The sequence below is a fragment of the Rhinolophus ferrumequinum genome, chromosome 7 (genome assembly GCF_004115265.2).
Source record: "Rhinolophus ferrumequinum isolate MPI-CBG mRhiFer1 chromosome 7, mRhiFer1_v1.p, whole genome shotgun sequence".
Classification (NCBI taxonomy): domain Eukaryota; kingdom Metazoa; phylum Chordata; class Mammalia; order Chiroptera; family Rhinolophidae; genus Rhinolophus; species Rhinolophus ferrumequinum.
The window spans coordinates 75,125,594-75,374,128 of record NC_046290.1 but is presented as its reverse complement, the minus strand read 5'-3'; the positions used below and the strand labels follow the sequence as shown (position 1 = coordinate 75,374,128).

Here is a 248,535-nt window from a genome sequence, read left to right as displayed (position 1 = left end):
CAACGTTTTTCACCAAGGGCCATATGCAGTAAAATACACAAACAGCCGGGTCACTCACTCGAGGTGAAGTACGTATTGCCTCACCTGGTTTATTTAAGTAAACTAAATATATTTTTGGAATTTGCTGCGAGCCAATTAAAAATGGATCGCGGGCCACAGTTGGCGCATGGGTCGCAGTTTGGACACCCCTGACTTAGAGAATCAGTGGTAGGACTGAAGAAATAATCAAGGGATCCTATAAGAACAATAGTACAACAGAATGGGGCCACCAGCACTGATGTTCCTATAGCTATTGGGAAACCACCAAGATCATAAAGCCAACTTGAACTGGGCTGGGAGATTAGGAAAAAAGACCTGTGGTAGAATTGCAGAAGCAGTAAAAGCATGACTTCTACCTTGCAAATCTCTTACATGTGATTGGCAGGATCCAAGTCAATTTGGAGCTTTAGCTATCAGTGTGTGGGAAATGTTTGTTATTTTGAATTATGATGTGACCAGCCAAAAGATAGGGCTCTATTTTTATTTATTTATTTTTTAGTACGCAAGCAGGGTTTATTAGTGATACATTCTCAGGGAAGAGAACAGGCCCAACTGAGGTGGGAGAGAGAGGCATAGGCTCCTGGTATTAGTAATACGTTCTCAGGGAAGAGAATGGGCCTAGCTGAGGTGGAAGAGAGAGAGAGAGAGAGAGAGAGAGAGAGCCCTTGTTCTGAGGACTTAATTAAGGGCTCTATTTCTGTGAGAGAAAAGGGGGAAGGAGATAAAGAACAAGTGTTAGATTGTGAATGTAAATATTTTTGGATTATTTCTGACATAGAGTAGTAGTAGGCCCTTAATAGTTGACAAATTTATGGAAACGTATAATACAATTTCCCTTTTTAAGAGAGAACATGTGAACTCAGAAGGATGAGATCCGGTTTGTAAAAGATAAACTATGTCACAATTACTTTAAACTTTTGCTTACTCCAGTGCAGTACAGTGTGCTGTGAGCTGGAGAAACTATATCTGTAACTTTCTGGTTGACCAAGTCCATTCTCTGGAGGTGTAACTGACCTTTTACGTTAAAGGCCCTGGTCTAATTGAATTCTCTTACACTTCGTTCTTTCTCAAGTGGTGTTACCACCCCATGTCTTCTGATGCCCATACCCAAGGAAATAAGAGCTCACAGATGTAGATCCAGCCTGATTTTATCTCTTTAAAAATTTAAATCTTAAACCTAGATTTGTGAAATACATTGTAGAGCTGAGGTCTGCTTTGTGGGCCATACAGTGTCTGTTTCAGTTCCTCAATCATGACATTGTAGTGTGAAAGCAGTCATAGACAGTCCACAGATTAATGAGTGTGCTTATGTTCCAACGAAACTTAATTTACAAAAAAGGTGGGGGACCTAAATTGGAAGGTGAGCTGTCATTTGCTGACTCTTGTTTTAGATAACTGAATGAAATTAAAAAAAAAAAAAAAACTTTATCAGAGATACCTTGCTGATTACTGAAGATGTGGACTTCAGTTGGCCCATTCTCTTCTCCCTGGTCGTGTAGAGTCCTTCGTTTCTTTCATACACTACACTCAACCTAATTGCTGGTGTTCGAGATTGCACGTCCTTCTGCTGGGTTTCAATTTATGGTCATGTGTCAATGTTTTTCTGAACATCTGTGAACCTAAACACAACATGAAATTTTGTTCATTTCAATAGCCATCTTAAAACGGAGACAGCAAGTGGCTACCAAGTGTGCTCAGCCACACCGGAAGCAATTTATATGTTCTCCCGTCAGCCTCAACTGAGGGCTGGATTCACCTACAGCCTCCTGATATCCTTTACATACCATGAGCACTTGTGAGCCAGCATGGCCTCCCACACCAAGGGACAAATTGTACTGCTGTCCTGTCCTGACAGAGCAGTAGCTTTTGTAGTGAGAAGAGCATTGTGACAAAGAGCAGAAGGTTCCCATCTGACCTCTGCCATTCAATAGCATGTGGCCTTAGGATAATTACCTCACCTTTCTATGCTTTGGTTTCCTAATATGCAAGATGGAAATCGTGATAATATCTACTTAGAACAATGGCTGGACTGTATCAGATATTCCACAGGTACTCTCTAAAATGGAGAATTTGGTGCCAGCTATTTATATCATTTAGGATGATTACGATATTGTTAACTGGCCTTCACTTTCACCTGAATATTTTGATATATGAACTACAAGTAAAAGTTGAGTTTTGTTTGCTTGTTTGTTTTTGTTTGTTTTAATTATGGTCTCCTAACATGAATATTTTCTATACATTGGTACAGCATGTTTTACTATTCAATTGCCCTAAATCTTCTTAAAAGTGTACTTTCTTTTTTAAACAACTGAGCATAAGTTTTCAACAGGAGAACAGACAGCACAGAAGAGTAAAGCACAAAAAGCAAAAGCAAACGACAGAAATAAATACCATGGGCAAGTCAGTACTGTCCCATGGATTCTTAAAAGTTGCCTGTTCTCTGGCCTGTTCTCTTCTCACACAAACCTGGCTTCCTCCTGTTTTCTGCTAGCTCCTACACACTAGTCAGGCTAGTTTTAGATTAGCTAGGTGATGTAATCCAGGGAGGCTTGCTAGGAGTCACATTCCTAGACCTGCACACCCAAAGATTCCGATTTCACAATGCAGGTTGAAATCTTTATTTTTAAAATACCTCCCATGATGCAGATGTATAGGAGATCTGGGGACCCTCTGCTCCATACCCTCACTCCTGTTCTCTCCCAAGTATTCCTCCTTAACCCCCACTACCAATGTTTGTGTGCCCAAGCAGTGCCCCAAACTGTGGCAGCCTCTGCAGCCACTGTCTCAAACAAAGAAGATATTAATCACATATTACAGGTGAGGAAACTAAGGCTCAGTTATGTTTACTAAGTTGTGCAAACTCTTCTGCCTCTTTCCTAGACAAGAGCATATAGTTAATACCATAGTTGATATTAATTCGTTTAAGCATGTAAAAAAAATCTCGAGGGGATGGGCCAAGCTTTGTACTTTTGTGAGAATCAGGGATGGATTACTACCATGTTTCCCCGAAAATAAGACAGGGTCTTATATTAATGTTTGCTGCATTAGGGCTTATTTTCAGGGGATGTCTTATTTTTTCATGTACAACATCTACATTTATTCAAATACAGTTATGTCATCTTCTTCTGGATCATAACGTACTAAATGTGTCTGTCTGGTTGAGATCTTAACTGGGGCTTGTTTTAGCGGTAGGTCTTATTTTCAGGAAAACACGGTAGGAACAGAAATCCATCCAAAAGTCTTATATAGGAGACTTTATATAGGAGACTGAAAGGATATAGGAGAATTTCATGGAACTCAACAGTAGAAAATACAGTTTGGCCCTAAGGGTACTCATTTAAATACAGCTTTCGGTGTTTGAGATATTTGTAATAACAAAAGAAATATATAATTCTCATATATGTATTCTCCTGACATATGTATAAATGGCCTCACCCAAAAAGTTGCTCCAGCCAGATGTAGAAGCTGCCTGAAATGCAAGAACTCCCCTTGTCCCCCCACAGCCAAAGCTGAACATTTTTAGCTATTCCTTCCTGGAGAGCTGCTTCTAGGATATCCCTTCCCAATACCCCACCTTCTCCCTGTTTTTCACCTGCCATTGCTGGATAAAACAAAGAAAGAAAGTGTTGCAAGGGAAAAGGAGTCTTCTGTTCTCTAAAAATTCTTTCATCCAAAATGAGAGAAAAATCAATTCAAACAGGCTTTAAAAAATTTATTAGGCTATATAAATAAAAGGTTCAGGATTAAATCCAGCTCTGAAATTAGCTGTGGGTCACTTTATACACTGCCCCAGCTTCAACAGAATTCCTACAGCAGGTATTTCATACATATTTGTTGAGTTGAATTAAGGCTATGAATTTTCCTGAGTCAAATTCTCTATTGAATTTGTCATATTCCCTGGCTTTGATATACAGAGATTTTATTTTTAGTGTATGTTTATTAATATTCATATTCATTAATATTTTAAATATTTTTATTAATATTCTTCAGTGTATAATATTTGATTTTCTTTTTGATCAAAGAGTTTGAGGGACAGATCTTTTTTTAATTTTCAAGTAGTTGGGGATATTTGTGCATATGTGTTTTTATTTCTAGATTTATTGCCTCCTGGCAATACATTGTAGATACAGTATTTGTTTTTATTTCCTTTTTTCTGTGTCCTTTCTGGAAATTCTTTCTTTAGATATGTTAATATATTCAGTCTGATTACAGCCGGGGCTTGTCCCGGAAGCTGTTTTGTCTCTTTAGAGTGACTTTCTATATTGCTGGTCAAAAACATTATATATCTCTTTTATACTTGAACTCTAGATGAAAAGCTTATGTCCCCATTTTCAGACTATTTGGAGGGTGATCTGTCTGTTGCCCTATATACTATAGTTCTCTTGTGAGTATAATAATAGCAGTGCATACCTTATGGAGTTGTTATCAGGATTAAATGAGTCAATATGTATAAAATGCTCAGCACTGTTCCTGGTCCATAGTAAGCCCTCATTAAAAGCTCCGGTTATATATTTTTTTCTGAACCTGCTGTTTTGCTTTAAGTAGCATTCCACTTTGATAGACATACGGTAGTTTTTAACTAATCCAACTTGTAACCAAAAATCAAAAAAAAAAAAAACAAAAACAAAAAATCCAAAAAAACCCACACGATGGCAACAGATGAAGAACAAAAGGCAAAGAAACAAAAACTACCCTACTGGACGTAAGCGTGATGTAATAACCTTATGCAGCACCCCCTTACAAAATAAGAAAAGCTGTTAACTTTGTCTTAAACATGTTCTAGTGAGTTCTGTGAGAGAATATGCAGAGCTGCTGAGCAATGTACCCACATCTGAATCCTAATAATAAGAGATACTGGTTTTCTCCTTTTCTGAAACGGGTATGACGACCTGTTCCTCTCCACCATTAAATTGTGTAAAACTGGGAAGGAATTAGGCCTTTCATTGAGTTTTGTGGGGTGAAGAGTCCAGCAGACTTTTATAGTCCAGCAGACTTGGATCAAATTCCAGTCCAGTTACTCAGAAACTAAGTAATCTGCCTTAAGATCTATGCCTGGAACCCCATTAACTTGCTAGTTATTATTGGCCAATTATTGTGGTCCTTGCTTGCACATATATGGGCAATAATTTGAAATAGTTGTGGAAAAGTGCTTTGTATAAAGTTTTATATACTTTATATTTCACCGAATCCACTTAACAGCCTCCCAAGGTAGGTAGGTGTGTTTTACTTGAGAGATGATAATAGAAAAATAACCACCAAATTATTATTCCTTTTATATATAAAGAATGAGGTAACTTTTTTTTTTAATCTGCCAATAATAACTAGCAGGTGGTGTGTGGTGATTCTTTTAGTGATGCTAATTTTAAAACTTATGAAGTATTATTTATTCTCATTGCAAGTCTATCAATAACGACTAATGGTGTAGCATTGCATTCCTTCCTACTCTTGGTTTTCAAACTACATATCCTAGTAAATGTAATTTGCGAACACCTTTCAGATCGCCAAACATCCTATCAGATGGGCGACTTCACAGCTACTCACCTTCGAACAGATGAAAATTAGAACACTTTGGCTGCTAAAGCCACCTGCCACACCCTCTCCTCTTCTCTACTTTCAAGGTTGTCCTCCCAACCCCCTTATCCGAGGACAAACGTTTGGCGAAAGATCAATTTACACTGTAGCAGTGACTTTCTCATATAGCGCTCCCTAAATCGGGGGGGGGGGGGGTGAGGAGGGAGGCGGAAGGGAGTATTATCCCCTGCACACAGAAGGGCGTGTCATCCTTGGCACTGACGCCTTTTCTTTTATTTGACATTTGGCCCTGGGAGGGTAGTGCAGCTATGTGGCACTAGATGTTCACAGCTGAGAAGAATTTAGGCCAGCCTTACTCCTCACTGTCAACATTCACTCCCTCCACGGGCTTGTATTTCCCCCTGCTGAAATTAGCCTTGGGACAGCCCGCCCGAGGCAAAGCCACAGGAAATCCCACACCGGCAGGAAAACCCTGGCACGGCTCCCGCCCCCACGCGGAATCATTCCATATTCCGCCGACGAATCAGCACTCCGCACGCTGCCGCACCAGCCAATCCAAGCAAACATACGTTGCTCGGGCCAACTTCTGCTTCCAGCCCTCCCAGCACCGGGTTCGAGCCGGGAGCGGGGCTGTAGAGGGTTTCGACCCTCCTTCCCGGAAGAGCTTAGTGCCTTCCAATTGGCTGGGACCGGCATTGGCTTGACGCCCATTGGCTGCTGCCGCCCGCGACCTCGACGGGCGGGGAAGCTGAGAGAGCTTTAACCGGTAGGTGTTGTGGAGAAGGGTGAATGCTGTCCGGTTCTGACCTGTCGGGGCCCCACACTAACTCCTCGCTTTTCCTCAGGTATTCGTGGGTAGAGGCACGGAGTCGTGGCGGAAGTGAGGGCTTGGCGGGAGGGCGACAGGGGTGTCGGGGGCGCCAAGCCCGGTGCGTTTTCCCGGAGCTGCTGCTGCGAGTGGGGTGTGGGAGGCCGCTGCAGGGCGCCCGGGCGGGTGTGGACCTCACAGGTGGGAAAGAAAACTGAGGCCCAGGGAAGAGAAGGGGCGAGACGGAAGGATCCCAGGGCTTGCGCCGCGCCCCTCTACACCGCTCGCGAGTTTAAGGACTTAGACGCGGATTAGACCTCAGTTTCTTCATCTGTTAAGCGGGGAAGGGGCGATAATAACCTTGCTTTTAGGGCCGTGGTGAAGTTTCATTGAGGTCACGTTCTGTGAAGGACACAGTGCTTCCTGGTTTCCTAGTAGATGCACAGACAGCACAGGATCCATCCTTCCGCCAAGCTTCGACTGAGATGATGTTGATACGACGGCGTTTTCCAGGGCTTACTCTCTTGCCAAGTTCGGTGCTAAGTGTGTGAACGCACGTAATTCCTCAGTAAATCAGTGTTACTGTTACCCCTAATTTACCGTTAAGAAATACTACCTGAGCTGTTTTGGGTTCAGAAGCCAGGGCAAGATATGACACATTTAATGTAAATTTAGGTATCTGGATGTCTGTCTAAATTTAATGTAAAGTCTCTTCCAGCCTGTGATCAGCTTTCAGCATTTTACAAAACAGACCTTTGGCCTTTGAAGGCAGAAGCCTTGGTTTGGAATTCTGGCTCTAGCACTTATTAGCTGTTAGATCTTGGACAAGTGACCTAATTTCCCAGTTGCTATTTTCCCTTTCTGTAAAACAGGGATAATAATAGAATCGGCTCTTAAGGTTCTTTGTGAGGGTTAAATGAAATCATACAATTGAAAGTGGCCGGAAAGATTGATCACATACTAGCAAATGACAAAAGATGTTAGCTATTATTATTATTTTAAATAAAGGATTAGCATATTAGGAGCTTGAACATTAACGACTCAAACTTAAAGCTGACATTAGAATTTAATATTGCCTCAAATGTTGTAAAAAGTCTCAACATTGTTGTAAAGTTTGTACTAAAATAAGCCAAAGTGAGCACTAAAACCGGAACAGCGGTCACAGTGCAGAAGTAGGCTTCGCTGTTGCATTCCTGCCAGAGCCGTTCTCAAAAATGAGAAACCGTTGTACTTGATTGAGTTGAAAAAGCCAAGTTACCAATGCAGGATTGTTTGAAAATCAAGCCTGTGCTGAAATTTTTATGTTAGGTGAAAATATAATTTAATTCACAAGGCCTTGGTTTGCATACCATCTTGGGGAAAATCTATGGCATGTTAAATTGAAGCTATTCCCATGAATGAAACTCATATCAATTAATGGAAGGTTAATTCTGATAAGAGCTTCTTTAACAAGTGAATTGAGACTTAATCGTACTACATAAGTACAAACACATTTTTACAGCACTCACTTTTTGTTAGGGGTTAAGATGTTTATTATGTTCCATATTTAAAATAAAACCTATGACTGTTTCACTGTGACATATATTCGACAATAGTTGGAGTTGTATTGGTCAAAGACTGGTGCTCATAGATGGCTTCAAGAAAAATTTTAACCGGGAAAGGCTGCTCACTCGGTGATGTCAGCCACTATCTATCTATACTAGTGATCATTTCAAAACTATGGGCAGAAAACATGAACAAAAAGGTTAAAGGAAGGAAAAACTGAAGGTGGACATTACTCAGCACTGAGTAATAGAACTGTCAAGAGCATATAACCTTTTACATGGAGCTGCTAGATTCTGCTAAGGTTAAGTGGTACCTGTTCTCTCTGAAATGTAAGTGATGGAGAGTTTCCTGATATAAGTCAACGAAGGGAATAAAAGAATTAGTAAGAGGGTGTTCAGAATGGTATTTAAAACATTTTTCTGACATTCTCTACACAGATGGAGATTGCAGTAGAGCATGTTGTATACTTTCTTTTCGATTAACATGAGTGCCCCATGATATTAAAAGAGGGCCAAGACCTTGATAACCCCAATACTGCCCCTTCTTGGTTCTGGAATATACAGAGGGTGCTAAAAAAAAAAATGTATACACATTTTTAGAAAGGAAAACACTGTATTAAAATTGTAATGCTCAGTATATACCAATAACAAAAGATGAATACAAGTCATATTTGACTTCTGCAATTTCAAGAGGTGCTCAAAGTGGTGACCATCAGTGTAATTTTAATACAGTTTTTTTCCTTTCTTAAAATGTGTATACATTTTTTTTGGCACCCTCTGTATTTCCAAAGATCCTCTGTCATGCCTGCCCACACATAGGTAGTTTAGACAGTAACAATTATTCCCTTTTGGACTTCATCTTGATGAAAAAAACATCCACGCAAGAAATAACTGCCTGGCTTTGGTTAAAAGAGAACTTTCCAAGTTGACACTTACTTTGTTCTTTTCCTTTCCTTCCTACCTCCTACTCCATCACCCTTACAGTGGTTCATTAATAGGAGTTTTTAATGTTTTAGTTTTTGTTATTGTTGCAGTTAAAGGTTTATTTAAAGGGTGAAATAAGGCAACTTTGAGAGCAAACACTGTATTACATCCATTTCTGTAGTTCTAGGACCTGGTATATAAGAGATGCTTGGTAAATAAAACCTCTGAGAAATTATTGTGTTTTATTATGGAAATGGAAGAAGTTTTTTAGTCATTCAGAAGCTCAAGAATGATTAGTATAAATGGGCCCGCCTTACATATCTTGAGGTCTTCCATAAATGACACTAGTAGCTCACGGTCCACCCATTTTTTTTTTTTCCTTTTTTCTTTACTAGGTTTCTACCGTATGCTAGACATAGGAGTTCAACATTGAACAAGTCATCACATTTCTTGCCCCAAAAGATTTTACAGTTAAATGGGAGAAGATAAGTGAATAATTGTATTACAGAGTTGCTACCATACTCTTTAGGGGAATCCAGGAAAGAAGAGTAGAAATTAGGCAGTGAAGTTCAACCAACTCATAAAAGGGGCCATAAGCCATATTAAGGAGTTTGGATTTTATATTGATGTAGGAGTGAATGATTACTAAGGTAAACGCCTTAAAGATTCAGATTGTCATCTTTATGGGCATTTTTTATTGCTTACATTTTGTGTGCTCGATTTGCACAGAGATGTTTTTCTATGATAAAAATATCTTTCCATTTCATTTTTGATCTCTATCAAATAGTTTTGAAAAAATTCTCTTGTCTTCCAACCACAGAAGCCTGGCAGGTGACCTTTGGGTTTAAAGAGTATTATTTAATTATAATGATTCCAGTAATAGATAAATGAAATTTATTTTGCAAGTAACCTCTAAGAACTTGTGCTTGTTTGTAACATACTTTTGAATAAGGTCATTGTACTGGCTATCAAGTTGGCAGTCTCTCAAATGGATAAGGGATATATTCCTGACTGGCAGACTTTTTGAACGAATGGATCCACTTTTAGTCTATGGGTAGGAGCTATACTTATCATACATATTGTGTCACTTACGTAGATCCTAAATGTCAAATTATTGAATTTTCTCTGTATACTTTCCCATGTTTTTGAAAGGATGTGCTCTTTGGAATCAAGATTATTTTGAACTGAAGGCAATTAAGAAACAGCAAATTTATAAAGAGCTCTTTTCACTCTTACTACCTGCCTAAAAGTAGGCCACAAATTTCCTTTTGTGAAGGTCTTGCCCCCTCTGCTATCCTAGGAGAACAGTTCTTATCACTAGAGACAGAAAGTTGGCACCAAGATCGTCTGCACAAACTTTACTAAAATAACCCTCTCTCCTGTTAGTTTCCTCTCTTGTGTTGACCTTCCAATAACTTCCTTCCTGGAAGCCCAAACCCCTTTTCCTTTGTCTTGTTACTTCTCCACAATTTATCATCCTTTGCTAAAATGGTACAAAGGTCCCAGGGTCTAACTGCTTCCTTGGGTCTCCACGTACTTTCTGTGAAGGCCTCTGTGCAGATAAAAATTACAATGTTGACATCAACTGAAATTGGTATGTCTTTCCTGTCGTGGCGTGGAATTAACCCCTGGTTGTTCGCAAAAGGTGAAAGCATTTACAGACTCTATAAAGTGGGAGAGTGAAGAAAGTTTTTATTAAAGTTAGGGCAGAGAGAGAATGCCCATGTGTGGGGACAGAGCCAGGAGTGCAGTTTCCAGGCTCTCGGCCTCACGCGGAAAGGTGCTCACTCGGGTAGTGAATGGCCATCAACTGTGATTGCATGGCCATCAGCTGTGGCTAGTTGGCCGTCAGCTGTAACCAGTGAGCCATTGGCCACTAATATAACTGCCATGGCTACGCTAGCAGCGGATGGTGGCTGAGCTAGCAAGCGCAGATTGCAGTTAGCAGGACGGCTTGCAGCTAGCAAGTGGGGTTGGTTGGTTGACAGGGAAGCAGACGGCAGGTTGCAGATCCTGTGGCTTCTGCTTCCTGTGTCTCTAACTCAGCTGCCAGTGAGACTATAGTGGTATGACTCCCCTATCTATGGCTCCGTGGGGGTGCCTTTTTGGCCTCACCATATCCTGCGTTCTTTTGTGGGGAGCGGGAGCTGAGACCCTGCATGACACCCTGGCAGTGTCCAAAGATGACGGCTGCTGTGGGTAGTAAGGAGAGAAACACCGGGAGTGGGGTGGGAGGGTGGGGGTGAGGTGGGAAGGTGGGCTTGCGGCGGGGTCACCGGGGCAGAGTCCACCTAACAGCTGCACCTAACTTCAAGTGAGCTTTTTCTTATGTTGGAAAGGGGGAGTTAGTTAGGCAGGTTTGAGGGCTGACATCACTTCCTGGGGTCTGGTCTGTTTGAAGATGATGTTATCTCCGGACTCTGGACTCTGCCATAGCGGCCTGGGACTTTAATTTGTCACCAGTAAATACTGCAAGGGAGTTGTAAATTGGTTTCCAGTGTCCGGGCGCCTAAGGATTAAGAAATTGCTCTTTTCCAGGTTAGGATGTTGTTAACTAACGAGGTATGGGTAGCCTTGAGAAAGGGAGGAAACAGAGTTCCTCAGTTAACAGTGAGGGGAGAAACAAGGAGAAAACAGCTGAAAATCAGGATGGATCAGACTGCAAACAAACCAAGTCTGATTACATACAGGTGGCTAGATAGTGAGCTGTGTGGTGAGTAAAAGTGCAAACTAGCTAAACTTAACTGCGTTACTGATTCCCTGAATTTCCTGAATTTCATCCATACATTTTCTCCTGTTAATCTAGCTTTTGTTAGTTTAATTCACAGGTCCCAGAGATAGAACCTAAGAGAGCCAGTTCTGTATCATTTATTTTAGTGTTTGTCATTTTTACTGGCTTGTATGCTCTGCTTTGTGCTAATTAAATATTAACTACAACATTTATTTCTGTCACCTTTAGTTTTTAGATTAATGGCTCTCAACCTTGGCTGAATAACAGAATGACCAGTGAGGCTTTGTAAAGGACCTAGATTTGGGGGGCCTACCACAGAACAGACCCACCAAATCAGACTGTCTGGCAGTGGGTCCTGAAATCTAACATCTAAGAACAGTATTAAAGAAAACCTGAGGCAGACAGCAGTTAAAAGTGATAAAAGCAAATCTTATGTGAGAACTATTGTGATGGAGAAAGGAAATCTCAGGATAGAACTCGGCTCCCTTCTGAATTCAGCAAGCACAAATGGAGATTTATAGTCAAGGAGCAGGGTAGGTATCAGTGGATGGAAAAATTGCTAAGAGGAAACATTAAGGGTCAGGGGGATCCTGGCTGAGTCGACTGGAAAGGTTTCCTGCTGAAGGCAGGTCAGGGTGTTCAGATTGAGGATAAAGTGAGGAAGTTTTGAGGGTGGGGAAATTTTCACTAAACCGAGTCAGCAGGATTCTTGCTAAGACTGGACTAAGGGGACAAAGAACAAGCCCCAGAGCTAGACTTTGTCCAATAAAGGACTCAGAGGAGCCTAAGGAGAGAATTTTTGTCAACAGCAAGGACAAAGGAGATTCTGATGTATGTGTCCGTAGTTGAGAATTGCAGCCTTATTCCCATAGAGGCTTGAGGCTTGTTATTTCATTTAGATCTTCACCTACGTTTTAGTTGTAACTTGATGGGTCTGTAAATGGGCATCTTTCCCCCCCCCCAAAGCCTTTTCTCCTTTAGGCTTTTACTGGCGATGGCACCAACAGGAGACATAGTGAAGCCCGAATAATTCTTGTTTTGAAGCAAGCACACTTCCACAGCAGTGATGGGCCTGTTGTGTCCCCAGGCAGGGTTCTAGTTGTGTCCCTGTTGTGTTCTAGTTGGTGGGGATGTAGTGGCGAGTAAGGCAGACAGGGGCGCCTGCTCTGGTCGCAGCGGATGTGATGGTCAAAGAACGCAATACAGTACACCAATAAAGGAACAAGTGAATTGCAGACGGGGATAAGCACTGTGCAGAAAATAAAAGAGGATGTAGTCGTGACTTACGGAAGGCTGTATTAAGGACAGAAGGTTAAAACTGAAATTGTCATGACTGGTTTTTATTGGGCACGCTCAGGTTTGGGGTCTAGTAATGCAGGCAGAGAAATGCCAAGGACAAAGGCCCAATGTCAGTGAGGAGCGTGGCCTATTTGAGGAACAGAAAAAAAACAGTAGGACAAGAACGTTGTAGGCAAATAGGATAAGGTGATATGAGTAGGAATCTCTTGATTCCTATTAAGGGTGATTTTCAAGGCTTTTGCCTTGGAGCAACTGGCTTAATTACTATTTTAATAGTAAATTGTTAAGAGGGGAAGACAGGCAAATTGAGGGGAGCAAGAGATGCCCATGAGGCGTGAAGCTCTAAATAAGTTCCTGGATCTGGGACTTTGCTGTGGTATCTCCTCTCTCCCCATCTCCCCCCTGGGTCTTTCCACATGTCATCCTCAGGCTAACCAGAGTTTTTGCATGCCTGTAGTTGATCAAAGGCTCCCAGAACAATTACTCTAAAAGAAACCTGCAGGAGGTACTCGGCCTTTCCGAACCTAGCCTGGGAAGTCATACAGACTCAACCTCTTGATGGAAAGTGTGTCAAAGAATTTGCAGCCGTGTTTTAAATCCATCACATTACAGAATCCCTCATTTAAGTTTATTATCTTTCAAGGTTATAATCATTTCCCTTTAAAAATAATGTTGAGCAGTACCTTATCTTTAGGATTATTAGTGATATAGTACTTTTCTTCTTTATATAGTTAAAATTATTGCCTTAATATTATAAGCCATTTATTTATGCTGTACTGGTGGTTCTAAAAGTCTTCATACGACCTCCCTCCTTACTCAGTTACCTAACTGAAGCCTAACACTTCATCAAATGAAATACAACATTGAAAACAGTAAGAGTTCTTTAAAATTTTGAAATTATTCTGAGTTTTGTAGCTCTGTCCTAAAGGATGTAAGATGAGGTTCCTGGTTGTGGTTGTCATGTGTTTGCTAGAATGAGTCCTAACTCTGCTGGATGGTAAAATAAAAATTTTCAGAGGCTGAAATTGAAGGACTTTTTAAAGAGTTTATGCCTTTTGTATTATTTTTCTATTTTGGAAACAGCATTTTTTTCTTCATTTGATCTGGAGTTTTATAATTTATTCCTTTTTATTAGATCTATTAGGAAAAGTAGGATTACATTTTATTTCTATATGGGTGATTTTAACACTCAAAATGTGTGATTCTCATCCCTAACTATGTGTTACTCACCTTGGGAGCGTTTAGAAAAACATCTATGTCCAATTCTTACTCTCAGAGATTCTGAGTAATCTGGGGTGGGGTCCAGGTACAGGCATCTTTTATAGTGCCCCAGGTGATTCTATTATGAAACCACATTTGAAACCCACTGCCCTACTGCGTCAACTATGGTGTTTGCTAATGCTAGTCTTGGTCTCTGTAACAGGGAGGAAAAAATGGAAGCTCTACCTGATGCTACTGCTTTTGCAACTAAAGTTCAAAACACTCTCATCCAGTACCATAGCATTGACGATGATAAGTGGCGAGTTGCAAAGAAAACGGTAAATTAGTTTAATTACTTATATTTGGGGTGTATTGTCTATTTAATGAATTGGTTGATGACTTTCAAAATGGTATGGAAAGATACGGGCCGTACTCAATAGACATGGAAAGATGCTCAGTGTCACTGATCATCAGGGAAATGCAAATTAAAACTACAATGAGGTAGCACCTCACTCCTGTCAGAATGGCTGTCATCAATAAATCAATAAACAAAAAGGGTTGTTGAGGATGAGGAGAAAATGGAACCCTTGTACACTGTCGGTGGGACTGCAAATTGATGCAGCCACAATGGAAAACAGTTTGGGGGTTCCTCAAAAAATTAAAAATAGAACTACCTTATGACCCAGCAATTCCACTTCTGAGTATTTATCTGTAGACATCCAAAACACTAATTCTAAAAGATATGTGCACCCCTATGTTCATTGTAGTGCTATTTACAATAGTCAAGATATGGAAATAAGCTAAGTGCCCATCAATAGATGAATGGATAAAGAAGTAGTAGTACATGTATACAATGGAATATTATCACTCAACCATAAAAAAGAATGAAATCTTACCGTTTGCAACAGCACGGATGGACTTAGATGGTATTATGCTAAGTGAAATAAGTCAGACTGAGAAAGACAAATATATGATCTCACTTATATGTGGAATCTAAAGAACAAAATAGACAAACAAAACAGAAACGGACTCATGGATACAGAGAGCAGACTGATGGTTGCCTGAGGGGCACAGGGACTGGGTGAGAAAAGTGAAGGGATTAATAAATACAAATTGGTAGTTACAGAATTGTCACGGGGATGCAAAGTACAGTGTAGAGAATATAATCAATAATGTTGCAACAACTATGTGTAGTGTCAGGTGGGTACGAGACTGATCAGGGGGAATGTGTGCATAAAGTGTATAAATGTCTAGGTACTGTGCTGTACACCTGAAACTAATATTATACTGAATGTCAACTGTAACTGAAAAGAAATAATTAAAAAAAAATTTTATATGTGTGTGTGTATGTATGTATATATATATATATATATATATATATATATATATATATCCACCATACTTCAGATGGATGTGCAGAATAGATAATTTTGCTAATAAAGTCGGTGGTTTAGCATATCATAAACGAAAAAACAGTAAGCCTGCACTGCTTTCATTAGTTCTTGAAATATTGGACGTGAGAATAGACTCATGGTAATAACAGCCTAAAGCATAGTCTCTAAATCAAGAAATAAAATGAATCATTGTCAATTTAAGGAAGTCCAGTAATTGATAGTTTGGAATAGTTTCAGATATTTCAACAAGCCTGTGACAGTGGCCAGTTAGTATTCTTTTTTACCAATGTGACTTGCCCAAACTATCACATGGCTGAGTGATACTTCCAGGACACTTCCGGTTAAGTGCTTTAGCTATTCTGATGTTCAGAATTTCTTGGGCAAAGATCAGGAAAAAAATGTAGGGACTAATTCAAGGTAGCACTGTCATAATAGATGTGAATTGTTTAATATTTTAAAAGATATGAGCAAGTTTAGGATGAAATATTTAGCGTTCCTAATGTTTTAGTCTAAATTTGTCAGGAGATAAGATTGGAACAAGGCAAATGATAATGGCCAATGAGATAGTACCATCACTGAATCTTCATAGTGTTTAGGACTCATTAAGCTACTGAAAAATCTCTTTTGGAGGTCTATGATTTAAGTAAATGTGAAGAACTTTAGGATACAGAAGAAATTCAAATAGGGATCATTTGATGGTATAAATGACTTTTATGCATATCTGATTATTTACTTAAGTTTTATTTTAAGGCAAAGACTAATACTCTCGATTTATGAAATTGTCAGTTTATATTCAGGGTTTCACTATGTAATTATCCCCATATACTGTTTGTATTTTTCCAGAAAGATGTAACAATTTGGAGAAAACCTTCAGAAGAATTTAATGGATATCTGTAAGTAAATTCTAGTAGTTTTATGTAGCTCCTAAGCCAATGCTAAGTGTTTTACACACACACACAGACACACACACACACACACATTTATGATCATTAAATGATCATTGCTAGTAAAATTTGGCCTTTGCTTTTAAGATTTAAACTTTCTGAGAAGCAAATCACCTTATGAATTTAGAGCCTTTAGAATGTCCATATATGGACTGAGTTGATGGTGAGCTGATTATAAATAATGATATCAAATGGCTGATAAGATCTTAATTTCTTAGCTTGGTGTGTAAGATTCTTCTAATATTCTTCTACAATTATTCAGTGCTGTAGCATGCTTTATGCTAAGAATTCACCTTGAGGAAATCATCAGAAAGATAATAGTTAAGTATTTGTCTCATCCATCACAGCATTGCTTATAATGTTAAAAATGAAAAACAACTTGAATAGTCAATAGTTGGAGGATGATTGAATTATGGAACATATATGTGATATTTTACAGTTTTTATAAAACGTTTTCAAGCATTTGAAAACATAAGAAAATGCTCAAGATATAATCTAAAGTGAATAAAGCAGAATATTCAAGTGCATGTAGCAGTTGTACCAATTATGAGTTGACTTTATATATTTTTGAATATTGAAATGTTTTTATTTAACACCAAATATATATCTCTAGATGGCGATTTTACGGGTGATTTTTATTTCCATTTTTTGGTGTTTGTATATAATTGAACACGAATTATGTCTTTAACCAGAAAAAGATACTGCTTTTCAAAGCCAGTGGGGGACAGTTGCCTTGTATAATTGGAGTGGAATGTTCACATCCTGTGACTCGGACCTTTTTAAAATCAACTAGGGTCTGGCCCCCACTTCCTATATACAGAATGTTCTGAAGTGTAATAACAGACAGTGTTTCCAGAAAGATGAGTTATACAATATTTATGATGAGGGCAGGGAAACTGGAGTTGGATTAAGCATTGTAAGCAAGTGTAGAGTTTAATCCTTTAGGTCAATAATGCCCAGTGGAGACTGAAAAGTGTAAAAAGCGCTAAGGGAGCAAAGCATTACACATGGTGATATGGAAGGACTTCATACAGGAACTGATACTTGAGCTGAGCCTTAAAGGAACAATCAGTATTTCTTAGGGAATGGGAGACTGACTTATGCTCGGCACGGGGAATTGTATCTGCTGCATCAACACAGATGAGTTTGTTTAGGCAAGTAGAAGTTGTGTTTGAATAGCTGGAACATAAAGTATGGGGGTGGGGAGAGCATGTGTCTGAAAGATTTTTGAATGCTAAAATAAGGAATTCAGTATCACACTTACCCTCTGCTCAGTCTTCACCCCCACCTCCCAGGTCCTCAGAGGATTTTGAATTTACTCTAATAACATTGTGAAGTGAGCATGGGAAGTTCAGAGAGAGGTTTTGACCCTGGGAATCCATGGCTAGCTTCCCGAAGTTCCACTAAGCTTGTATAAAAAATTTTGTCAGTGTGTTATTCCTGGGAAGGCATTTGTGGCCTTTTTCAGATTCTTAAGGAGATATGTCATCAAAAGAGCTAGAGATTGATTCAGCGTTGTGTCGGACACAGCTTGGGAAGACAAGGCTTGGGAGTTGAAAAGGGCAAATGCACATGAAGGAGATTTAATGATGGCGGCGGCGGCGGCGGCGGTGGTGGTGGTGGTGGTGGTGGTGGTGATAACTAACATATTGAGAATCAGGTATTGTCCTGAGCACTTTACATTTAGGAAATGATTGTGATAAGACGTTGGTGACTTCTTAATTGTGACTGTTGGCATGTGGTTAAGAGAAAAAGAAGAGTCAAAATCGAATCCCAGATTTCTAATTTGGGTGACTGGATTAATGTGTATTACCTGTACCTCAAGTCAGAGAATACAGGAGGGAAGAGCAGACTTAGGATGGGGCAGATAACACAGGTTTGAACTTGAGATACTTATAAAATGGTAAAAAGGCTTCAGTTGCTTTAAAAAACAAGTAAAAAAGACTCCCCAAAATGTTGCTCATAAAGCTAAAGCCAGTCTGTCTCTCATTTCTTCTCTTTCCTCCCCAGAGGTAACTCCTATCCTGAAGTTGTGTTTATTATTCTTGTTTTATACTTTGACTGTGTGTGTGTGTGTGTGTGTGTGTGTGTTTCCTGTGGTAAATTGCTTTTAATTTTTTCCATTCGGTATTATGGTGTCAGGATTTAGCCATATAAATCTGTTCTTTCACTTCCATGTGAATATACCCCAATGTGTTTATCTGTTTGCAAATTTGCCTGCAGATAAATATTTAGGTCATTGTCATTTCTTCCTCATAAAATACAGTGCTATAGTTAACTTCTTGGTATATGTCTCCTACGCATGTGTGATTTTCTTTCGGTATGTACCTGGGTCTTAGGGGTACACTTCATCCAGCTTTACTAGACATTGCCAAATTGCTCTCTAACGTGGTGGTAGCAGTTTGAGTGTTTTCATTCCCTTCCATTCAATACTTGTTATTAAGTTTATAATTCCTGCCAATCTGAGGAATATGAAATGGTATCTTTTTAGTATTTAGTTGATTACAAGAGAAGTGAGCATCTTTTCTAAATTTATCAGTAAATGGGCAAAACCTGTCCTTTGCCCATCTTTTGATTGCATTTTTTTTCACTGATTTATAGGAATTAATTGTATATCCTGTATAATAATTATACGTGTGTTATATATGTGTTGCACATATCTTCAGTCTGTGACTAGTTTTTAAAGAAATTATCATTCATGGTATGCAAGTTTTAAATTTTAACCATCTTGTATTATTTGTGTTTTTGTGTATTTTATTTATTCAAATATGCTGAATCTTGATGTCACAAAGATGGTCACTTGTGTATTTCTCTCAAAGTTTTAAAGTTTTGTATTTTACGTAGTGGTCTTTAGTCTATCTGGAATTAATTATTTTAAGTGGTATGAAGTAGGGATTCAGTTTTTATTTTCTGCATTAGGATAACTTACTGAATCCAAGCACCATTTATGGAATAATATATCCTTCCCCCACTGATGTGTAATGCCACCTTTCAAATATGTCAAATTTTGGTATTATTTATGAGTTAATTCTGGGTATTCTATTCCTGGATGACCTATTTTTCTGTTCCTAATAAAAAGTTTTTAAAAGTCAAGGTAGAAATATGTGTACACTAATACCGTGTTAGAGCATAACTGAGAAAAGAATAACATACAAAATGAAGCATTACAGTGTCCTGCAGACCGTTCTTGGCTACATCATGATGTGAAGGTACTTGACTATGTTCATGAGAATGAATAATACAGCCTTCAGAACTCTTATCAGATTTGAGACAAAGAATACATTCTGATAAAATAATTGATAGAACTTAATTTATCAGAAAAGTTGTTGGGATTTACTCCCTTTAAAAAATCTTCACGGGGGCCGGCCCGGTGGCTCAGGCGTTGCAGCTCCATGCTCCTAACTCCAAGGGCTGCCAGTTCGATTCCCACATGGGCCAGTGGGCTCTCAACCACAAGGTTGCCAGTTCAATTCCTCGAGTCCCGCAAGGGATAATGGGCTCTGCCCCCTGCAACTAAGATTGAACACGGCACCTTGAGCTGAGCTGCCTCTGAGCTCCCGGATGGCTCAGTTGGTTGGAGCGCGTCCTCTCAACCACAAGGTTGCCGGTTTGTCTCCTGCAAGGGATGGTGGGCTGTGCCCCCTGCAACTAGCAACAGCAGCGGGACCTGGAGTTGAGCTGTGCCCTCTACAACTAAGATTGAAAGGACAACAACTTGACTTGGAAAAAAGTCCTGGAAGTCCCCAATAAAAAGTCCTGTTCCCCTTCCCCAATAAAAAAAAAAAAAAAATCTTCATGAATTCTTACTCTTCTTGAAGTTAGCTCTGAAATTTTTCATTCTAATAGTATTTGTCTTGAATATATTTTTCTCCAGTTTCAAAGCCCAAGGTGTTATAGACGACAACGTCAATAGCGTGATAGACCACATTCTCCCAGGTCCCTGTCGCTTGGATTGGGACAGCCTAATGACGTCAATGGATATTTTGAAGCAATTTGAAGAGGTATTTGTTTAGAAACGTTATTTCAGATTGTGTGTATGTTTGTGAGAGAGAGAGTGAAAGAAAGACAGAGAGAGAGCACGCGAGCACATGTGGGTGTGACCATGTGTACACACTTGTATTCTTTGCTTTGAGAATAAACTCACGGCAGAGACCTCAAAGGGGAAGCTTTGCTGCCTTTTAAAAAGCTTGAGTTTCCTCATATTAACTTATGAGTCAGAACTGAGTTTGTTTTCCACAATAGCTGTGTTCTTGCTGCTTAAGAAAATCATCAGCATCTTTAATTGTAAAACTATTTGAGGTTCTGAAATTTAAAATTCTGAAAACACCATCATATTCAGGTTTCTGGGTAATTTTCCATTAATATTTAGCCAAAATCAAAGACCGAAGATAAAAATGCCATCTTGGGCATTAGAGAATTGTGTCGCCAAATCTGTCTCACTCTCTTGCCATTTTTATTAATCAGTTCTTGCCATGTCAGAATTTCTTGAGCCATTTGGTGTTTTAGTCAAGGTATTTATGGATTTTATCTTAAAATATCTGCAGTCTATACCACCTACTTCCGTGTGTTGAATATCAGACAGGATACAAAGTGACTGTATTGAATTAGAGATTTGGATACTGTGTAACTTACCTCGCTATATTTTGATCGTATATCTTCTTCATGTGATACAGTAGCAGTGAGATTTAGAACAAAGATCTAAACCTGTCAGCATCACTGTAGGAATTGTTATTAATACTTTTTAAATGAGTATTAGTTTTTCACTAAAGATTAACTAATGATATATGAGTCTTTGTATGTATCCCTATAGTAGTAACACCTGTTACTCTTTCTCCTTCAGAATTGCTGTGTTTTGCGTTATACTACTGCTGGTCAGCTTTGGAATATCGTTTCCCCAAGAGAGTTTGTTGATTTGTCCTACACTGTGGCCTATGAAGAAGGGCTTTTATCCTGTGGTAATGATCTCAAGACCTTATACTTTCTTTCAGTTTATTTTAAATATTTGAGTTGTCTAGGATTGATGTTTCTTTCTATGCAAGATTTATTTTCAACCTTCAATTTATTTTATAATCACTAAGCTTTGTTTGCAAATGCTGAACCCTAGGAATTAAAATAACAATATCAAGAAGGGTTCTGAAATCTTTCTGATAAGTTTTTATTCCTAGTTACATGGCACCCTCAAGGTCTCAGCTAACAAATATGGATCCCATGACTGCTGCTAAGAAAGAGATCCATCCAGTAATATAAATGGATTTCCTTCTATTAATAAGAAGGAAACAGAAAACAGCTTCTTAGTCATAAAGAGAAAAAATAGATGTGGTATGTGCTAGAATGTTTTTCCTTCCTTGGGTTATTTAGTATTTTTCTTTTCAAAATTAAAAATACTGCTATTAAAAGGCTCTTGATTTCTAAGATATCGATAGGTAAATGCATATTTTTAATGTGTATATTTGAGTTGACAGTTGTAGTTAAGCATCTACGTCTTTATTTTTAGCCAGCCAGGACCAAAGTTGGATACGGTAGTGCCTCCAGGGAGCAGTGATGGCACCATTGTTTATTGGCACCTTGAGGTCTGGATGCTACAACCAAGACTCGTAGTTTCAAAGGAGTTACCAAGATGACGTGACGTCATCTATTCTGAAGGGATGAGAACTTTCCCTATTCTCTATCCACGTAGCCCCCTGTCAAAATTCTGGTTAGCCATTATTTTTTTCATTCTTCTGTGGTCCCTCTTGGGGCTTAATTTTCAACTACAGGGATAAGAAGAAAAATATCTAAATAAGAAATCTGATAATATTTTTAATGAGAGATTTAGACTAATGTCAGTCATTGCTATTAATAGTGTTATTTTTAAATTGCCTTGCAGGGGTAAGTCTTGACTGGGGTGAAAAGAAACCAGAATTTGTTCGCGGCTATAACCATCCCTGTGGTTGGTTTTGTGTTCCACTTAAAGACAATGCAAAGCAGAGCCTTTTGACAGGCTATATTCAGACGGATCTGCGTGGGATGCTTCCTCAGTCTGCAGTAGATACAGCCATGGCAAGCACTTTAATCAACTTCTTTGGTGACTTACGAAAAGCCTTACAAAAGGCATAGATGACATTTAAACTTGTAGTACTATGGTCCTAAATAACTCTTTTCTCTCAGCTGCATGGTCTGTAAATATCACCATTTCCTCTCTCTGCACAGTCTGTAGAAAAATTGGAGATGTTTTTGGTTTATTTTATTCCTAAAGTAAATAGTTATCTAAGAGAGGGCATTTCAGTTTTCTTAAACAGTTATGTACTCCTTGTTTGGTATGGCCATGTGTCTAGGAATGGAGAGTATGACAGAAATCTATCAAGATAAACTGTAGATAACAGTTCATTGATGCAAACTCTTAAGAAATTGAATAGTGCCTCAGTATGAATTTTTTGGCTGCTTGGAAATTAAAGCACAAGCTTCATGCTGTTAGATTAAAATCATTTATTTTAGAGCTTTATGAACATTTTGTAAAAGTTTAATTTTTTTGGACAGTAAATATTAGTCCTTTACATTTGGTGTGCTCTATGAGTTTGCCAATATCTTGGACTAAAGAAAACTCTTTTCTATATTTTATAAAGATGAACTTCATTGTCAATTGACTTGCACTACTTTTAAGTATTAAAAAGATCACAAATAAGAAAAGAATAGATATCATAGTAACTTTAGGTACAATTCAAATGTTTTTCAGTTCTAATACCTAGATAGCATTCATTCATAGATATCTTTAAAAATATAGTAGTTTTATCTTTACTTGTGTTTATTTTGAGAGTCTTAAAACATTTATGCCTGAATAAGACAGTATAAAAAACTGCGAAATATGAGCTGGAGATACCACATTGGGTTGTGTGAAGTGGCTGGTGTTGTCCTGTATGCAAAAACAGAATCATCTCTTAGAAAGGCTAATTCAGTGAATGTCTGTACGTGTTTCAGTTTTAAAAGTATCATTCAACTCATAAAATACTACTAACTGATTCATCAACATTAACAATTGTCATGTATTATCAGTCTGCAACTATAACAAATGCATTCATAGATTTATCCAAATGCCTGGATGAGTTATTTTATAAGTAGAGTGGACTATAATAGGATCTTTGATTCTATGATTCTATGGCCGCCTTAAATGAACATTCCTAAATGCTTTTAACATTTCAAATGACTCTTTGCCTTTTGAACTATCCTTCCTTTCTGAAAGGAAAGCTTGAGATAATGCAATATATCCGTGCACATTTTTGTATGTATTTATGTGTTTTTATGTTTGTGTACATGCCCACATCTTGAAATCTATTTCATTGTCCATTGTGAGTTCTTTCTGTGTTTAATACTTGGTAAAGTGAGCTCTGGAAATAACGTACTAGAGAGGCCACAAAAAACACAAAAGCATATAGTGGTTCAAGTGCATGAAGGTTTAATCTGTGTTTTACTTTACTGTGTTTTCCTGAGTGTAAAGAAAGTATAAGTCACAGCTCTTTAGATCCATTTTGATAAAGTAGAAAAAGTAGAGCTGGTTTTTGGTTTTATTTTTCGTTTTTTGCTGATGTTCAAAAAAACAAAAAAATGGCTGCACCACAGTATTCATGATGAATAATCTGTTTTTAGATTGAAAATAATTTGTTTCAAGATCTGACAGAGCAACTCATAAATGATTACATGTTCTTAACTTGAAATTTGTTAATCACCAATATTCTTTTGTACATTGACTGTAACTTTTGAGTTGCTGGATTTCTCTGCCACTTTTTTTCTTCTTGCAGTAGGAAAAGGAAACTCAGCAATTGAGCTTTCAGTTTCCCTTGGAAATTGTTAAATGTTAATTTTGACTTCTTGTATTTTTTTTATTTGATTTTATTAGTGTGGAGTAGGAAGTTTCTTGTATTCCAGTATACTATCTAGGATGTGGAAATACCAGCAGATATTCATTATCGGGGGCCAAGATTGCATAAAGGGACTTGTGACAAGATTGTACGTAAGGGCTATTATCGCCTGATCTGGGTGCCCTTAAAGGCAGATAAACTCCCACTCCCAGTTACTATAATGTTCCCTTTGTCCTTTTCAACCTACACTTCCAGGTAGTGATTACATAATCCTCTGTTAAATGTGGACCCTCTGCAGGTAACAGGATACTCATGGAAACATTTTCATTGCAATATTGAGTAATATGGTGGATTGAAAAATTATATTTGATACATTTATAGTTGTGTAAACATCACAACAATCCAGTTTTAGACATTTCCATCTCCCAGAAAGATCTGTTGCCTTTTTGCAGACTCAGACCTAGACCTAACCAAAGTTTAGCACAATTGCCAGTATAAAGAAGGTGATGAAAAAGATTCGAGTAGGTTTCGTTTGGTTTTGTTTTTAAGAGTAGGCGGTGTAATTTGAATCTAAGCTCAGGAACCTTGGTTAATCTATTAAAATATGATCTCAAGTACCATATGAGAGAAAAATTTAACAATGTGGACTAGGATAAATATTAACATATTACTGAATCTGCTGTAATAAACATATTACTTTATTTCTATAACAGTGCTGTAGAATAGAAAAATAATGTAAGCCATATGTGTCATTTTAAATTTTATGCAGCCACATTAAAAAAAATAGCTGGAGTCAATTTTAATAATACAGTTGATTTAACTGAATAAATCCAAAATATTATCATTTCAACATGTAATCAATACAAAAAAATTCATTAAGATGTCTTCTTTTGTACTAATTCTTGGAAATCTGGTATGTGTTTTACTAATTTAGACTAGCCACATTTTAAGTGCTCATTATCCACGTGAGGCCAGTGGCCTGTATTGAATAGCACAGTTCTATAGTATATGCGTTAATTTGTCTTCCTAGAATATGAGGTAGAGGATTTACTGTCTTAAATACAAAATCTTTTCTGGTCTCTGGAGCTTTCAGTGCTTGCTAAATGGGGACGTCTGAACAATAGAAATAAATCAGTGAGTAGTTTTCAATAAAATAGAAATTATAGCCAAGAAAATACTTTCCTTTAAAGATATCTTCATAGGGCAGTTAATGAAAGAATATAATCTGCCTTGTTGTTATGTGGTTGGTTATTTTGTCTAGTTTGTAACTAGTTTGCATTAGAAATGTGTATGCAGGAAATATTTGGCCCAGTACTGTTTTTAGTACATGGTACCTATTTTTTTTAAGAAAATTAGTTTCATACAAGACAAAGTAATTTGTCAATGATATTTTGTGTGAAATTTTAGTTTGTATTGATAACTCTTGATTAACTCTTTAAGTTTGACAGATACTCAGAAAAAATAATTATGGGAATTTAGTATTCTGCAGTTACATATAATATAAACTTCTAGAGTATTAAAGACAGATTATAAATATTAAAGTTCTCTCATTTCACTGTTCATTGCAGTTGGATATATTTGAAACTGTAGATTTCTATGTTGGAAATTATCTTCCAGTCAAAAAAAAAAAAAAGCTTTTAGGTATGCGTAATTCCCTTTGATACAGATAAAAGCTTTACCTGTTTACTCAAGAGCACACTATCATCCTTAGAATCTCGTTAAAATCCAGTTTCTTGTAATTTTGTGGATACTGTAGCTATCCCAAACCTATGGATAAATGAACAAAACTCAGAAAAGCAAAGAGACTTGACCAGGTTTCTCTAAGAACCTGTTTATAATGTATAATGTGTAACTTGTCTGGTGTGTCTCCCATGCCTTTCTTATTCAACTTCTAGAAATAGAAGACGGTGGGATCTGAGCATAGAAGAAATATTAGATTAATCCCAGAGCAAAGGAAATTGGAATTATAATTTCTTCATTATTTTGTTTCCAGAGATTTTACATGCATAGTTAAACAAAAATTCATCTCTTGAATTCAATAAAAGCTATACTATATATAGATTTTATTTTTTAAGAAGTTTATTTCTTTTATGAGCCAGTATGTAAAACTAGAACCTTTATTAAACTAAGAGCACGTGTTAATATAAATAAAATGTGTACTTATTTTTAAGTTGTTATAAAATATATCAGAATAAAATTTCTAGATACTCTTATAATTGATCATTGCTGTCTGTGTAAGTTGCTTTAACCTTAAACACTGACAAATGGTTCTATGTATCTGAACTTAACATGTAATTTAACTTTCTGAACTCCTACAAAAATAGATATATAAATTGGGAAATAAAGATTAAAAACACATGCTAATCTCCCACCATCTCATATAATATTAGCTGCAATACTGTTGAATCTTGATTATTATTATATAGCCAGGATGATAATGAATGTATTCTGCTCTTACTCTGGTAATGTATGGACAGGGTTTATTGTACACGTTTAAATAATTATATTAATTTGATTAGGAATTATGGTGATAACTTCATTTGCAGTTGGAAAAAAGCTGGAATTGATTACAAAGAAACCCTTGATCTATGTTACAAGAAAGCAGTTACGGATACTGTGGGCAGTATGCAATAGAAAATATGACTATTAAATGGTTTAAGCAAATAGGGAGTTATTTTACTCATTTAGTAAAAAATTTAGGTATATGTAATTATTAATGTTTATCAGCTCAAGGATGCCGGGGCCAGTGTTTGTACAGTTCTCATCATCTTTCCCTCATACTGATATGGTGACGGATTAGCTTTGGAAATTACATGTGCATTCAATTTAAGAAGCAGGGGAAAACGGGGCACCACTCGTGTTTCTTTCTCAGGAAAATGAAAGCTTTCCCAGAAGCCTCCAGTAGCTTTTCTTCCCAACTGTGACATGACTATCCGTAGCTATAGTGGTGGCTGGAAAGGCAAGCATAAGAATTTCCATCCTCTTGGAGAAAGGTTTGGTAATGACTCTGGATAGCCAATTATAGCATCCCTTGGTGGATCAGCTCTAGGAAGTGTGTGTAAGTTTCCTTCAGATGTCATTGGAAAATGATAGACTGTTATAATAAAAGTGAAAATAGCAAAGTAGTCATTCACTTCCTCATGAAACTTTTATTGGGCCTCTTCTACATGGCAGACATTATATAGCCCTAAATAAGATAATGAGGTGACAGAGCTTCCTCTGTAGGTTAATAGTTGGTGTCACCTGGCATCTAACATGTATAACCTGTGTTTATATTACACCATGTTTCTGTTCCTCTGAAGCAAAGGGTCCACAATAGATGGAGGTGCCATCTAGCCAGGAGGTGTCATCAATAGCCAGGAGATGACAGAAAATTGATGGAAAATGTGAACTACAAATGTATCCTGGAAGATAGAGGATGGATCCACGCCACTTGTGTTATCAGCTGTACCCGTGATTAGTGGGGTGTAGTACTCTGATAAAAATAATGGAGGATGGGTGGCCAGATGGCTCGGTTGGTTAGAGCGCACACTCTCAAGGTTGCCAGTTCCATTCCCGCACGGGATGGTGGGCTGCGCCCCCTGCAACTAAGTTTGAAAACAGCGACTGGACTTGGAGCTGAGCTGTGCCCTCCACAACTAGCTTAAAGCACAACCACTTGGAGTTGATGGGCCCTGGAGAAGCACACTGTTCCCCAATATTCCCCAATAAAAATTAAAAAAAAAAAATAATGGAGGAAGCATAGTGTACCAGTACCAAAATAGGCTTTTTACTCATTATCTGATGGTATTCTTTTTCAGGAGCTTTACCATCCTACTTAGGTTTTGCTTTAGTGACATCTCTTAAGTATAAGGCAGCTGATTTTTTATTAAAGGAAATAGTCCAGAGATTATGCAAAACCAGGTTGAAATAAAAATAAGATGTTCCATGTAGTCAAAAATGGACTTGCAGATGGGAGAAGTATTTTTTTTTTTTTCCTCTAGCATTTCCCTCAATTTCCTCAATTGGCAAGTCATTGTTTAGGCTAAGTGTGTCTTCTCCACAAAGTGAAGATTTTGGACCTAATTGTAGCAAGCTATAATTTTGAGGACAAACTCTGTTGTCATATTATCCCCTTCCCCTCAAATATTTCACACAAATGGTTGCTAATTAATTAAGTAATCAAGTTCAAGAAAGACTTTCAGATCTTTTTACATCTGCTAACAATCCGCTTCTTAAGAGTGAACATGTGTGTTTTTCCTTATTCTCAGGTCCTGTTGGTTTGAGAGCATCATCCTGAAGTGTTCACTGAATATCATTTGGCCCAACAGTTCCACACTGGGATTATTTCTTTAGGGTAGGTTTCCCCAAACACAGAAAACGCTTTATGTAATGTTACTGAGAAAAGAAAAACAATTGAGGCTGGATTATTATGCAGCTATCATACATGTTTGTGAAGATCATGCAAAAAGTACTTGTGCTGTAGCACTAGATTGATACAAAAAGATTACAATATGATCACAAGTCTGGAAGAAAAATTAATGGCTAGGAAAAGACAATGCTTGTTTTTAGAAGGCATTATGGTAATGTTTGACTTTTCTGTATTTTCAAATTTTTATAATGAAAACTCAGTTTTTATATGAATCGTGGTGTTTACCTTATACCCAGTGAATTGACTTTCCAGTGGTGACTGCATTGGGCTAGGATATGGGCAACCCAGATGGATTGTCAGCCACTAACAGTGACCTTGGAGCTGTCATCACCTCTGCGGGTGTCAGTTCTCTTTGTAATGACTCAGCTCCACATTTCAGACGTAAGGAAAATACCCATCATGTCACTCTTGAAGTAACATTTCAAATCACAGAATGCAAAGTTTTGGTGGGATCTTGGATGATTTATTGTCATATTGTACATGCAAACTGTTTTACAGATTTCCCAGCAGCAAGGTTATATACTTGTTTGAGCATGTTCTGACACATCTAACACATCTGAATGAACAAAGTAACATTCTTACCAAGATCAATTGTAACAGTTAGTTTACCAGCATTTGTCTCATATCACATATGCTTTTTCCTTTATGTTCCTGGGAAACACCAAAAAATGAACACGTTTAGTGATTTAATCGAGTTATCCAACCAGAAGCCAAGAAGAAGACAAAGTTCACTGTGGCTCTGATGCCTGCCCCAGGCTCTGGGCAGCTGAGAGAGTCAGTGACTGTTGCAGGAAGTGGGGACTCCCTGTCCCCTCGTTGCCATTGAACAATACGGTAGCTCAATCAATAGCAAATGGGCATGGTTTTGATGAATTCTCTACAAACATTTTCTGTATTTACATTTATGGCCAGGTCAGACTTACATGTTTACCTAAAAAAAATTGTAGTATATCTTCATAGTAGGAGTCAATAGCACCATTTTGACAGGCTTTAAAAATGAAATGTTCACAGCTCCTTTCTCAGGACTTGGAACCAGATGTTGGGAAGATAGGCAATAGTATTGGCTTTGTAAACGGATACATTTTTATACTTTTTCATTGTCCTCCAAGTCCTCCATGCACTTATTGTTGGCTAATGACTTGCAGTCTAAACTGCTGGAGGCGTATAATGGTATCCCAGCCATCGAATCCTCCAAGCTGTTGCTGAGCTACATATGTCCCTTTGGTCCAGAAAACTTTGGACAACCCAGGAATACAAATTTCTCCCTTAGGGAAAACTAGAAAAGATATGCCAGATAATATGACATAAGCCTGAAAAAACCCTAATAGGAAGTATTCCTTTCTCAATGTCTGCTAACTTGTGTCTTCTGTACCCTCCCAGTATGTCTGTCTTAGCTTCTCTTTCATCACTCAGATGGTAGTCAACCTTTGTCCCGTCTTGCATTTCATTTGCCCTGAGGAATAATGCAGCCATTCACTAACCACAGACATTATCTGAAGCAAAGTCTGAAAGTATATATGCTGTAATCTGATCCTAATTGGTAAATGTTTAAGACAGAAGCAAGTTTCTTGAAGAGAGAAGTAAAATACTGCTTGCAGTGAGTGATAAGCTTGTGTAAAGGGGCAAAAGGGAAGGATGAAGAAAGGACTTGACAGAACCAGCTTGATGTTTGGGGAAAGTAGTTCTGAGCATTTGAAATTTCATTGTCTGAGACAGCTTTTTTGTACAGGTTATCTTTTGAAGTCTAAACTTTCAGGTATAATTCTATCTCAACTCCTGCAGGGATTGCCTTTTCAGGTCATCATGTAAAGGGTTAAAATAACTGTGACAGAAGTAACCTTGCCATAGGCCTCCATTGGCAAAGCTTTAGCAAATAGGTGATTTCTAGTCACAGGGAGTTACTCAGATACCAAAGTTGTGCAAAACTGCCTCAGATAATCACTATCGTTTACTCTGCTTTGTCAGTGGAGACTGAGCCAGTGCAGTCTTTGCTAATTTAAGTGACGGAGGCTTTGCTTCAGCTGGTGACTTGCAAATATGTCTTTGAAGCGTTAGGTGATTTTTATTCTGCTTAGAGATACCCCAAATTAGTCAAGTATATAGATCACAGAGGGCTTCATGCTTGAGGAAATGCTGCACTCGTGTCTACCCAGAATAAGAAAAGGGCAAGGGGGCCTAATTCAGCTTTGCGCAAGATCTGAGACGAGTGCTGACCTAACAGCATCTCCGTGAGTGTCCGCCTTTCACAAGCAGGATTGCTCCTTCACCACTTCCCCTTGCATTTCTCTAGGTTTCTCAGCCAAACGTGCCCCCTTCCTCCTCCCTACCCTGCAAAGACTTTCCCCCATCCTTCAAATTCATCCTGTGTTCCCATGAAGCTTTCCTTGATCATTCCAGGCAGAAGGGAGCTTTTCTTTCTTGCCATCCTTAGAGAGCTTACTGCCTTCCTAGATAATTGCACGGGCTACATATGTACACTTGTTTCATTTCTCCTAGAGGAGTTTAATTCATCTCTGACTCCTTCATTGTACATAATTATCTCTCAGTGGAAATTTATTGAGAAAATTCGTTCCTTGGATGGGCTATTCCTGGAAGCTTCAAAATTAGCAAATTATTTCCTTACAGTGTGCTTGCGATGTAGGCCTAATATCCCTGCAACACTACTATTTATGGTTCTGAGAGGAAAATGAGCTATTGACTTTGGTCTATTCATTTCTAAGGGAAGCAGGTAACCCAGATGTTGAGAGAAATGTAGAAATATTAATTTAAGTCCATTAACTCGGAGGAATCAACAAAAATGGGCAGGTAGGACTGTGGAATCCTAATCTACATTTTATCTTCCCCCTCTCCCATTCCAAGTACGTATCCCACACACGTCAACCAGTCAGCCATGAGGAGGTGGCAGGCAATTCATCTCTTGTTTCGTGAGCTCTATAGTGAATCCCAGGGGCTACATCATATTAATTGCTGCAACAGTTTAAAGAAAACTGTATTATTTAATTAGAGTCATAGTGTAATTTTAGGTCTTCCTAATAATAAGCTGATACTAGGTTTTCTACTCCCTATCTCATTTGTAACCTTTTGGCTACAGATGTTCCAAGTCAAACGCAAAGGTCACGCATGCCTACATTTCCCAATGTCTGGGTCACCTGCTTCCCTTACGGCAGATATTGTGGAATGAACGACTTTCTCTATAGCAGAAATAGATTATGAGAAGGGCCCTTCATGGAGTCCTAAGTATGTAAGAAGAGTAAAGGAAAGAATTTACTCCAGACCCTCTCTTTTCAAAGAAATTAGTGAACACTCAGAAAAACATGGGAAATTGACAAGTAGCTTGCTTACATCAAAGAATTGGCTGTTTGCCTGCTCTCAGAGCTACTGATGAGCAAGTCATTGTCCTAGAATAAAGCACGTTATTTCCTAAAAATCATTAATTGAAAATCCAGCTGATATAAATTGAGAATATTCTGAAGGATTCAGAACCAAAGGACTCTCTTATTTCTTAGCTTACCAAGTAGCAGCTCCGGACTGACTTACAAGTGAGTAAATATCAGTGGAAGGTAACATTTACATGATTTTAAGTATAAGGATCAAATTTCTATAACATGCTCAAAGTGCTAGAAATCTTTTTAATTCCTTTCTCTTAACCAGGTCAATTCACTTTCCAAATTTCTTTTTTCAGGAATGATGGAATTTTGAATTTTTTAGTTCTGTAAGGGAATTTTACTGTTAATTTGTATTTCCAGCACAATTATTGTTGTGAGACCATCTGCAACAAAAACAAAGCTCTCCTAACATCCTAAGAAGCAAGTGGGAATAAGAACATTAAGCAAAGGAAAAGAAATCTGGAGTATGGGAATCTGTATTCCTAGATGTCACCAAAAGGCATGGATGGGGTGCCATGAAAAAACCAAGGGGTTTTTTTCCATCAAAATTTTTGTTATCCTGTAAAGAGCCAGATAAACATTTTAGGCTTTGCTGGGCCATATTGTCTCTGTTGAAATACTCTGCCCTCCTAGTATGACACAGACAATATATAAATAAATGAGCATGGTCATGTTCTAATAAAACTTTATTTATAAAAACAGGCTCTGGTGGATTTGGTCTGTGAACCATAGTTTGCTTAACTCCTGAAAACTGTTCTTTGGGGATTTAAATTTATTTCCTTGGATGATTTTTTTAATGTGAAAATTACTTTTTTTAAAAATGCATGTCTTATATGTATATCACAAAGAATGACTGGCATTCCAATAGTGAAAAGTATATGCATTAGCCCCTAACTTCTTTAACAATAATCCCTTTTCCCTGACACCCTTAGTTCGTTGGCTATAAGAAAGTACTTAAACCCTTGTCTACTATTCCCACTCAGTAAACTTACAGGAAATTTAAAAATTTCAAGGGAAACAATATCTTTGGACAATGGAATGCAATAATACTATTATATTGTTTGGACATAACTGCTTAATAAGTAGACACATTAGATAATTCTTTTGGTTTCAGGAGGACCATTGAATTCTTACTGAGGCAGGGTGCATGAATAGAAACACCTTCTGACATAACTTCTGACATAAGTAATAATCTTGACAATAAAAATGTAAACGAAATCCTAACTCATGAATATGCTATCGGTACTCTATGCTACTGCATATTAGCTGCATGATAGGCTATAAACTAGGTCAGGTTAAAAGGAGCCAGTTATGAGATGACAAGTTTTCAATTTATAGTCATACTTGTATCCTTTACAAACCAGATTAACTGCTATACATATATCAAGGAAAGGACAAACAGTAAATTTTGATCATCTTTAACTGATAGAGTACTTAGGGAAAACAACACCTTACAAAAATTCTAATGTGACTCCTACTGTACTTGAGTAGTTTGAAAGAATCCTTTAATGGACAATAAAAAATTCTTTAACAATAAAGATTATTTCATCTGAGATGAAATATCTGTCATTTTTAACAATGAATCACAGCAAAGATTGCATGGCTATAAATAGTCCATATCCATGGGTTTTCCAGGTCTAAATGTCCACATCAAAATTTCTTCAAAATGTGCTGAAAACAACTGTTAAGAACAGCGTGATTTTCCTGTCTTAGCCTTACTGTTTAGGGTTTCAGACTAACTTCTGTGGGGCGGACAGGTGGCTCAGTTGGTTAGAGCGTGAGCTCCGGGCAATAGGGCTGCCGGTTTGATTCCCACATGGACCAGCGAGCTGCGCCCTCCTCAACTAGAATGAAGTCAATGAGCTGCTGCTGAGCTCCCGGGTGGCTCAGTTGGTTGGAGCGCGGGCTCTCAACCACAAGGTTGCTGGTTCGACTCCCGCAGGGGATGGTGGGTTGTGCCCCCTGTGGGCTGCGTGTGCCCCCTGCAACTAAGTTTGAACATGGCACCTTGAGCTGAGCTGCCGCTCTGCTGAGCTTCCCAGATGGCTCAGTTGGTTGGAGCGCGGGCTCTCAACCACAAGGTTGCTGGTTCGACTCCCGCAGGGGATGGTGGGTTGTGCCCCCTGTGGGCTGCGTGTGCCCCCTGCAACTAAGTTTGAACATGGCACCTTGAGCTGAGCTGCCGCTCTGCTGAGCTTCCCAGATGGCTCAGTTGGTTGGAGCGCGGGCTCTCAACCACGAGGTTGCTGGTTCGACTCCCGCAGGGGATGGTGGGTTGTGCCCCCTGTGGGCTGCGTGTGCCCCCTGCAACTAAGTTTGAACATGGCATCTTGAGCTGAGCTGCCGCTCTGCTGAGCTTCCCAGATGGCTCAGTTGGTTGGAGCGCAAGGTCACGCTCTAAGGAACTGAGCCACCTGTCCGCCCCCTGTATCACTTTGAATCAGACTTTGAATCAGAGCATAGGACGAGGTTGTCTTCCATTTGGCTCATTTGAGCTCAGCAAAGTCAGATGCCTGATTTGATCCTTGTGAAGGAGTCAGATGGTCACTCTCATGGCAAAACTTCCATCTTGCCATAGGTGGACCTCTGGGTCAGCGGAAGTTAAAGTCACGCAATCAAATCCTCTCAAAGTACATCAGAAACATTTATGGCATTTATGGAAATTGGAATTTTAAGGAATTTTAAACAAGCAAGAAGCATAAATTAGTCAAGTTGGTATTGCTCTCCAAGGTAAGTATATAAATGGCTGGGATTCGTGAGCTGAAATTATATTATCTGATCTCAGACGTATCTCAAAGGAGTAATAATGACAAAAACTGGTTTTTAATAGATCAGAATATAGAAAGAGGAAATGCTGAACTTGGTTACCATGGGTGGGTAGCTGATAGCTGATATTTCGCTGTCTTTTGGTTAGGTGTTTTTTGTTTTTTGTTTGTTTGTTTTTCCCTATTTCTGAAGGAACCAGAAACTCACCCTGAGTTGTGCCAGGGAAAGAAAAGGACTTTGCAAAAAAAAAAAAAAAAATTACAGATAATTATTGGGTACATTTCTGCTTGTAATGTGGTTATGAACATTATAATACCAGTATTGAAATTACATGTGCATAAATGTTTAAGAAAACACCAAAGACACACATAGAGTCTAACCAGTAAGCAGTATTTAACCAGTAAGTGTGCAAATGTTAGCAATGATCCTGATCAGAAATATATCAGTGATAAACATTAAGTAAATTAAAATATGACCTAATAGGCAATAATTACAACGATATTACAAATCCTATTATGTAGGTACATGTCTGGAAACTTTGCACCACCTAAAATAGTCTACCAAATACTCTGCAATGACAACTAAATTACATAATGACGTAATTATGTAATTGACTCTGTTCAGTATATTTATGTCAATTATATGTGGAGTCAACCTTCATCAAGAAAAACCTAGCGCTGATTCACTTTGTTAACTTTTTTTTTGCATTTGCTTTTTTTTGTTCTTTGCAAGAACAATCCTGTAAAACAGAATAAATGGTTTACTAATTTTATTCTTTGCCTTTCTGGCATTTCCTTTTTTTCCAATGTGAAATGTAACCAGATGCTCCTGTGAAATAAAAACTGGCTTATGAAACCAAATGGCTCTCTTTAAATCTTCAGTGTGTAGGCAACCCACCAACAGTTATCTTGCATGTGAAACTGGAGCTAGGGATTGCTAGACATTCTAAATTACAAAATATGTTTAAAATGCTATGTTATTGAGGTCACAATAAAAGGGAAACTGTTCTTGCTTTTTAAGTCTGCCACTAAAAATGGCTATAGAACCTTGAAGATTATTCTAAAATAGCAGTATGTAAGAAAATTCCAAAAGTCTTTTGAATCTGTGTAATGGCAGTGTTCATTAAACTTTCCTAAGGAAATCTAAAACATGCCAGCCGACAGTCATATTCACATTGGGAGGGGCGTCATCGTCCTCATCGTATAATCTTCATCATGCAAACTTGCTATCATTTATCTTTCTAGAAATATTGCTTGCCACACAAGGATGGTATGCAGCCTAGCCCAGGCTCACAACACCTTATTAAGAGTATGTGCAATCTTTCCTGAATGGGGACACATAGTTCACCCACAGTAAATTTGAGTACACAAGAATACATATTGGCTTCATTGGAACCTGCAGTCAAGATTCCAGGGCCCAAACGGGAGAGGTGCTATGGCCAACAGACAGTTTAGCAATGCCCAGGAAAGTACTGTTCTCTAAAAGTCATGCTGGGAAAACACTCCTTCTCAGAAGCACGTGAATCAGCAGAAGCAGCCAATAGAGTTTTTATTTATTTCAGTGTATGATGTTTCTGAAACATTTTCTTTTTAGCCTCCTACCAATTCCTCAGTGTGGGAAACTGAGGCAGCTCTAATCTAAGCATAGAAATTCATGCGTCATTTTTCTTAAAAAAATGCTTCCAGAACAGTGCTTTTCCCATACATGTGGCTATTGAGCACTTGATTGATTAAAGGTGCAACATAGACTTTAGTATAAAAATAAAATTTTAAGTATCTCATTAATTTTTCATATTGATTACATGCTGGATAATTTTTCATATTGATTAATGGTGAAAGTAACTATTATTTGGATACATTGGATTAAAATACACAGTTAATTTCACCTATTTTTGTGTTTTGATTTTTACTTTTTAAAATGTGGCTAAAAGAAAATTTAAAATTATGTATGTGACTTGCATCACATTTATATTTGATGGCACTTGTTTTAGCTGATAGCTTCTACAACTGTATTACTGGAACTTCTACCTTATTTATATATTCATGGGACAAATGAACTCTTAACTGTTTGAGAAAAATCGCCAGGATTCCAATTAGACTTTTTAAATGGGGGATATCAAGATTGTCCTTCATGGTAAAATAGTTATGCTGTGCATCTGAACTTATCTGAAAACAAAAATTAATAATGTAATATAATAACTATCATATCTGAAATATAAAACATAGTTGCTCTTTGCTGAAAATCCCTTAATTGTTTTGCTTCATACATAATTTGACTATATTGTCAATTAGGGGTAACATTATGAAGAAGTTTGTCAAAGCTCTATCTGCCATTATTTAGCTGAATAATCTTTGTGAGAGATAATATATCCCATTTTAACAAGCAGTATAAATGTTTACTGTTCTTTCAAAATGCTAACCCAATTACCCAATATAACTTAGGTTATATTTCTATAAAATCTTAGATCGACTCTCTTGGCTGAAATGACCAATTTTTGTGAAAGTTTGACTTATTTTCCACTGAAATTACTAAATTCATCACTATGTAGGCATTATCAGGACTTAATCTTTAACATATAAGTCAAAATTGAAAACTCCCATTGATTTTTATACACTGTAATTTACAAGTTTAAAAATAAATAGAGGAAATTACCCTCACACCATGGAATACTCACCAAGGAATAGGCATGTGTACTCATCTAAATGGGTCGAATTCTGAAACACACATCGGCCCTGGCATTTCTAATGCTGTTCCCATCATCCACTGAAGTCTGCCTGGAGTATCGGAATGATGTAAGGACTGCCCTTGGAACGATATGGGAGGAGACTGGTGGGGATGGTATATGTTGCTCTTCCAATAAATTGCCACACTCTAATAAGATCCCTTTCCCTCTAAGTCTCATTGGGAAAAGTACACCAGGATCTTTTTTAAATGGAAATTTTAATACTTAGTAATAAAGGCATTTTTAAAGGTTAAAAGTAGTGAGCCCTTCATAATAGCTAAAAATGGGAATTTTGAGAAAAAATAAAGAAGAAAGGAAAGGAACAGGAAAAAAGAGGATAAGTACTCTTTACTAATTAACAAAAATAAATAAATAAAAAATAATCTTGCTCTGAGCCCAAATGATGTGCCCCTCAGGGCTATTTCCTCCATGGCAGTGACCTGTCAGGCCCCTAAACTAGGAAAGATGAGAAGTCCTACCTTGTTTTTCTCAGGAGAACAGCAGTAAAGGAAGATTTGCACTTGGAATGCTGAATGTTTCAACGAAGGTCCAATAGCCCCCAAAACCAGACATTTCATTTTATTTTCTGATTTAACAGTTTTGAAGAAGAGCCAAAAGAATTTAAGATCTCATTTTTTGATGAAGATTTTTATGCAATAGTCATTTTTATGTCTATCATTTTTTTTCTTTGAAAATAATCCTTTTTTGAAATTAAGGTAATGTGCTAAAATTGTGATGCATAATTAATTTCATAAAATTCATTTCCATTCAAACTAGAAATAAAACTGAGGTACTTGGAATTTAAGTGTGATTTCTATAAGGGAAAAACGTTCACATGAAAATCACAAGAAATATATTTTGAAAGAAATCATAGTGAAGTATTAGATCGAATGTTACAGCTTCTCAAGGGTCTGATTTGATTTGAAATCAGAGTTTTTTCTTTGTTTCTTTTTGTTTTTTAAGGTAAATAATAAATTGCACTGTCCTAAATTTCTTCACACGGAAACTTTCAAAATTACATTGTAAAATGTGGGCACTTCCATGCCAAGTATGAGAAAAAGATAGAAAAAGATATACTAACTTTTCAGAAATATCTTTAGTTTATAAACAGTATATCTAAATTACCATCAATTGAAGGAAAAAAGACTTTTATAAACAAAAATATGCCCTTACTCTAGTAAAATCAATAATGGAATGCTATTCCCACTCTATTCAGACATTTTGGCACCGGCCTGTGGGGTGGGATTTTTCTAAGTATTTGAAACTTGGTAATTATAGTTTATTAAAAAAAAAAAAAAAGTTATTTAAAGTTGTACAAACTATGAATAAATCCAATTTTATCTAAAAAAATGACAAAGAACCAATTTTGTTATTCTAAATCCCAGTCTTATTTCCTTTTCTTCACTAAATTTCTTTATACCTTCCTAAGTGTGGTCCATCAGAACATTGTATTAGGGAGCAGGTGAAGGAAAGAATGCATTCCTCAGCACGAGTCTGTAAAATACTTTCTCCAGGACTGTAAAGTGGCAGAATTTAATGACAAAACATTTTTGGTTACTAGTAATATAGTGCGTATAAATAAGGGCAAAATAAAAAAGCATTCTCCACACAAGCTTTGGGGTGTATGGTTTTGTGGCCCTTAAAGCATGCTTCAGTTTCTTACCGTTGTGGATTTTTTCCCCCTACATACAATATAGCTATAACCTATGACCATCGCCTTGTAAACAATTTGAGCACATTGATGAAAAATAAAATGTGAACGTCGTAGGAACACAGTTTAGAGTATTATTACCTAGTACTAACTGAGCAATAGTCCAGAGGAATGATGGACTGCCTTGTGAAGAAATCCAAAGGGTATATAGGATGGCTAGGTTTTCAAAGCAAAAACAATTTGTTACTAATTTACTTCAAGTGTGTGCTATTGGTCCCTGAAAATGCATGTTTTTAAATGTTAGGTTGTGTTTACTTGCAATTTCAAATTAAACTCATTGGTATTAGGTATCCATTACATACCATAGAAGACACTATTTTTTCATAAAGCAGTCACATGCATGAAAGTTAGGATTACCAACTGATACATATATATATATATATATTTTTTTTTTTTTGGTACCTCAAAAACAGAATCACTATAGTGCATATCATGCTTCCACACCTTCCTTGCTAAAGGATAAAACGCATAAAGTGCCAGGATTTGGCTTCCAGGATGGAAGTTAGCCAGTTTAGTACTCCGGCAGGATCACATCATTCTGCTGAGCTCCAAACCCCAGAGCAGGATTTCCTTGCCCTTCTTTGGGGGCTGCTGCTTCCTCCAAAGTCTTCAGCTTCTCCTCTGCTGAGCCCTCCTCGATTTCTGGGTCAGCCACCTTTATCCTGTCAGCTAGTGCCTCGGACACTATCTTGGTGGCCTCAGCAGCAGCTTTAACTTCCTGTACGGCCTGTACCTTCATCAGCTCAGCCTCTGCCCTCTCAACTGCCATTTGGGCCCCATCTCCTTGAACTTTCTTGCCTTCTGGAATAGCTTTAACATCTTCATTGCCATCTTGGATTGGAGGTGGCTCTTGGCTGGCCTTCTGGCTTTCCTGAATGCTGCCATGGCTACTGCTGGCACTTCCCAACCGGGAGGAAGCTACCACGGCCTTTACTGCGGCCTGGTTGGAAAGAGAAAAGTGTCAGGTGTCACCTCCACTTAAAACCCCAAGTCAGAGCTCAACCTCACCTTTGCATTTAGACAGTTTGCTTTATATGTTCGTGTTCATCCTTTCAAAGTATATTATTCCAAGATTGTTGTACGAAAACTTGTTTGGAGAATAAACAGAAAAATATCTTTAATCTCAAACTAATCCGTGTATTTAATTACCTGGATAATTGAAAGCCTGAGTAAATGAGTTTGTCCACAGATTACCAGTTTTCAAAAACTTTAGCCTGTGTTTCCCAAAGTATTTGTTTCATGGAACACTATTTCCATAGATGTTCATGGGTATTATGGAGATAAAAGAGGTCCCTGGTCAGATTATTTGAGAAAGCCTTAAGATTATTTGAGAAAGGGTTAAGTCAAGGTTATTTAATCCAGGGTATTCCAAATTAATTTAACCATGGAACCTTTCAGGTTTATTCAGTCTGTATCAGCCTGTAAGGGATGGCTGAGTAGGATACTGTTTTGGAACTCCAGCTGTTCTCTGAGATCCCTATATATATAGCTCGCCCTAAGCACTGTTACCCTATTTCCCTAAAAATAAGACCTAGCTGGACAATTGGCTCTAATGCATCTTTTGGAGCAAAAATTAATATAAGACCTGGTATTACATTATATATATTATATTAATATTATATTATTATATTATGCTATATTATTATATTATGCTATATTATTATATTATATTATATTATATTATATTATATTATATTATATTATATTATACCCGGTCTTATAGTAAAATAAGTCCTGGTCTTATATTAATTTTTTCTCCAAAAGACACATTAGAGCAGATTGTCCAGCTAGGTCTTATTTTCGGGGAAACATGGTATGTAAGTGAAAAACACCTAATCTCTATTCCATACACTATATTCTATAAAAGAGATACATTGTGGTGGACAATTTTCCATATCACTTGAATATTTTAATTCTACCAAGTATGTGAATTATTAGAAAATATAGTTTTAAAAAAACTGTTTCCCAATTCTCACATATTCAGAAAGAAGACAACTTTCTGAATAAATACCAGTTTCCTGAACAATGCTGTTCAGGCAGTTCAGCCTGAAGAAAATGAGAAGCAGTGATAAAGTATTTGTTTGGTGAGTAAATCTCAACATACAACACATTTCCTCTTATTAACAATGAACTGTTATGAGAGGATAACATAAGATTGTGAGTGGCTTTATAGCAATATTGTTGGGATTTCAAAGCAGAATGTTGCCTGGTACCATAGGCGATAATAATAGTATTAGATGAAGAATGGGGGATGTATCTTTGATAGTTCAACATAAGAGAGAAATCTTTTTTAAAAACAAAACATCTGTCATCATACCTTAAGCTTGCGCCGGGCATTGAATTCTTGGAGCTTCTTTTGAGCAGTATCCATGTGCACAAAATTGGCTGCTTTACCTGTGACCCATGGGTGCTGGAGAGCTTGAAAGGTAGTCAGCCGTTTCTTAGGATCCAAAACAATTAATTTTCTGACCTGAAGTGATAAAGAGCCATAGACTTCTTAGGGGGATTTTCATGGTGAGCTTGGGCTTGCCCCTCAGCTTGTGAACTTCAAGGTGTTATTCTATTGCCCTGGAAGTACCACTGAATATATATTCTGTCTTTTGAAAAGTATTTTAATATTGCCATATGTTTAATAACAAATAAAATATGAGGTAAGATATTATAATGAGTAAATATTCTCTAGGTTATCTTAGCTCTGTGTACTTGATTCCCACAAATCTTTCATTTATTTTAAATTAAATTTTATTGGGGTGACAATGGTTAGTAAAGTTACCACTGCTTATATCAAAAAAAAATTTTTTTTAAGTCCTCAGAGGTTACTGTGGGTAGCAATGGCTTCTGGCAGCTGTAGGTGAGGGAGTCTGAAAAGACAGTGGCGTGCTCACATGTAAAATGAGGGACTTCGGATTATTTAAGGCCCAAGTCTTTTCTAACTCTAATAACCTAAGAAGAATTGAACACAGGCTAACAAAATCAGGCAGAAAGTCAAATGAAGAATAAATATCTGGTTCCCCATTTACTTCTTTTCTCCAAAATATGCAAAGGAATATGTGTTTGGGGTAGAGACACTGAATTTGTAGAGAGCAGAAACATGAGGCTGCTTAGGTTTAAAATCAAGAGGAGGTGGAGAGAAGTACAGATGATTAAGAAAGAAATGCACAGTAAATAAAAATCTGATAGTAATCATAGCTACCGTGTTTCCCCGAAAATAAAACCTAGTGGAACAATCAGCTCTACTGTATCTTTTGGAGCAAAAATTATTATAAGACCGGGTCTATAATATAATATAATATAATATAATATAATATAATATAATATAATGTAATATAAAATAATATAATATAATATAAGACCAGGTCTTATATTAATTTTTGCTCCAAAAATTATAGTAAAATAAGGGTATAATATAATATAATATAATATAATATAAGACCGGGTCTTATATTAATTTTTGCTCCAAAAGACGCACTAGAGCTGATTGTCCCACTAGGTCTTATTTTCAGGGAAACACGGTATTATCTGTTGAACACGTGAACTAATAAATGTCTATAAATGATACTTAATCCTTAACAGCATCCTTGACAAGTAAATATTTCCCTCTCATTTTCCAATGATCCCTTTCTTCTTCCTCATTACCATCCTCCTCCTCATGAAAACGTTTATTGAAAGCCAATAGATACTGAGAATTCACATATGCCAGTGTTAATCTTCACATTTGAAGATACTGAGGCACTGAATTGTTAAGAAACTTGCAGAAGGTCAGAGAGATCCAGTGACCTTGACAGGATTCAAGCCCAAAGCCTTACAGATGGCCTACAGTCCCCCTTACAACCCAACTCGCCCACTCATTGGCACTGTCGCCTATGCTGATGGCAGAACACATGCAAGTTCTGCTAATAAGTACACATTTATGGGCTCAAAGATTCCTTTAGCTCTGCAATTTTATAAATTTATTAAGCAGTGCGATTTAGCTAAATGAACAAATATCACAGATAACCCTCTTATCCATTTAATTTTCATTAGGGATGAAAAGAAATGGAAGGAGGGCTAAATAAAGGAGGTAGGCTAAATTGAGTTAGTTGCTCAATTTATTATTTGTGTATATATACATGTAGTATATCTCTTAAATCTCCCAACAATCTAGAGATAGATACAAATATCATCCCAGATAAACTAAATCCCAAACTAAAGCATAGAGAGGTTAGATAACGAGCCCAAGGTGACATCTCTAGATTATGAGAAAGGGGGCACTTGAATTCAGGTGTGTCAGACTTTAAAAATCCATGATTTATTTTCTCATACATTGTTTCATTCAATACACATTTTTTGACCTATATGCCCATATGGCACTAAGATCTGGGCACACATGCTTTGTCCTCTCTCAGAGTTTACAATCTAATTAAGGAGGACTTTTGCACAAGTAAATATAAGTGACAACTATCCTAAAAAAGGAAGTCCAGGAACAACGTGGCAGAAGGAATGAATCAATTGTTGAAGGAAGAACTGGCGAATGGGGGCAGACCAAGCCTCCCAGAGGATACCAAATGGCAGCTAGGGCTTGGAGATAAGAGTTACCTCTGCAAAGAGGTGTGTGAGTGTGTGTGTGTGTGTGTGTGTGTGTGTGTGTGTGTGTGTGTGTGTGTGTTTTGGTGGAAGGAGGAAGCATGAGAGCAATGGCTTATATCCAGAGCTACACTGATGAGAGCTGGAGGTCTGGTGCCCTGGAGTGAAGAAAGATGAAAGGAGAGTGATGGGAAATGAGTGGCATGAGAGAGGATGACAGGATCCAGACCAGGCAGCATTGTGTGGATCTTGGATTTTGTCCTAAGAGCCTTAAAGCAGTGACATGATGTGATTTATTTTTAAGACATTCCTCTGGATCCCATGTGGAGAGTGCACTTGAGAAGAACATGGGAAGAGGCAGGGAGGCCAAACAGGAGGTTAGGACACTGGTCCGGTGGGAGAGGACGGGGGCTGGGATTGGACAGTGGTGGTGGAGGTGGAAAGAAGTGTAGGAGTGTGGGGCCTGACTTGAGGGTGGAGTTGGGATGGCACAGCCACACACCTCACACATACTACTCCGTCTTCCCAGTCACACTGGAAAAGGCATGGCCTATAGGAGGTGTGTCTCATCCAAGAACATGGATGGTAAGATGGAAATGTTTGGAGGAAAAAGAGCTTTGCATAAGGGTCTGGAAACATGGATCATTAGTTCATGACAATGACTTTCTGCTGGGAAGTGGTGTGACCCCGGACAGTCATTTCACTTCTCTGGGCTGTAGCACACTCATCTTCAAAATGAGGGGAAGACTAGATGATTCCTAAGATCCCTTGGAGATCTAACCTCTGTGATTCAAAAGTCAGCATTTAGTTATTTCTGCATGATTTTTGTCTAGAGGATTGATGGTAAATGTTTCAATTCCATGCTAGTATCCTTTTTATTTTAGAACAGGTGGCCCATCTACTCAGAGGATATGTGTTTCCTGAATATAAACAAACTTCAATATTAGCTTCAGTAAGAAGCCAAGTAAAACAAAAAACAAACAAACAAAAAACCATAAAAAACACCAAACAAAATGCATTGTTGGTCCAGTATAATTTGTTTATAATGCCAATGATGCATGATGAGTCATGTGTTACTATCAGGAGATTTTTAATAACTTTAAACATTTCAAGAGAAATGTTTTATTTGAAATATAACCAAATCTAGGTAATAACAAGCCACGTTAAAACAGAATTATGTGTAAATTATGTTTGGATTCACCCAGCACAGCAGTCTTCATATGTAAGACTTTTTACATTGACTACGTGGTAAAAACTCATTAATTAATACTGCAATAATTTGTAATTTGTGACAATTCAGCTAGTGATGAGTCAAACATATCTACAGAGGGTGACAAAAAAAAATGCATACATATTTCAAGAAAGAAAAAATTGTATTAAAATTGTAATACTCAATACATACCAATAACAAAAGATAAATACAAGTCATGTGTATACATTTTTTGGCACCCCCGGAATTTTTCATTATCTATTAGGAAAATATATTAGTGTGCATTGTTTTATTTAAAATACTTCACAATTGTAGAGAAATAAGATATTAAGAGTGGCAAATTTGAAAAACGACACTGCCCGTTCATTAGCTAACGATGAACGTGAGGGATTTTACTTCATTTTGTTTCATTTCATTGAGCTCGCACTTACCAAGTCCTTGGCATTTAGAGATACTTCATCCCACCAGGGGGAGATAAAGTAATATTCACAATTCAGAATTCTCCTGAACATGAACTGATCACCTCTTTCATCATAGAATGGTTCAAATCCACAAAGTCTAGAGGGACAGAAGATAGGAAATAAAATGTCTTTAAAAACCTCAGTATATTTCATCTTTTTTTTTTCCCAGAAATTCAAGACTGTCCTTTCTTCCTGTTATGAATGCAAGTCTATTCAGCACAAGTATGCAATTGCCTTGTTACAATTCACTTTTGGGGGTGTAAACACACAATCATGTCCTCAGGAAATAGGAATAGATACAAAACCAATTTAGGAGTGCTAAAAAGTGTTATAATGATATTAATAATTACGACGCAAAACAACTATGATAAATAGTTAACATTATTATTGGCACTATGTTAACGACTTTCCATGATTTTTTTCACTGGGAATTGAGAACATAGAGATTGATTACAACTCCAATTTATTATAAAGTGGGAGAATTAGAATTTTGAGAATAAAGAGATTAAAAGGTGGAAAGAAACAATTTTTCTGTCATTTTTATTCAGCCTTATTCACAGAATTCCTCCATAGAAATGAGTCAAGTATTAGATTTTCATTCCACTCCAGCATGGATTTCAGAGCAAAGGTAGGAGCTAAAACTACTGTCAAGGAACAGCCTTTTAACACTTCATACAGTGAACAGATAGATTCAGACAACAGAGGTGAGCAGCCTACAATTTCCTTAACTTTGTATGTGACCCTCACTCTCGTATATCTTTCAGACACTTCACTATGTGCACCTTCATTTTACACAACAGGGTCAGCATAAAAATAAATGGGAAAAGTGGGAGGAAAGAGACAGAGCACCATCTTTGGCATCCTAAGGAGAGAGAGGAAAAGTGAGTTGCTGGTCTAGGAGGGTGGAAGTTCTGAAATCACTGGGAACCAAAAGGGAACTATATATATATATGTATATATATATATATATATATAATATGCTCACCAAGGAATGTGTAACATTTGGGGGGGAAAATGAGTAAGTTAAAAAACATTTTCCCAAATTCATCCTTCAAGCTGGCCAGGTTGGTGCAGAGCATGAAACATTCAAGTGCATCCTGATGTAGTAGGTTTCCAGGAAGAAGCAATTTCTCACATCTTTTGCTCAGGGAATGCCCACTCGGGAGAGTCTTTGTCTTTTTCAAATATTCTGGAGCCAGCCAGGGAAGGGCAAGGCTCAGGTCTGCTGAGGTCCGGGCCAATGCACCCACCATTTCCCACTGCAGGGACCGCACAGAGGACCCTGCTCCAGCATAAAGACAGAATGGAGCTGTGTCTGCTCCTTGACAAGGAGGCCGCTCCCTTACCTGGCCCTCCTGTGCCTTTCACAACACTAGAAAAATATAGTCTGTTATTGGTTAGTCATAGAGAAATTAGCCAACTTTCCAGGTTTAGTTTAGGGAACTCTTAGGTTTCTCCTGGAAATTCTTTCTTCTCCAGAAAGAAGAATGACAGTTCAGAAGGTACAGTATTCAAATGCCTTTCTTTCATCTCAATCATGTCAGCAAATTTGTGCGTTGGTGACAGAGGTAAAAAGTTTATGTCATGTCAGCCTGAAATGTTCCAAATGGAATAAATGTGACAGAGCAGAGCGTGTGTACACACACACACACACACACACACACACACACCCCATGCAAAAGCCTTCAGAAATGGAAGTATTTGAATGCTGACAAGGACAGTTTAGGAGAGTATTAGGATTATACAGGTCTGAAGTGTGAATGTATAATACAAGGTAGCTCCAAGCCATTGGGCAGAAGTGCATTGTTGAAAGCTGAAGGAGAGAGTTTGAATCTCTTATGTTATCTGATTCTGATTCTGACCTGAGCATGGTAGTAGTCGCTTTTGTCTGTGGGAACAAAGGGTTTAGGTGTAAAAGGTAGAGAGAGACCAGAATTCCCGTGAGAAACACCAAAATGGCCTTCATTTCCAGTCTACTGCCATCATTAGGAATAGCAAGGTCGTAACACAAAATGGCCTGGTGGAACTTTTAGTAATAATAAAGGGGATACATAGGTCCAAGGGCACATTCCACTGGAGAAAATATTCCAGTGAAGCTTGCCTGGTAGAATCCATCAACTTTTAATGAACTACAGATGAAATAAAAAGTCCCCAAGCTGATAGAAGTTAGACCTGAACTGAAGGATACCAGTTGTAGGTAGCACTCTTATTTTCATTTTGGGGGCTACTATTACTGCTTACATCTAACCAGCATCTACTAATTAATGACCTCAAGTAAACTAGGGGAGAAGACCTTGACAGACTTTAAAAATTATTTTCAGGGCTATCATAAGATGGTTTTTAAATGATCACCTTTTTTGTTCTCTTCATTTTCCCTTGTCAGGGACCATATCATGGAGTTTTCCTCAGCCCCATTTTTCAGGTTTTCAGGGTGAATCTAGCTTAATTTCCTATCTCCATTTCTCTGAGTTCTTGTAAGTCCTTCGTGCTAAAACCCTTCACATCACGTTTCAATACGAAATTGTAATTGGGTGGCATATTTACTTGTTAAGGACGAATCTGAATCATTACTTGTATAGTTCAGTTTTTCAGTTAACATCACTAAGTATGATATATTACCTACATAATTCAGCAGACAACATTCTTTCCCCAGTATAAAAGTGATCTGAAATATAAGCTGAAGGAATTCTGTGACATGGCCTTACGGATTCCTTTGAATGAATTAAGCACTCAGTATGGCCAACACAAATTACTGAACGGTTTGCACTTTCATAAGAAAAAACATTGTTCTCTACCTCTCCAAATTCTTCTGAAACTTTAATACATTCTGAAAACACAGGGATATGAACACTGAAAATATCTGCTGACATTACATAATCGCAGATGGCTGTTTTAGGGGTTGCTTGTTCAACCTTTTTGTTTTGGCTACTCATCAATGTATATACTCAGAGTTTCCTAACTTGTTTGCGGGTCCTACCCCAGCTATCCTATGCCTAACCATATTAGCTAAACACTTCAATTTCTATGATCACTAGTAAGTGTAAAACACAAACCCTCTTTCTTCTATGGACTGAATTGTGTCCTCCCCAAATTCTTACGCTAAAGCCCTAACCACCTAATGTGATGACACTTGGAGATGAGGCCTTTGGGAGAGAATTAAGGTTAGAGGAGTTCATGAGGGTGGGGCCTCATGATGGAATTAGTGCCCTGTTAAAAAGAGACACCAAAGAGCTCGCTCGCTTCCACTCTCTGCCGTGTTGAGGACACAGGGAGAAGGCAGCCATCCACAAAGCATGAAGAGAGCTCTCCCCATAAACTTAACAAACTGGCAACTTGATCTTGGACTTCCAGTCTCCAGAACTGTGAGAAATACATTTTAAGCCACACAGTCTATAGCATTTTGTTATGGAAGCCTGAGCCAAACAATACACTTTCTTTCGCACCCACTAAAGTCTCTTTACAGATTTGAATATTACAGGTTCCAACATTTAACCTTGCAGTATTCTCTAAATGGTAATCAAAGCTACATGTTTTGAATTAAATTCTCGAACTCATTGATAATCTTGCTTTTGTAGCTGTTTGACAGCCATCTTCCTCCTCAGAAACTTGTCCATCATTCTTGCTTATTTAGCTCGTATTCGTCTGCAATTTCATCAGCTCTTTGGCAAATTTCTTAAAAATCCTTGTTTATTAGTAGACAGGAGCTCAGGAATGGAACTGGGGACACCAGAGAGTGAGGGATTTAGCCCATTAGTTTTTCTATCAGAGAACAATGTTTCTTTGAATTTAGGGTATTAAACTCAAGGTCCTTAAGATCCCAACAGAGATAGGAAACAAAACTGATAGCAAAAATGCATTTAAAACATTTCTGGTAAGAAATGTACCCATTTGGGATTGCTTATGAGATTAATTAAATAGCCTTTACTCTTTAAAAAGGAGGAATACACTACTTATTTTGATGAGGTGCAAATAAGTAAAATAAGAGCACATTTAATAGGAGAATACAAGTTTCACATTCATTATTATCCAAATAATGAATTGTTCCCCAAATCTGCTATGCATTGTGTAGCAAGACTGAGATGCAGAAAAGCCCTGGACAGATGTTCTGGCACCACGGAAATTATAAAATAAAATTAAAAAAATGCTAATTTTCAGAAAATTCCATCACTAACTCTGTGTAGTATGTCACAGAAAAATCACAAAAAGATTTTTGTGCTTTTCATGAGGACTAAGAGTACCCAGAAAATATCACAACAAAGGCAAACAGTTGGCAGAAAGATTGCTGCTCTTCACTTACAAGATGTAGGTGATTATCCCTACAGACCACATGTCCACCTCGGGTCCATAGGCGCAACCTCTAAGAATCTCAGGTGCTGCAGAAAGAGTTAAAATTGTGTTAAACTGGAGTTGAAAGTCAACATTTACATTTTAATAACAAGCAATGGGGAAGAAATGAATTCATCACCATAAACTTCAGAGCAGTTTTATAACCAATCTTCTCTCCCCACACCAAAGTATTAGGCTGTAAATTCTTACGTCCATTTTAGCGGGAGAGTATCGTCTGTGTTCGGAGTACATAAAAATAGAGTTATTAACTTTAATATTCCACATTGGAACATCATGATGCTGCTGAAATCAGATACTTAGAGCTATGCCTGTGCTGCAAAAGATCCCTTACTTCAAAAGATCCTGAAATGTCAAAGAAGCTTCGTACATAGAAAAGAAAGGGATGAAAGTTTAACATAATAAGGGGAGAAACGCACAGTTATGCTACCTTGATATCTAGAACTGCTGGGAGAATGGGGCGTCCATGAGTGCGTGCGTCTGACAGCGTACAGGGCAGGGACCAGGAGAGATGGTGGGAAGAATTGGGAAGTCACTAATGCCAGAAGGTTGGAACAGAAACTAGGAGGGCTCTTGAACAGAAACATGCTCCGGGATTGGGAACTACATGCAGGTCCCCAGAGGGCAGCTGTCCGCAGTCACGATGGGACTCCGAACTGAGAAGAGGACTTCTCTGTCTGATGAGGCTGCCCCTATAGCTCTGCTCACCACTGTGAAAGAGAAAGGGATCTCAACCACAAAACCGGCTCTGGAGTATAGAATTGTGAGTTCTTTCAGGTTTTTACTACCTCGGAGCTGTGAAAATGGACAGTTGAGTGAGTCCAATCATTTGTCCTGAGGATTGGAGGTGTTGGATGTTAGCCTAACTAACAAAGGAAGAAAAGGAGATGTGAGAGCTCTGCTGTCTATGCAGAAATAGGGCTCAGGCCTGTAGCCTAGAGTGGCTTTTTTCTATGTTGAAGAAAAGTGCTGTAGGTATCGGGTTCCTGAGGAAGGAGCTGCCTGATGAAACCTGAGGGCATCTTGAGGGAAGGCTTCAGGATAGTGGTACCACACTCCTTCCTGCCGGGGCCAAGAGAGCAAGTGAACTGGATCCCCTGTTCACGCAGGCTGGAAATGTCATATTCAGTGTGGATGGCCAAAGGAGGCTCCAGGAGGAAGCTGTCCTCATGGGAGTCTAGATTTAACTTAGAGGAAGGAACACAGTGGATTTTCCACTGACATCTTCCCGCACTAACCCCTTCTCCCCATGTTTCCCCAATCAGGATATTCTCTTCCCTATAGACGTTGTGTTACATAAACTATAGGCGATGAAGAGCCTGTACGGTGAAATGAGAATGTGCATTTAGCACCCTAGGCAGCAACTCAGCAACATGGACTCTTTAAGTAACTGTATCTGGGGCCAAGAAGTTTTTCTCATCTGTAGGCAAATTATTCCTAGAAAATTGTAAAGACTTAATTAGCATAATGAAGAGAAATGCATGCTCAGCGCCATCATTCCCTCTGTCAGGTTAGCTTTCGTTTCCCAGAGCCACACAGACATTTCCTTGTGGCCCCAACAGCCACAACACTGAACTCCCACGTGAAAATGCTTTGCTCATCAGAGTGCAGAGGAACCAGCTTAGGCTCCGCTTTCACGAGGGCTGCTCCTGTGTGTCTTTGTCTTGGAGAGCTGCTCCCATCTGCAAGCTGAATGCATGCCTATTAAACATGCATATTCAGTGCCATAGCCCTTCCCTACACGGGTCTTCACATCAGTGAAGTCACACACTGCCATTTCAACAGAAATACAGAAATATGTTGGGGAGAGTCTTTTGCATTTTCTGGCGGTTTGGTTTTTACCTCTAAAATCTAAGTGAATTGGACTGGCTAATTTCCTAGTTTACTTGAAGTTTGAACCTGCTAGCGTCTTGATATTGGTAAAGGGGAGTTACTGACAGTTCAAGCAAGAGGAGAGGACCAGTACTCTCCCCAGAGAACCTGCTGCATTCCCGTTCCTCCTGCGAGTGCACCTACCATCTGTGCCATCCTGTGGGCACCTGTCTGTTGGCTCTAGCAAATCAACTGGGTGGGGAGCATCCTGTGCAGTCCAGAGGTCAGCACGCTGTCGCAAAGGTTACGAGCTTTCTCTGGCCATTCCTCATAGCTCCCAGGTCCAAGGCCTCCCTCACCCCAAAAGGGAATTCCATGGAACAAAACTGGTTTTGAATCCCTTTTATAGGGCACCTGGGCTCTTTACTTGACATGGCAATATATGATTTCCCATCACAACACGGGATGCAACCTGACTCTCGAGAGGCAATATATTTCCTTGTTAGACATTATGCTGCAACGTAAGTACACTTGTGGCGTGAAACGCCACACTTTCTACCATGGAAAAGGAATATAGAATGCTTTTGTTCTCCATAATACCTTTCTCTTAAAAAGAATTCTTCTAAGAAAGAATTTATAATATTTACTAATCATAATATCACATTTGGGTGAAACAAACTCTACACACCTAGACACACCATTCACACTAACTTTTAAAGATTTTCAATTACTAGTTAATGCGACTGTAACTTCAGAACTAGCACCACACAGTCTTGCAATCTAGCTGAACCTTTTCCAAGAGCCAAAAGTGTTTTGAGAATAAATTTCAGACTCCGGCACACCAGGCCTTCAAATCTCCTAAGTATTAAATGTCTTTGCAGGTGATTTTACAAATTTGTGATTTTCTTAAGACTGAGCAATAGTTGACTACTTCCAATTTAATTCAAGAAGCGATATCAACCAATCCCCCTTTTAGCGCTGTAAGTACTTCCGACTGTCCTTCGTATCTCTTCTCACCTCACTGTCCAAAAAAATGAAAAATGCAGTGGGGAGAAAAATCAATGTGAGGGGTAATGTAATTGTTTAGAATGGATTTAAAATAATTTAGACTCATCTTTTCTGAAGCAGTCAATAATCCTGGCTATTGTCTTAGTGGATCCAAGTTTCCTGCGACTTCCTAAAATTACCTTAGCACTTGTGTTATTGCTTATTAACTAAACACTAACTGCTCCAGAGCTCCCAGGATAAGTCATACTCCAATCTCTAACACAGAATAATTTTGGTAAATGGTCTCGGAATTACCAAGATACCACACATATCTTTTGTAAAAGCAATTTTAACTGACTGTAAAAATTAATAAAACATTCAAACTTTAATTATAATATTTATTCACCACCTTACCAAGTAGACCTCCGAGGACTGATTTTTTAAATAAGATCATGGTACCATTAAAACATCTAGAGATTGAGGGTCCCTCCGGAGATAGGAGTGAATTCTGATTTATTGAATAAAATCACTGTAACCAGTTTGGAAATGGTCCTAAAATAAAATGCATGAGGTATAGCTTATGACACACTGGCAGGGACCATCAGTGTCATGTTTTTCATCCTTTCCTACAGTCCTCGGAGAAAAATAGAGGGATGATTTTGGTCATTGATTGTACCTTCATTTTGTCAGTGTCCTAGATGAGCTTTACGATCCTTTCCTACCTATTGAGTTAAAACTCCAGAGCGGCATTCTTTATCAGAAGACTTCTTCATACTACTGTTAACTGCTTTGAGAAAGATTAATCTAAGGGAGACTAAGGTGAATGAAAGCAACAGGTTCATTCATTCACTCATGAATCATAAACTATTTGCTAATCACCTGCTGTATGTGATTAGGCACCGTGCGAGGTGGTGCTGGGGGAAGAATCATGGAGAGTTCAAGAGAACAAGTCTCCACCATCATGGAGCTTATAGTTTGGTGGGGAAGGTAGATGTTGATCAAGAAAGCCACGTGAAGAAATGCAAAGTGGAAACGGGAAGTGCTTGTAGGGAGAGCATCTCTAATAGAGGGTTGACCTGGTCAGAATGATCAGGGAAGGTGACTGGAGAAAGCAAAGTTTAACCTGAGATATAAAGGACCTAGAGGAGTTAACTAGGCAAAAGGGGAGAGGTTGGTGGTGGAGGAAAGAGAGAGGAGAGGGTTTCAGGTGAACAAAGCACATACGATGAGACTTTGTGGCGGGAACGAGCAAGGGGCACTCAGGAACTGGAGCAGAGCCTTGTGTGCAGCGAGGTCCAGGGGTAACGGGCACCTGGCAGGTAGGTCAAGGCCAGGCTGCAGATTCTAGTAGGTCAAGGTTGTTGTTGGTTTTTAAATTCTCTCCTATGCTTTCATTTTAGAGATTTAAAACATATGGGGGCAAAACCATTTTTTCATCTTAAAGCCTGAACCTGACTTTACTCCCACTCCCACAGCAGAGATTAAAAAAAGAAACACTCTGGGGCTTTTTTCACTATAGAGGCTTATCTTGAATTCAGAGTTTTCTTGAGGCCACAAAAATCCACACCATCTTTAGCACAGCATCTAGAAATCTCTCTAAACTTTGCCTCTGGGGAATGAACAGTGTGGAAGGAGGAGGGAGAGGGATTTATCTGCCAGAAGCAGATCAGAGTTTGGAAATTCTCTGCCCTTTCCCTGTTCCTAACTTGGCCTAGGGGCCTGGAGGAGAAGAAAGTACTCAGGGCAGCCTCTTATAGGAGGCAGCAGTGCTCACAGCTGAGCAGACTCCAAATTGGTGCTTTTCTCAGCATCCATACCATGTGTGGTCCTTTGTTAAGGTGTCACATACATTTGGCAAGAACAGGGCACAACCTTTCTAACTTTGTCAAGTGCAATTTGCTTTGACAACAGAGAAGAGAGACAACATACCTCTCTGCTAAGTGTTATAACAAAGGTGTGGATCAGACTGGGATACTTCCAGATGCTTCCCGAGGGGCTGATTCTGGCTAGGAGCAGCCTTGGGGGTTTGCTACAATGACTCCCAGAATTCTATCAATCCTATGCAAACCACACTGTTAGAGGTTAAGCAAGACTGAGGAGGCAATTTGAGGCCTCTGTCACTTTGATTACCTATGACTTTTTAGTATAGAACAAGAAAAAAGTTTGAAGGATGTTTTGAAACACAAGTAGGCTTTATGCTCCAACTCATCCTTTCCATTTTCCTGGGCTCTCTTGATCTTTTAAACTATACATACCAGTCAATCCAACTCTCACTTAATATTTTTTATTTCAGCTGTTAAAAAGTCTTCCTTGTCACACATGTTGTGTGATATTTTGCTTTCTACAAATCTTATGAATAGGTGAAGAAAGATAGCCTGTTTATTTTCTTCACCGTACTTCTTTTTGATAATACCCTGAAGAGAAAAATCAAATATCTGAGAACACCTAGTGCTTTTCAGAAGAGGAAAAGATAAACACAACTTATTTTTATTACCCTTGGAAGTTTTGTTTCTATAAAATTCACTTTTCTACGATTCCATCGAGTCCTCCCATCTTGGAGTAATCATTATTTGTTCCAAATCAGAATCAGAATGAGTCTCCTGGTCACTTTAAAGTTGTGATGTATCCTGGCCAGGGACAGCAAAGCAATACCAACTGTTGAAAAGCTACCTTTCCATTTTTTGTGGGATGAGGTGGAGTATAAATAAATAAACTATATAAATAAATAAACTTAAATCATCCTAATAGCACATTTTCTAAGGATCTCTTTTGTATATGGAGATGCAAATATAAAGTAATGGACTTAGAATTCAAACTCTATCTCATGTGGTAAGTATGGCAAATGTGTTTTTCTCTAAAGGTGCTATACATCTTACTAATAATTATCAAGTATAATTCTTTCAAAACATTTAAAAAATTTTTATGCATATCCTTTCTGTAACAACATTTTAAAATGGAACATTGTGTAAGGCCCAAATTCTATATTTTAAGCAAGTCTTCTACCCACTCGCCATCAATCACCTCTTCCTATTGACCTCTTTTCCTCCCATCTTTCCACCCTCACATGTGTAATAATAGAGCTGAGCCTCCCAGCACTGTGAATTCTCTGGCACGGTTGGTACTGTTCTTGAAGTTGTTGCTTACAGTTCCAAAGAAGTAGGCACAGAAAATGATTTATAGTATGGACACCCAGAAGTTAAGGATTCCCAGTACCTTAAGAGACTGTCTCTAAAGCAAAGAGAAGAGAAGAAGTGAGAGGATGATGTTGGTGACAATATCTTTAGACTCAATGTTATCAGCCATCTCAGGCCAGAATACATTTGGTTAACTTTGGTTAACTAAGTGGTTGCCATAATCCTCAACTTAGTTTACATATGTAGAATTCATAGATAGTCTTTGTCGTTATATTTAAATACCATGTATCTACTGGGTGGTACAAAAATTAGCAGGATTCTTCCTCTCCTCCCCTTGTTGATAACCCTGAATCCGTTAGATATTAGAATATTGTTTTGTATATTGAGCCCTAAATCTGTGACTTACAGCATCCAATCATAATTCCCAATTCTGTCCTGTGGACTCTTCTCTGTTTGACATCTATGAATGATAAATGTGGTTCCTTCTCTTCTCTTCTCTTTGGCGTTGTAATGGTGATGTGGCCCAGGGATCAAGCTAGGTGATTTTCGTTCCTACCTGGATAGTTTCATGACTAAATAGCATCTATATGCTGATAATACCACTTATATCAATAGCCATGTCCTTGCTCCTCAACTTCAAACATATAAACCCTTCTGCCCACATGTCACCTCTACTTGCATGTCTAACAGGCATCTCAAAACCAACAAGCCCCAAACCTGTTGCTCCAAACGTCTTCCCCATCTCAGTAAATGTGAACTCGATCCCTCCAGTTGGAATGCCCTGATCCCCTCTCCTCCCTACTGTTTACTTCCTTGTCATTGCATTCCAATCAACCAGCCTCGCGGACCTTATAGACACCCGGGAGCGTTCCTGCCTCAGAGTTGCTGTGCTCTGTCCCCTCTACGCAGAATGTTCTTTCCCTATATCCATGTGGCTTGCTCTCCTCCTTACCTCTTTCAAGGCTTTGCTCTTATGTTCCCTTCATGCATGAAGCCTTACCCTCATCACCCTGTTTATATTGCAACCCAGGGTTCCAGCACTTCCTGTTCTCTTCTCCAACTCTATATTCTTCCACAGAAATTGTCATCTCTTTCTATATAATTTACACATTCATTTTGTTCATTATTTATGTTTTTCTACTACAGTGTACCATCTTTAAAGAAGAGCGTTTTTGTTTGTTTGTTTGTTTGTTTGTTTTTTTCACTGCTATATCTCTAGCACCTCAAACCCTGACTGGTGCATAATAGGATTCAATAAATACTTATTAAATTGAAAAAAAGGACTGGATATCTACATAATTAAAGTTCCACAGCATATATGTTGTTTAGGTCAGTACCAGACCAATGCAAAGACCCCAAGAGACTCATTTTCCTCTAGATTTAAAACTTCCGGGAAAGCTTAAAATAAGCCTACACTCAACCTGCAGGGTCCCCGTCCTCTGCAAGGTCAAGAACAAATGAGCTACGACCATTCCTCACCACTCCTGCATCTGTCTGCAGCATCACTTTTTCCTTTACTTGGCCCTTGTTCCTTTGGATCAGGCACTACAAGCATGGCTCTGGGTAGTCATGGTGACGTAGGGACACAGCAACTCAGGGGCAAGGAAGGGCTGTGGCCAGGAATTGGAGATGGGTCTGGGCACCCTTTACCCACCTGCTTAGCATTCTCTGCTTTCTTCCTCTCACCTGCCCTGCTCCTTTCCTATTGTCAACAAGCCCTAGTGCACACAAACAAGCCCGTCAAGCAGAAAGTTACAGGAAGCGCAGTTGGCATTTTATCATGTATTTAATTCTTCTAGTTTTTAAAAAGAAAAAAAAAGAAAGTTTATGGTAGAAAGAAAGTCATCATCGTGAGTATTTCATTCTCAGGTGAGATCATTGCTTACTTGATGTGATTACAAGTATATTATAATACTCTTACTATTTCACTTTACTGAGTTAGTCCTCTAGAAATGAACAAAACCACGTCTTTTAGGAAACTACTCTGAAAGCTTGTATTTGTATTTTAGATTTATTCTTTGATTTCATTTACATTTTCCTACATTTTTCATATTAGTGTGTGTTCATCTGGCAGAAATCTCTTCTGTCTCACTGTAGGCTGTTGAAAAATTATCTTCTATTTTGGTATAGTGATGTAATAAGTTATTTCTTTAAAACATAGCAATGTGGCAACAATGTAGGATTATCACTGTAAAAATGAGACTCTGGCAAATGCCAGAAGGAAATAAATTCTTAACAGCTCTAGACCCTGAAAACAGAATTTGAATAAACAGACAAGTAGAAATATGAAATGTGAATATACATAGTTTAATTAGTTAAGCTTACGAATGAATTAGATAATGGTATTAGAAATATTCTTTTATCTAACCCATTACCGTATTAGTTTCTTTTCTACTCTAACAGCTTGTAGAGTTGGCACTTGAACAACATGCGAATGAACTGTGCAGGTCCACTTACACATGGATTTTTTTCAATAAATACGTATAATACTGTAAATGTAGTTTCTCTTCCTTATGTTTTTATTAATAACATTTTCTTTTCTCTAGCTTACTTTAAGAATTCAGTATATAATATATATACAAAATATAGCAGGGGTGCCAAAAAATGTATACATATGACTTGTATTCATCTTTTGTTATGGGTATACTTTGAATATTGCAATTTTAATACAGTTTTATCCATTCTTAAAATGTGTATACATTTTTTTTTGGCACCCTGTATATGTTAATTGACTATTTAATTGATCAGTAAGGCTTTCCATTACAATATGCTACTAATAGTTAAATTTTGGGGGTGTCAAAAGTTATATACAGATTTTCGACAATACGGGGTCAGTGGGCTGATGCTTCCTAACCCTTGAGTTGTTTAAGAGTTAACTGTACTTTTCTGTGATAAGCATGGGTAGGTTTGAACGCCCACAGATTTCAAGTCTTAAATATCTAAACCGGTTAAGACATTTTGGTAGTAATCTTGCATAGTTACATTGTAGCACATTTATCAGAAGCCATGACCCAATGGAGTTTTTTTTTACTTTTTAAATCTATTTTTTTCCCCAACAACACAATGTTGAGAATTTCTTCAATGTTAAACATTTCATGGACTATATCAGAGAACTAATCATTGATTTCATTTATCTGAGTCACACATTTTCATTTTCTGGTATGGAATTTAGTTTCAGTTGGGCACATTTCCCAGGAAACAATAAACATGCTTAAACATGCAGCATCTGTGATTTTTCTTTGGTGATACACCAAAGAGAGAACCCTCTGTTTTTAATAGTCTAGGGCAAAGGGTCTATGAATGAGACTGAATGCCTGGCTTTTCCTTCTTTTATTTCCTGACAAGTAACAGATGATATAACACAAACATCCACTTTCTCAAAAGATGTAATTTAAAAAGCCTTCCATTAAAGTTAGAAACTAGACTCAGTGCACATAAGGATAACTGACCAAGGATATAATCGCACTTACAAGCAAGGAAACAACCTCACATCTCCATCAATTACATGGGCCTCAGACACTTCACGTTAAATGTAAGTCTCTGTATAAAGTCATACTTCCTGTAACATGCCAGTGATTCTCATCTGTCTTGTACTTGGGTCTCATTTCCAACTCACTTTCTAACTGGACAGTTTCCTCCCCACCTATGTACCCTCAGAAGGCACACACCAAACTGATGACAGTACTTAGATGTGGTGAGGGGAGAAAGGACTAGAACCGAGAGTGAGCTGTACAGGGGGCTTCAGCCTGGTTCATGAATGGTCTAATTGTTTAGAAGACAGATAGATAGAAATAGTTATTATTTCTATAGTACATGTTTTAAAATTCAAAACTCTACATCGTTCCTCTGCTCTAAATCATCTACTTCCTGTGCTCTGGCATTACCGTGACTTCTGTTTTTCCCTAACTCCAATTTCCAGTGTTTTCTGTGTTACTATACACAGGTATATCCTTAAAATCCTGCCCCCTCCTCTATTCCCACTTCGAGGTAATATTTTAGTGGACTTCCTTTGGGTCAAGAGGATGTATAAATAAATATGCTTAATTATATATAATTTGGACTATGCTCTTGTAATTAAATATATTGAACTTGATTTTGACTTCTAAGCGTGATAGGCCTACATAAGTGATTCCATATATATGTTTAGTATTTCAGAGTCCACAAAGCACTTTTATTTTCCCTGTCAATCCTGCCCCTTTATCCTGCCCTGGCTTCCTTGCTTCTTTCTCCCTTTTTTCTTATAACATAGCAAATGACACCTTCCTGGTGAGCCTCTACCTAGAACAGAGTGGAAGGATTATTTCGATCATGTTCAGTCACTCAATGCCCTCTTTCCCCATTACACAGCCCCGAGGGTGATATGGATATCTGCTGGGGGAAAAAATAGCAAAGGGAAAATAAGCCTCCATTTTAAGATGGCATTATCTATCTATAAGACGGGCTTGTTTATGGCAAGGACAGGAGTCTGACATAGTATTTTCACAATCATTTTATATTTAAGAAATAAATGATTGGCTATTGGAGCAGATGAAGTATATTATCTGCTGAGAAGCTATTTATAGAACGACGAAAACCTGTGTGTAGATTTCTGACATGAGAAGAACAGGAAAGAGCATTTACAGTAGCTTTCTAATTTGTCTTCTCTTTTGATCTCTTTTCTCCCTCAAAACCATCTGTCATTATCAATATATTTATAAAATACAGATTTGAATTAAAAATGTGATTGCTCTGAGTAAGAACCTTTGCTACATCATTATTATCTACCAAAACAAGTCTGAATTCTTCAGCCTGATGTACAAATTCTTTTAAAATATGGTCCATTCTTCCTTTCCAAGTCCATCTGTATCCTCTGTATCGAGGACTCTACGTTCCAATCATGCAAAGTGATGAAGTAACAAATAGTGCCTATACTGGCCAGATGCTACCACTCCTCTATGATTTTTCCCTTCCTGTGCCTGCTGACAAAGAAACCTCTTCACTTGTCGAACTCCTATTCATCCTTCCGTGTCCAGCTCAAATGCCCCTCCTCTCTGAAGACCTCTAAGAAGGATTAATTGCTCCCTCCCCTCTGTATCCTTGGCTCAGACAAACATAGAACTTACCACAACAAGCTTTGATTTATTGTGTACAGGCCTTTCTTCTTTTATAGCCCATGAGATCCTTGAAGGGCAAGACCATACAATGGCACTCTTGTAATCTCAGTGCCTAACATGGAGTCTATTAAACATTCAATGTTCATGTTATCAATCAATGAATCATTCATGCATAGAATGACCATTCTGCAATGCTGTGAGAAAGAACTGCTCTTATCACTATTATTAAAGCCCTTACAAGGACACTCCTATCTCTTAGCCACAGAAGGGACTCTGAGAACTCACTGGTGCAATCTCTTCCTGATCGTCCCATTTTAGGGCTGTTCAGTTCTCAGAGAATTGCTCCAACCTACCTACCTCCTTGACACACTTAATATATTTGGTACTAGACAACGATTACTAAATTGCCCATCAGCCTTCTTCGTGTAGGAAATCCTTAATTTCTTATATCATTCTTTTCTCAGTTCTCTTTCAATGTTGTTGCCAATTGGTCAGAAATTTAATGATCACAAATAGGCAACCCTATCTGGCACATGGTATTCAATTCAGGGTTCCATTTCCCCTCCATAGTCTTGGAGATATGAAAGAAATACAGAAAGAAGACAAATAAGGTCATATGAATTAGATAACGGGAAAGTGCCTATAGCACCATTAGAAGGGAAGAGTCATGGACAAGTTGTCAGCTAAGAGTGCTAAGCAAAATAAAATACATAAAAACAAAACAAGAGGATGCCTATAGGAAACATGGTGTCATGCAACGGTTGTCACATTATTTTTTTCCTAGGAATGAATGGGAATCTTCCTCACAAGTCTGTGGTAGAGATAGCGAGTTGTCTAATGCAATGCTCATTCTTAGTAACAGAACACTGGATTCATTTGGGGCAGCAACATGTCCAGTCAAAGGACACATGGGTAGCTTCTGTGGCAGTGTAGGGGCTGTAACTAAGTATTGTCCAATAAGATGTAAGTGGAAGTGACACGCGGGGCTTCAGCAAGTCCATGTAATAGTGAAAAGGTAGACTCTTTTTAGCATTTTCTCCTTCCTGTTGTGTGGAATTCAGATGTAATGAATGATTTCAAGCAGCCATTTTGGACCACGAGGAAGCATACTAAGAAATGGTAGAGCAAGACAGGAAAAGCCTAGCTCTCTGCCATTGCAATCCGTCACACCTGCTGAGCTATAACTGCAGAATCCATCAAGGTTGCCTATCTCTCGACTTCTAACATGAGAGAAATCAACTTCAAATCTTGTTTAAGCCACAGTTACTTGAGTTTTCTGAATTTATTCCTAATTGATAAACTATTCTTCTCAAGAAGCTTAAGATCCAGAACAAGAATATTTGGCACAATGTAAAGAACTAATAGAAAGAAAGGTACACTTAATTCTGTGTAATTCTTGGATTCATGAACAATTGAGCTGCAAGGAAATCATATTTTAGATTTACCAGGGAAACTAGTTAAAAGCAAAATTATAAAATGTTTGTGAAGATGGAAACATGAAGAAAGGTGAGGAAGAATGCATGAGATTACTAATATTGATGACAGAGATCTCAATTTTTACTTCTTACAAGAGCTAAGTAATACTTATGAGGTTTAAAAATTTATAATAGAAATCATTTTAAGCTAAAAGCAACAACTGATAAATATTTCTATGAAGGGAAACTATATTAATTTATCTCTAGTGCTTTTTTAAAGATGGAATTCTATAATTCTGTTGTTAGACCTGGGGGAACCTAGATTCTCATTGCTGATCCACTAAAACTAGGTGTGGAATCTTGGGGAAGTCATACTCTTAATAAAATGAGAATGTTAGTAAATGAAGTTATTTCTTCAAGCACTAAAATTCTGTTAATTTAATCATTCATTGGCTTCATAGTGAACTTTCTCCAGTCTGATTTCCATGAATTCGAAAGTTGTTAAAATTAGTTAGTGACGTAGTTCTTGAGTATCTACTTCTGAGACAGGGTTGACTAACAAATATAAATGTCATGGAAGACTAAGACTGATAACTCCAAATACCACCTTTCTCCTATGTTTCCATAATGGCTTTTCTCTACACATAACATGGTATTTCTTAAGGTGCTATACTCTTTTGGTTTACACGTCTGTTCCCCTATAAACTGTGAGTCCCTCGGGTGGCGGGTGGAGGTGGGCAGAAAATTGTCTTCCAGGTGCCAAGCACTGGCTTGAGTATACAGTAGGAGATTTTGCTGAAGACAGGAATGAGTGACAAAAGACTGGTGTAAAGAGATATTGATCCTAAGAGAAAACAATGGCTAATCTTAAAATTAATAACTTGACATTTTGTCTTTTTTCTTTGTAGTGCAGATTAGGATTTTAATTGATTTGTGACATATTCATTAGCCACAAATACTTTAGGAATTCTTGAAAATTTTTGCAAGGTTTATTGGCTTTTAAGTTGTTGCCAGACTGATTCAGCCATCAAGAAAAAAAGGGCAAGTGTCATACTGGCATGGAGCAAAAGCTCTTGCTGCCTCTCAATTGTGGATTGTACACGGGGTGCCTTCAGCCCAGCCTGGGAGACTGGGCAAGAACACGTGAGGATTGCTGCTCAGTCCCTCTCCAGAGACTGGGGAAATCTGGTGGGGAAACTCCACCTGAAGCACTTGTCTTAGTGAGGCTAGGCCAGTGCCATCAATGAGAACTAGGGACTACCCCATTCTCACTGTGTCCCATATGCCACCTGAATGACGCATGCTACCCTCACAAACCATCCCAAACAAAAAGCAAATAAGGAAAGTGACAACGGGCTCATGGCTTTAATTCCAACCACAAACAAAGCTGTTTCCCTGCCCTCTACCCTGGTTATTGTCTTTCTACTCTTGAGTGGGCTCAGGAGTAGCTACTGCCCCAAGGGCAAGTGCTCAGCACCCAGTTCTTCCTCACTGGGTCCCCCTCACCCTCTACTGCTTTAACAGGGGTGTTTTAAAACCAACATCATTGAACCCCTCATGCAGACAGAACAAGAGGTGGTCTGAGTATGATTTATATATGCCTTCCTTGTTGAGACTTGCTTTCAATTGTGTTTTAAATAGAGATATTAGGAGTTTTTTTTAAAAAACAGATTATTAAATAAAGATAGATTTCAAATAACAATAAAAGTAAAATATCAGTACTAAAGAGCGTACCGCAATACCCTGGGGTTCCACATACTGTCTTCATGAGCACTTGATGTTCCACAATTTTAGAGAGTCCAAAATCAGCTAACAACAAAAGAAAAACAAAATTAATGAAGCAAGTCTTTCTCAGCTTTTATAAAATGACAGAATACTCGTGTTATTCAAAATAAAACTAACTTCTTTATTTATTTGCTTGTTTTTGTATTTGATGGTGGTGTGAACATAGATAGGGACCCGTTGCCAGGGTGAGGAAACTAGAAAAAGTAATAATAATAATTTAAGTCTTGCCTTAAACCGGAGAAAAATATGACTCCCAAGTACACTTTATACTTTTCTCTATAATTCCCAGCTTTTAGCAAATAAGCTATTTCTTTTTGAAGTAATTAACAGTTGCAATAGATATATTTTTGTCTAATATTAAATCTGAGATTTATGAAACAGTAATTCCAAAGTACAATGTAGAGTTAGTGACATAATTCAGAACTTTTAATCCATTGGAATACATCTAAATAAAAATATTAGACTTTCATAAATGTCAAGGAAATGAACAACACAAACATCAAAAGGTTTCTTCTATTTCAAATGAATAATGTCATTCCCTAGCATACTTGGAGGATACAAATTTACTCTCCTGTGAGGAATATGACTTTTTTTAAAATTAAAAATCGTTTTTATTTATTCCTTAGAATATTACCTAGCTAAAACATTATCAAAAGTTGCTGCCATTAGGCTCTATTTGCTGGGTTACATCTGTCTCACTCAGGAAACATCAGGAAACCTTTCAAGGCCATTCTTCAAGAGAGGCAGGTGCAGGATCCATGCCATTTTGAACTTCAAAGACAAACCCACATTTCCCGGAGGTGCTGCTCCTTATCAGGGAAAGCAGCAGGAAGTCCTTCGGAAAGAAAGGCTCTCTTGCTTAACATCGTGTCTATCCATCCATTTAAAGACATTTCTTTAGGGATAAAAATCTTTAAAAGTGGTGTCAAAAGAAATGGGAGCCTCCCTGCTGCCCACCGCCTTTCAGGGGTGATAATGAGAACAAGCTGGCTGCCCTGCGGGACTTCAGTAATTTTTTCTGTAGGTTTTTGCATTCATACAGCACATTATGTTATCTGAGCTCTTCCATGACATGTATAACTTAGTTTTCAAAGGTGTTAACACTTATAAATGCACTGAACTCATCAGATTAAGATTGTAAAGGACAGCATCAAGAGAGCAATGCCCATCAAAGGATTTAATACAGATTCTACAAAGCAGAATCCATCTCAAACAAATTTTGCTATTTTTTTTTTTTGCAAATGAAGATTTGCTTTGGAAGGTACATGCAAAGTATTTAATATACTTTCTTCTAAAATGCTGATTTAAAGATCTCTTTGGATAGATCAGAATTCCTACAGCTCATCTTTGTAGTTCTGTAAAATGCTTAATGGGAAAAAAAAAAATCAAGGTTTCCAGAGTCAAATAAAGTTTGGGAAAAGACTTGCAGTACACTCTAGTAGATGTCAGTCTACGCACTAGCATTTTTAAGGTTCTGGGAAGTCCTGCAGAAATAAAAATCTTGGTTAACTTTAAGTTGGCATTGTCTAATTTATTTGACCAACCTTAGCATCCCAAAAACCACTCCCATCTCCCTCCAAAAGGAATTATTCACCCTTGTCTATTCAGCTGAGGAACCAGCTTTCTGTGGAGTACGCTCTGGGAAATACGATCTTAATTTATCTCTGTTTATATAAACAAGTGACTCAGAGTCTAAATTCACTGATAGGTGCTAAACACTTTGTGTCAAAGTTCTTGATTATCTAAAAATAAGCTCCATCTAATGTGTGGAATAAAAATTAATAACTAAAAAAGAAGTGTAACATTACCTGTGATTTTCTTCTATATAAACTTATGTACAAAATATAAGGTCACCTGCTGAAGTCCCTGTCATTTCCAAGACCTGTGATTCCCTTATGACGTCCAGCAACAGAGTGTCAACTTTAGGCACTAATTCCAGATTAATATTCCAGGAAAGAGCATGGACTTCCAAAACAATGCATTACTCCTTTATATATACCAAATATTCAAGGACATTGAACGAAGATGAAATTGGATGGAGCCATATTTAAAAATTCCATAGAATAAATTTCTTCTGCCCTGGGACAAGGGGTCATAAGACATCAGGAAATGTCCTCACCAATTTTCAGTGGTGCATCAGGAGCTGGAGTTGCATAGAGAAGATTCTCTGGTTTGAGATCACGGTGGACAATCCCATTTTCATGTAGGTACTAAACAGGGTATATAATGAAGTAACATTCATGCAATTATATTCATGATTCCAACATTTATATTTACTATTTTCAGAATTATAATAATCTTTAAGTTATGTGATTCAACAACATACACATATTATGATTTAAAAATAAACACCCTAAAGGAAAACAGGTTTTAAACTATACATCATTCTAGAGTACCTTACATATAATTACTTAAAAGAGAAATGAAATTGAAATTATATAGAACCAATTGCCAAAAATAAAATATTTACCCCTTGGAGAATACTAGTTCTCTTCATACATATTAACCATATCAGCTCAAATTGGCGAATTATCATTATAATAAAGTCAAGGTGCTGCGTATTGAAATTTGTCTGATTTATTATCTGAAAAGCATAATTATATGTGTCCTCTTAGAAATTCACAGCCATGGCAAAGACTTCATAATTATTGTTTGAACAGACATTTAAATGTGATTGATTATTATAGAGAATACATCCAACCCATGACTGAGTGGAGTTCTCCCTCTTCGATGTCTGAGGGATCCAGCCTCCATGCCTACCTACTGCCCTTGCCTTCAGCCAGGCCACATAGGTGTTTTTACTCTTAATCACTCTGATGACTAGCTTAATTATCTGCTCTTCTCCAGCCCATACTCCACACTTGCATTTTTAAAGTGCAGATCTAGTCAAGTCAAAGTCACTCCCTGCTTAAAAAGTTCAGCATCTTTCCCTTGCTCTTAGCATGAGTGGCAGCAGCAAGAGTGCATTTGATTTTGTATCTCTTGAGTAGGGCTCACAAACTCTCCAGGGGCATGAGGTTACCCTAACAGAATGAAGGAAGTTGGCAGAGTGTAAAATAAAAGGGAGACACTGGAAGTCCTAGGGACTGCATCTGTCCCTGGAGAGAGCACGGCCCTTCAAGCGCTGAAGGCCACTCAAGTCCAGCCAGTTGTTGTCAGGCAGAAATGCAGGCCCCATGTTGCTAGCTCTTCTGATTTTTCAAGGCAAGACAGAAATTCAGATTTTTTTGAATTTAAAATATTCCAAATTTTAAATATTGGTAATAAAGTTGAAAAATGTTAAACCCTGTACAGGTCACATAAAACATTCTGTAGTCTGTGAATCTTGTTTTGGAATTTAAAACAGTCCTTAGCAATCAGTACATGCTCAATAAACAGTTAAGTACATGACTGAACACATTTTTTTTTCTGACTCTGCTTCCTTTCTTTTTCTATTTTTTTTTTTTAACAGATCCTGCCTCAGTTTTATTGGTACAAATAGCACAGGAGGAGACCAGCCTCGTGCAGACAGCAGCCCAGGGGTCACACCAGCTCTTCCCTCCTCAAACTGGCAGACAGACCTCGACTCTGGAGCCTTCATGGGGGCCTGGGCACCTTTGGGCACCAGGAGCCAGAGCCTGAGCTGGAGTTGGAGCTGCCGCTGTGCTGAGACCGAGGCTGGGGCCTTGGTTTGAACCTTGGCCTTGGCCTTTGGCCGGCAGAGCCTGAGACCCTTGGCAATGAGAATGTTCCCCAAGCTTGGGGTGGGAGATATAGGAAAGCGGATGGCGCTTGTGGCTGCTGCCCTTTGGGGTCTTGGGCTTGACCTCCTTGTGCTTTAGGAGGGCCTTGATGGCCTCAGGCCCTGCACTCATGGCCTTGGCAATGTTGGCATGCATTTCTTCAGGACCTTCTTATTTTGCTTCTTATCAAAGCGCATGATCCTCAGGAACTCGGGGTCCACCCCCTTAAGAGACTCCTATCTTTGTGATCTGGGTTTCTTGATACCGTTTCTGTGCCATTTTCTGGACTGATTGTGTGTGGTGTGGTTCTTGGACTTGGCTCTGTCTGCACCGAAACCTGTAGCTCCTGCAACACCTGGGACCGAAAAAGAAACTCTACTTCTAGATCTTTATTGAGGTTGCACTCTTAAACTTCTCTTTTGCTGTAAACCCTGCTTGACTGTTTGTCTACTCCCTTCCCTTCAATTACTTTTTATAGCCCCACTAAAAGTACATGTGTGTAAAAAATGGTGTGGTGGGATTATAATTAATTTTAACTTTTTCTTAAATAGAATTTAACTATAAAAATTACACATTATTTAGGTGATACGTTTTTTTAAATAAATTTTTTATAAGTGACAGGCATTTCATATTTGCTTATCCTGAACACCATCCATCTGCTACAAATGATGTGCCCTGAATAAGAATAAAAATATTTAGTTGGTAACTATGTCTGGTCTCATATTAACTAAACAAACTTGGTAATTACATTGCTAGCAGTTGAAGATTGTAAAGACTATTCCATGATAGTATCCTAAAAAAAAAAAAAAAAAAGTTCCAGTTCAAACCTGTTTCTTAAGCTCCCGGACTATTTATCTACCTGCCTATGTCTCATTTCCAACTGGCTGTCTCATAGGTACCGTAAGTTCATCATGTCCAAAGCTGAATGCTTGACCTTCTCCCAGCCCAGTTCTTCTCCTTTTTCTCTCCTCAAAAGGTGGTATCTCAGTCAACTCAGGGATTCCAGTCAGAAACTGATTCTCTCCTCTCCCTCGCTGCCTCCGTTCAATTCATCCGATTCTAATTCCAAAATGTCTCTTGAAACCCCCTGCCTCTCTCCCTGTCATCGCCATGATAGTAGCTAGATCACCACAGTAGCTCATTAACTACTCTCTTTGATTTCCTGTGTGCCCCCCTCCACTCTATTTTCCGCAGAACAGCACAGAGAATCAGGCCATTTCTTTTTCTTGGGAAACTCTGCAGTAGTTTCCCATTACTGTATTCTGGCTTTCCAGGCCTTGGTCATCTGGCTCCTGCCTCCCTCTCCAGCCTCATATTCTGCCACTTGCCCCTCTCTGGTTCTGTTCTACCCGTACCGACTTTCTTTCAGTTTCTCAAAGGCCCCAATCTTTTTCCCACGTCAGCATCCTTGTCCAGCTGCCCTCTCTTCCTGGAATGCGTTTTCACCCTTTTCCTTCTGGCCAGCCTTCCCTATCCACAGGACGAAACTATAATTAATCAGTTCCTCAGGGAGGCTGCACCTGTCCTTCCAGACTAACATATGTGCCCATCCTTATATGCTCTTATTGATGCCTCTTGTTTTTCTTTACAGCATGTCTGTTTCTTCTCAAGCTTTATGTTCAGGATATCTCCCTCACTAGACTAAAAACTCCAAGAAGACAGGACATTTTTATCTGTGTCTTCAGATTCCTAGTTTCCTGTAGTGCCTGGCATTAAGTACACACTCAATATATACTTTTGAATGATTAATGAATAACTCAAGTTCCTTATTGAAAGACTGAAATTCCTATTGGTGCTGATCTGCATCTTTTATTCTTTGCTATTATTAATTTGTAGTAGAAGTTAAAATTTTTGTGCTTACACTATAGCTATATAGTTTCAAAGTAACATTGTTTTGATACATTTAGTTGTAATAAGGCTCAGCATCTGTGTTTGAGAAATATATTATACTTATTGTTTAATAAAACGTAGTCACTTCAAAGACGATCACCGAGTATTGGTTAAATGAATGAGTTTACAGCATCAAAACCCAATAGATGCATTTTAACTTTAAAATAAGGCAAAATGGTTTCATCTTTGAAATAACATGTTAGATAATTACATAATTCCTTTTTTGTACTTCGGTAGTAGCATTAAGTTGATAGTTAGGGCTGACTTAATTTTTTCACACCCTTTGAAGTTAATCTGGATATGCAATATAGCCTATGCCTCAGGGAAGTTCAGTGAATGACAGTTGAAAATTCATCTGTTAGTTTTCACTTTAGTTTCCTTCATGTCTGAAACATTCACAAATTGTACTTTCAGTGTTATAAAATGGAACTGAGCAGTGATTCGGCTATTTCTAATGATTCATCAGTGAAGAATGGGAAAGCCAAAAGGCCTCTGTTTGTAAATGAAGACGCCCTGTGGACTGCAGTGATGAACTTGTAGACAACCAGGCCTGCTGTCCCTGCAGTAAGCTTCCCATGTGTGCACCAGTGCTTTAGGTTTTGGTGTGGTTTAGTAGTGTCTGGATAAAGCAAAGCTTTGCTCAAAAATGCTTGCTGGAGTAGCAGTGTCATGGGGAAAGGGAGCAGGACGCTAACAGGATAATTATGGATGCCACTCTGTAGGGAAATCTGCGGTGTCAGGTTAGAGTACTTGATAGAAAGAGAGATCATGAAGGACAGCCAGACTCCAGTTCTTGTTTCTGGTTTTGGTACAAGTCTCCTGGTGTACAAAGTCAGAGTCGGGGAACATGGATACTTTCAACATGTTGAAATTCATTTTCCCATCTATGCTTGTCAGAAAACTCCATACATACATATTTCCAAGATTGATCTATGTAGCACTGGTGGAAAATATCATTTACCTGTACTGTTTTCCTTAGATTCAACTCAAAACCAAAAGCATTCACTCAACTAAGATTTCAGTGAAACATTGTCATTGCTCTCAATGGTAATTATTAGTGAGTGAATGGTTATCATTTTTAAGTTAAACATTATGAAAAAAAAAGGAAAAAAGCAAAGTATCCCAATTTAAACAGACAAGCCTCAGGCTGACAAAAATATAAAGAAAACTACAGTAATCCACATGTAATCAACAAATGAATCAGTATATAAAATGTATCTAAGATTAGAGCAACTTCCCAAAGGGCTGTTGAGAATGTTTAGAGAGGATAAGTGTATGATAACTTCATTCTCTTGTGTCCAACATATGTGGTCAAATTTAAAAAAGATGAGATTTTAGGAATGGAGGCTATGAAGACATTTGACCAATTCAATAGAGGAGGTATTTGGAGATGAGGCATAGCTTGGAAAAAGACCCCAAAATGACCCACAGTTTCAGAGAAAGAAGGAGCAAACACATTTTTATAATGAGAAGGAAGAATGCAGATTGGTCGTAAGAGAAACAAAGGAAGCTCCTGAATCTTGATCTTCTGGTCAAGCAGAGGCTATAGTCTACAAACAGGCTGAACGCTGTTCTGTCTGGAGAAGCTCATTGGGCAAGATTGAAGATGAACGTAGAAAGCAGCCTATCCTCAGGCAAAGGGAAGAGCTTCTTTATAAGGATGAGGAAGCTGGAAGAACTATTATGAGAGATGGCTGTGCTTTAGACCATAGTACATGCTTTATATATTAATAAGTTAAGAGTAGATATTTGGGGTGTATTAGAGAAAGTTTTTAGATGAAGTGAAATGTATATTAAATATGACAAACAGTGAAAATCTCTACATTTTCCTTGGAAAATATTTTTATCCACAGATATACAAAGAGTTCTTAAATAAAATATGTATTAAAATAGAATGTGGAATTTAAAAAAATAGAAAAAAAAACAAATATATCTTACCATTTGGTCTTTCAAAAAAAAAAATGCAATCACCAAAAGCTCGAACTCTCTTGTAAGCAAAGATAATACTGCTGGTCTGAATTCAGGGGGTGTCTAGACATGTAATTAAACTCTTTCTATGGTCCTGACAAAAACTGTGTCATTGTGTAATGAAAGCTACTTGCATAGTCATTTAGTTTAATTACAGCTTTGCTGTGTTCAATGGGTTATGTGTGGTTAATTGATAACGTCTCAGAAGTTGGTAGGAAGAAGTTTGAATCTCTTTAAAAATCTAATAGGACTAAGGAAAACCAGTCATTAAACGAAAAGAAAACAGTGTTCTGACTACAGTTTTCCTGTTGGGAAGAACAATTAAACTGCATGAATTTGCTCTTCTCTACTCCTCAGGAACAAATATGCATCAATTGAAGTAAGACCTTCATAGTGAAAACTCTGCTTTTATGTCCTATCTGCTTTGGAGGCCTACCATGACCTCGGTCTTTGCTCTCGACATCTATCCTACGATGCCTTCAGAATTGTCAATAGAATATATGAGAAGAGCAGTAGCGGACTAGCTCCCACGAACAGATCAACAAGCATGGTTGGGATTGACTGGCTGTGCGGTCTGTGGGAAGCCTTGATCTGTAAGTCATCCCAGAGCTGGAGGAATCCACATTAGGCAAAGCAGCCAAGTTCTGGGGCCTCTTAGGCACTCTCATTTATTTCAGAGCCATTTTTGATGCCTCCTTTTCTCTCACTAGCATTCTACCTCCAAAATACATCTCAGCTCAGCTCTTTTCATTTACATTGTCACTGCTTAGTACAGTCCTTCAGATCCTCAACTGGTACTGCTGCCATTTGTCTCCTAAACACCCCTATGCCTGTGTCATCTATCTAAAATGAAGGCTAACTCATGTCAATCCTCTAGTTTAAAAACAAAAACAATTCACCTTTAAGAGTAACTCATTGACTACAAATTAAATTTTAAAAAAAAAAGTTTTAAAATAATTTTTAATTTAAAAAAAAAGAAAAATTTTCAGTATGAAAATGAAAAGTCCTTCAAAATTTGTCCCCAATTTCTGGCTATTCATCGTCCTGGGACAATGCTACCATGTACTAGCCACATAGCCTTACTTACTATTCCTCAGTCACACCATACACATTCTCACTTGGTTCCTGGATCATAATAATCTTTCATGTGCCAAATTGTGTTTTCTAAAGCTTCTTGCAACAATATTACTCATTCCAAATGCTCTTCCAGAATCTTGCCACTCCCCATCTGGAGGTGGAACCTAACTCTGTTCCCCTTGAATCTGGTCTGTGACTTGCTGTAAGCAATAGAATGCAGTGTAAGTGACAGTGGGTGACTTCTGAGGTTAGAGTATAAGTCAATGCAGCTTGTACCTTGTTTGCTAGGCACTCATTTTTAGATTCCTTGACATGCCATATAAAGTTTGACTATCCTAAGGCTGTAACACTGTAAGGAAATTGGGCAACATGGAGAAGCCAAGTATAGTTGTTCCAGTTGACAGCCCCGACTGAGGTCCCATGTGACTCACATCATCAATTGCCAGACATGTGAGTGAAGATGCCTCTCAATGACCTCTGCCTCCAGCCATCAAGCCCCCAAACCTTTGAGTCTTCCCAGCTAAGACTCCAGACTTAATGGAGCCGAGATAACCAAATAAATAAAATGGTGGAACTACCTGAGCTAGGACAGGGACCAGCTCCTGATAGCTTCATATTAGAATAGATGTCCTATGTGCATTCCAGTTCATAACCTTGTGTGGCTCTGTGCTCAAAACAACCTAGTGAATTCAACTCATCCTGCTCCTTGTTTAAGGCGGTATCAATAGTGGCCCTTGGACAGCAGGCTGGGAAGCAAAATGCAACATAAATTGTTCAGTTCCATTCTGCAGTGTGCAACCAAATTTACTCTAGTACTGCAGGTCTGCTAGTAATGAATTCTATTAGGTAGTGTATGACTAAGGAAGTCTTTATTTTGCCTTTATTTTGAAAGCTATTTTCACTGAGTTTAGAATATCAAATTGTTCCATTGTTTTTCTTACAATACTTTGATGATGTTATCCCACTGTCTCTTACTTGCATTATTTCTGATGAAAAATCTAATGTCATCCTTATCTTCGTTCTGATATAATGTGTCTTTTTTTCCTCTGGCTGCTTTTATGTTATTTTATTTATCTTTAGTTAAGAAAATTGAATATGATGTGCCTTGGTAAAATTTTCTTCATATTCCTTGTACTTGAGATTTGTTAAGATTCTTGAATGTGTGGCTTTATAAATTTCATCAAATTTGGAAAGTTGTGCACATTATTGCTTCAAATATAATGCTATCTGCCATCATTCTTCAATGACCCCAATTATACATATATATATATATATATATATATACAAATATATATCATATATCCACATACAATGATATTGTGATTATCTGTTCATGTTGTTTTCAGTCTTTTTTCTCTGTGTTCCACCTTGGATAATTTTTTAATGTTATGTCTTCAAGTTCACTTCCTTTTATTTCTAAAATGTCTAACTGCTGTCAATTCTATCTAGTGTATTTTTCATCTCAGATACTGATGTTTTCATCTCTAGATGTTTGATTTCAGTCTTTTTGTTTTTGTATTTGTGCCACAAATCTATTCAACATCCTCAATCTTTCTTCTACCTTCTTGAATATATGGAATGCAGTTATAAAAACTGTTTTAATGTCTCTGTATACTATTTATTTAATTTGTGTCATCTTTAAGTCTGTTTCTATTGATTGGTTTTTCTTCTATTTTCATCAAGTCTCACTCTGGATGTGCTTTTTATATTCATGTCCCATATTTTCTGACTGGGTGATAGATGTGAGTTTTATCTTGTTGGGTGCTAGGCAAATACAGGTGTATTTGTGATCTTCTGTAGCTTTATTCTGAATGCAGTTAAGTCACACTACTTGGACAATAATTTGATCCTTTGAGGCTTGCTTGTAAACTTTGTTAAATTTTTCTGCTCTGTCTATGGGAAACACAAACTCTTCCCATCCTTATGTGAGCTGCAAGCATTGTTCCCTATAACCTATGCTTCTTTCCCTGACCTTGGATAGTCCACTCACATGCATGTGGTGGTCATCTGAAGAGTTGGGGCGAGGAGGCATCTGCAGCTTTCCAGAGACTCTCTCAGTGCAGCTCTCTCCTCTCTGGAAGGCTGCTCTGTGATCTCCGGCCACCCTGGCCTCTCTGACTCTCTATTCTCTCTCCTCATCTCAGGGAGACTGCTGGGCTCCTCTTGGCTTCTCCCTCCCTATATGGCAGCTCTGAAACTATCTTCAGGCAAGTGTAGGGCTCTTATTGCTTGTGCTCCCTTTGTCAGGGATCACTGCCCTGGGCCGCCTGATGTCTAATGTCTAACAACCACGTTCCATATTTTTGTCTGGTTTTTGTTTGTTTCAGGGAAAAGTGTAAGTTAGTTCCCTTTTACTTCATCTTGATCAGAGGCAGATATTGACAGCATTACTCCAGACATTTTCAATGTTTTCTAGATAATATTTTACTTGATACCTAAAATTGGAATTATCTTCAGTATTTGAGACCATTTTGAACCTATCACTATTACTGGTGTACCAGTAAATGCAGCTAAAGCTATTAAGGAAAGAAAGAAAGAACAACTGGAGAAACCCTGCTCTTAATTCAATATTGATAAAAATTTGTATTGTATTCATTTATCAGTTTCTGAGGTTTCCTATAGTAAAGAAAAAAATAATTTCAGCTTGCTCTTTGGTTAGAAAGAATTTTTTCCCTTTTTGTGGACCCATTGGAGTGCTTGAGAATAGTGCAAGATATGAAATGGATCCAAAGTTGTAAAGACATAAAAGATAAAAATCATATTAACTAAGTTAAAGAGAGACTTGGAAATAATCCTCTTGATAATTTTTAAATCTAACCATTGTAGGCCATATTTCCTCTCAAGTAAAGATTAAGTACCCATTTATTATATTCTACTATTTATACAATGTTTACACAATTTATGGAATAAATGTTTCAAGATTTATCAAAGTAAAATGAAAACCTATCAAATTAAAAAAATTCTAAATATATGAAAGGTATAATTATTATACAAATAGATCACTAAAGCAATCTACTTAAATAATTTACATGAGGAATTACATTGAAGGTTACTAATTTTCAGATACCAGCAGCAATAGTTCATTTAGTAATTAAAATACTTCAGAGGAATGCTTCAGAAAATTATAAAATAAATCAACTTTGCCTGTATATGTTAGTTGCTCAGAGATTCTCTATGATAATCATAAAATATCTTGATACTTAAAAATAAAAATGATCAAATGATCTATCGTGATCTGACATTTCTTTTAAAGAAAATAAAATACAATTTTATCAAAACCCTGAAGTCTTTGATATGTTACTTCTAAGCCTCAAGTGGCCTCAACTCATATATATACTTTTTTTTAAAAACACCAAGTTCCTATATTAGAGTATCAATTTTCCCTATTAAACAAGGTTGTAGATTATAATAAATTTACATAAATGCTTTACAGGCAAAGACTTTTTAAGCCCTCTCTGAAGGATTACTCTAAGGATCCTAGAATCAGACGTCAAGAGATTAAGAATAGGAATCTCAAACTCAAATGCCTCTAAAGGACAAACAGATAACATTAAGAGTGAAGCGCGCAAAACTCACATTTAAATATTTTTATTTAATAACTTTTAAATAGCACTTACTATATGACAGGCACTGTTCTAAGGGATTTACCAAATGTATTAATCCTATATATTATATATTATATCCTATATGTATTATATTAAAATATATATATATATATATATATATATATATATATATATTTCTATTCTCTCCATTTTACATATAAAGAACAGCTAAACTAAATAATGTGCTCAAGTTCATACAGTTAGTAGCAGTGATGCAATTTGAATCCACATAGTCTGGCCTGGAGTGTGTGATCTTAACTACTAGGCTGAGGAATACTGCAGAGGTTTATGGTAATCAGAGAAAGCATATCCTATCTGCAAAGCTCTTCACAACATTTGAGCAATCTCAAGTTTTAATCCTTAGTTGCTCAGCAATTTACTTTTCTAGGTTTGATACTAAAAGTGAAAGAGAATCCTGTAATCAGGCCAAAAAATCATTTCTGGACAGAAATTCTAGAATACGAGGCTTCTTCCATATAGGAGAAAAACTGATATTGGAGACGCCACTCTTCAGAAAAAGGAAATATAAGAGAAAGCACCAGTGAGACAATTTGGAGTCACGCACTGATTCTGCCTTTTCTCCCATTAAAGGAAAAGTACAGAGCTTTTGCCCAATTCCTTTGGGCTGCTAGTACCCTGCTTTCTGGGACGCAGAAGGAATAGTTTTGCCTGGCTTGACTTCACATAATATGAATGGATCATTTAATAGTTATTACAGTTTTTACTTCCAAGGATCACTTTTGTTGGTGTTCATGTGGTAGAGGCCATAATTAGAAAGTGTATTTCTAATACAACATTTAATAAGTAATCATTAACTAGCTCATCTCCTTATTAATCAGAAGCACATAGCTCAGCAGCCCACAGAATGTCTATACTCTCTCTGGCTGCCAGCCAGGACTTTATCAATAGCAAACTACCAGGATTACCACCCTAACGTGACAATGTAAGCCAAATCAAATAGGGTTGGGATTTCCATCAACTATTGCATCATTATCAAAGCTACATATGTGATTTTCATTAACATATTAACATGTTGAAAATTGCATTGTAGCCTTTAACTAATGCCCTCTTGTGTCCCTAAAATGAGACAATCTCAATCTGGGAACCAGGACATTGTAGGGTGGATATTTGGCTTCAATCTGTGCTACAAATCAATACCTCGATATCAGATTTGCTGAATCTTTACCAGGTGTAGTAATTTAAAATCATTTTCAAAGTGAAATTTCTGGATAATGAGTATGTGAAGGATAACTGTTGTTATTGCCCACCTGCAAAGTCTGCTTTCTCAATTTGGGGTATATAAAAGGTCACTTTAACACACGATCTTGTCCTATGAATATTTACACAATTGAATTTTAATTTTCATTTGACCATAAACATGTTGCAGAATTGCTTTGTTATAACGTTGCTTATGTGAGATCTCAGAGTCAGTTCTTTTCACTATTGCATCATCTGATGAGAGTAATAATATATAATATATAAAGCCAGAAAAGTTCAGATAGATCTTTTAAAAGAAAACTCAAAGCACTTTTTTAAGAGCATTTGTCTTTTAAAGTAGGTTTAGGTTCACAGCAAAATTGAGGGGAAAATACCAAGAGTTCCTATATACTCCCTACGCCTACACAGGCATAGCTTCCTCTGCTGTAAACATCCCTCGCCAGAGGGGTGCATTTGTTACAATTGATGAACCTACTTTGACACATCATAACCACCCAAAGTCCATAGTTTATAGTTCACTCTTGGTTGTACATTCTATGAGTTTGAGCAGATGTTTAATGACATGTATCCATCATTATGGTATTATACAGAGTATTTTCACTGCCCTAAAAATCCTCTGTGCTCCATCCCAAGCCCTGGCAACCACTGATCTTTTTACTGTATTCCCAGTTTTGCCATTTCCAGAATGTCAGGGATAGCTAGAATGATACAGTATGTAACCTTTTCAGATTGCTTTCTTTCATTTAGCAATATTCATTTAAATTTCCTCCATGTCTTTTCATGGCTTGACAGCTCATTTCTTTTCAGTGCTTATTAATATTCCATTGTCTGGATGTGCCACAATTTATTTATTCATTCACCTGCTGAAGGTTATCTTGGTTGCTCCCGTTTTGACAATCATAAATAAAACTGCTATCAACAAACGTGGGCAGGATTCTGTGTGGACGTAAGTTTTCAGCTTCTTTGAGTAAATATTAAGGAGTGCGACTACTGAATCGTAGGGTTAAGAGTAGTTTTAATTGTTGTAAGAAATTGCTAAACTGTCTTCCAAAGTGGCTGTACCATCGTGCATTCCCACCAGCGATGAATGGGAGTTCTTACGGCTCCTCATCCTTACCAGTATTTGGTGTTGTCATTGCTCTGGATTTTGGTCATTCTAATAGGTGTACAGTGGTATCTCGTTGTAATTTGCAAAAAGATGTTGAACATCCTTTCATATGCTTATTTGTTACCTGCACATCTTCTTTGATGAGGTGCCTGTTAAGGTCTTTGGCCCATTTTTAAGTCAGGTTGTATGTTTTCTTATTGTTGAGTTTTAAGAGTCTTTGCATATTTTGGATAACAGTCCTTTGCCAGATGTATCTTTTGTAAATATTTTCTCCAGTCTGTGGCTTGTATTATACTTCTCTTAACATTGTCTTTCATAGAGCAAACCATGTTAATTCCTTTTAGCCTATCTTTCTCATCATTCTTGATAATTAAAAAAAGTTGAATATGGCAGCCCGTTGGCTCAGGTGGTTGGAGCTCCAAGCTCCTAACTCTGAAGGCTGCCAGTTCGATTCCCACATGGGCCAGTGGGCTCTCAACCACAAGGTTGCCAGTTCAACTCCTCGAGTCCCGCAAGGGATGGTGGGCTCTGCCCCCTGCAACTAAGATTGAACACGGCACCTTGAGCTGAGCTGCCACTGAGCTCCCAGATGGCTCAGTTGGTTGGAGCATGTCTTCTCAACCACAAGGTTGCCAGTACGACTCCTGTAAGGGATGGTGGGCTCCGCCCCCTGCAACTAGCAACGACAACTGGATCTGGAGCTGAGCTGCGCCCTCCACAACTAAGATGGAAAGGACAACAACTTGACTTGGAAAAAAGTCCTAGAAGTACACACTGTTCCCCAATAAAGTCCTGTTCCCCTTCCCCAATAAAATCTTAAAAAAAAAAAAAAAAGTTGGATAAATGAATGAAAAAAAACTGAGTGCTCTTAGTCTCTTTGTCTGTTGCTGGACTTTGAGGCAAAAAAAAAAAAAAAAAAAAAAGGATATGTTCTACAAATCATCGAAGGATAAACCAGTAGGTAGTTGTGTTTTAAAAGCCAGCCTGGCCATCAGCAGATTCCAGAATCAAGCATGCAAGGTAAGACCAGTCTGGATAATCAGCTCTTGAATGCTGCACTATATTTTTGACCCCACAAAATTGGCATAAAAGGGCAACTATTTGTGAAGAAATGCAATAATTGAATGGAAGTTGAATTTGGTCACAAAGACTTAAAGAAGTCTTCTACACAATTTCTTACTATCGTCTCACACCAGGGATGTACAACTTTTGATGCTACCATCATTCTGGATATTGATAAAGTGACAGAACTGACTGTACCTGGAAGAGTTACACCTGTGGAGCTATCATTATTCCCACCTACTCTTGTCCTAAAAAGAAAAGAATATACTTTTGCACAATCTTAATTTATTTGAGACAGATTTTTAAATTATAGCATGTAAAATGATTCTCTCTCATGATGTCAAGTTAAGTAGTTTTCAAGAACTGAATCCAAGAGGAAAAAAGCAGAGGGAAACATAAACAGGCACACCTGCTGCAATGCACCTGTGTTTAAAAATAGGTGTGACATTTTTCCTGCTGTGCGTTCTTTAAAACGGATGTGTCTCACTCGTTTCATTTCAGTGTTAGCCCTTGAATTCCTGCGGTCGGTGATTAGGCCTCTGTCTGCTTGTCTGTGTCTCTGGCTTTGGACCCAACACAGTCTATAGCAGGGTATGGTAGAGGAAGGCAGACAGCAGAGGGATTTAGAGCATAAACTCTGCAGTCATCTTTTATTTTGCATTCTAATCCTGATTCTGCCATGAACCAGCTGTGTGATATTGAAAAAGTTATCTAACTTTCCTGAGTCTCAGTTTCTTCATTTGTGGAATGAATATAATGAGACCCATAGCCCTATAGGTATGAAGGTTAAGTGAAATGATGTACATAAAGCTTTTAGCTGAAGCTTGGTTCATAGTAAGTACTTACTAACACATGATAGTGATGGCTGGCTTTATTTTTATCATTGAGTTATTATTAAGTTTTAGTCACATTTAGTCCCATTATATATTCCTTTGAAGACTGTCTTTTTTCGCGTTTCTAGCAGAATAGAGCATAAGCATTTAGTCTCTTTACTAAATGGCCCATTAGATGGATAAACAGAAGGTATAAACGTTGTGAATCAGTGTGTAATGAGGCTCCTTCTCAGTGATATGAACCTAACAATAAGATGGCGTTTCTGGAATTCTGCAGGATCCAGAGCCAATAAACCTAGAGTGTGGCTAACTTTCTATAACAGTAATTTCACCGGCAAAAGTTAGGAAGACAATTTAGAAGTTAGATACTGTGGATTTGGATCAGTTCCAACTCTCAAGGGAACATTTGAAAGGATAAATCACACAGATGGTCAGAACCTATGGTACATTCAACATATTAGTCATAGAAGTATAAGTGATTCAAGGTTAAACTTTGAGAAGTAGAAACAAGCTTAGAATGCAAAGTGCACATGTGAGAAATTATGTTTTTCAATGTGGATTTTCGCCTGTATCTATCATCATGTCAAGTTCTACACAATTAGATATGTTTTCCCAAACATAAAAAAATATTCCATGTATATTTATTTAGATTTTAAAATCATTATGCTCCTTGAAAAGTGCTCTCCTGCAAAGTTGGAATAGCACTATCATTTTTTAAAGTAATGTGGTTTTTTAAAGTAATGTGATTTAACAGTTTCTTGAATTATTCAATGCATTTGAAGTCCTATTGTCTTTTACAAACAATGAATATAAAGCCAGCTCCAAAATATTTCTAGAACATAAAATGCTGGGATCCTAAACAAGATTTGTAAATAATTGGATTTAAGTCAATGAATATATATTGTGCCTGCTACGTACTATGAATACAGAAAGGTATATGGAGTGTGTGTGTGTGTGTGTGTGTGTGTGTGTGTGTGTGTGTATGGTAAGTAGAGGGCAGAGGAAAAGGATGATAGATATAGATGATAAGTCATTATTTTTAGTCTAGAGATAACCTGTCTACTTCAGGAGACAGGCCCAAGTACAACTAACCATAACACAGTGTAGTTAGTGCTACATACCAGTGGTCGAGAATGCCAGGGGAGTGCAGGGAAGAAAGTAGAGTTGTTGAGATTCTATTCTTATATCTCTCAGGAATAGAAAAAGATAAAAATAAAAACAAACATAAGCAGTTAGATTCAGAATTTATTACAGGTGAATGAAGAAGTGAGTAGAACCTTACATTAGGGTTGAGAAGTTCTCTAAAAAAGTGGGCCAGGGAGTCATAGAAACCAAAACAGACCAAATGTTTCATATGCCTTTATTTTAAGAGCTAGTGAAGAAAATCATCAATATCCTACAAGACTGATTAAATGAATGGATTTTTGTACAGATTGAAACTTAAAAGACCCAGAATCCCAAAGGCCAGTAAGGAAGACTTGTATAGATGCCTGGCGATGTTGTCGTGCCTACATTGGGAGTCTTAACAACTTCAGTCCCACTGTTTGGACAATCCCTGAGACGGTGGAAATGCTATATAACATGGCAAGAGTGACTTTGCACATGTAGTTAGGGTTACTAATCCCTGTGGCTTTAAAATATAGAGATTGTACTGGATTATCCAGGTGGGCCCAGTGTCATTGTATGTGGCTTTAAAAGTAGAAGGCAGAGAGTCAGTCAAAGAGATTCAGACATGAGTTGGATTTGATGTGCCATTGCAGGCTTGAAGATGGAGGAGGCCAAGTGAGGAGGCAGCTGTGAGGAACTGAATTCTTCCAACAAACTGAATGAGCTTGGAAGCAGATACTCCCCCAGAGCCTCCAGAAAGAAATGCAGCCCTGCTGATACCTTGGCTTTGAAATTGTGAGACGAGTCACGCCATGCCAAACTTCTGACCCACAGAACTGTGAGCTAATAAATGGGTGTTGTTTTAAGCTTTTATGTTTGTGGTAATTTGTGTTATGCAGCAATAGAAAATTAATACATAAATGGAAAGATTACCAAGCCATATTGTTAAGAGAAAAAAAAAATAAGTCAAAGAGCAATATGAAAAAACAAACGTATGGAGGTACATTGCATATTTCTATTTTTATGTGCCAAGAGGACACACACAACCTCAGCCGCAGCCATCATTCCTTCTTTTTGATCACTGATCTGTGTATCGTTTGTTTTCTAAGATATGGCAAATAGTTTTGAAAACCTTTGAAAATGCTTGTTGTGCTTAATGCTCTACAGTTGATTGATTTAGAATTGATTTCCTAACATATATTTTGAAAAAAGAGAAAAAAACAGTACAAAAGAAGGAACAGCACGAGAACACAGAATAACCTCTATATCTTTAAAAACAAGCAAACTAAACATTTGTCAGAGTCTCTGAAAGTCCTGAAAACTACTGACATTCAAGTTCATCCTTGTGTCTGGGTCAACCTTTGGTCTCCAATTTATTTTCCCATGAAATCATGTTTTGGGTTGATTAGATTAAATTATTATCATTTTTTAGAAAACTGTTGTATCACACCCTGATTATTAAGAGTAGTTGGTCTGGGTATAATAGACATGGGTCTAAGAATGACCCCTCTATGAAATTTGCCCTTATATTAAATGCCCTCCCACTTTGAGTGTGGATGGAATCTATTAATATGATGAGATAGCATTCCTATGACTATATTAACTTAAATAACAAAGGGAGATTATTCAAGTAGGCTTAACCAAATTGAAAAACCGAGAGTTTCTCTGCTGACATCAGACAAAGTCAGGAATTTGAAGCACTATAGCTGGATTTGACACAAAGGGAGGTATGTGCCAAGCAATGCAGGCAGTCTTCAGGAGCTGAGAGCAGCCCCTGGCTGACAAGCAGTTGAGGTCACAGGGACCTTAGTCATACAACCACATGGAAGTGACTTTGGCCAACAACCTAGATGAACTTGGAAGTGCATTCTTCCCTAGAGACTCCAGTAAAGAGTTCAGCTGACCAACACCTTGGTTTCTACCTTGTGAGACTCTAAGCAGAGAACCCAGTAGGAACCCACTGGACTTGAGACCTACAGATCTGTGAGATACTGAGTTGTTTTAAGCTGCTAAATTTATGGTAAATTGTTAGGCAGGAATACAAAACTAATATGCTGGGTATTTTGCAGTTAGCAAATGGTGGGCTAAAGAACACAAATATAAACTCTTGGCACACAAGTGCCATGTGTTTCTTAGTGACTCCATAGTGGTAGGGACTAAATATATGCTCAATAAAATATTTGTCAGTTTTTTGGTTAGGTGGTAAATGAATGCATTAATGAAGAGATGGATGAAGCAATGAACAATATTTTGTCAGTCGAGTCATCCAACAAATATTTTTGAAATGTCCAATATGTATCAGGAAACAGTCTGGATGCTAGACACAGTACAATGAGGTCCAAGACCTCTGGTACTTTATATTCTAGTTTCAAACAAAAGTTCCCAATTCCAGGGACTAGAATTTCTCATGTTGGAGAAAAAGAAGGTCTTTGGAGGTCCATGAATGAAGTGAAGGAGCGCTATGAATAACAGCCCACGGCAGAGAGAGGATCACAAGGTCAGCAAATGGTCTTTTCAGGTGGGACTTGGAGGACCTCACATAAAGGGTGAGTGTGATGGGGAAATATTGGAGGGTGAAGTGGGGAAATGCTGAGATATAGTGTTGCTTTTATCTTATAAATTCCATAGGTCTAAACAAAGTCTTTTCAATATCACAGACTACATGTGGAGAAAACTGAGGACTACAGAAATTCCAATGCAATAACCTCCAACTTGTAGGTGAGCGGCATCAAATTTAGAGCTGAAAGTTACACTCTTGGTTCAACGTATACTACCGCATAAAGAAAACAACGGACAGTTAAATGTGACCCACCCTTGTCTACATTCCAAGTTATATATATATATGTGTGAATTACTCAAAGTCTTGTATTTCCCAGTATAATTGTGCAACTTTTACACATCTTTTAAAACAACTGGGATGTTCTATTAATAAAAATCTGAGTTTTGACTCTTTACGTGTCCAGAGCACGGATAAGTAGTTCTCTATTTAATCCACCAGCTGCTTATAACATAGTAGGCAGAGGCCTGATATTCCAGCAACATTTTATGGATTAATGATATGTATAAAAGTATTTCCTTAAAAAATGAGCAGATCAGGCTCTGTAATCTTTAAACAAAGTAATCAAGAGGAAACACTGAGGTCAGAAACCATGGAAGATTAATATTAAATATATGGCATAAAAAATGCATTATAATTATACCATACTTCTTTAATGAGCTAAAAATAAAGAGGATATTGCACAGAGGGACCTTAAATTGCATTCACAAAAGGTAGAATCAGAAAGTGGGATGCTAGGACACCGGGAGGAGGAAGTATAGTCTTATCTTACTTAGGTCAAGAAAACATCTTGAAACCTCTAATGATTTACGAAATTTTCCTTGAAGTAGGCAAAATGGTTAACAAGAATGGTTAGGATGTCTGGCACCTCATACACTGCAATGGTGGTTACATTACTTTGGATGGCAATGATTCTCTGGAATTCACAAGGTAGAGACTGGTGGGAAGAGAAGAAAGGACGAAGGAAGAGAGGTTCAAGTAAGAGAGAAGGAACAGGCAGATTAAGGGAAAAGTTCCACTCAGACACATTGTGAATTGTGTTAAAGTGTTTCTCTTTTTTGCAGTCATAATATCAAGGCCTCCAACTGGTATTTAGTGTATCGGGACTAGTGTTGTGGACTGCATGTTTGTGTCCCCACCCCAAATTCACATATTGTAGACCTAATCCCCATTGTGATGGTATTTGGAGGTGAAGACTTTGGAGGCAATTAGATATAGACAAGGTCATGAGGGTGGAGTCCCCACGATGGGATTAGTACTTTTATAAGGTGGAGACCAGCAATTGTGAGGATACACCAAGATGGCGGTAGTCTGTAAAACAGGAACAGAGCCCTCGCCGAGAATCTGACCATGTTGGCACCCTGGTCTGGGACTTCCAGCTTCTAGAACTGTGATAAATAAATGTTTACTGTTTAAGAAAACCAGTCTATCACATTCTGTTATAGCAACCTGAACAGGTTAAGACAGTCAGGGATGCTAAATACCTACAAAGAATAGCCCTGCCCAAATTACACTAGTATTCCCATTGTCCCAATTGAGGAACTCTGCGCCTTAGTCAAAGTGAGTAAACTGGACTTTAGTGAGCATTTCTCATGCTGGAGCTACACACTTGAGGGGAGGCTGAAGACTGAGACTGAAAAAACAAAAGTTCACCTTCTGTTTCCACAATTGGTACAGTGTACATAGGCTATGACCAAGGTCTGTGCCTCTTTGTTAATATGACATCTTCATTAAAATATATGTTCCTCGTTTATTAGGCAGATAAAATATTTCGTAAAACTTTTTTGCAGAATTTGTTCCTGAATTATTTAATAATAAAAATCAAAATTCCATATTCAAGGAGTGAAGTTCACATACTAGTATTAGAAGTATTAGAATATTGTCTGAAAGCTTTCCTGACCCAGAAATAATAATAATAATAATAATAACTCCCTGACTATTGCAAGAATTGTTCATTTTTTCAACACTTTGTGAATTAGCCATTCCCAAAATTAAAAAAAAAAAAATTCATTTTTTATGAGTCAAAGACATCATAAGTAATAGGTCCATGTTGTTCCAAATAATACAAAATAGGACTTCATTCCCTCAATACAGGGAGTACTTCAGCTTTTAGGCAGACAACTATTACAAGAGAGCAAAGAAATAAATTTCCTGGTCCCACTGCCATCCTCCCATAAATAATCAATGAAAGATAGAGATAGTTAACTAGAGTCTAACCTTAGACATTCTACCATCCTTGGAGAGAAGCACACATACAAAGAAAGGATCACTGTTCACCTTCAAGCCATAATACTTTAATAATTCCCACACAATCATTCTTCATTAAAAGAGAATCACTGTCAAAGGAATCTTTCCAGCTGAGAGTCCTTCTCTTGTGACCCATAGATAGAGGCTGTGGCACATAAACCACATCAATGTAAAGAAGAAATTGTCCTCCTAGAGAGCACATCATGGATGGTAGAATTCTTTGCTCAGTTTTTTCTGAATTTTAGCTTTTCAGAGCATGCAGTGTCAGAGGAACAGAATACATACATATATATATATATATGTATATATATACACACACATATATATATGTGTGTGTATATATATACACACACATATGTGTATATATATATATATGCAATGTGGTGTCAGAGGAACAGAAAATAGGCCAAATTGCCAATCAGAATAAGGTTTGTTTAAAATAAAAAAGGTATTGTGATAATATGATAATATCCTTCCTCTCATGGTCTATGCACATCTGCTTGGAATAACCATTTTTTAACGTAATTAAAAGTTGTTATATTACTTAAAACCCCCATCTTTGAGCTTAATGCCCATCTTTTTTCTTTCTCTTTACTCACTTTAATCTTTGTAGGTCACCCATAGAAACAGAAACAATACATGCCTTTCCTGATCTCAAAAGGACACCGTGAGCACTTTCCTTCATGCTGCTACCATTAATTAGACAATATTTCCTACCCTAACTTGAGGTTTTCCAAGTCAACGATTCTGTGAATCGCATTTCCTAATCAGCTGAAACCTGACAGAATAGCTGTGAATGAACTTCTGAAGACCATAATCCAAGGATATTGAACTAGAATCAGGTCACATCTACTCAGTAACCTCATGTTCATAACACTTCCATGGGTTGTTGGCAAAGCAAAGACAATCTCAAGGTGTTTCCTTCCAAGAAAGATAACTTAGATGTTATTTTTTAATCCTCTTTTTTCTTGTTAAACCCTTGTAGGCAGGGATTGTGCCCCATTTTTATTTCTATAGCTCTCCTGAGGACCTAAAATGTACAGTGTACATAGTAAACACAATCATCCTGGAGGCTTTGGTGGGTCTCTTACAATGTCATTTTTGCTGTTGTTGTTTTATTCGTCATTAGTTCTCAGCCAAAGGAGAGGAATAAGAGCATAAAAAGAAAAAAAAAATGTAGGAGAAGTAAATAGGAATAGAAGAAAAATATGTCATTATAATAGAAGAAAATAGGTCATTAGAGGAACTGTGAGACTGGATGGAAGAGAATGGAATAAAATCTCAGCAAGCAAGTTGGGCACAACAGTTAAGAGAAGAGAATGTAGTGTTACATGCTAATAAAGGTGAGAAAGTTTGCTGAGAAGTTCTTATCCATTCTCTAAGTCCTCTGCATGTTCTCTGTTCTACATTATTTTTCATAATCTCCAAGTCTTCACGTATGTAACATTCATAAATACTGACAGTAAATTTCCAAGGGGAATTCTGGGTTTAGTTGGTTAGCGTGTTTCATTCATGGAGTCACAAACCATGTCCCTTCAGATGTTTTTCATCTCTTGACTGGACATTTTCATATCCTCTTAGCGGGCCTCACTGCTTTTGGACTTTATGTTGCCATCAGGATAATGGTTCTGCCAAAGTCCCTGACGGTCTCCTAATCTGCAGAATCACATGATCCTCTTTCACTAGCCATGTAAATCCCAAGGACAGGCTCCCTTGCCTCTCTCTCAGGTCCCAGTTCTCACTGTGTGCACTTTACTTTCTAGCAATATCCAAAGACCAGCTGTTCACGCCTTTGTATCTTTAGTCTATTGTGTTCCCTAAAAATTTGTGGGAGACAAGGAGTATTCTTGGAATTCCCTGTCTTTCATGCTGGCTGCCTATTAAACATTTTTTCCTTTAAAATCTACCTAGATACAACTTCCTCTGGCAAGATTTTTCTGATTCAGTTTCTGTCTAGATATATGGACTAACTTTCACTTTTTCAAATGCCTTTTAATCTGCAAAATGCATCAATTTGTACACATATGCTTATGTGTCCATCTGCCTTATAAATAGGTGAGCTCCTTGATCATGTATCCAAGATTCTGGCACAGACGAGAGAATCAGTAATTGGTTGAACTGAATTGTTGGCATCATCTAACATTTACAAAAACCTGAAACACCAAAAGTCATTTAGAATGCAATCACTGACATGATATTTTGTGTATAGTAATTGGAAAATTCCTAGATATATAGTCCACAATTTACTGTGATTCTCTTGGGAATCAAAAAAGAGAAGGCCACTTAGAATTTGATAAACTTTTGATATCATTATTATCAGTACCAATGATGATTTAGAGAAACATTTACTGAGAAAGATACCCCCCTCCCAGGAATTATTTTTAGAACTCCAGTTTCCTAATACTGAGCTATAATTTTCAGAATGTAGATTTTCTTTTTGTTCCAATTTTTTTTTTCCTGGTAAAGTATCTATGTTCAGACTGAGCCACTAGTTTACTTTATTCTGTGGTTATAAATCAGAATATTAGAGAAGCTTAATAGAATTGTTTGTTATTTATTCTCTGGAAACTGTGATCTCTCAATTCTTAATAATAAAAATATAACTACTTTTACTCTTTACTGGTAAATTATCATTATGGTGTTACAATGCTTTGAGCCTTGCATTAAAATCCATCCTCTAGAGATTAGTGTTCAAGTGTGAATAATGAGAAAAAAAATCTCCCAGAAAGAAATGCAAATACCATAGGAACTGACAAATTCAAAACAAACAAAAAAACGCATTCTCTGTTCTAGCCTCTTATTCCTTAATTTAACCATCAGAATCTTTGTGTTGACAATAAGTGTGTCCAAGCAAGAACGATATTCATAAAACAGAATGAGTGTCAGAAGCAAGCTTACTGTTAATAACCTTAAACCTCATTGTATCTTCAATATCTTCAAATCATACTTAATCCTGATTTATCAGTGTGTGGGTGTATATTTGATATGCATTGAAATTCAATTTTTAGAAATTTTAGGACCAAATTTCTTTTTTCATCTAAGAATATGCCTTGTGTGTTATATTTAGAAGGATAGAAAATTATACAACTTGCTCTGACCACAGAATCAGCATATACTCAAAAGTTTATTCAAGAAGTTCAGCATCCTATTACTTCAAGTAATAGGATTTACAATTTAAAGCGGTGGAAATATTGAGAAACTTATTATCCCCTATGAGAGATGAAGCAGGAGGAGAATTCTAATTGTGTCTCCTTTTTTCTCTGCCTTCTTCAACACAGTTATGTTTCTCTTCTTAATTACAAGACAGCAAAAGCAGTTCCTAGCATCATATGCAAACTTAACTATGCCAGTGAAAAAGAGAAATGGCTTTTGCTCCCTTGGTCTCCTGTCATTAAGGGGAAACTTTCCCCAGAACTCACAAGCAAAGTGCTCACAGAATTCACTGGTGAGGATCAGGTCACATGCCCTTGCCTAGCTGCAAGGGAGGCTAGGAGAAGTTCTGGTATTTTCTATCTTTATAAAGTAAGATTGGTTCTGCTAACAAGAAATAAGGTCAGGTGGAAGATGGAATAAACATGTCAAATAATGTTTGTAAAGCTGAATAATGAAAAGCTGAATAATGAATATACTGTCCATTAAATCTATAAATGTTATCAAGCGCAGTACTTGGTTCTAAATATAGATAGCAATTTATTTTAATGTGACTGCCCTTGTTTTGTTTCCATTGATCTACAGAACTATTGCCTGCCCATTAATAAGGACTATGAACATTTTCGAAGACTCTAATAACAGAAACTTGGAGAATTTATTTTTGCCTTCAAATAACTTCCTGTACCATTTATTAAGCTGTTGTCTCTCAACTTTAAACCCTCCCTTCTATTGTCCACTTTGTGAAGCTGGGACTTGAATTACAAGCTGCATTTTCTGCTGACTCCCTATTTGGCTCTGCCATTAGAGAGCACTAGGGAGAGAGTGGGAGACTGGAAGAGGAGGAAGAGACGTGGTCTGTCCTATTTGCTATCTGAGTCTCTGTTTCTGTTTGTTCTTTCCGTGCACCCTAGAAACACTTTTTCACACTGCAGTAACAGGTCATTCCAGTAGCAGATGTTGATTCCAGTTTGCAGGTTTTTCCAGTGCTCATAGAACCAATCATTTCAACCTCTTAATTTTGTTTCCCCAGTCCAAGGACAGGCGGCTTCCCAAAGTTGCTATCTCTACAATATCTTAGTTTAGTGTTCTTATTTTGCTTTTCCAGTTCTTCAATATTTAGTCATCAATTCATTATCAATTGATGCTCTAATAGGCTAAATCTGTTCTTTTTTAGGGGAGGTTACAGGTTTTTAAAATTTTACCAAAAGGAACCTGCAATATTTCATCTTTTTCAGCATCCCTATAATCATGTCCACTTATTGTTTTTCTTTGATGTTCAGATACCATATTTGTTGCCATAACTTTAAAAGGTTAGATGCTTTTGTTTGCAACTCTTTACCGCCATCATTACAATCTTTAAAACAATTCTAACCAAAAAGCTATGCGCAGAGATAACAGACATAATTACTAGCTTTTCAACCATTTCCTTGTATTTTATTAAATCCCCTGTATTCTATCTGTACAGGTTTCTCCAAGCTCTGAAGTCTTGGCTTTGAAATGAAGACATACCAAGAGAACTGTCTCTAGAAAAAGAGGGACAGTAGCATCGGGAGTGGAAAAAAAAGGGGGATGGTGATTTTTTGGAAACAGGAAAAGTAGGATATCAGTGGTGACAAGGAAAGAACTGAAGGTGGTGGTAACAGTAAGAAATGTCAGAGGAGATGGAATATTCCCTGGGTATCTATAAGTAAATGGAAAAGGAAGGCTTTAAGGTTTGGCAAAGTGCTTTATGACCGATGAGGACATGATGATCCTTCCAGAATGTGTAGATTGATGTAGACCTTGTAACTTAGGACTACCTGGAAATCATTTCAAGAAGACAGAACACTCACGAAGGTTAAGGACCTTTCCTCAAAGATTAACTGAATGAATTCGAACCCAAAGGAGGAAACATCTTTTGAGCTTACTTTAAAAGCTTTCAAAAATGCTATTTAAAGCTCAAAAGCAGAAGGAGCAAGATTACAGTCAGACAAATCCTGTGAAATTTGGGGCTAAGAATTGGGATGAAGTAGGAGGAAGGGAAAAATTGCAAGATTTATTACCTAAGGGGTATAATTATACCTGCAACATATTTCCGAAGAAGTTTTCAATCTTTAAGTTTTCTGCTTCTGTGCTTTCAAACACCAGCCTAGATACAGTCTTATAAGTACGTGACCCAGGAAAATGTGACATGTATTACTGATCACTTTGAGTTCCCAACTGTCCTACATTTTTTATAGCTATCTATAGCTGTCGTTGACAATAAACTATTTCATAAATGTCAGCCACTTCTCACAAGTTTTAAGTTGCTTGCTTTCTACCTGGAAAACACTTAGAGAAATGACTTTAATTTTTTTCTCTAAATTAACCCTTAGTGGCAGCAATCAGAGAAAATTTGATTTTTTTTTAATAAGACTTCTTTCAAAGAATGTTTGACTTGAATGTGGTAATCTGCTTCTTAAAATGAAGCTTTGTGGAGCTTTGTGAGCAGGTAAAATAACAATTTTTGTTTGTTTTAAATGTAGGAGTAACAGTGGACTACTCAATCCATCTTTGCAGACCTGGAATAGAATTCTTGGAACTCTAGTCTCTCTGTTCTATGTAGGCCTCCCTTATCCAAAGCATCTTAGTTATTCCTCAATTGGTGTAACTCCAATAGGTGGAAAACGCTGAAGCTGAAAGCATCCGTTTCTCATTCAGTGAATGAGAGCAGAGTTCTCCCTGTCAGCTCTCTGAGGTATCACTAAATTGAAACATGCTTACTGGGATAAACCAAACGAATCAAAAGGTGACTTAAATGGATGGAGGCAATCAGAAAGAACATATTGAAGAAGGTGAGTTTTGAATGACAGGAAAAGAATTAAATATCAGTAAGGGAACAGAAAAGAATTTCATGAGTGGAAGCAAGTTATAGCTGTGTTTCATATGAAATGAGTAGAAAAATGATAATAAGGATGTTTTAGTAAATGTTCCATCATCTAGAGAGACAAAATATATAATAGAGTCTATTTCTGAATCTTGATATATTTTCATTTATTTATTCAGTAAATATTTATTGAGCACCTACAGTTGTTTTTGATATTAGTACTTAGCTGGGGAGTAGCTAAGGAGTATATACAGAGGGTGCCCAAAAAATGCATACACATTTTAAGAGGTGTTATCTACGTTCAGGCAGTAGTTCACCATAGTCAGAAGTGTCTGGACGCTGATGGTAACCACTCTGAGCACCTCTTGTAATTGCAGAAGTCACACGTGATGTGTATTCATCTTTTCTTATTCGTGTAAAAGTGATTGCAGTTTTTGCATTTATTTTTAACCTTTTAAACCGCAATTACTTTCACACCAACCTAATACATATTGAATATACAATTTTAATAGTTTTTTCCTTTCTTAAAACGTGTATGCTTTTTGGGGCACCCTCTGTAGATTTACATCTAATATGTCTTTAGATGAATATACTGAGTCAGAAATTGCTTATCCCGTTTTTCCTCTCCCTTGAACACTGCTATGATTTCTGTACTTTATCTGATTAGTCTTTCCCACAGCCTTGTTAGGTTGAATGTCTATCTTACATGAGGAAACTGAGGTCAGAGGTGTTTAATGATGGCCCCACAGTCGCATATCGCATATCCAGCTCTGTTTGACTCCCAAATTACTCTTTTTTTTTTAATCCATTTTTTTAAAATGATTTTATTGGGGAATATTGGGGAACAGTGTGTTTCTCCAGCGCCCCTCAGTCTAGTTGTGGATGGTGCAACTCAGCTCCAAGTCCAGTTGCCGTTTTCAATCTCTAGTTGTGGGGTGCAGCCCACCATCCCACCTGTACCAGCCGCTGCCTGTTGTTAAGAGCTCACACTCTAACCAACTGAGCCATCTGGCTCCCCCCCAAACTACTCTGAACTGCTATACCAGCTGCTGCCTGATTTTGGTAAAGTGACAGCAGGCCATGCCAGCAAATTTACTTGAATAATCTATAATATATAGTAATAAGGAATGAAGTTTTTAAAATGGGTATTTAATAAAAGCATAAAACTGCCCTAATTGAATTCAGAAGTGACAAAATGAAAACAATGATGGCAAAAGAGGATTATAGAACTCTTTATTTAAAGATAGGAAGTGAAAACAAGTAGAAATGTGTTTTGTTTTGTTTTGTTTTGTTTTAAAAAGCAGGCCAAAAATAGTCATAGCATGATAGGGAGCAGGATTAGGTTTATGGATATTTGAAGAAAGATTTACCCAAAGTGGAGAAGGTGGACGTGAGGAGAGAAGGTAATGGAAGAGGTTAAAAAAATCATTCCCAAATTGGCAAGCCTAGGGAACCAGGGATGGTAAATATTCTGTGTTCAATAAACACTGAAATAGAGCTATTCTTTTGGGTATTGTGAGAAGATGAATTTAATATTCAATATTCGTATAGTTAGTGGCTGCATTGTGTGTTTAGAGTAAAATTCTGTGGCATCCTCTCCAGCTTTTATCCCCTACCATAGCAAAAAAACCAAAACACTTTTATAGGAAGGAATACTTTGGAAAGACTGGGTTATAAAGCCAATTGAACTTGGTGTTGATAGCTCAATAATGGATTTGGTTACATCACAGATCTGCTATTTCTAGCAGCCCTATGCAAAGATTGTGAAGGCTCTTTTTTCCTTTTCACCATTAATTAGTACATAAACTAGTTAGATATCAGGGTCTTTCCTCCCTTCCTTTCTGTTTTGGTTGTGGGTAAAATTCACAGGATATGTGCTTGCTTGTATTAGTGTGGCTGATTTCTCAAGATATTGAATAATGATTTTAGTTAGATAACTGATTCTGAAAAATATAATAGATTTTAATTCTGGGTATATTTTATATAGGTTTGTCTTTTTAACTGATCCTGATAAATAGCTCCTCATGGGCCCCACCCTATTTTTCAGAGAATAATTTCTTCTGGCTTTATATTCAATAAATGAATCACCAAGTGTCTAAGCACGGATTCAATATCATTAAATACATGGAAAGGTTTTCACCAGTTGAGTCTATTATATCTAGGCCAATATTTTCTTATTAATTCAATCCAAGCAATCTTCTCAAAATTATGTATTTTTTGTAAATATGCATACATGTTTCCATCATTAACTTGCAAAACTTCATTCCACTCTAAAATATTAACTTATATTTTTTCCTTTAAAAAAATGAAATTGTTATAATTTTTCCTTTTAATTCACTCATTCCTTGTCTTGAAAGAAAAATCAATAGTCTCTGTGCTCCAAGGTCTATATTTATCACATTCAACCTTCCTCCACTTTTCTACCAAACAACAAAAACAATAAAGAAACAAATGCATGGGGAAAAAAAAAAAGAGAAAAGAACAGCTACAGGCACCAAAGTCTGACTTGATTTCATAATAATAGAATGGAAATTATTTTAACACACTTATGGCATTACACAGAAGGACTACAACAATAGAAAATATAAATATTCTCTAGTAAGTATTTCATACCGTTTTACTATAAATTCTTTGCCTTATCACTGATACACACTTCTTAAACGATGATTTTGTAAAAGGAAGAAAGAGGTGACTATTGCTGTCACTTCATACTTACAGCAACTGCCTCCAGGATTTGTTTAACAGCATCTGCAGCATCTCGTTCACTGTAATACCCCTTTTCCACGATTCTGAAACAAGAATACCAAATTAACATTAAATTCTTCTTAGACACATGCATTCAGTTGAATGGGCATTAAAAGAAGTTAATTGAGTTAATGTCAAAGAAGATGCATCCAAGTCATTGCAACAGGCTACCATGACACCAGGAAAATGATTTCCATAAATTAGCACTCTAGAAATCTTTGGGTTTATTTTGGAAAATGCAAACCATTTATTTTGTCTGGGATTTTAAACTATCCATTCTGAGGACAAAAATTCTTTCTTTTTAAACTTTGTATCATAAATCATTTTAAACATATACCAAGTAGACAATATCCATACACCATTGCTTGTAATTGTTACACAGCTTCAAAAGTTATTCCTTTATGACCAATGTTGTTTTATCTATCCAGCTAATTACTTCCCCCGCCTTTGTTATTTTCAAGCAAATATCAGATATCATATAATTTTATTCATAAATATTTAAGGAGATATCTCTAAAAGATAAAGGGTCTTTTAAAAATCATAACAACAATGCCATTATCACACTGATAAATTACAATTATTTAATACCATCAAATTTGCAGTGTTTCAAATTTCCAGTTGTGTTGGCATGTTAAAATTTGTTATTTGCTTGTTTGAATCAGTATTCAAATAAGGTCCAAATAAGGTCTTTCTGCCTTTCTCTCCCTTTCCCTGCCTCCTCCATCTGTTTTTTTTTTTTTTCCCAAATAAATGACTTGCTCTTTTTTCATGGATGTGGGCAAGTAATTTTTCTTTTAAGTTGAAGTCTTTTCTTTTTTAATTTCAGGAATGTATTCCTGAATTAGAATGCATTGTATTTGTTTTCTTCCATTGCTTTGGTTTTCTTCTTTGGGTTGTACGATTATACACTTATGAGTTTTTCAACTTTTGATTGATATTGTTCTTTCTTCTATGATTTTCTTAATTATAGTTTAGTTTGTAATATTAAGTTACAGTTTTATCTATTTGGTAGGTATCCTCCTGACATGCTTTCATTGTCTAAAGGAACCTTATTCTGTTACTTACTTTCTGTGCTCTTATAATCATTTTGTATTGAAATTATCCAAAACACCTTTGTTGCTGTTGATTTTTAAGCCAAATTGGTTTTCTTTTTTTTTAAAATTAAAATATAGTTGAGATACAATATTATATTAGTTGCAGGCGTACAACATAGTGATTTGACATTTATATTCCTCACAGTGTGATCTGCGCTATGTCTAGTAACCATCTGTAACCAAACAAAATTTTTACAATGATATTGACTATTGTCCCTGTGCTGTACTCATACATTACAGCCTCATAACTTATTTCACTTTTTTCTTTTTATAACTGTAGGTTTGTACCTCTTATTCCCCTTCACCCTTTTGGCAGAGGGTGGGTCAGGATATATTCTCAAGTTTCATGGCTCTCGATTTTCTGTTTATTAACATGAAACATTCAAAAAAATGACCTCTTGCTTCTGAGATCGCTTCTCTATCTGGAATTTCATTCCCTTGCCTCTAGCATCTCCACTCTGATTATTGGAGTCTCTTCTTAGCAGTTTCTCCCATATACAGGACTTTTTCTCTAAGGGGCTTCAGATATTAATTTCAGGAGTTCATAGGGCCTTCATTAGTCACTTCAGACCTTACTGTGGGTGCAGCCTTTGCACTTCTCAGAAATTTGGATGGCAAAAAGCCCCCACGATTTCAGCTGTTCCTCTTTTATTGGCACAGGCTGCTTCCCAATGATTTGGAGATTTGAGTGTTCTCCTATTCTTAGGTCCATCACATGTCCTCTCGCTTCCCTTTGCATCCTCTTACATAGATGCTAATACCACATGGCTCTTGGAATTGTCAATAGTTTGTACTTATTCACTTGCATTTTAGGCTCATAGGGAGACCTTGTCACCTGGTTTTGATATAGGTATTGTCTGTGAGTTTTTTGGTTTTTCTGTCCTAGTTTCTCTATCTATTCCTATGGGAATATTTGGGAAGATTGAAAAACGACTTTTTTGCTGTTTGTATCTTACCAGCATTTCAAAAGAACACACATTTTGGATAGCACTGTATAGATTCCCAACTGGCATAAGATGTCTTCAGCAGACAAAATTTTGTGGTAAAGACATGTCTGAAAAAGGTCAATTCAAAACATAAGAGACAAAACTTCAACAATTTTTGTAATTTTGCTTTGAAATTTTTCTTAAACTGTCAATTCCTCAAGTAGCATATTTTCCAGAAAGTATCCTTTTAAAAAAAAATGTTTTAGCAAGGAATTCTAAGTTCTCAAAGTAGTCAGTGTTAAAGTTGAATTTAAAATCTATAAAACGTGCTCAAAATATAGGATGGAGGATGAGGAAAGCAGAAAAGATATGACAAAAATAAAAGAATGTATTATAAGAAGATACCTCAATGATCACAATTATGAAGATTCAGAGAAACTACACTGATGCAAAAATTTCAATTATTTTATTTTCTTCGTTCAATTATTTAGAACATTATCAAGAAACACAAACTTATCATTTTTTCAAAGGATGAAAGATGGAATATCTTTCCCCCCTTTTTTATTTCTTGAATACCTGTCATGTGCCAGGGTCAAACAAAATGTGAAAATAGATTGCAATATTCCGGGGATTATTGTTAATTAGTTCTTGAAAAACAATTTTCATATGATATTTCCTTACAAGAATACACATTTTCCAATTCATGATTGAGTTACACACCAGTGATGCCAAAAATAGATATATACACATGACCTGTATTCATCTTTTGTTACTGGTATATATTGAGTATTACAATTTTAAAACAGTTTTTTCCTCTCTTAAAATGTGTATACTTTTTTTGGCACCCTCTGTATAGCCTACTTATTAAACATTTAATTGAAACTATCTCTTGTACAATACTTTCTGAACACTTTTAAATTAATTCTGAGAGAAGGGGGAAAGAAGGACTACTGGGTTAAGAATTTTGGCTACCATTACACCTTCCTCTGCATTTTGCTTTAAATGTAGACTTTTGTGGTACATCCACCAACTAACACAAATATAATTAGTGTCTCCTCTGTGCACTGCACCTGCAGCCTCAGCAGCTCAGAAGGGAGTTATAACAAAGATGATGGAAAAAAATTGCCAATAGTTAACTTTCTTCCCTCCTATCATTCTCCCTGGAAGAGAATAAAATCAGTTACCTCGTGGTCTACAAAAAAATACTGTGGGTTTTCCCACACTCCCTCACCAAGGCTAGAGCTTTACCACAGCTGCTTTATGGTACACCCTCCAGCAGGTATCATGCCATGAGGCTTAGTCTATGCAAATAGTACTCCCTGAGTTGTACAATGCACAATCTCCCTGATGGGAAACCCTCCTTGTCTACTAAATACACAGGAGCTTTCATGGGCAACCCCACCCATTGGAGAGGCGGTGTTTCACCCACTAGAATTTCCTCTCTACGTTTTGTTTTATTATGGAAGTTTCAAGCTTTGGCTTAAATATGGTGTTTATGAATTTTCATTTGGGTTTAATTTAAGGTTAAGTACCTGTATTCAGAACACATCCTTGTGTGAATGTCTAGGGACTGGCTGGATAGAAGAGTGAATTTTCTTGGGAGCTGTTTTCAGGTAGGATGAAGGGAAGAGTAGCAGCTTTAAGAAGAATAGAATGGAAATTTCACTAATTTTCTATAATATATGTTCAATTAGCAAAATCTAATTAATGGAGAGGGTGCATTTTAACAGATATATCCATTCATTTATTTATTCCATAAATATTATGGAATAACTATTGCGTGCTGAGCACTCAGCAATGAACCAGATATGGCCTCTGCTATCGTGGGGTTTCTCTTGGTATAAGTAGACAAACAACAATCAACACAGTGTGCTACATGCTGTGACACAGGTAGTAGACAATGGCCTGAGAGCTCCTAGAAGGGGCAGGTAATCTATTCTGGAGGCCATGCAGGTGGGAAGAGGATTCTGCAGGTAGTCGCTATATCTCAGCTCAGACCTGAAATGTGTAGAGACGTTTTCTCACTGAGGAAAGGGTGGGAGCCAGGGGTGAGGTAGGTGTGAGGGAGAAGCATGGGATTGGAGAGGAGGGAGAGTATTCTAAGAAAAAGAACCAAGACTACAGTGAGGATCAAAGTGTGAGGATAGGGTAGTAGCATTCAATCAGTATTTCTAATGTGAGCCAGTACTTGGTGGACATGTGAAGAACAAGATTTGGGTATTGCTCCCGATGAGACCACAGATAGTAGAGAAATTATTAACAAAAACATCATCATCATAGATGTAATACATGTTATATCAAGGTTTGTATGGCCAAGGAGTTTATTAATTCTGTTGTCAGAAATGTCTCTAGAGTAGACACGTGGGGCAGGAGAACAAAATACAAGTGCCTTCTCTACCTCATCTCAGTGTGAACTTCGCACACCGTATCTTGGCTCTAGCATCATTACTCAACTGCTTCTCTTCCAGGCTGCTTCTACTAGAAGGAATTTTGTTCCCAGTTGATTTGTTCATCAGAGTGTCACAGAGTTAGGTTTCTGGAACTCAGACATTCAATTTTAAGTATTGAGGTTGAGTTACCACCCAGGCCATCCATGGCTAACTAGAAAGCTCAACAGCCGTGAACTTCTCAAGTTGTAAATGCAGGTTTATAACTTAGAGCTAAGCTTGTAAGTGAAGACAGTGGTGAGCAAGCTAAGGAAAATGAACTCCTGCAATCTTTTTCTCTCCATTTAGGTAGCAGGGCTACAGTAGAGGTGTTGATCCAATGCCTTCTGCTGGATATGGTGGCAAAATTCTTAGCCTTCTCACTCGATTATTGCTTTGATCACCCATGGAGCCGAGTGTTCACCTTGTTCGTAGTAGGCAGTCAATGAATATTTATGTAATCAATACTAATTGCCAAGTGAATGGATGCCAGAAAAATTTCAGACTGGACATTCAGACAACTCGTTTGCCTCTGTTCCTTATCATGGTGAACAAAGCAGTGGCCTGAGGAATGGTACATCACAAGTGCATCAGCCACGGATCCAGTGGGAGGACAGCCAGATAGATGCTTCCCAAAGCAAAATGCAGTAAGCACAAAGGTTATTGCTGGCCTCAGGAATAAACTCAGTTACGTCGTGTGGGGACAGAGTCCCAAAGAGCAGTTTCCAGGCTCTCGGCCTCACATGAAAGGTGCTGGCTCGAGTAGTAGGTGGCCGTCAACTGTAACCAGTTGGCCAATTAGCCACTGATAGAACTGCCCTGGCTCCGCTGGTTGGGGAGTCGAGAGTCAGAGTGAGTCGAGTCAGTGAGTCGGTTGGTTGGCAGGCAGAGAAGTGGACAGCAGGTTGCAGGTCATGTGACTCCAGCCTCCAGTGAGACTACAGAGCCTCCAGTGAGACTATAGTGGTGTGACTCCCCCACCTATGGCTCCGTGGGTGTTCCTTTTTTGGCCTAGCCACATCTTGTGTTCTTATGTAGGGAGCGGGACTAGAGGCCCCGCAGGCCGCCTCGCACGACAAATGGCGCAGCAAGCAGGGTCCCCCGCACGACACATAGTTTCTAAATATTACTGTAATAATACGAATCTTTTTAGAAACATATTTTGAACAAAATCAAAGTGATTCAAAGTCATCAAAATAGAGTAGTATTTATTTCATGAAGCAACACAAATTTATAACTAAAATTTAGCTGGAATTTCAAAAAAGTTTCCAATGAAATTGAACCAAGCCTATACCATCAAGAATTTATAGCTTTATACAAAATATACTATGATTTCAATTTTTAGAAGCAGTGTAATATTCAATAATTGTAGCGGTTTCAGAGCCGTAAAAATAAGAGGATAATTTTGGTTGATATTTTTGTTTTTTATATTTAAACATTCACTGGTATATTTCTCTCCAGATTTAGTAAACTAATTTCCTTTTCATGCTTTGTAAAATGATAAGAAGGCAGTTACGATGCTATCAGCATCTTAAGATCATTTTCAAAGGCCCAGGGCCATATCATTTGTTGCTATGACACATGATAGAAGATGCAGTGCTAAAAACAGAACCTCTCCTATGATTTTGATCACAACCCTGACTCCAAAGTCTGCCCTGGGATCCCAGTTCCTACAGTTCCCTCCGTTCACAGGTCTAGCGGACATCTGGAGATCTGGGAAGGGAGAACAATGGGGGGGTGTTACCCTAGGCTCTCAGGCTGTGCTTCTCTGGCCCCAGCAGGCCTTCCTAATCCAGACCAGGCCTTGTCCTTCCACTGTTTGCTGTGATGGCTCACATGTTCCTCTTTCCTACAGTTGGGACTGTTTCCATCATATTTAAATTGTAGGATGAGAAAACACAGGCAGTGCCGATTTCTTCCCATGGACCTGCTTTAAAATATGACTTCTGTGCATTTGCTTCTGTTATGTTAATTGCTGCAAATTGAATTGAGCACGTCTCCAGCCCAGCAGTTAGCACAGGCAATGCAGCTGTAATCTGATCATAGCCCGAGGCCCTCAGACTTCCTGGCACGTACTTCAGGAGTCCTATTGCTCTCGCCAGCAGCGGCAGCATTTTCCCAAATGGAGATAGTTATTAGATGACTGTAGGTTTACGCGAGAAAGACGTTGGTCTGATGAAACTATGTACTAAAGCATCGAATGACATTGAGTGAAAGTCCCAAATAACATGAGTTTCAAGAACAAAGTCATAAGGGCTGCCAGTACATCATTATGCTGTTACATACAAAATTACATCAAAATGAATTCAGCTGTACCCTGTGTAAATCGACCGCTCCTTTATAAGCCTCATTTGCTGCTTTTTGTCTCATTTCATTGATGGTATCTTGAATGATGGTATCTTGGTCTGTATTAGTGCATTTTCTAAAAACTCTCCCAACAAGTGTTAAATTCACATACTTAAAAAAAAAATAGTTTCAAAAATACTACTATCACCTGTTAAACTGGAAAGCTAAGGAAAGAGTGAGGGAGCTGACAGAGCAGGAGGAAGGAGAGGCCAGATCATACTGTATACCTGGGAATGTACATTAGGGATTCCTGGTCCAATTCTCTCATACTATCCATGAAAAGACTGGCCCAAAGGTGTTATATATATTGCCCAAGAGCACAGTGTTTATTTAATCACTCATTTGACAGACATCTAGCAACTGCTTGATTCCTGTCTAGAACAGCTTCTGAAATGGAGACTAAGACTCTCACACCTAACGCCTGCCACAGAGCCCTGGACATCATTTTCCCTTCCTTCTAGCCTCCACCTGCTAATTTCTGATTTTTCACATAAAATTCTATTCCTCTCTGAAGACATTTATGACTTAGAAGACACCCATGTTTTATGCCCTATGTACTGTGTTTATGCCCCAAATATAGCATTTGTCACCCCACATGAATGAATACTTACAGCCCAATTTGTGGCCAACCTCTAACATATGCAAAGTGTCTTATGATATGTCTTTTGTGTACTTATTCTTATCTACATTTTCTTTTTAGTCCCTTCATGTCATTTATTTTTGTATCTTGTGATATTGCAGTTGTCTCTATGAGCCCTAATATACTTTTGGTGGGGCGGTGATGGTAGTATTCAAAAATAATATTACTTTCCCTCTTCTAGACCATGAGTTCCTGGAGGGTGGAGTCAATGTATTCTGGTTACCATTGGAAGAGACAAGGGAGTAATATGGGTGGTAAAGCTAAAACTGTACGGTGAGGCCAGACTGCAAGTGGTTTTGTCTGCCATGTTTAAAAGAATTGACTTGAACCAAAAGGAGAGAGTAGCCTTCGGAACTGACCTGATCAAATCTGTGCTTTAAATATAGAAGGACTGAAGAGAGTGAAACTAATTCCAGTTAGGAGTCTACCGAAATGGGAAGGAGAATGTGAAGGCTCAAAAGGGCAGAAGCAATGGGAAAGAGTGAGAAAATGGATTTGAGAGCTGCTCAGAGAAAGAATTATGGGCAGGGAAAAGAGAGGAAGCGGGAGAAATCAATGCTGACTAGCTTAGTTGGTAAATCAGTTCGCAGAGGTAGGGAGGGAAAGCAAGATACAGAATTGAAAAGATGCTGAGTTCATTTGAGGATATATTGATTTAAAGGTGCCTATCGTACTTACAGGTGAAAAATGTCTAGCAGATTGTTGAAAATACTGTTTTCACCTCTGCTGAGATGGCAGTCACCAATGTGGCTCAAGTCATAGGAGAGTGTTCAATTTAACTACAGAGAATGTGAGAAGAAACTTAGGAAAGGTGACATTTATGGCATGGAAAGAGGAAGAGGAACTCAGGAAAGAGATCGAGGAGAAAACCGAAAAGTAGGATAAAACCAAGGGAAAAAGAGATGCTATCAAAAACTGCACAAAAGATATGCAGAGGTTTAGCCAACCAGCATAAAATACCACAAACCAGACTCTCCGAAAACACATAATTTCTGGACTCAGCAAACCCTTTGGGCTCCTGAAAAGTGCTTTATTGTTGCCTTTGTCTGTTCTCACATTCCCCCTTTCAAACTTCACGTCTTTCCTCAAATGCCCTATTCCATTCTCGTCCAGCCTTTGTTAGGAGGTAAATTTCTCTTCCACAACAATACTGGAAAAAACGGAGCCTATCAAGCGTGAACTACTTAAATCTCTTTCACTCTCCCCGACTCCAACACACACCCATTCCCAGGCTCTGGGCAACTACTGATTTGCTTTCTGTCTCTATAGATTTGCCCCTTCTGAAAATTCCACATACATGGCGTGATGCAATATGTAGTCCTTCCTGTCTGTTGTTGTTTTTCACATAGCATAATGTTTTCGAGGCTCATCCATGTTGTAGTGTATATCAAAGGAACATTCCTTTTCATTGATGAATGATATTTCATTGTACCTTTCGTTTGTTCATTTTCCAGTTTAAGGACATTTAAGCTCTTTGCTCTCCTGGGAATGACCCCACTCCATGTGTAGGCACCCATCCAAGCCTACTGAGCTGCCCCCGTGGAACTTGAAGGACAAAGGGGAAATGACACCAACTTGCTATTGCCCATGATACTCGCTGTGCGGTATCGTTATTATAGTAAAGGCCTGTGTCTCTAACTCGGGAATCTCATATATTTTTCCAACATCCATAAAAATTTAATAAGATAACTTTTAGTTTGTAAGTAGAGCAAAATTATATCCCAGCCCTAATATAAGTCCTCTTTTTTTTTTTTTTTTTCAGAATTGTTATGACTGACTACTCTAGATCCTTTGATCTTTCTGCATTTTGACTCGGCTTCTGAGAAAGAGAAACTTTTCTATCGTAAACAAATCCTTTTGTCTGACTGTAGATCTTATTTCCTCTGTGTCTTGTCTGGGATTTTGTTCTAAATATAAGTCCCTCTCACACGAACCTCTTCTGTTTCTCCATCTTGTGGGCTCCTTCTGATCCTCAAATTAATGTGTTCCCAGTGTGTGAACTTAAATTAATATATAAGAAAAAGTAGATTATAAACCTAATCCAAATATTAGTCTATGTTTTCTTCATATACAGCCAGATAAAACTGCATAAAGAGAAGATGTATTCAAAATATCCATGGTTGAATAACAACAAATTAATGTTTAAGGTAAGCCAATAGTTCTCAAGCAGGACAAAATGTTACATTATAAGTGTTAGCATTTGCTTACTAGCAGCAGCACAACATGGTCTAAAGATCATATGCTTTGGAATCTGACATACTGGAGTCCAATCTCATTTAATTGCTGTTGTTGTTGTTGTTGTTAGATCCAATAGAAGCTGAGTGACTTTATGGTAGTTATTGGACCTCTCTGATCCATACTTATCTGTCCTGTAAAATGTATATATGTGAAGGCCTACCTTGTATATGTGTTGTTGGGAAGATTAAATAAGATCATACTTAGTAAAATGCCCTGCCACTACCAGGACCCCAACAGGCACACGAAAATGGCCTTCATTATAGTGATTAATTATTCTTTGTAAACTATCAGATTTTAGAGATCTTTAGAAAATTACATTAATGACTAATTTTTGACACAGCAGTCTTTATAAATTCTGATGTGTTCTGAGTTCAGATAACCAGAATATCAACCATGACACAACTCTTTGGAGACTGGGGCAAGAAAACTCCTGGGGCTACTGGTTAGCTCAGTTGGTTAGAGTGCAGTGCTTTTAACAACAAGGTTGTTGGTTCAATCCCCACATGGGCCACTGTGAGCTGCACCCTCCACAACTAGATTGAAACAACTACTTGACTTGGAGCTGTTGGATTCTGGAAAAACACACTTAAATAAATAAAAGTTAAAAAAAAAAAGAATAAAAACAAAACAAAACAAAAACTCCTAAATTCCATTTCTGGAATCTTTTGATAATGACAATGTCCAGAAAATTCCATTTATTTCTACCAAGATTAAAAGATCTGGAAATGTTGATGTATAGTTGACTATTAGGTCTGTTATACTAGGACTTCGTCAGGTAATTAATAGACTAAATGCATAGTCCCCAAACATAACCACTACCTCCCTTGCATGTTGACGACTTATAGTTTTTACCAAGAATATTTTCAGTTTTGCAAAATGAAAAAAAAAAAAGTTTCTTGTCAGACAGACATGAGTTTCAAGCCAAACTTCATGACTTATCAATTTATTCAGATTATGCTTTTGAAAAAAACAGAGATAATAATACCTAAAAAATTTGTAAGGTGATCGAGTGAGTTAAATACATAAAGTGTAGCTTTGCTTAAGACCAACCAATAAATCATGAATCTCCATAAATAAAATAAACAATAGTTTATGTTCTTGGAAATAATTTCAAAGAGACGAGCTAGATTTAATAAGAAAGATAGTGAGGCCACACGAGGAGGAAGAGTAGGACCAGAATGGCTGCCATATTCATATAATCTTTACATTCCCTCTTTAATTCCAAATACACTGCAGACTGTCTTCTGGAAAGCATTTTTCTCACTCTGTTGAGATTTTGCTTCCAGGTGTGTCCCCTGTTTGGCCCAAATAAACTATAATAAACTCTTATAAAATTTTTCTACAGGTTTGGGCATTCTTACATCGACATATTAAATTTTTACTCTCAGCAATAGTGGGAGGAGACAAGCCTCCAGGAAAGAACAAGCTAAATAAAATAATTTTTAAAAATATTTGTGAATATTTCTGAGTTACCAAGGAAGTGAAGGCTTTGGGAGCCAAGATCCAAAAGACAAGAAAAACTCAGCAAAGCAAACCTAACATCTGATGCCTCTGCTTTCCAATAAAAGGCATTTGCTGATTTTAAATCAGCAGCTGACAGGCTGAGAAGCTGAACAAGGATTCTGGCCTTCTCACAGGGTAGAGGGAACAGAAGCTGGCATTTAGGGTCTGTCAAGGAAGGGGGGCCCTAGCAAAATCCCCTGGCTTAAATTGGGACCCTTAAAGAGCAAAACCCTGTAAGTGTTGACAAGAAATAGATCTGCCTTCAGGAAGCCCAGCTTTGAATCAACCCAATACCTGATTGGATTAAAACGATTTGTTCCTATCTTATTTAACTGCCTGACAGAATAACAACAACAATAAAATCTGCCCTTTCCGAGGGTAACAACATTTAAAGCCACAAATTCTAAGACCTTTTATACATAATGTTTGACATCTGAATATAATCAGGCAAGCAAAAATACAGGAAATAAATAGAAAAAATAAGACAATTAAAAAAAACAAGACAATTTAAAAATCTACAAGATATTCTGATACTGGAGTTACACAAAAATCAGGGACAAAATTTTGTTTGAAAACTTTAATTAGAAGGTCATAAGGATGATGCTAAATTAGTGACCTTAAAATACAACCATTTTCTAAAACATAATGAAACTCAAAAATTTACTTTTAAAGCAAACAACCTCATGCCTTGTCCACTTAAAAATTTCAATAAATTTCTAAGAGTTGTGACTAGATTGAGTAGGATGGAACAGAAAACTTCTGGGGCTTTCTTTTTCATATATCATAATTTTGTAGAAGTTTTTTGGAGGGGGATTTTCTTGGACATAAAAAAATCATTGATTTTATTCCAAAACTTTTAATCAACTGTCCCATGAAATTTACTATTTATATTCTACATGAAATGGCAGGTTCTACTTGGATTTTTACTATATTTAGTCTTTTTGGCAGCACCATAGATCTTTTGTTAATAAAATACAACCATTTTGACTACAATGTACTGACATGATTATCTTTTCATCAATTGCTCCATTAGTTCATTCATTAGATACTATTATGGTCATCAGTAGACCATGAATGAATTTTTATCATCACAATTAAATAAATTTGGTTTTTGACCAAAGGATAAGAAACAGAAAGTATATTAAGAGTTTTAACTCTCCAGAAAGAAAGCAATACATGGAATAATAATGTAGGATATATTTTCAGCTTGATACAATTTTAAAGATAACTGTAAAATTAAGTAACTTAATAGAGAAGCAATGTTCACCTCATATATGGCAACAGATATGTAGACGACAACATTTTTTGGGGGGCAATCTATTGTCTAAGGCTGCTAAAAGTTTGTAGAATGGTTGAGTGCTTTACTGGCTGTCTGCCATTCCTTAGCTGTCTTCTGTTAAATCTGAATATTTCATCTATTTTCTTTGTAAATGAAATTTATCAAGAGCATTTAGTTTTCCATTTTCATCTAGAGCTGAATTAACTCTATCCCATCAAAATCAACTAGACTACAAGATGAGAAACCAGAATTCTTTCATGGAAGAAGGGCTGGAAAAAAGGGAAGGAAAAAGGCTCTTGATTCCAAAATAATTCAAACAAATAAAGGTATGTAGGTAAATAGAAAGGGCTATTGGGAGATAATAGCCTCAGTGTGACATTCCTGTCCTGCAATTATTTACAATTAAAAAAATATGAGATTTCTCTGTAATAGACCATAATTAGCAGAGAAATATGTAAGTTCTCCTTTGAGGGACCTCATGGCTACAAAGCTAGCAAGATCTAACTATAAATTGACTCCAAATGTACCTAAAGAAGGAATATGTTCATGAAAGAGTCAGTTAAAGAGGTGTTGAAAAACGAGCCACTATCGACAAATGTTGACATACAGATGGCCAATAGACATATGAAAAGATGCACAACATCACTAGTCATCAGAGAAATTCAAATAAAGACCACAATATCACCTCACACTGGTTACAATGGCTATCATCAACAAGACAAATAATAAGTGTTGAGAGGCTGTGGAGAAAAAGGAACCCTCATACACTGTTGGTGAAAATGCAGATTGGTGCAGCCACTATGGAAGGCAGAGTGGAGGTTCCTCAAAAAATTAAGAATAGAATTACTATTTGACCCAGCAATCTCTCTCCCGGGCTATACCCAAAATATCTGAAAACATTTATCCATAAAGATATATGTGCTCTGATGTTCATTACAGCTTTATTTATGGTGGCCAAGACATAGAAACAACCAAAGTGTCCTTTGATAGATGATTGGATAAAGAAGATGTGGTATATATACACAATGGAATACTACTCTGCCATAAAATGATGAAATAGTGCCATTTGTGACAACATGGATGGATCTTGAGATTATTATGCTAAGCAAAATAAGTCAGACAGAAAAAGTTGAGAACCATATGACTTCACTGATATGTGGAATACAAAACTGAAAGCAACAAAGGAACGAGATAAACAAACAAAGAAACAAAAGCTCATAGACACAGACAATAGTTTAGTGGTTACCAGAGGGTAAGCAGGGAGGTGGGTAGTAGATAAGGATAAAAGGGATCAAATATATGGTGATGGAAGGAGAACTGACTCTGGGTGGTTAACACACAATGATGTATTACAGAATTGTACACTTGAAACCTATGTAATTTTACAAACCATTGTCACCCCAATAAATTTTAATTAAAAAAAAAATGTTGGTAACATTCAAATAAGCTAGTCCAGAAGAGTCTTGACTAAGCACATGGGAACATGATAGTTTTAGAACAAGAGTATCCTTATATAGTCAAAATAATCAGACTGTCTCGGATAAGAGACAGAGTGGATCAGGGTGTCTCAGCTTCCTTAGCATCACAGAACCACTTCAGATTTGTTCTGAGGTTCAGAGAAGTTAAGCAAATCATTCTAGGTTAGTTATTTGTCCCTTAAGGCAGGATTCAGAACCCTGAGTCCGACTATCAGCCAAATGACACAAGAAGTATATGCTTTCAGGCAACTGAGGCTCACTTTCCTCAGCTGATTGATTTATTTGCAAAGAATGAATATAGGTAAAATGTTACAATGTTTTAAAAGTCTGATAATTCATATAACTTATTCTTCAACATATATATGAATGAAATTATATGTCTGTCGAAAACATGTATGTAGCTCCAATTAAGCTGAGCCATTTGCTCTTTCCTACCTGAAGATCCAAATCTGCACTGGGGAACATTATAAACAACCTTTGAAAACCAATATGAACACTTTTGGAAGCTCTTGAAGAGGCAGCAAGCAAATTTAACTGAGTAGAGTTGGGGTGGGAAGTCAGGGGAGAATTGCTCTTCTCCAGACACATTCTAAACCTATCCCCCTTCAGTATCTTTCTTCTCAGAGTATAATTACTCATTCATTGGGCAAATATTTGTTGAGAATTTACTGTGCTCTAGGCACTCAGGGTACGTCAACAGTTCCTTCAGTCTCTCTTCTGTCTTCCACCTGCAGTCCACTTCTTCCTTAACCTATTCTTTAACCAACAAGACTTTTATATCAGTGCATGGCTTCTTACCATTTCTAATATACATCTACTTAGTCTCTTTGACTTCTTCCAATTCCATTCTTTTTTTTTTTTTTTTTTTTTTTTTTTTTGGATAACTCCGAGGAGCACAGGCTCCCAAGAGCCCTTCAGGGTAAATGGGATTCTTCTGAGAGGACAAAGAAGGTGGGAAAGCTATGGAAACTTAAAGCCTGTGTCTCATATACAAATAGTTTCCCTATTATGCTCTACCAGATTTCCAGGCACACTCCCAGCCATCCTCAAACATCTGCCTCGAGTGATGAAATATCAACAGACAACTAAAATTGGCTATAATTGGATATAACAGACGATGTTTCACTCTGTAAGTTGGAACTCTTTACACAGCCTAATAGAAAAAATAGGCCTAAAAAATAATCACTTGAAGAGTATTGATTTTTATGAGCTTTTGGATCATAATAGAATACTATTGTAATACATGTTTAACTTTCTATAATTTTCATCAAATATTCTCTCAAAAAAATATTCTCACAAATCTTACTATTTAGTTTAGATTTAGTATGACCTCAGAAATTCTGTTTTTTTAATTGGGAAAATAAATGTTTGGAAAAGTAAATAGATATCGTGTTTCTCTTTTTATTCACTAAGCATCCCAAATTTTCATCTACTCACATCTTAACAAATATCATTCTCCTTCTATTCTACAATCCTCTTAAGATTTATTTGAGTAGAATTTATCAACTGGTATGATGTGTCATTATGAAAAATTTCAGAATAAATTTTCTTTTGATTCATTTTTGGTGACTGGTGGCAAAACTTTTCTGTGGTTAGATTTCCAGGACCAACTCACCTGTCAAACAGCTCTCCTCCTGTGACGAGTTCTAGGACCAGACTGATTTCTGTCGGCGTTTCAAATATCTCTTTAAGTTTTATCTGGAGAAAGATATAAAAAAAAATCGTAGATTCTTTATTTCATCTTTCTAGGAAATAGCTAAAACAAAACTCTGTAATAGTGATATGTTTGATCATTGTTAATAAAGTTTCCTCATTCTTGTTCAGGTAGCCATTTGTCATTCTCCGGTTGTTTTCATCATTTGCTTCATTTCTTCAAGGATTCTTTTGAGTCTTTATATTTTTCCTTTTGACATTTGAAAGATACCCGCCTTAGAAACATTGCCTAATTTTTATTAAAATATCCCAATTTCTGAACTGCTCCAGAATTGGAAAACAAAATCAAGCAAATAAAACTTCCCAAACCATTTGAAAGCATCTTGATTACTGGAGACGCAAAAAATACCTCTTTCTCTTGGGAGGAACTTGGAATTAAGGGTGAGAGAGAGAACAGGACCAAGTTAAAGTCTGTCTTTATGGAAAGGATATTCTTCAACAGCTAAAAAGTTGCTGGTGGATGAAAGCATCCTCAGGAAATAGTGGTGGTAGTGATTTAATTGACCATACAGGGTTTTCATCACATGCAGATAATCTATACAATTTTGAATATTTTCCTCAATATATCTGAGAATCTAGTGAGTAAGACTGATCTGCATTTGAGGAAAACTCTACATTGACGTCTCTTTGAAAGAAAAAAGATGGATAACATAACAGTGGTGATTGTACATGGCATTTTTTTAAATTGCTTACCCAAAACCCTTCTCCCTCTACTCTACTGCAAACAGAATTCTAATTTTGTTTAGGGAAGCAGGGTGTCTAGCCTCAAATTATGGATCATAATTGGTCTGAACCACTTATGATAACCCTTTTCCTCAATTTCTGAGTCTCTCTGATGCTTGTGACTAGCTCTGATCCATAAAATCTGAAGGGAATTCCGTTGCAGCTGGAAATTCTGGAAACTTTTACTCTTTTCACCAGACTCTGCTGGTGAAGGCTTTCTACTTCTTTCTGTCTTGAATATTGACCTGAAGCCTTCTGAAGACTGTGGAGCAGCCATTTTAGGACCACGAGAGAAAAGCATGAGGGTGAATACCAATGCACTGAGAACGGTACAGCCAACGGATGGAAGGCGTCCAGGTCCTGGATGATATCACTGAGGAGCTGAACCAAAGCTGGCATATGCCTGCCTTCTGATTTCTTATAACCTAAGGAATATATTTGTTTAGACCACTACATTGTTTTCTGTTATTTGTAGCTAAATGCATTGTTAACCCATATACTAAGTTTTGAGCATTTTGCCTTGAGCAGGTCATCCTTCCGGACATCACATGTTTCTCAGAGAAATGAGTAAAATATTTTCTTTAAGTGGTTGGCTCAATTCATAAAAAGAAGTTATGGCCTGGAAAATGATTTTGTTCTTTTCACTTCACTGGTTCAAGAAAGCTTTTCACCAGAACTTTCCCTCACTGCTTTTGTCTGGACATAGCCTAGAGCAGAGGCTCTGAGGACAATTTTATTTTCCCCATTCAAGTACATCATTTATTTGAATCTTCACATTGTTTCTGAGCAGAGACTCTCTTGAAGGAGATGGAAATGACTTTGGAAAGCAATGCATTTTCTTCACAGGTGTTTTCAGCAATGGTATATTCATAAGACAGGCACACAGAAGGGAAAAAGCCAGTGTTTTATTAGAGTGAAACAGAACTATCCAAAATTTAGCTATCCTTTTATGCAAATGAATATATTGCTGATCTGTTCATTTTGAAACTCTTTTAAGGGGTATTGGATTTAAGATTTATTCAGGAAAAGAATTGAAAAATTTGATCAGATGAGGACAAAAGCCTGGTTGGTCACTGGCTGCTTATTGGTGATAGAAGAATCCCCTGTCATATCAGCATGGATAGTAAAAACCAAAAATAACTTTGGAGTGTATTTGAAATAGAACGTAAAAAATCACTTACAATGTTTGGATGTGAGAGGCGAAGAAGAACTCCTATCTCAGTTCTTACAATTTTTTTGTCCACCTAAAAGGCAAAATGAAAGAGAGAAACTGAAAGAAACTCCCAACTTAGAAATGTCTTAATTATAGCAGAGAATCAGAAACAGCAATAACCAACTGGGTGAATCAGACAATTAGCAGAGGCTCATTCCTAAGCTTTTTGCTCGTGTCTCCTCCATTCCTCCCCTTTTTTTCAGTTGCATGTCTTTCCTCTCTGCTTTATACACAAAGTAGAACTAGTTACAAATATGGGTCACAACTTGTCAGACCCCTAGTATGGCCCTTTTCCTATCTAAAGTCATTGCTATCACCACTAAGGCACAAGTTCATCTCAACATATTCCTCCTCCTTCTCTTCCTTTCTTTTTTTTCTTCTTTAATTTTATTTTTTTATATTAGTTTCAGGTGTACACAACAGCCTAATGATTAGACATTTACACCCATCACAAAGTGATAATACCCCTAAGTCTACTACCCCTCTGACATCGTATATAGCTGTTGCAATACCGTTCACTATATTCCCTATGCTGTACTTTACATCCTGTGATTTTATATATATATATATATATATATATATATATATATATATATATTCAATATTATATATATATATATATATATATATATTCAATATTATTCTACTTCAGTTTCAAGTGTACAGTGCAGTGGTCAGGCATCTATACAATCTATGAAGTGATCCCCCCGATAAGTCCAGTACCCACCTGGCACCCTACATAATCTTTACAACATTATTGATTATATTCCCCATACTGTATTTCAGACTCCCATGACTATCTTGTGACTACCAATTTGAGAACTACCTTGTGACCCAGGAATTTTATTCCTGGATATATATCCAAAGAAATCCAAAACACTAATTCAAAAAAATATATGCACCCCTATGTTTACTGCAGCACTATTCACAATAGCCAAGATATGGAAATAACCAAAATGCTTATTAATAGATGATTGGATAAGAAATTGTGGTACATTTATACAATGGAGTAATACTCTGCTATAAAAAAGAATGAAATCTTACCATTTGTAACAACATGGATAGACCTAGAGAACATTATGCTAAGTGAAATAAGTTAGACTGAGAAAGACAAATACCACATTATCTGACTTATATGTGGAATCTAAAGAACAGAATAAACGAGCAAACAAAACAGACTTGTAAGTACAGAGAACCCAAATTGAAGGTTGCTAGATGGGAAGGAGTTTGGGAAATGGGGGAGAAGGTGAAGGGATTAGAAAGTACAAATTTGTAGTCTCTTCCTTTGTTTTATGGATCTCTGTCCCAAACCCATTGGAGCTGCCAATCACTTCACCTGCCTTTCTCACACAGTAGTGGGAATATAACCCAGCCTCAGCATTCGGAGCACTCGGTTCCCTAGCTATACAGATATCCACAAGACCCAGGTCATCCCAATCAGAGTCCTCCCTAGAAATGTTGCTCCCATAATCAAGAAGGAGGAGTAGTTTTCTTTTGCTCTACAATTGTGAGATCAAAAACGGATAGAGTATGCCACTATCATTGACCATTTTTGGTACCATATGGAGACAACTTTATTGAAAACAGATCCAACACAGGGAAAAAAAAAAACATTTCTGAGAGATGAAAAATATACTGTTGACATAACGTATTTGTAATCCACTGGACTCATTTACACATAAGCTAGTTTGCCCTTTAAACTTTCTTATTATGTGAGCAACTTAACTTTCTTTTTCTTTTTCCCCCCTTTCTTCTGCCCTGCTCCTTCCCCCCTCTCCGCCTCCCCCCCTCCCCCTTACCCCCTCTCCCCTGCCCCCCCTCCCCCTCTGGTTCAAGCCGTTGTTTCTCAGTCTAGTTGTGTAGGACACAGCTCCCTGGCCCATGCTGGTGTTATGAGCCTTGCGCTCCTCCACCCCGTCCCCCTTCCCCCTCTTCCTCCTCCTCCTCCCCCCCAAGGCTGAGGCAGTCGGTTGTCATGAGTCTGCCACTCACCGGTTGTCATGAGTCTGCCACTCACGGCAGCTCTCGCCAGCTCTCGCCACTCTCAGTTGCACAGGGTAGCCCACAGCAGCCCATGGCAGCCCACCTCCAGGGAGAGCTGTTGTTCACAATCTTAGCTGTAGAGGGCACAGCTCACTAGCCAATGTGGGAATCGAACCGGTGACCTTGGCGTTAGGAGCACAGAACTCCAACCACCTGAGCCACTGGGCCAGCCTTTCTTTTTCTACTTAAGTTGTCTACTTAAGTTAGTTTCTGTTGCTTGACATTAAAAAAATCCTAGTTGGTTTGCCATTTGATCTCTATGTTTGAAACAGTAGCCATTTACTTTAGGATATTCCAAAATTACGAGTGCTAGCCCTCTCTGAGCCAATGAACCCTCCTTTAATCACAGTGAACTGGAGTTTCAGTCTTATACTACTAGATAGAAAGGTTTTAGTGTCTTCCTCCCCCAACAAAATCCATCAAAGCAATGTATAGATAATTCCTCCACTCTTACTGTGGTGTCTGCCATCTGTTCTGTCCAGGACCCTCTGATTGGCAGAACTCAGATGATTTTAGAAATAAATATGCAGAGGTTTATGTGCAATTCACAGCCAACCTCTGTGAGCATAACCAAGAGCTGGCTTCAAATAGAGCATTAATTCTGCAGGTTTAGTCACATCCCCTGAGGAACAAAGGGTGGGCCTGAAGAAAAATCGAATCACATTTCAGTGGTGATAACCAAACACAACTTTCAAGATGATGACAAACAACATTTATTCATTTAAGTTTTATTCTCTAATGAAAACATTAACCAACAAGGATGTCTTCTTTGCAAATAAAGAAGGAATATTCAAGGGAATTTTACAAACTTTATATGTTCTTTTGCTTGGTTGCAACATATAAGTGTATTTCATATTTTTTTCTGGCAGATATAATTTTGCCAGAGCCTTGGGTACCTCACTTAAAGATAGCAGTCACCATTAATAAATGTCTTTAGTTTATATAAGAAAAAAGTGTTTACAGGAAATTGTTAAAGAGTTCCCATTCCAATAAGATATTTTTCAAGAGCTTTCTGTCTCAGCACTGTACATAATAAAACAATAAGGCTCTTAAACTATAATAACAATAAAGGCTAAACAATAAAACAATAAAGGCTCTTAAACTATAATAAAAGTTTTGGTCATTCATATGGTCAATTAGACGGCTCAGGGTGTTTTAACATACTTCCGTCGAAGAAAATTAAACTATTAAAATCAATTCACAATACTGCAAAATAAAAATGTATTCTACTTATGTTGAATGAATGCCAGTCTGTGCAACTCAACATACTTCTGAAAATATTAAGTATCCGTTATAAAAATGTAGCACCAGTTACAAATTTTGACTAAGAAGAAGGGATGAAGATATGATCAGAGCATTTTAATACCTGAAAACTGTTATGAGGCAGTTACACACGAGAGAGAATTCACTGTGAACAAAGAAAAACAAGTTGGTTAAGAAGTAACCAACTGCATATTGAATTGATAGGCTCTGGGCCTTGAACAGTGAAAGAATAAAGGAAGACACACATCTTGATACACACAAATGCTTTAGGACTCAAAATCTTTGGAAGCTGCTTCATCAGCCTGTCCCAGACACTAAATCACAGCACGAGCCAAACGATATATTGATCAAAACTTTTTCAGTCACGAGTAACACCCAGCTCCGACTCGCAAAAGCCAAAAGGTAATTTATTAGCAAATATAACTGAGAAGTCAGAGTGAATCGATCTTCAGACAAAGCTAAATCCAGGGGTTCTGATTCAAACCAGAGTGTGTCCCTCTCCCTCATTCTCACCTCCCTCTCCTTTCTAAATGGCAGGAAACATGGCCACCAGAAGCCCCAATCCTATATTCTTCCGTTTCATATTTCAAAGGGAAAAGAGACACTCTCTTTCCACATGTACATATCTAACCTCAGGGTAATGGTCTCCATGGTCTTGTTTGTTTCTCATGCCTGTAAGAAGAGTATATGTGCTGTTAAATTTTCTGGAGTAGTGTTTCTCAAACTTTTGGAATTTAGAAGCCCTTAATACTCTTCAAATTATTGAGAATTCCAAACAGCTCTACACATTTACTGTATCTGAGATTAAAACAGAATTTTAAAAACATATTTATTAATTTAAAACATAACAACAATAAACCCAACACATTTTATCATAAACAATACTTTCTATAAAAAATAACTATATTTCCCCAAATTAAAAAATACACATACTCCTGTGCTGGGGCTGAGAACACTGAGGAAAAGAAAGGAAGAACAACTGAAAAATATGTGAAGGAGAAAGTAATAAGGACTTAAGGAAAGAAAAGGAATACTAGTTTTTGCACTGTGGAAATGACAGAGGAGTCAGAGGTGGTGAATGAACTGGAAAAAAGGAGAGGGGCTATTACAGCAGATTTCTGTTAGACTTGAGCCACTTGACTATCTTAGATGTGGCCTAGATCCAGACTCTGGAACTTCAAATACTCTTGGCAATTTCAAGTGACCTATGTGAATAGAGACTACTGCTCTACTTCTATGATTCAGTCAAATACAGCAGTATTTCCACATAAAATGCACAGCCTCATCTCATTTCCTTTGCAGGCTTTGGGAACAATAAGTCTTGTTTTGTCTCTCTATTCTTTCTCTGCTTCTTAGGCTCACTTTTAGTTTTAACAGTGACCAGAGAGCATGATGCAAAGTATAGAAGGGTGCTCCTCAAATACTGTGTGGAAAAAGGCAAACGACAAATTATTCATAGATAAATAAATAGACAAATGTCTTCAAATTTTCATAAGCATTTCCTTCTGCATAGCTTCTGCTTAGTTTAGCATCCTATTTTCTGTTATATCAACAAGTACATGCTGTCACCAACATGCTTGGTGAAAAGACTTGACAACCGGAGCTTTGTTAAATTCAAGAATGACAGTTTTAACCTACAAGGATTTGAAAGTTAAGAACTGCTATTTGAACATGCAAAAATCAAATGTGGGATACATAAAAAACATTGAGGTTTTCTCCACAAGGCTGGTATCGCCAATAACTACAGAACTTTAGCCAAGTCTGATCATTCCCTTTATCTTCTTGATCTAACAGGAACCTAGGTATCTTAAGTCTATCTATCTTTTTTCATAGTCTACTCAAGTGGTGACTTGTTTTTGTCTCAGTAGAAAACATCCAGAGGGCCTAGACGGAGGTGTCCTTCTAGCTCTTCACTGCTACCTCCAAATCAGTTCTCCTCCCTTCTCCCACCAAACTTCCGGCTACTTTGAAAGGTCTGCCATCAGCCAATACAACCTGCAGCCTCACCTTGTAGTCATCTTCCTATCTCCTTTTCACTCTTCCTATGCCAAATATTTTAGCAACTTTATCTCAACCACAGATCCTATCATCACTCTTAACAACTTGACCTTTCATGTGGACAATCCCTCAATATCCTTGCCTCGTGTTTCTTTACCATTTCCTCAATTCCAACAATCTCTTCCTCCAGGCCTCCTTAGTAACCCATCCCCCTCCCACCCCGCCCCCACTGGTCACATCCCAGGCCTTATCATTGCTGTCAGTGGTACCACTTCAAAAGTATTGATTTCTAACATCACATTCTCTGGTTTCTACCTGTTTATCTGTTTAACTCTCACATAGCTTAAATTCCATGGTCAGTGGTCCATTGTACTAAGCAATGCTCTGTACATTCCCCCAGCTTCCTTGCTCTTATCTTCCTCTGTTATACTTGCCAGGCAAAACCCTTCATTTGGTTAAGTCCTCTCTTCTCTTACTCCATATCTGTGCCTGAACGGAAGTGGTTGGAAGAAAACACACAATCATATTAACTCGTCCCACATTAACTTATGAGTGCAAATTTCACTCTATAATAGAAAGTTTTACACTTTCTCCCTCACTCTATAATAGAAAGTTTTACACTTTCTCCCTCAAATCTCCAATACTACTTTCTCTCTTTACTCTCCTTGTTTCTAACTCACTGAGAAGGTATAAATAATCAGAGAGAACACAATCTTCTCATCACCCAATGTATCAATCTATATACAATCTGTGTCCAATTAACTTCATCCAATTATTCCACAAATATTTTTTTAGCATCTGCTATATAAAGATGCTATTCTGGGCATGAGGATACGACAGTGAACAAAATAAATAAACTTCCTATGAAATTTATGCCCTAAGAAGCTTATGTTCTAGCAAAGACAGAAAATGAACAAATAAATAAAGATCCAGAGTTGATAAGTACTAAAGAAAAAAAAAATACTCAAAGTAAGGGAGATAAGGTGATGAGGATGCTATTTGAGAGGGAGAGTCAGGAAACGTCGCCCTGATAAAGAAACATGTAACACAGCCACTTGGATCTGAGGAAGGAGTGTTCCAGACAGAAAAGGCAACTACAAAGGCCCTCGGCGATGAGTGGGGCTTGGAACAATCGAGTGACAGCAAGGAGACCAGTTCAGCCAGAGCAAAGTGACAGAGGAGGAAAGTAGACAGAGACTTGTTACAGGACCAGAAGTTGGGTCATGAAGAGCCTGGTTGAGCGTGGTAGGGAGTTGGTATTTTAGTATAAGAGAGTTCAAACACAATTGGAAGGTTTTGAGAGAGGAATGGCATGACCTTAGCTAAGTTTGAAAAGGGTATTCTGAATCTTGTAGGGCTTAGGATAATGGGGAAGGTAAAAGCCGGGGAGACTCAGTCAGGGGCTATGGCAGTTATCTGGGTAAGAGGTTTGGGCCGGGGGTAGTGATGAAAGAGGGAGAAGTGAACGGATATTTTTAAGGAAGAGCCGATGGTATTTGAAGATGGCTGGCTACGGGATGCAAGAGAAAGAGAAGTGTGAAGGTTGACGACTAGTTCTTCGGCCCAGGAAGAATAAAATTGCCGTTTACTGAAGTGGGGAAGACTAGAGGGAAGCAGGTTCAGAAAGACGCTAAGAATATCCATGGTACTTCACTATTTGTCCCCTTTTGCTCCATCTTACTGATCATCTAGATGATTTTTTGAAGAACCAAGATCATTTTCACTTCTGGGTCTTTCCACTTTGTACTTGATTGTCTTGAATGTCCTTCTCCCAGATCCTTCAGTGTGAGTTTGGACCCAATGGAAGGGACAACTACACAGAAAAGTTTCAGAGTAGGAGGCAGTGATGAGCATTGGACATGGTGGGGTGGGACAAGCAGGGGATGTCAACTGCAGGGAGACCAGTATTTACATTCAACACTGACTAGTGTAACAGCAATTTTATTCTGTTCAGCATGGAAAGACAAACTCTAATAAGCATTTCAATCAAATAAGCTTGGTTTTGAAAATTGTGAAACAGTATTTTTTGATAGTTCTGTTAAAATCACCTCCTACTCCCTGCAGATGATAAGACATTGGGAGGGCAAAAAAAGGAGAAAAACAGAGCTTTCCAGTGGAGGAGGAGCTCAAAGTTTGGAACAGCTTACGAAAGATAAGAATGGCTCTGAGAAGCTCAACCTGGAAAGAAAGACACTCTATTTCAGAACCTCAAATCTCTGTAAGTTAGGTAGATTCAGAACAGGGCAGATTACCTGTGCTTCTTTATTCTTAGATTCTAAAATATAAGCCTTCCTGATCACGGATGCCAGAAATTCTTTCACAGGGAACAGTCTTTTATGTTACAGTGAATGAAATAGAAAATATTCCTGGGAGAGATAACACTCTGAACAAAGTTGATACAAAAGATTTGGCTGATGCTAGACTCATTAGAAACAGGTTTGGTTTAACAGAGGGAAAGGACTATAGAAAGTAGAAAGGACTTTATATCTTTACATACTTCTTTCTCCTGTGTCGTTCCTCTCTGTATCTCTCCCTGGTATTAAGAACATATGGGGGTAACCCTGATTTAATACTTGTTAAATTTATAAAGATCTCACCCCTCAGTCTCTCCGCCCCACCTTCCTGCGTCCAAAGCAGATTTCTGCTGCCCTTCACAGAAAACCTTTCCAGATTTATCTCCGCATTCTTTCTCTACTCCCCTCCCATGTATTTGTCAGGGCAATCCAGGCTGGCTTCATCCAAATACTCCTCCAAAAGGGCTCTTATACAAAAATTAGTGAGCTCTCTGGAGGAGCCACTTGGAGCCCAACTGCTACCTACTTTTCTGATTGCATCTTATCCTGTCAGCAGCATTTGATAGGATATTTGGTCATTCCCTTCTTCGAACAACATTGATTATTCCATGTCACCATTCTGATCTGACTTTTCTTCCATTTCAAAGGCTGCAGAAGTACTGTAATGCTTCCTAACTGGTCTCCCTGCTTTGATTCTTACCCTTTATAAGCATGCCCTCTGCATACAGCAGCCAGAGTGATATCTTTAAAATAAAAATCAGATCATGTCTCTCTCCAACTTAAATGCCATTGTTGTTATCCCATTGTGCTTAGAAAAAATACAAACTCCTTACCACGAGCCATAAAACTCAGGATGGCTTGGCTTTACCCTTTTGATCTGATGCCCTTTTTTTCTGTCTACAGGCCATTCGGCTCCCAGAGCAGGCTCCAAGCTCCTCTCTTCCACTAAACCTCACTTCACTCAGAGAGTAACTTGAGAGGCCTTCCCTGGCCACTCCACCAAATGTAGCTATACACACATAATCATATACACACAGCATGAACCATTTAGAAACGTCTATGGTGTCATTTAATTACTAGTTCATTAATTGATTCTTCCATTGGAACATAAACAAACTCTATGGACAACAGTTTTGTCCATTATCTACACAGCCGTATCCTCAGCATTATTTACCAACACCTGGTATGTAGCAGTTTGTTGAATGAATGAGGGACGGAGCTAGTGTTTGAATACAAAATGGCTCAAAGAAAAAAACAAACCCCGGTTTAACATCTTTGGTTCGATGAGATTAGAATTGGTTAGTCAGTTTTCCTCCTGCCATTCAGGTCTATAGGACATTTTTGTCATGTTATGGGCACCAGAGCTAAGTACCCAGATCTTTTAGAGCCTGCCCAGATCATAGCTTGTGATTTCCAAACTGTGAGCCACAAAGGCTCTATTTATTTAAAGTAGATACCACTTATTTAAAATTGCAATATCCCAAGGCAAATGAGGAGTGTTCCAAGAAGTGTAATTAATAACAGCTCAGGTGAGTTACTGACTTTCTGGATCCACTGCAGCAGGCCCCGCCCACGTCTGCTCCCTCCTCATCAGAGGTTAAAGAGCTTTCACAGCAACCAGAAATGAGTCCTGTTCTTCTCCTTCAATCAGCATACCTTACATTTAATTTGTATGATCTATGTTTTGTATCAAACACAACCACGGAAGAGATTAAATGAGAACAAAATGATGAAATTTAGAAAATGATAACAGTGAAAATTGGAGTGTACTATGCATTCCCAAAGAAGGAGCTGTGAGACCCATGGTAAGCTGAGAATTCTAAGGAGGCAACTGTGAATTCTTTGCTTTGTCTTTGTGGACAGTTCAAGAGAAAAGCCTTGCTGGGTCCCTATTTCCCCATGAGGTGACTTCAACAACAATGTGATCAGATCCTTGCAAAACAGAAATTGATATGCTGTGGTAAGAAATGGGTATAATGTAAGCCTCCTCAATTCTCTTTTCAGGTCCATGTTGCCAATGCAGGACGAAGATAAACACATATTATAACTTTTTATAAAAGTACCATAACCACATCTTTTAACAATGTGAAATATAAAAAATAACCATAAGGAACATATTTACCATTATAATACAATTATAATTAGCGTTTTGGTTTATTTCCTTTCAGCTTTTTAAATTGTGCATATTTCTTTACAAATTTCAAATATGGAAATAGAATTTTGTTCCTTACAATGTTCACTAAAAATACCCTAAAATTATAAGGGTACCTAATATTCATAAGCAGAATGTAAAACAGCTTCCGAATGGCCTTGTGTTATCAGTGGCTAGCCTTATGGTTAGACACTTAGGATTTTTACAATTTGTTGCTAATATAAATTACTCTGTAATGAACAATCTGGATTGCACTTTTTTTTTTTAATTGAAATTTGGATCCTGGCTCTACCATTTGGAGTTCTTTATCAAGTCACTTATCTGTCTGAGGATTATTTCAATCTCTTCATGCAGAAAATGGGGATAATAATCGCTACTCCACAGTACGATTGTTAGAAAGATTAAATGAGAATATCCGTGAAGCCTCCCAGTCCGTGGTAGATGCCAGTAATATCAGTGCCTCTCCTGAAACAATTTGTCAAAGTAAGGCAAACATTTTTCTAGTCTTCTGTTTTCTATGTCTTCCCATTACATCTATTGCAATGAAAACAAATTAAATTTAGAAATACTGGGATTTACAAAACCATTCCAACCCTAGTAAGAAAAAAAATATCTAATAAACATGAAATATTATTTTATTTCTCTTTTTTCTGAAAGTGAAAGACAACTTCATCGAAATCTTAAGCCATATCCAATACAGTCCTCTTGTCCGGTGGTTATCAAAGAGGGAATTGATGCCCTTTTGGCATTAAATCCTTCCTTCCCTTTTTGTGAAGGCTGGGATAAGAGCTATACTGCTTTGGTTAAGTTCCAGGGAGGTTTTAAGACCACTTCTTATGTTATTAATTACTGTGGAACATCAAGGTTACACTGGAGTTACTGCAGACCTAGGTATCAGCCATGCCCTGTAGACATTCAGGTTCTAATAGAAATGTGACAAACTGCATCGTTTCTTTTTAGTGCCCTTCGTAATTTTTACACCGTCAAGTCAATACTTTTTAAAATGCTTTTTAAATTACCAAGAAAGCATGACAGAATTTAGTCTTCATTTTATATTGATTTCAGTTGGACAACAATTACTCAGTTGCACAATCCCCTAACCAGCTGAGGTGAGGTGCAGAAACATGTATACTCTCAGAGACCCTGAGATATCACTTTCATCATAAAATTAAGTGATTATTTATAAGTGATAAACTTCGGGCCATGTAAAACTGTCAATTAACAAAACCAAAAAATACTCCCGGAAATATTAGCATTTTAAGCTTCATCAATTACACCTTGGGGTTGAGTCTCTTATGGAGGGTCGCTTTGAATAGGAGAAAACCTGGACACTCTTAGAAGCTTTAGCCCCTTGGCTGTTTTTTTCTAAGATAAGTAAGACCTTCAACTAGGATGCTAAAAAGTTCCTTGAAAAAAGAAAAGAAAAAGGCTATAGGGAAAAAAAAAAAAGGCTTTCAAATAACCCCCCAAAAATAATATAATCATGCTTTTGGCTGGAATTGGCAAGAGAGATCTTAATGATTTAAGGTTTGAAAAGAATTCCATCACTGATTTTGCTCCATGGCAGTATTCTTAACCAATGTAGATTTGACTCCTTTGCTGAGGAAGTACCTTAACATGAATGAACCCCAGAGTTTCACTTTCCTGAAGATACCAGATGCTTCTAGAATCAGCAACTAAAGTGTCAGCTCAGTCCTTCCCAACATCTTTTTCTTTACAGTAAACTGTACATTCTCAACGCACTCCTATCAGCATGGCCTTTAGCTTCTGCTGGGTTAAACAGCTCAGAGTTTAAAAGTTCCATATCCTCTGCCCATTTTTTAATTGCATTGGATTGTTTGTTTTTTTGTTGTTAAGTTGTATGAGTTCCTTATGTATTTTGGATGTTAGCCCCTTATTGGAGGTGTTGTTTGCAAATATCTTTTCCCATTTGGTTGGTTGCCTGTTTATTTTGTCGATGGTTTCTTTTGCTGTGCGAAGCTTTTTAGTTTGATGATGGTGGGAATGCAGACGGGGCAGCCACTACTGAAGGCATGTGGAGGTGCCTCAAACAACTAAGAATAGAATTACCATATGACCCAGCAATCCCTCTCCTGGCTATATACCCAAAAATATGAAAACATTTATCTGTAAACATGTATGTTTGCCGATGTTCACTGCAGCTTTATTTACAGTGGCCAAAACACGGAAACAACCATAGTGTTTTTTTGATAGATGAATGGATAAAGAAGATGTGGCACATATACACAATGGAATACTACTGTGCCATAAGAAAAGATGAAATACTGCCATTTGCAACAACATGGATGGATCTTGAGATTATTATCTAAGAGAAATAAGTCAGACAGAAAAAGTTGAGAACATATGACTTCACTGATATATGGGATATACAACTGAAAGCAACAAAGGAACAAGACAAACAAATGAAGAAACAAAAACTCATAGACACAGACAATAGTTTAGTGGTTACCAGAGGGTAAGCGGGTGGGGATGTGGAAGAAGAGGGTAAATGGGGACAAATACATGGTGACGAATGGAGAATTGATTCTGGGTGGTAAACACACAATGTGATATATAAATGATGTATTACAGAATTGTACAATTGAAACCTATGTAACTTTGCTAACCAATGTCACCCCAATAAATTTTAATTAAAAAAAAAGAACAAAAAATTCCACATGAATAGGAGGATACTTTCATGGACTTTCCAGGACTTTCCAGGACTATTTTAAACTACTAGAGACTCAAACTGGAGAAAACTAAAATATCTTTGACTACCAATTTTAAACATTTTTACCCCAGATATCCAGTGGCACATGTCTGAAGAGGAATTTTAATTGTCATGGAAAACAGAATATTTTAAATGAATTTGCAGATGTAAGTGTGGTGGATAAATTTTGACACCCAGGTTCCTATACATAAAACCACACCAGAATTTAAAAGATGAAGATGGTAACCTGGGATTTGCTTTGATTTATTAATAAGAGGAATCACTCCCAGCTTACAGTGCTTTATTATGTCTGGGTCACCTGGAAACTAACACAACACCCCAATGTGGAAGGACGGTTCTAGGCTATTCTGATCTCCAAATCTCAATGAAAAATCCTCCCAGGGAGAGCTTGGGATAGTGTGTCTGAGTGTGTGTGTTTGTGTTTGTGAGGCATTGCAGATAACCATCCATTTGACATATCTTTCAGACTTCTGGGGTTGAGATAAGTATGAACAGCTTTTTTTATCCTGTGATATTGGCACTTACAGCAGAAAGGAAATTGGAACTCGATCTACTCAGTCACACCTGGGGTCATCACTGCATCCCATCTACCATTAAGACAAAGAACACAGAAATTCACACCAAGCAATGCAGGGAGTTTGTCTTTCACACACTCCCCAGTTATTCTTCTTTCATTTGTTAGTGAACATTGTGTGCTGAGACTCATTAAATTTAGGTTTTAATAGTATCAGAAAAAAAATATGTTGCTTGTATTCTCTGCACACAGGGAATATTATATATCCTTGTTTCACAGTGTGACTTAGAACTTCTCTGTGTCTGTGTCAATAAGGCTTTTTCATCTTTTATCAGCTTAGTGCTGAGCAACATCTAGTTTCAGTCCCAAATCGGGGCCATAATCATTCCTGACTTCCATTTGTCTTTCTCTCTCTCAGAAAGGACCCAGAGGGTTCAAATCCTCCATGCTATTGTGTACTTTGGGCATGCCACTTCTCTAAAATTCTTGTAAGTAACACACTGCCATGGGGCACTTTGCATTAACATGCAACAGGGGCTAACACATAGTGTTTAATAATTAAATATGAGCTCCATTCTTATTAGCATTATAATAATAATCTTTATTATTAAAACTACTGAAGTGTCACATGGTGATTTTTTTGAGTTTACTTTAAAAAAAAAAAGACAGCTGAAAGCTAATTCAATACTGAAAATTATTTGGATCTCTTCTTACTATCCTCTGCACATAGCCATTCATTTCCTCTCTTTTAGAAAATTAATGGTTTTGGAGTTCCATGACTTAATCTTTTTTTAGCCTTTTTCTCTCCTCTCTTCTTTGTACTTTGAATGGGTGGATGCAGCTTTGACCACCATTCAACTTTGTACCATAAAGAAATACACAAATAAAACTTTATTATAATTTTTTCCCTGTTAACACTAAGATTATAGCTTTTCCCCTTCTAAGATAGGAATCTTAAGTTTGCTTTGAGGCTGTGTTCCTCTGGCTCTGTCAGCTCTCCTTGTTGTGGTCCATTGGGCACCAGTCACCAGCCCTGATCTCCTCACCTTAGGCTCCTCTCAACTGTCCTGCTGCCCTGCACCTCTCCTTTGGTTACAAGGCCTTCCCCATTCAGCTCTCTGAGAAATTTCTAGTCTTTTTCTTCTACTGGGGTGCAGTATCATAAGCTCTCTCTCTAAAATTTCCTCTATTTTTGTCTACTTATACATCTTCTTTTTGTGCTCCAAAAACTCCATACAAAGGGTGAAGATCACTTTAGATCCAAAGACCCACTGCTTACAAAAGCACTAGAGGGTTAAATGTGATAACTTGAGGAGATGGTATAACTGGAAAGTGTTTTTTGTTTTGGGCAACGGAACACAGGCATATGCCTGTATTCTCATTCCTTCTCTCTCTCTCTTTCTCTTTCCACCCTCATCCCTTGCTTCAGTTCACCTCTGAATTATGGTGTTTATTTAAAAAATGTAATGAAATACCTATGAGAGATCAATATAATGAGAGGATGGATAAGCAAGCTGAATTGTGACAGATTCCACTAGCATTTCTATCAAAGAAGAAAATAAATCAAATTGTAACAACAAATTCTCTACAAAATGTGCAGATTTTCAAGTGGCTCTTTGAATGGTAAAGCATACCAATCAGGCCAAGATTTTAACATTCCACCCCTCTACCTTTCTTCTGTTGTAGACATAGACTTGTCACAAACTGAATAGAAATATCTCTGTTCCTATTCCAGGAAAGCTGGTTTAATAGTCCCTATGAAAATCAATAGGTTCCAACTGACAGAATGCTTGGAGAAGTTTCGCTTCACTTGACATGGCTTATTATCTGCAAACTACTTTCCTTAATGTGTTCTGAAACTGCAATCGGACTCAAAAAGTCTCTTTGAGGTAGTGCTTTATTATTTTCCTTTCCATCATTGATCAAAGGTGACCTTGCCTGCACTTTTAGAGCATGACCATGAGTGGTTAAAAGTGGCTATACAGTGTTTAGTAGGCGCACATCTTTAGCCCAAATTGACCCAGCCATCTCTCTTATGTACATGATAGCAACTGGAAAATGAATGGCCCATGGTTAGTTTTCTATGTTCGCACAGGTGCTGAGAAATAGCTTGCATAAATTACCTCATTTGAATCTTCACTAGAACACCATGAGCTAGACGTTCTTTAATCCATTTTACAGATGAAGAAACTGAGATTGAGAGCTTTACATGATTTGTTGCCAAGTCACACAGGTAGTTAAGTGGCAGAAGTGATCCTGAACTCAATATGACTGGCTCCAGACCCATGATCTCACCCCAGAACTGATAGTCATTCATAAGGAGAGTCAGAATACCTATATGTTTCAAATTTACACACTGAGATTGGCACTCAGACTCATAAATTTTGAATTTACACACTGAGCTTAATTCTTAGACTCAATACTAAGCATTTTATGAAAGGGCAGGGATTTTATAGCTGAAAAATGCAATCTTTTCCAGGAGTTGAGCCACACAACTAGAAATCTTATCTGCATTTTAGAATTTAAATATTTGTCTCCAAAATTCCAGGGACACTGTAAATGATTGGTAAGCATAATTTTCTTAAATCTTAATTAGATTTTCTTGAAAATAAGCCATATTCATAGGGCTGGAGTATAATTATTTAGACACACCCTGAGGTGTGTACTCCTAAGGAAGATAAAGCATGTTCCTGAAATCATTCCCGAAATAGTGCCTCCATTATCACCATGTCAGTCTTCAAAAGTTGTGATTCCATTTAACTCAGTGAAATTTAGTCCAGGATGAAGTTCCATCTGCTTAATCTGTTCAAATTTTGACACTTGCTTAAATCTATTTTCTTTCCTTTTGTGCAGTTTTAAGTTCAGCATGTAACACCAGGAAAAAAGGTTCCATCTTGTAAAACACTGGTTGTCCTAGTAGCTGTGTCTGTCAGATCCTTTAATGCCCCCAAGTCATTAACCTGAGGAAGTAGCTTAGTAAATCTCTCTACTGTAATTCAATTTCTTCTAAATATCACATCAAATGGAGAGGAGAAAGGGCTCATGCATGGAGGAAAAAAATAGCTTCTTCAAAGTTCAGTGTAAAATTTCCACTGATGACTGCAAGCCAATTAGTTCTTATGTGCAAAGTAACAAGGTATTTAGGGGTAAAATGGTACTACCTGGAAACCTAACTATTTCAAAATAAAAATTACAAAGTAGGCCACCTTTTCCCAAGAGTAGTGTATGGGTGCTACCCTAGTGATTTGACGACTTGTTCAGTACAAGAATAACAACGGAAAAAGCCCTTCAATTCATTTTTCTCCCTTGTTTACTTTTACTAGATTCAAAGCCTTATCTTCATTAATGACACAATAAGACAAATGGATAGTTTCCGGAAACATCCAGGTTTTTTTCAGTATTGTAAAAAGTTGGTTCAACTATCATTTTCTATATTCTGGCACTAAAATACATCTATGATAGAGAATCACCAATGTTTATCATAACATCTAGAAACTGAAAGATCGTGAAATGCTTTCTGAATAGCCAAAAGAAATGTTAAGCTATATTGAACCATATTTCAATGCTGAAGAATGTCTTTCTCAAACTTTTCATTATGAGAATTTTCATATATACTGAAATGTTAACACTAGTATACTGTCCTAAATTCAATAATTGTTGACTTTTGCCATATTTCCTTTCTCTCTCTCCCCCCATACACACACACACACACACACACACACACACTTTTTGTTGTTGTGTAACTATTGGAAAGTAAATTGCAGATATTATGACCTTGGTTGATATGTATTGTAAATATTTGTATTATAATTACATATTAATTTCCCACAGGGATATTTTATTAGCTAAAATACCCAATTATCTGAACATGACAATTTATGTTTATTATCAGTATTACCCCTGTCCTGTACCTGACCACCATTGGAATATGAATTTCTCCGTAACAGCTGGTGCTTTAGTTTGTCTTCCTATGACAAATTAAAGTATTTGTCTATCGCCCAGATATATGAGTGCCTAATGGATTCTCAGTGATGGTCATGGTGTTTTGTGGAGGAATGATTTCTTATTACCAATGTAAACTAAATCTTCCCTGAAATATTAAGCTATGCGAAAGGTACTTAATACTGCCACAAAATAAAATTTGGTTAAACTGTGCTGAAAAGTATTTAAATAGATCCTGGGAAGGGGATTACTGTGATCGAATAATTAACTGTGAAAGAGATAGGAAAACTCTCTTGGACTTAAAAATGTTTATGTGCCATGTTTCCCTGAAAACAAGACCTAGCCGGACCATCAGCTCTTATGTGTCTTTTGGAGTAAAAATTAATATAAGACCCAGTAATATAGTATAGTATAGTATAGTATAGTATAGTATAGTATAGTATAGTATAGAAGACAGTGTCTTATATTATAGAAAATAAGACTGGGTCTTACATTAATTTTTTTGTTCCAAATGATGCATTAGAGCTGATGGTCTGGCTAGGTCTGATTTTCGGGGAAACACAGTATTAATTGAATCACCTATAAACTGGATGAGGTCTCTTATGCTTATTAACTTTCATTTCAAGAAACTTTCTTGAATGTGATAAAAATGTTACTTATCTTCAGCTAAAATATTGAATAGAATACTTTGAAATTCACCTTAGAGGTCCTCTGTAATAGAGAGTATTATGGATGGAACCATCTCCCTCCAAAAGGACTGGTGTCCTCAATGCAATAGGATTGGTGTCCTAACAAGAAGAGGGTAATCCAAACAAAGACATTCACGGAGGGAAGATGATACGAAGATGCGCAGGGAGAAGATGACCGTGGGATGAGGGAGGCAGAGATTAGAGTGATGCATCCACAACAAGGAATGCCAAGCAATTGCTGGCTGTCATCAGGAGCAAGGAGAGAGGCACGGAACAAATGCTCCCTCAGAGCCCTTAGGGGGAATCAACTGTACTGACACCTTGATTTCAGACTTCTAGCCTTCAGAACAGTAAGAGAATACATTTTTATTGTTTTAAGCCAGTTTGTGGTCGTTTATTACGGCAGCCTTAGGAAACTGTCACAGATAGATGATAGATTGGTAGATAGACACAGACTCTCTTTCAGACCACTTAGGTTTAGGTCTAGTCATAAAATGAGGACTTAAGGAACTATCGAGTAAAATAGTATAGTGGCCCACAGTTGTTACTTGAACACACAAAATTTCCATTTTTGCAGGGAAAAAAATGGTTTAATAAGAGGCAATTTCATGTGTCACAGTCTAACAGATTATATAAATAACTCGTGATTTCTAAAAGCCCCTTTTCCCCTCAAGAGCAGATCCTTGGCTGAATTCTCTGGGAAAATACTTTGTTTTCCTTGCATCACTTTCCCTCTATATATAGATTTTTCGGTTTCATTCACTTCACTTAGATAAGGAAGTTTCTGTCACCATGACCTATATAGAATTAAACACTGGAGGGAATTGCTTTTTGAGGTTTTGCGTGCTATTTCTTTCATTTACACATCTCTATGCATGGTTTACTCTAGGAGACAATGCTTGGGATCTATCTAATTCATGTTCAAAGCTGAGGTTTCTCCAGGGGATTTTCTCTCATTCCATTTGGCACAGCAGGAGCTGTGTTTGACAACATCTGCCTTACAGCACTGCTCTGCAGCTCCATCTGACATTTGGTTCCCATCTACATTCTCTTCCTGCCAGTCTTCTGAGGAAGATGTTTCCACAATAGAGGTGGAGAAGAGTAGATCGTGAGGGCAAACTAGAGCTTTACGTTCCAGTGAATATGAATAATGACCCACCAAATGTCTTCACTCTCTCTAATTCCAAGTCATCCAAGGATTTTTGACATAAACCAATACTCACTACAACAGCCCTTGTCCTTTGGGACTTTGAGTGTTTACAAGTAACTTCTGCATGTTTATGTTTCTATAGTTTTATATATCTAGTCCATTTTAAACTTTCCTCAAATATGACAAAAAGTAACCATTCACAAATTTTACTAGTCATTTTTTAAACCAGTAAGACAAGATGCAAACAAGTCCAAAAACATTTTGTGCGTGATTCCAGCTAAAGCATGTCAATTTTTTTTCATAGAAAGTAGATATTTAACAGGAAATTTTATTTCATAAAATTTTTAATAATCCTTACATTTTATGACTATAGGAAATTGCTTTAAGAGAAAATTACAAATCCTACCAATCAAAAGATTGCTCTACATTCTGGGATAACTTAAATCATTGCCTACACCAAACAGGAAACCCAGAATATAGACTTCATTAGTAGCAATGGCCATTTAAATTATTAATTAAACTGTCTTTGTTAGATTGCCATGGCTTTCAATTCTAACACATTATTTCAAAGTATCATTCTACTTCTACCCAACTGAAAACCCTGTGCCATTATTGTCTTCTTCAGTATTCTAAAATTTCCTTGTGCCAGACAGTACATAACAGTTGGTGGTATTAAGCTATCTTTAGGGAAAAAAATCCTTTGGCCTATAGGAAGTACTATTTGACTTCAAAATTTCTGATATTTCTCAGTATGCTTTACAACTGGGTTTCCATAAGGATATATATTTCACATATTTGTTCACATAAATGAGAATGGAAGAATGTGCTGTAAAAAAAATATGTTATCTTTCTGTGATTTTATAAGGAGAAGCCACCTAAGGACAGAAAATGCATGTAGGGCATTATGATGACAAACACTCTCTGGGGCATAGGGCTATTATATCCTGCTGGCATTTGTATTTTGAACTTTCACCTGGTACATTTCTTTCTCCTTGGACATAAGCCTAAGTCACTTTTGCCCCATCAGCTCTCCAACAAGTATAGAGCAAAAAGAAGTAATCCCCAAACAAAATTTTTCTTTATTGTTCAAATAAAAACTTCTTAGAGGAGCAGGTTAGCTCCAAAAACATTAGCATTTGTCTAGTTATACTTTACTGAAGCAAACCCAACATTTGAAAATCTAGGCATATATCTATATCCCAAAACATGACTGATATACAAAACAAGGTTCACTTGCCAGCTATAGTTACTTTTTCCTTTCCATACTTCTCTCCACACCCACATTCAATCAGACATCCAGTCACTTTCAGAGTCACACAGGTTCATCAGACAACAACCCATTTGGTGGCATTCTCATAATTTGAGATTCAGATGACTTAGCAGCACATAGCAACTCTCTGACCCCTTTGTCCTTTGAATCAGGGCCCCTGGCTTCTCTGTATCACAGATTCCATGGGAATGCTATTATATAATGAAATAAACTTACTGTTTTCTTTAACACTTTGAGAGCATAAGGCTTCTGGGTCCCCTTCTGTTTGCATCTGTACACAATGGATGTAGCACCCCTTGAGGGGGAAAAAGACAAAAAGAAAATGTTATGCTCTGGACATGAACTAAAAGGGATAGCTTGAAAATAAGCATCTTTTACAGTTACCCTCATAATTGATAAGTGTTTATAAGTTCTACTATAGGACCAGCCCAACTGTTGAGAGTATTTTTTCTCTTGCAACTAAATATAGTTTTCTCAGGAAAATTCTAGGTTTTCCAGTCTGCACTTTTCCTCTGTCCTATCCCTATACAGGTAACAACATGTATCTGTTGTTGCAGTCAGTGGTTTTGGAATAGGCCAGACCCTCAGGTGAGCCTAGCTTGTGGAGCACATCGACCCAACTTCTGAATCCCTGAGCTTTCCTAAAAACATATCTGGAGTAAAATAAGGCACATAGCTTCAGGGAGAGGGTTTAAGTTTAGCACTTGGCTATAAGGGTCAGGACAGTTTCCAGTACTTGGCAAGGGAGCTGGGGACCCTTGAGAATTTACACCACATCATTTAGTGCCCTGGTATTCTCCCAGAGCCAATGTGAGCCCCATGGAGATTCTTTCCCCTTTCATCTTGGTGAATACTGCTACCGCTAATTTACACACGCCCTCACAAAAAAGAAGTATGCGAAACATTCAGGGGGAAATACTATAAACATGGTTAAAGATAGATAGAGAAAAAGTAGATCTATTTCTCTATAAAAAACTTGAAGTACAGAATGTTTTTCACCTGTAAAGGAGAATACTAAGAAGGAACTCAGTAACCAACTTCATATCTGGGTAAGATTACTAAAAGGAGAATAGTAAAATGCAGGACAGTGTGGTCCTGATGCTTCCTCTCCACACATGAGAGCAAGAGAACAAAATGGACGAAAAGAGACTCACAGACCAGGCAGGCTTAAGTCTCAACTTCAGAACTACAGATAAATTTGAAAATAAGATCAGATGAAGTAAACCTGTCAGAATTTGAAGATTAGGACAAAGAAACTCCTAGGATATATTCAGTCCTATGGTTCTGAAATTTTAAGTAAGCACAAAAAAGTTGTACAAATCAAACATATTCCCACCTGCCTAAGCACAACACATTTTTAACAGAGCCAGGAGGAGTCAGGAACTCGTATTGTAAATGCTAATAGATTAAAAAAAATTTTTGAACACATTTTTTAAAACTTTGGTGTGATAACACAAATAAAGAAATAGGTAGCCTAGAAATGGAATAAATGGAAGTAAATATATAATTCATCTTTCCTTATTTTTAATTGCTGTAAAAGACAACTATCTAAAGCAAAAATATCAACAATGCATTGTGTTTATAGCATATGTAAAAGTAAAATATATGACAACAATAGCACAGAGAATGGTGGGGAGAAATAGAGAAAATACTGTTAGGCCCTTATACTACTATGTATTAAGTAGTATGATATTATTTAAAGGTAGATTGATTAATTAAGGATATATATTCTCTAACCTAGGGCAATGAATAAAATAATTTTAAAAGAAAAATTAATAAAGCAACAATGGAGTTAAAATAGAATAATCAAAAATGAAATGCACTGGAGGGAAAAACATAATAAGAGATTGAAAAATAAAACAGCTAACAATACGGTGGATTTTACTCCAATCATAGTCATCATTACATTAAACGTAAACCTTATAAACACATCAGTTAAAAATAAAGATCATTAGATTGGATTGAAAAATCAAGACCAAACTACACGCTGTGTACAGAAACCCACATTAAATATAAAGTCGTAAATAAGTTGAAAACAAAATGATGGGAAAGAGATGCTACTATGCTACCACTAATCAAAAGAAAGCAGGAACAGCTATATTAATATCAGGTCAACTAGACTTTAGAACAAGGATAAAGAGAGAGATTATTTAATTACGAAGGGGGTCAATCCCCTAAAATGACATAACAAATGTAAAAGTGAATGCACCTGACAACAACACTTCAAAATACATGAAGCAAAAACTGATAGAACTGAAAGCAAAAATAGACAAATGCACAAATACAGTTGGAGACTTCAATATACCCTGTTGGCAATTGATAGAATAAAAATGTAGGCATTTTTTTTTTACTTAGGATGTAGAAGACGTGAACAGCATTATCAACTAAATGAACCTAACTGACATTTTGAGAGAACTCTACACAAAAACAGCAAAATATACATTCTCTTCAAAGTTAGAGGATTCATGTACTTGATTTCCAGATTTACTATAAAGCTACAGTAACCAAGGGAGTGGGACTGGAGATATAAACATGGAGACAAACGGAACAGAAAAAAGAATCCAGAAATTACCTTACACATATATGATTAATTGGTTTCTGATAAAGGTAAAAAGGTAATTCAGTGCAGAAAGGATAGTCTTTCCAACTATAAACAGTGCTGGAAAAAACAAATACCCATGTGCAAAAACCCCCAAATCTTTATCTATACCTCACATCATACAAAAAAATTACTTAAACAGATCATAAACATAAATGTAAAACCTAGAATTCTAAAACTAAACATAAGAGAAAATTTTGTGACTTTAAGTTAGGCAATGATTTCTTACATACAAAACCAAAAGCATAGTGAATGAAAGAACAAATAAATAAATTGTACTTCATTTAAATTAAGAATAGTTGTTTTGAAACTCACAGACAGGGAGAATATATATACAAATCACGTATCTGATAAAGGACTTGTGTTTAGAATATAAAGAACCTTAAAGCCCAATAATAAGAAAATAAGCAATACATTTTAAAAAATGGGCGGTGAGCATACAATGTGATATACATAGATGATGTATTATAGAATTGTACACTTGAAACCTATGTAAATTTACCATCCATTGTCACCCCAATAAATTTAATTAAAAAACAAACAAACAAACAAAATGGGCAAAAGATTTAAACATATACTTCACCAAAGAAAACATATGGATGGAAAATAAATACAAGGAAAGACGTTGAATATTATTAGTCATTAGAGAAACACAAATTAAAATCACAGTAAGATACAACTAACTACACACTTACTTTGACACATTAAAAAAAGGGAGAGAGAGAATACCATGGGCTGGCAAAGATGCAGAGAAATAAAACTCATAGAATGCTGGTGGGAATGCAAAATATTAGAGCCACTTTGGAAAACAACTTGGCAATTTCTTATAAAATTAAGAATACTATATGAACCATGCATCTCACACCTAAGTATTTACTCAGGCGAGATGAAAGCTCTGTTCACTCACAGACTTGAACATGAATCTTAATAGCAGCTTTTTAATAATCCTCAGAAACTACAAACAGATCTTCTGGTCTAGATGGCAGAGTAAGTAAATGCTGTGATCGCCTCCAACCACAACTAAACTATAGAACAATTATTATTGAGCCCCTCTCAAGAAGCCCCAGAACCAACACATCCAGTGGCCAGCTTCAGACCACACCAAGCATGACCCAACCACCACCAGAAATGACACGCCCAAACAGCAGAGTTGGCAGGCACCAGAGCCCCGCTGAAGCAAATCCTGCTCTGTGTGATCAGCCCCTGAACAACAGCTCCACCACTGTAGTCATGGCCAGTCCTCACAACCAATCAGACAGAGGGTCGATCCTTCCCATTGATATATCAAGAGCAATCAAAGCTCAACTATAACAGGAGAAGATACACAACCTACTCAAGGGACACACCTGGAGCACCCAGCTCAGGTGACCAGGGAGACTGATCACTGGGCCCCACAGGACACCTACAACATAAGGCCACTCTACCAAAGCCGGGAGACATAGAAGTTCTACCCAATACATAGACATAAACACAGAAAGGCAGCCAAAATGAGGAGACAAAGAAACATGCCCCAAATTAAAAAACAGAACAAAGCTCCAGAAAAAGAACTAAGCAAAATGGAGACAAGCAATCTACCAGATGCAGAGTTCCAAACACTGGTTATAAGGATGCTCAATAATTTCAGTGAGAACTTCAACAAAAAGATAGAAAACATAATAATGGAGATTAGCAAATATTTTATAAAGAACCAACAAAAATAATGACTACAGTCACTGAAATGAAGACTATATAGAGGGAATCAATGTAGTAGATTAGGTGAAGCAGAGTGTCGAATCAGCAATTTGGAAGATACCGTAGCAGAAAACAACCAATCAGCAAAAAGAAAAAAGGATCCAAAAAAAATGAGTTTTTTGGGGGATCTCTGGGACAACATCAAGTATACCAACATTTATATAATAGGGGTAACAGAAGGAGAAGTGAGCAAGGATTTGAAAACCTATTTGAAAAAATATTGCCTGATAATTTCCCTAACATAGTGAAGGAAATAGATATGCAAGCACAGGAAGTGCAGAGAGTCCCAAACAAGATGAACCCAAAGAGGCCCACACTAAGACACATCACAATTAAAATGCCAAAGGTTAAAGACAAAGAGAGGATCTTAAAAGCAGCATGAGAAAGCCAACTGGTAACTTATAAGGGAGCTCACATAATATTGTCAGCTGATTTCTTAACTTTGTAGTCCAGAATTGATTGGCACAAAATACTCAAAGTGATGAAAAGCAAGGACCTACAACCAAGATTACTCAGCAAAGCTGTCATTTAGAATCAAAGGACAGATAAAGACCTTCCCAGACAAGAAAAACCTAAAGGAGTTCATCACCACCAAACCAGAAATGTAAGAAATGTTAAAGGCTTTCTTTAGGAAGAAGGAAAAAAACGATCAAAAATAAGAATAATAAAATGCCAATACCTACATAGCTATCAACAACTACTTTCAACGTAAATGGATTAAATGCTCCGAAAAAGACACAGCGTGGCTGAATGGATAGGAAAACAAGACCTTTACATATGCTGCCTACAAAAGACTCACTTCAGATTGAAAGACACATACAGAGTGAAAGTAAAGAGATGGAAAAGGATATTTCATGAAAATGAAAACAACAACAAAAAAAGTTGGGGTAGCAATACTTACACCAGACAAAATGGACTTGAAAACAAAGGCTATAACAAGAAACAAAGAAGGACCCAATAACTCCCCTTCTGGGTATTTATCTGAAGAAACCCAAAACACTAATTTGAAATGACACATGTGTCATATGTTCATTGAATCATTATTTACAACAGCCAAGATATGAAAGCAACCCAAGTGCCCATTAATAGATGAATGGATGAAGAAAATGTGGTACATATATACAATGGAATATTACTCATCCATAAAAAAGAATGAAATCTTGTCATCTGCAACAACACGGATGGACTCAGAGGGTATTGGACTAAGTGAAGTATGTCAGACAGAGAAATACAAACACCATATGATTTCATTTATATGTGGAATCTAAAAAACAAAATAAACAAACAAAACAGAAACAGACTTATAGATACAGGGAACAAGCTGACGGTTGCCAGATGGGAGGCGGGGTTGGGAAACTGGATGAAAAAGGGGAAGGGATTAAGAAGTAAAGATTGGCAGTTACAAAATAGTCACGGGGATGTAAATACAGCATAAGAAATATAGTCAGTAATATTGTAATAACTATGTATGGTGCCAGGTGGGTATTAGACTTACCAGGGGATCACTATAAATTATATAAATGTCTAACCACTATCCTTTATATTTGAAAACAATATAATATTGTAAGTCAACTGTAATTGAAAAAATATATATATTTAAAAAAACTGCAAACAACTCCAATATTCCTCAGCGGAGAAATGGATTAACAATCTGTGACAGAACCATATATTTGAGGACTACCCAGAAATAAAAAGGACTGGGGTACACACAATAGCTTGGATGATTCTCTAATGTCATATTCTAAGTGAAAGAAGCTAGGTTCAAAAGGCTATGTACTATATGACCCCATTTATATAATATTCTTGCAAGGACAAAACTATAGGCACAGAAAATACATCACCGGTTGCTGGGGGCTCAGAGTTGGGGGGTTTGACTACAAATGAGTATGGGGGAATTTTTAGCATGATGGGATTGTTCTATATCTTGATTGTGGTGGTGTTTACACAACTATAAACATTTGTCAAAATAGGTAGAACTGTACAATAAAATAGATGAAATTTACTGTATACATATTATAACTTAATAAAAATACAGTAAAAAAAAAACTTTTCCAAGGAAACCACATTGTTGAAAGGTAAATTTAAAAACCATATACTGTTTTGTAGACCTGAAACTAAAAAAAAAAACACAAAAAAAAACCCAAAAACCCGCCAGATTACCAAAATGTAGCCTATAACGTTCAACTCATTCGATTTTTATTTCATGGTAACTGGTAAAATTTTGAAAATATAAAAGAAAAAGGAAATACAAGGGGAAAGTGATTTGCAAACATTGAAAAAACTAAAAATCTAATTTTAGTTTCTATATCAATTGAAAAATAATATTACTCAAGAAATCACATAAAGGAAAATATATTAAATAGCATCCCTTCCTTAATTTCCTTATCACATTATCAATAATTTCAATATATAAATCATTGTCTTAGCAAAAGCTTTAAATTTTTTTTAACAAAATGCACTTTTGACTGATCAACTTCAGGAGACAAGTATATTAGACTTAACTCTTCAGTTTTTAATTTATTTTTAATTTTGTATATGAGAAATCTATTAATAAAGTCCAATTTAATTTTGCAAGGTAATGGACATATTAATATTAAAAGACCATTTAATTTCTTCCAGCTTCATTGAGAAATAATTGACATATGACATTGTGTAAGTTTAAGGTATAAACCGTAATGATTTGATATGATTTTGCATATATTGCAAAATGATTACCAAATAACAATGTTAGTTAACATATCAATCACTCACACAATTACAATTTTAGAAATTACTTTTTAATGGATGAAAAGATTAATTTAAAAAAACAGAACGGCCAAAATAAATTTATATAAAAATAATATTTTAGTAATTTTTCAAAAATATAATCTACATTGTTTGTTGAAATTAAGTGATTAGCATAAAGTGTGTAACTATAATTTTAGGAAGGAACCATATTGTCGATATGTTTATATAAAAATAAAAATTATTGTGCACATTAAGTTTTAATATAGAAAGAACATTTTGTTATCGTGTTGTATCCTCATTTCAAAAATAGATTATGTAAAGAGAGTCACTGTAAAATTTCCTGAGGCCAAAATTGATTATCGATGAGAGGATATTACATTCATAGAGTTATTCAACTGGGGAAAAAGAACTTCACTACTCATGTCTATTCATTTATAACATATTCTTTAAAAAAAAGGCCAAGGAATATAGAAATTATTCCAGTTAGAACTTTTTCGGCTGTGATTTGATGAGAAAGAAAATCAGTACTCCTTGGGAGTCTGAGCCTGAGTTCTACTTTCACATTGGTTTTCTTTAAAAGAAATTTTGGCAAAACCATTTTTCAGCTCTAGCGTTGTCTAACGTGGTTGTTTATATGTTTTAAAAAAAAAGTTAAAGGCAAAAAGCTCAAAGTGTACAGCATCAAGTTTCATTTCAGAGAAAGTAGTGAAACTTGTAATGTGTTTGAAAAATCATGTGTAATCAACTGTAATACTATGCATATGCTATTTTATATGCATATAATACAGAGGGTGCCAAAAAATGTATACACATTTTAAGAAAGGAAAACAACTGTATCAAAACTGTAATACTCAATATATACTGACAACAAAAGATGAATACAAGTCACGTTTGACTTCTGCAATTACAAGAGGTGCTCAAAGTGGTTACCATCAGTATAATTTTAATACAGTTTTTTCCTTTCTTAAAATGTGTATACATTTTTTGGGGGGACCCTCTGTATAATATGCACACATATTACAAACCCGGTAAAGATGTTAAAAAGCACCTGTGGGTACCTGGCACTGTGTGCCAAACTTATGGATATGAGGGAAAAGCTCCAGATATGTTTATTTGTCTGGAGACATTTCAAGTATAGAGTCCTTTGCTACCACATTTAGGGCTACTGAGTACAAAAAGGGGGGGGGGTGCTTTTACCCTACAATTCATCTTTACATGTTCCTTATGCCCAACATTTAAGGAACAACTCTCAAAATTTTTTCACCTCTTTTAACACAGGTTTTTTTCTTTTTTTTTCATGATCTCACTCTTTTATTCTCCCCCTTTACCTCCTTTCTTCTTTTAAGGAATGAGAGATTGGTTTAATTTTATTTTTTCCTCCAAAAGAAACCCAAGTGCATTGACATAACTGTCTAGCCACCAGCTGAGAGATAGATACTCAAATGCATTTAAAGGGCCAGGTAGAGATCAAATCGGATTTGAAATGGAAGCAGGATATCAGACATCTGGAATCAATGTTTTAGGGAATCAGGATGAGACTGCGCATGTTAAGATATCTTAGCATCATGGGCATTCTCCCATCAAGTCAGATTATAAATCAGACTGATTTTCTGTGGAGAGAACCTAGTGGGACATTTGGGATTGTTTGGTTTGAAGCAACAGAGCTAGGATTCCCCTGCCGTCAACCTACAACTTGCTCTTCGGAAATGCAAGAGAACTTCAGATACGGAATCTCTTAAAAGATAGAAGTCGGGAACCACTGTTGACTACTGTTTATGGACTCCATCTGCGTCTCTGCAATGACATGATTCATAGCCATGTAAAACTGTCTTTGCTAAGGGTATTAGGCCTCAGAAGTTATTGAAGAGTTTCATTTTCTATTAATCGGAGGGGAATTGAAGTGGAACCAAAGAATCTTGTTATCTTTTTCTAATGTTGAAGGGGCTTGGTTAAAGAATATAGCTATATCAAAATATTAATCAGTTTTAAACATCTTAATGCATTTAGTTCTTGTTCTTCTGTTTGTTTTGCATTTGATTTTTAACGTTTTTTTATTTTTCTTTTCAATCTGTGTATGTGCTTGCAGGAACGAGTCTCCTAACGCTCATTACAAAAAGGATTTAAAAGCAAAGCTGTGATTTATAAGAACTGTCAATCATATGTTGAAAAGATAATGTGTGCAATTCTACATATCATTGTATTTCTTCCACATGATTGACTTGCTATTATTTAACAAGCCTACTCTTTTCATTGATTTTCTAAAAAATTAGATGAATTATGAAGGAAGACTGGTTGTAACCTCAAAATTGATTCTTCTTGAAGGTGAAAGTAGAGTCATATTCAGGAATAGGAACCTGAAAAAGTCAAAGTCTCTAAGTGTTTAATGTCAGCATATATTTTTCCCCATTCCAGTGACAGTTTTTCACTCTCCATCTCTGTCAGCTTGCCACTCCTTAATGCTCTTCAATACGTGAGTATTTCAAACTGTTCTTTTATCACCAAAGAGAAATCTGAACCTTAAACCAATAAATAACAGAAGGAAAACTGCTGAAATGATTTAATTACTGATTTGGCATTTTTAATCTACAAGCTGAACAATAGCTAACCTTTAGAATGTAAAAGTTGTTATTAGACCTGGAGGTTTTCCAAGTCAGTTAAATATTACAGTCTTAAAGTATCTCTCAAAAATATCATTTCAAGGAATGATATTGAATCCCAGAACTTACGTCGTCCTTAAGCCCGAGGTTTTAATAAGCTTGGGTTTAGAGTCTGTCCATATCCTCTACCTTCTCTTGCTAAATCCTGTAGGGGGCAAGGACAAGCACCCCATTTTAGTACCTGGGTTATGTCATATCCTCCTACTTGGGATTGTTTCTTTTATTTTAAAATGTACTTATTTTACTCTCATTTTTTTAAATTAAAGTTTATTGGGGTGACAATTGTTAGTAAAGTTATTAATACATAGGTTTCAAGTGTACACTTTGGTAATACATTATCTATAGATCATGTAGATATAGAATTCTGGGCTGACAGATTTTCCCCACAACTTTAAAGGTATTGTTCCACAGTCTTCTGGCCTCCATTTGTTTCTGATGAGGTATTAGCCACCATTCATATCATTGTATCCTGTTTATACTGTATGTTCTTTGGTGGCTTTACCTTCATCTTCGTTTTTTGGCTTTTGACTACTACATGCCTATGTTTTGTTTTCATTTATTATGCTTGCTGCTCAATGAACTTCTTGGATCTACAATATTTTTTGCCAAATTTGGAAAATGTTTCCCTATTATTTATTTAAACTTTTTTTTTTTTCCTGCCCAATTCTTTATCTCCTCTCCCTCTGTGACACATATTACATGTAGAGTAGCCTTCTTGGTATTTTCCCACAAGATTTTGAGGCTTTGTTCCTTTTTACCAGCTGTTTTTATCTCTATTCTTCAAATGAGATCATTTCTATTGATTTGTCTTCAAATTCACTGATTTTTTTTTCTGCAGAATTTTATATTTCATATTATGTACTTTCCAATTCTAAAATATCCATTAGGCTCTTTTTTATCGTTCCCATTTCTGTGCTGAGATACCCCATATGTTTACTCATTAGGCCCACATTTTGTTTCATGTTCTTGACTGTATTCACCATTGTTGTTTTATACTCCTTATCTGCTCATGCCAACATCTGGGTCATTACCAACTTTATTTGATTGATTTCTTCCCTTGATTACAGGTCCAATTTCCTTCTTCTTTGAATGTCTAGTACTTTTTGTTTTTGATTGCGTGATAGACATTTTAAGTGGTGCATACTAGGAAGTCTGTATTATATTATTTTCTATTAAAGGGATTTTTAGTGGCAGGCAGTTAAATAGTTACAAATCTTTTTGATACTGTCCAGTTTGGTTTTAATTGTTGTTAAAGTAGATAGATCTATTTGGGTTTTGTTGTTGGTCCTATGTCATGGTCCTTCTCTAGGGTGTGGTCTTTACTCCCAAGGAGTGACCTTTTCGAAGTTTCGATCACAGATGTAAGATGCTCAGTAAAGTCTCTTCACCCTCAGCCAGAGAGGCGGTGTCTTCCACCAGTACATGCCTATGTTCCCTCTGATACGTCTGTCAGCATTCAGCTTCTTCACAGCTGCTCCTGCTTGGCCTCAGAAAGTCTCACCATACATTGCTCCCAGTTAGAAAGCCAAGGTGAATGTAGGCACCTGTGTTCTCCTTCTCAGGGATCACAGCCCTACAATGCCGATTGTTCAGTGCCTGAAAACAATCGTCCCATGCAATATGTCCAGGTAATTGGTGGGAGAAGGGCAAGTGCAGTACCTGGTACTCCATCATTGCCAGAGCAGAACTGCTCCCTTACAGTTTTAATTTCTATCACCTTATTGAGTCAGAAACAGATATTAGTGTAGCAAGAGAGAAAAACAATATGTTTATTATTTTTGCATTTATTAATAGTATATTACAAATGTTGACAAAGCTTGTGACTGAAAGAGATTAGCATGTGATAAGTCTACAAGAGCAGAATTAAGAAATTCTTCTTTGGCATTCCAGGCAGCTTTTTAAACATCAACAGCTTTTGTTGTTGTTTCTGGAGAAGAAAGGAATTTCGAGGCATGAGATATAATTGTATTATGCCAAAACACTGGGCCTAAGAATTTTTCCTGTTCAATAGATGATCAAACAGACATATTTTAGGACAAAGTAACTAACCCATTTTAGATTGCTGGCCTTGAGACTACCCTCACTGCTGCTTCTAAAGGATTCATGAGGCTGAGAGCTGTACCAGATGGCTGATACAGACATGGAGGAAATTTCATCTCTCCCAGCTGTGCCTTAGTTTTGTCACTGGCATTCAGTGACATTTAGCATTTAATATTATGAAACTGAAAGGATTAGAAATGAGTATGATCACTCCTTCAAGAAGAGACTTACAGAAGCAAGGTTGGTAGCTTACTGAGCACACAGATAGGTTTTGTTTGGTCTGTACAGGGTCATTTAAAATGTAGTTTCTTGCCAACATTCAAATATTGAGAAATGTCATCAAAAAATTCAGACTGATAGCTTCTCTTGAATCTGGCAACACTGATTTTTAATTTGTGTCCAGCAGCAGGTGGTATGAGCTGAGCAGCAACGATCTTTCACAGAGGGCCAGTGGTCCCCTTACCAGTTTCCTTCATTTCCACAACATCCTATCTTCTGTGGCATATGCATTTACCTCCTCTGGTCTCATGAATATTCAGGAAGTGGGAATAGCTGGTAACCAAAGCAGGAAACTTTCTAAAGTCTGTTTTTCTGGAGACGTAGGTAGAATTATCAATTCACAGAATTTATTCCATGTCTCTGCTTTAAAATTCAGTTTAGTGATTAGAAGTCCTGGATTATTATTGCATTTCACTATATCAAAGACACCATCAATTTGAAGAGACATCATTACGTTATGGTCACTGAAAAAAGAAAAGCTGCTACCATTTGACAATGACATCCCATGGGCTGGGTGCTTCCCGATTGCAGAGATGTTAAATTGTGGAAGAGATTGTGCATTTTAACATCAATGAAAACTGGTAATATCCTATATAAATAGTAGTGCACATTAATGGAATGCTTTCTCAGTTACAAATCAATTTTACTCTCTTCATAATTCCCATTTCCATTGCCATAGCCTCTTAAATAGGCTCTAGGCCTAGTCTCACTCCCCTTCAGTCCTCCTCCATTTTGCTAACAGAATGATATTTCTAGAATAGAAATCCTATCATGTGTCTCCCATGTAGTTACTCTCCCCATGACAGTGAGAAGGATCCAGTTTCCTTCCCATGTCATGTGAGACCACTTACTACCTTGCCCTTCTCGTTTCCGGTCTCACCTCCTCTTGCCCTCCTTCTTGTATCCAGCAATACCCAATTCACTGAGTCTTTGAGCATGCAGCCCTTTTTGTTTAACTCATCTCATTCGATTTTCTGGCTAACAAGATTTTAGTCATTCTTTAATTCGGCGTGATCATCACCTCTTATGGGATACCTCCCCCATGGCACACATACCATGTACCTTTCATTCCAACCTAGAGTCTTTTGAAGCTAGCTTGGTCTACCTCTGCCCCTTCCTCTGCCTTGTGGCTTATTCTCATGCATGCCTGTCTAGACTGGAGCAAATGCCAGTGAAATGATGGCACCTCATAAGTTGATTCTACCCTTCACAGTACATTGTGCCTACCAAATGTTTAGACAGTTTTTTGTAATTAGATGTCAACTTTACAAATGGAGACATTTCACATTTTAAGAAAATTAAACCTAGATAGAAATGGCGGCAGTGAGGTGGGCTTCTTGAGTTCTACCACGGAAGTTACCACAAATTGAATATCAATAACTCATCAAAGGATTCTTTGTTCATCACACAGAACAGCTAAAAGACTCATACGAGGATTATCTGAAGGTGGGCAAACTGGGTAAGTGGGGGAAGATGGAAGGGAGAGGTGTGGAGACCCGCCTGTATCCGTATCCACAGCTGCAGAGATGCGGGGGGGAGGGGGCGGTGGGCGGTGGAGCAGGACGCAGACCAGAGATTGCAACAGCCAGGCTGTGGGCTCTTTCCCTGTGCCCCACAGTCCTGCCATGAGATCAGCATAGAGGACTGCAGTGCCCAGTGTTCAAGGCAGAAACCTCAGCTAAGAACTGTGGCTGGGCTCTCTCAGTCAGACAGAAATCCCTCCCCCCACTCTCCCACAGTAATCCTACCCCCACCATTCCAGAGTCTTAAGCTGGTCCTTGAATAGAGGAGTAATGTCAGATTACAGAGGAGCTGTAGCACTCAAGAACTGGAAAAAGCTGTTTTGCAGCTGTGACCTAGGGAAGAGGCTGGGCTGATTGTCCAGCTAGGTCTTATTTTCGGGGAAACACAGTATATATATATATACACATTTTCCCCTTTCTCCCTCTCTTCTTTTCTTCTTTGTTTCCATTTTTCTGTATTAATTTTTTTTGGGGGGGTGTTACTATTTTTTGTTTTGCCTTTTTTTAATAGTTCTGATATTTTTGTTTGTGTTGAGTGTTGGTTGTCAGTTGTTTTTACCTGTGAGTGTATTTGGGTTTTGTTGTTGTTGTTGCTGCTGTGCTTGTTGATTTGTTTTGTTCTGAAATCGCCCTGCACCAGGGCCCAGCCCAAGAGGCACAAGAACCAACACACTCAGAGGCCAACTCCAGATCAAAGCAAAGCATTACCGGGTTTGACCTACAAGTGACACACCCAAAGGGAATTCTCTACAGGCAGAAGAGCCCATATGGGTCAAGCCTCATCTGAGGGATCAACCGTCACACAGCAGCTCATACGCTATGGGCGTAGCCAATTCTCATAATTAGTCAGCCTGGGAGTCAACCCCACCTACTGACAAGCCAAAAGCAATTAAAGCTCAACTTCAACAGGAGAATACACAAAACACAAGGGACACATCTGGAACACACACACAGGAGAATAGGGAGACTGTGCAATTCAAATATAAAGGACACATACTACATAAATCCATCCTGCAAAGACTGAGAGATCTAGGGGATCTACCCAATATATCAAAACAACATAGAGTCAGCCAGAATGAGGAAATAAAGAAACGTCCCAAATAAAAGAACAGAATAAATCACCAGAATTAGAATTAAATGAAACTGAGGTAACCAACCTATCAGACACAGAGTTTAGAACACTGATGATAAGACTGTTTAAGGGATTTAGTGAGAATATAATGAAGGATAGAGAAATCATAAAAAACAACCAGTTAGAACTAAGGAATACAATAACTGAAATAAAGAACACACTTGAAGAACTTATCAGTAGGTTAGATGAAGCAGAGGATCACATCACTGATTTAGAAAACAAGATAGCAGAGATCAACCAAGCAGAACAACAAAAACAAAAAAGAATAAAAAACAATGAAAATAGTTTAAGAGACCTGTGGGATAACATCAAGCACAACAATGTGCACATCATAGGAATACCGGAAGGAGAAGAGAGGGAGCAAGGGATCGAGAACATATTTGAAGTAATAATGACTGAAAACTTCCCTAACCTGGTGAAGGAAATCAACATACAAGCCCAGGCAGTGCAGAGATTTCCAACTAAGGTAAACCCAAACAGGCCAACACCAAGATACATTACAGTAAAAATGGCAAAGGTTAAAGACAAAGAGAGAATCCTAAAAGCAGCAAGAGACAGACAAGGAGTTACTTACAAGGGAACTCTCAAATGACTTTTCTACAGAAACTTTGTAGGCCAGAAGGGAGTGGCAGGAGGTATTCAAAGTGATGGAAAACAAAGGCCTACAACCTAGATTGTTTTATCCAGCAAGGCTGTCATTGAAAATTGAAGAAAGATAAAGAGCTTCCCAGAAAAGAATTATCTGAAAGAATTCATTACCACAAAACCAGTATTGCAGGAAATGTTAAAAGGGCTTCTTTAAGCAGAAGAAAGATGAAAACATTCTAACTAATGAAAACCAGAAATACAAATAACAAAAGGTGAATAAATATGTACTTATCAATAATCACTTTAAATGTAAATGGATTAAATGCTCCAATCAAAAGACACAGGGTGGCTGAGTGCATAAGAAAATAAGACCCTTGCATATGCTGTATACAAGAGACTCACCTCAGATCAAAAGACACACACAGGCTGAAAGTGAAGGGATAGAATAAGATATTTCATGCAAATGGAAATGAAAAAAAATCTGCAGTAGCAATACTTATATCTGACAAAACAGACTTTAAAATGAAGAATATATTAAAAGAAAAAGAAGAGCACTACATAATAATAAAGGGGTTGATCCAACAAGAGGACATAAGCCTAGTAAACATCTATGCACCCAACATAAGAGCACTTAAATATATAAAACAGATATTGATTGACATAAAGTCAGAGATCAACAGTAACACTATCATAGTAGGGGTCTTCCACACAGATCCTCCAGACAGAAAATCAGTATGGAAACAGTGGCCTTAATCGGTACATTGGACGAGTTGGATTAAATCAATATTTGTAGAGCTTTTTACCCCTAAGCTGCATAATGTACATTCTTCTCGAGCGCAAATGGAACATTTTCCAAGATAGACCACATGTTAGTCTCAATAAATTTAAGAAAATTGAAATCATGTCAAGTGTCTTCTCTGACGACAGTGCTATGAAATTAGAAATAAATTACAAGAAAAAAACCAAAAGACAGAAATACATGGAGGCTTAATTACATATTACTAAATAATGAATGGGTCAACAACGAGATAAAGATATCAAATGATACCTTGAGACAAACAAAAATGAAAACACAATGAACCAAAATCTATGGGATGCAGCGAAAGTGATCCTAAGAGGAAAATTCATAGCAATGCAGGCCTACTTAAAGAAACAAGAAAAATCTCAAATTAATAGTTTATCCTTACTCCTAAGGGAGCTAGAAAAATAACAGCAAAATAAGCCCAAAGGGAGTACAAGGAAGGAGATAATAAAGATCAGAGGGGAAATAAATGAAATAGAGACAAAAAAAAAAAACCAAACAAAAACACACACACACACACACACACACACACAAAAAAAAAAGTGAAAAAGAGCAATGAAACCAAGAGCTGGTTTTTTGAGAAGATAAACAAAATTGACAAACGTTTAGCCAGACTCACCAAAAAAAAAAAAGAGAGAGAGAGAGAGCGATGACCCAAATTAATAAAATCAGAAAAAAAAAGAGGAGAAGTGACAACAGACCTCAGAAACACACACACACACAAAAATTAAGAAAATACTACCAGCAACTATATGCCAACAAATTAGACAATCTGGAAGAAATGGATAATTTTCTAGAGGCATACAACCTTCCAAGGCTAACTCAAGAAGAAACAGAAAATCTGAATAGACTGATTACTACCAGTGAAATTGAATAGTAATCAACAAGCTCCCAACAAACAAAAGCCCTCGACCAGATGGCTTTAAACGTGAATTTTACAAAACATTGAAAAAAGAATGATCACTTCTTCTCCTCAGACTATTCCAAAAAATTTAGATGGAGGGAAAGCTCCCAAACACTTTTTACAAGGCCACTATCATCCTGATCCCAAAATCAGACAAAGACATTACAAAAAAAAGAAAACTACATGCTGATATCCCTAATGAACATAGATGCAAAATTCCTCAACAAAATATTAGCGAAAAGAATTCAGCGATACATTAAAAAGATCATACACCATGATCAAGTGGGATGCATTCCTGGTATGCAAGGTTGGTTCAATATCCACACATCAATTAATGTGATACACCACAGTAACAAAATGAAAAATAAAAATCATATGGTCATATCAATAGATGCAGAAAAAGCATTTGACAAAATCCAGCAGTCATTTATGATAAAAACTCTTAAGAAAGTGGGAATAGAGGGATCATATCACAACATAATAAAAGCCATATACGATAAACCCACAGCTAACGTCGTACTCAATGGGGAAAAGCTATAACCATTCCTTTAAGATCAGGAACAAGACAAGGTTGCCCACTTTCTCCACTTTATTCAACATAGTTCTGGAATTTCTACCCACAGCAATCAGACAAGAAAGATAAATAAAAGGCATCCAAATGGGTAAGGAGGAAGTAAAATTGTCATTATATGTAGATGACATGATACTATATATAGAGAAAGAACCCCAAAGACTCCACCAAAATATTGTTAAAACTGATAAATGAATTTAGTAAAGTAGCAGGATAGAAAATTAATATTCAGAAATCAGTTGCAATTGTATATACCAATAATAAACTATCAGAAGAATAAACTAAGAAAACAGTCTCGTTTACAATTGCTTCAAAAAATATAAAATACTTAGGAATAAATTTAACCAAAGAAGTAAAAGACCTGTACTCAGAAAATTATAAGACACTGAAGAGAGAAATTAAAGAAGATACAAATAAATGGAAACACATACCATGCTCATGGATAGGAAGAATTAATATAAGTGAAACGTCCATACTGCCTAAGGCAATATACAGATTCAATGCAATTCCTATCAACTACCAAGGACATTTTTCACAGAAGTAGAACATACAATCCTAAAATTTATATGGAACCATAAAAGATTGCCACAGCAATCTTGAGAAATAAGAACAAAGTGGGAGGTGTCACGATACCTGACGTCAAATTATACTACAAGGGTATAGTAATCAAAACAGCATGGTACTGGCATGAAAACAGACAAATAGATCAATGGAACAGAATAGAGAGCCCAGAAATAAATCCATACCTATATGGTCATTTAATCTACAACAATGGAAGCAAGAATTTACATTGGGGTAAAGACAGTCTATTCAATAAATGGTGCTGGGAAACCTGGACAGACACATGCAAAAAATGAAGTTGGCCCACCTCCTTACACCATATACAAGAATAAATTCAAAATGGATTAAAGACTTAAATGTAAGATCTGAAACCATAAGACTCCTAGGAAAAAATATAGGAAGAAAATTTGCAGACTTTACCCTTAGTAATATTTTCACTGATATATTCCCTTGGACAAGGAAAGTAAGAGAAAAAATAAACATATGGGATTAGATCAAACTAAAAAGCTTTTTCACAGCAAAGAAAACCATCAATGAAACAAAAAAGTCATCCTACTGAATGAGAGAAGATATTTGTCAATGATACATCTGATAAGGGATTAATATCCAAAATTTATTAAAAAAAAATTCATTCAACTCAACACCAAAAAAACAAACTACTCAATTAAAAAATGGGCAGTGGATATGAAGGGACATTTTTCTAAAGAGGACATAACAGGTGGCAAACAGACATATGAAAAAATGTTCAACCTCACTAATCATTAGAGAAATGCAAATAAAAATCACAATGAGATACCACCTCATTCCAGTCAGAATGGCTATCATCAATAAATCAACCAACAACAAGTGCTGGCAAGGATGTGGAGAAAAGGAATTCCTCGTGCACTGCTGGTAGGATTGCAGATTGGTGCAGCACTATGGAAATCAATGTGGAGGTATCTCAAAAAAATTGAAAATGGAACTACCTTATGACCCAGCAATTCCACTCTTAGGTGTCTCTTCAGAGAAATCCAAAACACTAATTCAAAAAAATATATGTACCCCTATGTTTATTGCAGTGCTATTCACAATAGCCAAGACATGGAAACAACCAAAATGCTCATCAGTAGATGACTGGATTAAGAAACTGTGGTACATTTATACAATGGAGTATTACTCGGCCATAAAGAGGAATGAAATCTTACAATTTGCAAGGATATGGATGGACCTAGAGAACATTATGCTAAATGAAATAAGTCAGATGGAGAAGGACAAATACCATATGATCTCACTTATGTGTGTAATCTAAAGAATAGAATGAATGAACAGGCTAATCAGAAACAGTCTCAGAGATATAGAGAAAAAACTGAGAGTTGCTAGATGGGAGGGGGGTGGGGATGAAGGAGAAGGTGAGGGGATTAGAAAGCACAATCAGGAACCACAAAATTGCCACGGGGATACAAAGGACAGTTTGGGGAGTATAATCAGTAATGTTGTAAAGATTTTGTGGGGTATTTGATGTACACTTGTCTTGTTGGGGAGACCACTTCATGGATGGTATAGGTGCCTGACTGCTGCGGTGTGCACCTGAAGCTAAATAGTGATGGGTGTCGACTGTGGTTTAATATAAATAAACATATATATATATATATATATATATATATATATACACACACACACACATACATATATATATATATATTCACAGGATGTGGAGTGAAGCGCAGGGAATGGGGTCAGTGGAATTGTGGCAGCTATTTGTGATGTTGGCGGGGTGGTAGATTGGAGGAGGGGGTTGTCACTTTGTGAGGGATATAAATGTCTAACTATTACATTGTTTTGTACACCTGAAACTAATAATAATAATAATAAAAGAAAACTAAACCCAGAAACATGGGATTAGCATTCCTGGATGACTACAACCAGACAAATCAATGGTAGAGGCTGCCCCATCAAGATTAGGTATGTTTTCTACAGTGTGTCAGTAAACCCATCAGTCCCCCTGGTTTTGAATGTGTTTTTTCACCCACTTACAATATAGCCCTTGTCTCTGTAAGCATCAGAATCTGCAACTTTTGGTATAGACTGAGCTCCTTGTATGTAGATCTTATTGATCTATTTCCCCTGGTCCTAGCACAGAACATGGTATATACAGCTGGAGTTCTAGAAATATTTTACATATTGAATTGAATAATCTGATATGATAATCACAATAGCCCAGCGAAGAAGCAAGGTAGGTATTATGATTCACCACTGATAAAGAATCTACATTTTGAGAAGTTAATGTCTTACTCAAAAAGACATAGTTCATAAGAGGCAGAACTGAGACCAAACCCAAATCTCTGCTCCATGTTTTAGGATTTCTCGTTAAGACACACAGTCTTTTCTGGCTGTCTATCTGGAGACGTCATGAAACCTCCATACTTTTTCAACTGATAAATGAATCACTGTGTCCTCTGTATCTCCACCATTACAGAACTTATCATACATTGCTTTGTATTATAGTTAAGTGTATGCAAGTGTCTCCCTAATGTGACTTGATGATGAAAACCTGCGACTATCCAGTGCCTTTCATATAACAGACCTGCAATATCGACTTGGAGAATTTAAGGGTATTAAATGAATAATTCTCTATATTACATCTTTGTCATAATAATGCCTTAAATCCTACATGAAAGGATGGAAGGAAACAAAGAAAGAAAGGAAGGAAGAAAGGGAAGAGAGAAGGGTAGGAAAGAGGGAGAGAAGAAGGAAGGAGGGAAGGAAGGAAGGAAAAAAGGAAAGAAGAAAGGAAGAAAGGAAGGGAAAATAATATGATAAAAGAAGAAAAATAAAAATGCAGCCAAGAGTCCATTTTTACCTAGTTACTGTTTCCCACCTTTATCAACAGCATCTGTCATGATAAAACACATAAATTCATATTGTTTCTAACCCATTTAGGATTTTAAGTGTTAATTATATTATTATCATATTTACTTTCAGATTCTTGTATTTGTTTCTAACAGGACACAGTCACCTCTCTCTATAATGGTATCGTGTGTTTCTTTCATTAATGCCAAATTATTTGTTCCATTAGTGACATTTGATTACAATTTGAGTCAACCTTATCATTAGAAGTGATGCTGCTCTTCTGGACAGTGATGTCTGAATTGAATTGTTTCTAATTGCAGAGATTGGTATTTTCAGTTTGCTGGTCCCCTCCGCCCCCCATAAAAACACACAAACAAAAACACATTAATGTCTTCTAACCTCTTCCCCTTAGGTAATCAAGTTCAGACAGGAATAAAATAACTGTCATTAATGGTTATGTTAAGGTAATCAACTCTAAAAGAGTCTTATGCTTTATAAACAGTATTCAATGAGCCTCACTTACTCATTGAGCCTCCCAGAAAACAGGAACTATATTTGGGGTTTTCCTATCTGACACCTCCTGGGTCTGGCACAGGGATACTACCCAGCCACGTGGGTGATAGGAATTGTGAATCCAGTTAGCCATACACGTTGCCCACTTTAAATCCAATTGTGGAAAACTTGATCCTTTTTTTTTGGGCTATTTCTTACTAAGCCATTTCATGACATACTTCCTCCTAATGCAATTACTAAATTAATATACTTAGATAAACCAACCATTACTATTTATAATTCTCTTCCTGCCATAATAAAAGCTGGGGTTTGAAGGGATTCAGTAACTTGTGTAACCTGAATCAAGTTCTTCAGTTCTCTCTGCCTATTATACAAACCTGCCCTTCTTTCTTAGCAACCTATCTTCATACACTCTACTCTAAGATATTCTTTCAATACTTTTAATGCTTTTTTACGTGTTACTCCAATGGTTTTAGGACTCTGAATTTATTTGAAAAGAAAATGTAATTCAGACAATACAGAGCGCCTTATTCAATAATTATTAAGAATTTCAAAATGGTAATGACAAAGCATTAAATCAAGCGAGAAGCTCTTCAGAGTGCAGGAATCAGTGTGACTATACAAGTCACTTGCCCAGGAAGCCAGCCCTGGCCAGAGGCAAATCATTTAACCTCTACATTGCTCATCTGACCCTCAAATTTCTCATCTACAAAAATGGCCTCATCATACCTACCTTATCTCTCTCTGGGTCATTGTAAGGATCACACGAGATAAGTTCAAATGTTTGGTAGACTCCAAAACATTTAAAAATATATAAGTTTGTATTATAAACTTATTTGTTGATGTGCATGATGTTTTTTTCATTTATTTAACAAATATTATAAAATACTTCCTATAAACCCAGCTTGAAACAAATGAGCATTGCTTATATCCCAAATTCTTTCTTAAAACAATAGGCTTTACCATGATTTTATACCAATTGTGGACTTTGGGAAGTGAACAATAACATACCCCTTGGAACAAGAGTCTATTAAATCTACTTAAGCACAAATGGATGCCTTGAAATCACTATATAATGCAACTCAGCTTAAAATTACTATGTAATGTAACTCAGAAATTTTACATTTATTTTCTGACATATCCAGTGCCTGGGTCAGCCTGCCCCGTTTCACATGTCTCCCCACCTCCCTAGTTTCTGGGTAGAAATTCTCCTAGTGGATTATCTTATCAAATCCATTAGCAGGCACTACTTATTCCTTTATGCTGATATCAGAGTTCATGAAGAGGGAAAGCCTGAGGTCTCCTTGAGCTCTTGTGTATTGTTGGCAGGATCTCCCATCCTGTGGGAAGAGGGTTTGTTGTTGTTTTTTAAAATGTCTTGTCAGCAATTTTCCTGCATTTTGCCTTTGAGTTAAAAGCAAAGGAAACAAACTTCAATCACCTAGAAATTTCAAAATAAATTCCTATATATTCTTGATCCTCAAACCACAAAACAAGTCAGGGTACAATTACGAAAATAATTTTCAGTATGGAGGGAAAATGTCTCCACTTTTAGTTCTGGTCTGTTCTCACACAGCCTGGCAGGGAACAGTGACATAGCTATGAAACAGATTAGAATATTGCTATTCCTATCCCTGAAAATGTAATATTAATTAAAATTATAGATTCCTTGTTCCCGTGATTTATCAATGCCAGTATAGCATCGAGACAGTACAGGCTCTGAGTCCTTTTCCCTTGTAATAATGATATGGGAGAGCCCCTCATTATAAAAATTTTGTCTCCTTTTCCCTAGTTTCTTAGCTTTTTAGCCCCTACCTTTGATTACTCTTCTAATCAGTTTCTGAATCCTAGATTAAAGATTGCTCTAGCCTGAATCACAGGATGTTTCTCACCCTTGCTTCAGACTTCTTAAAAACCTGTGACTTCCCAATATCCCCCAAACCATTCCGGACCTAACTCTTGGATATTTCCATCCCAGAGACCAAATAGATTTTAACATTCCCCCAGGCCAGTAATCATTATCCAACCCATTCTGGGCCCAGCTCCTGGACAATTGGTGCCACTTAAATGACTGGTTGAATGGCCACAGTCTCTATAGAACTAACGGATTTTTTAAAATCGACTTTTCCTCATTTAGGGATCTTGGGGATGCGAAAGATGCCCTAACAAAATTTTCAGTCATGACCAAAGAAGCCAACGCAGTCTTCCAGGCTGATTTCAAGACCTCTTCCTCTTATCTGAGATCAGATAGAGCGAGAGTTCCGTGAATCGCTCAACAGGTAGGAACAGCTCTATGCCCCTGTCCAGCAGGAAGCAAATACAGAAGAAAAGACCTCCTGTCCCTCAACTTCCCATAGAGATTTTATGGGGATCATGTCTCTCAAGGGGAAAACAAGGCAGGCAGTTAGAGATAGGCATGGGGTCTCTGCATTACCACCCAAAAGATCTCCTCTCTCCAAAACTTCCTCTTTCCATTGTAAACAAATGGATACAAAATACCCAACTAGATTAGACCAGTCACTCCCACTTATGAAGCGGTAAAAGCCAAAACGACCTTCATTTCACCTGGGACTCATTATACCTTCATTATAATATTATACATATGCCCGGAACTTCATTATAACAAGACTGAATTCTGGGAAAGAACATGCGCAGTCTAAAAAGATGAGGTAATAATAGCCCTTCTTAATCACAGGTGTCAATCAAGTGGTCCCGTGCCCAAAAAAGAACAGCCCATTCTAGAAAAAAAAAGATAAAAACCCCAAGTCTTCTCGAGTCAGCCTCTTTTTTTTCTGTTGAGCTGCTTGAGACTTGCCTTCGCTTGGGGGCCTACTCCTATTTCTTTGAAGTGTACTATCTCTTCCAATAAACTACTTTTTCACCACTTTATTTCTGTGTCTCATTGAGACTCCAAGAACCTGGATATCATGCCGAGAAAGACTCACTCTCTGGTAACAGTAATATAACCATAATGTAATCTAAGAACACTTTTTAAAAAACAAGTAATTTAAACAAATAGTGGAGTGGTCCAGGTGAACATGACACTACCTATGACTAAGAAGAGCCTTCTCTGTACATCTGCATGCTCTGACCTCAGCATCCACGTAGAGCTAAGGGCCTAACCCTCAGAGCTGGAGGAAGATCAACCACTCAACTTCTATCAAAGGCTCAGAGTTAAAAAGCCAAATCAGTGTCCTAGTCTTCAAAGGAAAAGGAGGTTGCAACTCAATGTGTGTTTCTAAATGTCAGATTGGGTCTCCTGGGTGAATGTCTGGGGGTGGGACTAAATGGTTGAGAATAGTTAAGTGGGTCAGTAGCGATTCTCGTGAACCCCGACCTGAAGCTGAAAAGGCTAGCCACAAAAAAGGAACCAAGTGGATCTTTTATCATCCCTAGGGGACTGGTGACATCTCTTGCCCTATGCCTATGGAGTGGGAATGGCCAAGGGATGTTGGGAAAAAGGATTAGGAAATTAGGCCACATTCCAGGATGTTGATGAGATTAGAAATGATTGGAAATCCCTTTGGAGAATTATAATTTCCTCTTTATTATTGGTAATGTTTGCTAAGAGTCATAAAATAATTTGAGTTGGCCTAAAATTCAATCTTTAATGGCTAAAATGCAGTGGTCTATTCTGCTTCCTGCATTAATTAGAAATGGCATCCAATTATTGCCTAATGAGTCAAACAAAATGATAAACTCCTTGTGCCCTCTTTAACTTTAATTCTAGATCACTGATCTGCATCCTGAAGAAAGCAGTAAAGCATGTGTAACTTATACAGACAATAAGGATTGTGGCTAGGACATCGCAGCCCTCTGCAATAATTTAGGTGGCAATCCAAATTATTTAGCAAAAAAGATTGCCATTGGCTACAGACTGGGAAAAACCGAAAATGGGCTCTTTCAACAAAATATAGTAGAATTTGTTTAAATATTTCAAACAGAAAATCGTTTTTTTTTCCCAAGCTGATATTTATTTAGCTCTTCCTATGCCCCTTGGGGTGGGGGGAAGAACTAGTGACTTTGAGAATTACAGGAAAAGAGATAAAAATTAGGGCTAGAGTATCCTCATATGTAAAAAAATGGAGATTATAACCCTCAACAACTAAGGTTGTTATGAGGATTAGATATGATGTGTGAACGGTCGTAGCACAATGCCGGGCACACAAATGGAGCTACGCTAATTTTAATTTTCTTCTTTTCCCCTTACTATGTCTGATTTCAGAATCACAATTGAAGACTAACCTAGTCACAAACTCTTTAATATATGAGTGTCCCTGTTCTGTTCACCACCTACAATGTTAATATTTCAAATTAATCTGAACAAATCAATAATTAAATTGCACAAGGGAAATAGCGCATAAAATTAAAGTAGCTCACGATTTCTCTCCCTAGTCAATTGAAAAGCTAATGCGATCAAAAGTTTCGGATTACGTGTGCAACAGTGACTTTTCCCTTTGACTACTAATTTTAGGGAAGAAATACACCTTTGAATTAACAGTTTTATTCTTAAAGAACTCTGGCCAAAAGGTCATCGAAATGCATATTCATTTCAAATAAAGTGTGGAAGAATTTCCCAGCTGATCCAGCAATAAACAAGATAAAACATTTGTAAGAAAACAAAGTGTCTTGAACAGAAAAGGCTATGCAGAGCCATATATGTTATCCATTTGTTATATTATTTCACTATTGCATTCTCTTACCTTTGACAAAAATACCTTTTTGATGTCAAAATTTCAGAAATGACATTTTTATCATCCAAATTGATATTATTGCCTCATCAAAATGTCAAGATTGAGAAAGCTCTTTCAGTTGTTCGTAGTTGTTTCTGGTTCATTTTAAACACAATAAACTCTCACATATTAGTAAATGTCAACTTTTCTCATTTTTATATTGTTCATTATGAAGATGGAAATAGTAATTTAAACATATTATCAATATACCTATTTGATGACCTTAATGGTTTTCAATCATATTCAAGAACAGAAATGAAACACAACATTATATTAGAGTGTATCATTATAGTATTTATAAGAACTAATTAATCAATCCATTAGTCTGTAGATTTTTAACTACTAGCTTTTTAAAGTTCTCAAAATACAAAAATATTCTGAAAAGATGATGGGACATGTTTGTTCCTTTTCTGAATTAAAAGCATTATTAAATTTATTGGTCACTAATAAAGCAAATTTTTGGATTGTAAAATGTGTATTATGGGGCAAATGAGCAATACTTTATATTCACCAGAAGAATATAAAGCAATTTACATTCTTATAAGTACACTGATGTAGACCAATATTCACTAACAGTCTTCACTGTTATAAAATTAAATTATGATATATTAGGTACTAATAAGTAGATCTGCAGATTCATGATTGCAAAAGTCTTAGAACCATTATTAAAACATGACTTTCCATTATACATATTACATGGGGTGGATGAGAGGGTGGTCTACTGCAAAAAAAGGTAAGGCCAAAGAGTATGGAGAGCTTTAAATTCCAAGACTGGGAATCTACTACCAATCTCTTAGTCGGGGGGAAATTATTGAGGCTTATGAGCATAGGAGAAATATGATCAGTTCTTTAAGAGGAAAGGGGATGAGGGATATATTAGATGGAAAAGGACCAAAACCCAGGAGACTTAAATGAAGCCATCACAGAAATAAAGGCATGGAGGTGACATGGAGAAGGGCAGTGGTGGTGGGAGAGAAGGGAAAGTTGTAAGAGAGATTTTAAAAGTTGTCTTGGTGAATATTAGAAGTGGGAGGAGATAAAGACAGATGGACAGAGAAGTCAGAAGTGATTAGATTTGAGCCTGAGTTATTGGAAGAATGGTGACTAGAGGAGAAAGAATTTGGAGAGGTTTTGAGTCAGGTTCTGACATATGGAGTTTAAGACTAAAAAAAATTCAGTCAAAGTTCAGATTGGTCAGATTTGGACATCACATGACTAGAGGTGATGGGTAATGCCACAGAATAAAGAGAGAAGAGCTTTCCTGAAAATCTCCGAACGGGACGGGGATCAAGGGAGAGAAAGAAGCAAACTTTCTCATAGCAGCAATATTAAAGTTGCATAATTGAACCTGTATTAAAAGTATGTCTTCAAAATAGCTGTCCTTAATGCAGTGACTCTTACCTGGGGGTGATTTTGCTTCCATCCCCCAGTAATATTTACTAATCTCTGCAGACATTTTTGTTGTCTTAACTGGATGGGCCAGGGATTTGCTACTTGTATCTACTAAGCAGAGGACAGGATGTCGCTAAACATTCTACAATGCACAGGGTGACAACCCCACTCCTGTCATCCAAAAAAAAAAAAAAAAGAATTATTGGCCCAAAATGTCAATAGTGCTGAAGTTGAGAAACCCTGGGGTAGGAAGAGACTTACCCACTGTAGAAGGGACATCCATCTGGTATAGCAAAGTTCTCAAATCCTTTATACTTAGCTTAAGTTAAAGTTAAGTTTTAAGTATGCAAAGAAATTATTTTTAATCATATTTTCCCAAAGATGGAAAAGAAGCCCCATTACAAACTGAAGTTTCCAAAAAGCAGATTGTAGCTAATGCTCCAAAGATTTCCCCTTTGAAGATACCAACATGAGTTGCAGGGACCCTCCACCAACAAATCACTTGAACCAAGGGGTTGTTGGCCCTCAGCTCATTCCCACACTGTGTTTTAAACTCAGAGACATCTCTGAGAGTTCCTTGGACTGTTCTAGGAAATTTAGAAGGCATGGCCTAAAGAATTCAACTTAATCTGTGGTTGAAGTAACATTCATTTTGGCCCTAAAATGTCTGGCTACTACTAGAAATTCTAGAATACCTCATAAGGAGAAGTTAAAGAAGTCTCTGGTTATTCTGACTGAGTCTGCTGGAATCATGAAAAACATGAACAAATTCAGGTCTCTTTGAACACAATAGCCTAACACTTTAAGCAGGTTCTCTAGACCAGGCATAGTGTTATGCTCTTTACATGTATTATCTCATCTAATCCTCAGAACAACTCTAGGAGCTAGCTATTTTATGCCCATTTTACAGATGAAGAGAATGAAGCTCAGAGAGGTCACTTACCTACTCAAGGTCATAGAATAGTAAGAGGTAAATCTGGAACTCGAACCCAATTCTCTCTAGTGTTAGAACCAATATCCATAAACAGCATCACATCTGGCTTCTCTGGCACTCCCTCAAACCCACATCCTCGGGGTGTCTATGAGGAATCCTCCACTCTGGTCCTAAGATCCTGGCCCTCCGCAGCTGTACAAGAAGTGTTTGTTTCATGTTTCAGGGTGTCTCACTTTGCAATGAAATGGAAGTATTTCCTGGAAAGAACAAGTTCTTTGTCCCAAAACTCATGATTAGAAAACCAAGCAATTTGCTTTGCTTTAAAGAGAAAAGGACTAACGTTTCTACTACAGAAATCCATCTCGTATTTTTAGTTTTCACTTTTCTAAAAACCAGTATAACTTTAAATCCGACTTTCTACATATACCAAAAGAATTGGCAGGGGAAAAAAATACACAAAAAGCAAAAAACAAGAAAAGAAGAAACAAAAAACTAAACAAACCAGAAACAACAACACAACCTGACCTCACTGCTAATGAAGACTGAGAAGGCTGACAAATCATCACATTGATTCTGTACTGGAATGAGACCAAAGATGACAGTAAACACAGCTGTTTTTATGTAATATTTATAATAGTCATGCTTTGAGAAACTTCCTAAGAAAAGCAGGGAATCCTTCAACTTTCCTTCGAATGACAGGTCTGCCACACGAACAGAAGGGATGATGGTACCCCTGCCAAACCTGGATTTTCCCTTCCACATTCTGGAGGTTCCTGACTATCCAGAACAAACAGGCCTTCATCCATTACAAAGCCTTTCTACCCTCTCCTGTACCTTTTTTTTCCTTCCAAAGGAAGAATGGGGTTGCCATATCACCTGTTTAGAGTTTTTCCATACAAAGCTCAATTATTCTTCACACAGAAATCATAGAGGTACAAGGCAAGCTATAAAGTATGTTAATACCATCTCTCTCTCTCTCTCTCTCTCTCTCTCTCTCTCTCTCAGCAAGTCTTCTCCGAAGCCAGTAACTATGCAGGTGGTGGCTGCCACATGGCAGAAGGCAGCCCCCTCCATCGGGCAATTTTAGAAAATCTGAGGAAGAGGAAGTAGAATAATTTTCTTTCCTTTTTGCCTTGGACACAATTATAACTTTATGTCAGCTAACGGATGCTACATCTCCTCTCAGTAGAACAGGGAGTTGAGGGAAGGGGTGGAAGGGAAGACTGCAGTTTTTCACATTTGCCCCGGCAATACTTTGATCATAGAAAGAATGATGACTGTCAGGTTCTTTAATAACATTCTCTCTGCACATAAACTTCATGATTGAAATGCAACTGTATTTTAATGGCATTCTTAGAATAGGTACGTGTGAGATCTGTCCTATGCCTGTGAGAATAATGTTCACTTCTGCTGTCAGATGAACACAGACAAGGGGACTCATCATACCCACCTCTCAGAACACTAGACAAAGCTTCCCAAGTGAACAAATTGTTTTACGTGCTAGAAAATGAAACACATTTACAATGATTTATTACAGTTCGACTAATATTAAAAAAAAGAACACTACAATGTTTGTGATTCACCGGAACTTTCTTTAAGTGAATGTGTCAGTATATATTCTTAACCTTAAAACAATACTGTGTTCAGTAGGACAGGGATTCCTGAAGCATGAAGACTAACACTAGCTATCATTGCTAAGAAGTCCCTACATACTAAGTGCCAAGCTTGGCATTTACATCCACACCCTCCAAGCCATCTCCCACACTGCTGTCAAAGCAACCTTGAGCCTCAAAGCTGATTTTTTTGTCACTCCTTTTAAAATCTTTCAAAACCCCCCTAATATTGATGGATAAAATCCAGGTTCCTTAGCATGGCATATAAAACTATTTATCAATTGGTTCCTGCCTACCTCTTCTGCTATTAGTGCCTGTAACAACTTCAAGCCTTATGGAACTTCTGGCAACCCGCAGGCATGTCATTCATTAGGTAGCACAAAACCATTTATGACTATTAAAAATATATTTATACAGAAAACCCTGCAAAAAACATAATGATACACTCATTGCCAAAAACATACACCAAACACATTAGAAAGGATGCTTACTGTGAGTGGAGGAAGGAGGTGGGATGGCTGGGGAAGAGGGAGTAAAGCACTAAAACCAGAGAGACGTTGCACAGCTTGGAATATAGGACTCCATGACTAAGAAGCGTGGTTAACTCAGCTCTGCACCAAAAAACAAGGTCGTTGAATATGCCTTGTTAGACTAAGTAATATGTCTGCACCCGGGAGGGATACTCAAGAAGGTTCCAGTAAACACCCTTCAGGTTGTAGATAGGAGGACACATGTAACTGAACCTTGCCCTGTACTCAGAGCCTTACTCTAAAAATGATGTGTCTGCTTATTCCTAAGCATTTGCAAGACTGCACGTTTATTTTCCTATAAGTCAAGGCACCAGCCCAGTAAACATCACTGAACCAACATCTGCCTTCACCTGCAAATGACACTGAGACCACTGCTGATCCTAGAGATGGAATCAACTGCAAGTCTTGAGTCCCATACACAGCTCATATTCATCTCAAATTCACTTTTTAAATGTGAGCAAAGTTAGACAGAACAGACCTTTTAATGAGATGAGGAAGGTGAAAGGGTTAGTGATTGAGGGACAATCAATGCAGGGAGAGCAAGTTGGAGCAGAGAAACAAGCTATACATAAGGAGGAGAGTAGAGGCCACAATTTTCCTCCAGCACAACTGAGTAGGCAGTGAATAACTCAGAACCGAGTCAACACAGGAGTGACCAAAGGTCAAAGTTCATACCTTGCTTCGGCTTTAGCTTAAGGAGCTTCAGCTTCAATGAATCTTTATTAGGGTGGTTCAGTGCAACAAAAAGGGGCACATACTCCCTTAAAAAATGGCCACGGCCCACGGACAGGGAGTGGGGAGTGGGTCCTGGACCCCAAAGAGTCCCATACAAATGAATGTCTTTGATCACACTGCCTTCTCTGCCTTTCAACCAGGGGAACTAGTAAGACCAATAGGTGGCAATTGATTTGGTGTGGATCCTTACTGACAATAGAATATTCTTAAATTGCTAAGCCCTGGAATGTGCCCTCGCGATGCCCTGAAGCAATAGCTGTCACAGCCTTGTGACATCACATCACTCTTCTGTGAGTGCTTGTTTGTCTGAACCCATGAGACTCTAAGATCCTCATGTCCAGGGATCAAGTCTTATTCACGCACGGCTCTAGCATAGTCCCTGTCACCTAGTAGGAACTTAGTACATATTTGTTATATAAAGAAGTCAATCAGTCAATGAATTTAAACAAATGTTGCCGCAATACAGTAAATCTCATGCAGCAAGTGGAAGGTTAACTACATCTCAGTTGTATTTTTCGTCTATAATTAAACAAGTATTATTTACAAATGACTGGATATTTAATTTTCCTCTCAAACAACTGACTGGGTTTCAGTTTGAGATTATAGATGGTATATTTAAAGAGAATATTGAGGGCTGAATCCCAGATAATTAACTATTATTTTCCATTACATATATGACTCCCAGAGTATTTTCCGTAATTGACTTTTTCTAAAACCTGAGTCAACCAAACTGAACATCTCTAAATCACATTATGTTTTTTCCCATAGCACTGAATTTCAATTCCAGAGATGCTCTGCCATCATATTGGATTGATCTTCAAAGAGGATGGCTCCCAAAGTTAAGTTTTAAATTTTATCTGCAAACTTTGTGACCTGTAGATAAATATCCATAAATAAATAATGGTAAGTACAATAAAAGAAATTATTAGTTTTAAAGGTAACACTGATGATTTAAAGCAAAATACTTTTCTGCAATCTTTTATTACCTCCTATTTTATAATTCTATATATTTGGATTTTTAAACCCCAGGCTTTTAATAATTAAGGCATACCTATATTTTATTAGTAAATAAGTTGCATTAAAAAAATAACTGGTTTTGATACATTGATAACGTAACTCTGGAATCCTGAGAACTTTAGGCAGTTTTCAAAAATGTTTAATTTTGGCTTTTGATTCCAACATTTTACAACCACATATTTTTTCATAATACCCCTCTCACACTAATTTAAAATAGGTTGCAAAAGTTTAAATGGGTCACCTTCAAGTGATGTTGAAGTTTGGCAGTTTCTATAAAATACTCAAAAGAAAAAAAGTACCTAATTTATTCAGTGAAAATGTAAATTATATTATTTTCTTCAGTAATTTATCTGTGACATCTACCACTACATTATCAATAACCACGGAGCGGACCTTAAATTAAATATTTTAACAAAGAAGGAAAAAATAAGACACTTATTTAATTATTTTTCTTTGAGAAGAAAGCTTGGACAAAAAGACTAGCATTGCGAGGATTATCTACACTTTACATCAGTGACTTCATTTTTACAAAAGAGGCGAGTCATACTCTAAGACAAGGCAAAATGTCAGATTAGCAAGAAAGAAAAATGTAAGCATCTTCATGTGGCCTGGCCAAATGTGCTCTTTTGCTCTCATATTTTCCACTTGTATTAATGATAGCAATTCTATCTTGTTTCATAAATCTTATGAGCAAAGCAGTCTCATGATTCAGACATTAGCGTACAATTGGTCTATCATTTCTATGTGGATGAAATGGAAGTTGAAAAAGTAGAGGCAAAGTGCCAACTACGTTTTTTTTAAAAGTTAGTTGTTAAGGCTCCCTTCAGCCATCATGCTTCAAAAGCAAAAACACAGTGTCAAAGGAGGGCTCGACCATAATCTTGCTTGCTCTCTGCTTTGCTCTGCACTGCATTCTGCAACCAGTTTCTCTCCTTGATTCCACTTGGCTGAAGATCTGTCTACCTACATGCTTTGAGTTTCACTGTCCCATTTTCATCCTTGCCTTATCTTTTAGATTTCTCTCTTGGCAGCATTTTCTTAACTCAAGTTTTGGCTTTACCTTGACAATAATTTGTGTTTTTATAACCTGCTTACACTAACTGTGGTGCCTCAGGTGAACTCGGCTTTCATGCACTAGGTGCTATAGGACTCCTGTTCACCCCCTACACCATTCTGCTTCCATGGGTAATGCTGCACCAACGCAAGTAGGACCTGTGAGTGTAACAAGACAGATGGAGAGAGAAAGAGAGACAACGTAATTTTCTCACTGGATAGAGTATGATCACAGCTGAATTCCCTAACTATTCTTAGAGCTCTGCAAAAGAGATCATTCAGAGTAATCTAAGTCAAGTGTATCTTATATTACTACATTTCAATGAAAAGTATACTGGTCTTATTGCTAATTATTTTCCTTTTACTATTTTTGGTTTTATTTAGGCTCCCCTTTGATAATACATGTTTTTAATCTTTATTTATTTAGAACTTACACATACAAGTTTTAGATGGCCAATAAGAATTTTAAAACTAAAAGTCTATTGACATACAGATGGCCAAAAGATATACGAAAAGATGCTCAATGTCACTAATCATCAGAGAACTGCAAATTAAAACCACAGTGAGGTATCACCTTATACCTGTCAGAATGGCTATCATCAATAAATCAACAAACAAGTGTTTGTGGAGAAAAGAGAACCCTCTCACACTGTTGGTGTGCTTGCAAATTGGTGCAGCCGCTATGGAAAACAGAATGGAGGTTCCTCAAGAAATTAAAATAGAGCTATCTCATTACCCAGCAATTCCACTTACGGGTATTTATCTGAAGAAATCCAAAACACTGATTCAAAAAGATATATGCACCTCTGTGTTCACTGCAGCACTATTTAGCGTAGCCAAGATATGGAAGCAACTGAAGTGCCCATCAATAGACGATTGGATAAAGAAGAAGGCATGCATATATACGATGGAATACTACTTGGCCATAAAAAGAATGAAATCTTATCATTTTAGACAACATGGATGAACCAAGAAGGTATTATGCTGAGTGAAATAAGTCAGACAGAGAAAGACTAATACTGTATGATATCACTGACATGTGGAATCTAAAAAACAAAACAAATGAACAAACAAAACAGAAACAAACTCATAGAGACGGAGAACAAACTGATGATTATTAGGTGGAAGGGATGTTGGAAGGCTGGGTGAAAAAAAAAGAAGGGATTAATAAGTACAAACTGGCAATTACTAATAGTCACAGGGATGTAAAGTACAGTATAGATAATGTAGTTAATATTGTAATAACTACATATGGTGCCAAGTGGATACCAGACTTATCAGGGGGTCAATTTGTAAGTTAAATAAATGTCTAACCACTGTGCTGTACACCTGAAGCTAATATAATAACGAATGTCAACTGTAATTTAAAAATTAAAAAGAAATTTTAAATAAATAAAAGCCCATTGAAATATATACCATTTTCCAACTGTAAAATTTTCTCAGTATAGAGAAGCTTAGAATACTGTTAAGCAACAGTACTACTTCTCAGTATAGAGAAGCTTAAATAAAATTAAGAAATATTCCCACCTTCTTTGGTGCTATGGAAATTATTGTACTTCATCAATTTAGAGGCACTACCAATTATAACATACACCAGAAAGAAAAAAAAAAGCTGACAATTATAACTGTAAGTTGTCATTTATTGTAAAATATATCCGAATTCCTTATGTGTTAAAATATAAAGCCTGTGCATCTAATTGTTGATGAAATACAATATTTCTTACCGGAGCTAACAGGAGTGGAGATAAGAGGCACCGAAGTTAATCGGCAATGTCTCAATGTCAACAGAGATGGCTGCTCCAAACCCAGAGGAATTAGCATCTATAGTATGATGTGCGGTTGAAGGGAACCAAAAGTTTGCCACCCTGAAGCTGCTTTTTGGGACAGTGATTTTAAGTTGTCTATTAAGAAACAAAATACTGAGAAAGAACCTTTGGCCCTCCCCTGCTTTCTTGCCCAAGAGATTCAGACAGAAAAACCTGCTTTTAGGAACGGAGCCTGGACTTAAATCACTTTAAGACTCTTCACCCAAGCATGAGTCAGGAAGACTCCAGGCCTGTCAGCTAGCTACCCTGCATCCCGTTGTTTCTCAGTTGCCTAGCAAGAATTTTCCTTTGTAATAGATACATACAATGTCAGAGGGGCAATAGATTGGAGGAGGGGTTTATCACTTTGTGAGGGGTGAAGTGTCTAGTCTAACTATTGCATTGTTTTGTACACCTGAAACTAAAAAAAAAAAATAAAGTGAAAGGAAGAGGTGAGTGTGCATGAGACCATCCAAGGAGACTGAGAAGAGTGTGTTTCGTTATGGAAATAAGAAAAAGAGAGTTTTAAGAGAGAAGAGGGTTGCAAGAGGGACTAAGCTAATCCTAATAAAGTTGATATCTAATGAGGGGGAAAAAAAAGAATTTTTCTGCCATGTATGCAAATCAGCTACCAGTAAATCACCCATTTTCACTTCTGAAATCTAATACCCTGCCCCTCCCTCCTTGGTGGAAAAATGTCTTACATACCCAATGCTGTCTCACTGTCTTTGGAATTTTCATGCTTATGTGAATTCCCCATGCTCGTGTATTAAAACTTTGATTTTCTCTTGTCAGTCTGTCTCTGTTAATTTGGTTATTGGCCCAGCTAGAAGAACTTAGAAGGTGGGAGAAAAAGTATTAATATTTTTTTAGCCACCACAACACCAAGCTAGAGGCAACAGGATAAACTGTTATAATTCTTAGCAATCATTGTAGGCCTATAGCTCTTGAATTTGAACCAAAATTCCATATGCTTCACTTTCGGTTTTATAGTAATAGAATATTGACAATTCCAGATTGGTAAGTGAGCATGGTGGTGCTTCTAAATGACAAATCTGTTGAATATGGAGGGCCCTGGAAAATAGTCATACTTTTAAAGTTGTTTATTGTTTGATCTCCCTGCTGTAACCATCTCTCTTTCACACAGTTCCACTCATCTGCGGATATTCTGGTTCCCTTTTCTATTTTCAAGTCTCAAAAAGAGGACATAGGAGGAAAGCCAATTAGAGAGAATTACCAAGAAGAGTTAAATTTGAAAGCCAGAACAACTGCAAATAAGCCCTACTAAACCACAGGCTGACAATGTTTTTAATTTAATATTTAAATCTGCCCAGACTTTTAAAGTCATAAATTTCTAAAATGATTTTGCCTCTTAGTGTTTTACATGAAGAGTTATCTCTTCATGATACGCACAGATATCAGAGCTGTACGACAATCAGCTTTTCATCACGTTGTATTTAAAGTGAAAAATGGGCTTCATACACTGAACATAACTTGGCAGTATCTGCAGCAATTTCATAATTAGTTATAAGAATAATAGGCTTGACTTTTTAAATTTTTCTCATGAGGAATGCAGTCTGCCTAAAAAAATAACAAAAACAAAAAAGAGGAAAACTCCCCTAGCTTGTGTACATGAAACTCAAGCACCACACCTTAGGGTACATACATTATCACTCAGATGATGCTCTTCTGTAAAATAGCACCATTTTGCTTTTGAACCCGAAATACAAACACCAGAGGTGCCAAAAAAATGTATAAAAGTGGACCCTTCGGTCAACGTTGCTCAAGCAGTACTTCGCCATAATCAGAAGTGTCTGGACGCTGATGGTAACCACTTTGAGCACCTCTTGTAATTGCAGAAGTCAAAGGTGACTTGTATTCATCTTTTGTTATTGGTATATATTGAGTATTATAATTTTAATACAGTTTTCCTTTCTTAAAATGTGTATACATTTTTTTGGCACCCTCTGTATCTTACTTATTATATATATATATATAGGTCTATAATTCTTGAATTTGAACCAAAATTTCATATAGTTCACTTTTGATTTTATAGTAATAGAATATTGACAGCTAATTCCAGATTGTGAAGTGAGCATAATGGTGCTTCTATTTTATATATAGTATTATATATATATACTTTGTATATTATATATAATATATATTACATATAATATATCATATTATATATTATATATAATTATATTATATATTATATATTACATTATATTATATTTATATAATATAATATATTATATTATAATATATAATTATATATATAATATATGTAATATATAATATATTATATTATAATATAAATATTATATTATATAAATATAATGTAATGTAAATATAATATATAATTATATATAATTAATATTAATTCTGATTCAAAATTATATATATATATATATATATATATATCATAACTCTGGAAACTTTAAGGTAAAAATTAAAAAGTGAAAATATTTGTGACATCCTGAACCTTTTAAGCAGTTCCTTGTAATTTAATATCTCACATTAATGTTAAGTAAAACAGAATGCAAAAAATGCATATGCCCTATTTATGCAACTATTTAAAATTATGCATGTATGTATGTACAAAATAATTAGATTTTGTGCAAAACTAAATGTGATGGTATTAGAGGTGATTTTTTTCCCCTGAAATTTACCCATTATAAATCACATGTTTAACATTATGAGATTTGTAGTTTTAAAAGTCCGTGAGTTATCTATGCAATTCTTAACTTTTCTGCTAGAGTGTAAGGTGCTACCATTTCTATTTCATTCATCGCATCAAGACTACTGTGAGCGCTCTACATATATTTGTTTGAATACATGAGTGAATGAATAGTGACTGAATAGGTGGATAAATACAAACCAATAAACAAACTTGCCACCATTTTCAAGAAAGCCAATCACTTAAAAAAATTAGAACACAAGGACACCGAATATAATCGAATCATCCATAAGCATAGTATTTCTCTTCAGGGATTTAAATTTACATATAAGTTTAAGTTCAAAAGTCTAAAGATCTTAGGGGCCCGCCCGGTGGCTCAGGCGGTTGGAGCTCCGTGCTCCTAACTCTGAAGGCTGCCAGTTCGATTCCCACATGGGCCAGCGGGCTCTCAACCACAAGGTTGTCAGTTCAATTCCTCGAGTCCCGCAAGGGATTGTGGGCAGTGCCCCTGCAACTAGAAAACGGCAACTGGACCTGGAGCTGAGCTGCGCCCTCCACAACTAAGATTGAAAGGACAACAACTTGACTTGGAAAAAAAGTCCTGGAAGTACACACTGTTTCCCAATAAAGTCCTGTTCCCCTTCCCCAATAAAATCTTTAAAAAAAAAAAAGGGGGGGGTTGGAAAAAAAAAAGTCTAAAGATCTTAAAACAAATGTTTTCCTAGGGAAGCCCACTCAACAATGAAGGAAGGTATTGTGTCAATCATCAAGGGTTGGCATCTTAGTTCTCTGATTATACCAGATCCAGAACAGTGGGTGACACACACCACTTCTCCATCCATGTTTGTGGCAGGAAAGATGTAATGTGGGTGGCAATGATGTCCCATTTACTGCCTTTCTAATGAAAAGACATCACTTATATTCCTTTGAACATCAGTTACTTTAACAAAAATCAAACTCTTGCTTTCTCAGCCCTTCCAATCTGCAATTTTTTCAAATACAGAAAGCATATAAGTAATTAATGCCTAATTTTAAAGGCAGACACATTGCTGCACACAAGCATTACATTCCACAAAAATCAATTAAAAGAGATACTTCAAATACATTTTAATGATCCAAATTCATGAGTATCAAAAGGCTAAGGAAGGACATACAATTTGCATATTATGCTGCTAAAGAGAGAAAAAATACTATTTTTTTCTGAAGTTACAGTCTGATTTGTACCATTAAAATATAAGATAAGCTCTTTCTGCATTTATCCTCATTTATATACACGATATATGCATACCTTATACAGCAGTATTTTATTTCTTTAATAATCTATGGCTAATATTGTATAGTTTGAAAACATAAAATTGAAAGGATCCTAGATAAACGCAAACGTGATACGGATATAGAAGGTTACTGAAAGTCAACCTGTTTCAGACACACTATAACCGTGGAGGGTGATACAATGCAGGTGAGGAGAGACTGTCCTGGGTGTTCTTGTAAGGCTGACTGATGGTACCCACCCAGTTAGCACGATCTAGGTTATGTATTTCTGGTGTGATGGAAATAAAATTCACTGCAATTCTGATTGTTTCTTTACACCCCTGCCAAGCACAGAATTTGGTGGCTGTTAGGAATACAAAATATATCCACTGTGGTTTCTGTATTTTCTTTTCTTAAGAACCTACAAGTTATTCTAAAACATGATTTGTGTAATGTTTAAATATTATTCCTTATAACATAGCATATTTTCAAGAGAAACCAAGATCTCAAACAATTGAAAAGTATCACTTCAAAGGCTGATAAAGAAAAGACACTGACAAAAAGGAAAAGATATGCATAGGTTTAAAAATATACATTGATTAAAATCTTCATAGAGACACCAGATACTGTAAGGCACCAAGTAGATAAGTACTGTGAAGACATATGATTGAGTAGAAATTTTCATTTGCTTTGGCTAACTTTAAAGAAAAGTGATACAGTGTGTCTACAAATATAAAGAAAGAAACCATGATTTTACAAAGGAAAAAAAATCAGTCATTTCTCAGCCTTTTTTGCCATTATTTCATTAAAAAATATTTCTTGTATTTTTTTCTGATCACAAATATAATATGTTTCTTACTAAATATTCAAAGAATACACAAAAGCATAAAGAAGAAAATAATCACTGAAGATTATACTGTTAACACTCAGATTTTTCAAACTCTCATCCCTTTCTGACCACATAATAAACAGAGCTCCTATATTCAATCAACAAATGCAATGTATATTTACATTAGATAATTTGACTGATAGATGAGTGATTCTTTAAAAGTTCTGAGTTTATTTCACTTATAATTTTTAATCATATATATATATATACATATACATATGTGTATATATATAGACACACACACACAAACCACAGGAACATTAATTCTGAAATTCTTTCCTTAGAGTTCCCCATGATAACATAAGGAGCAATGTGATATTTTCTTAATTTAAATGACATTTGGACTGTAAACCCAAGTTTCATGATAAAATCCAAATGTGCATATGTGGTACCTCAAATTTTATATACTCACTTTTACATAAATCTCTGAGAAAAGCACGATTTTAGACCCTAAGGACAATAGTTGGGGACTTTTGACACCTTATCTGGAGCCTGCAAAGCATGTCTCCCAGTCCTACCATGGAGTTTCTCTGCTGATACCACCATTGGACCCCACCTGGCACCCACACATGTGCAACCCCCAAGTATGGGAAAGTTAACACTCCTGAATGCTGGTCGGTGACCAATTCAAGAGCCAGAAGACAAAGTCTTCCCGTTTGCTCAGCCCCATCCCTGCCTGATGGATTGTCCTGAGAAGCTGTTTATAAGATTTCACAGGGGATAGTCCCATGGAATTGAGCAATCCGTTACATTTAGTGTTTGCCAACACAAGAACACATCTTCATATTGGCTCTCCATTTTCTAATTAATTTCTTTTGTCCCTCACTCTTAATGCCTGGGATTTAATTCCCTAATTAAATGATAGCTCTAAGAATTTTGCCTCAGGCTCTTATTTCTGGCTGGGGACCATTTTATGGCACGCAGATGCAAAAACGTTTGCCTGATCATGGGAATCACTGGTCTTACTACTAAGATTAGAAGCAGGGGGCCTAACAGTACAATTAAATGGCCAGTTATAGGATCACCTTAGGGACCAGTTCAGGGAAAATTCGATAGGGTTTGGGGGAGAGGTGTCTATCCTCCAAAACAAGGTTTATGTTTTTTGAACTGATGGCATATGTATGGCACAGTACAGACCTGGAATGCATGGGTCTGGGAATCCAGGGATAGAGACAGCATTGACCCTTCTCACCAATATTCCCAGTGATCCACTTATGCAATGCGTACTTCCTGTTCCCACAAACGTAGAATATTCGGAGATAATGCTTCCACCAGGAGACATAGTAAGGTTCCTACTAAACTTTAGGGTCCTCGTGCTTTAGGCTCAACAGGCAGATAAATGAGCTACTGTATTATCAGGGGTAACCAACCATGATCATGTAAAGGAGCTAGAGTTTCTGCGACACCATGAGGGTGAGGAGGAGGACAAATATGGGATGATTCACTGGGCATCTCACGGTGCATCTGTGATAATGGTGAATAGGCAACTGCAGCAGCTATAGGCCAAAAACAGCAAGGCATCTAAAGGTTCAGATCCTCAGGGATAAAGATATGGAACTACTCTCCAGGCAAAGAACCAAGATTGGCTGAATTGTTGTCCAAGAGTAAGAAAAAAATCTAAAATTGATGGAGAGAGAAATTTACACTGAATATTAACTATAGCCTTGAAGTTGCCTGCAACAGTAGAGACTACCGTTTGTTTCACTAACCCTCTTGCCGTACTGTCTTTTAGAGATTGTGACAGGTCACTACCTTGAAGAGGCAACTGTGACTGTTTAGAAGTGAAGAGGACATTTTGTATTCACAAAACACAAAGGCCCCATATGAAAGGGGAATATTTTAACTCATATCTCACCATAAGCTTCCCTGTTGACACTGGACTACCAGACCCCACTCAGGACCTACACATGTGCAAACAAGAAGTATAGGGTAGTTAACACACTGTGGATTCACCTTTGACCAATAGAAGACAAGAGCTGACAGATAAATATTTTCCCCTTTTTCTTCTGCAATGGAAGGTCTTGAGAGGCATTTATTGTTCTTGCGGGACAATCCTCCAAGATTGAGCACATAGTTGCAGTCTGCTCAGTAATGCACCCTTTCATTGGTTCTCCTTCTTTTCCTGCCTTACTCTCCTTGTTACTCACGCCTTCTCTTTGGAATTGCGCTTCCTAACACAGTAATAGTAGATAAACCATCCATCCCATGCTCTGCTATGAAGGGAAGGAAGACTAAGAGAGCTTGGAATCAAAAATAGAAAGGATTTTCACAAATCAATACACAAAAAAGACAGACAACATAATAGAAAATTGGGCAAAAGGACTGAATGAGACTTTATAAAAGAGGAATCTAAATAGGCAATAGATATATGAAATAGTGTTCAATGTCATTTGTAATCACAAACATGGAACTTAAAATAATTGAGGCAAAACCTCAAAATATTGTGTTTTAGTAAACATGTGAAACAATGAAGACTCTCATACATATTGGTGGGAGTAAGTAGATATAATCTCCTTGGGAAAAACTTAGCAATGTCTAAGTTAATATATGCACCTCCATGAATATCAATTACAATTCTGACTATCCATCCTAGATAAACTCTTGCATATGTGTACCAGGTTACAAACTAAGATGTTCAGAGCATCACTATTTGTAACAGCCAAAACCTGGGACAACCCAACTTTCCATGAACAGTAGAACAGAAAAATAAACTATGGTATATTTTTATAATAGAATACTATATAGAAATGAAAATACACAGATACAACCACACTCAAAACATGACCAAAATGGTATTCACTGCATTATTTCCTATACATAAAATTCAAAAACGTAAAGCTAAACTATAATATTTAGGAATGCATACTTAGTGGTAAAATTATAAAGGAAAACAAAGAAATTAATTATCATAGAAAGGAAAAGGATATGATTTTAAAAAGGCATGCAGGAGGCTCTTGGAGTGCTGGCAATTTTCCATTTTTCTATATCTATGCATTAAAAAGGTTAAAATGCAATTTTTAATGTGCTTTTTATGTGAAATGGCCACTTTTTGAATATAACATCATCTCTAACAGTAAGAACAGTAAGTGCTACATCTGAAAGACAAACTATTATATAAGCATCTAATTGTTTCTTCCATCACATTTTAAAGTATTAAAATACAACATAGAACAAAAAATATAACTGTCACAGTAAATATTATATATCTTTGAAAAGTAACTTTTCTTAATATCTAATATTGCTTTCCATCACATTGACAGCATTACAATTCAAAACACAACAAATGAAATCTACATGATTCGAGATTTCATATCATATGAAAGTTACATTTTCTATTTAAGTATTAATCAAAGCTTGTTTGTGGATTTCCTCTAAATTCTAACTATATTCACTACTACAATCACTCAATTTCACACCAACTTTTTCTGGGACTTTGTTCCTACCCTGTCTCGTCTGACTTGATTCATCCTTCCTACACAGTCTGTCTATTTTGAGCAGAATTCAGGTTTTTTCCTAGTGGCCTGTTTACACTTTTGGAAGGAGAGGGAAAGTCTTCTGTCTGTGGTGAGCTCTGGGAACCTGACATAAAGAAAATTTTAAAAGTTAATGAAGGTCCAGTGAGGACATTTAAAAAAAAAATGCTAGTATCTCCATCAATTAGCAATCTTTTAACAAAGAGGTCATGGAATTTGATTACCAGTGACTTCCACAAAAGTCTCAGAAACACTCATACTAAATGTTTTTGCCGAGGGAAGAGAGAAAGAGAAAGGGGAGAGAGAAGGAGGAGGGGAACTACAAGCATCAGGAATGGATTAACTTGACTAAAACCAACAGAAACTTTAACTTTAAAGAGGTTCACCTATTAAGGAATCAAAACATGAGTTTTAGTAAGGGTTTTCTGGTTTTCCTTTCAAATGTGCATCAATTCACAATCTCCAGATAGGATTAGATCAAATTTTAGTATTCTATATTTGGATACCTATTAGAAATACTACTAAAAAGAAATTTATAATATTAGCGGTTCAATGAAGTCTTTATAGCAGCAAAATTTTCATAAAATGAACTTTTAGATCACTATTGGATATATAACAAATCGCATACAGTTTAGGTCCTGAGGAACTGAGTTTGAGTCCTGACTTTGAAACTTAACAGATGTCGATTTTGGGCAAACTTCTTGAACATTCTGAGCATCACCTGTAATGGGGGCCACGTAAGGTTGTTGTATGGAATAAAGTACATAAAAATCTGCTATATAACTTATAAAAGTACTACATCAATGCTCATGATTATTATGCTAATTTAATTTTACATTTATTATTCCTGTAACATGGACATGCAAGCAAAAATTAGTCAACTGTACATTACCAAGTAAAAATTCTCTATGTGGTATGGTGAGATGCCAAATGGCACAGCTATGTGATAGTGGACAAAGGGTTTACCCTCTCTGAAGCTCCATTTCTTTATCTTTATGAAGAGAAAATACTAAGAATTACTTCAAAAGAGCTTTATGATGATTAAATGAGATGACACATACTACTAGGTACAGAATCCAGAATCCTCTAACTGTTGGATGTCACCATCATTATTAGTATATGGATTTCATGGCATTTCGCATACCTCTAGTTTTTCTTACAGGAGTTTGTCCCCAGCTTGATTAACATACACTTTGTATTTTGGTCACATAGCCACAGAGGCTGTGAAAGATTCTGGCTAATGTTCCATTTATGCCAAGCTAGTGGATGGCAGCATCACAGCAATGCTCCTAATAGTGAGGCCGAGACTGATGAAGGGTACTCCACAACAGACTGTTGAAAACTCTTATTATGGGTTTACTTTATGAGAAACATGGATGAGCACATGTAAATGCCAACGGCATTTCCCCCGAAGACTGCCCTGCCATCACAGGAGCACCTACTCAATGACAGAGCAGAGATTTACCTGCTGAATGAAAACACTAATTTTGTCATTTGACCATAATAGTCTTGACAAGAAAGATAAACAACTCACCATTAAGGGGACTACCATAAAAAGAATAGATGATTATACCACTTAATTCTAAGAGCACAGAGTTAGAATTACAGTCATTAAAAAAAAATAGGAAAGGTATGAGGAATTATCTACATGTAAAGCATGAATTTTGAATGCATTAAGAAATTGCGTCCATTGGAGCCATGCTTACACCACAGTAGATGCACGGGAACCTTATTAAGTGTGTTTATAGATGTTTTAGAAAAGCTAATAGGTATCATCTTGCTAATAGCACATGGCACATTGTGACTGAACAATTAAGTTAGTAAAGTACCAGGGCATTCTGATTTTTATGAAAATCACATTGGCAACCTGTGACTTGTGTAAGCAAGTCAGAGACTGTTAAAAGTATAAATTTAGCAGGATTCACTCTAATGCACAGTGAGATACTCGGATATCTCAGATATGTGTTTTTCATTTTCCAAATTGTATGTAAGCTCTTTATTAGTATATTTCTTTCTGCACATTCTGCAAAAGTATAGTACTTATTTCCGTCTGGTGTACCATTATCATTTTAAGACAATTTTCCTTTGTTTCAATTCCTTGGAGTAGGAATATTTTTTTTGTTTGTTTTTTGGTTTTTGAATGCTTCAGCCAAAAGAACAGTATGTGATATGACTCTTAACTTTGGTAACATTCCATATGTACCATGTATGCAATGGTAAAAAGTTATAAATTATCCAGTATTTCCAGGCTGTGTAACAGGTGGCATAGTTATAGATTCAACTGGTAAACAATTAGGTTCTGCATGCAATTTGTGAGAAAATGAGTTATTCCTAGTTTTTGGTTTCCTTGAATGAGGGGGATACAATAAAGATTTCTTTTTCATGGCTTAAGAGAAGGGAAAGAAATCAGGAACAAAAGAAACAAAAGAACAAAAGAAAAATGGAACAAAAGAAAAATGTAAATTAGGAAGGCAAAAAAAGTCAGACTACGTTCTTGTTTATTTCCCCTAGGGATCACTAGTGTGTTTAACTTCCAAATTAGCAAAAATAACATCAAGAAGAGGAGGCAATAATGCCATCAATGTCTCTCTCTTCCTTGGTACCCTTTTGCCTGTTAAGAGCCTTTAAACTTCTAGTTCTCCTCCCTCAGCGCTGAGGAGAAGAAGCACTTGCAGCTCTAAAGTTAGTGTCCTCGTGGAATGGGGGTGGAGGTAGAGTAGAGGGGGCTATGTGAGACCAGGGCTGTGCCGAGATCTAGAGAGGGCTTCTGTCCATGCCTGGTGCAGAGTCTGCACATGCATACTCTCAAGGTTGGGAGAACCCAAATCTGAAAGGACAAGTGAGACACAGGGAAAGATTCTGGGCAAGAGACATGATGGGGAGACTAGACAACTTTTTAGTTTCCCGTTAATTCACGTTCATATCTCTCATTACCTAATACAGTGCCTTGCAATATCAGACTACCAGTGAAGGTCTTTTGAATGAATACGTTGAATAATGTTTATGTGACAAACCCACATTTATATATAAGTTTAAAAAATACATCAAAACCACATATAAAATAGTTTTTGCCCACAAACCAAACTTCTTCTATCAATGTAACTATTGAAAATCTTCTGGCTTACAGTTATAAATGAGATATAAAGTACATCAGTCAAATAACTGATTGTGATAATAACAGGTTTAAAGAGAGGAGAGAGACCATAATCTTCACTTAACAGCTACCTGGTTATTAACTTAATTAATTACATATTAAAGTTTAATCATATTTGAAATATTATACCTATTTTTTGAAAGCCTCACAAATTACCTATTTTAAGCATCATGACACAATTGACAGAAATAAAAAGATTTTTCAAGTGAAATAGAATAACAAGAAAAGGAAACAACCTAAATACTCAGGAGTACAGGCACAGGTTATTAAAGTATGTTATATTTTTAAAATAGAATTCTCTACAGCAATTAAAAGAATGATCTACTGTATTTAACCAATTCCAAGATGTATTTTTTCCACATTTTATTATATGAAATGGAGTTGCTTCTCACAATGAATTGCATCATAAAATTTCTGTTGTTTAGGCAGTAGGCTTGCTTCTGTGCCATTGGTTAGGCATGTAAAAAATGTATTGTTTTTCCTGATGGCACACCTGAACAACTACAATCCTATAACAATGCCCTCAACAAACCACTTAAGATTTGAAGAATGAGTATGACTTTTAATTGTTACCTGAAAACCTTCCATTCACCTTTAGGACAGATCAAGAAAGTGCCAGCACCAAAACCAATACAATGGGGTCAGCGATTTGGAAGAAAATATTGGAGATAATAGAGTATTATTTAAAGAAGTGCTCTTTCTTTACTTTTGGCCACGGAGGACAATACTGTTTAGAAAAACACAAGCATAAGTAACTGAGTCAAGCAGTAATTCAAGAATTTTAACTCCGAACGTGAAAAGTTTTTAGGAATATCTTAACTAGTTAATTTTTGTGTTTTCCTTTCTATATACACAGAGTAATAAGTGAGAAAACTCGACATCTACGTAAGTCCTAGGGAGCTCCTTCAGTCAGTTTGTCAGTTTAATTGGCAACGTTTTCTTCTATCTTACAGGTACGAAAATACTGATAGTCAAATATGGTAGATCTACGTGCAAATACAAGGATAGATCTCCGAAGCATATTCTGGGTAGTTATTGGAAGAAAAAACAAAAACACTAATTTAAAAAAACATATACATCCCTATGTCCATTGCAGCATTTACGATAGCTAAGATATGCAAGCAACCTAAGTGACCATCAATAGATGAATGGATAAGAAGATACGACACACACACACACACACACACACACACACACACACACACACTGGACTATTACTCAGCCATAAAAAAGAATGAAATCTTGCCACTTGTGACAACTTGGGTGCGCTTAATGGGTATTATGCTAAGTGAAATAAGTCAAACAAAAAAGATAAACAGCGTATGATTTCACTTATATGTGGAATCTAAAAAACAAAATAAGTGAACAAACAAAACAAAACAGAAACAGACTCATACATACAGAGAACAACACGGTGGTTGCCAGAGAGTAGAAGGATGAAGGACAGGTGAAGGGGATTCAAAGGTACAAACTTCCAGTTATAAAATCAAGAAGTCACAGGGATGCAATGTACAGCATAAGGAATATTGTCAATAATATTGCAATAACTTTGTATGGTGATAGATGCTAACTAGACATATTGTGGTGGTCATTTTGTAACATTTAAAATACTGAATCACTATGTTATACATCTAAAACTAATACATTGTTCATGTTGTTGTCAACTATATTGACATAAACATTGTATTTAAACTATATCAAATGTCAATTATATTGTATGTCAACTATAATGTATGCCAATTATAATTCAAGTTTTTAAAAAAGCATATTGTTGAAGAAAAAAAGCACTTTGCAAAAATATACATACAATATGATTCTATTCATTAAAAAACTCACATAAGATTATAACCTACATTTTTGTCGCAACACATACATGCAGGTCAAAATATAAAAATTGAACTGAAAGGAAACACACAAAGCTAATTACAGAAATTAATTTGGGCCAGGTGGAGGTAAGAAAATTAGAATTAGAGGTCATAGAAAAGTGTGATTTAACTTAATCATTCATAAAGTTCTACTTCTAAAATGGGAAACATACTCTTACATTTCTGATAATTTTTCAAGCACTTAGAAAAATTGACCAAAAGCAAGTATATATATATATATATATATATATATATATATATATATATACACATACACACACACATACACACACACATATATATATATACACATACATATACACATACATATATACATACATATATATATATATATATATATATATATATACACCTATATCTATATCTATATATACCAGTGGTGGTTAGTGACTATCAGTCTTTATTTTTCTACTTGCAAATTTTTCAATTTGTACATCAGCCCCCAAATTTTCAAAAGTAAAATAACATAAGGATGTTAAGGACACACTTGTATTTTAAATGCCAGAAAAATTAATCAAGTGTGAACTTGATTATGCATCTTTCCATCAGAGCCATTTGGTAGTGAGCCATTTAGTAGTGAGTCCTGTATTTGCTTGTCACTTGACTCTCTTTGGAGGAAAAAAAATGCAATGAAGAAAACATGAAATAAACCAGGACTTTATTGCCCTAATTCCAGGACATTCTTTATCAATTTTAGACGACAGCTCTTTGTGAGAAGCAACCATTTATTCATTGTCTATCTTGATGCATGTAAGTTGTAAACATGACTATACAATATATGGTGATGGAAAGATAACTGACTCTGGGTGGTGAACACACCATGTGATATATAGATGATGTATTACTGAATTGTACACGTGAAACCAATATAACTTTACTAACAATTGTCATTGGAATAAACTTTAATAAAAAAATGATTATAAACCCTATGAACTTGACTTTTCAGATAAAGCGTTATATCTTATCTCTCTTGATAATCTCCTCATGTTCCAAAATGGTTTCTTTGACTATGAATAAGCTTAAACCTTTTCTCCTGAAATATTATTCTCTACTTCCTTCTAGAGAAAGATGAATGAGGTAAAGATGTGTGCTTTAAAATTTAGCTTACGAAACACTTATGAAAGACTTATGAAGGCTTATGAAAGACTTAGAACAGATTTGGGTGGGGAGGAAAATGCAGCTGGAAAGAGCTGTATTTTATCATATGTACTGTATCAGTTAGGTTTGGGTTGCAGGAAAGAAAAATATTCTAGCTATTTTACGCTAAAAAAGCTAATACAGGAAACTAGGAGTTTGCAAAATCATTGGCAAGACTAGAGTAGCAGGCTTTAGGCTAGCCGACCAGGAGTAAGTCCCATAAAAGACCACAGAACTGTCCTCATGTCACCCTCAGGAATTTTTGGAATTCCAGATTCATGGATCTAAAGCCACTGATACTTCTGCCTTAATTGTCTCTTGACACCTGCCAAACTAGTACCTTGGCTGTAGAATGCTGTCACAGAAAAACACAACAAACAACAAAAACAACTTCTCTACAACTTGCCAACCTAACGACACAGGAGAAGCACTGACCACACTTTACTTTCTCCTTCCAGATCTAATTTGAGTGCATAAACGGCAGAGCCAAATCACGTCCAGAAATTTAGTGAAGCCTAAAGAAGATTGCCAAAACAATTCAGCCCTCCCAACTATTGGTATCATAGCAACGGAACAACCAATACTGATATGCCATTAATATTCTGAAGAAGAATATCCGAGCACTCTGAATTTTGTTCCGTTTTTTAATTAAAATTCTCAGAGGTCCACAGTGAGATAATGTTTCCTCTCTAGCTTGCTTCCTTTCTGGTTTTGGTCTCTGCCAATTTGCATGTAGAGCTCACTGTGCCACAGTTACCATCTGTTTAAATAACCCACATCTCAGAGATTTACATGACTGCACGTGTCTCAGCAAACCTTTCCGTTTGGAGATCTAGGTCAGTCAGCCTAGGTTTTTAACAGAACAGTTGGCTTTCCTATAGAAATCATCGTATTTAGAAGTTGGGAGTGCTCATTTTCTTTGCCAAGTTCTTGATCATCTGCATACATTTAAATTATAATAAGACAACATTATGAGGGAAAAAAGCAAGGGCATGAAAGACAAGACCTGTCATAGGTGTCTTAAAACCTGGTTAATAACTAAGTTATGTAACTGGCAGACTTATTTTAGGTCTCAAAACAACAGTGAAACAATCTGAACCATTGAATTGCTTTTCTGCCGTTTAAGGTGCAATCATACTTGTCCGGTGACTTCAGAATGTTTCTTCATATCAAGCCTATAATTTGCTGGAGTTGATTTTTAAAACTAAGAGATTATCACTATTACCTGATCGACTACCATAAGAATCATTTAAAAGCTTGTTCTATTTTAAAATGAGCCCCCTTTCCTGTGATGTCTGGATTATGTTCTTATTCCATTAGTAAACCACAATCAGATATATGAAAACACATTTTGAGAGACATTCTTGTGTTCTTTATGAAAATTGCCTTCTAATGTTTTTGTTTATAAGCTGTTCACATAAAATTGACAATTCTCTTTCAATGCTGTATGACCTCAATACTTCCGTGAATACTTGCTCTGTAACACTCCCTTCTATATGAGCGCCTCCAAACCACTCTCCAATTAAATGTAGTCAGGAGTGGCTCTATTGGTCCTGAAACTTAACCATTCCTAATTGCATCCAACAATTTAAATAGCATTTATGGAGTGGCAAACTAAATGCCAGACATAGTGGTAGGTAAAAAGGACACAAGCATAATACCACGTAATTCTCATCCTCAGAGCATTCAAAATCTATTAGAGAACACAAATACACACATGCATGTGTTTGCATGTGCACTGCAAACAAAAATAAAATAACAGAGTGCCATTTTTGCAGTATAAAACTAAAGTTCTTCAGGAGCTCTTAAAGATAAGCAATTAATTAGCAATGGAAGTCAGGATTTGCGGAACTGACTGTACTTGCACACAAAGTAGAATAGTTGTATTCTACAACCATTAATTATTTCTATCATATGAAAAAAAAATTACTTTCAGAGAAAATTTTGCCTCCCTTCCTGTGGCTCATCTGTGCTTTGTTTGTGTGTCCTTCAGTATATAACATCTGGCTTTATTGTAAATGAATTAGATGGCTCGGGACTGTTGCTGATTGGCAGAGACAGCTAAGATCTGCAGAAGTGGTCCCCAGGGTTGCCATGGTGACAGAGCTCATGCCTCCAAGTAGCTCGGTCAGGGTGTGTCATACAGAACCAAGTCACTAGGCCATGAGCCCAGATCCCTCTGAGCCGTAGCCTACCCTCACTTCTTTTTCCCAGTGGTATCCATTATTCTACCCTGACTTCTGAGGTCAATAGATATAACCATTTCAAGCCTACAACTAAATTTGCTTCAAAGGAAATTTAGGGTGCAAACTGGACTCACGGCAAGTAAATGACACAAGGTCATCTCTCTGAGCAAGACCCTATGTTGCAAAACTCCAAGGGGTGCCATTTATGCTGAGGCTGTGCTCCAGGGGGCACCATTTACTAGAATATTTTCTGAGCGTTGTCTCCAGAGGCTGTACTGAGGTACCTTATTGTCATTGAGTTAGTGTGTTAAGGCACTTTACAATCTTTTCTAGAATTTTCTAAGGTTCTTTCCTATAAAAAATGATCTGATATATATATGTAAAATGTATATATACATACATACATATATATTAATTATTAATTTTTTAAATTTCCTGTAATCACTTTGAAATCATCCCTTTTTTTTCCCGTCTCTTTTTCTTTAGAAAGAACTGAATGGTTTGTTGTAGGAGGATGAGACCCAGTATAAGATGCATGATAACCCTTGCTAAGAAATTAATGATTATAAGTGCACAGCACTTATGCAATAAACATTTGTATATTAGTTTTCTCAACTACTCATTTACATAGATATAACAGGTTCTCTGTTTATATTATAATATAATTTCATATATGAGTTGTATATGTATTTAAATGTTACAAAGCACTTTTCTCTTAAACTTTTCATTAAGTTGAAGGTTTTAGTAATTGTGAATGGCCTTTCCCCAATTATTCTGAACTATTTAAGCTTCACTGTGAAAAAACAAACAAATAAGCCCAATACTCCAGATTTCATATTGAAACTCATTATTTTATAACTTTGCAAAATGCAGTGACTGATGGGTTTCAGTTGATATCCTTTCCCACACAAAGGTTGGCATGCCTAGTGTCTGGGGCTGTGCAACTGACTCCAAAGCATCCTCTTTACTGAAAGTGTAAAGCACTGCAATTATTCATAGAGGAAGGAAGCAAGAACAAAACTCTTCATGAACATCATCATTTCAGTTGGGAGAAATAAGGCATGCAGAGGAATGACCTAAACACATTATTACAGTTACTGAAAAATAACATAACATAGTAAGTTGATTCTTAGAAAAACATAGTAAGTTCTACGATGGTCGAGTTTCACCACATATTAGCTTTTCCTCTTTCTCTGAGTAACACCACATCTTTAACTTATTACCTGTAATAATCAAACCTTACCTTTGGCAGCACTGAATTTAAAAATTTCCAGTTTACACTTTCATACATATACACAGACATCATTATAACACATTTTAAATCCTCACCACTAAGAAGCAGTTAATAATTATTTGGTTCTCTAAGCATCAATATAAGTGGTAGTAACATTATAAAATGTATGAAATGGCACATGCAGCATAGAAGGTAGAGTTGAGAGACACAAAAAGTTGTGTAAATAAACTGAAGGAAGAAAAATGTGACTGAGCTCCATGACCAGTGTTTAGAAATTCATTTGTGTGGTTTTTGGTTGTTTGTTTGTTTGTTTAACATTTAAAAACTATATCGATTTCAAGTTAATGCTGACTCTTCACCCTTTTGGAGCTGTTAAAGTTTAAGACTCCTTACCAAAATTGAAGTCACTATAAATCTTATTATGGGAAACTTTGAGAGGGAGGTAAAAAGGGAAATAAAAATAAAATGGTTTCTAGTTTGTTGAAATTGTAATAAGCAATTGACTGAGTGAAACATTCATTACCTTTAATCCCAGAAAATCAGTTGCAGGGAGTCTCTGTGATGGATTATGCTCCTGATGCTTTATGACATAGCATACCCACATGCCAGTGTTTAATTCAATGGATATTTTTCAGCCAGTTGCTACAAGAACAAGCCAAGGAATTATTCCAGCTTCTACTAGAATCTATTTTAAGTGGTTGAAAGTCTGTGACCTCCAAAACCACAGCTAAGATCTCTAAGATTCAAATATCTCATTACTCATGGAACTTCATGTGTTGTGTCTATAAATCTAGTTTATCAAAGTTTATCATCCATGTGTTAAAATCTTAATAAAAATTAAATAGATCAGAGATAACTTGGGCTAGGTGAACACATTTCCTGGAAAATGAAAATTCAGTCAAGTGGAGATTTTCATTTAAAACAGCTAATTTCAATCAAGCAACATACTGTTTATGAGAAAGGAATAGAATTACATATGCTTAATTTTAAGATCAAATTGATTATAGTCTTTGAAGGTTAAAAGTGGCCAAACTCTTCTGATTGGGAAGGACCACAAGTAAATGATAACAGACAGATGGCCAAGAATCATACTTTTTAAATATTTCAGAAAGGATTCTTCAGTCTTAATATCACTAATGTTTAGCTATGTTTATGATAGAGAAGTTATTACTATTATCTAACTCATTGTGGAAGGGGTAGGATCAAGACAGCAGAATAACTCATTAAAGCCTCCTATCCCACTCCAAATCCATATAAATGACAGAAATATATTTGAAAACAAACAAAAAAAATTTCACAAAGCTGGTGGAAAATAAGGTGTGATCTAAGTGAAGAAGAAATATTTAAATGACAGAATTCAGACTGCTAAAAAAAAAAAAAGGCAATTTCCGGTCAAGATGATGGAGTAAGCAAATGCTGTGTTCACCTCCTCTCATGACCACATCAATAATAACTGAAGTACAGAACCATCATCAAGAATCACCTGAACAAAAGCCCTACAACTAAGGACATACAAAAGCCACCTTGAGACTGGTAGGAGTGGCAAAGACTTGAAACAGGCTGGTCCCACGGTTTCATTTGCATTAAAAATTTGGAGAGATATCTTGGCTGCAGAGGTCCCCCCTCTAAAGGAGCAATGGGTCCCAGCCCCATACAAGGCTCGCCAGCCCAATGTTCCAGAGCCAGGGAGAGAAGTCTCCATAATTTCTGATTGTGAAAACTAGCAGAGATTGTGGCTGAGTGAACCAGTGGGCAGCTGGAGCTCCAGGCCCTCCTCTTAAAGGGACCATGCACAGACTTACTCGCTGACAGACTCACTCACTCTGAGTTCCAGCACTGGGGCAGCAGCCCAAAAGGTGCCAGGGACATATAGGAAGGAACTGAATTGTCTTGCTGCAGGGCAAGGGTTGGAGGGGCAGCTTTCTGTCAGATGCACAAGCTGGCAGAAGCCATTGATTCTTTGTTGAGCTCTCCCCTTCCCTGTGTGAAGACAGGCAGACACCTTAGCTGAGTCTCCATCAACCTGGCTACCACATTTTGTCTGCCCTGCCCTAGTGATTACCTGAGACACTGCCCCCCCAACTTTCAGCCCCACCAAAATGCTACTTTGAAGGGAGATGCTCATTCATATATTCATTGCAACATTCTTTACAATAGCCATTATATGAAGGCAACCTGTGTGTCCCTGAATGGATGGATAAAGGAGAGGTGATATTGTATATACAATGGAATATTACTCAGCCATTAAAAATAACGTAATCTTGCCATCTGCAATATGAACGGATCTAGAGGGTATTGTGCTGAGTGTAGTAAGTCAGACAGGGAAACACAAATGTCATATGATTTCACTTATAAGTGAAACCTAAAGAACAAAATAAACAAACAAATGAAACAGAAACAAACTCACAGATACAGAGAACATTTTAATGGTTGCCAGATAAGGGGGGTGGGATGGGTAAAAAAGAGGAAGGGATTAAGAAGTACAAGTTGGGTGTTACACAGTGGTCATGGGTGTGTAGGAACATAATCAATAATATTGTAATAACTATGTGTGGTGTCAGATAGGCACTAGATTTATAAGGGTGATAGATGGGAGGGGGCAAAGTGATAAAGATGAATGGATTAAGAAATACAAATCGGTAGTTACAAAATAGTCAACGGGATATAAAGTAAAGCATATTGAATATGATCAATAATATGGTAATAACTATGTAAGGTGCCTGGTGGGTATTAGACAAGTCAGGTGGATCAATTTTTAAATTATGTAAATGTCTACTATGCTGTACGCCTGAAATTAATATAAAGTAATATTGAATGAGAAAAAATTAATAAAATAAAATGCAAAAAATAGTAAGAGATTTATTCAAAGTGATAGAACACTGAGGAGCTTAACAAAATAAATGTGAATATCTAGGCAAATAATCTCTTTATGAAAACATCAAAGTTGGCACAAATAAATCAAAAACATTAAAGAGTTCAAAAACATAGAAGAGGTGGAAAATATCTACCTCCAAAAAGTTAGCTGTTAAAATAGTTTAATGCGTGCATCTCTATACCCCTTTAAGGAGGAGATAATTTCCAGCTCATAGCAACTATTCCATGGTACAGAAAATGAAAAAGCTATTTTATAATGACAAAAGAACTCATGTATCAAAGCCAGACAGGATGATATGAAAACAAAAGCCAATATTACTTACATACATGTAGTAAAAATTCTAAATAAAAATAGTAGCAAATCGATTCCATCATAACCAAGTAGGTCATTTATTCTAGGAATGCAATGATGATTCAATATTTAAAAATACATCAAAGCAATTCACTACAATATGGACAAAAGAAAGGAATAAATCCCACAGGAGAACTTCAAACAATAAAATCCCAACATCCATTTCTAATTAAAACAAAAACAAAACTGATAGCATACTGAGTCAAGAAATGTTCTTGACTCAATATGGAAGCTATAAGAAGAGCAATCATATTCATGGTGAAAACTAAAGCTGAAATAGGAAAAGGACACCCTTATCTCTTCTATTATTCAATAGTATACCGGACTTTTTTTTTTCTTTTTTTTAATCAAGTTGGCTTATAAATCAAGAAAAAAAAAACAGGATTGATGTAACATTTAAGAGGAAATGAATAAATTTTAAGAAACTGATAGTTGCCTACTCAATCATACTTTCTTCTTTATTAAAAATCAGTTTTGTCCAACAGATAGACAAACATTAAAGTAATTTCACAAGTAGTGATGGCAAGGTAATAAGGGAACATACTCCTATTTGGAGGGTATAAATTGGTGTAACCTTTTTGGAGGGCTGTCTTTCCTTGACTATTTAAATCTTAAATGTGCAAACATACTGACCCATGAATTGTTCTTATGAGAATCTACTCTGGACATATCCTTACATGCAGTCAGACATATAAGAGAATATTCATTGTGACGTTGTTTGTCATAGTCTAAACATGGAAACAACTTAAATGACCATCAGGAAAGGAACAGTTAAATCAACTAAATAAACTTCCATACTAGTCATTCATTCACAAATATTTACTGAACACCAATTATGTACCAGCCACTGTTCTAGGTCCTGGCGATACATCAGTGAACAAACTCTGAATGTACGGTCTAAATTATAGTGGAGGAAGACAGATAATGAATAAACAAATCTATTATATGTCTGCCAGGTAGTGGTAGGTGTTAGAAAAATAAGGCAGGTTAAGGGGACATAGAGATAGATATTAGAGAGATAGAAATAGAGAGAGCTAGAGAGAGAGAGAGAGAGAGAGAGAGAGAGAGAGAGAGAGAGAGAGAGAGAGATACTGAATGAGAGGGTGCAGGAGATGGAGAAGAACAGCAGAGAGTTTTTGATGAGGCATGTTTGGATGGAGACATGAAAGAAGTAAGGGCATGAGGCAACTGAATACCTACTAGTGGAGCTTTTCAGGCAGGAGACATAAATGGAACTGTGTTCAGTATGTTCTAGAAACATCAAGGCAGATTGAGTGTGAAAAGAAAGAAGTAGGTAGGGAGAATGAGATTGGATGTTGTGCAGCTATTAAATTAATGATATAAGTATATATGCCCTGGTACAGATAGTCTGCTGGACACCCAGACTAACAAAAATGGTGCAGAATAATACATACCTGTAACTTTTGTATTACACACACACACACACACACACACACACACACACACACGACAAAGCTAAAATGTCCTATATACAAACATATATGTATAGAAACACCTTTAAAAAAAAAATGCTGAAAGGGATACATTCCAAAGAGGAAATTCTGATTTCTCTGGAAAGAACTCTGGAATGGGGAAAGCAGTCAAGAGGATTTTGGTACATCTACTTTTAATTTCTTTATGATTAGAATGAATACATGTAGTATTTGTTGAATTAAAAACTAGATGAAAAAAATAATGATCATTTTTAACCATCCAGCAAAGCTTTGTATCCCTAAAGAATGGGTATTATTGCTACATTCTTCTCCAGGTGAACTCTTTGAAATCTTACAAGTAAATTTCCCTACAAATGGTCCATGAGTATGATAATTACTCATACAGACTGACTTTTTCTGGACAACTCTATAAGAAATAGACTCTATGAGAAGGTACTTGTGTACCTTCCTTGAAAGACAATCCTTTAGATGGATACAAACAATTAAGTTGATGATTCACTATTCCCCTAAATCATACCTGAGTGCATAAGAGTGAGGAAAGGTGATGTACATAATCTAATGATTCGGTATGGATGGCCCTACCAAATAAATTTTCTTATTGCCAAGTATTTCACAAACATTGTGTACAGAGACAAGGATTACACAGATAAATGACACAAAAACCTTTTTAAAACCATGGCTTCTTTAACAGTTTTCTACAGACTCTGTAGAAATACCTATGACTCCTTTCTAACAAAGTCACCTTTTCCATTAGAGGAATTTATTTTAATTCCTTCAACCTGGCACTCAGACATTTTGCAACTTTGTTGAAATACTTCAATAATTTTATTTACAACACTTCCAATAATTAATTATCTTAATTACAAAAAATCAAATATGTAACATTACCTGATTCCTAATTTGCAATCACTGGCATTAGAGCATGACACGAATATGTTATGTCAAGTTAAGTTTTATGTGAATTTATGTAAGCTGTAGTCCTCTCAAAATTATAGTCCCAAAAATATAATGTTCAAATTTAGATTCAAGTCTAGGTTCCTGCCAGTAAACAGCTACATACATGTCTTTGGAAAATTTATTTCACCTCTTTGCACTTTAGTTTTCTCACCTACAAACTGGGGAGATAAAATCTACCTCTTGGGTCATAATTGTGGGACTCACATTTTTTTTTTTGTGGTAACCACAATATATTAAGTGATTACCTAATATATGTGAAAATGCTTAACCCCATTATTGGCATTTATATTGATTCCCTTCCCTATAACATAACATAGATAAAACAAAAAGGAAGAAAAGAAGGAAAATGGCAGGAGGAAAGCAACAGTGGTCCACAAAACACTTTTAAAAGTCACAGTGAAGAAATTGGCTAGTGAACTACTTGGCTGAATTAAAGCAGACAAAAAATTTTTTAAATCCAGAAATTATAAGTTGGAACAAAACTTTTCATCACACCTCTCTGGATATCTGACCTTTATGGTAAATTACCCATCTTTTAAGTTCATTCAACAACAACACCACCACCACATACACATACACACACACACACACACACACACACACACACACACACACACACACACACACACTTAGGGTTTTTGGACCAGACAAGATCATTGTAATTTTTGACAAAATGTAAGATGTAATCCTGTCAAAAATTAGGATGATCCTGCTAGGACCTCAGGGCAAAAAAGACCTACCCCATGCCCTCTTCAGGGTTTGGGGGTTGGGAGATACGCATAGAAGACTTCCCAGGATATCTAAAAAGACTATCGAGAAATGGGGGGAAAGAGATGTTCCATTAAATGAACAGAAAGGAAACCCCAGTGACACGTGGATGATGGTGTCCATTTGGTTCTGTACCTTTTTCACAGCCGCAGAGTCAGAGCATATATGAACTTCTATGGCACATTTAGAAGACTAGTGTCCTAGTAAGAAAACTTGGGCGCTAGACAAGAGAGGGGAGAATGGTGATTAAGAGAGGGAAAAAATGAAGCAAGGACCAAGTATAAGCCCAATCAAAATTTAAGATGTAATCTTATAAAAAGTAGGATGATTCTGCTTTTCTATGAATTCACTTGTATAGTAAGAATAAGAATTCATATGCAAAAAAAATAGGCACTGAACACTGTCATTGAAACACTGTAATTATCTTATTAACTACTGAGAAATACTCCCACCTACTGCTTGCTCTGATCTATCACCCATCTGACTTCCAGCTCCTTGCTCCCATCTGCTTCCACTATCCAGTCTAATCACAGCCATTTGGACTATTGAAGCAAGGTGGTAGAGGGACTCCAACCATGGTGCAAATGCAGACAAGTCCATTCTGCTTAAACAACTACACTTGGCTAAATTGCCTTGAATGCACCGTGGGCCAGGCCCTCACCACGTGATTTGTCTTCATCTTTGAATCTTCACGTGTAGAAGACACTATTATGATCTTTATCTTAATAGTGAAGAAATTGAAATGCAGAGAGGTTTATCACCATGCCCAGGGTCCTTCGGTTTCATATATGGTGTTTATGTCTTATCCAAATTCCATGATCATAAACACTACTATATATATATATATATATATATATATATACACGTATCTATATATGTACATACATATATAGATACGTATATATATGCATCTATATACGTATATATGTATATATACGTATATACATATATATGTATATATACGTATATAGATGCATATATATACGTATCTATATATATATTCCATAGACTTTTATTCATTCAGCAATTATTAAGTAATTACTATATACTAGGCACTGTGCTTGGCACTCAGAAATCCAGGTTGCAAGGTAGAGAAATTGGAGAAGATTTATCCAAATTGAGGTTTTACCAGGCTGGTGAAATGTAGATTGGTGGGGAATTGAAGATACTTTCAAGAGAGTAATGAAAAGCATGGTTCATGCAATTTAAAAGGAATGAGAAAGGAAGGAGACAGGGCGAAGCTGATGGGAAATAAGGGAATAGGGGAGCAAACGGCTGGAGAAGAAAAAAGGATTTCAATGGTTATCATGTGAGAAAAATGGAAGAAGTGCTCCATCCAGGGTTGGGATGTAGGAGTTACTAGCTTGGGATGTGGAGCCATTCTGTAATTAGGTGAAAGTCACTGGGGACCAGGAGATGGGAATCCAGGGGGCGTGATGGCGGTCACAGGGGGAGTGATTGCAGCCACTAGAGGGAGAAAGCAAAAGTGATCTAAATGCTTAGTTGTTCAGTGTGTAAGGGAGAATGACAGTGAAGTAAGAGATGGGCAGGAAAGAGGGAGGGTAGTGGATGGGAATAATGAGAGCCTTAAATAAGGAGCTTTATACTGCCTTTTACCAAAGAACCCACATCTAATATTTTTTTATTATTGTAACAGGGCTAACATTTAAAATATACTGCCTATCTGTGTTTTTCCTTCTCTCCCCAGCAAATCGTGTTTTCCAGCAGATATTTTGACATTACAACATCACGGAAGGAGGTTAGGACAATTCTTTCCTGGGATGGAGAAGGATATGGCACAGGAAGCCACTATAAGATCAGAGGGAATGAAAGGCTGCCAGATCTGACCTAGTAGACGGTGGGAACACAGGAGAGAGCAGGCAGGATTCAAAGGTCAGATGCACAGGTTGTTTACTTTCCCATTCTGGGGAGGGGCAGGGCATGAGGCAAATATCTAGGTAAGTATAGGAAGCTCAAAAACACTGGGAAGTCTGGTTGGTGGCACGCTTCCCTGCGTGTTGTCTGAGGAAGCATTTCACATGCCCACGCCTAGCATTGGGCCACATGCAGGAGAGGCACAAGGAGGAGAAAGTGGCTGGGTGGGTGGGATGAGTTAGAGCTCCAAGCCCCCATGCAGGGAATCCAGAAGTTTCCATACACCCCCAGGAGAAGATGACAAGGTGCTAATAGGACTGAAGGTGGGACAAAATAAGCACAGTGTGCAGGGACTTGGTGAGCAAAGGCAACTGGCTGGGACCAGGGGTGTCAGCTGTAAGTGCCTGTATGGCACCCATATGGCAAGTTGTGGCCACACAGACTTCAGCGGCCACCCAGACTTCAGCGGCCACCAGTACTGAAAGCAAACCAAACCAGCCACTGCAGAGCAGGGACCCACGAAGGTCCAGAGGATGTGGATTGGTTATGCCACCCTCATTTGTCCCACTAAGAGATCATGGAAGCCCCATCTCCCATACAACCAGACGCCACTTTGCACCGGAAAAGGGGGAGAGGAAGACATACAAAAGATTGAAATTGAATATTAACTTGAAAAAAAAAACACACTGAGCTATTCAAAAATATGTTACTTAAATCAGACGATAATGTGATACAATATTTATTAATTGTCAGGTTTAAGATCTGCCTTCTCAATTCTCCCCAGTCAAACCCTTTACAAACCCCACTACTTAAGGCAGATCAACTCAGGTAGAGGACATTAGGTACCCCCATTTTCTTGGTAAATATGAATCAAGTGTACAAATTTAGTTTCATTGTATAGAAACAAAAAAGTATTTTTCTAAGTCAGCATTATTGGTAAGTGTTAAGATACTTTAAAAAAAATAAATTATTATGTTTTTCAATTAAAGTTGACATTCAATATTATATTAGTTGCAGATGTACAGCAGTGTTTGAACATTTATATAATTTACAAAGTGATCCTCCCAATTAGTCTAGTACCGATCTGGCACTACACAGTTATTGCAACATTACTGACTGTATTCTCTATGCTGTACTTTACATGCCCATGACTATTTTGTGACTGCCAATTTGTGCTGAATCCCTTCACCTTTTTCACCTTGCCCTAACCCCCTCTTGTTTGGCAACCATCAAAATGTTCTCTGTATCTATGAGTTTGTTTCTGTTTCGTTTGTTTATTTTGTTCTTTAGATTCCACATATAAATGAGATCATATGGTATTTGTCTTCTCAGTCTGACTTATTTCACTTTGTACAATACCCTCTAGGTCCATCCATGTTGTTGCAAATGGTAGGATTTCATTCTTTTTCATGGCTGAGTAATATTCCATTGTATATATGTACCACTTCTTCTGCATCCAGTTGTCTATTGATGGGCACTCAGGTGGCTTCCATATCTTGGCTATTGTAAATAGTTCTGCAATGAACATAGGGGTGCATGTATCTTCTTGAATCAGCATTTTGGAATTCTTTGAATATATACCCAGAAGTGGAATTGCTGGGTCTAAGGTAGCTCTATTTTTAATTTTTTGAGGAACATCCATACTGTTTTCCATATTGGCTGTACCAATTTGCAATACCACCAACAGTGCATGGGGGTTCCCTTTTCTTCATATTCTTGCCAATGCTTACTGTTTGTTAATTTATTGGTGGTGGCCTTTCTGATAGGAGTGAGTTTATATCTCATTGTAGTTTTTATTTGCATTTCTCTGATCATTAGTGACATTGAGCATCTTTTCATATGTCTATTGGCCATCTGTATGTCCTCTTTGAAGAAACGTCTATTCAGGTCTGCCCATTTTTTAATTGGATTGTGTGGGTTTTTTTTGGTGTTGAGTTGTATGTGTTCTTTATAAATTTTGGATATTAGCCCTTTATCAGATGTATCATTGGTGAATATCTCCTCCTATTCAGTAGAATGTCTTTTTGTTTTGTTGGTGGTTTCCTTTGCTGTGCATACACTTTTTAGTTTGATGTAGTCCCATTTGCTTATTTTTTCTTTTGGTTTTCCTTGCCAAGGTAAGGAAAGATTTTCTAGTGAAAAAATATCACTAAGAGCAATGTCAGAGAGTTTACTGCCTATGTTTTCTTCTATGAGTCTTAAGGTTTCAGATCTTATATTTAAGTCATTAATCCATTTTGGGTTTATTTTTGTATATGATATAAGAAGATGGTCTAGTTTCATTTTTTTTTTTGCAGGTATCTGTCCAATTAAACAGTACCATTTATTGAGTAGACTGTGTTTATTCCAATGTATATTCTTGCCTTCTTTGTCATAGATTAAATAACCATATAGGCATGGGTTTATCTCTGTGCTCTCTATTCTGTTCCATTGATCTATGTGTCTGTTTATGTGCCAGTAACATGCAGGGTTTTTTTGTGTTTTTTTTTTAAGTGTGTTTTTCCAGGGCTCATCAGCTCTAAGTCAAGTTGTTGTTTTTGATCTAGCTGTGGAGAGTGCAGCTCACAGTGGCCCATGTAGGGATCGAACCGGCACCTTGTTGTTTAGAGCACCATGCTTTAACCAACTGAGCTAATCGGCTGCCCCAGTAACATGCTGTTTTGATTACTATTGCCTTGCAGTATAGTTTGATATCAGGTAGCATGATACCTTCTACTTTGTTCTTTCTCAAGATTGCTGTGGTTATTCACTGTGGTTATTTTGGCTTTTTTTTTTTTTTGGTTCCATATAAATTTTAAGATTAAAATACTTTTTATCTAGATTTCCCGTACCTCAATTTCATTTTAAAACTTCTAGCCATACACCAATAGATCATAAAACAAATCTCCCCTGCTTTTAGATTTTTTTTCTTTGCTGCTTTTTATTATTTGTAGGTTGCATCCTTTCTTAAACTGATGTAACTGAAGTTTGTATTTAGCTTCTATAACCTTTCCTTTTAAATGAATCCTCTTGTTTCCTTAATTCTGTTTTCTTTTCCTGTTCTACATGTCATTTATTCACTTTTAAAACCTTCCAGGTTTAGAAATAGCAAGAAAGAAATGCCTGGTTCATGATGTCTCATTAAAACAGGAGCAGAAATTACACTTGACATTGCCAGACATCACACATCAGCCTTCTCAGCTATTAAATCACATCATAAATGTCTGTAATACGATTCCACTATCAAATCTCTTCCTTCCTCCTTAATTGTTTCAGAGTTAGATTTGAGTTTAGCTGCTCCAAAATCTGCTGCACAAAAGCTCCAAAGACTTTACCTTTTGTCCCATCAATTTCTTGTAAATGTTAAGATTTCTTTGTACAAAGCAACAGTTTACACAGTAAAATTGAGTGGGGCATATATGGGAAGTCTCTGTATCTTCCTCTCAGTATTGCTTTGAACCTGCAGCTACTCTAAAAGAAAAAGAAAAGAAGAAAAAAGTTTTAAAAAAACTGAGTGGGAATCATTCCAGAGCCGGAAACTCAAGCTTCACTGTCGTAGTGAAAATTCCAGCCCTCTCATTATTCCCAGTGAAATCTGTTTCAGTTTTGCTTTTCCTCCAAAATGATGAACACTTATATGTGTTATTCCAAAATTATCCATTAACACTCTTTTCTACCCTAGATCACAAATGCAGCTCCATCCTCATTTGAAAAATAATTAAGATCCTCTCTCAGAAGATTCCAAGAGATAAGTCATGAAAATATATTTTAGCAGGAAACGAAAAATCAGTATTATATTCACTGGAAGTAAAACATATCAAAGGAGAATTGCTGATCCCAGTGAATCTCATGTTTTCACAAATCTGGAAGTTCTATTTACCATAAGAGAGAGGAGTGAAAATAATGAGGCGTAGAGGGGCCTACCTAGCCCCCACCAGGCATCTCCCAACAGTTATAGATACTGGGCCTAATTATACCAACCTGCCTGTTGAGTGTGGAATTCCCACTAGGCTTGTCCTGGAAATCACTGACAACTTCCAGGATGGAGAAGGGAATACTGAGGAAAAATCATTCCTAATAATCACTTCCATGTTACAAAGACAAATAAATAATAAAGAGGTCTGTAACTTTCTAAATCTATTAGAATATATATATATACAACATTTTCCTCAGTATTCCCACCCACATTTCCTAAATCAAAAACAGTATATAAATCACACTGGTGGTGACAGTGTCAGAATTGTTATTCTGAGGCTGTTGTGTTTGTAATGTGGGATATTCTAATTCAATCATCCGTTGTGTCCTTCGGGACCGAGATTCTCAATGTGGATGAAAGGATACACAAACGTAATATACAAGAGATGAAATAAGAACCACATAGTCATGAATTTTAATTATACGTATTAGTGTTAATTTATGTGTATATATATATATATATATATATAATGAAAAAGCTTAGAAACAATGGTAAATCCTCTCAAAATAAGTACTTCTAGGTCCCAAATGATTGTCTTAAAATATAATTTCCTTCTAAGAGAAAGCAGGGCTTCTTAGAAAAATTGCTGGTCCCAGATCTACGGCAGGAAATGTATAAGGACAACCTAGACTATTTTAACAAACTAGATAACAAGGAAGCTGTCAGAGATGAGCAGGATCATGTTAAAGTATATTTCTTTAGGTAAACTACTATCCTTCTATCAAACCCTTATTCTGTCAACCCTAGACTGTCATATCACAAAAGATTGCTAAGTGATTGGTCTCTTCTGCCTCCGTTTTTCCTTACTCCAATCCATTCTGCCAAAAGACGTCTAATTTACTCTTGCTAAGCACTGGTGTGCTAATGTCAGCCCTGCTAACAAATCTCCAGTGGCTCCCACCAAAGACATTTCGAAGTCTTCTAGAATGGAGGTCCATTCTAAAACTTCAGGCTGATGCTGCTACTCGATTGAAAACCTCCTTATTCTTCCCTTGCCTTTTCCACTATTAGTGCCATTTCCTCCATCTGTTGAAATCTTAGTGATTATTAAAACCCAAGATGAAGCTAACCTATTACTGAAACATTTCCTGTTCATCTCCTCTCTGCATGATCACTCTCTTCTGTAGATTCTTCTACTATTTGTTCTGCTTTTTAAATGGAATTTACAAGATATAGCTTTAGTTCATGTTTATGGGAATAGAGAGTTTATATCTCCCTTCTAAATTTCATATTCCTTGAAGACAGGGTAGACATCTTACCTTTGTGTGTAGTAATAAGCAGTAAAAAGCTTTAAGTCTGGTACCTGCTGGATAAAGTCTCATTAAAATGAACAAATCATGCACATGGTGCAATAAGCTAAATTTTTAGAGGTTCCTAAGCAGTAGCCATAGGGTGTATCTAGAGAACCAAAAGTATCTGACTATCCATGAATATTTTCAATTCATCTTGATTCCTTCAAAAAATCTGAAAATAAGCCCTAAAGGTGGTTTGGTAACCAGATGCCCAGATAAAGATAATAGCCAGTAAGCTGCATGAAGTATGGAACCATGCAATATTCATCTCTGATTCCAAAGGGAATGTTGCATTGGACATGGCAGACAGTAGGACATCATAAATGATATGTACTTAGTAAATTGATTCATTAATTCACTCAAATACTTACTGAGCATATCAATGTTCCAGAGGTGTTTTTGGAGCCTGGGGTTATAGCAGTATATATGAAAGGAAGATACAACCCTCATGGGACTTATATTCTCACAGCAGTGGACAAGCAAAACAAAACGAGACAATTGTAGGTGATTATAAGTATTAAAATTAGAACTAAGAAGATGGTGATAGAGGCTGAATGGGAGGAAGGAGACTGATATAGATTGGGTGGTCAGGGAATCCTCAGTGATGAGGGAACATTTGTGCTGAGATATGAATGACAAGCCTGCCACGAAAAGATCTAGTGGCAAAGCTGTCCAAGGACATGGAACAGTGACGGCAAACATCCCGTGGCAGAAATCAGTTTGGCAGGTGCGAGGAACAGAAAGGACAGCGCCGGGAGATGGTGAACCAGGGGGAGAGTGCTAAGAGGTTGGGTGGATGAGGTAGGCAGACTCAAGAGTCTGTTGGGTTTTGAGGACCACAGTTAGGAGATTGGAATTATTTGAGTACAGTGGGAAGCAAAGGGAGAGTTTTACAGGTATTAAGCAGAACAATTTAATATGGTTTACAGTTTTTTAATGTTTACTTTGTGTAAACAATAGGTTGTAGAGAGTATTGCTAAAAATTCGAGTGTTGATAACTGCAGCAGTCCAGCTGTAATGTGGGAAGCTGACGTGGATTAGGGTGGCGATAGAAATAAAGATGGCAGTGGTGATGGGATTTGGAGAAGCAGACTAGTGTGGGAGTCATACAGCAGAAAAGAAAAGGAGTAGTGAACAAATGTGGAAGAATAAATAATGGTATTTCCTAAAGAGAACAAGTCAGTGATAGTCTCCAAAGAGCCTTTACTGACCACTCATTCAGTATCAACTCTTACCATTCTTGTATCTTTCTTAATTCATGCAACTTTATATGAAAGGTCAGGTCACAAGTGATAATTATGATGAATGTTATATAATTTAAAAAATCAGTACAGCCTTGGGATTACTCACTGTGTTTATGAAATCTATTTCATGTAATAGGCATGGAAAACCAAGTCACATACCATTTCCACCAAGTAAAAAAAGAAAAATCATCTGATGTAGTCAAGATTCATCCTTGAAAGTATACCCTTTAGAAAGATGGTGACGTTAAACTACGCTCTCTCTTTGCTGTCTTACTGACTGCTACCCATTCTCTTTAAGTTATCTGCCTTCTGGCTTAGGATGATTCACTTATATTAGAAACTACCTAGCTATGGCACTAAATTATTATTTTCTATGTTGCAGAAAGACTTACCATAATGGATACTTCTACAGTAAAGAGAAAACAATAATACAAATCAATCAAACCACCAATATTTGCCTGTGTGACAAATGCATTCACCTTTAATAAATAGTGAGTCAGAAAGAAAAAAGAAAGTGATAATTGCAAAGCATTCATTTTGAAGTATTTTTCATTTCTCCTCAAGAGGACAGAACCTAAGAGGGAAATTATTCACAATTGTAGCATATTATTAGAATAAAGTACATGTAAATTTCATTAATAACATGGCAATTGCCCTACTGCATGACCCACGTCATTGTGACCGCTGGAATATGTAAAGCTACATAAAAGCAGGTTAAATGGGTCACTATCTACCTTTTAGTTTATGCTTATGTATCTGACCGAAATGGATGTAAAATTGCTCAACTAAACTTTAAACAGGTTTCTTTCTGACGATAGACCCCTGACGTCCCTTTTCTGAGAGGATTTGCTTTAGAAAACTTGCAATTATAATTTTTTTCTCTGTCCCTTTCACACATAAACCTTCTATAACCCAGGAATGTCTTTCTACAGGATATAGGAGCTACCACTTTGAAATATAGTCATGAAGAAAGATAGCACAGGGAATAGAGTCATTGGAATTGTAACAGCTACATACGATGTCAAAGGGGCAATAGATTGGGAGAGCGGGTTATCACTTTGTGAGGGGTTTAATTTAAAAGTCTAACTATACATTGTTTTGTTACACCTGAAATAATAATAAGAAAGAAAGAAAGAAAGAAAAGAAAGAAAGAAAAGAAGAAAGAAAGAAAAAGAAAGAAAGAAAGATAAGAAAGAAAGAAAGAAAGAAGAAAGAAAGGAAAGAAAGAAAGAAAGAAAGAAGAAAGAAAGAAAGAAAGAAGAAAGAAAGAAGAAAGAAAGAAAAGAAAAGAAAGAAGAAAGAAAGAAAGAAAGAAAGAAAGAAAGAAAGCATCCCTATCTCCCAGTCTCTGTGGGAAGTTAGGAGCTTAACTTCCATAAGCACTGATTAGCAAACACAGATGGCTTGATCACATTGACCAACCTTCACACTAATGTGTTCTAGTACTTTTCCACTAGCTCACGCCAGCACTTAAAGACTCTCCTGCCTTTTGGTTCGGTGGAGTCGAGTTTAAACTCTCACTCCTATTATAAAAGTCTCTCTCCCCTATTGCAATTGTCTTGAATGAAGTCTTCCTTGCTTGTTTAAATGGTTTGGTGCAATTTTTCTTTTACACATCAAAGTTGCAGAAGGAAGACCTAAGCTGAGTCTCCATAGCCTATGAAGATATGTTGGTGGATTGAGAGGCCTGGGAACCCATGGAAGGTGCTAATAAATAGACACAAGGATGAGCCTGCAAATCTAAGACTCAAGCTGTTAAACCATCAGGGATAAGAGCCTGTCTTTTATGACCCAGGCTGTATACCTGGGAAAAAAAAGAAGATACATTGTACAAGTTTTGCCTCTGGACAATGGTTAAGCATGTAAAGGGAAGAACGATTTTTAAGACGGGCACAACGCCAGTCACACAAATTGGCACATATTTTAGTCCCAAGAAGTTTAAGCTGGTGCAGAAGAGGAGAGGGTTTGTAAGGAACAGTAAGTAAGGGATAGGGCCTGATTCTTGAAGGCATAAGAAGTGAATTCTGTGATCAGTGCATAAATTGGGAGGGAATGCAACACGTGAGGGTGGCAGGTATACCCTCAATTTTTGTATGGTAAATGTGGGTACCAAATAGAAAGAGTGACTATCTCTCAATATTGGAAGCACAAAAGAGACCTCACTCTAGTGACATGAAAGGCAATTGTCAGAGGCAGAGGCTGAAGTCCCAAGAATGACGAGGTAAAGAAGATGAATACAATTTTTGTTGTGATTGTTTGTTAAATACAGTTGTAGGTTTCAGAAGAATCAGGGAGAACTTCCCATGTCTGACACCCAAACTAGCACAGAGAACGAACAGGAGGAGTTCACCAGATGGACTGGACAAAGTTGTAGAAAGGCATTCTAGGAAGAGTGACAATGCATTTTAGGATGGAGGTATCAAAGATTAAGCTGAGTGTTAGAATGGCAGCCAATTTATTTATCTTGAAATGTAGGGAGGGATCAGATGATAAAATGTCTTAAGAACCATGATTGACATGATCAGATTTTAATTAGAAAAAATATTTCTGACTTTATGAGGAGGGTGGATGCTAAGGGGTAGGAATTAGGGATCAGGATACTTGTTAGGGTACCACTGAACTAATCCAGGGGAGAAAGGTTGAGGGTTCCAACAAAATAGTGACAGTAGAGATATAGAAAAAGTTCTGGACTTCAGGGATCTTCAGAGTTGGGCAATGAGGGAGTTAACAGGGAAATATAGAGTGAACATTGCTGAGGAAAAGATTGAAACTATACATTGGGGACTTGGAAGTAGAAGAATAGGTACATAGGAAAGAAGCAGTTTTGTTTGTTTGTTTGTTTTTTGGTATTTTGTTTGGAAGATAAAAATACCCAAATTGGAAAATCAGGCCTACAGTTCAAAAAAGAGTTCGGTACTATAGATACAGATGTGAAACAAAAATACAGAGTTATAACTTAAAATGTTGGCACTTACAAGCTCACCCAGCAAGAGCTGTAGAGGAAAATAAGGAGGCTGAGAGGGGAGACTTTGTGACTTCAAGAGTAACCAAGAAAGAAAAGCCCAGGAAGAAAGCAGAGAAGGACTGAGGAGGTACAATGGGATTTTACCAGAAGACAAGGAAGGTATAAGTGGAACCAAAGGGAAACGTTTCCAAAAGGTTTGTATGATTAAGCCTATCAAATGCCAGAAAGAAGTCAACTCATATAAGACCTAAAAAAATATTTCTGTTGAATTCAGCTAATAAAAAGAGACTTCAGTATTTAACTTCAGTGACCTGGGAGGGTAGAATCAAGATTGACCTGGACAAAGAAAAGAATGGGAGACCAAGATGAGGGGAAAGGAAGTGGACTGACTCCTCCTTCAAGAATGTCAACTGTAAAAGGAAAAAGAGATATACTTATTTTGTCTTTGAAAAATCTTTTCAATATCTGATATCAAACTATACTACAAGGCTATAGTAATCAGAAAAGCATGGTACTAGCATAAAAACAGACACATAGATCAATGGAACAGAATAGAGAGCCCAGAAATAAACCCACACCTAAATGGTCAATTAATCTATGACAAAGGAGGCAAAACTATACCTTGAAGCAAACACAGTCTATTCATTAAATGGTGTTAGGAAAACTGGATAGATACATGCAAAAACAAAACAAAACGAAAGAAACTAGACAACCTTCTTACACCACATACAAAAATAAACTCAAAATGGATTAAAGACTTAAATGTAAGACCTGACACCATAAGACTCCCAGAAAACATAGGCAGTAAATTCTCTGACATTGCTCTTAGTAATATTTTTTTCTGATATGTCACCTTGGCAAGGAAAACAAAAGAAAAAATAAACAAATGGGACTACATCAAACTAAAAAGTTTTGCACAGCAAAGGAAACTATAAACAAAACAGAAAGACAACCTACTGAATGGAGAAAGGTATTTGTTAAGGGGTCAATATCTAAAATTTATAAAGAACTCATGCAACTAAACACCAAAAAAACTAACAATCCAATTAAAAAATGGGCAGAGGACCTAAATAGATATTTCTCCAAAGAGGACATACAGATGGTCAATAGACATATGAAAAGATGCTTAACATCACTAATTATCAGAGAAATGCAAATTAAAACCACAGCGCGGTGTTACCTCACACCTGTCAGAATGACCATCATCGATAAATTAACAAACAAGTGCTGGCAAGGATGTGGAGAAAAGGGAATCCTCGTGCACTGTTGGTGAGATTGCAAATTGGTGCAGCCACTAAGGAAAACAGTATGAATGTTCTTCAAAAAATTAAAAATAGAGCTACCTAGACCCAGCAACTCCACTCCCGTGTATTTATCCAAAGAATTTTAAAACACTGATTCAAAAAGATATATGCACCCCTGTGTTCACTGCAGCACTATTTACAATAGCCAAGATATGGAAGCTTCCTAAGTGTCCATCAATAGATGACTGGATAAAAAAGAAGTGATATATATATATATATATATATATATATATACAATGGAATATTACTCAGCCATAAAAAAGAATGAAATCTTACCATTTGCAACAACATGGATGCTAAGTGAAATAAGTCAGATAGAGAAAGACAAATATGTTCTCACTTATATGTGGAATCTAAAGAACAAAATAAAGGAACAAACAGAACAGAAACAGACTTATAGATGCAGGGAACAAGCTGATGGTTGCCAGATGGATAGGGGTTTGGGGGTAGGGTGAAAAAGGGGAAGGAATTAAGAAGAACAAATTGGGTTTTACAAAGTAGTCATGGGGCTGTGGAGTATAGCATAAGAAATATAGTCCATAATATTGTAGTAACTATGTATAGTGTTAGATGGGTTCTAGATTTATCAGGATGATAGATGGGAGGGGGGAGGTGGGCATGGTGAAAAAGGTGAAGGGATTAAGAAGTACAAATTGGTAGTTACAAAATAATCATGAGGATGTAAAGTAAAGCATAGGGAATATAGTCAATAATACAATAATAACTAGGTATAGTGCCAGGTGGGTATTAGGTTATTCAGGGGGGTCAAAATTATATAAACGTCTAACCACTATGCCATACACCCAAAACTAATGTAAAATAATATCTAACGCCAGCTGTAATTTAAAAATTAAAAAGAGGGGGAAGGTGAAGGGGAATAAGAGGTTCAAATTTCCAGGTATAAAACAAGTCATGGGGATATAATGTACAGCATAGGGAATATAGTTAATCACATTGTGATAGCGTGGTACAGTGTCACATGGTTGCTGGACTTATCATGGTGATCACTTCTTTAGGAATATAAATGTTAAATAACTATGGTATTCACCTAAAACTAGTATAATATTGTATATTAGCTATATTTTAATAAAAATATTTAAAGAAATAAAAATCTTTCTACCCATTATTTATGATCACATTAAGAGAATTTATAGACAGTGTACAATTGTATATAATGGATACGTTCTTGCAAAATGGCTATTAAATTATTTTCTGCTTAATTCGTCTAAATGTTTGAGGAATACTTTATGTCACTCTCGATTGATTTTCAATTGTCCTTTATTTTGGCATCGCTTCCTAACAACAGTTTTATATTTTTCTACTCCCAGAACCTGTCAGGTTGTTAATGATCTATAAAAATCCACTTTTGCACCCTAAAGAATTCACTCTTCAATGAATGTCACAGGAACTCTTTTGTTAATGTGAAGTCCCTTTGAAATACTTTCAGTTAGTTTCGTTCCATGTAAATTTTGTAAATCCCATTTTCTTAATGCAAACCAGAATGATTAGGAGATCACACATAAGGCTGTGATGTTTTAAAGATATCACATCTTCTCATCACTTGGAGCAATGCATATGGGTCCCTGTTATGACCTGGTGAAGAGAATAATTCAGGGCAGTGCACCTTTCCCCACATCCCATCCTTCAGAGAGAACAAATCCCTGTCATTTCATTGAAAACTTGCCCTTATTCCCTTCAATATTCTTCCCACAGAAATCATGAGGTCACGAAGAATGTCCTTTAGGGTATTTAGGTGAAAATCTTTTTTTTTTCTTTTCTATATATAAATTAAGTTATACTAAAAGGATCCATTAGTTCTGTGTCATTGCTATAACTCTTCCCTGGCCTGCACTCAGTTTTCAAAGGACAATTCAGTACCCACTTATTTAAGGACAACTAAATAGTAGTTAAAAATTCAACTTTATGGCAAATGCTAAGTAAGAAATGGCAGTGAGAGAGAGATTAATATAAAATGTATTATTGTCCAAGAAGTGTATACACTGTATATCTAAGGGAGGCAAGAAAGATACACTTTCTTCCTCTGTAGGTTCTTATTCTATGACTGTGTTTCCTTTTACTTCACTGGGGGAAGAAAGAGAAAAATTGGAAAAGGTATAAAATAGCATATTCCCAAAATGACTCACCACTTGACAAATTAGGAGAAGCACTAAAGCATAAATCCCTTCTCTTTCTACCGCAGATTTGGAGCTGACAGTTTTACATAAATTTCATACCACATATCGAGGTTTACGTCTTTATGGGGTTCCTAGGTTCTGTTTGCCATAGTTTGTTACCCTTACTTTTCTTAGCCAGCTTGAAGGCCTGAATATTTAGATTTTTGGGTTTCTTTAAAAGCATCTCTCATGCAGGGTGTCATGCGGGTTCTCTGGTCCTACTTCCCACATAATAACGTGGGCTATGGTGAGGCCAAAAAGGCACACCCATGGAGCCACGATAGGGGAGTCATAACACTATATTCTTGCTGGCAGCTGGGTTGGAGACACCATTTGCTACCTGCCGTCCACTTCTCTCTGCCAACCAACCTCACTTGCTAGCTGCAACCCACCGTGCTAACTGCAATCCGCTCTTCCTAGCTCAGCCACCATTTTTTTGCTAGCCCCCATTTGCTGCTAGCATAGCCATGACAGTTATATTAGTGGCCAATGGCTCACTGGTTATAGCTGATGGCCAACTAGCCACAGCTCATGGCCATCCAATCACAGTTGATGGCCATTCACTACCCGAGTGAGCACCTTTTCACGTGTGGGTGAAAGCCTGGAAACTGCACTCCTGGCTGTTCCCACAGCATCAAACAGAAAGTAAACAAGTTCCACCACATTAACAGTATTTCACAACACAAAGGTTAGGATTGGCACAATATTCTGGTATTTATGTGTGAATAGTATATAGCTTTTTCCAGCTCTGAGTCAATTATTGCACTTATAACCAATATCACTAACGAAAGGCTTGTTTTCCTTAGGGCTCCTTATAACTACTGGCTCATTTGAAAAAAACAAAAAACAAAAAACAAAAAAACACACCATATGTGTGTATATATATATATATATATATATATATATATATATATATATATATATATATATATATATGTAATTATAGGTAGGTCCACAGAAAGTTGCAAAAATATTTTGGAGAAGTCCTGCATTTCATTTACCCAGTTTCCCCTAGTAGTTACATTTTTACATAATTACAGTAAAAAATCAAAATCAGGAAGTTGACATTGGTACAATATGTGTTTATTGTGTTCATGGTTTTATGCTGTCATGTAGGGTCTCTAGTCCCGCTCCCGCACAAGAACACAGGATATGGTGAGGCCAAAAAGGAACACCAACGGAGCCATAGATAGGGGAGTCATACCATTATATTCTCGCTGGCGGCTGGGTTGGAGACATAGAAAGCAGGAGCTACACGATCCACAACCTGCCGTCTGCTTCTCTGCCAATCGACCCCGGTTGCTAACTGCTTAGCCGTGCTTACTAGCTTAGCCACGGCAGTTATATTAGTGGCTAATAGCTGACCGGTAACAGCTGATGGCCAACTAGTCACAGCTGATGGCCATCTACTACCCAAGCCAGCACCTTTCTACGTGCGGCCGAGAGCCTGGAAACTGCTCTCTGGGACTTTGTTTGCACATATGCCATTTTATCATATGTGTTTATTCATCTAATACTACAATCAAGATACAAAACTATTCCAGCACTAGAAAGATCTCACTCATATTCCTCTTTGTAGTCATACCCAACCCCACTCCCTTCCAGCTCCATCCCAAAATGTGGCAACCATTAATCTGTTCTCTACCTCTGCAATTTTGTCCTTTCAAGACTGTTATATAAATGGGGAGGAGATTCAAGATGGCAGAGTAGATAAACACTGTGCCTGCTCCCTTCCATGAACACATTAAATTTACAACTAAATTATAGAAAAATCAACATGGAGAATCATCTGAAGTCTAGCTCAAAAGAAGTTTTATAACTAAGGATATAAAGACGAAGCCACACTGAGTCTGGTAGGAGGTGCATTGACTCACAACAGGCCTCACACCTGTGTGTGGTGGATGTGAATCAGGAGGGATATTCTCAGCCATGGAGGTTCCCCCCTAGAAGCTAGGGACTGCAGCCCCACACTGACCTCCCCAGGCCGGAATACTGGTGCCAAAAAGAGGAGCCCCCACAACATTTGGCTGTGAAAAACAGTAGAGATTCCAATGTTCGGGTAAGATGGAAGGCTGCGGGAAACCCAGGCGTCCTCTTAAACGGCCCATACGCATATGCATTCACTCGCAGGCACTCACCTTGGACTCCAGCGAAGGGGCAATGACTCAGGGGGCATTGGAGGCATACAGGTGGGCAGACTGAGGTGTGTGGCTTCAGAGCAAGGGCTGGAGGACAGCCACCATTTCCCTTGCTTCCATGCTGCAGGCAGAAAGGCACCATCTTTCCTACGTTGAGCCCGCCCCCTAAGCTTACAGCCAAATTTGAATCTGATTGGCCTGATGAGCTCCATTGCTCCACTCTGCTGACTCACTGAGACTCCACCCCACCCAACTCCCTCAACACAGGAGGAACTTTCTCACCAGCAGCCAGCTCCGCCCACAATGCACTTTTCTTGGAAAACTATCAGAGTCCTGCAGGCCCCAGGTGGGCAGTGACAAGCCTGGGTGTGCTCTGAGACTTGCTGAGTCCCTCCAGGCTCAGCACTGGCACCAAACCAGAATCTATATTAACCTTGTGACCACAACTCTTCCCACTCCAGTGACTCCTTGAGACCTTGCCTCACCCAACTTGTGTAGCACATGAGGCTTTATCAATGGCTGAACCTTAAGAGAACCAGCAGGTTGCAGCAGGCCTCAGGGTGTTCTGGCATTTTGCAGAGCTACTCCAGGCCCAGTACTGGTGGCAGCCATCCTCGGTTCCAAGTGTGGCCTCTCCCATGTGCCTCCAGGGTTAATACAGATAGCAGAGAACTATGGATCACTTTGTAGCTCCTACCATGTAGTCCCTGGCCAGTCACAGACAGTGGGAGAGCTGGACCTGTACCAGAGCCCCAGGCAAGAGGACCCAGAATCAACATACTTGGAGGTTGGCTCAGACCACAGCGGAACATTGCCCAATTAGCCCCACAAGTGGCACATTCAAAAGGTACTCTCAAGAGGCATGAGAGCCCACTGGGGTGAATCCCACTCTATGGGACAAGCCCCCTACACAGCAGCCTGTAAGCTAAACATGGCTAAACCCCACAGCCCATCAGCCCAAGGGTCAATCTCAGAGAACATGAGTGTTTCCAGTTTGTGGGGGACGTGGGGGGGTTAGGGGTGAGTGAAAAGAGGAAGGCATTAAGAAGTACAAACTGGTTGTCACACAGTAATGATGGAGATGTAGGGTATAGCATGGGGAATATGGTCAGTAATATTGTAATGACTCTGTGTGGTGTCATATTGGTACTAGATTTGTTGGAGTGATAGATGGAAGGGGGTTGGGGGGCAGGAGGAAAAGGTGAAGGGATTAAGAAGTACAAACTGGTAGTTACCAAATAGTCATGGGGATGTGGGGTGGAGCGCAGGGAATAGAGTGAATAATGTGGTAGTGGCTGTGTGTGGTGCCAGGTGACTGCTGGACTGGTTGGAGGGATCATTTCTTAAGTTGTGCAGGTGTCTAACCGCTATGCTGTACACCTGAAATAAACATGACATAATATTGAAAAAAAATGTAAAAATAAAAACAACAAACAAATAAATAAACAAGCAAATATAAAACAAGCTTATAGATACAGAAAACAGATTGGTGGTTGCCAGAGGTGGGGATGCCAGATGTGGGATGGGAGAAATGGGTGAAGGGGGTCAAGAGATAAAAAGAAAAAACAAAAATATTACATTGTATACCTTAAATATATGCAATTTTATTTGTCAAGTATACCTCAACAAAGCTGGAAAAAAACTTTAAAAAAAAATGCCATCATATTGAAAGGATATTCTGTTTTATCCATAAAATAATTTAGCTATAAAATTATTTTGGAATTTCATTAAAAGCATTTGCTATACAGCATATTGAATTAAATATATTGCAGGGAAAGTGTTTTTCATTTTTAATAACAGTTGACAGACAATATTATATTGGTTTCAGGTGCACAGCGTGGTGATTGGACATTTGTATGGCTCACCCCAGTAGGTCTGGTGCCCATCTGACACCATACATGGTTGTTGCAGTGTTGTTGACTGTATTCCCTGTGCTGCACTTTACATCGCTTTCACATTGTATTTAAAAAAATAAAATAAAATAAAATAAAAAGACTTATACAAAAGGAATCAAACAGTATGTAACCTTTTGAGACTGGCTTTTTCTTTTACTTAGTACAAGGCCCTTGAGATCCATCCAAATAGTTTCATGTATCAATATTTGTTATTTTATTTTATTTTTTTTGCTGAGTAATAGCCATTGTATGGATGTAAGACTCGTTCATTTTTGTAAGACATGCTGTTAGATTTTGTGATTAGTCAATATCAAAATATATACAGCTATATATGGAAGGTGTGTGTGTGTGTGTTCTAAAGATGAGGACACATACCTTGGGGAAATGTTTTTAATCTTTATACCATTAGCCTTAAACTCTTATTATTTTAGCTTCCTAAAGTAATGCTGATTCCAACCCATTACTCACGTACCCAAAAACACACTGGGGGAGGTTGGTATTTTAAGCAGTGTAAAATAGTGTAGTGGGAACTAGGAAATGAGCTTTTAATTGAAACACCACCAGAGACCCCAAATGATCATAAGATGATACAATGAATCCATACGTGCAAAGCTTCTGAGACTACAAAGATAAATAATAGAGATTGTACAGGTACAGTTTGAGGCTTTGGAGATGCAAACACACAACTCAGCTCTCGGTTCCATTCTCAAGACAGGCTGAGCTAAGGTGCAGCAGACATTGTTACTCTAAAAGTGGGCAATAAAGATCTTAGGGAACTTTAGATAATGGCTTTTTAAAGGCTCCATTCCATTTACTCAAACCCTGACCTTGCTAAAGTTGAAGCAAAGATGAAGAGTTTGGTCAACTCTACAAAGAAATATACAGAAAAATTAGAAAATCAGCCTACTCCACACAAAAATAAACTAGCTGGGCATGAGTCCAAGAAAACCCACTCAGATTATAACAGAGACTGGTGCAAACATTTTTAGCAGCAACACAGTTATGTCCCGGGAGGCAGAACTGAGGCCCTTGACCTCAACTTCCAAACCAGAACTTGACTATGTCTGGGAACAAAATTTGAGTCGCTGCCAACTCCATGTGCAGCAATAATCTAGAGGAAGATCATTTACTCTGGGCTTTCATTTTTCATAGGCCAGATTCAATATTAAACTCGCATAGTTTTATCGGTGTTCTATATCTGAGCACCATAAGACTTCTGAAATGCTTTCTAAATGAAAAGATTTATATATAACACAACATGCAATTTTTTATTTAAATAACTGAAATTTATTTGGAAATTATTTAAATAATGAATTGACCTGTCATTATGTAGCTAAATGGAGCCATAATGACAAACGTATTGTCTGATATGAAGAAATATCAGTGTGCATATATGAATATCAAATTAGAAAATTAAAATGGAAATTTCTGGCACATATATTTTTAAAACATGAAAAAAACCACCATGTATAAAATCTACTTCATAGCTTCTCAGTAGCTAAACCTTTTTAATCTACCACAAACCGGAATAAATAAAATCAAGATCATAGAACTGTAGTTAAACATTTCAGTAAATGTGCCATGTTTATTTGTATTCTCTTTCTTTTTTTATATATTGTGTTTCACTCTGATAAACATTGAAGCTGGTGGCTATTTTGATATGGCATTGTGTTCCCCTTTTCTGCTTCTTTTCAATGTAAAATAAGTAACAGAACCAGTATTGGAGTTCTCCAGGTGAGAGGACTGAGAAAACCAAATGCTGACCATCTGTTGAGGCAGAACAGGCCGACCCTGTCCGGAATTGCTCTTTTCCCAGGCTCCAGGGACAAGCAGGCAGCCAGCACCTGCTGTTGGTTTGAGAGGTCTGCTTAGAAGAAAGTGTAGCATCAGCACATGGCCCCGAGGCTTCTCCATATGCAGCTGCCAGAACCAAAGGTGCTTTTGGAGAAGATGAAAGGCAGGTACGGTGGGGCAGGAGAGGCACACAGAAGTGTCACCCATGCAGGAATTAGTATCCACCTCCACATCAGGGCCTGTAATGCGAATGTGTGTGGGCATATGTCTGTGTTGCTCTAAAGTAGTTATTTTATCAGCAGAGGCCAAATGACTTAAACAAATAAGTCTTTAGACAAGAAACGAGGCTTCACAAGTATAAGAAACCTAATACAAACACAAACATTCTTTACAGACTGAGCCCTATATCTCTATGCATTGTCCATGCAGAGCTGTCACCAATACATGTGGCATCATTTGGTATTGCTAAGTAATTGTCAGACTGGTAATGCTACATCAATAGTTATCATTGCATTAGGAACAAATCCTTACCCATCATTATTTTGATGATCAGTAGAATAAGAGATAAAAGAATTTCTCCAGAAGAAAAACAATACGTAGCGAGTCACAAAAAATTTCGTCAGTTTTTCTATTAAGTTATTTTGGTTAACATCACATTACAATTCACTTACTATTGCAACATTATTATTACCACATCAGTTACTAATTGCCAAGAATGCCATTATAAATCTTTTAAATTGAGTATTATGTCAAGGTCCTAATGGAGACCTACAAGTAAGGCTCATAGGACTTTGTTATACTGACTCCAGTAGTAACCATCAGTTTCCCCAAAGTGTTTTTCAGTTTAAAGTTGGTTAAATAGAGATCCAAGGAAAATACTTAAGAAAACACCGGTCTTGAATATATCATGAAGGCCCAAATAAGGAAACAGTTTTATTTGTGTTCTTCCACTTTTCTCCATACTAAACAAAAAATATATAAGAAGGTCCTCACTCTTCCATGGCTTACATACTATTTATATGCCATACTATTTACATCACGAGCCCTATATCCCTATGTACAGATTGTACTTCAGCAGCCAACAATCAGAGTCTCCACATAAATCGACTGAAGAAGCCAAGACAAATGACTTTGACAAGGTTTAAAATACATCTCCAAATAGATCCATTCTTGGAAAGTGTCTGACTACTGACTTGGGGAGTAATTCCCAGAGTTGCCATGCAAATGATGGTGCATCGGTATCCTATAATTATAACTGTGCCTTGGCATCCCATCACTCTGCCGTAGCCCAGATGCCTTCTGTTATGCTAACACGACTCAAGAAGTAATGCAAGCATAAAGAAAAAGAAAATGTACAAAGATGCATGACTTTGGAGTCATAATTATTCTCGGACCTGTCCCATCGAATCTGAGTTCACTAATGGCAAGGAGACATGAATACTGACGACCTGGTAAGGAACGAGTCAGGGAACCCCCAACTTAATACTACAAAATCCCATACTAACACCCCACAACGTGAACCAGAAAGGTATGAGCTCCCTCAGTGTACTTATGTATGAGCAAACTTCATTAGTGACTACACACTGAAATTTTGCTTCCATTGAAGTTAAATATCACGTTCTTACTTATTTATATTTGATATTTAGAAGCATATAAAGGAAGGGAACGAGTATGCAGAAAGGAGAAAAATAAAAAAGCAAAGTGAGAGATTTAAAGAAAAGTGTACACACCAGAAAAATCACAGATTTTTAATTAAAGTCTCTCAAATTTAATTTGCATAGCTGTTGTTGTTTTTTGTTTATTTTTAATTTTAAAAAGAGGCTAAATGAAGAGAAGACTGTAATTGCCCCAGCCCTGCCTTCCTTCCAGTCTTCTGATGTAGTGGGCGTGGCAAACACACTGAGTGTGTCTTGTTAGCTGGTTCCTTTCAGATACAATCTTGGCATTTACTACAACCAGTGCACTTGCATATTTCCGAGGTCAACTTGGACACCCATGCAGACAAGGCCTCTGCTAGACTCAATAATCCTGGAGAATTAAAAAACACACACCTATTCCTCTGGAATGAAGGGGAGTGGTCAGTGCAGAAGGAACTGGATGTCACTCTTTTGGTCAAAAGCCTTTGTGTGTAATACAACAGATTATCGAAGAGTAAAATATGATCAGGTTATTCATAGCACAAAAGCCTTTCCACTTTACAAAAGTGCAGCTAACAGGAGTGGAAAATACAAAACACAGCTACCCCACATTACATTTCTTGAAGATACAGAAATTCTCTCCACTGACTGAGCCTTCAGTATGTAAGCATTGTTCTAGAAATACAAAGTCGGTACATGATGAGCACATAGGCATTGATATGGATGACAAAATATAAGGTGTCATCAACTAGCCTCAAAGTCACCAATGTGGGTCCTCTAATACTATTTTGAGGTCACTCTCAGAAAACAAACCTGATTTTAAAGAAAAACCTGTGGCGAAAATATTCCTCCCCTAAAGAAGTGCATTGTGCCTTCAATGGGGTAGGACCAGGCCAAAGGACTCTCTCCCCTTTCTCTCTGCAGTTCCCTGATGGTGCAGTCACATAGTCCCTCTGTAAGGTGGAAGCATTCGAGTGCTTTGGTATTCAAGTCCTGAATATCAAATCTGTGTGCGTGGCCAATTTGCTCGTAATTTCATTTCATTATATCTTAGATATTTTGTCTTGGACCTAGTAAATTCAACACAGAATTTACTTCAGAAGAGGGAGGTCGTATGATGGTTTTATGAGAAGAGTCTTTGGAGTGACACAGATAACCAGACAGTGGTGGGCCATGGCACTGACTGCCTGGGTGACATGGACAGGTTATTGTCCCCAGGATCCCACTTCCTTGGGTTAATAATGCCTACTTAGCAGGTTATTATGAGAGTTGAGGACCAGAAAAATAATACGCCAAGTTCATGGTACACATCTGTTAAAGGTCTGCTGCTATTATTGTAGGTGATTTTGTATATTCAAGGAAAGAACATATTAAATGTTTTTATATTTTATATAAATCATAAAAAGCATATTAAAAATCAATCAACAATAAATATATTCTTAAATTTATAAAACATTAATGTTAAGGCCCTAAAATAAAACCATTGTTTGGAGAGATAAATAATTAGATGAAAACAATTACATATATGTATTTACAAATACAAAAATAACTGAGCATAATGTGAATAGAAATCATTTCTGGGAGATGGGATTAAAAGTAATTTATATTGTCTGCCTTTTGTTTATCTATCATTTCCAAAATTTCTATATTTTCAGTGTTCAGGCTATTGTCTCAAGCAGAGCAGATAATTTCAGGACCATCTCTGTCTTGGTAGGAAGAAACCTTTTAAGTTTTACAACTCCTTGTAACTTTTTTTTACCAACTCCTTAACTGAGGGAAGCTTTAAAGCCTCTTTTTCTTTTGTACAGTGAGGAAAGAAACAGGACACTAACATGCTCATTTTTCATGCCTACATGCACAAACTGGCTTTTAAGTAATCCACTTAAAGTCAATCAAACTAGTTATTTTAAACCCTTTTGCCATGGCAGTTGGATATATCGGAATGAATATACTGAAATTTTTATACATAAAAATCATGTCATTTATATACAAAGCAGCTCAAATTGTTATTATTAAATGCATAAAATAGTCAAAATATCAACTTTTTCTTTTTTGTGGATTTCTGACATATTTTTAAAAAATAACTTGAAATCAATTAACACAGTGAAAGAGTTAAAACAATAATCTCTCAGGACGAACTAGTACCTTTCTAATTAAATCAGACTTTAAATTTTGATTTGTTTTCCAAAAATAGTTTTACTTGTTCACAACATCCATGCAGGCAGCTCAGGGTGGCCCCTATATAGGAAGCAGCTCAGAGGATTTGGCAGGGATCCAAGCTACAGCTCACATGCTCAGGACACACAGGTGACAATCAAACCTATCTTTCATGTTCAACTCCCTTCCAGGTCAATGGATCTGCCCACAACATGTTTGGTTACTGGTCATAGTCTTTGGCCAGGACTAAAAGTTAACATCTAGACTCTAGACCACATGACATTACCAATAGGTCACAGAAGAGCAAATCTCATCTCATCTAATATATCATCACATTAAGAAGGGATTTAAACAGATTTAAGAGAAAGTATTTTTCTCTTCTGAGAGTGAGGTAGAACATATACCAAGCAGCACCGAGAGTGAAGCAATGTGCTGGACATTGTAAGAGGGTAGTAAGACAAAATAAAAACGGACTCATTTTCAGACCTTAATGTGTCCTGTTCTTTTCTTTCACTTGTTTTCTATGGATTTAAATAATCTCTTAAGTGGAACAAAGTTATAGCCTGTCACATTAAAAAGTAAAAGTAATAAGATGAAGCTTATAATACATAGGACATAGAACCTCCTCCATCTTCCTGGCTGGTTCCCCGTAATGATAAAATCTCCAAGGGGCAGCAAACATTTTAAAGCTATTAAAACTTAATGTCTGCCAAGGGAAAGTGATGGCTCTGAGCATATATAAAGATCATTAACCCCACACGTAATAACCATTCATTTATCTAAGAATATTTCTCAGTCAATATTATTGAATTTCCACTTTGTGAAGACACAAGTATGATCCCAAAGGGAAACAAACAAAAAAAAATATCCTTGATCAAATAAGTTTGAAAAATAGTTCAAGACCACAACGTACTTCAGTATATTAAAGAATGGAAAGTCTTAGAGCAAAGTTTAATATAAGATTTCTCAACTTTATTGAACCACAGAACCCTTCTTTGGCCTTACACTTAACATCTGTGATGGGTAGTTTTATGTATCAACTTGGCTAGGCTACAGTAGCCCAGTTATTCAATTAAACACTAGTCTTGATGTTTCTGTAAAGGTATTTTGTAGCTCTCCTTAACATGTATAATTAGATAATATTAAGTCTAGGAGATTACCCTCCATAATGTGGGTGGGCTTCATCCAATCAGCTGAAAGACCATAAAAACAAAACAGGTTTCCTTGAGGAAGAAGAAAGTCAACCTCAGGACTACAGCATCAGCTCCTGCCCACGAGTCTGCTGGCCTGCCCACAGATTTCAAGCTTGCCAGTCTTCACATCACATAAGCCAATTCCTTGGAATGAATGAATGAATGGTACTCATATAAATAAGTAAATGTCTTTCTTTTCTTTTTTTTTTTTTATTTTACTGGCTCTGTTTCTCTGGTAGATCTCTGACTGATAAAACATCCCCCCAAAACCAATATTTCACATAACTTTCTTTAGGGAACACAATAAATTCCCATTTTCTACAGTAGTAAAATCTGATCTTTCACAGCATAAGTAACCAGATACCAGGAGCTGTATCTGGAACCCCACTTAATTTAGGGATATAGTAAATATTGTTCGTTGCTGCTCAGTATCTTCCCTACCAGCACCCACATACACACACAAGCGGAAATTGCTAAAGCCCTAAAAGTAGACACTGACTGGCATAAACCAAACCTTGTAATCTCTTCCCCTTTGTCTCCATGACTTGTTCAGTATGGTGGTAACGCGGGTCTAAGTCCACTGGTGCGCAGACATCCCCCTGACCACCCTGATGGTTCTGCTTTATTAAATAATAGAAGGAAGTGAGGATCCCTACAGTCCTGAATGATGATGGTTAGTTGCCAACATCAGGACTCAAACTGCTGCATGTTGTGACCAGGAGGAAAGCCAGCATGATGACAAAGCTGACACCCCGAGAAGGCAAAGTTGAAAGAAAGGCAGAGAAATAAACAAGCAGTCCAAGTCAAACCACATGTAAAACCTGAATAACCTCAGGACTTTAGTCACTTGAGCTGGCAAATCCATTCCTTTGATAAGAAATGTTGTATTCTGAAATAATCTAGGAAAGCTTTAGGAGGAAGAGCCAGGATTGATTTTTAAGCCTAGGTTTCTACAAATGGCACTTGTGAAGAAAGGAAGCGTGCACAGAGTTGAAGTGCAGAAGACCAAGGTTCTGTCCTCATTTTTACTACTAATGAGCTTTGGATTCCTGGGAAAGACATGTGTCCTCTCTGTTTTTAGGTTTCTTCACTTGCACGAAGAAACATGGGACTGGTTGATTTATAAGGTGCTATCTACTCTACATTCCTGAAAAGTTGAGTCTGAATCTTAAAAATGATATACAAACACTTTAGTCATGTAGATACAGGCACAAGATACAATCACAATATATTTGGTGATTTTACAATTTGAGGGTTGACATACTACTGTTCAAAAAAGTGTCCTTTTTTGAACACAGGAGAGAACCATTATCTATCTGTGCATTTCTCTGCATCTCTCCTCTTCTCATCTCCAATATGCTCCATTGTCTAAGCACAAGATTCCAGCCACAGCTTCTTCTACCAAATTTTCTCATTGTCTAGTACATTCCCCATTGTATTTATGGTGACAGGATATTTTTCCAATAATTTTGGAAAATGATTTAAGATGTTCCATCACTTTATATACACATAAGAATTTATTAGTGAACAAATAACATCTCACAAATCTTCCTTACAGAAGAACTACAGCAGACCCCGTTGGGTGACAGTGGTGGCCTAGGAGCCTGTGGCTACTTCCCAGTCCTCCCTGCCTGAACTGCTCGGGGCTACAACAACATGAAGAATGGCCACCTCACCCAAGAGGAGCTGCCTGTCTCCCGAGACCAGCTCTGAGGGGACATGCATCAAGAAAATTTCCATTGATGGGAACATTGCTTCCAGGACGTCAATATTTGTGAATATCCTTAAACAAGTCTGTGAGGGCTGCGAAGCGGTTCCTGAACCTGTTGCCAGATGGTGCAGTGTTCAAAGTATTCCAGATGAAGTTCAGGAACTGACAAGTGGTGGGAATGTTCTTCAGATGATGCATGAGAAACCTGAACGATGGTCTTTTATCATATGCCTGCCTGAGTCGAATATGAGCTCAGCTCGCCTTTCTCAATGTCAAGCTCGAAGATGCAGAGATACCTGTATTATTTTTTTAACAATCTGTGTATAGTGACAGGTATATTTTTGCATCTAATTTGTATGAATCGGACTGCATGAATGAAACAGAGTGGACAATTTATCAAGACTGGCATGGCCAAAAGCCTTGAACTGGATGGAATCATTTATCTTTGAGCCACTCCAGAGAAATGCTTGAGTAGAATATATTCATGGGGAAGAAATGAAGAACAAATATTCCTCTTGAATACTTAGAGAAGCTTCAGTATAAGCATGAAAGCTGGCTCCTGCCCAGAACACTGAAAACCAGCTTTAATTATCTACAAAAAGTGTTTATCGTAACACTGGATGTTAACGAAGACTTTCGAGGCAAACATCACAGTCTGGTTAAAAGAGTCAAAGAATTTTTAAGCACTTTATGATCTTGCTGAAAGGCAAGCGAAATAATTCCAGATACTCCAGCTTGGGGTATCTTAGTAGCTCCATATTCATACAAATCTCTTTAGAAAACCCAAGTTTTTACCCATTTTTGTTCCAAGAAAAAAATAGTTTTTGATGAATCCTACACAAAAGTTTGTGACCAGTTTCTTTTCTTTTTTCTTTTTTTTTGTTGTCTAAACAAGCAAAGACATTTAGTTATCTCTCAGGAGAAAAAGTCTGGAGGTGGATGGTTCCATAATCAGTGGCTAAAGTATATCATAATGGACCCACCCCCCCACCCCCACTCCATTTGCCTGTCCCCTCTGTTATCCTCCTCACCAGGCTGGCTTTTTTCCTAGTGCTTCTCATCTCACTGGTGGACCAGTTTCGTAACTTTAATGTTACATACTAAATGGTAATGTGTCTTGTGTAAGTTAGTCAAAAAAGTTGAAAGTGGAATTTAAGGAATCTCTAGAAAAAGGGATTAAGAAGTTTTATTTTAAGTACTTTTGGTCAAGTGCCTCCCCTTCCACATTAATTTATGTAGCAGATAAGACCACATTTAGTATTTAATTACTTCACTGATATTTATTAGTGTATCTATAACACATTTATAGAGGAGCAGGTTACACTTTGTGCCCAGTTTGTAATGGCATAACTTATCGTAAGTCACTTCATCTTTTTCCTGCCTTTGTTTGTACATCTGTACAATGAGTGAGACTTCGTCTTTTCGCATCAGAGTTTGGATGATTCAAGAGGAAATGTTTCTGTACTTAAAAGATAACTGAAGGTTATTACATGAGTAAAAGATTTAACTTACGTGGAGCTTAAAATAGCTACCTGCTTTCTCCCTTCTCAGACCATTCTTTTAGAATGGAATATTACTGTTAATAGTTAAAAGATTGGTTTAAAGTATGATCATCTTTAAATCATTTGAGGTGGAAGTACATTTATTCTCGTTTTTATAGGTAAAATGTTAGTGGAACGTAGTAAGGGATAAGTTTTCCCATCTTATTCTTTATTGACTTTGCACTGGGAATGAGTAGTGTTTTGTTACTTTTAGACTCTGTGAGAAGTCAGAAGAGAAACTTCCCTGCTCATTTAGTCCCAGCTGCTATTTCCAGCCTCATCCTGCTTTTCCCACTGTCTGGATTAATTAGGCAGCCTGCTATTTTAAAGTCACGCATTTCTTCTTGGAGAATATAGTGATTATTCTTTGCTTCATACTCGTAGTTTGCCTTGCTTCTCTGTATGGTTATACCTTAGGTTTCTTCCCCCCTCCTTTCAGAGAAATTACGGATAAAAATGATCTTGCCTATCTTGAAAGCATTACCATTTTTAAATATATATTAGGAAATATATATTAATGAAGAAGACAAAAGGGTAAAGTAGTTGTAATTTTTTAAAATCTGCATGGATTCATTTTAGTTCTGTATATAATGAAAGATTTTTTTCAAGTTTGTTCAAAAAAAAAAAAACACACTGTAAATAATATATGTAGGAGGTGGAGCTTAATCACCCTCCCTCCCAAGAGTGGGTTAGACTTGGTGACTCAGTTCCAAAAACTAGACAGGGAATGGTACAAAGAGTAACTGTACAGTGGAGAAGTTGGGCAGACACCACTGTGACAAGATGATGAAGATTAAAATCACCAGTGATATCATGTGGTATCACGTACCCCTGATGGCTCAAGAAGGGCACTTCACCTCTGTGGTATTCTTTCCCCAAACTTATAACTCCAGTTAATCATGTGAAAAACAATAGACCAACCCATTCTACAGAATCCCTGACCAGTGCTCCCTGAGACTGTCAAGGTCATGGAAAAAACAAGGAAAGACTGAGAAACCATAACATATCAGAGAAGGCAGAAAAAACACGACAACTAAATGCAGTGTGGATGCCTGGATTGGATCCTGAAAGAGAAGGAGGACATTAATGGAAAAGCTGATGAAATCCAAATACAGTCTGGAGTTAATAGTTAAAAATTTGTTGTTATTATTATTATTCAAATAAAAAAAATCTCATGCAGTGTGTGCACAGCTGTTTTGCTTAAGACAGCCACATAATTAATTTTTCTCACATCTTTGCAATAATCCTGTGAGAAAGGCACTCGTATTTTCATTCTACAGATGAGGAAAGTGAAGCTCATTACAGTTTAAAAAATTCATTAACAATAGACAGCTAATAGGTACCAGAGTTGGAATGTATTTTTATACCACCATAGTTGCCACTGGAGGTTCTATTAATATCTACTGGAATCATAGGTTCATTTTACGTGGACAGCAGCCCCAGTTCTTATTCTTAGCGTCAGCCTACGGCAACACATTTCCAGAATCTTGGAATCAGAAGACATCTTGAAAGACTGTAATACCCAGCCATGTACAATGCCTCCTCCTTTAGAGAAAACCATTCTAGAATTAATACCCTTTGTCTGAATGACACAGGTAAGGCAGATCCTAAGTCATCTGGTCTCTGGATTTTCCCCTTTCTTCCTAACCATACCTACCTCATTAACACCTTCCTCAAAGTTTATTAATTTGTTTTCTTAAGTGCTAAAAAGAAACCCCTTCATCAGAAGGGAGACTAAGACAATTAATAGCAAGTACTAATGAGACTTACGATGAAACCAGAAGCCAATCTCTATTTTACCATTTAGGTACCAAGTTAGAAAAATACATTTTTTTAGGTATGGTTAATAGTGACATCATTTAACTATAAGAATCTATTCTAGGTCATATGTTTTTCTTTATCAGTGTACATAGACTACAAACTTCTTAAAATACTTCCATATATATATATGGTGACATATATATATATATATTTAATTTTTTTTTACATATTTTAATGATTTCCAGGACTCTATTCTTTATTTCTGAATCACAGTCAAGTTGCAGTGATTCTGGGTCTGGTTATTTTACTTTCCAGTGAAGAATGCATTATCTTGAATAACAAAATAATAAATTCATGACAAAGAGTTAAAGTAGCGCAAATAAGATCTCAATGCTACAAAATGATTAATATTTTCTAATTTTAACACCCTTCTTAAAAGCCAAGCAAACTGTAAAAATTACACAGAAAGACACACCTATAGCAGTTATTTTAAACTACTCCAACTGTCCTTTTGTCTCAAGATATGGAAAACCTTAAGGTTATGATACCACACATTCTTTTTGGAATGTGAAATATGAAGACCAGTAGTCAAATATTTACAAATATTAAGATCTCTTTTCTTGGATCACTTCATGCTAATGCGAAGTCATGCAGTAAATATCCATGTGTCAGTATTATGTTAGCTATTCATTAACTTGAGAAAAATGACCCTTATTATTGAGAATTTACCACCTAAGACATGAAATTGACACCAACTATTACAGAAGGCAACCAAGTGCTAATGAAACACTGAACAGATTACTAAATTCAATAAGACCAAGTAAGATGTTGGTAAACTGGCCCTCAACTAATCATAAGGATCACAGGTTTTGCAAGGCTAGAAACTGCATTTGGAATAAGCAGGTGAAAATGTGGCCAGATACCCAGAAGAACACTGGGTTCTTGCTCCTGAGAGAAGTGCCCGAGGGATGATGTGAGGTGTGCCAGAATGCAGATCCAAATCCTGATGGAAACATGTGATATTCAAGATGGGCCAACCTTTATTTTTTAATAGCTGAGCTTCCAGTTGGCAACAAAAAAATCCTGTGCCAGCTGCTGAGGAAATAATATGCTGGGAGCTGGCAGGCACTGGCACTTGGCAAGCTAACAGGTATGGATGCATCGTGGATACCGAGGTAGTGCCTAGAAGGCAGACGAGCGAGAGGGAAGTGTGACCACAGAAGAAGGGTCCCAGCCTAGGGTCCAGCAGGATGGTACTGTGCTAAGGAGCCTTCTTGTAATTAATTAATTAGAAAGAAAGAAAGAAGAGCAACTCAGAGTCAGCTCTAGCCATCCTGGATAAACCCAATGTAGGGGCTGTACTCTCCATGAAGTAGGTCTCTGGACTACATTCCTCAACATATGACAAAAGGACAATGGTGGGCATCTGGGAAATGAAAAGCACATCTCTTCCTTCCTACTCTGCTTGCCACATTGGCACAGATGAACTCAGGTTAGCCTTTGAGACATAGCAGGAAGATTCTGAGGCTATGACTGACGTCAGACAGATATCAAAGTAGGGAAGAAGGGCATAACGATGTGTTAGCTCGGTCTGCCATGACAAAATATCAGACGCTGGGTGGCTTAAACAACAGAAATTTATTATCTCACAGCTCTGGAAGATGGAAGTTCAAGATCGGGGCCAGCATGGTTGAATTCTACATTCTGCTGAGAGCTCTTTTCCTGGCTTGCAGACCTCTACCTTATTGCTGTTTCAGAGAGAGAGAGAGAGAGACAGAGAGAGAGAGAGACAGAGAGAGAGAGATTGAGAGAGAGAGCGAGAGAGAGAGTGCGAGAGAGCGCACGCAAACAAGCTTTCTGTTGTCTCTTCTTCTAAGGGCACAGAGCCCATCATGAGGGCTCTCCTTCATGACCTCATCTAATCCTAATTCACTTCCAAATGGCCCATCTCCAAATACCATCATAACAGAGGTTAGGGCTTCAACATAAGAATTTGAGAGGAACACAAACATTAAGGCCATAACAGGGGAGATACGAGGAACATGGGAGGGAGCTGGTCTCTGGTGGGACAAGGGGAACAGGGAGAAATCAGGCAGGGACAGAGAGGTGCTTATGGGTTGAGATGTAACTGGACTCAGAAAGCCAGAAGTAGACCTGGGTGGAGAGTGGCCTTCTTTCTGCCCTTCAGCCCTGTCTCTCCCCCTTTTCTTCCTATACACAGCTTCTCGTTAACCATCCCTGGCTTCTATTGTCAAAATAGAGATGGGGACATACAGATTTTCCAGAATAATTATTTTGACAGTACATCAAAATCATGAACATAAAGTTAGTGACTACTTGGAAGTTAAGTCAAGGGGGGGATTCTTTTTTTTTTTTTTTCCATTAAAGAATTAGACATCTCAATAGATGGTTTTTAAAGCACATCCCCAAATAAAGATAGACATAGAGGGGGCCATCTCTGTTCTTCTCTCCTTCATGATCCTCTCCTTATCTCCTCCTTCCCCACTGTGGTCAGGCCAAGCCATATGTTATAGGACATTGCTAATAGATTACACCGTCACAAACACGTCATAAGTCAAGCTTTTCTAAAAAAGAATGACCCCTTTCAGAAACAAAACTAAAAGACTGGGGAAAGTTAGGAAATGTCCCTTCTTGCTAAATCCTGTCCTAGATATCCACAGCTATTGCCAGCATTTGTATGGTCCACTAAAGGAAGTAAAAATGAGCAAATATGAGTATCTGTTTCTAAAAAGAGGTGACACATTTTTGAAAAGCACAAAATAAGAATGAAAATTATTCAAGGATCTTTCCACATATTTACAAAGCCTTTGAAGCTTAGAGCCCCACTTACTCTAACAGTTGCTCTGTCTCCTGAATACACAGTAAAGAGCTAAGGTGATGATCCAGAGAATTCAATTAGAAGAAAACACAGAAGATACTTGTAGCTAGAAGGGAACTTAGAGCTAAGAGATTCAATCACAGAATTCATACTATTCCCATCATTCAGAAAAGAGGCCCTGTAAGAGAGAATAGACTGATGAAAGAGCCCTTTGCGTTCCAAAGGACTTTCAATTGCAGAAGCCCTGCTGGTACAACTGACTGGCTTACACAACAAATATTTACTGAGTGCTCAATGCATGCCAGGTGTTGTCTAGGTGCTGGGGACACAGCCGTGAACAAAGGGACAGAGGTTTGTCCCTAACAGCTTACATTCCAGAGGGCCCCAGGCTTTGAATAAGTAATTTCACAATGTGCTGATTTAGCAAAGGGTTATGTAGGGAAAACACCCTGAAGAAAGAGAGATTTAAGTCTTACTGATTTTCCTGCAGCTGTTCACCTCACATTTATTCATTTACTTACTATTCCACAAACATTTATAAAACATTTTTTAAGCTCTCTTCCACAAACATTTATTATTGAGGGACAGGCAGTAGTAGGCTGAAGAATAGGCTCAATAATGGGGACAAAAGATGGATAAGATGCAGGGTTCCTCTGCCCGAGGGGCAGATGCTCTAGTGGTGAAGACCACAAAGCATTTACCTGTAAGACAATAAACATATGAAATAATATGAGAGCAGGGAGATGGGAGAAACCTTCTGCCTGGGAGTCAGGATGACTATCCTGGAGGAATTAGAAGGACAAGGGCATTTCAGTCCAAGAGTTTCATGCACAACACCACTGAGATATGAGGATCCCTGAGGGCTCTTTGAGGCCAAGGCAGGTAGAGTGGGAAGAGAAAAGCCCTGGAGTCTGACAAACCTGGGCTTGAATCCCAGCTCTGCTCCCATCCCCAGCTGTGCAAGCTTCACAAGCTGCTTCACCTTTCTGAGCCTCAGCTTCCTCATCTGAAAAATGGTTCTGGTAATGATCACCTTGCTATATTCCTGAAATAATCAGCAATACACAAACGACAGTAAAACCACAATACCAAGCTCCTGGTAAACACTCCATTCTGGTAATCAGAAGTGGTAGGGAATGGATCTGGAAGGCAATTGGGGTCAGATGGCTAAAAGGGCCTCGTAAACTGGACTTAGTATTCCCCCTATAGACACCCAATTCAGAATCATCATCTTCTATCTCCCACCTTGTGCCCTGTCTGGGGAATATTAAGCTTATGTGCCAGTTATGGAGCTAAGGGTTTGTACATACTTAAGTGATTTTATTTCATCATCATAGCAACCTTGGGGAGGATATACTACCATAATCTTCATTTTACAAATAAGACTGAGTGAAGTTCAGTGTTATGCCCAAAGGGACACAGCCATCAAGTAGCAATTTTATCTTGCCTGATTTCCTGCCAGCATCCTGTATCATCTCATTCAGTTCTTGTGATAGCCCCGGCCTTACTCAGCAATCTTCCTTTACACCCACCAACTCAACTGTCCAGAATGGCCTGCTTGCTGCCCCAGTCTTGAAGCAGTCCTGACTAGCTAGCTGCCTTCCCCAACTCTCCCTGTGCACTATGGCTTCCTTCCTGAGGCTCATTCCCCTCCACTACCTGCCAGCTCAAGCCGGGACCTACGCTCTGCTGCCCCCTCCTGGCCAGGGGCAGAACCTCAACTGCTCCCTAGGGCCTCAGCTCAGTCCTGACATTCCATTCCCTTAGTATCTCAAGATCTGAAAGAACTGTATTGGTTTGCTGTGGATTACCCTGATAATTTCCTCAGGTTTCGGTTTCACTAATGCGTCATGCATACACATGACAAGCTTTGTTTATTATGTTTTTAGTTTGCTTCCAGTTACAGGCTACACTCAGGAGAGCTTCTCAAGAGTTTACCTTGTTGAACATTTTTATTAGATTATGTGTTCACATTGAGGGAGAAAGAGGAGGAAGGATCCAGAGTCTTGTAGGAACTACTAAAAATGTTTCCACTCACACAAGAAATCTTTAGAGGCCTACTATGACTGAACATTCTAAGCCAGGCTGATTCACTGAATTACATATTTTGAATTTAGTCACATTTAACAACATACTCTTGTTTTCTCCTCATTGTCCTGACAGGGAGCTTTAAAAAATAGCTAAGATTCACTTTAATGAATAGATAGCAGTATACTTATATCCTGTCAAAGATCAAACTCGGACTGATTACTCGTCACAACTAAGAAACAAGTTTGTATGACCGTTACAGTCCTAAATGGAAGGTTGTCACTCACTAAGTTCAAATAGTCACTAACTACGTGTCCCTTCAAGAGCGTACAACAAGTAAGGCAGACCAAGACCAAGATAAAAAGTGCAATGAAAGGTAAAATGCAAGCAAAGGTCCCTATGAAACAGTCCACAGGACTTAAAGTAAGGAGAAATCATTCAAATGCTGCATCGTACGTAGCAATGAATGTCTGAACATAATTACAGATTTGTTATTCCCTACTCTTCTTTGTTCTGGTTTGTAATATTAGTCAAGTTCTATCTATAATCATGACATAAATCAAAGAAAGTGCACTTTTAACAAAGAATACTACCACAAACTGGTAGAGAAAACAGTTTAAGAACATGTTACATCCATTACCTTTGTAGCAGACCGTTCCAATCAGAGCATTGTTCAAGTCCAGCCCTTTTGATTTTTTAAGAAATATTTGTGTACCTGGTTGATTTTTCAACCATATCACCCTAAAGCATGCCTTAAGAAGTAATTAAGTGATGACAATGAATTTGTTAACAGGGCTCAACTCAACATCCTTGCCCTAATGCCCAGAACTCTTCAAGCACTGACTACTAGACACTTCAGATAAAAGCAGTCATCTGCCTAAGATAGAGTTGTCGAAATTTACCATGAAGTAAGTTAGTCATGTTAAAATTGAGGTTCTTGTAAAATAATATGAATTTTGAGTTCAACAACGAAGAAAAAGAAAATTCATTTAACCCTCTGCTGGATGAGCAAGCTGTGTTTCTTTTCTCGTTTTTGTTTTCTGTTTTGTGACTTTTTTGGTTACAATGGCAGTAAGCTCTTATCAAAACCTTTCATCAGGTTATCTTAAAATGCATAACAAGTGCACATATGTACCCACTTCCCCTTTGTGCACAGACACACCTCGCAGTATGATTTCTTTTTTGTTTGCATTTTGATCTACATATCTGCTTTTAAATCATTTTCATAACGTAGAATGTTATTTAAGTAAAGAAGCTTATTCAAGTGTCCACTTATAACTACCATTCTTTGATGCAGTAATCACCCAACAAGATGTTTCGAACACATGTTCCTCTCATTATGTATATTTATGTACCTATAAGGGCTATACATGTACTACTGAACCAACATGGAGTGTGCTTTTTAAAACAGTCAAAAACAAAAATTAAAAGCAAAACTTAGAAAAAAAAAAAGGTTCTCTACTACTTTCTTCTAACACTCCACTATATTATTACACACACCCTGGATGTGGACATTGAATTTTGGAGATCTCAGCTTTAGACAAAATATAAGTGACCGCTGTAGTTTATTGCTAAAATCTATTCAAAATTAAAAAAGAGCAATTTAGTTTTTCAAGAGATTGCTTATTTAAACTGAGTCTCAATTTAAGGATTGTAATTAGTCCATCTGAGATGTATGCATGGCATAGAGGAGGATTACTCAACATGCAGGTACTATATTAGAAAACAAAAATTAATTAAACTTTACTAGTTAGAGACTAATCTTTTATCAACAATTTTTTAGCATACTCTTTTGTAATTAATTTTGTAACTGTCATTTCAGATATAATAGAAGACTAATCAACATGAAACTATTTATTTATTTTATACAAAATAAATTACCCTCCAATAGTCTTTGTATGTGAACGCTGATCGTAATCACTTAAACACACTTCATGTAAAGCTTGTCCATTTTCAAACACATAAATGATGAACAGAGCTAGCTAACATGCTACATAGGTAAGAACTGTAACTGTTACAGTTTCAATAGACATACACAAAAGATAAGTAGATATTTAAAGGTTGTGCCCACCTTAAAAACTAATATCAGGTTGACATTTTCAAAGTGTAAGGGAGATTCAAGCCAGTTCCTTGAATAAATGAAGTCTTGAAATCATTTTAACCTGAAATTCTCATGTAACTGAGGAGAAATAGAATTTTAACTTGACTGATCCAGATGAGTGAGAATTCCACAAACTGCAGGCTAAGGGCTGCTTGTTTTTGTACACTGTGCAACCTAAGGATGGATTTGACACTAAAAAAATTTTTTTTTAATAAAATAATAAATAGAAAAAGAAAAAAGAAGAAAAATATCATACTTTGTGATGTAAAAATTATATGATGTTCAAATTTCACTGTCATAAATAAAGTTTTATTGGAATATAGCCCAGTGCGTTTTGTTTCTGTGTTGTCTATGGCTGTTTTCACTCAACCATCACAGAACTGGCAGTTGCCACAGACAGCATATGGCCCCCAAAGCCTAAAATGCTGTCTGTCCCTTTATGGGCTCTTCACCAGGTTTAGGTAACTGATCTCAGTCCCCTCAATTCCACACTTGCCCTTTCTTATCTCATCGTATCATCGTAGGCTGTAGGAGGGTTTTGTTTTTTTTTTTTCAACAGACATGGTAAGTACTGTCTTAGCCACCCCCCTGGTTTATGGGTTAATGGCAAGTTCTGAGTCCCACAACTTCAGCCCAAGATGCTTCTACAGTCACCTTTCACTCTCATAATGGTATTTTCTTTTATTTTCAATTGATATAGACACAATCATTTTTTTTACATGCTTTCTTTGATCTGACATCAACTCTTCTTCCTGACTTTATCTGCCATGACAACGTTCAGATTTTGTAATGTTTGCAAAATAAAATGTGTACCGTGCATTTTTCTGTCAGTTTTTGCCTTTTCTGAGAATGTACATTCCACCTGGTATGCCCTTCAGCAAAGCTCTTCCTGTTAAAATACTGCCAAACTTCAAGGTCCAACCCTCCCAAGAAGACACCTCAGTTCTCCCAGTTGAAATTATCACTACATCATAAAGACTGGGGTGGTTCTATTATCTCTATCTCATATTAGTTTTAGTTATTGATTTATCTCTTATTAAAATTATTGTTGATGACTTATTAGTAGTAAACTATACATTTGGAGGTCAGATAATATATTCATCACATTCATTCATACTCTAGCCCCATGCCCCACTACTCACACACACTATCAATATATATTGCCTAGTTCATACTTATTCAAAAGGTCAGGCAGGTAACAGGACTTTAGGTGGCACAAAGGTATGGAATTAAATAACAAGAAATCAAAAAATGAGATCATTATCTTGTCAATTATTTTTCAGTGGTTCTGATGACATCAAAAAGAAAACCTCAGTTTGTGCTACTGTGGTTTTAACCCTGCTAATCTTTGATAATCTCCCTTTTTAACAAAGAGGGGGCAATCCTCGGGTTTAGTGAGTCTTCTGCCATCAAATATTGCTAGCTACAATTTAATAAAAATGCTTTGGTTTTATTGCAATTTATTTTTACAATTTGGTTCTATTTATGGCATGAATACTGGTTTTCAATTTAGTAAAAATCAGTATTCTGGATAAGTAAATTTAGATGAACAAAAATGAGGTGACAAACAAAAATATTAAGCAAATTATAGTATAGATGGTATGCACATATGACAGCAATCTTGATGGCATTACATAGACATGGGAGAAACCTTTGGGTATAGCAGATATTCAATAAAGTCAAATAATTTTAATCCATCAACCTCCCCGTTAACCATCTACATAACAAAGGAAATCATGTAAAAGCCTAGCTTCAAGCTTCTGAGACTGCTTCTCAGCAGGAAAAGGGGCTGAGTGGGTGGGAGACATTTGACAATGTCTGGGGACATTTTTGGTTGTCACAACCTGGGGATAGGAGGACAGCTGCTACTGTCATCTAGTGGGTAGAGGCCAGGGACACAGCTAAACATCCTACAATGTGCAGGAGAGCCCCACAACGAAGAATTATCTGGTCGCTAATGTCTGTAGTGCCAGAGTTGAGAAACCCTTTCTCCTAGAGAAAAGACTACATAGACTATTCTTTGTCCATCATTATAAACCACCCTCTGTCCAGCAGAGCTCCTGCACTTATTTGATCTTTGACTCTAATAAGATTACTGAGGAAAGTCCCCCACCTACACCTTCACTATTTACATGCCTACACAAGTGTTGCCCTCCATTTAGCAATTCAAATTTTTTAAAATGAACTGTATTAAAGAGTCCATATCCTTTATGTGCTAATACTATGCTATCAATATTTAAATCTAACTTCCTAATTAAACCATTGTAGTTATGAAATTTTCAGGTGATCCTACATTATCAAATAGGGAAAAATAATTAAGGTAAAGATTAATGTAATTTGAGTACAACCTTGAATCTAGCTGCTATTGCTTTCCTGTAGTTACTCTTTGGCCTGAAGTACATGGTTCATTGATTCACTTAAATATATTTTGCAGAAAAGACCTAACCTTGAAATTTTAAAAATTCAATATTTTTATTAGATATGTTAGCCTCCCCAAAAGGGAGTCTAAAGAGAACTACCTTTTAAGCTAGTCACCACCCCCCCAAAATCATTATCATAAAATTAAAACAACTAGTAGTTGAAACAGTTTACTTGGCTACCACTCAGCACTTTATTCTCAAATGTATCAGTGCAAACATATAATCTACACATATGTCTGAGGGTAAAGTGTTTACAAGAAAGTTCTTTGAAGCTATTTTGTGGTTAGTGCTTTCTTTCTCTTTCTCTCTCTCTTTTTTTTTTCCAAGTAAAGTTCTCCAGCACAGTTTAGAAGCAGATGGCACCTGTGTCTTTTTTTTTTTTTTTTTTGGTCTTCAAATTAGGAGTTATTTTTACCCTTGCAATGGTATTTAAATATGGGAAAATAGTGTGTTCTTAAAATTATATCATAGCTTTCATTTAACTTTAAGGCTCTTTAAAATGAGTGTATTTCCAAGTTTAGCAATTAATATGTATTAACTTTAGTGGTTGGTATAGCTAGGGGGCATTTCATGCCTTCAAGTTCAGGTTGATTTGACTCCTAATTCTGACACGCTTGTGGTAAAATGATAGTGAAGGTGAAACTGCATCCCTTTCATTTCAGAGACACAAAGCACTCTGCCAACAGACAGGCAGCATTATTTTCAACACCTGCAAGCTACAGAGGTGGCAGTTATCAATACACCCACTGTGAAGAAAGGAAACCAACTGCTGAGTTAAATTAGGGTCACGGTCACACAAGTTTTAGGGAGAGAACAAACAAGTCACAGGACTTCCCTTTCCCTGGGGTCACCAGGACTGAGATCATCCCATCAGGACCAGCAGAGGCCACATCTCAAGGAAGAGGAAGGGAGCATGCCCACTGGGCCTGGCCCATTTCAGTATCATTCATTCACTCTCAAATCAGTTGTTAAGCAGCTGCTGAGTACTGAGCACTGGGCTAGGCGATGGTACACAATAGTGAACCAGCCAAATCCACGGACTGCCTTCCGGGAGCTTACAGTCAGTGTTCCCGAAAAGAGCCTGTGCCGCTCCAGTTTCTATTCTCCCACTTGCAATCCCCCCTTGCTCCTGAGTCAAGAAAGACTGGGGTGCACGGAGAACAAAAGAGATACCACACTTACATTTTTAATTCCTAGTCAGAGAAGAAAACCATACCGTGGGCAAAAGAGCTTAAGATACTTAAGTATAGTGTGAGTGGCAGGAGATCTGGAGACAGCAGTATATCCCCTGGATTGCCTGTGAGGCCTGAAACGATAGTGTGTGTGGGGGAAACCAAAGGCATGAGAAGTACTGGCTAAGGGGAAAAAGGAAAGGGAAAAGAAAGAATCTAATTCCACCAGCCAGGAGCACTGGTTAAAGCCTTTGTGTTAGAAAACGCATACTTTTCATGTCTCCTTACAGGAAGCATTTGCTGGCTATTACCTGGGGCCAGAATTATATGTTACCAAGTGAATTACACCACTGCTCAGGCATGTGAATTCCTCCCCTCTACAGTGAAGGTGTCGTGGTCCAGTCTCTCACTCCCCTTAGCCATTCCAGAGTACAGTGCACCCAGCAAATCTTGGGAAGACACCAGTTTTTTGAAAATGTTTGAAAGGGGAACCCCAATAATGACTTGGAGACAAAGCCAGGAAAATTTCTCTCTACAGAGCTCTGCAAATGGAGACAACTGTATGTTACCGATTGGTCTGCAGGGCATTTTTCAAAAGGACTCTGCCTCGTCCTTTAATCTGGCAGACAGCAATTTACGGCCTAAAACAGCACTTTTCAAACTGAGTCACAACCCATTAGCAGGATGTGAAATCACATGGATTCAGCCAATACTTTTTAATGAAACAGAATAAAACCAAACAGCATAAAATAAGAAAATTAGAGTACATTGTTGGTAATAAGAATAAACATTGCTTTGTGAAACTTGTTTCCATTTTAAATATACACACTGTATACACACATGTCTCACTACTAAATCTGTTTGGTTCCTAAGGAATCATACATGTAGTAAGGGGTCTTATATAATTATGCTTCAATGGGGTTGCCATAGAAATGCATTTTTAAAATTGTGGATCAGGTTTGTGGGATGATTGAAAGTCAATAGCGTAAAGAAACTGCAGTTAAGTGGAATGGAATTTTTTTAAAAAAAAAAAATTGATTCCAAAATAATTTAACACACCCTTTTTCTCTTGTCTTAATTATCTTTCATTTGGTTTCACTGAATTTGTGTGTGGGGAATACATCTAGTTTTGTCACAAACATTCTTTCAGTCTTGTACAATAGACAGAAACAAAGGTGGGAAATAATAGAAAACAGGACGTGGGTTTGGATGCACAGGGCTAAGTCTCCACCACAAAGCTGGCCACGCCAAATTTTGTCCCTCCTTTGCCAAACCCCTGGACAGAGTCTGGACCAGAGGCAGGCTCCCTTCTCCTTTGGAAAAGCCATTGAAATGCCAGCTTCTCAAATCACTGGGCAAAGAACCAACCACTCTCTAGGATATGGAGCCCTGAATAGAGAATCATGGCCAATTCATATTTCTACGTAGAACTGAATTTGTTGGTGTATCATAATTTTTGTAAACTTTTTGACAAACTCTCTAAATGAAGCAGTATTTTCAAATGTAAGTTTGGAAAAATGTAATCAGTTTGCCTGAGTCTCTTAAATAATCCTCCTCATCTCCACCCCCATCCTGACCAAAAACAAGCCATCACCTGTGCCCTGGTGTAAATGGCTACGTGTATGTAGATCAATGCTGCCGGCACCATCCAGGGGTTTCAAGCGGTTATAGCCTTGAGAATTTAGCCCCCTGAAATTCCCAAACAGCCTCAGGGTGTGTTGTCTTAATGGTTACATGTCCAATGTTCTTGAATTCATGAATCAGTAGCTTACAACATATAATTATAATATATAGTTACATTGTATATAATATAATAGAGGAATGACTCTTCACAAATTTACTTAATCCAGTGGGGATTGTCTACACCCTGGAACTAACCACAATGGCACACACAACACCTAGGGCATTGTTCTCTTAGTATCTTAATGACAGCTGTGTTACCAATGAGTTAAATGTTTCAGCCTTGGATTCAGGCAGATTTGGCCCCAGACAGAGTAAAGAAAATAAAGACCTGCAACCAATTGCTTCAAAGTCTCAACCAAAGTCTCAAGGGGCATGGAAAAGGAACAACTGCCATCTTATATACTGAGAACTTACTACAGAGAACTACTTAATACACGACTACTGAAAAACAGCAAAAGTAAGAATTTTAAGTTTTCACAAAGTACTTTAATTCTGTGATTTTTCAAGATAATCCAACAACTAGGTAGCAGAGTGAGAGTCTTAGTAATACTTAACTGATTTAATTTGTTGTCCAAATGTACTGCAAAATATAATACCAAGCTTTTTTTTTAAAAAAATTAACTTCAAATTCCTTAGGTTTTCCCTATGAAGTCTACCATCCCGTATATGTGTACACCTGGCAGTTTATTTTTTGTCTAACCACTTTCCCATCCCTCAAATTAAGTAAATTTCTTTAGTTTCCTGATGGTGAAGCTTATTCATAAAGATAACATGTTCTGATAAGTCAGAGCCAATTAGAAGTATCTGGGGTAAACGTTATTCAGAAAGCAATTGGGTTTGGTGGTGGGACAGTCCCTGTAGCATCATTAGGCACTTCCTCTACTAGGCGGCAGTTTCTAAAACAGCAAGTAAACAATTTTAAGTAGATCATCTCTTTAATCAGAAGTTTATACTGCTCTACTACAGCTCATCATACAATTATAGTAGGTTTCAAGCCTTAAGGTAAGAGACATTTCATTTTCAACATACTAGTGAATGCATACAACAGCAGACCTTCAGATGAACGCTGACAAACTTGATCGAATCAGGATGTTTATGTATACATTATTTAATGCTCAAATATTCTGGAATATTTTAAATAGCGACAAAGTACTAAATTTTCATTCAGAAGTTCTGCCTCTTATAGACCTTCTGTACTCCATGAACCATGAATAACAGTGACAAATTGGGGGTGAGCCTTACACCTTTCCACTAAATACTAAGTACAAATGTCCCGAATCCTGCACTGTGGTCTCCGGGGCTTAAAAAAGAAATTGGCTGTTAGCTAAACTCTTCCCAGCAAAAAGAGAATGGAAAGTGAAATTACAAAGTATTCAGTACAGAAGCTTTAACTTGTCAGCAGTTGAAATGACATCTTCAGATTCCCTATCATAAAGGGCCTGGATCTAAAATGAGTGTTGAAAATAACTCTCCTTACCTATGGATAACAGAAAGGAAAGAAGGTAAAGGAAGGGAAAGAAAAAAAAATTTTTTAATGGATAAAAATATGAGAACCTATGGCATCTTCACATGGCAAAACTCCTACCTGTTTGGATCTTCAAAGGAGGAATGAGGGACATTTCTGCAACCCCAGGGAGATGGCTTTTGGCATACATATTAATAATTTAAATAAATCACTCCAGCACATGAAAGAAGAGCAGCAAAACTCTTCTAATTACCGCTGCCTGGACCCCACGTGCTGTTTTTTCTTTAAAGCCACACTAGTTCATTATTCTGCCATCAACTCTTAAATGATTCATCCCCACCACCCCCCACCCCCTCACCCCAAGCAGACTCTGCAGGGAAGCTAGCACTTGAGTTTAGTTTCTAGTGCCGCTTGCTTTGCAGAGCTTGCTGTGGAGAAGGGGAAAGGATCTAATTTAATAATTTTGTCATGATCTGGAGGGGCATCCTCGGCTCCCACCCCTAAAATAAGTAGACAAACAAGACACTCTGGCAAGCTATAATTCTGAGCTAAGACACCAATTGGGAAAGCATGGCCCAGGTGAGGTGGGGGCTGTCACCCAAGGGAATTGGCAGCCAGCAAGGAGGAGCGAGGGTAGGAGAGAGCCCGGTTGCTGCTCACAGCTGCACCAGCCTGGGCGCGCTCCGGGGAAGACCCGACTCGCACGTGAATGGTGCTTAGTTCTCTCCCTGACACTAGGCAGGGAGAATCCAAGGGCAGGGAGGCCGGCTCCCTCATCCTCGAGAGCTGTCTGTTTCGCAGGCACAGCCCCCGGTGCGTGCCGCGGGCTTCCCCAGAAGCCCGAGTCCGCGCGCAGGGCTCCGGGCTCCACCAGATCCAGGGCGCCCCCGCACGCCCCAGCCCGCCGACCCCCGCCTTACCGTCCCAGCTCCGACTCCACCTCGAAGAAATCACTCAAAGCATCCCTGTTGGAGCCGTCGATCCAGTAATCCGGGACGAGGCTCCCGGCCGCCGGGGCCACACTGGCGGTGACCGAAGAGCAGGACGAGGCCGAGCATGAGGGCACCGTGACTTTGAGCATCTTCGCGGCGGGACTCCGGAAGCCGCTGCCGCTGTCGCCGTTGCTGCCGGAGCGAGAAGCCCCGCTGCCCGCCGCCGCCTGCAAACGCCGGAGCGAGAGGTGGTGCCCTTCACACACACGCACACGCCCACCGCCACCGCCTCCCCCGGCGCCCTCGCCGGCGTTCCGGCTGCGGCTCCCTTTCTGCACGCTCTGGAGGGAGGGTGGGCAGAGAAGGGGGAGAGGAACTGCGAGAGGGTGTGGAAGGAGAATCCGTATCACCGTCAGCCGGACTGAGATGAGGCGGAGGCACAGCGAAGAAGAGAGATTCCCTCCCCCTTTGCTCCTTCCCTCCCCACCTCCCCTCCTCCTTCAGCTGAGCCTTTCCAGCCCCCCTTCCTTTTTTCCTTTCTCCCTCCCTAGCAGTGGCTGCTGCGGTGCCGGCTAGGGCGGCTCCGGATGCAGGAGCTTGGGGAGGGCACAGGACCAGAGCATCATCCCACGCTCCCTCCCACGGGAGCCGGGAGCCTGGAAGGGATCGCACGCTGTGGGACGCTAGCTCGGTCCGGGAGTGGCGGGTGCTCAGCGCGCTCTAACAGCACATGGATCCGGGCGGCCCAGCAGGATGGTGAGAAAGGGACCTGGCTGTTGGCTTAACTCATCCCTCCTTGAGCGTGTCTTGGTGGCGAGTCCTTCCCACCTACCACCAGCTAACCAGCCATCTCTTGTTCGTCCCTCCAACAAAGCTTATATTTGTGGCTGTGGTTGTTGATCCCCCAAGGCTCCTGTGCCTGGACCCCGTGAAATCTGGAAGAAAGGAAAGCGCCTGTGTCCACGTTGACCCGACTCACCTTTGAGTGAAGTCTTCTGTTGGAAGAGATGCTGTTTTGCTGCTGCCTCCTTTGGCACTGTTGGAGCTCCCGAAAAGGCAGGTACTTGCTGTGGCAGGTACTCTCGTTCACTCCTCAGAAGGCTAGCAATAGAAGGGACCCAGAGAATTACAGATCTGGAAGGGACCTGTGGAAGCCAACTGGTTCAGCCCTCTGCCTTAAGGGCAAGCTCTGTCATCATTCATGTCAGAGAAGATTGCTACATTTAAAGCTCTGCCCTTTTTCCAAGCATATGTCCCAACACAAGCATTCTAATGCCTGTCCATCAACCTTTAGGCTATCATTCTAAGTATTGGTTAAATATATATTATTTTCTATTTCTACATTGAAGTTTTTCTTTTCAGATTTCAGTGCAGATGAATAGCAATTAGTCATTATATTCCGCAATAAATTTTTATCTATAAAGATAGTTATTACATCACATCTCATTTCTGGCTAAAATAACTCTAGGCACCGTATTTAATCTTACTTCACAGGTGTTACTTTTAGTCTTTTTTTCCCGACTTTTCTCCAACATGCACTAAACTCTTCTCAGTGCGACCCCATTCCTGATAACACCAGTAAACAAAGTCCAATATTTTTCTCTCATTTATTGATTTATTTCCTACATTTAAGAGCTTTTGTGCTACATTGATAAACTAACAACAACAACAAAATCTAATCGATTAGTGATAGAAATGTGATCCCTAGTTGATTGGAAATGAAAAATAAATACGAAAACTATTCCTCACATGTCATTTTATGAAGATGAGCACATGCTCAATTTACAAAGGGCCTAAAAATAGGAAGTATACGTAGATTCATATAAATTCAGTTAAATACTGAATTATTTGGTAAAAGACTAAAAATGCTCGCATGACTTCTTACATTTCAGAGAATGAATTCACTACTCTTCACATTAGAAAATCAAGTTCATTTTCTAAAGTAAATTCCAGTTTTCACTTAGTAAGTTTCGCTTGGCTTACACTGACCAGTGGTGGGATGGGCATAAAGTGTTGCTAGGCCATTTTTATTCACTCCTCTTTTAGGCTAGTCTTGAAGTGGCAGCACTGCATGTAGATACTTGTCTGTTGTGAGCAATTCTTTTACAACGTAAGTCCAAAGCAAGCATATTACATTGAAAGATATGGTAAGCCTCCTTTTATTCCTGCTACTTTAAGAAACAATAGCTAGAGAAATACCAGAAGTGATTGTAGAGTTGATATTTACTTTCAGAATTAGTTTAGTCATTTGACACCTATGCTTTCATAACTGACTTTTGTAAAAGTGCTGTTAACTGAAGTTTAAAAAGAGGGATTTTGGGGCGGCCGGATGGCCTAGTTGGTTAGAGCACAAGCTCTTAACAACGAGGTTGCCAGTTTGATTCCCACATGGGCCAATGAACTACGCCCTTGACAACTAGATTGAAAACAATGACTTGACTTGGAGCTGAGCTGTGCCCTCCACAACTAGATTGAAAAAAACAACGACTTGGCATCCTGGAAAAACACACTGTTTCCCCAATACTCCCCAATAAAATAAAAAATAATAAATAAATAAATAAATAAATAAATAAATAAATAAACTTATTTATTTGGCTTAATGAATGCAGTTTATCTTTATATAAAAACACAAGGCAAAAATAAGTATTGTTTTAAAACAGGTGGAATAGGAAATAAGTCCATGGAATTTATCTTCACTCCTTAAGAAATATCTTCTAAAGTGACCAGGAAAGAAATGACGATATATATCCACAAAAAGAAAGGGAGAAATAATATCAACTAAATCTTAGCATCTAGGAACAAATGGACAAATGATAACTGACTTAGAAGATTGGGTAGACCTGAAATTCATATTTGCAATGGGAGAAGACAATAAGAAGAAATCTAATTCTTACCACAGAATTCTAGAAATGGTCAGGAATTAGATTACTGGATCCTTCTAAATGTGGAACAGAGAATAAGACATTGATTTAACATTTTTATACGAAGCTTTTGGGACCCTATATTTCTTCTTCTACCATTCACAGCAAAAAAACACTCTTTCCAAAATCTTGGAAAAAAGACTTGATTTCATCTTTGGAACTGTTGAACAAAAACTGAAGTATGTCTTAGATCACAAGGTACAACTGAGACCATACTGAAAACAGAGGGATTCATGAAACTCTGTGTAACAAACAATGAGACCTCCAGGTCCATTAGGCTCCTAGAAGGCTGAAAAAATAGGCTTATATCCATCATATCCCTGGCCATACAAGATATTGGTGGGTTATTGAGAAAACCAAACAACCCATAAGGAGGGGGACCTATTGATAATGACTATTAAGATAACTTCACCCAACAAAACATTCTGATTTTTCACACTTTACAGTGAAACCCATCACTGAACAGGTTTAGGGACCCAAAGCCTCTAATGAGTTATTTACTCTCTCACTCAAACATGAATAGAATTCCATTCTGGTATAGCTAACCCTCCTGCATATAACAATTATAATCTCTGGACTAAGTATAAAAAGAGTTATTTAATGTGCAGAAGAACCACAACATCAGAAAATTGGAAATGATATAATTCATGAAAGAAAGGAACTCATCTGAATAAGATACACATACATTAGTAACTTGAGGTGTCAGAAAACAGGGCTGGCAGAGAGGCTAGAAATTGAGGAAATTCCAGAAAGAAGGGACCACAGCTGAGGAATCCCAAAATCTGCTTATAAACTGTACTCAAATCCTAGGATAACTTCTGAACTACGTATATGTGTGGGAGGAACCTAGCAGAAAGCACCAAGAAATAACTAGAAGGTTGAAAAAACCGAGAAGAAATTTGAACTGTTCCTCACTACAGGGAGACAAGGTTTGGCATGTAAGTCCCACCAAGTTTAACTGTGAGTTAGAAGAAAAAACAAAACAAAACAAAACTCTTCAGGAAGAAGATAACAGATTCTAGAACCTCATCAAGGAATCCTTGACAATCCAGTATTCCAAAAAACAAACAAACAAACAAAAACACTAGATATGTGAAGTGGTAGGAAAATGTGAACCACAGTAAAAAGAAAAAAAAAGTCAATCAATAGAAACCAATCCCAACATGATTCATAGATTAGTATTCATATATAAAGGATTTAAAACAACTTCAAATAATTAAAGGAAAAAAATAATCATGAGTGTAGAGATGGGTAAACCTACCAAAGAAGTGGAAACTATTAAAAAGAAACAGTTGGAAATTTAAGAACTGTACAAGCAATTTCTGAAATTTGAAAAAAAAGAAAAAATCACTCAATAAGCTTACAGAAGAGTGCATATTGCAGAAGAAACGATGGGTGAACTTGAAGATAGAATATGGTATCCAACCTCCAAGACAGTCCCTTCTGAACTTTGCCTCCTGGTATTCACGCCCTTCTGAGATCACCTACCACACTGAGTTAAGTTTGACATATGTCACAAATAGAATATGGCGGAAATGAAGTTGTGTGACTTCCAAGGTCATAAAAGCATTGCAGATTCTGCCTTGATCTCTTAGATTCCTAATTCTGAGGGAAGCCAACTTCCATGACATAAGGATGCTGAAATAGTCTCCATGGAGATGCTAATGTGAAAAGGAACCAACTTGCTAGCCATGTGAGTGAGCCACCATGGAAGTAGATTCCAGCCCCAATCAAGCTTTCAAGTGACTATGACCCAGTCAAGATCTGACGGCAACCTCATGAGAGACCTGAGCTGAAATCACTGAAAAATTTAGAATTTCACATGATTCAGAATTCTGAATTCATATAAAATGTGAGAGAGAAATGATTGATGTCATTAGATTTTGGAATAATTTGTTATGTAGCAATAGAGAGCTAATAAAAACACAGTTATAAAAATTATCCAACCTAGAATACATAAAGAAAAAATATTGAAAAAAATGAACAAGTTTGCACTGAATTGTCAGATAAGATAATCTCAAGATCTCTTACATGTAACTAGAGTCCCAAGAGGAAAGGAGAAAATATTGGGACAGAAAATTTATTTGAAAAATAATGGCTGAAATTTCCCCAAATTTAGTTAAACATCAACTTATATAGATTCAAGAATTTCAGAAACCCAAGCAAAAAAACATCTAAAACCACACCTAGCTCCATCAAATGCTTGAAAACAATAGATTAAGAAAAAGTTTTGAAAGTATCCTCTACTGAGAAAGAGGGTGCGTGGAGAGTAAATTATATATTACAGGGAAGTAACTATACAAATGACAGATGACTCCTCATCAAAAATAATGTAGGCCAAAAAAAAATGGAATGATGTCTCTAAAGTTATTTAAATTTGAAAACATGTAACTACTGAGAGAAAAAAAACCAAAAACCTTGTATATCCAGAATATTAAGTATTCCATACTAAAGGAATATTTTTGGCTGAAGGTAAATAAACAAGATGGAAATTCAGATATACAGAAAGGAATAAAGATAGTAGAAATAGGATATATGTATAAGTAGAACAGGCTATTCTTTCTTATTCTTTTATTTAAAAGACAATTCAGGGTTTAAAGCAATAACTATAAACCTGAATTTTGTGGTTCATAATATATGTAGAACTAAAATATGATACAAACTACTACATGTAATTCCTCCTATATAATATTCAGGAAAAGGCAAAATTAAGTGACAGAATGTTGATCAGTGATTCTCAGAGGTAGGGTAGAGAATTGAGGGGATCTGAGGGATTTGATAGAAAGTTTTGTATCATACTTTAGACTATGATTATATGATTTTATGCATCTATCAAAACTTTACAGTTTTTAAATTGATAAATTTTAGTATATGCAAATTATATCACAATAAAGCCAATTAAAATTGTAATAGCATTATTCAGCTTACTACAGCATAGGGAATAGAGCCAATGGAATTGTAACAGCTATATACGATGTCTAAGGGGTAGTAGATTGGGGGTGGTAGGTTATCACTTTGTGAGGGGTGTAAATGTTTAATATTACATTCAGGTATTTGTACACCTGAAACTAATTTTAAAAAATTGTAATAGCAGCGCAGCCAAGTCTTTAACTTAGGTAAAATTAAAAGTCCACAAATATTGAAAAGGAAGAAGTTAAACTGTTGTCATTTATAAATGACTTGATTTTTACATGGAAAATCCTAGGATTTGACTTGGACTCCTAAAATTATTAAGTGAACTTAGCAAGGTCACAGGGTACAAGGTCAAAATAAAACAATTGATTGTACTTCTATATCCTGGCAAATGGAAAATTGGAAAATGTAATAAAAATATTCCATTTACAATGGAATAAAAGCATAAAATACTTGGGAATCAATTAAAAAAAAGTGTTCAAATTTTCTACAGGGAAAAATACCAAATATTGCTAAGAGAAATTAAATAAGATCCAAATAAACGAAAATATATACCATGTTCATTGATTGGAAGACTAAATATTATTAGCATATAACTTCTCCATTACTAGAATTAAGTTAGTAGGCTTTGTTTGTAGAAATTGAAAAGTTTATTCTAAAATGTATAAAGAAATTCAAAATACCTGGAATACAAAAGTAATCCCGAAAAAGAACAAAGTTGGAAGCCTCACTCTATCTGATTTCAAAACTTACAATAAAACTACAAAAATGAAGACAGTGTGGTTTGGGCAAGGACAGAAAGAATAGGTCAAAGGAACATAGTAGGGAGTTCAGTAATAGAACTATATACAGGTGCTCAATTAATTTTTTTAAAAGTTATCAAAGCAAGATAATGGACAAAGGAAAATCTTTTCTTTCTTTTTATTAATTAAAGTTTATTGGAGTGACAATTGTTAGTAAAGTTACATAGGTTTCAGGTGTACAATTCTGTAATACATCATCTATATATTACATTGTGTGTTCACCACCCAATGCCAGATCTCCTTCCATCACCATATATTTGATCCCTTTGGAAAGTCTTTTCAATAAGTGGTACTACAACAACTGAATAAATGTATAAGGGAAAATGAACCTTACTTTTTCCCTTGTACCACACACAAAAATTAATTTAAGATGGACTATAAACAATGCATAAAAGCTAAAACTATAATAGCACTTCTAAAAGAAAACATTGAAGAATATCTTCAGGAACTTACAGTGGATAAAAATCTTAGAAAAGACAGAGTGAGCTCTAAACATAAAAGAAAATAAATTAATTGCAATTTATCAAATTTTAAAACTTCTGTATAGCAAGAGACAATAAAGTGAGTATAAACACAAGCCACGAATGGCAAATAAATGTTCTCAATACTATTATCTGACAAAGGATATGTATTTAGAATATATAAAGAATTCTTAGAAATGAATAATAATAAGAGGGAAAAAATTGAAAGCTTTCTAGTTTCTGCTCAGGACATAGAGAGCTAAAAAGTGCATTGCTCCAACCCTTGTACTACAACAACAAAAAGCCAAAATGCAAGGTCAAGATTTTCTTGAATCTTCAGAGAATTGAGGTCACAGAACAAAATAATCTAAAATCTAAGGAGAGACAGGTGTCCACAAGGAAAGATGGCATTTGCCTATCTGTGGCAAACACAGGCACACACTAGTAAGAATTTGATATGAAGAGTTAACAAATTGCGGAATGTTGAATGTGAGCTCACAAGAGAATGCAAAACCCCTGGGAGTCACATATATAGGGGAATTTATACCTTTTTGCAGACTTTTCTTCACAGACTCTACTGGGCACACACACACACACACACACACACACACACACACACACAAAGATGGGTGAGAGTCCTAAAAAAGTATGCCTTATAGTACAAACCTGGAGGAGGAGAGCAGCAGCTTCTGTGAGGGAGCTAGAAAATCAGCCAAGACCTTCTCCTTTATCTCCCATATGGAACAAAAGACTTATTCTGCAAGTGGGGGGATGGAACAAACATTATCACCTTTAAGTACTGGTACAAACCCACAGCAGCTGGGGGAAGGGAAAAGGAAAAATCCTTCCAGCCTGAAAGGAGAAGCAGAAATATGTCCTGAACACAGAACTAAAAATGGTGGCAAGGGAAGAGCTCAAAGACCCAAGTCACATCCCCAAGACCCAACGACACAGGGCCTACCTAAGACTAAAGTTTAATCAGAACAGCAGAGAGTGTTCCTTGTGTCTCCTACCACCAAACTAACAAGCATCAAGTAACAAGTAGCAATACAATACTGTTAGAAGAATTGCAAAAGCATGGAGACAGACCTTCTTTGTGGTATAGTACAAATGGAAGACCTCAAGCTGAAGGTAAAGCAAACAAAGAGAAAAAGGTGCAGGAAAAGCAGCCCCACCCTAAACAAAAGACATTGCTAAAGAAATATGAAGTTCTTTGTACACTGAGGATAAGCATAGCATCAATCAATTGCAAATCCAACCAACCTCCTCACTAGGTTAACTCATATTCCCACAAAAAATGCCTAGAAGAAGGGCAGGAATGCCTACTTATAGGCATAAAATCTAGTTACTTCAGTTTCCACTGTTCAAGGCAAGATGCACAGCTTTCAACACAAAATTATGGGGCAAACGAAGTGGCAAGAAATAAACAACATACTGCTAAAAAGCAAAGCTATAAACTGAACTAGACTCAGATATGGGGATGTTAGAATTACCTGACAGAGACATAAAAATAGCTATGATTACTATGTTAAAAACTCAAATGGAATAGGTGAAAACATATAAGATCAGTGGGGAATTTCAGCAGAGAGGTAAGAACTAGGAGAAAGCATCAGATAAAATTTCAAGAAACAAAAAAAAGTCACAGTAAAATAAATGAAGAATGTCTTCAACAATCACGTCAGTAAATATTTCAGTAGCATATCAGAGCCTAGGAAAGAACCAGTGAACTTGAAGATAGGTCAATAGAAATTATTCAAATTGAAACACAGAACACAGCACCCAAGAGCTGTGGGACAATCTTAAACAGTCTAACATATAACGAAATGGAATTCCAGAAGAAGAGAGAGATAAGAGTAGGGGAAAAAATTTGAAGAAATAAAAGCTATAAATTTTCCAGAATTAGTAACAGACATCAAACCACAGATCCGAGAAACTTAGATAATAGCAAGAATAGATATCAAATATTATATATTTGTATGTGTGGTATATACAGAGGGTGCCAAAAAATGTATACACATTTTGAGAAAGAAAAACACTACTAAAATTGTAATACTCAATATATACCGATAACAAAAGATGAATAGAAGTCATGTGTATACATTTTTTTGGCACCACCGGTATGTGTGTGTATATACATACTAATATACCACCTATGTGTATTATATTCAATCTGCTGAAAACAAAAGATGAAGAAAAAACTTGGAGGTAGTCAGAGAAAAAGACACATTACAGAGAAAAAGTGATAAGAATTACAGTAAAACTTCTTGTAAGAAAAGGAAGAGGATGACACAATGACATCGTTTTTTCCTAATATTTCTATAATGGTATGTTTTCTAAACAGTCTTATTGAAGTTTAAAATGTGTAATTTTCTAAGCTTTGGTATATGTATATGCCTGCCAAACCATCACCACAATCAAGGTGGTGAACATGTCCGTCACCGCCAATTCTTGTGCCCCTTTATAATCTCTCCCTTTTATCTCTCCTTGTCACCCCACCTCAAGCAACTATTGATCTGCTTTGTGACACTATAAATAAATTTGCATTTTCTGGAGTTCTATATAAATGAAATTATAATATGTACTTTTTCATTCAGCTTAATTCTTTAAAATAAACTAATATACACGTTTTTAAAAATTGTATAGTACTGAAAAGCTTAGTACTCTTCTTGTTTATTTCTATTATCAGTTTCTACTTCTCTGAGAACAGCCTAGGTCCTAAGTTTTCTAAATTATCATCAAAATTTCCTAGATTTCCAGATAATTGCAGAGCTCTTTTCTTTGGCTACATGATCTGGCTTCCCTTGCCTTGTTCATCTTTTTCTAACATTTTCTGACTTTGAAATGCAATAATATTAGTGTCCATCTCAAGAAATTAGAAAAAAAATGTAAAAAAAACTTAAAAGAAAGGAGGGGAAATTAATAAAATAGAAAACAAATATACCATAGAATTACTCAGAAAACCCCAAGTTAGTTTTTTTAAAGGATAAATGAAATAGATGCAGTCCTAGACAGACAATCAATAGAAAGAGAAGAGACATAAGTAACCAATATCAGGATTAAAACTGGGGAATGTACCACACATTTTATACATATTTAAAAAGTCATGAGAGGATATGAATGAGGTGGATAAATTCCTAGAAAAACACTACTTACCTAATTGACACAAAAAGAAATAGAAAACCTGGATAATGTTATACTTATTAAAGAAATTGAATCTCTAATTGAAAATTCTTCACACACACATACATCACACACACACACCTTTAGATCCAGAGGGCTTCACTGGTAAATGATACATTTTAAGAAAGAAAGAACCTCAATTTTACACAAATTATTCCAGAAAATAAAATTTAAAAAAAGAACAATTCTTTACGTGCCGTTTGAAGCCAAGATAAGTTGGTTTATAATGAAGACATTATAAGGAAAAAAATTTTCAGGCCAATATTACTCATTCATTAATTTTTTTTAATTAAGCAATATATAAAAATTGTACTATATAATGACTCAGTTGGGTTACTCCAAGAATTCAAGATTGGTTTAACATTCTAAAATCAACTGTATATTTCACCTATTTTAGCAGATAAAGAAAAATTACATGGCCATCTCAATAGATGCAGAAAAAAAATGATAGATGTCAAGTCCATTAATTGTAAACACCAAAAAGGCATTTAACAAACTGGTAATAGAATCTGCAGCAAAAATCACACTTAGTGGTGAAATGGTGAGAAATTTCCTTCTGATGTTAGACATGATGAAAGAATGCTCTCCACCACCACTTCTACTTTTATTCAG

General features: G+C 37.2%; 2 protein-coding genes and 1 pseudogene across 6 annotated transcripts; 2 read left to right on the top strand and 1 right to left on the bottom strand.

Annotated features, from left to right (window-relative positions):
- Nucleotides 1-6,199: 6,199 nt before the first annotated feature.
- Nucleotides 6,200-33,909, top strand: STARD4 (StAR related lipid transfer domain containing 4). Of its 4 annotated transcripts, XR_004423541.1 has the most exons (8): nt 6,329-6,416; nt 14,301-14,415; nt 16,315-16,364; nt 20,290-20,416; nt 21,256-21,370; nt 22,282-22,454; nt 28,498-28,583; nt 32,405-33,909. XR_004423541.1 is itself a non-coding variant. In XM_033110762.1 (7 exons), exons 1-7 carry the CDS (start codon nt 6,361-6,363, stop codon nt 28,510-28,512), a joined length of 651 nt encoding a protein of 216 aa, XP_032966653.1. In that variant the 5' UTR covers nt 6,329-6,360; the 3' UTR covers nt 28,513-33,909. The 4 variants fall into 4 exon arrangements, 3 of the variants coding, with proteins under 3 accessions (XP_032966654.1, XP_032966653.1, XP_032966652.1); XM_033110762.1 differs by having other exon boundaries at nt 28,498-33,909; XM_033110763.1 differs by lacking the exons at nt 28,498-28,583; nt 32,405-33,909 and having other exon boundaries at nt 6,200-6,337; nt 22,282-23,507.
- A 2,299-nt stretch (nt 33,910-36,208) lies between these two features.
- CAMK4 (calcium/calmodulin dependent protein kinase IV) lies at nt 36,209-239,955 on the bottom strand. Of its 2 annotated transcripts, XM_033110760.1 has the most exons (12): nt 238,625-239,955; nt 237,634-237,872; nt 133,023-133,101; nt 112,729-112,791; nt 110,727-110,809; nt 95,153-95,225; nt 66,167-66,257; nt 63,997-64,071; nt 49,775-49,850; nt 45,448-45,574; nt 41,561-41,713; nt 36,209-40,183 (listed from the first exon to the last, which is right to left on the bottom strand). In XM_033110760.1, the coding sequence occupies exons 2-12, from the start codon at nt 237,792-237,794 to the stop codon at nt 39,755-39,757; spliced, it is 1,410 nt and encodes a 469-aa protein (XP_032966651.1). In that variant the 5' UTR covers nt 237,795-237,872; nt 238,625-239,955; the 3' UTR covers nt 36,209-39,754. The 2 variants fall into 2 exon arrangements, with proteins under 2 accessions (XP_032966651.1, XP_032966649.1); XM_033110758.1 differs by lacking the exon at nt 238,625-239,955 and having other exon boundaries at nt 39,156-40,183; nt 237,634-237,887.
- LOC117024997 (deoxycytidine kinase-like) lies at nt 219,656-220,397 on the top strand (annotated as a pseudogene).
- Nucleotides 239,956-248,535: the final 8,580 nt, after the last annotated feature.

Coding starts and splice junctions, on each gene's coding strand:
- CAMK4 (XM_033110760.1), bottom strand. CDS start 237,794: ATGCTCAAAGTCACGGTGCCCTCATGCTCGGCCTCGTCCTGCTCTTCG. Junction 41,714..45,447: donor CTCTAAATGCCAAGGACTTG/GTAAGTGCGAGC, acceptor TTATCACTTCAG/GTCAGAAAATTAATTGTTTT. Junction 40,184..41,560: donor ATGCCCGGCGCAAGCTTAAG/GTATGATGACAG, acceptor CTTTCCAACCAG/GCCGCAGTAAAGGCCGTGGT.
- STARD4 (XM_033110761.1), top strand. CDS start 6,361: ATGCTGTCCGGTTCTGACCTGTCGGGGCCCCACACTAACTCCTCGCTT. Junction 6,417..14,300: donor AACTCCTCGCTTTTCCTCAG/GTATTCGTGGGT, acceptor TCTCTGTAACAG/GGAGGAAAAAATGGAAGCTC. Junction 16,365..20,289: donor GAAGAATTTAATGGATATCT/GTAAGTAAATTC, acceptor ATTTTTCTCCAG/TTTCAAAGCCCAAGGTGTTA.